Source organism: Magnolia sinica, chromosome 1 (assembly GCF_029962835.1).
Source record: "Magnolia sinica isolate HGM2019 chromosome 1, MsV1, whole genome shotgun sequence".
In the NCBI taxonomy this organism is placed as follows: domain Eukaryota; kingdom Viridiplantae; phylum Streptophyta; class Magnoliopsida; order Magnoliales; family Magnoliaceae; genus Magnolia; species Magnolia sinica.
The window spans coordinates 81,745,243-82,033,600 of NC_080573.1; the positions used below are offsets into that span (position 1 = coordinate 81,745,243).

Sequence of the window (288,358 nt, forward strand, 5' to 3'; positions counted from 1 at the left end):
TTCGCTCACCGATTGTGGTGTGGTCCACTGGTAGGTGTTCAATCACCAACTGTGGTGTGGTCCACCTACGTTTTGGATTTACCCCATTTTTTGGCTCATGTCATGAAATTAGCTTGAAAAATAAATGATCTACGTGAATGAAATACATACATCATGGTGGGGACCATAGAGCATAGACGTTACTTGTATGTAATCCTTGTCCTTCCTCCACATTGTAAACGATAAAAGGTTTGTCAGATCAAGTGCGTGACCCAATATTAGATGGAGGTCTCATAAGTCAGCCTAATTTGTAGTTTAGGTGGGCCTCACAATTTGAAACAGTGTATAAGATGACATACACCCTTTAAACTATTTCCCTTAGCACGGCTCACTTGAATCACGGTTGTACCTTATTTTTGAGCCCCATCCTTAAATTTTAGTGTGACATGATAGTTTGAGTGAATTTCACATCATTATCACAGTGAGCCTTGTAAAATATCTACTGTGCAGGTCTCTCAATTGTTTTCTTTGGTGTGGCTCACCTGAATCATTAGTAAGCCTAATTTTTTAACTCTAGCCCTAACTTAGATGGCATATATAATGGCTAAAGTGAATTTCACCTGCACACCACGGCGAGCCTACACGTAGATTCCTTGTGTCATATATATATATATATATATATATATATATATAGAGAGAGAGAGAGAGAGAGAGAGAGAGTCATGCTCACCTACACACGTGCACACCTTTGCACACATGTCATGGGTGTCTAATCTGAACGGTCCATGTGATGCGGAATCCCATGAAACCCCAATGGATAAATTTTCACCCTGATCTAAAGTTCTAGTGGGCCATAGAAAGGAGAAATGAAAATCAAGGGCAGAAAGTGTTTTCATTTTTCATGGCCCACCAAAATTTTGGATCAAAGTAAAAATTGGGCTCAGGGGGTCTCACGAGGTTCTGTTTCATGTGGACCGTTCAGATTGTGGAGTCACATTACGTATGATGAGTTCTCGAAACATTCGCACCAGTTCCGTGAGAACTTGTGTGCAGCTGAGCATTCAGCTATAATGTTTACCCGTCATCCAATGAAGAAGTTTTTAATGATGGGAATTCAATCACCATTGTTGTATGTGGTGTGGACTTGAGGGGCGCCAAACGGGTCAGCGTCAATGTATAAAACACATACATGGGACATGGGATTCATCGATGTCAGTGGATCCCCCGTAGTAATGCATGTCTTATATCCATGCCATCCATCCATTCCACTATATTTTCATTAGACAAGCTCAAAAATGCAATAACCCAAAAATGCAACAAAACCAAATCTTAGGGGGACCACACTACAATAAACAGTGGTGATGAAATGCCTACCATTAAATATGGAGTTTTTTTCTTACTGTATGCCTCACTTTTAAGCCACCTACCATAGTGTGCCCGTCCAAACTTATCATACCAAACTATGAACCTTCTGTACAGGTGCCTTTTTACCGGACCAAAATGTCCCTGCTTTATCGAAAATGCAATTTGCTGTTGTTCCCTTCACACGGTGTAACCCTATCAGAAAAATCTTCATTTTCTGATTCCTTCTCTCCTCTTTATGATTGTCCACCCTAACAAAAAAAAAAATCCCATTTTTTAATTCCTTCTCTCCTCTTTGTGATTGTCCACCCTAGCAGTAAAATCCTCATTTTCTGATCTATTCTCTCCTCTTTTGATTGTCCATTCTAGCAGTAAAACCCTCATTTTCGGTATATTTTTCTTTTGATCGAGATTACACTTACCACATACATCATTTTCAAGTTTTGTCAACTCAAGACAGGTCAAAATTGGTGCCCCTATTGTTGGGGCACAAAAATTTATATATCTCTCTCTAGAAGTCTCAATGCACATCCATCGCCTTAATGTGAAAAATCCATTGTGATCCTTGTTAGAGTACAGAGGCCCTTGCTGAGAAGCCCCTGCCTGGACTCCTGTTGTGCGCCCCATGCCTGGACTCCTATTGTGCGCCCCCTACCTGGAAGCTGTTGTGTACAAGAAGCTGTTGCGCACTGAAAGCTGTTGTGCGCTGAAAGCTGTTACGCACTGGAAGCTGTTGCGTGCTGGAAGCTACTGTGCGCTAAAAGCTGTTGCGCGCTGGAAGCTGTTGTGCGCCAGAAGCTATTGTGCACTGGAAGCTGTTGCGTGCTGGAAGCTGTTGAGCGCTAGAAGGCATTGCGTGCTAGAAGATGTTGTACGCAGGAAGCTACTATACGCTGGAAGCTACTGTGTGCTGGAAGCTATTGTGCACTGGAAGTTGTTGCGCGCTGGAAGTTGTTGTGTGCTGGAAGGCATTACGCGCTGGAAGATGTTATGCGCTGGAAGGTGTTGCTTGCTGGAAGCTGTTGTGCGCCAGAAGGCATTGCGCGTTGGAAGTTATTACGCACTGGAAGTTGTTACACGCTGAAAGCTGTTGTGCGCACCCTATTGTGCGTAAATAGCCTTCACATGTGTGAAACGCCTATAAATACCCCTCTCCCATCTTCATTTGGACAGACAGAAGTTGGAGAGTCTCAAGGAACTCCCAGAGGAGAGAGAAAAGTGGAGCATTATGGAAGATCCGCACAACGAAATTATGGCACAACAGAAATATGACACGACCCAAGTTCATGAAGTTTTCATCTCTTCTTAAATTGTGTACTAGTCAGTATGCTTGCCCAAATGCCCTTTCCTTGATCAAGTGTGCCAGTTGCCGGATTCATAATGAGAAAGTAAAGGAAATGTGAAGCACAGAGAAAGAGCTCCAGGAGAAAGAAGAGTATGTCCGTACGACTGAAAGGATAAGTGAAAGAATGATCAATGCCTATCACACAACCAAATCAAGGGCTTTAAGTCTGCATGACTCATCTGCCTTTGCGATGAACAATAAAAACATCGACATGCTACCAAAATTGCCATCAGACTGCCTTCTATTTCATTCATTGTGTTGCATTGATTGTACTCTATTTTCAGAATCAAGGGAATCTGAGGATGTAAATGAACTCAGAATGAATAGATAACTTGTTGTTTCGAACAAGAAACAAAGGGGTTTTTATTTGGGAAATTTTACTCACTTTATAATTAACAGAATAAGACAAGAAAGATAATCACTTTATTCATTTATTTATTCCAAGTTCTTTTACATCCCATTATCCTTTGATTCCAAAATAGAACGTTTACAAGTTGTAATATGAAGCAAATATTTGATTATATCAAGTATTATGTGGAAGGCCATTGTAAACTAAAGGAGTCCATTATGCATTGAGCATGTTGTGCGCCAGAGCCTTTGTGTGCTGGAGGCCTTTGTGCGTTGGAGGCCTTTGTGCACTGGAGGCCTTTGTGCTCAACGAGCGTTGTGCGCCGCACAACAACTGTTCTGCACAACAAACAAGGGGTTCTACCTTCCTCTCTCCTTGGTCTACTCCTCTCCTATTGTTTGCTAGTGACCCCTTTAGAGGGGTCGAGGGGTATTTATAGCCCTCTCACATGTGTGAATGTGCCACGTAAGCACTGCGCGCTCCCCCTTTGTGCCAACTTTGCTGTGCGCTCCCCTTTGTGAGTTAATCCCTCTGTGCGGTGACTCCTTTGTGAGCACTGCTCTTGTGCGGATTCCTTCGCGCAGACTCCTTTGTGTGGTAATCTACTTCTTAATGCTGATTTTCGCACAACGGCTGATTTCCGCACAACGGCTCCTGCTTTCTTCTCTCTCACTCTTTTTCATGCCTCAACACTTGTGATCATTGTTCTCTCACTCTTTCTTTGTTATCTTTGAATAAATCCCCCAAATCAAATGCATTTATTTTCTTATCGAAACGCCTATCAAAGAAGCTACGAATGACAAGTATATTTCACTGTCTCGACTTCATTATGTGGACCCCACTGTATTTTATATGATATATCCCCACGGTCCACTGTCTAACTATTTTATTTATACATTTTATGGCATGAGCTGAAAAATGATGCAAATTCAATGCTCAAATGGCACACATTGATGCCTTTTTTTATCAAATATCAAACACCGAAGTGTAACTGTACGAAGACTGAGTGAAATAGACCAAGGACTGACTGAAATTCACCGTGAATTGAGTTCAATTGACCACGAACTGAGCTAGAATGACCGCAAACTGAGCTAAATTGGTTGAGGCGTAAGTGAAATTGACCGAGGACTACTTGAAATTGACATCTATATTGATAACTTTGTGAAATTGACCCAGAACTGAGTCAAATTGATCGATAACTGCTTGAAATTGGCATCATGTTGATCGAGAACTTGCAAAAATTGAGTGACAACTTCATGAGCGAGTTCTCGATCAATTTCATTCACTTATCATTCAATTTAACACAGTTCGCTATCAATTTCACCAACTTAAGCGAGTTCTTGGTTAATTTCACTCAGTTATCGGTCAGTTTCACGATATTTGCGGTCAATTTCACTAAGTTCTCAGTCGTTTTCATTTGAGGCTCGGTCAATTTAACCGAGTCCTTGGTTAATTTCACGATGTTCAAGATCAATTTCACTAAGTTATTGGTCATTTTCATTTGAGGCTCGGTCAATTTAACTGAGTCCTCGGTCAATTTCACGATGTTCACGGTCAATTTCACTCATGTTCGGCTCGGTCATTTTCATGCTAGGCTTCGTCAATTTCATGTGAGGCTCAGTGAATTTCATGTTAAGCACGGTCAATTTCATTTAAGGCTTAGTCAATGTCACTCATGTTTCACTCGATCATTTTCATGCTAGGCTTGGTTTATTTCATGTGAGTCTCGGTGCATTTCATGTTAATCGCAGTCAATTTCATTTGAGGCTCAGTCAATTTAAGTGAGTCCTCAGTTAATTTCACGATGTTCACAGTCAATTTAACTCAGTTGAAGATGTCAATTTGACTTATGTTCAGCTCGGTCATTTTCATGTTCAGCTCGGTCATTTTCATGTGAGGCTCGGTGAATTTCATATTAAGCGCGGTCAATTTCATTTGAGGCTCGGTTAATTTCTTTCATGAAATTAACCGAGCCGAACATGAAATTCACCAAGCCTCACTTGAAATTCACTGAGCTTTACATGAAATTGACTAAGGGTAACATGAAATTGACCGCGCGTAGCATGAAATTGATCGAGCCTCACATGAAATTCACCGAGACGAACATGAATTTCATTGGTGAAGATCCCCGACTAGCAATATTCTCATGAAGTGCTTGATCGACTTAAATTATTTTTTATTTTTTACATCATGCTTTACAAAACTAATTATTGAAATTTATTTTTATTATATTTTGCAATTCATTCTTGTAGGTGTTGATTCTTTTGCTAGAGTCCCAAACTTATCATGCAAGTGTTCACTTAGATGGTGGTTTGATATGGTTAAGTGTGGGTTGGAGAAGGACGATAGCCGGCTAAATCTTTTTAGGCAGTCCCCATTTTCTTTTTTGTTGCACACTTCACCCTTTAGATTCATAGGAGCTTTATATCACATTCTTTTTGTAAGATATAGAGACAACCTTGTATTTAAGATATGGGGGATGCCTTTGAAATTCATAGAGATGGAAATTACTTATCGATAAAGTCATTGTCTGTGCAATTGCAAGACAACGAGAAGATGTCAAGGCAATGTGGTGCTATGAACAAGTAATGTTTTTGTTATAAATCATCAATACTAACTGTATCTTTTTCTATTATATCTTTAATAATATATTATTCTGTCAAAAATGAACAGGTGTATTGTAACGTTTCAGAAAAATCCGTACAAGGACCCGAGTACCACCTCAGGCAGAAATCACCCAGGACCAAAACTTTAGAAATTAGGCTAATATTAGTAAGTGCTAAACTAGAGTACTTGTGAAATTAGCACTAATCACTTTAAATATGATCTGCAAGATCCAAACCGTGCAGTATCATTGATGCTACATTACCCTAAAATCTAGAATCCATCCCTAAACCCGGTTGCTCTCGGGAGCACACCGAAACTCCGTATCGGATCTGGACTGCACATCGAAAGTCTGATGACCGCAAAACTATACAGTTATGACCGCATTATTGGACTTGACAACACCCTCAGAAATCAAGTCTTAATTGTGTTTAGAAATGTACAACTTGAGCCCGGAGCAAAGTGTGTGAGAAACGTGAATATCTTTATAAATGAAATCCGAATTTAAGTAATCTGAGTCGTGTCGCTTGGGGGCCAAATATAAGGATTCAGACCATCAGAATCTGACCTAAATACACCCTCAGATTAGAAAAAATGTCCCATACATGGCCATGTACTTGTGGCCCTGATCGAGTGACCGTGACCGTTGAACTGAAACTGGTCCGCCACGGTCGATCTGCAAACCCGATCGGAGTGAAAACTCAGCCTGACCTAAATCCAATGTCAGGGAGCTTAAGTCCGACCGCATGTGGAAAAGGGGCCACCAGAAGTGCTCCGATGGGCTGAAACAGACACCCTTTGGATATAACCTAAGTATATTTTAGTCCCGGGGCCATTCCCATCAGTTCTTGGCCTATATAAGGGCCTTAAACTCTCTCTCTCATATTCCATATGAATTCTAAAACCCTAAAAAAGAGAGTAGAGGAAAAGGAAAGGAAAGAGAGAGAAAGTGAGAGAGTGAGTTGGAGATTCCTCCTGGGATTCGATCCCATTGCTCCTCGGGTTTAACTACCGCTTCTACATCGCTATTCCGGCGATTCCGACTCCGTACTTAGGTAAGAAAACCTAACCCTAACCTGTTATAGGGTTTCAAACATTGTAAGTAATGGAATAGCTAACCTATTTCATGCTGTAAGTTGCCAATCTGTCGTTGACAAAGTCTAAGTGTTTTAAACAAATTCGTTACGCGTTTACCGGCGTAAGGTGCAGACTATAAATGTTTAGGTTATGGTTTTCAAGGCTTTCAATGTCAGTTAATGATTTATGACTGACTTGAATTGCTATCACATGCTTAGACATGATGTTTCCCGCACTTTACACATATATATGAACTACGTTGAATATAGTACATTCTTATGTTTGTTGATATGATTGAGTATGGAATTTGGATTCGTGCTTGCCATGATTATTCGTCGTGGATATATGGTTGTTGTATATGTGACAACTCCGTGGTGAAAGGGTTTGCCCTAACACCTGTTATAACCAACATATGTCATGTATGTTGAAGTGTGTAGACTGAGTGTTTGTTGAAATGTCTGAATGAATATAGAATTATGATTAGTACTTGTTATGATGGATGTTTGGTAATACATGATCGTTGTATGTGTTGCAACTCTTATGTGAAAGGATTTGCTATAATATACGTTTTAAGTAAATTAATATATGTATGTGATATGTGTAGTGTAAGTGTTTGATAAAATGCCTGTATGAGGAAATGCTTGTTTAAATATTTGAAATGAGAGTATTGAGATAAGATTCTCAATCCCCTTCTCTATAACTATAGTTTCCTTTATGTAACCTATCTTCTTACTATGTGATTTGTGGAAGTAATGCCTAGGTAAGATAACATGTGTATTATGTCTTTCATGAAATGCTTAAATGCTTGAAATGGTTAAACTGTTGTGTAATGCTGCTATGCATATCATATGTGATATATAAACTGCAACTGAGTGTGATTAGGACTATGACTTAGTCTAGGCAATTGGTAACAGGCCCTGATTTGGTGGTTAAGGTTGTTTTCACCCCACAGGATGTGTTCGATGAGTCGGAGCCATACTTTGGTTGCTGACAGTAGTTAGGCCACATGGAGTGCTCATGCACTCCATGTCGATCAATTCGATGTGTGCTCGTACTAGCCAAGCTCGTCGAGTAACCCGATTGACCCGATGTATGTTCACCATGTATGGACACTACTGCTTGAATCTAAGGTACCAAACTCACCAGTGAAAACTCCTTTAACCTTGGTATCTCGATCCGCTAAGGCTCATGAGCCGGGCATGGTGGTATGGGACACCGTGGTCGAGCTGTTGGCCTATGCTGGGGTGACGAGCCTCCCTGTAGTGTCCAGTGAGCAACACAGCCTCGTGAGCCGAATACAGTGGTATGGGACATTGTATTCGAGCTGTCGACCTACACTGATAAGGTGACAAGCCCTTTGTAGTGACCTCGAGCGTATACTAAGACTGTGTAAAGGTGACGAGCCTTTCCATAGCAACAATAGTATAAACTAGGCCTACACTGATAAGGTAACGAGCCCTTTGTAGCGACCTAGAATCGTAACATCGTATGAGATTTACTAGGATTGATGACCCTAGAATGGATCATCGTTTGGGAATTGATATAAGAGAGGTACCTTAGCTTCCCAATCTTGCTGTATGAAAAGGACTAATAAGAACTTGGCAATCATGTTCATGCACCGCACTACATGTGCCGTTTGGCGTTGAGTAGAGAGCACGAGGAAGTAACTGACATGCGCGACCGTTAGATGAAGATCGCAGAGGGAGTGCAGGAGAGGGTATGCATCATTTATACATACCATTCTTGCATTAATCAGAGTACTTGGGGATGTTTGATTGTATTGTTTTATCATTACTGCTTGACTGAATTGATAACATGTTAACTGTTGCTTTATTGTTCCACTAAGTTGATCACTCACTCTCACGTTACGGGACTGTTTTAAACACCAACCAGACTCTGTCTTAGTTGCAGATGGAGACCCGACTGATGAGGCAGAGACGGACTTTGCAGACGACGAGGATGCTTTCTCATATATGCAGTATTCAGGCAGGTTTACATAGACCGTTCTGATCGGCGGGGCTTCAAGGTTATACTTGTAGTGGACTATTACATTTTTTACATTTTGTATTTCGAAACAATATATGTAATTATTGACTAGGCAATGCCTACATACTTTGGGGACCTATACTGATTTATAAAGTTATACATATTTGAGTCAGTCTTCCACTTGCGTATTACAACTGTCCCTGGATTATGTTTTGCTAATTTGGCTTAATCTTATTCATGTTTTATGCACTAATACAAACAACATTTAATCATCATTAAATATGTTGCATAAGTGATGCGTTGGAACTCGGGAGTTAGACTTCTACTCGACCCCCAATTTTCAAGGCGTTACATGTATGTACCCGTCAATCACGATAGTTCACATTGGTTTTTATGGTGATCTACCTAAGAAAATGAGAGATCATTCTGTACGATAGTTTGTATATGAATGCACTCACAAAGTACAGGGAAAAGATCAAGTCAATGACCGAGGTGCTCCCCATTATCTTCCATGCGATGGGTGACACGTCTGCGCTTGACAGGAAGAGCTGGACCACCATTCAAGATAGATCGGCACTGAAGGAGATGAATGGCTATGACTATATTGACATATTGTGCAGCGGTTACACTTTAGCGGGACACAAATATGTAAAAATTCACTCCAATTTGGAGGAATTCAATATCATATGATTGTTTGAGTGTTGTGCATAAATGATATTTGTCTTAGGCATGGGAGGAAGAGGAAAATTTTATAAAAAGATGAATTTTTTTTTGTAATAGATATTTCGTGTAAAATTTATAGTGAATCACAATTTGTTATGTATTAAATTTATAGTGTATAAAAATTCTATATATTTTGTTTAAATTATGAACTTCTAAATATTAAATGAGGATACTGACCCTGAAGCTCGGTCAATTTCATTTGAAACTCGGTCACTTTCATGTGAAGCTCGATCAATTTGAAGTTTGGCTCGGTCAAATTAAAGTTAGGCTCGGTGAATTTCATGTGAAGCTTGGTGAATTTCATGTTAAGCTCGGTGAATTTGATATTTGCCTTGGTCAATTTCAAGTTGGGCTTGGTGAATTTCATGTTAGGCTCGGTCAATTTCATGTTTGGTTTTGGTCAATTTCATGTTAAGCTCGGTCAATTTCATATAAAGCTCGGTGAATCAACATGAAGCTCGATGAATTTCATGTGAAGCTCGGTGAATTTCATGTTGGGCTCGGTGAATTTCATGTTGGGCTTAGTGAATTTCATGTTAGGCTCGATCATTTCAAGTTGGGCTCAGTCAATTTCATGTTAGGCTTGGTCAATTTCATGTTGGGTTTGGTCAATTTCATGTTAGGCTCAATCAATTTCAAGTTCGGCTTGGTGAAATTCATGTTAGGCTCGGTCAATTTCAAGTTGGGCTCAGTGAAATTCATGTTAGGCTCGGTCAATTTCAAGTTGGGCTCGATGAATTTCATGATAGGCTCGGTGAATTTCATGGGGGCTTTATCACGGCGAGCCCCATAGACAAGGTATTTCGTAACGGTATTCAGTCATGTAGATTCTCCTTTTCCTTTCTCTTCCTATAGATAATCCATCTCTTTCTCTCTCTCTCTCTCTCTCACATCAATGCCTTTCTTAAAAAACTGTACGTGTGGGACATTGGAGTTTAAAATTTTCAAATCAGGTGGAGCAGAAATGACCACACTTGTCGGGATGGAAAACGAGTGTATACAAAAAACCATATATATCTATAGTATGAGGCACTATGCAGTGCTCAACCTGCCTATACCTATGGTGCACCCAGGTTTTTAGTTTGTCCCATTCAAAGCCACGCTTTGGTGATCCAAATGGTTGATATATATGGGCCCCACTGATTGACAACCCCTGCACCAAAAATATCCAATATGAAAAACTTCCAACCCCATTAGGAGCAAATAGACTACTCGACTGAAAAAATGCCAAAGAGGTGATGTCTATGATGCTTGGAGATTTTCCAAGGCATTTCACTCACTTCTCGATCAATTTCACTCACTTCGTGATCAATCTCACTCACTTCGCGGTCAAGTTCACTCACTTCGCGGTCAAATTCAACGAGCCTAATGTGAAATTCAACGAGCCAACATAAAATTCAACGAGCCTAACGTGAAATTCAACAAGCCTAACATGAAATTCAACGAGCCTAACGTGAAATTGAGGGAGCTTAACGTGCAATTCAATGAGCCTAACATGAAATTCAATGAGCCGAACATGAAATTCAACGAGCCTAACATGAAATTCAACTAGCCTAACGTGAAATTCAATGAGCCTGAAAAAGGTGAGCTTAACAATCCTAGAGGGGGGGTGAATAGGACAATGCCAAGTAAAAAGAAATAATAAATAAATCAAAATAAATCGCAAATCTTAATAGCACTAGTATTGAAAAATTGATTCAAACTTAGTTCGTAGGACAACTTTACACCAAAAACAAAGTTTTAGGTAGGACAACTTGATTTCACGAACGTTTGTAAGGATCAAGACTTCAAACCAAGCAAGAGATAATAAACTTATCTATTACAATCATTCACCAATGCATAAATAAAATTACAATCATTCACCACAAATACAAAAATTAAATATTCACCATAACACCAGGAGTTATAGTGGTTCGGTGTATACACCAACTGTTCTCAAATAGCCACGCCTTCTCCACTCTTAACAATCACAACCCACGTGATATTGGCGTTCACTGAAAATAATGTTTTTATAGGTTCACCTTAAAACCTAATATAGTTGTGATTTTACAATGGCTATCACAATAAAAAAAAACCCACACTGAGATTTTCTGGTTATCTCAGTCAAAACCAATACATGAGATTTTCTGACTATCTTAAAGAAACCAAAATACAAATAATAGAATTGTACTTATCTTCTTTTTGAAGACATTTTTTATGTAGCCCTAGAACTGCTTTGCTTGAAGTAAAATGTTCAATGTCAAGTAATACAAACAAGGGTTCTAAGTTTTAGATTGATTTTAAATTAATTCAAACCAAAGGCTACTTGTTTGAATTCCTCAGATCTCAAAGAAGAGTGATTATTCTATTTTTAAAGAGTAAGATTCATGAAAAGAGATCAAGGAATAAAAAACAAAAAGCTATGTAAATAAAATATTAAAATACCAAAATACCATGCAATAGCAAGATAGTGGGGACTTTTATCTCTAGGCAAGGGCTTTTCTTAGCTTGAATGAATTAATTCATAATGAGAGAAGGCCTCCATTTATAGTTAGAAAAGCTATTGCTTCGACTCGTCTAAGGTCTCATTAGACTCGTCTAAGATCTAACAAAAATTTAAAATTTGGGCGCGATCGGATAAAACTGTTTTTTGATTGGTCAAAGGCCCTGCTTGACTGGTCGAGGGTGCCAATATTTAGTTGCTGGACTTCGAGTCGAGTACCCCTCGACTGGTTGAAGGTCCCTCTTCGACTGGTCGAGAAACCACCAGAAATATCCGTTTTTGGATTTCAAACTTGGACTGGCTGAAGATTAACTTAGACTGGTCGAGCCACGACTTAGACTAGTCGAACCAAGGCCAAGACTATCGAACTTAAACTTAACCAAAGTATAAAAACCCATATAAGTTTAGCTTTTGAAAGCACCTAAGTATAAGGTCTTTCTAGAGTCTATTGTTCCTGAGAAGACTGGACATTGAAGTATAAAGCATGAATCTTCTTTTTGAATCTTCATTAAAGTAAAGTTGATCTCATACTTGAAGTGTAAACACTTGATCTTCTACGATAAGTGTAGTAAAACTTGAACTCATTTCAACTTGAGCTTTCCAACTTCATGACTTGTACTTGAAGGTGCTTTCCATCTTGATTCACTTGAAGGTGAACTTTCCGTCTTATAAGTTCTTTTGTCTCACCGAAATTTGACAAACAATAGTGTGATTAGTACTTAGAAAGCCTAATATGAAATTCATCGATTCGAAGATGAAATTCACAATATTAACATCTTTTATAGTGATTAACTACATGGGTTTAAAGTTTTCAAGTTTGAGTTGAGAAGAATGTCGGGTAGCTTAATCGAACTAAAACTTAATATTTATAGTAAAAACGAAAATAAAATAGGCTTTTAGCCATCGATCTAATGGAATCTCGCAAATTCGCTAGGTTGGTTGGATAAATCAGCTTCTCCTACCCTAAAATCATATCGACCTCGACTTGCTGCCTGTCCGTCTAACCTTAAAATAGTCGTATGTTACAAACGGGAATGAGTTTTTTGACATATCATATATGATTTTGGGGTAAGAGAAGCTGATTGAACCAACCAACATAGCAGATTTGCGAGATTCCATTAGATCGATGGCCAAAAACCCATTTTATTTTCATTTTTACTATAAATATTAAGTTTTAGGTCGATTAGGCTACCCTGGCATTCTTTTCAACTCAAACTTGAAAACTTTAAACCCATGTAATTAATTACTATAAAAGATGTTAATATTGTGAATTTCATATTTGTCTTAGTGAATTTCATGTTAGGCTCGTTGAATTTCACGTTAGGCTAGTTGAATTTCATGTTAGGCTCGTTAAATTTCATGTTAGGCTCGTTTAATTTCATGTTAGGCTCGTAGAATTTCATATTAGGCTCATTAAATTTCACGTTAGGCTCGTTGAAATTGACCACAAAGTGATTGAAATTGACCCCGAAGTAAGTGAAATTGATCTCGACGTGAGTAAACTTAGCTGAGAAGTGAGTGAAGTTCATTGCGAAGTGAGTGAACTTGACTGAGGAGTGAAATTCACCGTGAAGTGAGTGAACTTAATCGTGAAGTAATTGAAATTCACCGCAAAGTGAGTGAACTTAACCACGAAGTGAGTGAAATTGACCGCGAAGTGAGTGAAATTGACCGAAAAGTGAGTGAAATTGATTGCAAAGTGAGTGAACTTGACTGAAAAGTGAGTGAAATTGACCGCGAAGTCAGTGAAATTGACCGTGAAGTGACTGGAATCCACCGCGAAGTGAGTGAAATTCACTGCAAAGTGAGTAAAATTGACCGCAAAGTGATTAAAATTCACCGCGAAGTGCGTGAAGTTCACCGCGAAGTGAGAGAACTTGACCACGAAGTGAGAGAATTTGACCGCGAAGTGAGCGAAATTCACTGTGAAGTGAGTAAACTTGACCGCGAAGTGAGTGAAATTGATCACGAAGTGAGTGAACTTGAATGCGAAGTGAGTAAAATTCACCACGAAGTGAGTGAACTTGACCGCGAAGTGAGTGAAATTCACTGCGAAGTGAGTGAAATTCACTGCGAAGTAAGTGAACTTGACCGCGAAGTAAGTAAAATTGACCGAGAAGTGGGTGAACTTGACTGAGAAGTGAGTGAAATTCATCGAGCTTCACATGAAATTCATCGAGCCTAACTTGAAATTCACCGAGCTTCAAATGAAATTCACCGAGCTTCATGAGAAATTGATGTTTACGCCATTGAATTTCATGTTAGGCTCACTCAATTTCATGGTCGGCTCGTTCAATTTAAGGTTAGGCTCGGTGAATTTCATGGTCGGCTCGGTGAATTTCAAGTTAGGCTCGGGGAATTTCAAGTTAGGCTCGATGAATTTCATTGTAGGCTCGTTCAATGTCACGTTAGGCTCGGTCAATTTCATATTTGGCTTGGTGAATTTCAAGTTAGGTCGGTCAATTTCAAGTTAGGCTCGGTGAATTTCACGTTAGGTTCGATGAATTTCATAGTAGGCTTGTTCAATTTCACGTTAGGCTTTGTCAATTTTATGTTCGGTTCGGTAAATTTCAAGTTAGGCTTAGTTAATTTCAAGTTAGGCTTGATGAATTTTAAGTTAGGCACGGTGAATTTCATGTTAGGCTCGCTGAATTGAAATTCATGTTTGTCTATAGCTATGGTTATAATTGGCAGCCATAGATTTCACCTGAGGCTTGCATCAACTTTCAAAAACTGCATTTCTAATAAAGCAAGGGTATTTTGGTATAGTAAAAATGCATCGTAGAAAAGTATAGAGTTTGGAGGGCAGAGAGAGGCCGGTAGCTATAAAGTATCATAATTTGGTAAAGTAAGTTTGGAGGATGGAGAGAGGACGGTAGCTTAAAAGTGAAGCATATAGTCGGAAAAAGCTCATTGAAGAGTTCTTGGGGGCACAAAAGTTCCGAATGAAGTAGATGTGTATGTTCGAAGGTCCCATTTTATCAACAGGTTCAAATAAACGTTCTCGTGGCCCCTCGGAAGTTTTTAATGGCGAGCATTCCATCACCACTTTTTACTGTAGTGTGGTCCACATAAGATTTGGATCTTACTATTTCCTTCTAGCATAACTTAAAATTAGATGTCAAAACGGATGAATGGCGTGGATGCAAGGTACATAACACTGGCCCTACAGTCAGGGATCCACTCAAGCCGCGTCCACGTACAGCACGTTGTGCCCCCACAGCCGCCAGGGGTGTTGGCAAACCGACCTGATCCTGTTCCGCGTTCCTACAAAATCCAATCGTCAGTCTTACACAAACACCTCAAAAAATTTAAGAGAGAGAAGATTCACCCGAACCTTTTCCTCCACCAAACCGCCAAAATCTATATAGAGAATGGGAGAAAATACAAAATCAGAAATCCTCACAACGTCCCCTAGGCTTGTCATCTGCATCGGTGACATCCATGGGTACATATCCAAGCTCCGAAACTTGTGGGCCCACCTCCAATCCACCATCCCCCCACCTTCTTTCCGGTCTGCCCTCATCATCTTCCTTGGCGACTACTGTGACCGCGGCCCCGACACCCGTGGTGTCCTCGACTTCCTCATCTCCCTCCCAGACCGATTCCCTGCTCAGTCCCACGTCTTCCTCTGCGGGAACCATGACCTCGCGTTTGCCGCCTTCGTCGGGGCACTTCCGACCCCGCCCGACGGGTCCCCGTTCTCCGCTACATGGCCGGAGTATGAAGTGAATGAGGAGAGGGAGGGGTGGTTTAAGGGGGACGGGTACGAGCGGATGCATGTGCAAGGGAGGAGATGGGGTGGGTCGATCAAGGCCAGTTTTAATGAGAAGAAGGGGATTGAGTATAAGGGCTCGATCTATGATGCAGGTCCTACCTTTGAGTCCTATGGCGTCCCGCATGGATCGGCAGGTGGTTTTTTCCCCCTATTTGACCTCTCTCTCTCTCTCTCTCTCTCTCTCTCTCTTTGTTGTTGTCAATTTGGGTTCTTCATTGATGATTTATCTGCTCTTTCTTCTTTAGTGTAATACTTACAAATTTTGGATTATGGGAAAATTTGGCAAGGCTATTATTTATGATTCCACAAAAAGAAAATATGGAAGAATCAAGAAAACTAAGGTGCAATTTGGTAAACTGAAAAATAAGGTCTGAAAATTAATTTAAATGCTGAAAACTTGAAGTACTAAATTTTAGTACTTATAAGCACTGAAAAATCTATTTGGTAAATTGTCTGAAAAAAGTCCTGATATCTGAAATTAAGCACTTAAAAAAAATAAAAATAAAAATCTGTTTGGCAAACACAAACCATAAATGTCTGAAAATTGGTAGTTTGTCATATTTGCCCTTATCGTATCAATTTCTATCTTTTTAGAGAATGGGACAAAATATGTTATTGTCATGCCACCAAATTTGGCACACCTATGCCCAATTCATATACATCTCTCAAACATGATCTTTCAATTGATAGACTATGTACTATATTCTTCTTAATAGAATAATCATAACCATTTGATTAGTGTCCTTGAATTGGACAATTAAGCATCTCATATTTAACTGATAAAGGCTGATTTAAAGGTTAGGATCATCTACTATTTATTTATTTATTATTGTTATTTTTCCATGATCCATCCATAGTGGCCCCCATGTTGACAGCATTGTTGATCATGAAACCAAGGGCCCACCAGTACAAAGAAAACCCGAGATATGAACCATACTTAGGTGGAGCATCAAATTTTTTTTTTAAAATTATTTTATTTTTAATTTTATTTTTAAAGATAACGAGAGAAATACATTAAAGAAGAAAGAAGGAAAAACAAAAGGCTGCTGAGATAACAGAACCACTAACAAGATAAAAATAAGAGGTCAAGACTAGAAAGACCGTCAACTAAAACAGACCACTCCACAACCAGACGAAACACCCTCTCCCAAACAGCATAGACCGAAGAACTGTTATCGTTGAAACACCTGTTATTCCTTTCTTCCCAAGTAGACCACCAAATAGCAAGAAGCATCATGCGCCACACCCGAGATTGGGTTTTACCGAACTTAAACCCATGCCAAAATGGCAAGAGCGCAGACGGAGATTGCAGAAGACAAGTAGAGACCTTGAATTTTCTGAATGCGATCGACCATAAATTGGAGATAAATTGGCAATGCATGAGGAGATGTTCGACCGTTTCTTCCGCCTTCATGCAACAAAGACAGACATTAACAATTTGCATGCCTCACTTCCTTAAATTATCAACAATAAGGATCCGTTTTCTCCCAACCAACCGGGCGAAGCAGATGAATTTTGGAGGGGCCGGGTACACTTCCAAATGAATTGAGCGGAGCACTCCGAAAGGGATGGAGGCGAGCAAAGAAGAGAGTGGAGAGATCTGACTGAGAAGGACCTGGACTTTTCCAAGAGCTAGATCGGCCTATCCTGATCCACAATATTCGGAATCATTTGATAAAGACGATCGAGGAGGTTCACATATTCGTCAACTTCCCAATCGTGAAGATTACGAGTACAATCAACGGACCATACAATACCAGAAGGATGGAATTCATAACAACGAGCAACAGGGATGGACATATCAGAACTAAGCCGATAGATATTCGGGAAAAGGGATTTAAGAGGAACGTTGCCCATCCACTTATCGTACCAGAAAATTTTGAGAGTGCCATCGCCAAGCCGAAAACCAGTGTTAGCAATGACTTCCTTTCTAGCTCTTAGGATCCCTTTCCAAACAGAGGAGGCTCTATAGGATGTAGATTCCTTTGTCCACCAGTTACCTAGAGATTTGCCGTATTTTCCTTTGATAATAGCGTTCCAGAGGGCATTGTTATCTAAGGCCAATCTCCAAGACCATTTACCAAGAAGCGCCCGATTCATGTATTTCAAATTTCTGATACTAGCGCCTCCCTCCCGAAAATGTTTGCAGACGTGATGCCAGTCCAGGAGATGGAATTTCTTTTGGGAATCTTTACCAGACCAGAGGAAATCGCGACGAAGTTTGTCGATCCGTTGGAGAACTGAGGAAGGGCATCGGAAAAGAGACATGAAATAAACTGGTAAATTGGATAGAGCTGATTTGATAAGCGTTAATCGACCCCCCATGGAGAGATAATGACATTTCCATCTGGCTAGGAGCTTCTGAAATCTGTTAACCACTTTGTCCCACATAGAATTGGGGGGGGGATGACCAATGCATAGAGGGAGGCCGACAAAAGTGGAAGGAAAATGGGCAGCCGCACAACCCATGCGGATAGCGAGATAGGATAGATCTTTGTCCGAGATGTTAACGCCATAGATTTTGGACTTCGACATGTTGATTTTCATACCAGAAATTGCCTCAAAACAGATAGGCGAATCATGAAGATTGTCGATATATGTGGGGGCCGCTTCCGAGAATATTAATGTGTCATCAGCGAACTGGATGTGAGAAATAGGGGTAGGGATTCCTGGCATAGAAATGCCTTTGAGGATACCGACTTGTTGCCCGCGAGCAAGCATCTGAGAGGGCTTCACCTACAAGAAGGAATAAAAGCGGAGAAAGAGGGTCGCCTTGCCTGATGCCTCTCGAACTTTTGAAAAAGCCATGTGGGGAACCATTGACTAAAACAGAGAAGTGAGCGGATCCAATGCATGCCTTGATCCATCGACGCCATGTAGTCCTGAAGCCCATGCGCCCCATGAGGTAATGGAGGAAGTCCCAGTCAACGTGGTCATATGCCTTCTCGATATCCAGCTTACAGAAAATGACTTTGGATCCGGATTTGTAACAGGAATGAAGACACTCGTTTGCGATCAGCGCGCAGTCAGTTATCTGTCTACCCCTGATGAATGCATGTTGAGAGTTGGAAATAATCTTTTCAATCACCGAAGATAGACGGAGAGACGGGACTTCTGCTAGGATTTTGTAGGGGCCCCCGATGAGGCTAATTGGCCGAAAATCAGCGAAAGAATTAGCACCAGCTATCTTAGGGATTAACGCAATGAAAAAGGCACCAAGACCTTTCGATAATCTGCCCTTGAGATAAAATTCGTGGAAAAAATCCATCATATCATGATGGAGAAGATCCCAAAAGGATTGAAAGAACGCCATGGGGAAGCCATCAGGACCTGGGGATTTATCACCACCCATGGAGCGCAAAGCCAATTTCACCTCTTCTTCAGAAAAAGGACCTTCAAGAATAGCAGCATCATGATCATCGAGAGATTTGAAGTCAAGGCCATCGAGATTAGGCCTGTTCTAGCAATCAGCAGATAGGTCCTTAAAATGTTTGACCGCGTGATCCAAGATTTCCTTTCTGTCTTCAGATTAGACACCATCGATAGAGATGGAGAGAATGGCGTTTGCACGGGATCGCATATTCGCAATGGTGTGAAAAAACTGTGTTTCTGTCGCCTTGAGAGATCCATCTAGCCCTGGATTTGATTTTCCAAGAAATTTCTTCTTCGAGAGCTTTATTAGAAATGGACTGAATGATTTGAATACGTCTATTTAAGATTTCAGCCGTTAAAGGGCCACCCTCTGCGTCAGAATCAATGCTCTGTAATTCCTAGAGAAGAACTTCCATTTCAGCCTCGTGATTGCGCATTTCTACCTCTCTCCACACTTTAATCTTGTCTTTCAACATCCTGAGTTTGCATAATAACTTATGCCCTGCAAATCCGTCTGAATGGCAGGAAGCCCACCACTGTTCGACCTTTTGGTGAAAACCCGAGATAAGTAACCACGACGAATTGAACTTAAATGGCTTCGGACCCCAATTGAGGTCTTCCAACAATAGCATGATGGGGCAATGATCAGAGGTGGTTCTTGGGAGGGCCCGTTGGAGCGCAGAGGGGAAGGCCTCTAGCCAGGCAGGGGAGACGAGGAACCTATCCAGCCTAGATTGGATCTGGTTTCTGCGTCCGTTAGTCCAGGTGAAAGAAGATCCCACGAGCGGTAGGTCGATCAGCTCTTGGGCTTGAATCCAGTCGGAAAAAGAGATCATCGCGGGGATGGGTCATCTTCTGCGAGAATGTTCCTCGGCGAAACGCACAACATTGAAATCACCTACAAAACAGCCAGGACCGGAGAAAGCCTGTCTAGCGGCAGACAATTCATCCCAAAAAGCAGGTCTGAGGGAGTCATTGTTAGGGCCATAAACCACCGAAATGAGACCGAAGAATTTAGAGGACTTATCTTGTACAACAATAGATGCCGAGAAGATTCCTTTGGCAACTAACAGGACTTCCCATCTGGAAGATTTCCAAGCTATAAGGATGCCACCCGAGGAACCCGAAGCATCCAAAGCTACCCACCGAGCATCCTTAGCGCGCCACAACGTGGCCAAGAGAGAATCGCTGAACGAAGGGATCTTCGTTTCCTGAAGGCAAATAACGTCCGGGTCATTCCTGCTAATGGACTCCTTAATGAGGCTCCGCTTTTGTCTGGAGCCCAACCCTCTCACATTCCAGGAGATGATTTTCATTGGAGCACAGAACTACCCCGACTACCCTTACGACTGTGCCTGGATGAAGGGGCAGCAAGCAGACCTGGACTGTCTAATAGACTTTGGAGTTCTCTGTTTCCTATGGATCTGTGTGTCTGTTTAGACGAAGAAGAAGGAGATGCCAAGGGTCTGCCTCTGCTTTGAATGCAGAGGAAGAGAGCAGTATAGTCTTCATCACGATCTTCGAAGCGTAACCCAAGGGACCTGCCCACACGGCCAACTGCGTCCCTGATCCATTTCTTGCTTTGCAGAGAGTCAAATAAATCGTCCCGCGAAGAGATGGTGTTGCCATCCCGAACATCACTAATCTGCTGCTGAATCGGATAGTCGGCACACATCTGAATAGGTTCTGCGATAATGATATCGATGGGGTCAGGGTCGTGAAACAGGGTGATGGGGCCCAGATTTGCCCAGTCACGAGACTGGGGGGAGGAAGTGGCAGGAGAATTTGGGAGGGAAGACAAAGCTTGAGAATCAGAGGGGTGACTGACAGAGATGTCATCCCTCGAGGGGTTGGCACTAGAATGAGGCAGGGAAGACTTCCCGGCCTTTCAACTCCCTCATATCTAGGTGGAGCATCATATACCTCCTATTGTCGAGATATGACTCACAACACATGATGACATGGCACACTAGCAAATATTGGGCCATTCATCTTTGTGGACCCACCTACAACATGCTTTTGGTATGATGACCTTGAAAAGAAATGCTTTGGTTCGAAAAGAATTATTCCTGTCTTGTTGAATAAATGAGCCACACGTATACAAAATTTTATTTGATAGGTGTGCCACGCGAACGTTGATTGTGTCCTACCCCGCTCCTCTCTACCACAAACGGGCAGGTCCCACCGTGATGTGTTTGTTTGTCCACGCCGTTCATCCCTTTTCTTAGATCATTTTAAGGTATGAGCCCAAAAATGAGGCTGATCCAATGCTCAAGTGGACCACACCACAAATGATTTTTACATTTAATGCTTTGTGCATTTAATGCAACCCAAGCTTTCTATTTGTTGTGGTCCACTTGAGCATTAAATTTGCCTCATTTTTTGGCTCATACCTTAAAATGACATGAGAAAAGGGATGGATGATGAGGATAAACAGATACATCATGGTGGCCCCCCTACAGATTTGCCCGTTTGTGGCTAAAGATAGGCGGGGGTAGGATGCAATCTGCGTCCATGCCATGGCACCAAATTTTTATCATCCATTATTCAACAATTGCCAGGTTAGGCAATCGCAACCATGCCATCGATGGCATTCAATCACCACTTTTCCTGTGTTTTGGTCCACCTAAGATTTGGATTGGGCTCTTTTTTTGGCCTCATGCCCTAAAATAAGTTGGAAAGACGGTGTGAATAAAACACATACATCGTGGTGGGGCTCATAGAACACTGTCATGTACAATCCATGTAACCTACGTGTGTATGCCATCCCCTTGGCCATAAAAAAATAGATGGCCCACCTTGATGTCTATGTGAAATCCGCACCATCCCACCATTTTGCCAACTTATATTTATAGCATGAGCCCAAAAATGAGGTAGATCCAAATCTCAAGTGGATTGCACCATTGGAAATAGTGGCATTTGAATGCCCACCATTAAAAGCTTCTTGGGGCCACAAAAGTTTTTGGATCAAGCTGATGTTTGCCTTTTCCCTTCATCCATGTCTGCGCGACATACTCAATAGGTTGGATGGGAAATAAACATCACATTGGGCCCTAAGAGGCAAATTGAAGGCTTAAGTGGACCACACCATAAGAAGTAGTGGGGACTGAAAGCTTACTATTGAAAACTTCTTGGGGGGCACATAAGTTATGGATCAAGCTGATATTTATGTTTTCCCTTCATACATGTGCCTTATGAACAGCTTGGATGACAATTAAACGTCATGGTGGGCCCTAGGAAGTTTTTAACAGTAGGAATTCAATCCCCACTGCTTCATGTGGTGTGATCCCCTTGAACCTTCAATCTGTCTCCTTTTTGGGCTCATGCCCAAAAATAATATGTCAAAATGGATGGACAACTTGGATAAACCATGTACATCATGGTGGGCCCCACAGATCGCCTGATAGGACGATCCGTCTCTAGCTAGGTCCTGGTGGAGGTAGTACTCAATCCGCGCCCAGCAAACCGCTTCCGCAAGGAAGTGGATTAGTTGAGGCCCCGACCTCACCCAAGATGGTGCAGCCTTACCTTGGGGCCCACCTTGATGTGTGTATTCTATATGCACATTGTTCATCTGTTTTTACAGACCATCTTAGTGCATTAACCCAAAAATGAAGAAGATCCAAATCTAAGGTGGACCATATTATAGGAAACAGTGGTGTGATTGAACGCCTCACCATTAGAAACTTCCTAGAGCCCACCGTAATGTTTAATTTTCAATCAAACCTGTTGATAAGCTTAAAAAAAACATCCATGAAGGGAAAAAGACAAATATCAGCTTGATCCAAAACTTTTGTGGCCTATTAATGGTCAATCACCATTGTTTGCTATGGCGTGGTCCACTTGAGAATTGGATCTGCTTCATTTTGGGCTCATGCCCCAAAATGATATGAAAACAATGGATAGACAGTGTGGATGTAGAATACAAACATTAAGGTGGGCCCCATGCTAAGGGCTGCACCTAATCCGTTCCTTGTCCGCAATACGCTTGCTACCATGTTGACGTGGCAAAGTTCTGTCCGCTCCGCCATGATTATGCATCAGATTCACATCGTCTATCCATTTTTTAAGATCATTTTATGTCATTAGCCAAATCCAAAGCTCAACGATAGGCAAAATGGTTCAACAGTAGGCATTTCTTTCCCCATTTTTCCCTCTCGTATGGCCCACTCAAGTTTTGGGTCTGCCTCATTTTTGGTCGTGTCCTAAAATGAGTTCATAGTATGGATGGATGGAGTGTACTTCCCACAAACATCACAGTGGGCCCCACCTAACTTTCCAATGGAAGAACTTCTTGCGAGAGCCTTTCGTAGGCAATTCGCATCTCTTCCAATGCACAATCGTGTCGTTACATGTTCACGTAGGAAAGTTCCATGGGCCGCGCCAACATGTATGTGTTATGTCCCACACTGTCCATCCATTTTTTTAGGATCATTTTAGGTCATCGGCCCAAAAATGAGGTAGATCCAGAGCTCAAGTGGACCACACCACAGAAGACTGTGGGGATTGAATGCCTAGCATTGAAAACTTCTTGGGGGCCACAAATTTTGGATCAAACTGATATTTTTGTTTTCCCTTCATCCATATTTGTGATGAACATATTTGATTGCAAATAAACATCATGGTGGGCTCTAGGAGGGTTTCAGCGTTGGCGTCATCATCCTCGCAACTTTCTATGCTGTGGTCCACTTGAGCTTTGGGTTTGCCTCATTTTTTGGTTGATGCCCTAAAATGATCTGACAAAATGGATGGACGGTGTGGATATAATGCACACATCATGATGGGGGCCAAAGAACTTTGCCATGTCAACATGTCAACATGGCTATTAGTTCTACGAAAGCTCGTTGCCGAGGGGCAAAGTTGCCATTTACGAAGAGATGTAACTCAAAATTACTTACCGCATTCTTTATTAACTGTTAAGTCAAATGAGGGAAGCTTAAAAAAATCCTATTTTTTCAATAGAAATCCGAATTAAGTGGTTAAATTTTTGGATTTGCCAAACGATTTGAAACAAGGAAAATCATTGAAAATAGCCCATTTCAGTGATAATTGTTGAAAATAAGTTTTACCAAATGGGCCCCAAGTCTTAAGAAAAAATAAGAGTACCTAATTAATATGGAGTTTACATTTTGGTACCTTTTCTAAAAAGGTTTTCAAAAAGCTACCTCATTAATGTATAAAATTATCATTCCACTACCTTCCATAACGAAGTTGTGAGAGCAGATGGGTGGGCGGCTCAAGTGGGCCCCTAGTGATGTTCATGTGAAATCCCCCAACCACCAGTGCATCACACCATGTTAGGCCAAGAGCCCAAAAAATCAGCTCCCATTTGTGATTCCGGTGGACCACATGATTGGAAACAATGTATAGGGCAACACCGGCCCTCTAAATTGTTTCCATTAGTTTGTCCCATGAGAATTATGGTTGGGTATGAATTTTTGGACATAGGCCTAAATGTTTTTGTGGAATCTATTGATTGGAGTGAATTTCATATAATTATTACGGTGAGCCCCGTTAAAATCAAGAGCGGACGTATGTCTTCCAACTGTTTCCTTTGGTGTGGCCCACCAAAATCACAAATCAGCCTGATCTTTTTGCCTCTGGGCCTCGTATGGTACTAAATATCTAATGGGCGGAGTGGATCTTACATAAACATCATTGTGGGCACCGTCAAAATTAAGATCGGAGTCTATGCAGGTCGTTTTTTTTTTTCCTTAATACTCTCTGTACGGTTACAAAAGGATGCACGAACCTTTGATTTTTGGGGCCCAAACTGATGTTTATGTAACATTTACTCCGACCACTAGATGCGTTATCCTAGTTTAGGTCCAGATCCAAAATATCATGATGACTTGTAATTTAGGTGGGCCACACCAAAGAAAGTAGTTGGGAGAGAGACAGACACACTTGACTTTTACACCACCCCATTGTGATGATTATATGAAATCCACTCCAACCATTAGATACCACACACATATTTACTCCTGGGGCTAAAAGTCAAGCCCATCCATGATTCAAGTGGGCCATACCAAGGAAAACAATTTGGAAGGTGATCTGCCATGTACACTATTTCCAATCATGTGGTCCAGCTGAATCACAGATGGGGGTGATGTTTGGGCCCTTGGCCTAAGATGAGGTGATGCACCTGGTGGCTAGGATGGATTTTACCTAAACATCACAATGGGGCCCACCCAAGCAGCTGACCCATTTGCTCACACAAACACACCCAACTGGCCATTAAAAAAATGTAACGAAGCTAGTGGGATGATAATAATATGGATTGATGAGGTAGCTGCTTGAAAACCTTTTTGAAAAAGGTATTGGAATGTAAATTTCATATTAATTACGTAGTTCTTTGTAATTAAAAAAAATAATTTGCAAATTATTCATGATGGTTTCGACTGAAACGACACATTGGGATGGTCCACTTTGTGGGCAACATGTATGAACTATGTTGGAAATATCTGAGTGATGTTTAATCATATATTGATGGTTTCCTTGCCATTTTGTGGAGCCAACTAATTGAGCATGGCTGTTCATGTGTGTTTGCCTGCTAGTCGCTACGTTAACCGCTAAACAAGGGGAACAAACACTAGCTCTGTGGAATGCAACATGATGTATGTGTGACAATCAATCCGTCATCAGCTTCACAAGCTCATGTTAGGACATGGGATGAAAAAATGAGGCAGATCCAAAACTGGAGTTTGCCACATCATAGAAAACAGTGGGGATGGAAACGTCCACCATTGAAATCTTCTAGGGCCTACCCTGGTGTTTATATGCCGTCTACCCATTCATAAGGACATTACCACTAGGATGAAGGGAAAACACATATCATCAGCGTTCAATCACACTGTTTCTTGTGGTGTGGTCCACTTGAGCTGTGAATCTGCCTGATTTTTAATCTTATGCCCTAACATAAGCTGGCAAAATGGATGGATGGAGTGGAAATAACACAGACATCTTGGTGGGCCCCATAGAGCTTTTGATTATGGGCTCTCTCCATCTATAGAGGTGACGTGGCCTGACTCGTCTGGGTCGACTTGACCCAGGGCCAAATGAGTGAGTCTCAACATTGCTGCATCTCTTTTCAGGAGATGATTGAGTTTCCCTGTCTTTTGTTCCACTCTCAAGTCCCTGAACTTACGGAGTCTCGTTTCTATAGTGGACGATTCTCAAATATTGCAGAACAGAACATGATACGACGAGATAGAATGCAATAGAAACAAAGACAGGTAAGTTAGTGAGTCTTTAAAAATGTGTCCAATCATTTAAAATCAGCCCCTAATTGCAGGGAGAAAGGCTAATGTCAATGACGATTTGTGATGATTTCGGGAATTAGAAATAGTTTGCAAATGAGGAAGTATCCAATGTATGGCATCCAAAGTGTTCATCTATGTATCATGTAAGGGATAGCCCTAGAAGTCCAAAATTACAACTACCTAGTCCTAGCCATTGACTGGAGGAATTCTTCTAATTGAAGATCAACCGGTTGTTCTTTTTCCTAACCACCCATTTACAATTGCTCAAGAGTCCTCCCACCGGCAGCTGGGGTACATCCTATCTTCGATGGAGCCGAATAAATGAATGGCCCGGAACTGATACACGTCTTTCATGTCGAATATTGAATGTTAACAATGTTGATGTCATTGGTTCCTCACTTTTTGCAAAATCAATAGTTGGAGAATTTAGAGCAGAAGTTCTTTCTTTTGAAAAAGAGTGTGCATAATATATGGTTCTTTAAAATAACATGAAAAAGATCTATCTATTTTTAAGAGCTGATTTTTTCCCCTAAAGAATTATGTTTGGATGATTGCAATTGAATACTGAGGAAGATTTATTTTTACAGGTTTCCTTTGAAATGGGAACTTTGAAAGGAAACCTCGTGTTCGCATGTTTGATATGGCTTGTCAAGGTGGGGTTTTGTATTTACTTTCGCTGCTTTTTTGCCAATTAGGTTTGAAATTCTGGTTTCTATGCAGTTGAATTGTTGCAGAATTGTGTCCATGTTCTTACAATGATTATTGACACTAAGCTAAGCATTGAAGAAAAACTAATTTGGTTGTTTTCTGAAATGTTGTCTACTTTGGAAGGAAAGCTGACTTTGGCATCATTTCATATGGTTCGCTGGTGTGGCTTCCTGTATTTATTATTTAGTGGTTTGGTTATCACCAGTTGGGTTCTTGATTATGTTATTATTGTGTTTAGTGACTGAATTATGTGCAATTTTATTTGGGTTTTTGTATGATAATTGATGTGGTATTAAAGAAGATTATTTTATGTTTATTTATTATATCTTTTCAGCATTGTAAATTCTGCATGATTTACAATGGAGAGAATGGAGAGTGGTTGGACAATGGTAAGAGGTAATGGTGCGTTGATGGAGGTCTCAAGTCCAACGGAGAGAGAGAATGGAGAGAATGGTGAGAATGGTTGGACAGTGGTAAGGGGTAATCACTTGTTGGAGACAACTAGAGGAGGGAAGAAGAAAGATTTCTCATCTTTCCCTACTCTGTACGTCGCTGGTTTCCCTGATGGGTGCTTTCCTATCAATTTTTCGAGAGTATTTGGCAGAGTAGGTGCGGTGATGGAGGTGGTGGTTCCTGGAGATTAGCTCATGTCGCAGATACGAGGATTCGCCGTTGTTAGGATGGGATATGAAGAGGAGCTAGCTTAAGCAGTCTCCTTGCTTCATGGCGAGAGCTTTGGTGGTAACAAACTTCTAGTCCAAAGCGCTAGGTTTGGATCAGAGTTGAAAATCTAGGAGAAAAGATTATTAGAGGAAGATACTGGGTTAGCAACTAGTTCTAGAGGGGTAGAGTGATGGGGACATCACGCGCACACGCGCACTCACACCGCCACCCCTACGCACGTACGTACGTAGATGGAGGACCCCACCATCGATCTGCCTCGATGACGACGTCCAGGGAGGGCCTCCTAGCTAGAAGTCAAGTTTTGGTTCAGAAAAGTGACCCGATAGTCAAGAAAAGCCCACCATGGGATCTCATGATCGTGGCCCACTCGTCAGATTGGTTTTATATTTTAGGTTTTGCTTATTGTTGTTATTTAGAACATCATGAACGCTTTAGATTTCCTCGTTTGGTTTTTATTTTAGTTACTTCATCGCCAAGTAATAGGTGTCGCACATGGTGCGAGTTTTTGGGTATAGGGTTCTCCCTATAAATAGGCACCCCTTGTAGTTCTTTTCATTCATTGAAGTTAATAAAAAAATTCCTGCTTTATTTTTTCTGCTCTCTTCGTGAGTTGTGGAAGAATTTAAAAGTGGGTGCGAAGCCCTCCCTTTTCGAAGGGCTAACTACCGTGGTGCGAAGCCACATCGATCCCAATTCACCCCCATCTTCCATCATCTTTTTTTTCCATCTTCCCCCACCATCCATACTTCGAATTTGTCCTTTTGTTGCATCAAATTTCTTCATTGAAGCAGGTTTCCAGATTTCGGCCCGCAGGCGAGCTGAAACTTCGGCGGAGCACCACGCACAAACCGTACATCGGATCGAGCTGAAATTTGGAGGTTTTGGAGTCCATCCCTGGCCGACCAGGGCCAAGGTGGCCTTTTTCTGAATAGTGGGCTCCACACACGTGCGGCCGGGATCACACACACGTCCATCTGGACCATTGTTGCTGTCCACACGCGGGATCATCTTTTGGTTCAGGTTTTTATCTTCTTTTATCCTCTCATAGCCGTTTTTTTCATGAATCCTAACCCTATATTACATGATCCCTAATTGATTTGCCCCTTTTTATCACCTTAGGGTTCCTTGAATTGAAATTAGGGAATCCCTTGGATTAGGGACTGATTTTTATGCATGAGTAGTTGATTTTATTTCCCTTTGACATTGTTTGGTTTATAATTTTATTGGTCCAGTCCTAGCCTGTGTCGGCTTGGACCCGCATAGATTCCCCTTTAATTGAATGTTTGGATTTTCATGTGGGATGTGGAAGTTGTGTGATTGTTTCTGAATTGGTGTGATCTAAGCCTGCAATCTTGCATATCATATTTAATTTTCCATGTCCTGCATCAAATTTGGTATCAGAGCCTAGGGTTCTTATAGGGGAATTCACCACATATTTAGGGTTTAGTTTGTTTGAGTCCTTCATGCATTCAGTCCATCATATATAGCTGAATTTTAGTAACAGTGTGTAGTCTCCTTCATATAGAGTCTCGTAGGGTCATTTAGTTTTTAGACGCATATAGTTGTCATAGAAGGTCTTTAAGTTGAGCAAGTCAGTGTATGCCCACACGTACGGGTCGCGGTTTCGGTTTGCACCCTACACTAAACATGGAACAATTGCAAGAGTCATTAAACAAGATATCTCAGACATTGGAGTCTATGATTAAGCGCTTGGAAATGGACCAATGCTGTGAACAGCTTGATGTACGCATTACCCGACTAAAGACCATCGCTAGGACAAACCCCACCATTGGGGTAGATGTCCAATCTCAAGCAGGTGGCCTGAAGGATACACCAATGAATGGAGTTGATCAAGGAATCAATTATGGGTGTGCACCCAGACACCCACCCCATGAGAGATATAAAGACCACTATTTTGAGGGGTACAACATGTGTGGCCTTGTGGCTGGAGAGAGTGTACCAGCGGCTAGTGTAGAGTTACCCACTGAGGCCATTCCGGTAATGGATGAGTTACGTGATATCTTTCCTGATGATCTACCGGATGAGTCCCCTAGGAAGGATATAGAGCACACCAGAATATGGGACATCGTAATACCTACAACCGAGTTCACGTTGAATAAGTTTGTCGATAGGTCCACAGGTCTAAGTCCTTGTGAAGTCGTTACTGATAATAAACCTAGGAAACTTATTGATCTTGTCCCTATGTCACTGTCCCATAGGCTGTCAGAGTCCGCAGAATCTTTTGCGCATCACATTCATTCATGGCATCAAGAAATCAGGCAGAAGATCATGACTAATAATGAACATTGCACATTTTATACAGACCGGTATAAATGTTTCAAAGGATTCAATATTGGGGACTCTGTGATGGTCTGCATCAGGCCCGAGCAGTATCCTTCGAGGGCCGTTCGTAAGTTACATGCGTGTAGCGCTGGACCCGTCAAAATTATAAAACGAAACGGTCTCAATGTGTATGAGATGGATCTTCCACCTTTCATGGGAATTAGTTTCACATCCGATGTGGAGGATTTAGTTACTTTTCAGAGGACCACTGATACTTTGTCCGGCCCTTCGCCTACCCATCCTGATTCCTCATATTTATCCCTTGAACCATGGCCCCTTCCCAACCCATTTTCTCAACCTCTACCTCCCATATCTACTTTTCCTAACCTTTCTTCCCAGCCTCTACCTCCCATACCTACCCTTCTCGACCCATTTTTCCAGCCTCTACCCGTCCCAACCCATTTTCCCAGCCTCTACCTCCCATATCTATCCTTCCCAACCCATTTTTTCAGCCTCTACGTCCCATACCTACCCGTCCCAACCCATGTTCCCAGCCTCTACCTCCCATACTTACCCATCCCGACCCATCTTCCCAGCCTCTACCTCCCATACCTATCATTCCCGACTCATTTTCCCAGCCTCTATCTCCCATACCTAACCTTCACACACCCAAAAAGGAAATAGAGGATATCCAGGACCATCAGATAGTTTCAACGTCGGACGGCGGGTTTCAGAAGTACGTGGTTAAATGGAAGTTACGCCCAGCTTCAGGCAGCACGTGGCTCACTGAGGAGGAGCTTCAGAGACTTGATCCTGACATCCTGAAGCGGTTCAGGAGTTTTATTTCTCCAGTGGCGAAATCTTTGCAGCCGGGGAGAATTGATGGGGACATCACGCGCACACGCGCACTCACGCCGCCACCCCTACGCACGTACGTACGTAGATGGAGGACCCCACCATCGATCTGCCTCGATGACGACGTCCAGGGAGGGCCTCCTAGCTAGAAGTCAAGTTTTGGTTCAGAAAAGTGGCCCGATAGTCAAGAAAAGCCCACCATGGGATCTCATGATCGTGGCCCACTCGTCAGATTGGTTTTATATTTTAGGTTTTGCTTATTGTTATTATTTAGAACATCATGAACGCTTTAGATTTCCTCGTTTGGTTTTTATTTTAGTTTACTTCATCGCCAAGTAATAGGTGTCGCACATGGTGCGAGTTTTTGGGTATAGGGTTCTCCCTATAAATAGGCACCCCTTGTAGTTCTTTTCATTCATTGAAGTTAATAAAAAAATTCCTGCTTTATTTTTTCTGCTCTCTTCGTGAGTTGTGGAAGAATTTAAAAGTGGGTGCGAAGCCCTCCCTTTTCGAAGGGCTAACTACCGTGGTGCGAAGCCACATCGATCCCCATTCACCCCCATCTTCCATCATCTTTTTTTTTTTTTTTTCCCATCTTCCCCACCATCCATACTTCGAATTTGTCCTTTTGTTGCATCAGATTTCTTCATTGAAGCAGGTTTCCAGATTTCGGCCCGCAGGCGAGCTGAAACTTCGGCGGAGCACCACGCACAAACCGTACATCGGATCGAGCTGAAATTTGGAGGTTTTGGAGTCCATCCCTGGCCGACCAGGGCCAAGGTGGCCTTTTTCTGAATAGTGGGCTCCACACACGTGCGGCCGGGATCACACACACGTCCATCTGGACCATTGTTGCTGTCCACACGCGGGATCATCTTTTGGTTCAGGTTTTTATCTTCTTTTATCCTCTCATAGCCGTTTTTTTCATGAATCCTAACCCTATATTACATGATCCCTAATTGATTTGCCCCTTTTTATCACCTTAGGGTTCCTTGAATTGAAATTAGGGAATCCCTTGGATTAGGGACTGATTTTTATGCATGAGTAGTTGATTTTATTTCCCTTTGACATTGTTTGGTTTATAATTTTATTGGTCCAGTCCTAGCCTGTGTCGGCTTGGACCAGCATAGATTCCCCTTTAATTGAATGTTTGGATTTTCATGTGGGATGTGGAAGTTGTGTGATTGTTTCTGAATTGGTGTGATCTAAGCCTGCAATCTTGCATATCATATTTAATTTTCCATGTCCTGCATCATAGAGGTTGTGAAGGAGAGGCAAGGAAAGGGAATGAACAGCCGACACGAGGGGTAAAACCTCTCAATCCTATTCCGATGTGGTGGTGGGTTTGGGAGCCGCTCCTTTAATGCAGGCTAAACCGTCTCCTACGGTAGCAAAATAGATTATTTCAGAGGAAGAGTGGATATCGATAGTCAACATAGGTGAAGGCAAATGAGTTAGGGTGAGCTTGAAAGTTCTGGAGAGGGCCTGGGAATCACTGCAGTGGTTGGCTGTTGCAGAAACAATATTCGGTGCGACTATCCCTCAGATTAAGACCTGGTTGGAAAAATGCTACGGTTGGTTTAGGGATGATTATTCATTGCGGCCCATTGCTTCGCAAGAGGTTTGGATTTGGGTTCGATCGGAGAGGAACCTTGATTTGTTGATGGTGGTGAGAGGAATGCACAGAGATGATCCGATTACGAAGATAAGAAAGTGGGAGAACTATTCCATCTTTGGAGTGAACATATTTGATATCTTATTTAGGGGGTCCCATTGGAGATATGGTCACGTGAATTCTTTGTAGCCACTGCTGGCTGCTTGGGAGAAGTGATGGTGATAGATCAAACTATGAAAGAAGGAGATGAGCTTGGGGTTGCAAGGGTCTGTGTGAGGTGTAAGAATTCTCTTGTAGATCCCTTAGAGATCACAATATTGATCGGGGAAGAGAGGTTGCAGTTGAGGGTGCAAAGGGAGGAGAAGTGGGGCTATCCACTTCGTTGGGGGAGATTTGGAAGAGCAGGGAAGATTTGACGAATGGGGATATCAATGGCGGTCCGACGGAGAGGGATGATGGAGTTTAGACAACAAACTCTAGCGGAGTACTAGTGTTTTTAAGAGACACGCGTGCCTTTGGGAGTAGAAGAGATGAGGTAGGTGAGCCAAAGTCCTCTACGCTAGGGACACCTATTGCTCGAAAGTCTACGGGAGCATTGGAGACGGGGTCTTCCCTCCCGATCCTTTTTTCAAAAGTAGGCTCGGTTTCCAAACCTACTCCAGTTGGCGTATATAGAGGTTTTGATGAGGATAGGAAATCTAAAACTCTAAAACTAGGAAAAATATTAAAAAATTCGGAATTACTAAAAATAGTATTTTTTTCTTTTAAAAATTCGTTTTTGAAAGAAAAAAAATACTATTTTTTGTAATTTCGAATTTTTTAATATTTTTCCTAGTTTTAGAGTTTTCTGACGAAACGGATAGATGCGACCCACTATGTGGGTCGGTTCACCTCAGATGGCCCGTTTCAATAAAGATTGATAGGTTGTGCGCCCTGTAATGATACTCGGATCAATAGTTACGATCAATTTACGATCTATATTCTTTTGGCCCAACCATGCTAGGAGCGTATTTGTGACACGTTCTACATCAGACACCTTCACTTGAAAAAAACTCGTCCTGGAGTTACTCAAGGGACTTGACTCATGATTCTAAGATAACTTCTGATGCTGATGTTTATTAGCCCTTTTCTTGTACTTGGCATTAGGCTCTTGAGCTGACACAATGCATTTACTCATGCTTTCCTTGACTTGACTAGTATCGATTAGTTCCTTCACTTTTGCTTTCAAGATCTCACATTCTTTCTAATAATGTTGGCAATTAGGCAGACTTATCCCTGTGACAAGATCAATGTGGTTTTGTATATCTCGTATGGGAGGCAATTTATAAAGGAGTTCATCGAGCACAATCGCCTTGAACTCCTGTAACACTGGCTTCAAATCCCCTGGTATGATTATCCATGGGATTTTAGTTCATACCTTCGTTGTTTGCCATCGGCCCGAGGGGAGTCCTTGCTTTGATACCAATTGACGCAGGGATGAACGTGATGAGGTCGATCACCGTCTTCCTCAAGGATAACTACTCCAAATCCACGGAGCTTCTCTGGACTCCTCACAGAGACCTCTGGATCCACGAGGAAAGAAAGCAAGAAAAATAGAAATAAATTCTATAAAATTCGTAATTTGATTGATTCATTGACTATTGTCTCTTTACACCATTAATAAAGAACAAATAAACCAAAATTTGTAATTACTAAAAATAGTAAAATTCTAACTCTCATAAAAATCCTAATTCTAATAAAACTCTTTTAAAGCCTAATTTCTAAAAATAAAAATTCCAAATAAACTTTTGAAAGAAGAGTCCTAGCATAATTAAAGTTATTTCTAAAAGGGAAGAAAATTTTAAACTCTAAAAATAGGAAAAATATTAAAAAATTCGGAATTACTAAAAATAGTAATTTTTTCTTCTAAAAATTCGTTTTTGAGCTAAAAGCGCATGTAGCTCAGATGGCCCGTTTCAGTAAAGATTAATAGGTTGTGCGCCCCATAACGTTACCCAGATCAAATGTTACAATCAATTTACAGTCAACCTTCTTTTGGCCCAACCATGCTAGGAGCGTATTTGTGACACATTCTGCATCACTTTTCGTGAAGACACGTGTCGAAATAAGTCGGGATTGGATTCAAGAGGACATACGTGTTCAAGTAGTGCCTTGTGCCAATTTTAAGTTAGTTCATGTGACCTGTGCATGAGACTCTTTGATCCCCTTCTCTCTCGACTCCGTCTCAAACACGCAACCCGACCTTCTTCAGTAGAAGCTGCAGAATCCTAGCACCCCGATCTTGCTTAGAAGGTCAAGCAACAATATTGATAAATGTTCTGAAAAGAATCAATTGAAAGGAACGAAGCACGATTTTTTGGGAGAATGTCAAGAAGGAAACTCATCGTTTGATTCCAAAGAAGACTGCCATAGGAGATTGCAATTCAGGTCGAAACCGGGAGAAAGGAACTTCAAAGACTGAGGACGATTTCCAGGGAGCTTGCGAAGATGGTGTAGCTACATCAGATCCAGAGGAAGGTGTAGAGCTTCTGGCGATTATAGTTCCAAATCAAAATCTTGAGGACGTGATGATTATTATGCCTTTATGCGCTGAGAAGATGATAAACACTACTTCCACAGAGGTTCCCGACTCAGATGAGCCGAAGTCGATCACGATAGAACAGTTCAAGTGGGCAAAAGATGTTTTGTTGCCGGTAGGAGGTATGGTGGGGATGTCTTATGGGGTTCGAGATGAAGACGTTTATCAGTTTTTTTCATTTTGCTCGCAATAGGTGAGCTCAGCTCCAGCATGATAACCAGATTATTGCTCAAAAGAAGTCGCCCAAGGGTTGGAGGGAAGTGCTCAGCCTTCAATGTTCCATCAACTACGACACAGTTGGGAAAACAAGTGGAGGTACGGGGGTCAGATAGGGGAAGACGTGTTCAATGATTTTATTTTTTATTTATAATATCTTGGAATGTTAGGGGATTGGGAAGTAAAGAAAAAAGGGCACAACTGAGGAGAAATTTAAAAAATTCAAAGGCTGATATCATTGCGTTTCAGGAGACCAAGCTCCAAAAGGTGGATAGGGGGGGTGATAGATTCCATATTGGGGGGGGGGGGGGGGCGGGGTTGTGGGGAGGTTAGAAACAAGGAATGTGTATATGTTGAGGAGGCATCATTATTGCGTGGAATACTGATCTTTGGAAGAAATTAGATGCAATTCTTGGTTCTTTTTCCATTTCAGTTCACTTCTATGAAATATCTTTTGGTTTCCAGTGGGTGTTCACAACAATGTATGGGTCTTGTATCCATTCTTTAAGGGACATTTTTTTGGGTTGAGTTGGATAGTGTCAGATGGAGATGGAGTGATCCTTGGTGCGTGGGGGGAGATTTCAATGTTATTAGATTCAATCATGAGAAGTCATCTGGCAGCAAGATCACTTGCAGCATGGTCAATTTTGTGGATTGGGTGAATCGAAATGATATGGTAGATCTTCCTTTGGAAGGGGCCAAATTTACGTGGTCCAACGGTCGTCAAGAACCTAAGTTATCAAGACTGGACAAATTTCTAGTTTCTGGGCCTTGGATAGAGAGGTTTTCGTTGTCTTCACACCGCGACCTTCCTAGAATAGCACCAGATCACTGCCCCATAACTCTTGATATGAGGGTTGACAAATGGGGGCCAAGACCTTTTAGGTTTGAGGTCTCGTGGCTGTAGATAGAAGGATTCCAACAGTTGGTGGCGGAATGGTGGAACTCGTTTGAGGTGGAAGGATATGCAGGCTTAAGGATCGCCAAGAAGCTCAAATTGTTGAAAGGAAAGACTAATGTTTGGAAGGAGGTGGTCCTGGTTGAATGGGAGGCAGTTTGATTCGATTTTGGACCAAGCTCATGAGCTTGATGTTTTAGAAGAGAGTGGGGATTTATCTCTTGAACACAGGAAAATGAGAGTAGATTTGTTTGCTAGATACGAACAAAGGGCTAGAGAAGAGGAGATCAGATGGCGACAAAGATCGAAGGCGATATGGCTCAAGGAAGGAGATAAGAACACAATTTTCACAATATGGCTAGCAAGCGGGCATGTGCAAATAAAATTTCCAATATCTTATTGGAGGGGAACCGGGTAACAGACAAGAACAAGGTCTCAGAGGCTATAGTCTAGTTCTATGAGAACCTCCTCTCTAGGGAGCATTGGGAAAGGCCAAGATTAGATAATCTTCAATTTTAGTCTCTATCTTCTGAAGATGCTCTCTTGCTTGAATAAAAAATTTCGGAAGATGAAGTGAAAGTGTTGTTGGATTCGTTGTCTGGGGAGAAAGCTCCAGGGCTGGATGGTTTTCTGATGTTCTTTAAGAAGTTTTGGTCATTACTCAGGAAGGATATTATGGATTTTATATTGGCGTTCTATGAGAGAGGTAGGCTTTCTGTTGAACTCGAAGCGATGTTTTTGGCTCTTATCCCTAAAATAGAGGGGGCAGAGGAACTTAAAGATTTTACACCTATTAGTTTAATAGGGGGGCCTTATAAGATCTTGGTGAAAATCTTCACTTTGAGATTTAGAAACGTGCTTGGGAAGGTTATTTCTCAGAACCAAGGAGCGTTTGTTGGAGGTAAACAAATTCTAGATAGTGCTCTCATCGCCCATGAGTACATTCATGCAAGGCATAATGAGGGAAAGTTTGGTATTGTTTGCAAATTGGACATCGAGAAGGCTTATGACCATGTTGACTGGAGATTTCTGGATTATATGTTAGATATGATAGGATGTTGATGGGGACATCTCGAGCACATGCACGCCCCCCTACGCATGTAAGCAAGGAGGAGGGCCCCACCATCGATCTGGATCGATGACGACATCCAGGGAGGGTCTCCTACTTAGAGGACTGTGTTTTGGTTCCTTGGAGTGGACCCGATCGTCATGTGGATTCCATTGGATCTCATGATCGTGGGCCACTACTCTGGATGATCTAATTCTTTGAGTTTTGCTTATTATTGTTATTTGGAATATCATGGACGATTTAGATTGCTTTGATTAGTTGTTATTTTTGTTACTTCATCTCTAAGTAATAGGGTGTGCGCATGGCGCGACTTTTGGGGCATAAGTTTTTCTTATAAATAGGCAACCCATTGTAGGTTTTTTTTCATTGAATATTATGAATAAAATTCTGCGTTTTCCTGCTTCTCTAATTCTCTGAGTTGTGGAAATCCAATTAGGTGCGAAACCCTCCCTTCTTCGAAGGGCTAATTACCGTGGTGCGAAGCCACACCCATCTCAAATCGCCCCCATCTCCTACCATCCATAATCATCATCCCTCACAGCCATCTACTCTTCAAATCCATTTTTATTTTGCAGCCAATCCTTCTTTACAGCAGGTTTCCAGAATCAGGCCCTGTAGGAGGGTCGAAACTTCGGCGGAGCACCGTGCTTAAACTAGTCATCCGTTTGATATGAAAATTGGTGTGTGGGTGGCCCATCCCTGGCCGACCAACCCCTTGCTGGCCCTTTTTGGGTTCGTGGGCTCCACACACGTGTGGGCCACAATTCACGCACGTGGGTCAGGCCCGCTTGTTGCCCACATGCGTGGACTGATCCCAGGTTCTCTCTTTCCTTTCTGTTACTCCTCTCTCACCATATTTACCTAGCCTTAACCCTAGATTATCCTAAATCCCAATTTCTATTCCCCCTTTTCAACCCTAGGGTTTCCCGAATTGAAACATGTGAATCCCTTTGATTGGAGAAATAATCCTTTGCATGTGTGGATGAATCTACTCTCCTTTGATCATTGTTTGATCTATGATTTTAATCGATCCAGCCCTAGCATGTGTAGGCTTGGACCCTTGTAGATTCCCCTTGATTGAAGGCTTGAATTTATATGAGATGTGGAAGTTTTGTGAATGTTTCTAAATTAGTATGATCTAAAGTTTGAAATCTTGCATATCATGTTTAATTTCTGTCCTGCATCATATGTGGTTAGAAATGGCGAGGATGGATGAGGGCATGTGTTCAATCCACTTATTTCTCAGCGCTTATTAATGGGTCCTCTAAAGGCTTCTTTAAATCTTTGAGAGGCCTTAGCCAGGGGGATTCGCTATGTCCGTATCTTTTTGTTGTTGTGGGAAAAGAGTTTAACAAAATGCTTTCAAAGGGTGAGGAGAACAGTTTGTTTAGTTGCTTTAGGGAGGCTACAAATTCGGTCTCTCTCTCATCTTCAGTATGCAGATGATACTCTCCTATTCTGCGATGCAGATATGATATCGGTGGATAATCTACATAAAGTTATGGTGTGTTTTGAGGCAGTTTCGGGACTGAAGATTAATGTTTCAAATTCTGAATTGTTGGGAATTCATGTGGATAGGGACGACCTTATCTCTTTGGCTAGGTGTTTTGGATGTAAAGTAGGAGATTTTCCGTCAACATACTGAGGCCTCCCGTTATGCATCGGTAAGCCGCCAACTCATTTGTGGAATAAGGTTATCGAAAGGATTGAGAGGAAGCTTGCTAGTTGGAGTGCTCGCCATCTCTCTTATGGCAGCCATCTGGCGTTCTTGAAGATGGCTTTTGCTAACATGCTGATTTACTCACCTATCTTTATTCAAATGTCCTAAATCGGTTCTCAATAGAATGGAAAATCTTAGAAGCTCCGCCTCCAAGCTAGGGAGAATGTGGACGGAGTTAATTGCTAGTAAATATGAAGTGCATCGAGGTGGATGGTTGGTTAGGCATACCTCTCTTTATAGAGCTTTGTCAATGTGGAAGGCAATTGTGGCGGCAAGTGAACATTTGGTACAAAAATGATCTTTTTCTCTCTCGGCAATGGTCAAAACATCAGGTTTTGGGTTGATACTTGGTGTGGAGATACAACTTTGCAAGATTTATATCCGAGATTGGTGAGGATTGCTCCCGATAGATTTATCAGTGTAGCTAATTGTTATTCCACTAGCGGCGCCTCCTTAGTTTGGAGTCCTCCCTGTTGCAGAAATCTGACGGATGTAGAAACTGAAGATTTTATGGGTTTGCTCGCCTTGCTTCAAAAGAGTATGCCTTCAAGTTAGAATCAAGACTCTATTGTTTGGTATGCTCATAGCTCAAAGATCTTTTCAGTGAAGTCTTTTTACGATATGATATCTAAATCTTCTATTTCTTGTGCCCTTCCCCATCCTTTTCATCATTGGTTTTACGGTGCCCCTCCTTATGTGGCGGTGTTTGTTTGGTTGGTGGGAAGGAGAAGGATTCTTAGTATTGATAATCTTCAAAGACGATCTCTCATCTTGCCGAATGTGTGTTTGATGTGTATGCGAGATGCAGAGTCTATTGATCACCTTTTAATCCATTGTCCGTTTGTGAGGAATATTTGGGATCATTTCTTGTTATCTTTAGGTCCTGTATGGGTGATGCTTAAGGCGGTTGAGGATCTCCTTTTTGCATGGTACGAGGGAGGTTCAGGAAAGACTGGAAGAGCCATTTGGAGAATGCATATTATGGTTATACTGTGGGCAGTTTGGGGAGCTAGTAATGCTTGCTGCTTTCATAACAGTCCAGCTTCAGTTGAAAATGTTATTTGTAGGATCAAAGACCTCACTTCCGAGTGGGCAGCCTATATAAAGCTTTCCTAGGACAGTTGTGGGCTTTTCTTTTTATTTTTCTTTATGGTGTTGTATTCTTTTGTGACTTTGGTGCGCTTTTCAATAAAATGTTGTCATCTCTCAAAAAATAAAATAAAATCTGCATGATTTGTTAAGGGCCATCTGCTTGCTAGGGTGGTTTTCTACTTCCTATTTTGTTTTTGCTTTTTGTCAACTTGGTTTTTTGAATTGTCCTTTTTTGTTTAATCATCGGAAGTCAAATTATTGTGAAATTTCATTTTGTATTATGATTGATATGAAACATCGAGGTTTGCTAATCCCATGTATAAGTATAGCCAGCTCCATACATGCATCCAATAGTGCCAAAAGTGTACATATGTGCTTTGTCCAAGCCTTCAATTAAGGGGATGTGGATTTGGTGGATCCAAGGAACCGTTGAGGTTGGCGGATCCAAGGAACCATCGAGGTCGTGGATCTGTGCCTATGGGGCCACGTGATGTGTGTTTTATATCCACGCCGTTCATTCGTTTTGCTAGCTCATTTTATGGCACGAGCCCAAAAATGAAGCAAATCCAAATCTCATGTGCACCACACTACAGAGAACAATAGTGATTGAATGCCCAATCGCCCACCATTAAAAACTTCTTGGGGCCACAAAAGGTTTGGATCAAGCTAATATTTGTGTTTTCTTTTCATCCAGGTTTGTGGGACCTTATCAACAGAATGAATGGCAAATAAACATTATGTTGGGCCCTACAAAGTTTTTAATGGTGGGCGTTCAATCACCACTGTCTCTTGTGGTGTGGTCCTTCTAAGACTTGGATCTGCTTCATTTTTGGCTTCATGCCCTAAAATGAGCTGGAAAAACGGATGGATGGTGTGGATATAAAACACATACATCATGGTAGGCTGCACATTCACAGATCCACGGACCTCGGTGGTTCCTTGCATCCACCGAGTCCGCGTCCCAATTAGGTGGACCTGGATGCACAGATTCCCTGGCCCAAGAGGGCTAAGACTCTGGTTAGTATGCTCATTAGGTGAGAAAGCATATACCAAATCAGCTGGACCTTGTTTGCCGGCATTTAAACTGTCTATTTTTTTGTTGTAAATTGTGGTCCACATGATGGGTGGACCTGCCTGATTCTTGATCTAGGCAACTAGATGTCCAGGCCCCCATAATGGATTTTGCATACATATTCCATTTTGGCATGTGTTGAGGTGTCCATGGGAATGAGCTATATCGGCACGTCAGATTAGCAGATTACTGAAAGATTAAAGAAGATTTTCTTAGTCTTTTCTGCTATGTTTAGAACGTTGGAAGGAAAGATCTTGGCATGGTTTTTTTTTCTTTCCCTGTTAGCTTGTTAGTACACAACACTGTCAGTTCACACTTCACTGTTAGCATCTATGGTTGATTCTATGGTCTAAAGTCCCCTTATAACAAGTCATTAAGGGCTAGGGGCTGAAACCGATATCATGGCTATTGTGGCCATTGTATTGCTTACTGTTATTTTTAATGTATACGGGTGTTATGTGAACTGAGACATCAGCTGATACAACAACCATTGTGTCTGTCTTAACTGAGACATCAGCTGATACAACAACCATTGTTATGTAATTTCTATCCTACTATACAAAAACAAATATAATTTAGTGTTTTAGAACTTTTGCATGACTAAAATAGCCCCTTGAATTTATAAAATACCTACAAGTATGACCCCATCTGAATGCGTACGAAGCTCTGCCTGTTACTCTACAAGTCCCTACAAGTGTCGCACGTGGGGTCCACCTGAGAGCAACATTCTTGATATCGGTGATATTGCCAGCTGGTCGATATTGAAACCTCCTTAAATTACAAATTTCCCCATATTACCGATATTTCGGCAATATATCGCCATTGTATCAATTCATGATATTATCGCCAAAATGTAGCCCACATGCTTTTATAAAACCTCCCTAGTATTGATTGTATTATCGCTGATATAGCTTAAGAGGGGGAGAAAGAGGGTAACCGTCCGTGCGTAAATGGTCAGAAAATCAGAAAAAATCTGAAAATAGAAAATTAGTTTTAAATATTTTGAGATTTTTTTAGGGATCTGGTTGGGGTGTGGATTTCGACCACTCTTCCAAGTTTCGTGAATCAAAACGCACATAAATATTGTTAAAATCAGACCAATTTAAAAATATGATTTTTTTTTTTTCCCTTAATTTTTGTAGAGATTTGTTGGAGAGTGGACTTCAACCACTCATATTCTATTTTTGTAAATCAAGCCCCCCATTTTGTGGGAAAAATTGGGAAGGGGGAAATTGTCGGTAAATACTGCAAAAACAAGAAAAATTTTAAAAATAGGATTTTTTATTATTATAGAGATTTGGTTGGGGAGTGGAGTTTGACCACTCTTCAATTTTCATGAATTGAATCCCTCATTTTGGGGGGAAAATCGGGAATGGGGAAAATGTGCATAAATACTCTGAAAATCAGAAAAATAAAAAATAGAAAATTTGTTTTTTTATGAAAGTTTTTTGGGGATCTAGTCGGGAGTGGATTTCGACTACTCTTTAATTTTTGGATTTTTTAAAATTGTTTAAAATTTATTTAAAATTTCAACATTTAAAATCCCTTATTATTCTTTGTCTATTTATGGATGGATGTTGATGAGTGATGTGTTGCGTTTTTACTAAAAAAATATATTTTTTGGAGTTTTAAGAATTTAAAAAATCTGTGTACTTTTAAAAAATAATTATGTCATTCATGTATGGATGGATGTATGAGATATGCATCTGTGGATGTGTGCGTTGATGGATGGATGGATGTGTAATTTATCTATGGAAGTATCATGCTTGAATGGATTGATAAGTGTATATGAGTTCATGAATGTATGTATGCATGTGTGCATGGATGGATGGATGACTACGTGTGTATGCATGGATAATATATATATATATATATATATATATATATATATATATGTTGTTGTTGTTGTTGTTGTTGTTGTTATTATTATTATTATTACAATTGCCCTAGTTTTTTTATTTTTTTATTTTTTATGATAGTATGTGGCTTAGGCCCCATTAAATGGAAACTTATTATATATCGTTCTTTTTTGCAATGTATTGATTCCTAAATATGTAAACATGTGTCTTTTAGCATATCCTAAAGTTTCACTAAAAAATTCTTTTTTTTTTTCCCTCCATGTTTCCTCGATGTTTCCCTTGGTCAGCGATACATTTCCTGGTATCGGTGATATTATCGCTGATATCGATACATGTTTCTGTATCCCCGACCAGCAATACATGTAAGGATACTGATACTATGAACACTACCTGAATCTATGAATGATATCCAACCTGTCCATCAGGCTGAACCTACCAAGAAAGAAAGATGCCCCAAAATAAAGCCAATCCAATCACATATGAGCATCATGTGAATTTGGAGGTTTTTGGATCCCTGTCCATTGTTTTCTTTGGTGGGTCCTACCATGTTGTGTATATGCCATACAAGCCCTTCATGATGTGAGCCCACTATCATGATAGGATTATTGAAACATCCAGCCTATAAAATCGTTAGGTGGGCCACACCACAAGGAATAATGGGTATGGAACTCCAACCATAGGTTTGACTGTTGGGCCACCATCGTATGTAACTTTCATCAAACTTGTCCAGCATGTGTGACTCACCAAAATGTGGGTAAAATGCAAAAAATCAGCCTGGTCCAAAACGTAGGTGGGCCACACCCTGTGAACTAAGAGGTTTTAGGAGTAGTTTTACATTGTTCCTATTGGTCTGGCCCATTTTTTTTTCCTTTTATTGGGATGATCAAAAGCATGTATGGTCACCATAAAGGATTCTCACCTGATGGACTGAGTGGATTTCACATTACAATATGGTGGGCCCCACGAGCTTCAGTGTTTTACCCAACGTGTTCATTGGTGGTCAGGGATTCTGGTTACAACCATACAACACAAACCACTTTGTGATGAAATTCATGATACTCTGGTAGAGTGTGGTGGATGATAGGGAGGCTCTTAGAAATTTCTTATAAATTGCATGCATAACTTACAAGTGTTCATAATAATCTGTTCAAATGATGGGACCCTGTTTAGATGTTTCATGACCCAAAAATTATATTTATTTGATCATTTAAATATTGGGTAGGTAGAATTTTATTGGATGTTTAAAAATGAAAAAAACGTTAAAGAGTCACATTTTAAGAACCGATCTAATTTTGGGACTATGAGGAACCTACCCTTTTCGGATGGGGAAAAATGAAGAAAAATGCAAAAAACTGCAGTACATATAGGCTCTGACATCCATGATCCACCCATCCATGATGTCGGTAACACATTAGGTCCTAGGGAAAAAAAAGCCTCTTCTACAACTCCTTGTGCTCAACACTAGGAACAGTGTGGAGGGGCACCAACTACAGGCTTGTGTGGCAGTCGCACCCACTTATATACCAAGTGTACCATCATGGATGTGTCAGATCCAATAATCCATTGGGTGAGCCACAAACATGCATATGCAACAGTACAAATAAACGGCCGGGTCCACTCATAAAATGACCTCAAGTTAATATCAGACAAAAAAAAATATTGGCCAATTTTCCACATTCAATGCTCACATGTAACCCACCTGATGAGTGAACAATCTTGGTTCTTAGGTCAATGCATCTTAGTGTTTGGGTCCAGGGAATGAATTGGTTGAATCTGGCAGATGTGTGCCGCATGGGTTCATGTCAAGGCATGTATGTGGTTGGGGTATACAAGCATGTCAGATTAGTGAACTCATCCTTTTCTATTGGAGTTTGTATAAGCTTAGGAATTCGACACTGTGCCAAGGCCATGAAACACAGATTTTGGCCAATGGTCTATATTCAATGGCTGCATGTACTCTGCCTGATGTGTGAACAATGTTGGCTCTTGGGCCAATCTTCATGTTTGGGTCCAGAGAATGGATTGATTGGATCTCGCATGTGTATTGCATGCGTTCATGTCAAGGCATGTATATGGTATGTGTATACACGCATGTTGGATTAGCAAACTCGATCTTTGTATTGGACTTTGTATATGCATAGGAATTTAACACTTGACTACGTGCCAAGGGTATGAAACATTTGGTTGGCGGGTAAAGTGGCCTCACTTTGAAGATGAATGCATGCTAGCATGATATACGCTTGGATTTGCAGTTTATATGACTGGGGCCCAAATTCACCCTATGCATGGATATATGTATGGCTATTCGGGCCACCCATTGCAAAAGCATCACACTTATCAAATAAGTTTAGCCATCTGTTAGGTGGATATCAAAAGGATGATTAAGAATAAAATGGTCAAAAGTTCAAAGTTCACCGGTTGAAATCATACCATTTAGATAATCTGATCAGAGTGAGTTTTGTTATATGGTCCACCGTTGACGGGGCTTAAAATTTGGAGAGTCCATATTGCAATGCACACATGCCATATTGCCATCCACGATGATAGTCTCCACATGCAACAGCATGTGCATCTTACTAGTACTAATAAGCATAATTATTATATTAATTAAGCATATTTAATTAAAGAATTTAATAATTAGAAAGACAACGGCCATAAAGGACCAAAATAATGGCCGTTAGTGTGTTATAGGACCCATTATCAACCATAGTGTTTTATTGCAGGCTTTAATTGCAAGTTTGCAACCCCTTAATGTGATGGAGGTGCGCCAACTACAAGGTATAACGCCGTTATAGAAACCATGCTTGATCCTGATCTTTTCAATGCTGAAATGTTATGGAATTGTGTTCAAATGCTGTTCAAGAAAGTGGTTACAATAAATAAAAGCATATTATTTGGATGGGTTTCTTTGAAAGGCTTTCAACTTTTAAGGAAACTCAGCATGATTTTGGTTGAGTGAGAATTATTTTTGCTAAAGAGCTTCTCTTAGCAGCTGAGCTTTGTTTATATATATATATATATATATATCATATTCATTTTTATCGCAATTTCTTGCCTATCGGCCTGTGATATTTGCATCGAATCATGGTATATACTGATATTTAAAATTATGAGATTATGTCATGCTATTGCTGATTTTTCATTCATGCTGCTTTCATATCAAATGATTGAATTATTGCAAAATTTCATTCAGAGGTTCTATAAGTAACCTTGTCTCCCGATATGACTCTTTGAATGCATTATTTCAATGTGGATCTTTTTTCATACTTCATAATGAAACCTAATTTCATCATAGCTGATATGCCAAGTTCTTCTATGGCATGCACATTTCTTAAGCCATTATCTATGAGTGGATTTACGTGGATCCTTTTTTGTTTCTGAAATATTTTGATTTTAATGATCTCTTGGAATTAGCAATTATTCAGTATTTTACTTATATTGCTTGAAATATTTTTATCAAAGAATCGTGCTGTACGATTCTAGACAAACATTCAAATATAATTTCCGCTTATGTTTGCCTATTGGCTACTAGGGAATATCATGAAGAGTGATATCGAATTGTAAATTGCAGTAGGGGCCCAATCAAATTGAATTGAAAGTCCAATATTAAACCTTAAGATTGTTTCTTCTTCAAACTCTCTCAGTTTAGATTGGAATGTTGCAATTCACAATGGTGAGAAAAGGTTGAAAGCTGAAGTTACGTGGAAATCACATCCGATTGGTACCTTATATGCATCCTTTATGTATTTCTGAAATCAGATCTTCATTTTGGAAATAGGAGGGTAGTACTACTGTCCATTGTCTTGAGGGAGACGAATGAGGCTGCCTGTTGTCATGCGAAAGAGAGAGTAACTAGAATGTGATTGGAATACACAACTAAAACAATTCTAGCTTCAATGAATCCAAGAATACCACAGGGGGCATACCTTTTGTAGTTTTTCCAGATTTTAATAGCATGGACAAATTGTTGATCCTCCCTTTTAGTTCTCTAGATCTCATCTAATCAAGACACAGTAAAAATATAGAAGGAACATAAGATAGAAAAGGGGATAGATCATGATGGGCCTCACCACAAGAAGCAAAAATGAAATAAAATAGAGGAACTTAGACTAGAAGTCCAAATCTCAATATATAACCAATGGGGATTGTTTTCAACCTGTATAAAACTATAAATAGGGGCTTACTGTGGACAATTTGCAGAGAAGACATGTGATCATGCCCGACGTATGCATTATGTTTTTCAATGCAGTGGAATCTAAGGACCATTTATTCTTGCGCTATGGCTATGCTAGAGTAGTGTGGGGCTGGATCTTCAATTTTTTTTCTAGTGCGACTGGGCAATGCTGGGGTCGTTGGAGAGTTTTCGTAGTGTGGCATGGAGTCATTATTTGTAAAAAAGGGAGGATCTCGTGGAGAATATCAATTCTTGCTGGTTATGCTCCATTTGGGATGAGTGGAATGAGAATGCTTCTGGAATCGGCATAGGCTTCTGGGTCAAGTGTGTGAAGTGTTTATGAGGGCAAGTTGAGAGAGAGAGTACATTGCTTCTAGGTTCTTGTTATCTTCTTTGGTTTCATTGTCATTGTCAATCTCCTTGGCGTAAGTACATTGCTTCTAGGTTCTTGTTTCTGTTCTCTTCATACTTGGTGGCCCATTTATCTCTTTAGTTTGGTTTGTGAATAACCCAACATCATTTGTATTAATGATATTGTTGCTATACTATTTTTAATTAGAGAAGGCTAGACTCTCTCATGCATTGACCACACCAAGTTAGATGATGATGACTCATCCAATGCTAGCATGATATACAATACATCTGTCCAAACATCTAATTTGTGGGCCCTATTGTTGATAGTGCATAAACTAGAAAACAGACTGATTGGGTGATCTTAAAACCACCTGATTTCACTAGTTAGATTCAGGTCCCCACTTATTTACTTTTTAACTGTCCATTTGATGGCCACTGATTGGATGGTTAGGATCTCCCAATCAGTGTAATTGTCGGGCTACACTCCATCCACAATGGAGCTCACAGTTTGGGTTGTCTAGATTGATTTACATGTATACTATGTGGGCAGTGACAGAGACTGGAGTCTAGACCTTGAAAAGTTTTTAATGACATTTCACAGTAAGTCTTCTGTTTGATAATTTCCTGCAGACTTGGCCAAAGCAGTCCCTGAGGAACACAAGAAGTTTCTCGCAGACTTGGTTTGGGTCCATGAAGAGGTATTTATCATAAAAATGCGACTGCTTCAATGCTAGTTATATGTGCTTTCTTGGAATGCAGATAGTTGAAGCCATGGGATGTTATCATGATTGTTATTACTGCAGGAAAATGTTTGGATAGAAAGTTCGGAAGGAATGCGTTGCTGTAAATTGATCGCTGTTCATGCAGGCTTGGAGAAAACAAAAGGAGTCGAGGAGCAGCTGAAACTTTTGAAAGCTCGGGACACGAGCTTGCCAAAGGTGGAAGCACTCAGCGGGAGGCAAAATGTTTGGGAAATCCCGAAAGTAATATGCTTTTCTTTTTGTTTAGTCCTTTCTTTTAATCCTTGGAATTTCAATGCATCTGCAGTCTCTCTCTCTCTCTCTCTCTCTCTCTCTCTAACCCCCCTTCAGCCTTTGTTTGCGATCAAGGAAATGATTATGTGAATTTGGTGAATCCATGAACTTGTCAAATTCACAGATTTGCATTGGATTTGGATTTGGCAAATTCTAAAGTCCACCGTTTGGAAATCAACTACAAATGCATGGATTTGGGGAGCATTTATTGCAAATGAATTACTTATTTTGCTTTTAGAAAGTCTCTCATTTGGAGATCGGCCAAATGTGGTTTTTTTTTTTTTTTGGGGGGGGGGGGGGGGGGGGATTGGGGTTTGCATTTGCCAAATCCATGAATCTATGGAGGTGTGGACTTGGGAAATCCCCAACAAAAAACAAACAGGGAGATTTGAAATCCGTGGATTTTACAAATTCTTGCCCTCCAAGTTGTGAAAAATTACCCTTCTACAACTGGACATTTGGTAAGTCCGTGTGCACCTCTCGTCACAACTGCATGTGCATGTAGAACATCCAATCCATGCATCAGGTGGGCCACCATGTAGATGACCTGGTTTAGATGTCAGGTCTCTTCACTCATTTCTGTATGTTGAAACTCTTTATAAAACTGTCCAATGCTTTTGCCCATGTGTGGCAGGCTTGATGAGTTAGTCTGCAAGGTGCGCTGTAATGGCGGTTATGTAATGGTAATGGTGGCGACTGTTATGCGTTATGGGATTGTAACAGCTGTTACAAACAAAAGAGACCTGTAACGGCCTGTTACAATTATTATTATAAATAATTTTTTAAAATTTTTTTATAACGTTGTAATGGCCTGTATTGTAACGGTAATGATGGTGGCTATTTTTTATTTTTTATTTTTAAATTTTTATTTTGAAAGATAAGAATTTTATTAGAAAGGGAGGCAAAAGGCAGCCTAAAGGACAGAGAACACTACAAACAGAGAAGAGAAAACAGCAAAAAGAAAAGGAAGAAGGAAAAGAAAGAGATGAGACAGGAGAACAAAAAAAGAAAGAGAAGAAAGAGGAGCTCAAATACAATGGCTACACCCCTAGCCACACCCTGAATCCAACCCAAAAAGATCACGGCATGGTGGTGGCCATTATGGGCACCGTTACCGTTACAGAAGTTTCACTGCCCCATACTCTCATTGACCATAGCCCTTTCCTGTAGGGCCCAATCTCCCCTCATGTCCTTGACCTACTCCTTTGGCATGGTGAGGGTATCCAACACCATAGCCTAGAAGGATTCCCTTGCTAATGTGTTTAGGGCACCCAACATCTCCCCCTTAAGTTCATCAAGCTCACTTTCGAAGCTGACTATATTGCCACCCTTTCGCTCAAACTGATCCGCCCATTATCCACGACAATATCTAACCATGGGTGCCACACCTCCATTGCTGCCACTATCTCAAGGGGGTTCTTCCTCAATTTGTTGGCACTAATTCCCTTGTTCCTAGGTGCTTGCTCCTTGTTGACCACAACCGATGTGGTTGTGTCTCTCTTAGCTGACAAGCATTATGACCCCTTTGTAACCTTGCTCTCACACCACTTTCATGGGCTTAAGTGCTTCCCCCAACCGTAGACTGTGTGACGCATGATTCACAACCACTTTGTGGACAAGTCGACCAACCACTCGAGTGTAGCCAAGCTACTTGGAAGAGAAAAGAGGTTACACAAAAGAGTTGAAGGGAAGTGAACTTGTCTTGCACCGAGATCTCAAGAGAGCTTACTACTTCTGTGGTGCCTCCCAAATGAGTAACCCTCCTTATGTAGGCACAAGAACATCTAGCTACTTTAGACGAATAGCTATGATGATGCCATGAGGTGATCATCCAGCAGCTAGGAATACTCTAGAAATCTTCTAGGAATATTCTAGAAATTATAGAGTATTCCAGAGAAATATTCCACATTACACTAGCTAAAAGAAGTCACTAGAGAACTCTAGAACATTCCAGAGATCTCGACATTACTTTATACCATTATACTATTCTCTTGAATCATCTAGACAACTCTATGTGCTATGTACATTGCCTCTAGTGTACAAGTAGTGCCAAAAATGAGAATCCCTTGAAATGCCTCTTGTGAATGACCGGTTGGTGACAATATAATGCAAATCAGCGAGGGTGGTGGTTGGCTTCTCAATGAAATGAACATCCACCTTGCAAGTCTTGAGTGCTACAAGGGTTGGAACATCATCAAGGAATGGATGGGTCCACCGAGTATGTCTTGAGCTTTGACCATTGAGGTGTGAAATTTAAAGTTGCCTGGGTTGGTCGTGATCAGTGACCGATGAACTGAGAACATTAGAGACCTGTTGGGTTGCATGAGCAACCATCTACTGGTATGTGAATGTCAAAAGATGTTTGTTGGGTTGGTCTTGAGTAGTCATGTGCTGGATGATGAATATTAGAGATCCATATGGTTGGTCTCAAGCTGTGTCTACAAGGCTGTGAACCTCAGAGGTCTGCTGGGTTGGTCTCAAGAAATCATTCATGTGGCTAAAGCACTTAAGGTTTTAAGTTAGTGGGACGATGGGATTCGGCGTATATGAAGAATAGTTGGATTCTTGACTTTCTGTGGATGAACTATGAACTGTTGGGATTTCTGTCTGGTGTTCTTTTGTGCAGGTAGGTGTCCTCCACTGGCAATGCTGGAGGACTATGGCTTGTCAGTTGGCACCATGAGGGCGGAAACGCCACTTCCACCTTCTCAAAAATCCCCATCACCTTTCTACATTTAAGATTCTAGCATTTGCAACCAACAAAACATAAAGAAATTTGGGTCTTCACTTGGGATTAACTATAAACTATGATAGGTGGGCCTTGCGGCAAGACAAATAATGATGCTATGAGGGAAGTGGCACTGCAGGGATGTTCAATGGGTTGAAAGAAGGGACAGTTTGGGAGTGGATTAATTGACTCCATCCTATCATCAAAGCGGAGCGGAGGGAGGTTTTCAACAAATTCATGAAGGAGATGAGGGGCATAGTGGGAAGCAGGGCCTACTTTCTTTTGGCTTGATATGTGGTGTGGTGAATATGGCTGATGGGTGTAGTTTCTCAATCTTTTACTAAAGGGAGAAAGGTAGGAAAGTGGATCATAGACTGATCTCCAACTGTAAAGTTAGCTACATACACAAACACCAAAATATGTGAAAATCTATCGGGCAAAAGCATTGAGTGAGCTTATATATGATTTTGGGGTTTGAGACAAAGTTATTTGGATTATGGAGCACTTCGCTTTGTGGTCTTTTATTTGGTTCCATATGGAGAAAGTGGGGATTTCCTCATTCGGAAACCTGTGGAAAGTTCAAGGATTGCTGACTAGATTGTTGGCATTCATTTGGACAGCATCAAGTAGGATTCCCATGTCAACACGGTGTGGATCTGTGGCGCACCCAGTCTGTTGTAGTTCCTTTTTGTTGGGTGGTGGTGGTACTGGGTTTTCATCTTGTTAATGAGCAACCCTTCTCCTAATGTGCTTGGAGGCTACCTTGCCAGTCCATTTGCAAGAGATGTTACTGTGTCCCTGACCATTCGCATTGTTGAATACTTGAATGGGACAGCTGGCAATTGTGAGTTCTACCTGATATCCTTTATGATTATGTGAGCCCCGTGAGAAGGATCTCAAGTGATTTTTTCTTCATGCAGTATGCTCTTACGCAGTCTTTATCACTGACCAGGCACTAAAGATCGGCTACCTTACAGTGGTTTAGCAGAGGCTTCTCTCTTGACATTGAGGGCGCAGGTCTTCGAGGCTTCCGCCTCAACACAATGCTGTTTATTATTATTATTATTGCCTCTTGTTATTTTGCAGTTTTCAAGCTGAATAGCAAAGGTTCCAGCAAAGACAATCTCTTGTTGGCTGGTTTTGGCAGGGTTTTCTCAGGGACTCTGGCATGCATGTTTTGGTGTCCTACAATGGCTCACTCAAAGAGACCAAACCCAATTGCTTGAGATCCAGGCACTTGATATGGGCCTACGACATACTCATAATACCACTGTGGGTCCAGCTGGTGGAGTATTGTGGGTTACTTTCACAATGCCATCACTTAGGCACTGTTTGGCAAGACACCTAAGAATGAGTTCAGCTCGTTTTAGTTAACAGCAATTTTGGAGAAGAGATCTTAATCTCTAATACATAATGAGTTCATTTTAACAGTAATTATGTATTAAAGATCAAGATCTCTAATACGTGAACTAAATTGAGATGAATTCATTGCTAGGCATCTACTTAACAGGCCCTATTTTGGGCCTCTTGTTCATAAACAAGCAGGGCTCGGAACCAGCCTAGGATTGGCATTATTTTCTTTTGAAGCAGCCTGGCTGGGTGTGAGAAAATCTGCACGATTATTGTATCTGATGAATTTTCAGTCTTTGGCAGAAAAAGGGTTCAGGCGTGCTAATTTGCATTTTGGTTACATTTGTTTGCAGTTTTCTGCGATGTTCCTCCTGCCCAAATCATCCAAACATAATAAAATGGGACATGTTCATTTTTCACACAACCACAATTTAGGGTGGGTGGGTCTTTTCATGCTTCACGAATGACTATTCAAATGGATGCTTATTCATTTATTTGAAATATTCATCCAATATCCATGTTTGGAATCCCATTCATGGCCTTTTCATTCCTGCTAATTTCAGAGAACGTTCTTGCTCAGGCTGCTTGTATTCATGTTTTATGCCCTGCTGCCACAGGAACTCTCAGAGAAGCCTACGATAGTGGTCAGTGGCCACCATGGGAAACTCCACATTGATGGTTTGAGGCTGATTATTGATGAAAGTGGCGGGTTAGCACAACTACCAGTGGCTGCTATCGTACTTCCTCAAAAGTGCATCGTCCGTGATACAGGTTCTATCACAGGTCGGAACTGATTCTTTAGTTGTCATAGTACATGGTAACCTATGTAAGAAGCACATTGCTCATTTGTTGATGAAGAGAATGTATTCTTGAAATGTGTTCATCAATGGAAGCTGGTGATTCCCTTGTAACAAGTTACTCAAGTATATTTGCTTTATTTAAAATAAAAAGGAAAAGGAAAAAAGTATATTTGCTATATTTAAATGCGAATCTACTCTGACATTGGTGCTTCACTTGGATGCAATTACCATTTAATCAGAGAGGAGATCACAAGAACTAATGATGTTTTCCTAATAATGTCTGTAATGATCAACTAGCCTTTACATTGCAGTTTCATTTCCTTCGAGATGAACTTGGAAATAACATAGTTGCAATTTTGGAGTCCATTCCCCCAACATGAATGCTAGGGAAGTTGTAATTTGGTTATTTCCATTTTATTGCACTATTTAACGCAATTCATCCAACCACACTCTTGGAATTGAAATTTGAGAAATGGTTTCTCAACGTATTCTGATGCTGTCTTGTTAATACCTAATCAATCAATGCATGTGTTGAATGCAATGATCCTGTTTTGACATGTCTTGTTAATACAAGTGCTAATCAGTCAAAAAGTTCCCAGGATCCTCAACAGTAAGCTGGGTCCCACTTCGGCCTGACCTGACACCTTCCCACAACCGGGAAGCTTTTCCTAAGATTTAACAGCTTCAAACTCTTCCTGATCAAGCTCTCAATTATCTTGACATCAGGCCCTTTCACAAACATTCCTGTGTCTTCTACCTCTTGAGAAGTAACCTTTGAAATCAGGTTGCTTTTACTTTCTCCAAACTCTCTCCTATCTGCAACACTCTTTACTCTTGACTCATCTCCTGCAAAGCTTGTGGCGACTCATCTCCAATATTATATGTTTCTTTCTCCTTTTTTTTTTTTTTTTTAGTATCCTACTTATATCTGTCTAATTCTCGGTTCCACCTATATCACTTTTGCCTTGCTATGTTTCCTGTGGCATCGGGAAACCTGCTTCTGGAGTGGGTTTGTGGATCACTGTAACAAATTGGAAACTCCGGAAATCAACATTCTCTCTGGAAGGATGAAAGTCGATCACTTGAACCTGCGCTCCCTCATCGGTGAGTTTGTTCGTAGTAAATCATAAAACCAAAATCCCCAGTGAAGCGAGACACAATCAGAATTGTCAAGGTCTCAAAAGCAATAAAATCCAAATTCCATGCATCCCCAATAGAAACGATCATAATCATAGCTGATTGCAAGGTAACTAACCAAATCCATGCATCCATCACGTAAATGAATGGTCCCGTAGACGGATCAATTCCCACATGTTTCCAATAAAAACTAGTTCGTTGAAACCCCATGGGCATCCCCAGTAGAGGTAACCATGGAAGCTGGACCATCTTTGCAAAATCACCTTGCAATAAAATCTCACCCATTGCCAAAAAATCTTTTTTTTTTTTTAATAGGCATTAGAGTAAGACTCTGTCAGCCCCTTTTCGGTAGTGCTCACTGTCGATCATGATGTAATTTGTGGCCGATCTACTCACATTCCTATAAACCTTAGTACGCGGGGTCCGAAGATAACCCATGAGAGGAGCCCTCCAATCTTCTTCCCCTAACTCTACTTGGCCTATTTCCATAGCACTTTCTCTTTTAAAAACAAATGGTAGGGATTTTTTCTGGATAGCAATCATCCTTTCGGCCGATCCTTCCAACACATTGAGCCCTGTGGCTAATTGCGCCATTTCGTTGGCGTCCATGTTGTGATCCCTAGTGATTTGCGTTAGCTCTACTTCAAAACTATCCGTCATCTAAGTTTTTAAGGCATAATATGACAACAAGGATGTACTAGTACACTTGAAGAGCCATGCCATCTGATTGATCACCAACTGTGAATCTCTTATCACCATCGTAGTTCTTGCATCTAACTCTATCAAATAATTCTAGGTTGATTATCATAGCTTCATACTCAGTCTGATTATTGGTTTAGTCAAATTCCAATTCGAACACAAACTCCTATCGTTTCTATTTGGTGCGATTAAAATTATGCTAGCTACTTACGCTTTGTGTCTTTGACCCATAGAAAAAATCAACTTCCATGGTGTCAATTGTACGCAATACAGATCCCTAATCTCTAGAGAAATTTGTTCCTCTAGATCAGATGGTTGATCGGCCAAGAAATTTGCTATGGCCTAACCTTTTACTGCCTTTTGTGGAGTATAACAAAGATTAAATTTAGATAAAACCAGTACCCATTTGTCAATTTGGCCGTTCAAAATCGGCCGATTCAACATATATTTCACTAGGTCGGTCATTGCTATTACATTTACTCTTTTGGCTAACAAATAATGTCTTAATTTAATGATCGCGAAGTACAATGATAGGCATAACTTCTCTATAACTGAGTAACTTTTCTCTGTGTCGAGTAATGTTCAGCTTAAATAATAAACCACATGCTCTTTCCGGGTCTCATTGTCCTGGGCTACGAGAGCTCTGACCGACTGTGCCGATGTTGTGACGTAAAGCCTGAGCGATCGACCTTTGATTAGTGGCATCAACATTGGAGGCTTCATAAGATATTTTTTGATTTAATTGAAAGCTAGCTGATGCTTTGCCTCCCATTTGAACTCGGACCCTTTGCTTTAGCTTTATCAATGGCGAAAATATGTTGGTTTTCCTTGCACAATTAGATATGATTCTCCGCATGAAATTCACTTGACTTAGGAATTGTTGTAGTTCGGCTTTATTCTTCGGTGGGTGAGCGTTAATGATTGCTCGAGCCTTATTTTGATCATCCTCTATTCCTTGTTGATACACAAGGAATCCCACTAAAATTTTGGCCGAACCCCAAAAGCACATTTTAGGGGTTCATTTTTGGCTTATGAAGCCTCATTCATTTAAACGATTTGCACAATTGAATGACATGGTCTTCTATATTGGATGACTTGACCATTACATTATCCACTTAGACCTCCATAAACTGGCCAATCATATTATGGAATATGGCATTCATTGCTCTCTGATATGTGGCTCCCGCTTTTTTAAGTCCGAAAGACATCACCACCCAACAGTAAGTTCTTAACGGATCTAGACATGTAAATTTCATCTTCGATACATCTTCCGTCGTGATATAAATCTGGTTATACCCAGAATGGCCATCCATGAAGGATACAATCCTATACTCGGCAGCCCTATTGATCAGCTGATCAGCCACCGTCATTGGGTATTCATCTCAAGGTGTGGCTATGTTCAAATTTTGAAAATCAATGAAACACGTGATTTACCATTCTTTTTTATAACTTAACAACATTTGAAATCCACTCGACATATTTGATAGGCCTAATGAAACTAGGATTTAGAAGCCATTTGATTTTTACTTTTATTTTGTTGGTTACTTCCACTGTCATTCACCTGGGGGGTTGCTTATGAGGTTGATACCCTTCTTTTATAAGTTACATGTGCTCAACTAAGCCTCAATTGAGTCTTGGCATCTCATGGTAATCCCATGTGAACCAATCGGCGAACTCTTCAAGTAAATTAATTAGTCGTGCTTTCTTTTGAGGTCTCGGCAAATCATTGACGAATGTGGGCTTGGTGTCTTGCTCAATCCCTAAATTAATATATACTAAAGGATCTTGAACTTACGGCCAAGAATCTTCTAACTTATCAGGGGCTTCCTTAAGCTCCATGTCCTCTTCTTCAGTTGAGACATCCATATCAGACAAGTTCACCTGACAACCATCATCTACATCTCTCAGGCTTTCTTCAAGTCTTGTTATCCTGGCCATGAAATCATCTTGATATTGCTCATCTCTTAATGTACCGATCATATGATTTGTTCGATGGTACAACGTAGGGCTGGCTGATAAGGAACAATGTCCCTCGGTAGGATATCGCTTGGTCAAATTACGTTTGTAATGGCTTGCACAACACTATTTGGATTATTTTTTATGGATATTTCAGTTAGTTAGCCGAACTTGTTCCTTTTAGTAAACCGAATTGGTCCTACTTCTTTCTTATAATAATAGGCTTCATTTGCATTTAAAGTGGCCAAGAAGAGTTTATTATCACAACGGCTAGTTCAACTTTATCCCAATTTCAGAAGATTATGAACTGATGTAGGGAAGACGAGATACACACGAATGAATGAATCCAGTCTTTACTCAATCAGGCATTGTAGTTGGACGAAGTATCGACCATAAAAAATGAAGCCAATACCATTTTGGTTCCAACAGTCAAGTCAACTGGCAAGACCCCGTGAGTGTTCGTAACATGATCAGTAAAATTATTGACCATAACCTCCAAAAGGATCAAAACAGCCACTGTCTTTCCTAGTTTTGACATCATTCTTAGTGGTAATAGGTTGATGGTGAACCCATATTGACCAGGATTCTGGTGATGGGGCATCCTTCGAAATTGATAGATATGTATAACAGCTTGAGATGTTGCATCATGCCATGAGTGGGTATTTACCACTCTTTTAGATGTAGCTCCTGACTCCACCGTGACTGTGTTTACATGTGAGGTTTCATCCATCTCACGCTTATTTCTGGTTGTCTCCTCAAATGGAAAGGAGGCATGTTATATCGCTACTGTAGGACTGGATTCTTCAACATCACTTGCCATTCTACTTGGCTAAGTTGGTCTAGCCTGTAAGTTGGAAGGCAGTGTGAACACCAGATTGCAATGAAACATGACCAGTGGCAATGTCCCGAACACAATTCCTTCCTTCAAACATTGCCCCCAATGTTCCCACATCCATTGGTCTACCAAGGTCTTTGCCATGCTTAACGCTTTCATTGGCCACAAGGACGACTGAGGCGCTCATTGGTGAGATGACTTGCAGTGCTTCGGTGCCCATTGCTAATTCATTTACTAACCATTCATCCCTTGGGAAGCATTTGTCGCTAAGATAATTCGATAGATTACCGCAAGTATCTTCTTCCTTTGGACTAGCCGATCGATTGGACCGGCCGACAATATTGGAGTCCTGGTCACATAAAATGGGAGATAGGACTGTCCCTACCATGTTTACAATCACTGGTTCTTTAGACACAGGTATTCTGAAGAATGGTCGTAGTTGGACTACATCCGACTGAGGCTGGTCCGTGACTTCTTCCGATTCTCTTCTCACAGCTGCTTGATGCCCCTACCATCGGCGTTTCTATGTTCGAGTCAATACCTCTAGTGCTACCAAAAATTTCGGATGCGTAACCCGCTTCCATACTCCTTCTCGAGTTGTTGGGGGCTTGACCATCCTCTGGCTAGGTTCCCTCACTTGTTGGTAGCCATTAATGGTCGTTCTTTGTGGCTGATATTGACTGTCACGCATAGGCCATGCAACCTTGATTTGGGAGGATCTTCACATCCTAGAATAGTCCTTCTGACACATCGGTCACACAGTTGTGAACCCCGCCTGTCTTGTCTAATGGTGTCCGTCCGGGTTGTGCTCAACTGAGGAGACCAACATCGCCCTTGCATTGGTCATTATGGCATGTCTTCTTGGTTGGTCGAATCAAGATCAACCTTTGGCCGTGGCCGACTAGGCTTCGTAGATTCATTGTGACCATTTTGACATTAAGATTGAGCAAAAATGGATCCATGTCGATCAACATAGCTCCTCGCCTTTTTTTGAGAACTTCACAACCCTCAGTCAATGTTATCTTGGACAACGTTCCTGAACATAATACATTTATTAGTTGAATGAGACCGAGTTCTGTGCCACTTGCAATATTCGATCTTTTGTAATTCATCCGCCAAAGGTACCTTATGATTCATGGGAACCTTGATAAACTTTCCAGCCAACAAAATTTCAAATATTTCATTGGCTCTTGTGATGTCAAAAGAGTAAACCTTTTGAGTTTTTTGTACAGTTGATGCGGTCGATTCTGCTTTGACCAATGATAAACATACGAGTGGTTTCTTATCTACCACTTCGACAATTGCGACCTCATAATTTGAATCATGATAATAAGTCCCTATTGACGAGTTTTTCTATCAGACATATTCTTATAATAGTTCCTCATACTTGGAGACCTTCCTAGTTAGATATACAGGTCAATGAACTCTGTCCCGATGAACTTCTTATGAAGTTTATATCAAAACCATCTTATGCTAGCTGCACAAATTCAGCTTTGGTCAAGACAATCTTACATCGTCTCTTTACCCTCTAAAATCGAGTGATGTAACTATCACAAGTCTCTCTCAATAATTGCCAAAAACAGGTGAAAATGGCCATAGTTATTTCTTTATTCTTAAAGATAAATTGAGCATGGAATTTTGCTTCCATTTCTTGCCAAGTGTGCACCGGCTCTGCCAATAGGCTTGAATACCACATAAAGGCTGTCGTTGTCAATGAACGATCGAATAATTGTAACTTATGATAGTCATTATTCTCTAACTCTATGCACTGCATGGTGAATCAACTGACGTGTTCAATAGTCGACTGACCAGGATTGCCTGAAAATAAGGTAAAATTTGGTTGATAGTTTCTTAGCAGTGAATGTTGCCAATCTATCCATTCGAGATATGGTTTGTGACATACTGGGATAGTATTACGGTTTAGTTCCTGGCCTGCAACTTTTTGGACAATATGTATGATTTGGTCAAGATCCACTTACTGAGGTTTAAGGATTGATGATGGTTCGAGACCGAATCGGTTCAGTCCCTCTTATAAGGATTCTTGGGGAATTATTGAGGATTATATCCTCCGGGTAATCCTTGATTCCGATTTTCAGGTAAAAAAATTTTAGCCTCTCGTTCTGGTGGTCTAAGTTCGATGGGAGGTGGAGTATTTCATATCTCCTGAATTAGGACTGATGGTGGATTCCTCTGTGAAGGTGGCATAGGTGACAGCTGAGCTACATTAACAATAGAAATTCCCTCAACATTATATTGTATTACCAACAACGTTCGTTCGGCCATCATAGCCATTAATCGATGCATAGCCTCAATCTGATTGGCCATGTATTTGTTAGCATTCTCAGTTTGAATACAGAATTGCTCAACTTGGGCTCTTTCATATTTTTGTACATGCTGAATACTCATTTTTACATCTCGAAGCACGATCGCTATCTTGTCTGCGGAGGCCGTTCGAGAGGTCCGATGCTCCTTCTTGCTCCCAAGTACCAAGCATTGGTTGTTGTTTAGATTCAACACTTCAGGAATTATTTGAACTGGCATGTCCTCAATTGAAGGTATTGATGTCAATGTAGATAGATCGACCCCATTGATTCGAGTACTTCTATTCATAATTAGCAATATTATGCCGGTAAATTAGAGACAAGGTCCCACCGGGTGTGTTAAAAATTATTTCTGCTCTGTTTTCGGTTGCAGGTATGTCGGCGTGCAAGAATTGGAATTGCGGCTCAATTCAAACCTAACAAATATTCAGAGGGTAGGGTTCGTCTTCTGATGATGGGTTGCACTTTTGCTTTCTATATGAAATGACTTTTCAGTACAGATAAAGAGAAATGAGAAAGAAATTCTTACAGTCAATTGTGAATAACAATTGCAAAACCCCTTTCAGAGTGAAGAACTAGATCCAGCGTGCAAGCGTATACTCAAATTACAACTATAATTACCAGCTACTTGATTAGCACTACGGATAACACTACGGAACGTAAGCAACAAGTTGAAAGTAAAGAATTACACTAAGAAATGTAATTTACTTGGTGGGAAAAGTAAAGGATTACACTACAAAATGTAATTGACTAGTACTTAAAAGGATAATTGAAAGATAGTGCTTGATTTGATTTGGTTGGTATGAGACGCGTCTTTATGTTGAATTCCCTTATTATTTATAACCTTAATTTGGCCATTTATATGCTTTCCAGAGCTTGATGGTTGCTATAACCATTCAACACCACTACCTTTTGCTCCTCCTGCCATCTGTCATGTAACTGCTCCTTCATGATTGGCCGTCTTCACAACAACGTGGCATTGCTCAATGTATTCCAACTAGGTTATTAAGAAATCTTTTATGTATATCTGTAGATCTTTAAAAACACCATGTGGATTTGTATAGATCACACGTAACCTACTCTGATTGGTTCTCATGAGAAGTGGCAACCACCAACCGAGGGATGAACACAAGTAAAGCCTCACAAGTGGCACATTTGTATGTAGTTAAAAGTCCAAACTTAAGCGTAATTCATATATACTGATGCCGTTCATGGTTAGGGTCCAAACTTAAACCTAAAAGCTGTAGAAATCTGGTACATTTATATGTCCAAGATTAGCTCCATTCGAACCGACATTTAGGTCCACTGCATCTAAATGCACCACACCGATGGACGATCAATCTCAACCATTGATCAAAGGTCAGATAGTCTAGATTGATGTCAATAATATGACCCCCTAACCTCAACAAATCTTAACCAATTCCGAGTACAATAAGTAGGCCAAAAGCTCCTACAACTATAGACTCCACAATGGGCATCTCTACTCTGGACAACATGTACGGTTCAGATTGCAGCAATGGGTTCGGGCATTTTTCCATGTCCGATTAACCTCATGTTTCGTTTATAGGTCTCTGAGGGTACTATCATGTATAGAATTTTGGGATCGATCCAACAACGTTAGACTTAGCAAAATCTAACCGTTGGGAAGGGTACCCGTGTTGTTTTCTGCGCTGGACACTGCAACTGATTCGAGTTGCGGTGATTTGTTGCAGGAGTTAGACAAATCATATTGGTCCCAAATTTAGTTTACATGTTCTTATCAAGTCTAGTTTCGATTTACAAAATTTGAAATCATTTTGAGAAATTTAGATCCATAAAATCTTAGCCGTTTATTAGGATAAAAAAATCTAATCCTGAAAGTGTGGATCTTCCTCGTCATGTCTGTAAGTGCTATAGTTTATATCCCTGTCTGTTGTCAAATTTGTGGTGCCAAAATCACTGTTATATATAACTTGCATAAGTGAAGCTCTCTCAAGGATCAACATTCATAAACAAGCAAAGCTCACAAGACAAGACTCAAGCTGCAAGACTTCAAGAAGAGTTCAAGGCAGTTTGTACACTTTCAAGATTGAGCTACATCAAGGTTTCAACTACATCAAGGCTTCAAGGCTCATACTTCAAGGTCACTTGTTCCTAATGTTTCAATGTCCATACTTCATGGTTGAGGTTTGACTGACCATAGGTTGACCTTAGAAGTAGGTCATTTTGGATACATAAACCGAATGTTTATTTTACTTGAGTTTGGTCTGTTCTTCGACTAGTCCTAGGCCTTCTTCGACTAGTCCTAGAGTTGCTTCGATCAGTCTAAGAAATTCCTCAATCAGTCGTGAGTTTGTTACAAATTCCGTATAAAATCTGTTAGGCTTCGACTAGTCTAGGAATCTGTTCGACCAGTCGTAGGAACAGTGTCGACTGCATCTACGACTAGTCGATAATCTTCGACTCGAAATCCAGCGAAGCTTTTCAGGACTTACGACCAGTCGAAGGAGACCTACGACCAGTCGTAGGAGACCTTCGACCAGTCGTAGGAGACCTTCGACCAGTCGTAGAACGGTCAAAGCATATCCCGCCGGATTTTTCAAATATCTGTTATTGCTTCGACTAGTCGAAGAGCTCTCTAGACCAGTCGAAAACCCGATCTGCTCACCTATAAATAGTGCACGAATCTCAGAAGAAATCATCGAATTAATTAATCCATTCAAGCCAATCTTCGTCGAACTTCTGAGAGATAATTCTGTGCTCCGTCTAAGCTAAGTGTGCTTATTTAATATTCTCTTTCCTTAGCTTTATTTAATTGATTTTGTTTTTGCTATTCCAATCTAATTTGATAAGAGGAATTGTTATTCCCTTTCTTTGGAATCAAAATCAATTAAGGCAAGCCCTATTTGATTTAATTTAAATCTATTAGAATTAGAACCATTGTAATTGAGTACTGGACATTGAACTTGGACATTCAATCATCTACTCTGATTTGGTTCTACTGGGCTGCTACATCGAAGGAGATAATCAGGTATTTTACATTAATTGTAAATTCCTTTTTGTTTTGGTTTCTTTCAAGATTTGCCAGAAAAATCTTGTTATATTGCTTATCTGAGGAGAGCCAGGAAAACTCAGAAGTGGATTTTTTTAATTGTGTAAGCCCACAGACAAAGACACAATTGTAAAGGTTTTGGGTGAACTTGGGAAAACCTATTTTGTTAGTGAACGCTAATATCCCCTGTGTGAGGATATTAGGAGTAGAGTAGCATTTTATGTGGCTGTTGTTTAACAGTTGGTGAACACACAGGCGAACCACTATAATCCCTTGTGTTGTGGTTGAATGATTTATTCTTCTGATCTTTAATTATTCTTTTGTGGGATGTATGTATGGTGGTGAATGTTGTAATCATTTAATTCAAGCATTGTGAGAATGTTGTAATAGTTTAGAATTTATTTTCTGCTATTCCATTATCAGCTTGATATTTAATTTCTTTTGAAAGTTGTTCCAGCAAGGTTGCCCTGCCATTTTTATGGTGTATGGCTGTCCCTAGAGCAATACATTTGTGATTTAATTTATTTTAATTCAGTTTGTATTTATTTCTGTATTCCTCTTCGATTTGAGATTTGATACAAAGATCTTTCTAGAAATAAGGTTGTCCTACCATAAACTCTGGTTTTTGGTGTAAGGTTGTCCTTAGAACAACGTTTGTATCAACCTCTCAAGATCTGAATTTTGAGGTTATTTTACTTTCCTGCATTGTGATTTACTTTGGCTATCATATTCTTTTTAATTCCGCTGTTATAAGTTTTATTTGGCATTGTCCTATTCACCCCCCCCTCTAGGACATATAGCTTGGCCTTTTCAATGTCCACCATTACAATGGTTTGGATTAACATAATTTTGATAAAAAGGACATAACAATTATACAATTCAATTAATAACACAAAAAGAAAAGATTGAATGGTGGAAAATTGGAATATGTTGGGATATATTGTTGTGCCCTATTTATGGCCATTATGGCAAAAAGCTAATATGAGGGCAACATATAGCATTGCACGAGAAATAGGACGCGGATAAAAAAAATCTTCAATATATTTGGGGTGCTTTTTGTGGAATCCTAATTGGCGTAAATCTAATTTTACACGTCATTGATGGCTGGCGAAGTAATGCAGCCGATTTATCCAAAAGCTTAACGAGCAAAGAGAAACACAATCGAGTAGTTCAAGATATGGAATTTGGCCGACAAAAGAGGAACAACTACAAAAGGGAAACGTAACAAAAAAAAAAGAATCTAGAGAAAGGTTTTTCAACTATCATAACCGTTGGAGTAATGAAAAAAGCATATGGAAGAATAAGCTACACGTTAGAATTTTATAAATAGCAAGAGGAAATCCACGAAGCAACAATGACCAATCATATACAACACCAATCAAATCAAACAAATCTATTAATTTACTTTATCTTAGCTTATTCTAAGAGTTGCAATAATTCTTCACTTCAATCTTTTAGTTGTAATCCAAATTTACGCTCATACATTGGATTTGTTCTCTATGTAATATCACATAATTCTTTCAAGAGACACATTCTTGCAGTCGCTCATAATGACCAATTGTAAGTTTTTCCTTTTGTTTGATTGCACTGGTATCTTGAAAAGTCATTTCTTGTGGAGGTCATAGAAGAATCCATATTTGGAGGAAAAACCCACCTTCCGATTATAAAAATTTTCAAGTAGCTGAGTGAGTGAGTAATCTTCTCGGAATTTGACCATACACGCATTTGTTTATTTCGACGCTTGGGGTCAAAGTTGATCGGTTTGTATTGGCACACTACACGTGAGTGGTGGGAGTGGCCATGCATGCCTGGGATGTCCACATGGCACGTACACATGGTGAGAGTTAAAAGAGTACACGTGCATGCTCATGTACACATTTGCAAGGGTGCCTGTGTGTGTGTGTGAGTGCACACGTGTAACGGTACATGCGTGATCATGAGTATGTTATGGTACATGCACAAGCACGTGTGCAGTGTGCACATGAAACTGTGGCTCAGCCACAGTGTCCTACACTTATAGCCAATTCAATGGGTGTTGACATTGGGCTGGCTTACAAATTTCCAAGTACCTGCATATCAAGCCTCAAATTAAGCAGATGTATCAAATAATTTCGCATACGATAATTTGCCTAAGTTGTATGATGCTAATTAAGAAAAGAACCATGCTTAGTTACTCATGAGGCAGGTGGGCGGATATTCTATAATTCGTGCTCATGAGGTCCACCTATGTATGTTTTGATGCCATCCAAACCATCCCCTTTAAGGATTTTCAGGTAGTGCCCCATAAATTTCTCTAATGCGATCCCCCAAGTTGTTTTTATGCGATCCAACTGCTCATCAAGCGATCTTCGGCATCGGGATGAGATTTCCCAAAAATCGTTTCTTTAAAATTATCCAGTGCGCCAGACCCAAAAAAATAAGAAGAAAAGATTACATGGCCGCAATAAAATTATCAAGATGGGACCGATCCACTTTAGATCATCCGAAAGATGTGATTTTTGGGGCATGATCCCATCTACAACTGGTACCAATCGATGAAAGGTCCAGATCTCTTACACGTGCTGGCTCTAAGAGGAGTGTAGGCATTTGCAAACGAACCAACCAAGATGGGTTACGGTTGATTAGATGATAAACCGCCTCAGGCTCGGAGAACTTGGGCTGGATCCTGGGTTGGCATAGGTCGAGGTTTGACCCAGTTAGAAATCAAGGTGGGGTTGTGCTGATCTATGCAGCGTGTATGGTTGGAGAGTCATCCCTATTTGAGGTCCATATCTTCGTGGTTTATTTATTTATTTTATCGATAGAAATATTGTATATTCATCATGGTTGATGGTTTATATAGGTGTAGACAGGTGCATGTTCATTATATTAGATCCATAAAGTCCCACGTGTTGACGTGTATAGTGGGGCCCATTTATCTTTGATTGGATTAATTAAGTTATAGTCCTTAATGTGATGTTTTAAACTGGCCAAGACAAGTACAGGTCGATTATTTTAAGTGGATCCAAACAAACGTCAATGTGCAAGGGGTACTTACTGGTTATGGATTTTGATTGCATGGATTATCTTATATTGATGAACGTGACATTTTAAGTAGGTAAAAAGACGGGTTGCTGATTCACCATGTAAAGCATTTTCATATGTAGATGTGTGTAGACGAATAAACCTATAAAATAGATAAAAATTGCCTAGAAAATAGTCCTTAGGATGTAATGTCTAAAACAGTATATAACTCTACCCTACATAGTAGGACGCACGCACATAATGAACGGATTAGATATCATATGTGTGACATGTTGTAGATGGGATTGCTTACATGTGTGGAATGAACAAAACATCTTTACATATACATTCACCTCCACGTTAACTTCCCCACCAAAAAGCTACTTGTGGAGGAAATTTCTAAATATGCAAATGGGAACCCATGATGAAAACCATATCAGTCTCAAGAACGGGGCTGATCCAATTATCAGGTGAGGTTCACCTGTATCTTAAAGTCATGTTGATTTCACCGTGGGGACTATACTTTTCATGGTACAGATGCGTTTGAATGCTTGGCATTTTGGCAGAAAAAAATGGCATTTTATGGAAAGCTAATATATAGCTGAGCGGGTGCTAAGTGATTTTTTTTTTTTTTTTTCACCCTAGAAATGACAGCCAAAACGTGTCACCTTCAGTGGGCGAATCACAAATCCCTGCACAAGGATCAAACTACATTAAAGGGGCCGCAGTTTGATCAGATGGGTCCATGACTATAGGTGAAATAACATGGATAAAAAACCTAGGGGCAAAAACGGTATAAAAAATGTACATGCAAAATGGGCAATAGGCGAAGTAGACAACATGAGGGTCAAAAACTAAAAAATTCATTAAACCACCCTCTAATGCAAGTTAATGTAAATCATGAATCAGAATAGTTCATGCTGCCCACCCTCAACAAATAGGAGGTGTGGGCCACAGGTCGCACGTAAGCATCTGGGTCGCACGACAGAACTCTTTACATGTGCATAAAGCGTCATTAAGTCATACAACCCTTTTAACCTGAGGATGTATGAATGCTCCCCGGCGACGGCCTGACACTTCTGAGCATATTTCTAGCCAACAAAAGGCTCCAAGAGTGACGGAAAGAGTAAAACATTGCATACATCAGGTAAGAAAATAGACAAATGAGGAGATCTAGGATAAGGAGAATGAAGAGGCAATTTGTGGTGCACATGGCTGCATGACATAATGTGCAGGATCTGGGTCGTTAATCTGGTCAGGGCATGGTGGGTCCAAAAATCAAGGCCCATGTCCAATGGGCCAAGTGTGTATGATGAATACAAGACCATTGGTCTTTTTTTTTTTTTTTTTTTTTTCTTTTCCCTTTTTCCTAGCAGAACATTAATCTCATGCCCAGAAGGTGGTATGTTCCAATCATCTGGCCATCCTTGCATGTGAACCCGTTACGGTGGGATGCATGCTGGTGAACCTGACTTGCAACTCCACAGCAAACCAGACTCCTTTAGCAAGGTGTTGGCAATCACATTTACCTCTCCACCAGACGAGGACAATGCGATTATTACATTTCATGGCTTAGCAAATCGAGCAATCTTTGAAAGCACTGCTCTTAGGCTATGTATACCGGCACCAGACTTGGAGCTTATCATCATCTAGAATCCCAAACAAATTCAGAAAAGAGTTTGTCAGGCACAATTAGAGAATCATTGATAGATGAACCAAAACATAAAATAAAGAAAAACAAAACATACCAAAGGGTTGACTACTGACTTATTCGTGCTGAGGCTCTGCACAATGAGAAAGGAATCTCCAAAGATTAGTTATTAATGGAATAGATGGAAAATGTTGCAAATTTTTAAGAAGGAAAAACTTCAAGAGGAACTATGGGTCTTGATGCTCCAGTTTGTACAAGTGAGAACCGTGATTTGGGATTCGGACTGTCTGATGAGCCACTGTGGATGGGGATGGTAAAGAAACCTCCTAGATTGAAGGATCCTAATCCTTCCATCACCAGCCTTCACTGGTTAGAAAAGAAGACCAAAAAATTGGATGGTTAGGATCTTCAAATCTGGAAGATTTGGGCATCACCATGCCAAGTGGGCGACTTAGTCTGGGTTGCTGAAAAATAGGACCCACTTGTATGTGCCGGGCTCATCAGAAGACTGCTTGTGTCCTGATGCATCAGGTTCTCAAAAGTTAAAAGAACTTGCACAATATCACCTCTTGAATCTGCATAGCACGGCGGGCCACGTCTATTGGAAAAACCACATCAGTCTTTGTTAATACAATTTGGTATTTTGTTTGAGATCTGAGAAAAAAATGCTACCATTAGAACAAATTGACCAGGTGGCTTCCACCAATGAGAAATGACATGCAACAATGGCATTTTTTTTGGAAAATCCAAAGTAAAGCCACGAAGAAGCTTCTAATTGTATAAAAAGAGCTTATTCCTGTTTCCTTCTAGAGAAAGATGCATAGTGCAATCAGAGAATCTACAAAGAGATATAAACAAGACCCATCTTCTGTTTCCTTCAAGACAAACGAGTACAGGTCACATGAACGTGTCAGATAGTCTTAACGTAAAATTCACATAAGCCCAGAGAGAGCATGAATGGCTATTAAACATAATTACAGCTCTTGCATCAAATTTCTAGATTAATGGCAATGGGAAAAAGAGGTATTAGACAATGCTCGTCGGAAAAGTTTGTAGAGAACCATTCAGATTTCAGTTTGTACAATACGAGGCATGGTTCATGATCCAAACCGTTGATATTATTAGTCCCATTGCTGGATGGCTGGTGGCATTTGAAAAATCACAAAATAAGTCCAGATCATGGGGCTCCCCCACAACAAGCCTTTTTGATGCGGACATCAGGCCATTCAAAGTATATCAACGCAGGAGGCGTGTGTTACCCGTGTCAATGTGGTTAGATGACGGATACGGGTCGGGTCTCTAGAGGTTAAAGACCTTACACATGTGTTCGTGACATGTGTAAGTTACTTAAAGGAGACATTTGGACCGTTGGATCTCGAGGATGGTGTGATCGGATCGTTGGATCGTCACGGCTCACCTTCATTACGCCACCTTCATGACACTATCATTGGGGCCCATCAGGTATCTTCAATTTGAATTTAGTTTATGAACATTTGGTTTATTTAAGTTTTGAGACAGTTTGAGACAATTTGCGTACAATTTTTGTGCGAATTTCTTTTTTTAAAAACTTTTTTTTAGTAGGGGTATTTTGGTAATTTCATGTAATTATGAATTTATAAGGGTTGCCCCTAAACCTATGGCATGTTATGTTATGTTTATGAAAGGAAAAGAGAGCTTTTTGCTTCTGACAATTTCATCTTCGACTTCCAGTGATTGGAAGAGGGCATGAGGCCTAGGGAAGTGATTTCTCATCCCCTACTTCTTCCTCCTTTCTTTTCTTAAGGTACTCTTTTCTTTAACCACATTCTCTTCCTTTTCTCCTAAAATCTTTAGATCTAGAAGCCGATCTTGTTCATTTTTCTTATCTAAATCATTAGATCTTAAAGATTTTCATCTTCACATAAAACCCATCACCCAAATCTAAATTTGAAGAACCACCAATTCTTTTCTGAATTTTTCAGATTTTCCAATCCAGAAAATTCCTATTTTCTGGATTAGAAAATCCACTTGGATCGTTAGATGGACCTATTGCAAGACAAAAGTTCTACCTTTCGCCGGATCCAACTAAATTCAAATTTTAAGATTCAATACTTCGTGTTTGTGATGGATGGCTATAATCAATGCTATATTAACCTTATTTCTTTCTTGTGTTGATGATGTATAAGGCTGATGTTTTATTTGTTTTTTTAATATTGCATAAATCTATCCCTTTCAAATATCATGCTCATTTAAGGTTGGATTAGGCCGTCCTACATCAATTTTTGGTATCAAAGCTTAGGCCCTTGCATTGGGTCGTCTTAGATCGAGTTATTAAGAATCTATATATTTATTTCTTTATTTATTTCTAGGGTTTCATGCATCGCATATAGTCTAGATTTGAAATTCTCAGATTTGCACACGAAAAAAAAAAAAAAAACACAATCTCTTAGAGTCGTGTTTTAGGAAACCTAAGTTGAGTCTCATTGTATATGCCCACTCAGACTGGTAGAGGATTTGGTCTACACCCGATTTTCAATATGGAACAGTTGACCAAGATGATGAACACGATCAACCAACATTTGGCCACCATTGAAGCGCAATCTAGGAACACGAATACCTATATGGATTAGATAGAAGCGTCCCTAAGAGAAATCTCCGACATTGGCGGGGATGAACAGTCTCACGTAGGGAGAGTAGTTGAGGAACGGGTAGGAAATCGTGGTAGAGGTCGTGGAGCACGTGGCTGAGGGGTAGGACGTGGAGGGGCGTGATATCCGCAGTCCGCTGTCGAATATCAAGATCGTTATGATGCCGATGAGAGGGTCTTAAAGAGTGTTAAAGTAGATGCTTTTAGTTTTGATGGGCGTCTTGACCCAAAAGCATTCCTTGATTGGTTAGCGAACATGGACCATTATTTCGAATGGTATGAGATGTCTGAGAACCGACAGGTGCGGTTTGCGAAAATGAAACTTGTGGGTTAAGCTAAATTATTTTGGACAAATACGGAGCGTAGGATCGAGAGATCAGGTGTCCCAGTCGCGCATTGGGTAGAGATGTAGTTATTAAAGGAAAAATATCTTCCTCTCTCTTACAGTCAAAAACTCCTACATCAGTGGCAAGCATTACGCCAAGGAACTATGTTGGTTGCAAATTACATCACAAAATTTGAGGAGTATATGATGCGGTGTGATATTCAAGAGGATCCCTTAGTGATGCTGGCGCGTTTCAAGGTGGGTCTTCGCATGGATCTGCAGCGTGAGCTTATGACCCATGCAGTGAGTGACTTGGATCAGGCTAACCAAGTTGTACAGGAGTTAGAGCTTTACCTAAAGTCTCCTGTCACAAGGCGCTTTGAGTCCCGAGACTTTACTGTTAGATTTGGTTTTCAGGGAACCAAACCTAACATTAGAAGTCAGCCTAGGGCGCCGCCTAAGCCTAAGGATGATAAGGGCAAAGGTGTCCTTAGTGCCAATCCTGGCAGTGGTTGTCACTTGAGATGTTATGAGTGTGGAGGTACAGGTCATTTCGCATACCAGTGCACGACAAAGACCTGCGGGAAAGCCTTAGTCATAGATGAGTCAAATGAAAATGTGGATGACATGGGTGATTATGAAGCTGAGGAATATCACCCAGAGATAGGTGCTAGTGATTATGAAGAAGAAGAACCAGAGACTGCACCACTAGCTGTAGTTAGATGTGCTTTAGCGCAGGCCAAAGAGAGTGATGATTGGCGCAGAAGCACAATTTTCTACACGTTTATCAAGAGCGGTGACAAAAATTGCAAAGTCATCGTGGATAGTAGTAGTTGCACTAACGTGGTCTCAGCTAGCACAGTCACGCGTTTGGGTTTGAAGCCCATCCCTCACCCTTCAACCCTACAAGGTTTCTTGGGTTGACACGTCTTCTATGCCTGTGTCCCAGCAGTGTTTAGTCCCCATCCAAATCGGTTCATATAAAGACATGTTGTGGTGTGATGTTTTACCTATGAATGTAGGTCATATCATTCTTAGGAGGCCGTGGTTATACGATAGACATGTCATGATTTTTGGTCGCTCGAATGTGTGTACATTCATGCATGAGGGCAAGAAATCAAGATTAATCCGTTGCCACCCAAGAGCCACATCGATAAGGCTAGGGATGTGAAAACGAGTAAGTCAATGAAGGATGTGAGGAAATCTTTTCCGAAGTCTCTACATATCATAAATGCAAAGGAGTTTGAAAAAGAGACGGAGGATGATTCGATGGTGTACGCTCTAAGGGCTACGGAAGTAACACCCGAGGCTCATGTAGAGTTACCCCCTGAGGTGACTACGGTTCTTGAGGAGTACAGTGATGTATTCCCTGAGGATTTACCGAATGAACTGCCACCTATGCAGGACATCCAGCATGCCATTGATCTCGTCCCGGGGTCTTCTTTACCGAACCTTCCTCATTACAGGATGAACCCTGCAGAGCATGCAGAGTTGCATAGACAGGTAAATGATCTCTTGCGAAAGGGTTTCATCCGTAACAACATGAGTCTATGTGCCGTACCAGCGTTGTTAACACCTAAGAAAGATGGTACGTGGCGGATGTGTGTGGATAGTAGGGCCATTAATAAGATCACGATCAAGTACCGGTTTCTGATACCGAGGCTTGGCCAGATCCACCATTTTTTTCAAGATAGACCTCAAGAGCGGGTATCATCAGATACGCATACGCCTAGGAGATGAGTGGAAGACAACCTTCAAGATGAAGGATGGGTTGTACGAGTGGTTGGTCATGCCCTTTGGCTTGACTAATGCACCCAGTGCTTTTATGCGTGTGATGACCCAGGTTTTGAGACCCTTTATGGGGAAGTTTTTAGTGGTTTATTTTAATGACATGCTCATGTATAGTACCACTAAAAAACTGCATCTCCACCACTTGAGGTAAGTTTGTAGTGTCCTGAGGGTGGAGAGGTTATATACGAACCTTAAGAAATGTTCATTCCTGTCTGATAGGGTTGTCTTCTTAGGGTTCATCGTGTTGTCTATAGGGATGTGAGCAGATCCAGAAAAAGTCAAGGCCATAGTTGACTGGCTTGAACCGTGGAACATACATGATGTGAGAAGCTTTCATGGCTTAGCTACATTTTATCGTCGGTTCATTCGAGGATTTAACACTATTATGGCTCCTGTAACTGATTGCATTAAAAAAGGGGAGTTCATATGGTTTAAGGCAGCAGCTAAGGCATTCAATGATATTAAGGGCAAGATGATAGAGGCTCCCGTCATGCGCCTTCTAGATTTTTCTAAAGTCTTTAAAGTAGCGTGTGATGCGTCAGGCATATGTATATGAGTACTAAGCCAAGAGGGTCATTAAGTTGCCTATTTCAGTGAGAAACTGAATGCGGCAAAACAAAAGTATTCCACCTATGACAAAGCATTTTATGTGGTAGTGCAGTCGCTGCGTCATTAGCGTCATTATCTTCTACCGCAAGAATTTGTCTTGTTTTCTGATCACGAGGCTTTGAGGTATTTGAATTCCCAAAAGAAGCATAACCCAAGGCATGCCAAGTGGGCAGTGTTTCTTCAGGAATATTCATTTGTCTTGAAACATAAAGCCAGGATCGAGAACAAACCAGCCGATGCCCTTGGTAAGAGAGTGACATTGCTCAACTCCTTGAGTGTAGAAGTTGTCAGGTTTGAGCAATTGAAAGACGCGTATCCCATGTGTCTAGATTTTGGGGGAACATACGTGTCACTCTTAGGTGCCCAACATAGTTTGGGTGAGTTTGTGCTAAAAGATGGTTTCCTTTTCAAAGGAGACCGACTGACTTTGTATTCTGTGCACTTCCCTCCGGGATTTCCTCGTTTACGAGCTTCATGTTGGAGGTATTGCTGGCCATTTTGGTCGAGATAAGACCATCGCCCTAGTGGAGGATCGATTTTATTGGCCAAGTCTCAAGTGAGACGTAGCCAAAATTTTAGGGTAATGTCAAATGTGTCAACTGGAAAAACAGAAGAAGCAGAATACTGGATTGTACATGCCATTGCCAGTGCCACACGCACCGTGGCAAGACATCAGTATGGATTTCGTGCTTGGACTTCTTAAGACAATTAAAAAGCACGATTCCATTTTTGTGGTCATGGACCGTTTCTAAAAAATGACCCACTTTCTCCCTTGTTCGAAAACCTCAGATGCGTCCAATATAGATAAGATTTTCTTTTAAGGGGTGATTCGATTACATGGTTTGCCTAAGACCATAGTGTCTGACAGGGATGTCCGGTTTACTAGTTAATTTTGGAAGACATTAAGACATATGATGGGTACGAGATTCCACTTCTCGTCTGCCTGCCATCTTCACACTGATAGCTAAATTGAGGTTGTGAATCGAAGTCTCGGAAATCTACTACGATGTTTGGTGGGTGAACACATTAAAACTTAGGACTTAGTCCTGCCAGTTGCCGAGTTTGCATATAACAGTTCAGTTAATAGGTCTACAGGTATGAGTCCATTCGAGATTGTTAGTAGTTATAAACCTAGACTACCCATAGATTTGTTACCTAAGTCAGTCACCCAGAGGACCTCAGAGTCAGCCGATGCATTTTCCCATCACATTCATGAGTTGCATACAGAGATTAGGAGGCGGATAAATGCTAGTAATGAACAAAATTTCACCTGACTTACATTGTAGAATTCAAGAATTTAATGAGGGTAATTATGTAATGGTTAGGATGAGGCTAGAACGGTTCCCACAAGGTACCGTTAAGAAGTTACAAGCACGCAGTGCTGGACCATTTAAGATTCTGAAAAAAGATTGGGTCCAATGCGTATGTGATAGATCTTCCACCTTGCATGGGGATTAGTTCAACATTCAATGTGAAGGATCTAATACCTTGTTCAAGCCATCCCATAGACCCTAATTTTGTTCCAAACTATTGTCCACTTTTTGAATTTTCTTCCCAACCCACACCACCTATGCCTACTATACCTGAGAAAAGAGAAGAAATTGAAGGAATTGTGGATGAGCAAATTGTTTCCACTCGAGACTGGATTTCAGAGGTACTTGGTGAAGTGGAAGAACAGACTATCATCCGACTGTACGTGGTTAATGGAAGCAGAGTTGCAGCGACTAGATCCAGATTTGTTAAAACAACACCAGAGTTTTATCTCACCGGAGTCGAGATCTTCTCATCCGAGGGGAGTTGATGCGGACATCAGGCCATTCAAAGTATATCAATGCAGGAGGCGTGCGTTACCCGTGTCAATGTGGTTAGATGACAGATACGGGTCGGGTCTCTAGAGGTTGAAGACCTTACACATGTGGTCGTGACATGTAAGTTGCTTAAATGAGACATTTGGACCGTTGGATCGTCACGACCCACCTTCTTTACACCACCTTCACGGCGCTATCATCGGGGTCCATCGGGCATCTTCAATTTGAATTTAGTTTATGAACATTTGGTTTATTTAAGTTTTGAGGCAGTTTGTGCACAATTTTTGTGTGAATTTCTTTTTTAAAAAACTTTTTTTAGTAGGGGTATTTTGGTAATTTCATGTAATTATAAATTTATAAGGGTTACCCTAAACCTATAGCATGTTATGTTATGTTTATGAAAGAAAAAGAGACCTTTTTTGCTTCTGACGATTTCGTCTTCGACTTCAGTGATTGGAAAAGGGCATGAGGCCCAGGGAAGTGATTTCTCATCCCCTACTTCTTTCTCCTTCTTTCCTTTCTCAAGGTACTCTTTTCTTTAATCCCATTCTCTTCCTTTTCTCCTAAAATCTTTAGATCTAGAAGCCAATCTTGTTTCTTTTTCTTATCTAAATCATTAGTTCTTAAAGATTTTCATCCCCACATTAAACCCATCACCCAAAGCTAAATTTAAAGAACCACCAATTCTTTTCTGAATTTTCCAAATTTCTCAATCCAGAAAATTCCTATTTTCTGGATTAGAAAATTTACCTGGATCGTTAGACGGACCTATTGCAAGACGAAAGTTCTATCTTTCGCCGGATCCAACTAAATTCAGATTTTAAGATTCAATACTTTGTGTTTGTGATGGATGACCATTATCAATGCTATATTAACCTTATTTCTTTCTTGTGTTGATGATGTACAAGGCTGATATTGTATTTGTTTTTTAATATTGCATAAATTTGTCCCTTTCAAATATCATGCTTATTTAAGGTTGGATTAGGCCGTCCTACATCACTTTTTCACTGATATCACATAGCAATTGCATATGGGGACAGCCAAGATCTCATGACCATTGATCAGAGCTGTACAATGAGTTTCCAACAATCTCAGATAATCCTTAGACAAGCTTGAAATCAAAGACAGCTCAGGGACCACTCGCAACTACTCTGAAATTTGTGTATCTCCAATGGACAATCCACTAGGGATGGATTTGGATGGCTCATAGTACACTAGGGACCACAACACGTAAAGATTTGGATGATGGATCTAGCTCACATTTAGTCAATCAAGGCTCCTCAAAGCAAACAAGTTTTGGGCAACCAATTCATCTCTATGGCCTTAAATCCATCAATGGAGGATCAAATTTGGCTTCTAGATACCATGCCTAGCTCCGGGAGCCAAACAGCCCCAATCCAAAGTCACAATATACCAAAAACGACCAAAAATCAAGTGTGATGAAAACCAGTGTCGGCAGCCAGACTTCGGCCACATAGCCAGGCTCAGGCAACCAACTTATCTCAAGGCATCAGGTCATCCTTTAAAAGGGTCAAAATTAAGTTTTAGATACCCTACATACCCTTCAGAAGCTAAAAGCTTCATCCAAAAGTCATCATGACTTAGAACAGATTGGTCGGGTGGCCAAGACTCCTAACCAGTCCCTATGCGGCTAGAATCTGGTTGCCCACCCAGGAACCTAAAAGCTTCATCCAAAAGTCATCATGACTTAGAACAGATTGGTTGGGTGGCCAAGACTCCTAACCAGTCCCTATGCGGCTAGAATCTGGTTGCCCAGCCAGTTCCTGGCTGGCCAAACTGTGATTGCCCAACCAGTCCTCAGGTGGCCAATCATTGCCACATTCTGGACACTGTTGTAACTGATCGAACATGGGGAATGTGACTCTCGGCTTCATGCATGGCTAATCCATATTTTTTGCTATAAATTGAACTCCACTTTTCATGTGAATAGGGATGGGAAAAGCTCCAAAAGGACTGATACTCAGCTGGATTGTGCACGTAACTTCAAGATTCTACAATAAGGAGATTTAATCGAGTTACAAAGGAATTTAGAGTCCTCTAGCAGAGTCCAGGGTATGAAATTGACCTTGATTCGTTTGGAAATCATGAACTGAATGGTGCTCAAAGCCCTTGGAAACCACTTTGTTTATGGAGTTATTAATGCAATCTTCTCTTTTGTTTTGTATGTAAGACCTCAAGAGAATCAAGAACCCACCATAAGTTCCAGGGCAAAATCTTCACCTCTCAGACCCCGAACAAAGATTGGTGCCTTCTATGGGAATATCTGAGGCTCCCTCCAACTGTCTCAAGCATCTACGAAATATCAATCATGCAAAAGACATGGTTCCTTGCAACTCCTCATCAAGTTCAACCAGAAGAATTTGAAGACATCCTCCACAAGAAAGCATAGAGCACTCTCAACAAAAAAAATTGACATCCAAATGGAGCAAAATTTCCCCAAAATCCTTACCATACTCACTTTGAATCGTGCGGTGACACGAGATGTGCGCCGTGGTGGAAAAATAAATCTTGGATCATATCTAAACAAATAGAAGCAGGGTGACGAGCAGTGACACGAGGTGCACACCTTGGTGGAAACTATGGGCATGCATATTTCCTGACAAACCTGTTACAGTAAGACCTACAGAAACATGTATGGGTTCGGGGAGGTTTGATATTCATTTCTAAGAAGCGCAAGGATGTTTCCCTCAAGGTACATCTCGCGGCCTCTCTAGGAGGTTTGACATTCATTTCTAAGAAGCGCAAGGATGTTTCCACCATCCAAAAAGCATCTGTGTGGGACTACGTTATCCCCCACTCCTAGAATGGTTCAGGAAATTAACATGTGTGAGATCAAGTGCAACCATGTTCTGGCCTCCAGACCAAGTGCAACCAAGTTAGGCCAACTAGCCATGTGCAACCAAGGTTGGCTGTCCGAAACCATGTCATGCGGCCGAATCTACTTTGTGAGATATGATCAACAGTTGGCTGCCTCTCTAGCAAGTTTGGCCAACCAAGTAAATCCTCCCACAATGCCATTAGTTCCAACGTTTGTTTTTAAGAAGTCCAAAGGTGTTACAGCTTTCCACATGACGCCAGTGTGGGACTTTATTGACCTCTCCAAAATAGATTCAAGCTGCTCAAAGACGCACCCGATCAAGTCCAAGTCGAAGCCGTGCACCATTGTGCACCAAGGTCCTGTGTGGCCGAATTTAAACTGGAAGCAAGCAAGCCTTCCAAGGAGTTCCCTCAAGCCCTACAACAGAGGAAGAAGACAGGGTGGATCCTAACCTTGAAATAGGTTGTGCTGGCTATTTGTACAGGTTGCTCTGCAACAGATTCCATTGTGTTAACCTCCAAAGACCAAGATCATTTTGCACGGCCATCTGCTGCATTGAGCCGAGATGGCTCATGGCTTGACAGTCTTGTTTATGTCTGCTCAGGAACAAACACGGCCCATTCAACCATCGCGATATGATGTTCCTCAACTGGGTTGAAAAAGATAGAGCTAGGAAAAACAGCACTCTATGCACCTTACACAAGCAAAGGGTTCTCCTGAAGGCACAAATACTAGCTCCGGTACTATGTGCATACCCATCACATGCCGGATATCAAGGTCATCCTACATGACCCCATGGAGCCTGCTTCAACCTGGCTGTTGTGCTCTGATTGCCAACACATCCCTCCCCTCAGAGCAAGCTTGGGAACCCTGAGGCAAGGAGCATACGAAGAAGGGAACACAAAAGAAAGTGAGCAGCCATGCATGCTGATCAAACCATGCCTTCTCAGCCTCCTAAATTGAGGATCAACCGAAGCGGGTTCCCAAAAAACCAAATGAGCCGACCATTACCATAAATATGCTCAACAAGTGTAGGAAGCTGAAACCATATGAAGTGGAATGGTGATAGGTTTGGAGTACGAAAGTTGCCGAAATTTACAATGAAGAAGAGCTACTAGGGAAAAATATCCCCAGTGAAACAGCTGAAGATCTCAGCCTACTTTTCCATCAAGAGAATGGTGCAGCCCCCTTTAAAGGTGCTTCGCCATCTCAAGCCAGAGGCAGGATTGATGCAGGAAGGGGATAGGAGGAATCCACGGTGCAGCCATCAACAACAAGGAATCTGAATCCAACAAGGAGCTCTAGCATGGAGTGTAAAATCTTAAGGCAAACCCTAAGCGTCTCAAGAATCAATCGGTCCCACTCTGTGCAATAACAAGAGAAGGGAATTTTCCTTCCTCTTTTCTCTCTACTTCAAGAGAATAAATCAAATTACAAAATGACAAGAAGTCTCTTACAATTTCTCAAACATGTCATTTATAAAACAACCCTAACCAACCTCTAATTAAACTTGGTGATTAGTGAGCTAATCATAACTAAGACTCAACTAATCAAAACTTCTCTAACAGCCAACAAACCAACCATACAATGAAAAGACTTTAACCCCCACAACTCATTCAAGGCGTAGCCTCAAACAACATGAGAACAGTCGGTGGAAACTGGTGTGGTGATTTGACTTTCATGGCCACACAGATTTTCTTGCATCAGACTTCCCTCATCATAACAATCATAAATCGAATCTCCCAAGATGCTTGGTGACTTGGTCAACTCCACATCAAAGATAGGTTCTCCCATGATGCTTTGAGGTGGCCAACTCCACGTCAAAGATTGGGTCTCCATGACGCTTTGGAACTGGACTGGTACTGCTGTTACCGAAAATTTAAACACAACTTCATTGTCCATATCCTTGTTATAACAATCATAAATCAGATCTCCTGGGATGCTGGGTGACTAAGTCAACTTTGCATTAAAGATCGGGGCTCCCATGATGCTTTGAGGTGGCCAACGCCGCATCAAAGATCGGGCCTCCCATGATGCTTTGGAACTCGATTGGTTCACCACCACAGCTACCGAAATTCTAAAATTTAGCCCCATCTTCTACCGCTTGTTGTTCATTGTCATGATGCTTCTTGCGACCTTCGGGCAATCTGCACCTTATCAGGTTGTTCTTTTTGTCGCTTTTGTCAACGTAAGAACCTGTGATCACCTTGGCCAATCTAGACTTTCCTTGAACTAGCCACAATTCCTTAGAGGTTTGGCGACACACTTTGGAGACCGACTGCAAGGGTCATGCATAGTCAAAACTTCCTGCACTCATTCTCATGATGTTGGGACCATTAACATCTCACCATCTCTTCGCTAGTCTTATGCTTTCCATGTTCCCAAGTTCTCCTCAAATTTGTTGCCTGTCAATCGTCTTACTCATTCTCGACTGTTAACTCTCTTTCCATCTTACTGTATCTTTTAGGGCCTGACAATTGGCCAAAGGATTAGGGTGATCATGAGTAGGATGGGCTCTCTTTCAATCTATGAACAATGTAGGATTGACCCTCCAAACTTCAAGTCAAGCTACATGTGCCGCATATCAAATGTTGTATTGCCATCATCGTCTTGGCCATATGCCGATCAATAGTCTTAAGATGTTACTTCTATTTTGCTTTAAGTCTGGTAGTATGCAAGAATTATTTGTGAAACACGTCAAAAGGCTAAAACATTGTCGATATTTCTACCCAACAGTCCAACCGAAAAAGATGTTGCTCCCTTTTCTCTTATACACTGATGCTCGGCATCCATCTCCAAGGACTTCTGTTTTCTGATGTAAATACTACATTTCTTTTGTGATGATTGCACTCTCAATATATAGGTCTATCGTATGAAATCCAAAGGTGATTAATCCAACAAGTCAATTCTCAATGCGATGTTGCTATCCATTCAACGATCTTACTTTTTGTTGCCACCCCCACCTCTCCCTCCCCCCTCTTGCAACTTGTTGATCATTGTGTTAAAAAGTGACACGAAGCTAGATATAAGTAGATGTTGGTTGAAAACGTCACTCGTTCACAATGGAATAGAATGGTCTCACTCAATGCATCATTTGATTTGGTGTATATTCGCCATTAGAGTTCTGGAAACTTCAAAACCCAAACACCAACCTAGAAAAGAATCCTATAATGTTCGAAATTCTCAACTTAACACACCTCCTCACTTCAGAGCCTCTCACTACTTCATCTACCGAGTCTTCTCCATTTTCTGGATATTTTTCATAGGATGTGGTGGCTAATCAGTTGGGCCAACATAAAAGTTGTGTTCTAATAATGGTGGTGGATACATTTCCTTAGCCTTCAGAGTTATTTGCTTGAACAAAGAATTGAATCTCAGACCACTTGTCCTTATACCCCCAAACAAACTAAAGTTGATGAAAGAAAGAATAGGCATCTTCTTGAAGTTGCTCCTGCCTTCTCCTTGAGAAGAATGTTCCCAAGAATCAGTGGGTTAATGTTGTCGTAAGTGCTGCATACCTAATTAATCAAATGCCCACTAGGATTCTTTTGGGGAAGGCACCCATCCAAGTTCCACAACTGGAAAAATCGTTCCTTCCTATCCCACCTTGTATGTTTGGATGTGTGCTTTGTTCATGTTCCCAACAATCATTATGATAAATTGGATGCCAAGGCCATCAAATGTATCTTCATCGGCACTCTTATACTAAGAAAGTTACAAGTGCTTCACCCCTTTTACTCACCTCACAAAAAGTCTGTCACATCCCCTTAGAGGGAGTTATCAACCACACTCTTTGTGCTTGCCTCTTCCTCTCACTGGCATCGATCCTTCTCTTTCCACTAACCAAGGTGTGTCATAACCAGTGTTTTAAATATCGACGATATACACAGATATATCCCACAATATATCTTGTATCTCACTTGTGCAATATGAAACGCACAAGTAGTGGGATATATCCCACATGTTCAATCTGGTGAGCATTTTTTTTTTTTAAAACTATATTTGATCCTTTTTTTTTTTTTTTTGGTAAATCATGTTAAATCAATATCAAATTGTTACAAATGCATGATTTTTCATTCATGGATTGGAAGCTTCAGTTTCGATATTTGGAGGAGGACTGACTTGCGGAAAATAAAAAAAAAGAAAATTTCCCAATTTCTCGCAAATTGGTTGCAATCTATGTCCAAACATAAAATCAAACATGCATGTAACCTGATCTAAGGATTCTTCTTTTGCTTTCGAATGTATTGCTTGTGTTTCCACGTGTCTTCTTACATTTATAAATTATACGAATACACTTTGAAATTACTTGCAACAATTCAATTAGACAATGCATATATTAGGACCTCGTACAAAGAAAACCTATTATGTGCACTTGTTTTTTGTAATGTTTTGATTTATAAGTGTGTATTGATGCCTTTTTTAACAATCGCTGAAGTTTCATTGAAAAATTCGATGAATTTCCAATGATTCCCCATGTTTCCAACAACAAAGATATATTATGCACAGTGTTCGAAGTATCAGTATCGCTACAAGTTTCGCTAGATAGGGATACCAATATCGATATCGCCGATACTATTGTTGAAAACCGGAAACGCGGGAAAACATGAGAAAAACGGTAGAATTTTCAGCAAAACTTCAGAAGAAGTTAAAATGTACATACTTGCATATTTGGAAATTAAAAAAAAATGCAAAAAGGATCTTAAAAGCATGTGTTGTTGTAAATTATCAACAACACGTGATATTTCACTAAGAAATCATCAACAATCAGAAAGGAAATGAAAGATTGGGGTCTCAATATCGCGCAAGTTCCAATATCGCTAATATCGAGACATTATTAATATTATCAATGACAAATTGAACACTACATACAACCATGTGCCCATGAAAAAAATTTGAAAATTTTTTTTTCTAATTAACAAAAATTTGATGATATCAATACATTGGTGATATTATGAAAATATCGTCGACATACTTATGATACAAGTATTGCCTAGAATTTATATAGTAAAAAATATTGAAGATACATTAGCGATATTGATGCATTGGCAATAAAGCGACACTTAAAATTTACATAGTTGAAAATATTTCTGATTACATTAGCGATATTGATACATTGGCGATACTTAGCGATACATTGCTAATACTTGGAATTTTGGATACTACAAGTGTTACTGGTAATGCTACCAGTGTTATCGGTATTGTTGAGCTGGAGATAAAGGTAATATCAGAGATAATTCGAACACTGATTACGCAATACAACCAATATATCCTATGTGATAACCATTGTTCGAAGTATCAGTATCGCTATAAGTTTCGCTGGCCAGGGATACAGAAACAATATTGATATTGCCGACAATATCGCTGATAACCGGAAATGCGGGAAAACATGGGAAAATCAGTGGAATTTTCAGCAAAACTTTAGGAGATGTTAAAATGTACATATTTAGAAATATCGGAGATAATTCGAACATTGGCGATAACCGATACGTATCCGTATCCCAAGGGTGCGATATGTAACGCGATACCGACATTTCGAACACTAGTCATAATGAGTATACAATGCCTGTTACACAATATGGGGTTGTAATGGGCACCACCAATTCTGAACCATAACGGGGTCGTGACCAAGGTGTTCCAAAATGGTAACGGTGGCCATAACGGCCACCTCTGTTACCATTATGATACGGGTTGTAATGGCCGTTACGGCCCCCGTATTGGCCGTTACGATCATTTTAATAAAAAACTGTTATGGGACCGTTACGGTTTGTTTTTTTCCGAAATGGCTATTACGGCCGTTTCGACCCCATAACGTGTAACGGTTATGACCATTATTGTTGCATAACGGCTGTTAACTAACCGATTTTGAATATCTTGGTCGTGACAGTCATATTCCATGTAACGGTTAGAAAAAGGTCATTTTTTAAATAAAAAAGGGGTTGTTTTCAATCAAAATTCACTTTTGTTTGAACATCCTAAATGGTTGGTAGTGCAATTTTGATAGTGGGTGAGGAATTCTTGGGCATTAACACTTCAAATTGGAGCAGTTTAGATGAATCAAAGCTCGAGTGGGCCCTTTCGGGAAAAATGGAAAAAAGAAGTAAATATGCTTCTTCTTCTTGTGTGATTTGTTGTAGAAAACAGTGAAATTGAAGACAAGAACACCAAATCGACCACTTCTTAAAAGATTTGCTGTCGATTCAGTATTTTGGATTTTCTTTCAAATTATTTTATGTAATTACGTTGTTTTTCATTAAAAAAGTTTTTTTTTTTTTTTTCCAATTTCAATTATTTATTATTCGAATACTTGTATAATGTTTATATATGCAATTACATGCATTGGATCAGTTGTTTGAATGCCCTTCTATATTTTTATTGATTTTTTTTTTCTTTTTAGATGAATATTGGAATGAATAGTTACAGTTATGGAAAATTAGGAAAAAATGGGCTTTTTTCGACTTAGGTGGTTTACGATTGGAATACATGTAGAATGTTTACACATGCAATCGCATAAATTAGATAAGTTGTTCGAATGCTTTTTCATTTTTGATTGATTTTTTAAATTTTGCATGCATATTGGAATGCATAGTGATGGTTATAGAAAAATAGGAAGAAATGGGGATTTTTTTTTTCTCGATTTAGGTGGTTATGATTGGAATACATGTAGAATGTTTACATATGCAATCACATGCATTAGATCATTTGTTTGAATGTCTTTTTATATTCTTTTATTGATTTTTAAAAAAAAAAATTTAGATGAATATTGGAATGAACAGTGACAATTATAGAAAATTAGGAAAAAATGGGGGGTTTTTTTTTTTCGACTTAGGTGGTTTGCGATTGGAATACACATAGAATGTTTACATATATAATCGCATGCATTAGATCAGTTGTTTGAATGCCTTTTTATATTTTTATTGATTTTTATATTTTTATTTTGCATGAATATTGTAATGAATAGTGACGGCTATAGAAAAATAGGAAAAAAATGGGCCTTTTTATTTATTTAGGTGGTTTATGATTGGAATACATTTGCAATGTTTAGTTTACATATGCAATCACACGCATTAAACCATTTGTTTGAATGCCTTTTTATATTTTTATCAAATTTTCTAATTTCCAATGAAAATTGGAATGAATAGTGATAGTAATAGAAAATTAGAAAAAAAAGGGTGTTTTTTTTTTCAATTTAGGTGGTTTATGATTGGAATACATGTAGAATATTTACAAATGCAATCACATGCATTAGATTAGTTGTCTAAATGCCTTAAAAAAAATTATTGATTTTTGTTTCAGATGAATATAGGAATGAATAGAGATAGTTTCAGAAAATTAGGAAAAAATGGGTTTTTTTTTTCCTGATTTGGTTGGTGTATGATTTGAATGTGTAGAATGTTCACGTATGCAATGACATGCATTAGATCTGAATTTTTAATGCCACTTTACATTTTATTTCGAAAATTTTAATTTTCCAGAACGTTACGGAATGAGTACTGATAAAAAATAAAAATTAGGAAAAAAAATGGATCTTTTTAATTTTGATTTGATTTGTTTATTTGTTTATAATTTAGCAGGTGATGACGGAGTACGTTGTAATATGTAACTTGTACTTTTATAGTGAGTTGTGCTTGTGTAGACTTGTGTAAGTTACACCCTTGTACTTTTCTAATGAGTTGTGTGTACTTCTATAGTTAGTTGCGTGGACTTGTTTAGTAACTTGTAGTCTTGTACTTTTGTAGTGAGTGTGGACATTGTAGTGACCAAGGTTTTCAGTATCATTATCAACAGATGCATCGCACCCTTCGGATACAGAGAAATATATCGGTTACCACATGGGAAATATCGGATGTATCATTGTTTTTGGGAAACATGAGGAAACATGGGGAAAATGGTCGAATGTTTCAATGAAACTTCAGGGATTGTTAAAAATGACTAGTGTATTCAAAAGATTACAAAAAATGAGCCCATACAATAGGTTTCTTTTGTATTGGATACTAATTTATGTGTTGTCTAACTGAAGTGATGCAAGTATATTCAAAGTAACGCCAGCTTCACCAAGACTTTCATGTGGCTAGTGAAATCTCATTCTAGTAACGTCTCATGCACGTTCATTATGCACTTGTTATTATTAGTTATTTAAATTATTGTAATGCAGGATACTATTTAAATCCAGGATACAAATATGCTCCATCTTTTGTCGAGGATTATGGGGTTCATATTGGGCTAAAGAACGTGATAAAAAGATTAGAGCCCGACTTAGATAAACAGAAAAGAGCGTAGAACGAAGTCCGTACACTGTGCATGTCTTTACTTATTGGTCTTTAATTTTGTTATTTTAGTACTTTAAACAATATAAATGTTGTATCAAATCATCCACAGTTGGAAATATATGCGACTAGGGCAACTTGTTCGACGCATTTGCAGACCGTGCAGTCTCTTAGACAACTCCAGGTAATAAACTGATGTCTTATTACTATTATTGAATAAAATTTGTTTTATAACTACTACTTGCATGACGTAAGTTTTTTTTTTTTTTCTATATTCTATAGCAGATTGGTGGATGCATTCTGGAGAACGTGCAAAGACTCTAAAGACAATTGTGATCAAAGTTTTAAGGTAGACAACTTCTTCCTCTAGCTGTGAAAGGAACAGGAGTTGTTTCGCACTCATTCATTACAAGAATAGAAATTGATTACAGGCCAAAATATTAGATTGACTCCTCTACATGCGCTACAACATGAAGCTGAGATTGTGGAATTCAAGCTGAATGGTGATACTGGTTGCTGATGGCAACTTCTGTCCAATAAACTTAGACCACATTTATGATGATGACGACCCACTTTTGCCTTGGTTGGAACATAGGAAGACACAAGTAGAAGAGGACAATGAAGATGTTGAGGTGAACGACGCAGAGTTACGCATGGGATTAAGAGAGTCGTACAACTGTCTTGGATCCAGAGAGGGCTCCGCCTACTAAAGATTTGACTAAGCAAAATAGTACTAGCAGCAACAACAGCAACAACAACAAAGAAACTGAGATATATGATGGTGGCAGTTATGATGGTGACGTAGTCGTTGGTCCTGCTTCTAGTGTTGTTTAGCACATTACATAGTCGTCTGCAGACCATGAGGCTAATAAGCATTAACAAAAAAGATGAGGCCATACTAAATGAGCATACTGAGTCACGATACGACCAGCTAGGGAAGAAGCATCATGGTTACATTGCCACCAATGGTACTGGAGGAGATAAGAGCATTAGGACATCAAACTGCTTGGATATGGATATGACTATGGACAGTATATGGAGCCTGTTGAGGCACTTTCATGTTGTACTGGTCTTGGTCCATATCAATATGATCGACATGAACCAAATCAATATGGGGGATACAAATATCTGAATCTGAGTTATTCATTGTCCCAAACTTACTCTCAACCTCAGTACAAGCAGTACCAAGAGCAAGGGTATCGGTATAGATATGGTAGCGGCTATGGGTCTACGTCTAGCACTAGTGATTATTCTTATTCTTACCTGAGCTCCACGCAGTAAATGCCCAGTGGTAGTGATTACTATAGATATGCATTAGTACCACCGCCACGGCCAGATGATGACAATGTGGAGGTCGATCAACCATAGGCAGCAAGATTTTTATTTTAGTGGTGATTGCTTGGACTTGTAAGGGGTGACACAACAAATGGCGTGCAAGTGTAACTATAAATTGAACTATTTTGGTGTTTATAACACATTGTCCCCTGTTATATAAATAATTAATTGTTTTGTTATTACATTTCTCATTCATTCTCATATCTTATTTATATTGAATCAATGATAGAAAAAAAAAAAAAGCAAATGAAATATAGGATTTTTCCAATCAATCTAAACCTATCAGGTACATAAAATTAGCAAATAGGCCAGGCCCTAGGCAGCATTCTTAGCAGACCGCTATGCCATCATAAGCATGTTTAAAACCACAAAAGAATATATATTTGAAATCCTCTAGATATTTCGATTTTTTTTCATGAGGAAAAAAATACCGTTGTGTGTGTGTGTGTGGGGGGGGGGGGGGGGGGGGGTTGTACTATCACGCTAATGTTTCCATTACAGAATGCCTTGCCACTAATCCCCCTCCTACTTATCCAACTAGTGGGCTAAAAACATCTGTTCGATGGAAAAGAAGCAATATTTCTCTTCCTCACGACTCCCCCCCCACCCCTACTCTAGACCCAGGTATAAATGCATAAGTTTATTCTTTAGACCTTCCTATTGCATACGTAAAGGATGACAATCATGTATTACTCATCCTATTGCCAACTTTATCTCCTATAATTCACTTTCACCTTCCTATTGTGCATTTCTTTCCAACATTTCCTCTATCACAATTCCATCTAGGGTTCTTTAGGCTCTCATTGTCCTCTAAGTGGAAGCAAGTTATGCTAGAGGAAATGTGTGCCCTCAAAAAAAATCAGACTAGGGATACTAATCCGCTCTCAACTAGAAAAAAAAGGCAATTGGGTGTACATAGGTGTTTACTATCAAGCACAAACCCAATGATGTTGCAGAACGTTACAAAGCACGTATGATGGCTGAAGACTCGAGGAGTTGTTTCATGAGACTTTTTCTCTTGTTGCCTAGTTGAATTTTGTACGTGTTATTCTCCCTAGCTGCCAGTTTCTCATTGCCTCTCCATCAACTTGATGTAAAAAATGCTTTCCTCAAAGCAGATCGACATGAAGAAGTGCATATCACTCATAGATTTCTCCCAGTTGTCAGGAAGGGGTCTGTGTATAAGCTCTGCAAAGCTATATATGATCTTAAACAATCCCCATGTTTATGGTTCTAGCACTTTCGTCAAGCACTAGTGAAGTTTGGCTATTCTCGAAGTTGTATTGATCATACCCTCTTATTCAAGAGAGCCCATGAGCTCCCAATTGTCCTTGTTTATGTGGATGATATTATTGTGACGGTAGATGATCAAAGTGACATTCAGTCCCTTAAGCCATTCCTTAGTACAGAATTTGATAATAAGGATCTTGGCTCTCTTCGCTAATTTTTGCTCGATCCCGGTGTGATATTGTCATCATTCAATGAAAGTACACACTTGACCCTCTCCGAGACAATGGGTTTCTTGGTATGCGGCCTATTGACACTCACATTGAACACAATCATCATCTTCAACTTGAATGTGGTGATGTTTTACCTGATGCTGACATGTATCAACGCTTAGTCGGCAAATTCATCTAATTAACCATTACCCGGCCAGATATTGCTTATGTAATGAGGGTCTTAAGTTAGTTGATGCAAACACTTAGCACCAATCACTTAGATGTCATTTATCATATCTTAAAGTTTCTTAAGGGATCCCCCAATTAAGGTATCGTCTATCCCAAGCATAATCTTCATGTTGAGGTCTATACAATTAGATGTATGTATGTGGGGCCCACTCGATGTATGTATTATATATCCATGTTGCCCATCCATTTTGCCAACTCATTTTAGGGGATGGTAAAATAATGTGGTAGATCGAAATCTTAGGTGGACCACTAGTGGTGAGGTGGGCCACATCGATTTATTTGTACATCCATCCCGTCAAATTTTTTTTTGCCAACTCATTTTAAAGCGTCCAAAAATTTAGGTAGATTTATATCTCAGGTGGCCCACTAGTGAGTGACGCCTTAAATGTGGGGCCCACCTCAATGCATTTGTTGTATGTCCGTGTGGTCCATCCTTCTTGCCAACTCATTTTAGGGCATGGTCCAAAAAAATGAGGTAGATCCAAATCTTAGGTAGACCACACGGTAGGGATTGAATTCCCACCATTAAAAAGCTCTTGGGACCAATTTCTTTTTTAGATCAAGTTGTTATTTGTGTTCTCCCTTCATCCATGTCCATGTAACCTTGTCAACAGGTTCAATGGCAAATGAACATTATAGTGGGATCTAATGTTTGGATCCCTTCGTTTTAGGGACCATGCCCTAAAATGAACTGGATCCCTTCGTTTTAGGGACCATGCCCTAAAATCAACAGGTTCAACCCTACTGTGTGGTCCACTTGATATTTGGATCCCTTCGTTTTAGGGACCATGCCCTAAAACGAATTGGAAACACTGATGGACGGCATGGATATACTACACATAAATCAAGGTGAGCCCCATGCAACGACATAATGCAAGTGCACTGAGCTGCAGAGTATCTTATAAAAAAAAAAAGAGTGCGTGGATGTAAAATAGCCACAGTCCATTCGTTTTTTTCTAAAGAGAGGGAACTAAAAAGAAAAACAGAAAGAGGGAAAAAGAGAAAAGAGGGAGAGAGGGAGAGAGAGGGAGAGAGAGAGAGAGGGCCGCACCACCAGGGGGAAGAAAGATAGAAGAGCAATAGTTGTTGCTGTCATTGTAGCCGCAGCAGCGCCACAGGCACAGCAGTCGCAGAAGAAGAAGAAGAAGAAGAAGAAGGTAATTTTATTTTATTTTAATTTTCTTTTTTCCCCCCTTTTTCTTTAGGGTTCTTGGGCGTAACAACGGTTACAAGACCGTAACGGCTGTTACAGTCCCATAACAGCCGTTACCATCTCAAAAATTGGGGGTCCCCAATTTGGACCCATATCGGCCGATACATAGCCTTTTTTTGCACACCTTGGCCCCCATCTAGTACCACGAGACACATCACCTCCTTTTAGGTCCCATCCGGCAACTGGAAAGAATTGAATAAAAAAGCCTCGCATGAGTTTTCACATGTTGGAGCTATAAATTTTGGATATCTCATCTGATTCTTCTAATTAGAAAGATGTCAGTGGCATGTCTTTGTCACCACTACACACTAGTGTAGAGATTAAACAAATTACTCCCTTCAGTTGGTAGATCATGAGTACTAGGAACCTATTTTGACAAGAATGGTTCCTCTACAACTTGAAACAGCTAGAGAACCCAACAACCACCCACCCCATCCTCACACCTCGACTCAAGATTCGACAACTTCTCACAACAAACCTTCCTAGCTATGCTAACAACATACAAAAGTCATCGATTTGGTTATCAATGGACGCCATCAAGGAATCATTTTCTTCTTCTTGACAAGCACCCAAGCATAGTTTATGCCTCCACTCACCAACTCAGGGTCAATGAGCAACACCTCATAAAGACACAAGCCGATAGTCTCTAGGACTTCGGGTGCCTTGTCAAGGTTCCTTTTTAAAAAGACCTCCAAGTGTCCAAATTTCTAGTGGGAGCCCACAAATCTTAATGCATGTCTCCTCCATTCCCAATCTAGACCATTGCACAATTGCTTTGATTGGTCCCCCTTGCAAGAATTGTCCAGTGTACAATAGGGTACGTCTAACTTTTTCTTCTTCTTTTTTTTTTTTTAACACACAACCTCACACCCACACACCACAATGGGTACTCGAACCCATGACCTTAGTGTTGAAACTCTTGTGAGTCTACCACTAAGCCATGAGTAAGGACACATACCTCAATAGGGTATACGGACCCATACCTCAATAGGGTATGTCTAACATGGGGTGAAACAAAATTCAAAATCTTTGAGTTGCTAATTTCTTTGATGGAGCTATTTTCTTCTAATAACCCATACCTCAATTCCACCCAATCTGCTGCCTTTGAGATAGAAGCCCCATCCATTATCATAGCCATCACACTCTAAGCCAATGCGTGATGATTGAAGGCCACAAACCTAAGGCGTAACACTAATGACGCAGCTCACGTCATTGCTTTCAGCCCACATAGTCAAACCCCTTGATTATTTGCCTTCGACCACCTTCCTAGATTCCTCCTGATCACCACCATTACTGCTTTCCAAATTGAAGGGCTTCATGGAAAAGTTTCCTTCTTGGAGGCGACAAAACACCATTCGAGCCCCCACCGACATCATAAATAAGTCAAGAATTTCAGGTCCCCTAGCGTTATTGCCCAACTATGACCGTGAAACCTTCAGGCCATATTTATCCATACAAATGAGTGTTTTAAATATCGACAATATCGGCTGATATATCCCATGAAATATCTTGTATCCCACCAGTGCGATACGAAACACACAAGTAGTGCGATATATCCCACATGTTAGATCTGATGAGCATTTTCGAATTTTGATTATTTTATTTTCTGTAAATCATGTTAAATTAGTGTCAAATTGTTACAAATCATGAAAAATCATGAATTGGGAGCTTCAATTTCGAGATTTGGAGGAGATGGGCCTAGTTGCGGAAAATTGGAAAAAAAAATCAAAATTTCCCAATTTCTCGCAAATCATTTTCAATCTTTGTGTCCAAACACCAAATCAAACATTATCTAACCTAATCTATTGATTCTTCTTTTGCTTTTGAATCTATTGCTTGTGTTTCCACATGCCTTCTTACATTTATAAATTATATGAATAGACATTGACTATACTTGCATCAATTCAGTTAGACAACAATATATAGATTAGGATCCCATACAAAGAACATCTATTGTGTGTACTTGTTTTTTGTAATGTTTTGATTTATAAGTGTGTATTAATGTCTTTTTTAACAGTCATCGAAGTTTCATTGAAAAATTCAAGCAATTTCCCAATGTTTCCAACAACAATGATAAATTACACGATACAACTGATATATCCCATGCGATAACCGATATGTATCCGTATATCAAGAATGTGATATGTAACGCGATACCGATATTTCAAACATTGATACAAACCACCAATCTTTTGCCAAAAATCGAACAATCATCTAAGCAATGGTTGCATAACAAACAAATGCAAAACCCCTAATCATTGTCGAGCCTTTCATCCTTGGTATAATGATCTCCGCCATTTGTCTAAATCTCCCAAAAACCCTGAAGAAATTCACTACATACCATTCTTCTAGGAACTCAATGAACAATGTTAATAAGGTCATCAATTAGGCCCTATCTTCTTGCTGAGGTCTTTGGTACATTTCATCTTCCTTTCTCCCCTATTGATTCACAACAGGAATCCACTAGCCTTGAATTATTATTATTTTTCCTCGCAACTAGTGCATTTCAAAGCAGAATCACCTAAATCACTTTACAAAACCAATATCTCATAATTATGGTTTATAGCCCAAACATATACAACACTAGTATAATTGCCCTGAAATCTTCACAAGTGAAATGGTGGATTGCAAATTTCCAATAAGAAATAGAATGTGAAGGGAACTTGCACAATACCAGCATGGAAAATCATGATCAACTGATCACTATGGTTGGAAAACTATTCTTATATTGCTACTCTCTTCGAAATCATTACATCGTATTCAATTTGACACTACTATCAAGATGTGTCCATATCATCATCAGCACCATCGTCATAGTCCTTTCACAACAATTTTGATGGAGACATCACATCACGCACACCTTTACGCACATATCGGGGGGGGGGGGGGGAGAGTGAGTCTCAGTCTCTCTGTGGCTAGGTGAGTACCCATACTGAAGACCCCACATAGCATGTACGAGAATCTGGAAGACCCCACACCGGGAAAATGCATGTGGGTTGCTAGAGGGAGATATTTGGACCATTAGATAAGATGGGCGCGATGATCGGATAGTCGGATCACATGGTGCACATGATGTGACTATTGATTGCGGGCCATCTTTATCAAAGGACATTATGTTATTTTAGGATTATTTTATTTTATGTTATTTAGTGGTTTAGATGTTTAGTTTCAAATTCCAAAGTTTTCCGTACATTTATTTTATGAGTAGGACATGGGAGCAAAATAGAACTGAGAGGGCGTTTTTGTAATTTGTAGCCCAAATAGGCTATAAAGCTTGGACGTCCCCCCTTATTGTGCATGATTTGAGGAATAAAAAAATTGAGTTTTCCCTTCTCTTTACTTGTGTGCTTGGAGGTCTTCAAGGTGTGAAGCCTTCTCTTGGTGTGATTCCAAGCTCTTTTCTTCTCTCTCTTCTCTTTACAAGGTATCTCTCTCTAACCATACTTCTCTTTACTTCGTTTTCTCTTTTCCCTTTTCTCATCTTTTCTGCATCCTAACTTCTCCTCAAACCCTCACATCCCAAAACCTACCCATCCCATAACCCAACCTGTGCGTGGGGGAACACGCCCATCTGTACGTCCGCACGGATGAGCCACATGTGCAAACCCCCCCCCCCCCCCCCCCCTCGCACACATGTTTTGTTTTCCCTCTTTTTCCCTATCATTCAACAAAAACCCTAACCCTAATTCATTACTTTTCCCCCTTTCTCAAAACCCTAACCCTAATTTTTAGGTTTTCCCCTTTTCTCTCAAAACCTTAACCCTAGATCATCTTAAACCCTAATTTTTGTTAATCTCTTTTAGATTCAAACAATTCCTTTTGATTGTTAGACTAACCCTATGTTAATTGTGGAATTCCTTAATTCCATTGGGACCTATGGTGATAGTATTTTAATAGTTCCTATTTCGAGCATATGGTAGCCTAAGGCTTTACATATAGTTATTTGATTATTGTTTGAATTGATATGAGCTTGCTGAATTTTACGTTTATTGCTGACAAAATCCGAATTTGTTGTCATCTTAAGTTAAAAAAACCTCATCAAGCATCAAATTTTGAGCCTAGGTTAACATAGGGTAGTTTCATCTTATATTTAGGTTATAGTTGTTCATCATCATACGTAGTGTCATTCATCATATTGTGGTGTTTTAGAGTTAGTTATTCCCATATGTACACCTCTGAATTTTTTTGATATTAGTTATTTAGCAATTTATATTGCTGAAAAGTCATTTCATTGGTTACATTGCTGGAAATTTAGGGAAAAGTTTTCCTTCGATAATATAAAGTCATCTAGGTTCATTTACAGTTGTCTAGGATCATATAGGTTGGTATAGAGTCCTCACATTAGGTTTTCCCTGTGCATGCCCATGCGATTTGGGCATGGATTTGGTCTTCACCTCATGATGAATCTAGAACTTACTGAGCTCATGCAAACTATGAACAATCATCTAGCAGTCATAGAGACGCAAGGTCGTACCAATAGTAATCAATTGGATCCCAAAACAACCGTTTAGAGTAGATAGAGGCCTTGCTACAAGCCAACCCCAATACCGGGGAAGATGGTCAATCCCAAGTGGGAGACCCTGTGCATGTTGAGGTATGAGGTCTTGTTAAAGGACGTGGACGTGGCCATGGCCAAGTTGGCGGTCATGGTGGTGCTCATTTTCAAGCACCCCCTAGAGAGTTCCACGAGCGCAAGCTCTATGACCGCTATGATCTAGATGAGCGGGTCATGAAGAGCGTAAGGTAGATGCACCAAGTTATGATGGTCACCTGGACCCTAAAGCATTCCTCGATTGGATGGCGGACATGGACCATTACTTTGAATGATATGATATGTTTGATGCCCGTCATGTGAGATTTGCCAAGATAAAATTGGTAGGCTAGTCTAAGTTATTTTGGAGAAGTGTTTGAAATATCGGTATTGCGTTACATATGGCATCCTTGGGACACAGATACGTATCGATTATCATACGGGATATATCGTTTATATCGGTAATTTATTGCCTTTTTTTGGGAAACATGGGCGAAACATTGGGAAAATGGTTGAATTTTTTAATGAAACTTCAGGGATTGTTAAAAAAGACCTCAATACACACTTTTAAATCATAACATCTCAAAAATGAAGTGCACATAATCGGTTTCATTTGTATAGGGTCCTAAGCTATGCGTTGTCTGATTGAACTAATGCAACTACATTCAAATTGAATGCATAACATTTAAAGTGCATGTGATGATCATTTCATCAAACACTCCTAAATACTTCGAAACTAGTATCAATTAACAACTGGTTGAAGGGAAATTTTGGAAAAAAAAATAATAATAAATTTTTAATAAATTTTAATTAAAAATGATTTTTATTTTTTGAAAATTGACAAGGACTTAACAAATCAGTAGATCAGCCCTCATACACTCAAATTTTGAAATTAAAATGTTTGTGATAATCATTTCATCAAATACTCCTAAATACTTCAAAATTAGTCTTAATTGACAGCTGGTTGAAGGAAATTTTTGAAAAAAAAAATGAAGAACATGAAGAACCAATAGATATCGAAATCAAAGCTCTCCAACTCCATGATTTTTCATGCAAAACATGAAGAACCAATGGATTTGTAACCATTTGACATTGATTTAACATAATTTCAACAAAAACAAGGTATTGGAAATTGAAAATGCTCACCGAATTGAACATGTAGGATATATCGGCACTACCTACGCATTTTGTATTTCATAGGTACAAGATATATCGGCAGACATCATCGATATTTAAAACATTGACAGAGCGCAAAATTGAGAGGTTTGGATATCGAAGGACATCGATTGCAGTCAATCGACCAAAGATATCAAATTGACGATGCGCGCGAAAGTGCGAAAGTGCGGGATTAGCTTAAGTCGGTAGAAAAAGCCTATTTAAGAAAGGCTTCTAAACGTGTTTAGGGCATTAAGCAAGGACGTGGAGAGGAAGAGAGAGAGAGAGCAAGGGGAGCTTCTTCTAGTTTTCCTCTTCTTTTTCTAGTTCTAGTTTAGTTTTTTTTTTTTTTCTTTGGAGATTAGTTTAATTAGCTATGGTTGGCTAATCTCTTAGCTAAGGCTAAGGGATGAACCTTTTGATGAATTCTTATTGTTAATTCAATATTTACGGTTTGATTGATGAACTATAATTGGTTTGATTGAATTCTTAGTATTGGTGAAAGTATGGTTCCGTAAAATCCATTGATCTATTGTTAACTCTGGGTACAATAGATGCTTGGAATTCTCTACGATCAATTACTTAGTTCGTCATGTGAAATCGATCAATTGGGATTCATATTGTTGTTTGAGAATTATAAATTAGTTTAACTATTTCATCTTCTGATGGGAAGGAATCCTTATTCGATTTCAATTGAGTTATCAAGTTGGATTGACGAATTAGCATTGAGGATTGATTAAAAGTGGACCCCTAGAACCTTAGTTGTTTCATTTATTATTGTTTCTTTGCAATTTCCAAATTCACCCTAATGGGAAACCCTGCATTTTATTTGCTTTCTAGCAGTGTTTTTACCTAGTCACTGTGGATCGACCTCGGTCTTACCGAGTACTTTACTACTTTGCTACCTGCACTTAGGTGTGCAATCTTAGGATTGTAGCAACCTATCTTCAGATGTGTTCGTATGCATCATGCATAATGTGGTCATTGTTAGGGACTGGGCATAGTGGGGCAGCCTGAGCTCTTAAGTCTTACATAGTAGGAATCAATTCTGTATGTGTTCATGTGTGTGTATTACATGCTCAATTGCATGTTTGTGCATGTACAAATGTGCCTGACTTCAGGTTCACGTGTGTGAGGAAAGGCCCTTAAACCAGTCATTATCATTCATCCATAATGAACTTCAGAAAAACACCACAATATTTTAGAAAATGATGCAAGTAAAACAAGTAATTCATTAAGGAAATTTAGAAATTGTTAACTGTGCTTTGGTACCCTAATATGTAACCACATAACAGGCATATGACAGTGGCCAACTACAAACTTACAATTGCAATATCAAGATGAAGATGTCCATTCAATGCTATTGTGTAGGACCAATGACTAGGCACAAATCCATATAACCAAGCACTCTATATCCGTGGGGGTGGCTAACAGTGAAGTGTGAACTAACAGTGGGGTGTACTAACAAGCTAACAAAAAAAAGAAGAAAAAAGAAGCACTATATATCTGTACATGAGGACTACATATCTGAGGCCCAGGTTGTTCAACCGATTGGCCTTTCACCAAAAATCAACACTGGTTGGATGTTAATAACAACTGTTGGGGGATTCTCGATAGTTGGTTAAATTTTTCTCTAACCATCCATTTGCAATCATTAGAATGCCTCCAATCAGTGACCATGATCACCCAACAAGTATGGTTTTGGAATACGCCCCACCTAAGGTTGGGCCGAAGAGGTGAATGGGTCAAATTTATACAAGTAGGGCACACCTCTACCAATATAGACTACCAAATAACTAACTTTTCAGTATAGCACCAGATAATTTATCTCAAATAATTATCAATAATCAGATTGTGAAAGGTAACATGAAAACATCACAAGGGAATTATTTTTTGGCACTGCAGAAAATCAACAATTTCCAAACCGCAAACCTATTAGCATGTCCTTTTCTAATAGGTTCTTGAACTAGCAAGTACCAGTTTGAATTCTTGAAAACCATTGACATGCTACAGTCAACCTCCATATACTCTACTAGCATGGACATACCTTTCCATCAAGTCAATGAGTTCTTGATCCCTTGGCTTCATACCCCACTTGGTATCAATAAGAAGGCATACTCTTTTCAGGCCAGATCGTGTGGACACATACTCCTTTACCTATGGCAAAAGTGAGAAGGATTTAGAATCTGACCAAAACTTGTAAGATGTATCATGTCTAATTTTCATATTGGTCCACATTAACATATGCAAGCCTGAATGTTCCCAGAAGATAAAATGCTTGGACTTGCCAAAGATGGCAACTGGATAAGTAAATAATGCTGGTTGATATTGGATTTGAAATCTGTTGCCCAGAGAAAAGGTGCAGATCAGGATATTGCAAGGAACTTTCAATTTATAACCAAAAGAGTTATTTATGAAAACCCGCACACCTTTTGGTCCATTTTCGAAAATACGCCTATTCAACATATTTAGAGGAGGCCGCCTACCTTTTGGTGGCTGTTATTGTATTACCGCCTACAGTCGTATGCTGTGAAGATTACATTTGATTTTACAACTGTATTTCTTAAAGGGAAAAAATGCCCCTCGTCAAATAGGGGCTTTTGCGTTGCGGTTTGAAGCTAGGTGGGGCCTACCATGGTGTTTGTGAGAAATCCATCCAGTCCATGCGTTTTGCCCGCTCATTTTATGGCATGACCTCAAAATGAGGCAGATCCAAACTCAAGTGGGCCACACAACAGGAAACAGTAGAGATTGTATGTCCACCATTGAAACATTTGTGGGGCCACAAAAGCTTTGGATCAGGCTAATATTTTTCTTCTTTCAGTTCATCCTAGTGGTAATGACCTTATAAGCAGTTGGGCCTCTTAATGAGCGGTTTGGATTGCATATAAACATCAGGTGGAGCCCAGAAAGGTTTGAATGATAGGCAACCCCTTTCTAGTAGTTCCAGTCGTGTGGCCCACTTGAGCTTCATATCCAACTGATTTTGTCTCATGTCTTAAAATGACCTGCCAAAACTGATGGACGAAGTGGATTTCTCACAAACATCACAGTGGGCCACATGGGCCATGGAGCAGTCACATCATTGAAAGCCACTCATGTCACCTCAACCAGCCTGTAATATAAGCTGGCAGCAGCAATCACGGCTTGGATGGATCCCATATCAATCGAAGTGGGTGGGATCCCTGATCGTGGGGCACACATTGATGTATTTTACTTATATCCACTCCATCCATCCATTTTGAAAACTCATTTTAGGGCAAGGTCCAAAAAATGAAGCAAATCCAAATCTCAGGTGGACCATAATACAGGAGGAAACAATAGTAATCGACCATTAAAAACTTTTCATGGGGATTCAATCATGACTGTGCCTTGTGGTATGGTCCACCTAAGATTCTGATATGCTTCATTTTTTGGATCACGCCCTAAAATGAGCTATCAAAATGGACGGATAGTGTGGATGTAAGGAACATACATCACAGTGGGCCCCATAGTTAGGGATCCACCAAACTTGGTGATCCTCGGATCCACCCAAACGACGTCCGACAGTAGTGCGAGAGAGTGAGCAGATTAGGTGAGAACCCGGACACACTCAAGATAGTGCGGCCCTTACCATGGGGCCCACCTTGATGTATGTATTTTGTATCCACATCTTCCACCCGTTTTTCCATATAATTTTATGGCATTATCCAAAAAATGAAGCATATCCAATTACCAGGTGACCATACCATAGGAAACAGTGGTTATTGACCATTAAAAACCATTTGTGGGCCACAAAAGTTTTGGATCAAGCTTCTATTTATTCTATCCTTTCATCTAGGTCTATATCACTTTATCAACACGTTGGATGGATGGTCATAAAAATTACGGTGGACCCTAGGAAGTTTTTAATGGTGGGCATTCAACAACCAGTGTTTCTTGTGGTATGGCCCATCTAAAATTTGTCTTTTTTTAAAAATAAAATAAAATTGGGACCACATAAAATAATCTGGCAAAGTAGATGGACGGCGTGGATATGCACTGCATATATTGGGGTGGGCCTTACCGGTCAGGGTTGCAACCAAGTCACACTCAAGAGAGCAGGAGTAGATTAAGTTAGACCCTGGTCTTACCGAACAAGGTGTTGCCCCGACGGTGGGGCCCATCTTGTATATCCACACCATCCATCCATTTTTCCAAATTAGTTCGGGGCATGGACCTAAACATTAAGTAAATCCAAATCTCAGATGGACCAAAACACAGGAAATAGTGGTGTTTGACCATTAAAAACTTCTTGAGAACCACAAAAATTTTGGATCAAGATGATATTTGTTTTTCCCTTCATCTAGATCTCCGTGAGCTTATCAAAAGCCTAGATGGCGTGCATATACAATAAGTGGATCAAGGTGGGCCCCACTATCAAGGTTGCACCGTATTTGGTGAGGCCAGGGTCGAACCTACTCCGCTACCTAGACTTGGGTCAAAAGATAAGGGTGGGGGCCACCATGGTATTTGTGAAAAAAGTACCTTGTCCATACGTTTTTTCAGATCATTTTAAGGCATGACCCAAAAAATGAGGCAGATCAATGCTTAAGTGGACCACATTAGACAGATCCATTTCACAGTCCAAAGATTGACCTAATTGAAACCTTCCTAGGTCCCACCTACTATTCAGATCTATGTCATTTTTTGAGCTCATGGCCTAAAGTGGGCTTTTGAAACAGAGGGACAATGTCGATCAATATCAATACATGTTTCCATATCCCCGGCCAGTGATACATATAACAATAACAATACTATGAACATTGGTTGTATGATATTGTACGACCCACACTGCCATCACTGAGGTGGGCATTACAATCATATAGACAACACCTCTCGTCAATAACAAATGCCACCATCCTCCAAGGGGAAGCTCAATGGTTGTACCATTTCATGTGGACACATTTTATTTCAAAACAACAAAGAGAGGCCAATAATCTTCTAGAAAAGGAATTCTCCATTGTAGATAATTTTTTTCTTCCAATCATTTGTTTGGACATACTTGTGACTATCAATAGTCATCATCCAAAGGATCCCATTCTCCAAGTTTATGAAAGGAGGAAATAGATGACTCAGTGTGTAATTACTAAGCTTCCTACCAATCAAAAACATTTCAGTTATTGTGTAATCCTATACCGGAATGTTTTTAATTTCCTCTAATCCCTTGAGCTCAGATCTATATCTTCCAACTGCTCTTCAAAATGGACAATGTTCTGTATTCATCACCCAATTAACCAGTTTGTCTCGTATGATTATTTGTCGCCATTCCACAATTCCTTGTCCTTGATTGTACACTTTTTCCCCCCCAAAAAAAAACCTGGAGGCATTATCTCATGCCAAGTGGCCACAATCAATGGAAGAAGAAACAACAGAACTTGAAAAAAAAATTGAACTCGAGTGATGACACAACTACCAGAAGAAAAAAAAAAAAAAAAAAGAAGAAAGAAAGAAAGAAAGAAAAAAGATTAAAAAAAAAAAACATAAGGCTGTAGATGGGCCAATATACCTGGAATACAAGCCAAATGGGACGCTACAATCAATTGGTGGTGAAGTTTCACTCAATATTACCTAATAGATTATTTAGAAGCCTCTGCACCTATTGCAGAGATGAGATCCATTTGCTTACTCATTATGATTGGTGCCAACAACAAGTTGCCGTTGAATCAACTAGATGTTAAAAATGCATCTCCATGGAGAACTGTATGAGGAAGTATTCATGAAGACATCAACTAATTTTCTACTGCAAGGGGAGAAGATCAAGTGTGCAAAGAAAGAAAAGGCTACCTATAACCCCAAGCAATCACTGAACACATAGTTTGAATGGTTTACTAGAGCACTTTTCAATCTAGGATGTAAATGGTGTCACTCTTGATCATTCAATATTTGTACAACAAAGGAAAGAGAGAAACCAATTGTTCTAGTACATATGTTGATAACAACATTGTAACAGGGGATGATCTCAAGAGTATTGAAACTCTCATTAAACACTCTTTGGAAGGAATTTGAAATTAAGGACTTGGGTCCCTTAAAATAATTCAAATAATTCTAGAACCGAACTCACTAGGATAAAAACGCACAATTATTTCCCAACAAAATACTCTTGACCTACTTAAACATACTGGGTCTAAGCCGACTCCACTAGCACCAAATCATCATCTAAACACAGAAGATGGTGAAAATCTAATTGATCAGGAGTTTATTGATGCCTTGTTGGGAAGACCATTTACTCTACTCTTCCAAGGATAGAGGTTGTGATATGTTGTTTGTGCAGTTAGTCAATTGATGCATGTCCCATATACAACTCATATTGATGTTGTTTGAAGAATCCTTTACTATCTTAATTGAGTATGCATTGGGAAAAGGGATCCTATAAAAGCAAACAGTCATCTATCAAGACCTCTCATATACTGATTAGGCTGAGTGTCCTTCTTATCATCATTCAACCTCTAGGTATTGTAAATTTTTGGGTGGAAATATTGTAACATGGAAAAAAAAAAGTGTTTTCGCCCATCAATTGTGGAAGCAAAATATCGTGCTATGGCTCATACTGCCTATGAAGCAAGGTATCCCGTATCGCTATCGGTTGGCGTAACGGTGCCCTCCTATACCGATACGGACAGGGGTGCACATCGAACTGGAAGAACCGTGGAACCGGACCTGAACCGACCAAACGGTCCGGTTTGGTCTGGTTTTAGAATGCACCGGTTCCGGTTCCAAAAATTAAAGAACCGTTTTGTTCGGTTCGGTTCCGGTTTGGGGGTATATAGAACCGAATCGTGATCCAAACCGTGAATCTGAACCGTGGAACTAAATCGTGGAACCGAACTTGGAAACGTGAGTTTACAATATATTTTAATTGTATATTTGACTCATGATTTATGGTTTACAATGTACCCTTTGATTGTTTTCATAAATGTATTTTTTCACACCATATACAATATCTAAACCATTCATCAAATGGATCACAACATGAATGGACATGGGCTAAATTATAAAATAGAACATGCAATTGGGCTGGATTATAAAAAGCCCAAAACCATGGAACCGATCCGGAATCGAACCGGTTTTCACGGTCCAGTTCCGGTTCGGTTCTAGGGTGCTAACGGTCCGGTTCCGAAAATCCTAGAACCGTAAGGAATGGTTCGGTTCTGATTTCACCCCAAAACCGGACCGAACCGAACCGTGTGCACCCCTAAATACAGATACAGGGGTGTAACGGCCCGTAACGGTGCAAAATTTTTTTTTTTTGCCAAAAAATTATGAAAAAATATGTATTAAATCCGGAATATTCTAAGCATTCCAAATATGCATTCATTTATAAATTAGAACATGTTTATGGTGGCGTAACGGTCCACTCTTTGGTGAGAAGTTGTATCGGACTGTCTGATGAATTTATGAACCAGACAACCTGGATTTGACTGCAAAACTCATATATTAATTTTCCAACTATCTACTATCAATGATAGATATATTAGAATGAATGTAATATGAAAATATCTTACATGTGTAGGTGTTTGCAATTATTTTTCATAAAACAACAAAACATTGAATAAAAAATGATTTTTCAATTTTTTTTAAAAAAAGAGTAGAAAATATTGCGTAAATAGAAAAAATTATAAAAAAATATAAAATGACAATGACAATCTGTAAAATGGATATTAACATGTTCTACTATGATTAACACATCATATTCTACCATTAAAACAACAAAACAATGAATACAAAATGATTTTTCGAATTAAAAAAAAAGGGGCCGAAAATAGTGCGTAAATAGAAAAAAATTATAAAAAATATAAAATGACAACAACAATCTGTAAAATGCACATTAATGTCTTCTACTATGATTAACACATTATATTCTACCGTTAAAACAACAAAACATTAAATAAAAAATGATTTTTCGAATTAAAAAAGGCCAAAAATAGTGCATAAATAGAAAAAAATTATAAAAAAATATAAAATGACAACAACAATCTGTAAAATGGACATTAATGTCTTCTATTATGATTAACATATCATATTCTACCATTCAAACAACAAAACATTGAATAAAAAATATAAACACCTATTTTTGAGGAATTTCTGGAAAATGACCCATGGAGCTTCGAATCAAGAAAATCCTTAATATCAGTTGTTTTTATCTGTAATATAAAGCTAAGAGTGGTTGAAAATAGCAATAAAATGATTTAAGAAGAGTTCGGAAGAAAGAAGTTTCAAAAAAAAGTGAAAAAACAGACCTTAAAAAGCAAATAATAATAATAATAATAAAATTGGCCCTTTTTTTACCGTTACGCCCTGACCGTTACGGGCAGTAACGGTTGTTACGGCTATAGAATCGGGGGGTGCCCCGTTACGGCCCCGTATCGCGTAACGGCCACTGCCGTTACCGTTACGTATCGGCCGATACGGCCGAAATGTAACGGACACGGGACACCTTGCTATGAAGTCACTTGGGTTCCATCTTTTCTAGCTAAACTTGGATTTCCCATGTCAAAACATTCTGCTACGTACCATGATGATCAAGATGCAATACATATCGTTGCAAACAGTGTTCGAATTATCTCCGATATTATCTTTTATCTCTAGCTTAGTGATATTGATAATGCTGGTAGTATCAGAAATTCCAGGTATCAGCAATGTATCACTAAATATCGCCAACATATCAATATCGCTAATGTAATCGTCAATATTTTCAACTATGTAAATTCTAGGTGTCGCTTGTATTGCCAATGCATCAATATCGCCAATGTATCACCAATATTTTCGACTATGTAAATTTGAGGTAATGCTTGTATCATAAGTGTATTGACCATATTTCAATAATATTGCCAATGTATTGATATCATCAAAATTTTGTTTACATGGTTGCATGTAGTGTTCAATTTGCCATTGATAATATTGATAATATCTTGATATTATCGATATCGCAACATGCGAGATATTGAGACTACAATCTTTCATTTCTTTTCCAATTGTTGATGATTTCTTAGTGAAATATCATGTGTTGTTGATAATATTTTGCAATATCAATGGATGTTTGGATGGAAGGTTGGATGGTTAAATAAACCAGAGGGGATGGTTGGACTGATTTCTTACACTAACACATGCTTTTAAGGCCCCATTAAATGGAAACTTGTTATGTATGCATTCTTTTTGCAATTCTGTTTTATTTCTAAATATGCAAATATGTACATTTTAACATCTCCTGAAGTTTCGCTGAAAATTCCATCATTTTTCCTATGTTTCCCCGCATTTCCAGTTATCAACAATATTATCGGCGATATCGATATTATTTCCATATCCCTGGCCAGCAAAACTTGTAGTGATACTGATACTTCGAACACTAGTTGCAAATACAATTCTCCATGAATAAAAAACAAATCATATTGAAGTAGATCCACTTTGTTTGAAATAAGGTGACTGCCAGAGAAATTTCTACACCATATGTTTACACTCACAATCAACTTTGAGGATATCTTCACCAAAGCATTAGATAGGACTTGTCTTCACCTCATTACATACAAGCTGCAAATGATTGACATTCATGCACCAACTTGAGGGGGAGTGTAGAGGGATAGGGATGCATTCGTGAACAACATGTGTTGACTAGCAATTAAGGTGCACATACGAATACACAGTTTCTAGAAAAGAATTGCACACATCATTATGAGTACAAATTGATTATAATTAGATCGTGACCAGATTATAATTAGCAATTTTTTAAAGAGGTGACAACAATTTTATTGAGAAGCCGCAAAAGCGGAGAGAATACAACCCCCCAAGAACAAAACTCAGAAAAGAGAACCACCCACGACCGCCTTGACATGAGCTGCCTAGCTAAATACAAAACTCTTAAATTTACAAATGACCTCCTTTATACCCACACCTCTAAAACATAGCCCATTTCGGGCTCCCCACAAAGCCCAAAAGACAGCAATTATAAGTAATCTCCAAATAGCCTTCTTGTATCTACCGACTCCTCCACGATGCCATGCCCAAATCAGCTCGCTTGCAAACTTTGGCATAGCCCAATCAATGTTCATGACACTAAAGAAGTGGTTCCAAAAACTACAGGCAAAGGAACAATGAATGAAAAGATGATTGATCGGCTCCACATTTGCCACATACATTAAGCAAATATTTAGGTGGACAAGGGATCTCCTCTGCAGATGATCTATCGTGAGAACTCTCCTCCTTCCAAGAAGCCAGACATAACAGCCACTTGAGGGGGGAGCTCCATAGAACCAAAAGTGGAATGGGTAGGGCAGATTAGATTGAGGAGAAGCCTCTGATATCAACTGAAAGAATGACTTCACTGAGAACTTCCCCAAGCAATGTCTCAACCAATACATCGAGTCCTCTTCTAGAACCATGGGCCGAACATTGTGTAGCAGGTTCAAAAGTTCAGCAACCTCATCGATCTCGCCTTCCAACAAGTTCCTTCGGCAAGGCGGAGACCAGACAACCGATCCCTCAATGATGGAAAAACGGTCCACCATAGTAACAGATCTATCAAGAGCAGCGAGCAATCCTCAAGAAGAGATGTTGAAGCGTGTGGCCACCACACCAAGGGTCAATCCTTAAGTGAATATGGTTTCCACTACCAACCCAAAGGAAATCCCACACCTAACCAAATGTTCGGTATTTGCTACCACTTTCCAAACTGTTGATGCTCTATAAAGTGAAGAATTCATCACAAACCATCCGCCCTCTTCTGTGCCATAATTGTTCGCTATCACATGTCTACAAAGCCTTCCTTTCTCCACCTCGAAATGCCAAACCCATTTCCCAAGAAGGGATATGTTCATATCACCCAAAAAAAAAGGTTTACAAACCTCGCCCCACCTAAGAAGCTGAAACTTCCTTTTATCACTAGCACCATCCCATAGGAAATTCCCTCTCAATTTATCCAACTTGTTCAACACCAACTTGGGGCATTTGAACAGGGATAAGAAGTAAATGGGCATATTAGAGAATGATGTCTTTGAAAGAGTCATCCGACCACCCATTGATAAATAGTGACACATCCACAAGGCCAACTTCCTCTCGATTCTTTCAATCACCTTGTCCCAAAGATGCTTAATTGGTTTCCCAATGCATAAAGGCAGCCCGACTTGCAACCGAAGATTCTAGCAAAGCAATCTAGCTTGTCCCCATCTACATGCAATCCAAGCATTTCATATTTGGCCGCATTAATCTTCAAAGCCTGAGACAGCTTCAAAGCAAACCAGAATTTTTCGAAGGTTATCCACCAAGTCCTCCTTAACTATACAAAAGAGAAGTGTGTCATCCAGGTACTGAAGGTGGGAAATCTAGCATCCAACCTCTGTTATATCAAATCCTCTGAACAACCCATTCGTGACACCTTTGGATAGCATGCCGCTATGAGCCTTCCACAAATAAGTACGGCGATAGCAGATCTCCCTGCCAAACCTCTAGAAGCTTTAAAGAAATCTTTCAATGAACTGTTGACCAAAACGGAGAATGATGCAAATTCGATACATGCACTAATCCACCCCCTCCACTTCTTAAAAAATCCCAACCAATCAAGCACGCAGTCTAAAAAGTTTCAATTTACATGGTCATATGCCTTTCGATATCCAATTTACAGACTAACCCTCTTTTTTTGTCCCTGTATCTTGAATCGATACATTCATGAGCCACTAAGTCGCTATCCAGGTACTGTCAAACTACAACAAAAGCCCCCTAATTCTCAAAAATAACATTAGAAATAGCTGCCCTAAACTTGGACGCAAGAGTCTTAGCCAAAATCTTGTAGGAACTCCCAATTAAATTGATCGGCCTGAAGTCCTTTAATTGTTTTGCTTCTTCTACCTTAGGGATAAGAGTGATAAAAGAGGCTCCTAACTCATAAGATAGACATCCCCTTTCCCGAAATTCCCCAACAAAGTCCATAACGTCTTTCTTAACAATATGCCAAATTTTCTGAAAGAAAAAAAAAAATGGGAATACGTCAAGCCTAGCGCCTTGTCCCCATACATCGAACCAATGACTGTCTTCACTTCCTCTTCCGTGAATGGCTTCTCTAGCTCGGACACATCCTTAGGAGGTATCATGTTGAAATCTAAGTTGCCCAACTTCGTCCATTCCCACTGCTCTTCGAACAATAAATGAATTATCTTTAAATGTGGTGGAGACCATAGTTCACAAACCCATACCTGAAAGGGACTCATCTCATATCATAATATCAAGCCACGCATGACAGACATCCATGCACCGATTTGAGGGGGAGTGTGGAGAGAGAAGGATGTGTGTGTGGAGTTTCGTACATGTGGACTAGTAATTAAGGTGCACTTGAGGAATACACAGTTTTTTTTTTTTTTTAATTATTATTATAAGGATTGCAAGTATAATTACGAGTTGTAATTAATTGTAATCAGATCGTGATTGGATTATAATTAGCTATTATCAATAAATGAATAATCTTCATATGTGGAGACCATAGTTCACAAACACGGACTCAAACTTGAATTCAGCCTATCACCTGGTGGGGTAAAAATAAACAACTGATATCTTTCTTCTGGGTAGCATAATGAACTCGAGGACCTACATGGCTTGATCACTAGGAATATCATAGATATATGAGGAAATGTTGCAGATGTTGCAGGAAATATCACAAATATTATTATGTATCATCGTGTACTGAAAATATATCGTAATAAATGAGATTTTTTTTTTATTTTTTATTTTTATTTTTTGTTATTCCTCCCATAATTCACATCCATACCATGCAATATGGATAATATCAACCAATACCTCCAGAAATAAAATATTCCCTGCAACATTGTCGCTTAACTTGATTGTGAAATTAACAAATAAAATTTGAGATGAATGAAAGAAAAAGTGCACAATAAGACTTTTGCCTTTCCATGAAAATTTGAGAGAGAGAGAGAGAGAGCTTGGACGTTCCCTTCCCCTTAGGCGTCCCACCCCTTTGAGAAGAGAAACGAGCGAGAAAAGGTGAGAGAATTATTTCCCCTTCCGTCATCTCTTTAGCCTACATATTCCCTTCTTTATATGATTTGCATGTGTGAACGGTTGGAGTTTCCTTGACCCCTACTAGAGGTTACACATTCTCCCTTGTTTAGAACCTCCTCTGCATTAGATCCTTGCATAGAGGGGTAGGGTTTCAGAAGCGCACTCACAATGGTGATCCGCCACCCCCATGGCCTTTGGTGTACCCTGCTATGAAGGAAGCTCGTCAATCTACCTCTCACATGCACATGCCTATAATCTAATCTGGGAGCCTGTTTGCACTCAAACTTGGTTTAAATTGATCCTTACACAGAGGGATATGATTTGGCCAGTTTGGACACCCAATAAACAACGATCACATCACTAGAAATTCCAGAAATCGATGGTTATTGCGATTCGAGACCGCTCTAATACCACATGTTGGTTCCTTTGGATCAAAACGCAACAAATACATGTATTATTGATGTTTTTCAATGAAACCAATCCTAGGAATAACCCGAACATAATAACATCATATTTCCAAATAATAAACAATGACATGAATGGTTTAGATTGTACTTGCATGTGATAAATCGCATAAATAAACTCTAAGATGCAGATTTGTCGATGCCGATCTCCTAACTAAAAGAATCTCTCCAATATATTACAGATGAAAGGATCAACCAAGAGAAAATGTGTAACCCCTGGTAGAGGCAGAAGAAACACTAATTGTTTGCACAAGCAGACCACACAGTGAAGGGAAGATGTACGCTAAGGAGAGATGGTTCTCTCACTTCTTATCTCTTCTCTTCTCAGTGGGGTGGAACATCCAAAGGGAAGGGGAACGTCCAAGCTCTCTCTCTCTCTCTCTCACACACACACACACACACACACACAAATTAGGATCCCTTCTGCAATAGGATCCTTAAATAGATGAGGGGGTAAGATTTCTAGGGTGCACTCAGAATGGTGCCCCACCACCCGACGAACTTCAGTGTACCCTACTATGAAGAAAGCTCGTTAATCAGCCTCTCACATGCACATGCCTATGATTTAATCCCTCCACTGTCAAGGTCATCCACCTATGTTCTAAATTTCATGCTGATAATGAAGTAAATAATTAGATCTGGGCGATCAAATCATCATCAAGTGCCGTAAAAACAATTTTAACTATTAAAACAATACTTTAACAGTTGAAAACCTTCTTAAAGTCAACTAAAACCTTTCGAGTACTAGGCCAAACAGAAAAACCACTCAATGAGTACTGATCTAACCAAATCTTTTACTAAACAAGTCTCATGATAAACCTAGTGGATTCCTTATTAGCCAGAGTAAAAATCAATGAACCCTAATGGGCGTAACCAGCATCACCCATTTTCAATAACCTCTACTGAACCTCATAAAGTGAGCCAAAGTCGCCTAATTAAGATCCACAACCCTCACATGTCCTCAAGTATAAGGATTGATCAACTAATGTGCACCATCAAGTCCCTGACCACGTGATCATAGTCTAGGCTAATGGGCCCCAAGACTATTGACTTGAACTTCAATCCACTAGTGTAAGTATCCAAAAAGTCCATACTAGGATCCCAAATCCATGACACACACTCTTATGTAGGGTAAGGGCTAAATTCACAATTGACCATTGTTCCGAGTATCCCTAATATTATCAAAATATCCTTGATATTATCCGTATCTCCAGCTCGGCGATACCGATAACACTAGTGGAATCAGAAATTCCAAGTATAGGCAATGTATCCTAAGTATCGCCAATGTTTTCAACTGTGTAAATTCCTGGTGTCACTTGTATAAGTTGTATTGCCGATATTTTTTACTGTGTAAATTCCAAGTGTCGCTTGTATCTTTAGTGTATCAGCGATATTTCAATATTATAGCCAATGTATCAATATCGCCACAAATTTGTTTATTATAAAAAATCCATTTCAAAATTTTTTATGGGCGCATGGTTCTATGCAGTGTTCAAATTGTCAACGATAATATCAATAATATCGTGATATTAACGTTATCGCAACATGGATATCTTGAGACCACAACCTTTCGTTTTCTTTCCAATTGTAGACAATTTCTCGGTGAAATATCGTGTTGTCGATATTTTGAAATATCAATGGATGTTTGGATGGAAGGTTGGATGCAGTGTTCGAAATATCGGTATCGCACAATGTATCGCACCCTTGGGATACAAATACGTATCGGTTATCGCATGGGATATATCGTTTGTATCGCATAATTTATCGCACTTTTGGGAAACATGGGGAAACATTAAGATAATTGTTGATTTTTTCAATGAAACTTCAGGGATTATTTAAAAAGACCCTAATACACACTTTTAAATCATAAAATCTCAACAAAGAAATGGACATAATAGGTTTCCTTTGTATATTGTACTAAGATATGCGCTGTGCGATTGAACTATGACAACTATATTCAGTATCCACCCCATCCATCCGTTTTTTCATATCATTTTAGGACATTATTCAAAAAAAAATGAAGCAGATCCAACAATCAAGTGGACCATACCATAGGAAACAATATTGATTGACCATTAGTGGGCCACAAAAGGTTAGATAAAGCTGATAATTGTTTTTTCTCTTCATTCAAACTTATGTGAAGTTATCAATAAATTAAGTGCCTAATAAAATATAGGGAAAATCAAGGTGCACCCTAAAAAGTTTTTAATGGTGCTGTGTTCAACTACCATTGTTTCCTTGAGTATAGTCCACTTGAGATGAAAAATAAGATAGATCTAATGATCAAGTGGACCGCATTGAAAAAAGTAATGGGGGGATTAAACGTCTGCCATTGAAACCCTTTAGGGGTTCACGGAAGTTTTGGATCAATATAAAATTTGTTTTTCCTCTTAATTCATGTCTTTGTGACTTTATGAACAGATTGGATGGAAAATAAACGTTATGGTGGGCCCTACAAAATGACTCTTGCATTTAATCCCACTGACATTTAATGCTTAGTGCATTTTAATGCAAGCTTATTATTTGGTGTGGTCCACTTGAGCATTGGATATGCCTCGTTTTCGTACTCATACCTTAAAATAATATGAGAAAAGTGATTGACGGTTTGGATGTACAGATACATCACGGTGGGCCCGACCACAGACCTGCCCGTTCGGAGCTAGGGACGGGCAGGGGTAGTACGCAATCCGCGTCCTCGTGTGGTACACCAGCCAATCCGCTTCCTTTTGGACCAGATTTAATGTTATATGGCCGCACAATAATATATTTATTATATCCACACCGTTCAACCATTTGGAGAGATTATTTTACATCATGAGCCAAAAAATAATTAATATCCAAAGCTCAAGTGGACCACACCACAAATAGCAGTGGGACAGTGATTCTCACTGTTAAAACATTCGTAGGGCCCACCATGACTTTTATTTTCCATCCAATCTGTTGACGAGGTCACACAGAGCTGGATGAAGAGGAAAAATAAATATCATATTTATCCAAAACTTCTCTGACCTCAAAAGGGTTTCAATGGTAGACGTTCAATCTCCCACTATTGTCTGTTGTTTGCAGTGTGGTCCACTTGTTCTCTGGATCTGTCTTATTTTTCGTCTCAAGCCATACAACGAGCTCGCCAAATGGTAGAATGGTTTGGATATAACGCATGCCTTATAATGGGACCCACAACACTTGATGACGTCAACACTCGGTGGTGTGCGGTACACTACCCAACCCAAAATCACTTAAAGAGGGCTCGGATGCTCTTGTTTTTCGACGCAGAGAGGGTTCCAGCCTTCCGGAACCCTAAAATCTCGCCTAAATCCAGGAAATTTCAGATCTCACGATGATTTCTTGACATTTCGGAGAGGATTTCTCCGGATTTCGCTTGGATTTCTTCGGACGTTGATAGATTTCTCTCCTGTGACCCGGAAATGTCGACCACGGCCTGATTCCTCGCCGGAATCTCCAAGAAAGGGGGAAGTTGAAGAAAATTTGCAGAAAATCCTACTTACCTGTCGAGTGGCCCACCTCCAGCCAGGTACGCTCCGATTTCTTCTTCTTTTTTTTTTCTAATTCAATTTTTTTTTTAAAATTTTCCACAAGCCGGATCCAATTTTCTGTCCGTGCATTTGTCTCCGACAATAATGGAGAGGAAATCTCGTCATATCGTCGATATATCGTGTGATATCGACTATATATCGGCCGATATTGAGATTTTGAATTTTTTGGTATCTTTCGGTGGTTATCGGGAGTGTATCGTCTCGCAGTGGTGCGATACCGATAATATCGGCCGATATATCGGCCGATAGTATCGATATTTCGAACACTGGTTGGATGTATAAATGGGATGGTTGGATTGATTTCTTATGACAACACATGCTTTTAGGCCCCCATTAAATAGAAACCTATTATGTATGTATTGTTTTTGCAATTTTTTTATTCCTAAATATGCAAATATGTGTATTTTAATATCTTATAAAGTTTCACTAAAAAAATTCCACCATTATCCCCATGTTTCCCCGCATTTCTAGTTATCGGCGATATCAATATTATTTCCATATTCCCGGCCAACAAAACTTGTAGCGATATCAATACTTCGAACACTGCAACCGACACCAAATTAGTTCTCGATGGTGGAGACCTTCCATCCTTAACTAAGTTAGTCCCCTCACACACGATGATTGTACATCTCAAAGATAGATGTCCACAAATGTGACATGTGCATCTGTGTTGGTCGTGGCTCATTAAGGTACTAAAACGCATGGAACACAACTCTCCCTAGCCAGTGACCAGATTGGACTGAAAATTGCTCCATGGCCCAATTGGCACATTGTAAAACCATTTGTTAGCTCAAATTGGTTAAAGGGATGCTTAGATTGACTAAAGGGATGCTAGATCATGGATGTGTATCAGTCCATGGACCTTGCTCAACGAGATTCAGACCATTGGATTAGTGATGTTTTGGTTTAGGCATTTTGTGGCCTTTGTAATCATTGATATTGTTTATAATTAGTTGACCACACATTGGGCATATGCAGGGCCCACCCATTTTTGGTGGGTGGTGGCGCCACATGTCTAGCCTATGATGGTCGTGTGGGTTCCTCATCACTATGAGCCAAATCATATGATAACATAAACCCACTTGATTTGTTAGATTTCTATTTGATCTTACGGTTATAGGCTTGGCCACACTAGGTGAATTAATGGATTGATAAACTAACCTTGAACACTACATAGTGTGGTCACTTAATTGTGTGTTTCGTGGAAAACCTTGCGCAATAGATGGTGATTGTGCAATCGTACTTAATCACACCATATTTCACCCATTGGTGGCATGTTTGGCCCTAAATTCCATGAGGAAGTATTATCCCTCATGACTCATGAGGAAGCTACTAAATGGTAAGTATCAGACCTTTTGTGATCGGGTTTGTCTAAGGTAGATTTTCGAAAATTGGATCAATTATGGATGGATATAACGTGTTTAAGATCAGATAAGGCTTAAACTTGACAAGTAGCCGAAGGTTGATGTGTTGATCACATCCAAAGGTCCAGATTAAGTAACGGGAGGCCCGATCATGTATTTCTTATAGATCAACCCCTTATTGTGCATGCTTCTTGGTTCGCAGATCTTGAAGACCCAGGCATGATAATCCCATGTATTGTGTATATTGATGTGAGTTGTGTCATGAGGCCTCACAAACGTTAAATGCACCCTAGTTGCACGCCTGGATGTACGATGCAATGCGCGAGGAAGGACAAAACAATCGAAACAGATACCTTGTAGTTCATGCATATGATTATGCTACATTTCAGTTTGTGCCATTAGAAGTATGTGAGTTGAGTTTCATGTAGAGTGTTGTACTGGCACTCACAGCCCCGATGCATGCTTACATGTAATGTCAACCTGTGGATGGATATTATGAGGCTTGGTTAGATTACCCTAAGTTGTTTCGTGTAGTAGTAGTTGTTGGTTGTGCCGAGGACACGACAGGACAAACTCCACGTCTATGTGCCTAAAGTATTATATCCCCTAGCACAAGAAGAAAGAATACTAAGTTTTAATCTAGGGTTTATGGTTATACGGTCATGTCGAACCTTAACGCGATTTCTGAGATCACCTCCTCTGAAAAACTCACTGGAAAGAACTTTATTAATTGATCCCAGAAGCTCGAACTAGTGCTCACTCTTGAACAAGTATTATATGTCATTCATGAACCTTCACCGCCTAAATCCAACCTTGACTTTGATGATGAGCTCCTAGCTTTCTCTTCCAAATATGCTAAGTGGGAAAGAGACAATGAGATGGCCAATGTACATCATCATACTTTTAGGGCTTATATTGGTTACCAAAAATGTTCCATTCGAATAGCCTTGCCCAAATAGTACACATGTTCATGGCTTTTCAACCACCATTGGCAACAATTCAAATCAAGGTGTTCCATAACGGTAACGGTGGCTGTAACGGCCACCACCGTTACCGTTATGATACGGGTCATAATGGTCATTATGGCCCCCTTATCAGTCGTTACAATCAGTGTTTTAAATATCGACGATATAAGCCGATATATCCCACAATATATCGTATATCCCACTTGTGCGATACGAAACATACAAGTAGTGAGATATATCCCATATGTTCGATCCGGTGAGCATTTTTTTCATTTTTCAATCTTTTTTTCTTTTTTTCTTTTTCTTTTTCTTTTTTTTTTCTTTTTTTTTTTTCTTTTTTCTTTTTTGTCCTGTAAATCATGTTAAATCAGTGTCAAATTATTATAAATTCATGATTTTTCATGTTTTGCATGGCGTGAAAAATCATGGATTGGGAACTTCGATTTCGAGATTTGGAGGAGAAGGACCGAGTTGCGGAAAAAAAAAACACAAAATCAAACATGTATGTAACCTAATCTAGTAATTCTTCTTTTGCTTTTGAATGTATTGCTTGTGTTTCCACTTGTCTTCTTACATTTATAAATTATATGAATAGACTTTGAATATACTTGCATCAATTCAGTTAGACAACGTATATATTAGGACCCCATACAAAGAAAACCTATTATATGCACTTGTTTTTTGTAATGTTTTGATTTGTAAGTGTGTATTGATGTCTTTTTTAACAATCACTGAAATTTGTCAAAAAATTCGACCAATTTACAATGTTTCCCCATGTTTCCAACAACAACGATACATTACGCGATACAACCGATATATTCCATGCGATAACCGATATGTATTTGTATCCCAAGGGTGAGATGTAACACCATACTGATATTTCGAACATTGGTTACAGTCCTTTTTTTTGGGGAAAAAAAACTGTTATAGGACCGGTACGAGTCGTTACAATCCGTTATGGGGCCATTACAAGGCCTTTATGGTTTGCCTTTTCTGTAACGGCCATTATGGCTTGTTTTTTCTGTAACGGCCGTTTCGGCCCCATAACGCGTAACGGTTATGACCATTACCATTACATAACCCATTTGGGACACCTTGATTCAAATAAAAACAAATACAAGGTTGTCCAAAAAGTAGTCATTGCCTAGTACAAGGTAATTTCAATAAAAAGTTGGTTTTAGCCTTTTGTTCCATAAGGTGTATGAATGAGTAGCTACTTTTGTACACATGCACATTGAATGTGCAGCACATGCCAATGTGCCATTAGTGAGACCCGCCATCTTCAAACATGCCACACATGCCACATTGCAACTTCAAGTGCCCCACATTTGTCAATGCTCCCATGTATGTACGCCACATGTGCCACCATAAATTTTCAATGACCCCATGTGCCATCGTGCACCATGAAGTGGCCCATATATGTCAGACATGCCAATATCAATCTACAAGCACATCACATGTCCACATGTGGCGATGTGCAAAATATTTACAAGAGCCACATGCTTCTCCATCCATCCTTATATAGGGTGTTTGACAAACAACAACCGATGCAAACATAATAATCTATCTATAAAAGCCTGATCCAAACCGGCCTTAGCTGGACAGATGTGTCTAGAATAGCCTATCCAAACAGAGCGTTGATTGTAACTAAATGGGTCCTCAAGAGTATGAAGATTTGTGTGAATATTAATAAGCTCAATTCAAACTAAGAAGTCATTGTATCTTACTAAAATTTAAAGTTTAGATACCAATTTCCTAATGCATACTTACAAGCTCCTCCCAAGCATCCTTGACCTCTTCCTTTGCATATGCAAAACCATATCCCGGTAAATCGACTAAGCAGAGCTTCGGCATAAGCTTGAAGAAATTAATGGTCTACAAAATAAATAGATATAATCACTATCTAGGTACTGTAGATACTATATCGAGACAATGTGTTAGAAGTTGAAACAGTGACTACCTGAGTAAGTCCAGGCTTATCTGATGTCCGTACCACACCCCACTGTCTTGTAAGCGCATTTAAAAGGGATGACTTTCCAACATTTGACCTTCCTAAAAGTGCCAATTAAGATAACTGCTATCATTCCATCATTTCTCAAAAAGTTACAATATAATAGCTAGACAAAAGTATCAAGCCCACAATATAGGGCTTAAACTCCCTGATATCCAACATAAGGAATAGATTTCATTGAGTTACCATCTCTTATCGTCTTATTTTTTCTTTCTTATTTTTTTTTTTTTAAATTTATGTATATAAGTTACCATCATATCATATAATCATTTCATGAAACTAATCATACCGGGATAACACATTAGTATGTGATCTCTGATGTGCCGAACCAAGACAGATCTTCAGTGCAAAGTAAAAAAAAAAAAAAAAACTCCAGCGCTATGCGCCGGGATTCAGAAGTGGCTATTGTAACAGTTGAAATTGGAGAATACTGCAGTCTAAGCTTTTAGGATGGAGTACTGCTTATTGTGAAATAAAAAAAATAAAGGCAAAAGAAAATTAAATAAAAAATAAAAATAAAAAGCATTATGTCTTGAGGATGCAAAGCATGCTGGTTATTGCAATTGTGGTAACCTGGGATGTGGTAAGGCTTCAACAGAAAGGCACACTTAGGATTAAGGCAAAACCAATGACCGTGGTTCAAATTTTCAGCAAAGAATTGTGAAATGTTGAGCCGAGTATCATGATAGACACCACTGTAACAAATACACTCCACCTGAAACTGTGACACGTCTACTTGTGTCAGTGTTTGCATGTGCTGTCCTTTGAGAAAGGGCACCCAAAAATATAATAAAATAAAATACTAATCCTTTATGTTTTCTTTCTTATTATCTTTTATTTTATTTTGGGATACTTCTAAAATACCTCATCTTCATCATTATAGCCTAATCTGAACTATTCCAGGGTCAACTTTATAAGTCCAGTTTCATGAATCATATTCGAAACAGAACTCTCTTGACTACTTGGCGGAAGTTACATGATCAGCTGCCCACCCAACATCAGCCCTCATGTAATATTACCCACGTCTTTCAACACAACCCTCGAGCTGGGGGGGGGGGGGAGATGCTTCTATACGCATTATTCATGTCCCACAGGGTAACAAGTTTGATTACCAACTGTGATTATGTTTGGACATGTAATGCCTAGACCTGCGACAGGGCTGCCAAAGTGTAAGTGAGTCAACAAAATTGAGTATAAATGATAGAGACACGAGAAGGGTACACTTTGATCACAAGTTTGCAAACACTCTGTCCGGAGGTAGGTTCCTTATACAGGAAGTGGAATCTGATTTCTGCTATCCAAGCTAAAGATCTCCAGCTGCAAGGAAAGAAGCTTAAACGGAGTCACAGGTGGGATAAGGACAACCAGTCGCTAATATACTGATTAAGATTCACTAGATGAATAGCTGCCAAGTACTCACACAAAGAAGCCTAAGAAACAACTGAGGATAGGCAAAGTCCCTTGGCCAATCATGCACAAAGGTGAACTGACCAAAGATAGTCCCCATTCGGCTCAAGCTTTCAGTAAATATACTTAAAGCAGCAGAAAGGGATCCAGCCAAAGAATGACTGTCCCTAAAAGAACTAAATCCATCCGGAATAGAGTTCATGAGTGTTAAAGGAAGCAAAAGCCTGAATATACAAAACTAATTATTTATCTATATATAGTGTATGCTGATGGATGAAGGATCGTATGGCCCACCTTATGGATGTGGATGTGGACCGTACAGTAGCTTTGGTTCTTAGTCATTCTCTTGTATTATTAGCTATTTATGATGATTTGCGACGTGTTGGATATTTTTTATTTTGTTATTAAGTGTAGTTTGTCATTTCTGTATTTATAATTAATATATAAGGGGAGGGTGAGGGGCATCAACCCTCTATCACTCGTCTATAAACCTAGATGGTATCAAAATATCCTTGTTTCTGATCTAATTTTTTGGTCTATAAACCTACATGGTATTAAAGTATCCTTGTTTCTGATCTATCCAATCTTTCTTTCTTCTATCCTAGAATTCTTTCTCCTCCTTTTATTTTGCTCTTTCTCATCCATCTTATGCTGAAAATCTTTATAAGAAAGAAAAAAAAAAAAAAAAAAAAAACTAGGATTTCTCTTTTTCGTGGTGTCGGACCTTTGTAATGCTCCTTACATGAGAAGGTGAATGAAATGTTTGTGATCATCACCTCCCATGTGGGTCCTCAAAACTTGTAGACGTGTGATCTGGTTGCCTTCGTCAAATGCCGAGTTCGTGATCATCAACCCTCATGTGGGTTGGTTGCCTTCGGCATGTGTGCGCTAGTTTATACCACATCTTGAGGATGTAGTTGACCAAGGGAGTAAGAGCAAAGGACCCATGCACACCACTTCGGAAAACCAATACAAGCAAAAAATATAGGAAAACCATGATTCAATATATCGCTAAATGGTTGTACCAAGCCGGTGTTGCTTTCAACATTGTTAAGTTGAAAAGCTTCAAGGTTATGTTGGAAGCAATAGGTCAATTTGGACCTGAGCTTAAGCCTCCTTCATATCATGAAGTGAGGGAAACATGCCTATAAAATGAGGTTGATTTTACAAGAAGCTTCATAGCCGAATATAAAAAATCGTGAAAAACCTATTGTTGTACTTTTATGACAACTTTCTAAGTGATGTGGATAGTAGGATTGGTACGAAGCCATTCCTCTTCGACGGAGATCTTTCATCTTCTCTTTTCCCTTTGCTCAAAAAAGGTATTCTTCTCAAACTTTCACCTCTTTCCTCTTCTCCTTTGATCTAAACCTATCCAAACCCCTCTTTCCTTCTTCCTTACATCACCTATATTAGCCCAACCAAACCATAACCTTGGAACCCCTCAACCCGCACCAAAATCTCCCACACGTGTGACCGTACGGCCACACGTGTGAGCCATCCTAGCTGGCCGTACGGTCAGCCATACACCCTCATTTGTTCCCCTTGTTTCCCGCATCAAAACCCCCTAGAATCCCCAATCCTAACCCTGCCTAAACCCTAAATCCCCAAATTTCCCAAATTCCCTAAACCCTAGATTCCCAAATTCCCAATACCTAACCCTCCAATCCTACAATTCCCTTGAATTAATACTTGAAAACCCCTAAATCCCTTAACTAATCAAACAAGTCCTAATTTCAATTTTCCCTAAATTCCATGAACCCTAGGTTAACCTAAGCCCTAATTGAGCGAACCCTAATTCATATTAGCTTCCCCTTTGGGTTTAGATTAGTTCCTATGCTAATTGGATGTTCCAACATCCATAAGATCCTATCAATTAGTATTTGAATGGTTATGCATTGCGTAGTTGTTACATATGTGGCTTGAACCTCTCGTACTCAAGTGCTTGATTCTTGATGTGTGATGAATTAGCGTAGCTTATGAATTTTAATTATTTAGGTTAAATCGCTGATTGATCTCACTTGATTATTTAGTCACATGCATGTGTCCTACAACATGATTGCTAGGGCTATAAGAATCACGGTCTTTATGTACAAGCATGCCCTTCCTCTCCATTAAATGAGAAAACACATTAGGTATAACTTGCTTCGTCCAGTTGTCACCCATTTCGCAGCAGCCTTCTTAACACTATAAAGATTGTATTCAAAGAAAGCCAAGCTTAGAAGCATTGTAGTGTCGGCCAATTGAAATAATGGGCCTTGGTCAAAAAAGGCTGAAGGGAAGCTAGTCCAATAAACCATTCTTTCACAATCATTTTGGACATAAGTACTAAAAGCATTAAAATCGTCAGAACCCGTAGTGATTATGTTGTGATTGATGGACGGAGATGAGAAGCCACCAATAGGTTACATTTATGATGTGATGGAGAGAGATTGAAACAAAATCATGGATCACTTCAATTATAAAGAATGTGATTATAGGCCAATTTTAGATATTATAAATAAGAGATGGAATAGCCAAATGCTATCTCTATTATATTCAGTTGCCTACATCTTTAATCCAACATTCTTCGCTTTCGCTGATCTAAGGGAGATAGAAGTGACGCATATGGTTGGCTTTCTTGATGTCATGAAAAAAATGGTTCCAGATAAAGATGAACAAGACAAGATTTTAGCTCTACCAAACTTCTACATGAAGAGTACATGTATTTTCTCAAAAGAAATAGTCATCAGCCATAGGACTATGAAATTGCCAAGTATGAACATCTCAATGAATTGGTCTAAGTAACTTATAAATAGTTTCTTACAATGTACAAAGTCAAACCTACTTAAAATTGTTATTTCAATTGACTGGTAGGGTGCCTATGGAGTGGACCCGAACAACAATGTTCAAAATATCGGTATCGCGTTACATATTACACCCTTGGGATACAGATACGTATTGGTTATCACATGGGTTATATCAGTTGTATCGCGTAATGTACCGCTGTTTTTGGACACATGGGGAAACATTGGGAAATTGGTCGAATTTTTCAATGAAACTTCAGTGATTGTTAAAAAAGACATTAATACACACTTATAAATCAAAACATTACAAAAAACAAGTGCATATAATAGGTTTTCTTTGTATAGGGTCCTAATCTATGCGTTGTCCAATTAAATTGACCCGAGTATATTTAAAGTCTATTCATATAATTTATAAATGTAAGAAGATGTGTGGAAACACAAGTAATACATTCAAAAGCAAAAGAAAAATCACAAGATTAAGTTACATACATGTTTGATTTTACGTTTGGACACAAAGATTGCAACCGATTTGTAAGAAATTGGAATTTTTATTTTATTTTTTTCAATTTTCCATAACTCAGCCAATCTCCTCCAAATCTCGAAAATGAAGGATTTGTAACAATTTGACATTGATTTAAATGATTTACAAAAAAAAAGAAAAAAAGAAAAAAAGATCGAAAATAAAAAATATTCACTGGATCAAACATGTGGGATATATCCCACTACTTGTGTGTTTCGTATCGCGCGGGTGGGATATAAGATATATTGTGGTATATATCGGCCAACATCGTCAATACTTAAAACACTGCCGAACAGGAAGGATCTAGCACTAAAGAAGTTGGCCATGAAGATTCTTAGACTCACAAGTTTTGTCAGCTATTGCAAATGCAATTGGAGTACGTTCAAGTTGGTAAGTTTGACAATTCACTTTTTAATGTTGAATTTAGTCTTAAATCTTAGGGAGTTAAAAGTAACAGCCATAGGCCATCGCTAATGCAAATTCACAAAAAAAAAAAAGTAATCGTCTTTAACAAAAGAAGCCCAATGACTTGGTTTGTCTAATATAACTAGAAGCTGCAAGAACGATTCCAAGCTAGGCAAGAAAAGCCCAGTTTCTATGATCGTATCTACCTGGATGATTTGGATGCGGATGGTGAATGGCTCGTAAACACATGAGTTGGTCTTTGCAGGAGAAAACCTTACATGGGCCCAAGTCAAAGATGTTGCATTTGGATCAACGCTTAGACAAAGTTCTTCCACTCAAAGGTGGAGAAGAGAGGGGAGCAGTAGCATTCAGGCAGTAGACAAGATTGAACAGAAAGAAGATTATGATGAAGATCAACTATTGGATATGGATGAAGTACTAGTGCAAACTGATGATGAAGAAACAGATGAAGATAAAGTTTACATCGAAGAAGGAGACAATGATGATAACGACTACGACGACAATGATGGTGGTGGTGGTGATTAGATGCCACAATGGCAACTGGATCAATATATATATATATATATATATATATATATATATATATAGTATTAGTGTATTATTATATTAATAGCCTATGTTATTATCTTTATTTTTTTATATTTTGTAAGTTGTGCTTCTTCTTCTTCTTTTTGTAAATTGTATTTGTATATTAAGTTGTAAGTTGTAACTTGAAAGTTGTTTCAAGTTGTCAAGTTATCCATTTATCAATAAAATTTCTATGTTTGAAGTTTTTTATAGTTAATTCTCTCTTAATGCAGTTTGTTGATTATTTTGTTAAAATTTATGTAAATATAATATAAGTATTAAGTAATTAGATATATAACATAATGAAACACTCAAACAATAATGAAATAAATAAAACAAAAGTTATCCAATCACTTAGGCAAGTTTTCCCTAATTTTTTAGAATTTTTTACATTTTTTCAAAATTTCCTTTTTTTTTTTCAAAAAAATAAAAATAAAAAGACAATATGTGATCACTGATGTGATTATGCGATCGCAAATGCTGAACACATGCAATCACATTCGCATATGCGATTTAACAACATTGGTAGTCATCTTTCTCGAAGTTTCATTCACTTCAAGTATCCCAATCCTATGAAAGTATCTATGGTCTTTGATGCGGACATTAGTGGTGCACCCTTTAGAGTGTACCAGGAGGAGGCGTCACTGACAGAGTACCGGAGCGGAGGAATTGATGTGGATGGACGTTAGGTCCATCGGACCCATTTTCTGACGCGTAGCAGCATGACCGTGCCCTGACCATAGATCCATGGGTCAGATTTCACACCTTACCACACGGGTGTTTTAGTTTAGGTGTTTTTGTTCTTTTTTCTTATTTTAGAGACTTTATTGCACTTTCTTTATTTTTCATCCTTTTTGTTATTTTTCTTGTTTTCAAGGGTTTTAGTGCACTTTTACTTTTTTCATAGCTTATATATATGTTGTGAGAAGCCCTATTTTTACTATTATTGAATAAATAGAAATTTGTCTTTTTTCTTCCTCTTTATTCATGAGATTAGGGTTTCAGGATTGGCCCTTGGGTGTTGAGGATTCCACCCCGATTTCAAGTTTCCTTCTTTTTAGATCTTCGAGGTGCAGGAAAAGGTAAGAATCATCCTCCTCCTTTCCTTTTGACAACAAAAGGACCTGTGCTTTCTTCATATAGAACCCTTCATTCTTCACCCCTTTTATTCCTCTCTGGATATCCCCTTTCTATTTTGAATGGAAAAGAGGGATGATTAGTCAGTAGAATCAGATCTAAACTTGACTGTGGACTGACTTATGCTAGATCTGGGATATCTTCATATTCCTAGGTCCTCCCCTTTTACTGTTTACGTGATCTTATGATAAGGAGGATGATCCTGACGGAATAACCTCATCTTTGTGTTGAGATTTACCTAATCCCTTTTACTGGAAAGGGTTAGTTAATTGGTGTATTTATTTGAACATTCATTAACATGATTATACATGCATCTAGGGTTAGGTCATCACATGTCCCTGCATCAGTCTCCAATGTCATTTGAGTTTATGGTTCCTTCTATTCCTATGCTCTTAGAGTGGTTGTCATTTAACAAGTTTTGAAAACTTCTCCGCCTTCTGCTGATCTATTGTCTTTACTAATACCCTATGGTTATCACACATAATGCATCCAACATGATCCAAGTGTCTACCATTCTTCTCTCATTTTGCAAGTTAGAAGACAGCTTTCTCACATTCTCTTGTCCCTAATCTAAAGATCCTCATAAGCCTTAAGTTTAGCCTCTCTTGCTACTTTCTTAGCAATCTTTTTGGCATTTTTATATTGTTCAAAATTTTCATCATGTTTAGTCCCTTCCTAGGTTTTGGAACATGAATGTTTCTCATGAATAGCTTTTTGTGCATTGTCATTCCATCACTAAGTTTTCTTATATGATTGGTTTTTCCCTCTAGATACTTCTAAAACACCTTTTGCCACTTCCCTAATGCACTCAATTGTCTCATTCCACATAACATTTACTTCCCCGACATTTCACCTCCTTTTCCATCAATTTATTAAATAATATTGTTCTCTCCTTTTAAGTTCCACCACTTTGTTTTTGGAAACGTATTATTTTCACCCCCTTTCTTCCATCTCTTAATGTAAACGTCCATAACCATTAACTTATGTTGCATAGTTAGACTCTCTCTGGGTATAACCTAGCAATCCTTACATGTTGATCATTTTGTTTTCCCAAGGAAAAATAAATCTATTTGGCTTGTATACGATCCACTTTCGAAAGTCATTAAATATTCATCTCTTTTTTTAATGTGTTTTGCTAGAGTTAGATTGTATGCCATAGTGAAATCAAGGTTAGTATCCCCCATCTCATTTCTTCTCCCAAAACCATATGCTCCATATGCGCTCTCATATCCTCTTCTTTATTTACCTACATGACCATTTAAGTCTCCTCCTACAAATATCTTCTCTTTGTTGGGTATACCTTGCATTAGGGCATCCATATCCTCTCTCATTTCTTCGTTCAGATATTGCAAATTTATTGGATGTAATTTGGTCACATAGATAAGCAAGAAGTAAAGTGTGGTTGCCCATCATCTACAAAGGCCAAATATCAGGACATCCCTAATACTGCCTGTGGGCTCTTCCTAGGTGAAATGGGGTTTTCCCCTCCTATGCCTATTGCTCTCCGTTGTGCTAACCGAGCTGCAAATCACATTGCCAACAATCTAGTGTTTCATGAACAGACAAAACATATAGAAGTGAAATGTCATTTTGTTCAAGAGAAGGTTGTTGCCAAAGAGTTCATAATGCCTTATGTTATGTCCAATGATCAACTAGTTGAAATTTTCACCAAGTCCTCAAGTTGGAATAGGCTCAGCAATCTTGAGCATGTCTAGCATTTATGCTTCCACTTGAGAGGGAATTAGAGAAATATTGGTGTGTGTGTGTGTGTGTGTGTGTGTGTGTGTGTGTGTGTGTGTGTGTGTGTGTGTGTGTGTGTGTGTGTGTTATATACTCTTGCTACATACCAGTTGTTTTAATAAATAAAAGAGAGGAGAGGGGAGCATCTAACCATAGCTCTCTCGGTATTGTCTCCACTTCTCTCTTTTCTCCTCTTTTACCATGTAAACATTGACAAGCTTAATTCATGAAATGTCGAACAAAAAACATACAGTGAATTACATACCTGCAAATGCTATCTCTGGAAGATCAGCAGGGGGGAATGATGATGAAACCTTTGCAGCAGCAAAAAATGTCAATTTGTTCCTAAATACCTGCAAGAAACGGTTAAAAGTTATCACTGAGCAAATAATAATAATAAAGGTTAGAACAGTGAGAAAAATTAGAATGCAGATGTTTACTTCTGGAGTAGAGCTGCACATATTGCAATTCATAGGTCTTTACTGTAAGTATTCATCAAGTGCAAATCATTAAGGACAAGAGCAGTGCTTCATTGTTCATAAATAAGTTACATCCATATGTAAAACGTGTGATACTAAAAGCAAGAATCCCCAAATATTAACAGATAATGGAAACAACTGCCCAACACAAACATAAGGAACATGATATACGCATGACATGTGGATGTTCATTAGTCACAACAAGACTATTATTTTGTGAATCTATTATTTGTACAGAAGAAGATTGCTTCTCTCTTCACATTCCATTAGTGATAGATCTGCAACTTGATGTGAGATGGGTATATGCAAGCGAAACTGTCACCTGTAATATTTTCTCATATGAATTGAAATTTTATTTTAGCACTTAAGTCTAGAACAGAAATTCGAGTTGACTGCTAAGCTTATGGCACTTTAATAACTGTAAACTGCTAAGCTTATAATACTTTTATGATTGTAAACAGACTTTGGATCTTTTCAAGATCAATAAAAATTAAGCTTCCTTTGGCAATAAATCTGCAACTTAATGTGAGATGAGAATATGGAGGTGAAACTTAACACCTGTAATATTATCTCTTGCCTTATTCGCCCTAGCCTTGAACAAGGAGGCCATGATCAGCAATTGTTATTAAGTTGCAGGGAGCGCTGTGTTGTAGAATGTGTGTTTGAGAAGCATCTTGATCGAAGCAGTGATAGGGGACTTTTCTGCCCTTTTGGAGACCCTTAATGCTATTAACCTGGATATCTGTAGTGAGAAGTCAGAAACACAAGTTTTGGAGGTGGTCTGCTGGTGGTGCCTTCTCCTCAAAGTCGTTGATGGAGAAGTTGCCTAAAAATGGAGTTCATCACCCCTGCACCTTTATATGGGAACGTGCCATCCCTCCCAGAATGCAGGCCTTTTTGAGGGTCACCACGGCAAACAAAATCCTCAAAGAGGATAATCTCTAGATAGCAATCCCAAATATGTGTCTCATGTGCAGGACCACTAAAGAAACAGGAGACCACCTCTTGAATTGCTTGGTGGCATGGGATGTTTGGAATCATTTCTGGCAGCTATTTGGAGTGCAGTGGGGGATTCATAGTTCTGTTTTTCAAGTCATCTCAAGATGGCCAGCTGGTCCGTTCTGTAAGTGCGGAAATTGTCTGAAGGCTGTTCCCTTTTGTGATCCTTTGGATGATTTGGAGATAGAAACCTGAGAATCTTCAAAAGTGAAGCGCTATCTGTGGAATCCATCTCACGATCCATTGCAGCCTTGACTTTTGAGTGGGCCTTAGTGCTGTCACAGTTTTATGGGGTCTCTCTTTCCATACTTTAAAGGGACTGGAGCTCTATTGTGTCCAGCATAATTGGGAGATACCCCATAATCTCAATTACACTATATATATATATATATATATATATATATATATATATATATATATATATATATATATATATATATATATATATATATATTTTGCAGGTTAGTACACACCACTGACAGTTGGGGTCATCGTTGTATTGGGCTAACCAGTGTTCAAAATGTCGGTGTCACATTATGCATCGCATCCTTGGGATATATATATATATATATATATATATATATATATATATATATATATATATATATATATATATATATATATCGGTTATCGCACAGGATATATCATTTGTATCAGGTAATTTATCGCACATTTTGGGAAACATAGGGAAACATTGGGTAAATTGTTGAATTTTTCAATGAAACTTCAAGGATTGTTAAAAAAAGACATTAATACACACTTTCAAATCATAACATATCAAAAAAGAAGTGCACATAATAGATTTCCTTTGTATAGGGTCTTAAGCTATGCGCTGTCTAAGTGAACTAATGCAACTATATTCAAATTGATTGCATAACATTTAGAGTGTATATGATGATCATTTCATCAAACACTTCCAAATACTTCGAAATTAGTCTCAATTGACAGCTGGTTGAAGGGAAATTTAAAAAACAAAATTAATATTTTAATAATTTTTAATTAAAAATGATTTTTATTTTCTAAAAATTGGCAAGGACTCAACAAGTCAGTAGACCTGCCCTCATCAGTGTTCGAAATATCGGTATCGCATTACGTATCGCACCCTTGGGATACGGATACGTATCAGTTATCGCATGGGATATATCAGTTGTATCGCGTAGGGCCTGTTTGTTTTTCAAAGCGATGGTAAATACACTGTAAATAGTAATTATTACAATTTCACCGTGTTTGAAAATTCATAGGAATTTGTGCCTTTGAAACTGGTTCAAAAGAGAGAATTTTAATTTTTGAACAGCAAGGTAATGCATATGATATATCCATTCCGTCCATCTGTTTTACTACAATATTTTGAAGCATGAGACAAAAAATGAAGCAGATCCAACACTCAAGTGGCCCACGCCAAAAGAAACAGTGGCCCCACAAAGTTTTTAACGGTAAGTATTCGATTCCCTTTTTCGTATTACATGGTCCACTTGAGTTTTGGATATGCCTCATTTTTTTACTCATGCTATAAATTCAACTGGAATAACGGTGTGGATAAGCAAAATGCATCATAGTGGGACCCACAGATATTTTGTAATATTCTTGGTTTTCGTGTCAAAAAGTAAGCAGTCAAATCAGGTATGTTGTAAATGTATGGGGAAATAATTATTACTTTTTTACACGGTATTTACCAGTTCACCGGAAAATCAAACAAGCCCGTAATGTATCGTTGTTGTTGGAAACATGGGAAAATTAGTGGAAATTTTCAATGGAACTTTAGTGATTGTTAAAAAAGACATCAACACACATTTACAAATCAAAATATTACAGAAAAAAAAAGTGCACATAATAGGTTTTCTTTGTATGAGGTCCTAATCTATGCGTTGTCTAACTGAATAAATGCAAGTATATTCAAAGTCAATTCATATAATTTATAAATGTAAGAAGACGTGGGGAAACACAAACAATTTATTTAAAAGCAAAAGAAGAATCACTAGATTAGGTTATATACATGTTTGATTTTATGTTTAGACACAAGGATTGCAACCGATTTGCAAGAAAGTGGGAAATTTTGATTTTTTTCAATTTTTCGCAACTCGGCCCATCTCCTCCTAATCTTGAAATTTAAGCTCCCAATCCATGATTTTTCATGCAAAACATGAAAAACCATGGATTCGTAGCAATTTGACACTGATTTAACATGATTTATAGGAAAAAAAAAAAGGATCAAAAATCGAAAATGCTCACCGGATCGAACATGTGAGATATATTGCATTACTTGTGAGTTTCGTATCGCACAGGTGGAATACAAGATATCGTGGGATATATCGCCGATATCATTGATATTTAAAACACTGGCCCTCATAAATGCTTGATTTCATGTTTGGAGTGCAACATTGCAAGCAATTTGGGAGAATTTGGGGAAATTTTGAATTTTCCCTAATTTTTCCCAAATCAGACCACCTACACTTAAAATTTGAAATTAGAGCGTATGTGATGATCATTTCATCAAATACTCCTAAATATTACAAAATTAGTCTCAATTAATAGTTGGTTTAAGGAAATTTTTGAAAAAAACATGGAGAACATGAAGAACCAATGGATATCAAAATCAAAGCTCCAACTCTATGATTTTTCATGCAAAACATGAAGAACCAATGGATTTATAACCATTTGATACTGATTTAACATAATTTCAACAAAAAAAAAATGGATCGGAAATTAAAAATGCTCACTGGATTGAACGTGTGGGATATATCAGCACTACCTATGCATTTTGTATCGCACAAGTAGGATACAAGATATATCGTGGGATGTATCGCCCGATATCATTGATATTTAAAACATTGGATGCAACTAGGGTCAAAGAAAACTAATTGCATAATTTTAGACAACACGTACTGCATCAAATCGACATGGAAATTCCTGCCGCACAATCACCCAATGCTTCTACTAGATTAGTTATAATACACCCATACGTAAAGTTGAGTACAAGGTTTTTCCTTATTAGATTCAAACTGTGACCTAAATCTAGAATTTCTGTTAAAGGAAACAAAGAAAGAAAAGCACTTTTTTTTATCAGTAAGAAAGAGAGACTTCTACCAATTCTAAGCTATTACAAGTACGAAACAGCTTTCTTAAAGAGACTTTCCCTTAATGTAACAATCAAAAGACCATGCGTATGGGAGTGGGATGTTGTAGACAAAACAGTATGGGTGTGAAAACAGATGTACGGGTGTGTGTGCAGTTATATACTTGTATAAACTCACAACAGCCTGCATTTTAGGCATTTTCTGTGCACATAGAGTTATTGTTGGCATGCAATCTGATTTTCTGAATAGATGGGTCACGTGTGGCCAGGTGGAACCCACTTTAGGCCATGCCACATTGTGGGCTGGGGATTTAATTACATCAATTTGCTCCACATTTGCACGCACCCCTGGCTTGAAAAACGCATCCACGACTTTCAGACCAACGTTGGTCTCCAAGTCTGGAGCATCAGTATAGGACATCTTCAATTTTCATTCACCGACCTGGATCATTCTTTCACCCGATTTTTAAGGGTCAAGGATAAAATGATGGGGTGCACATGATAGATTATTGTCTGTCGAACATCATGGTAAGCCGCATTGTAGGTCATGCCTAACACGCATACAAACTTTGTGGTAAGTCTGGCCTCAAGAATAAAATAAGGCGGATGTCAATTTCTAATGGAAAAAATAAATAATAATAAAAAAATCCACCAATGGTTGGGATTGTTGCCGAGTGTTGTTATGTAATCAACCTATATTATAAGAGGGATCTGATATCCACACCCACCTCAATTGGTAGATGAAGCCTTTTCCTTTCACTTTGATTGACACAACAGTACAAGTTTATACTCTTGTATTACCAAAAGTGAAATAAAAGGTGTTTCTATCGATAAGGATAGGTGAACCAGTTGTAGGACATCCAAGCCGTGCAAAAGGCAGGCCGTGCCATGATGGTAGCCGGGTCAGTAAACCAGGCTAGTCCATTCATCTGGTGGGCCACCCTCTATGAATACAATGGACAGTTTACTACTAGCATCTACTATCATTAAGCTATCTTTTACTGTTCTTTTTATTGGAATATGGTGAAATCTAGAGCTATTTTTGGTGTTCTGAAGAAAACCCAGTCCCCAGATACTAGATTTTAATTTTAGTTGATTAAAAAAAAATGGAAAGAAGAAAGAAGAAGAAGAAGATTTGTGGGTGTTTGGAGTTTGGGTTCCCTCATGAGGAATGGAATTACTTGGAATATGGTTAAATTTAGAGGTGTTTTTATGGGTTGCTATGAAGAAACCAAGAATCCAGGTTTCAATTTTATTGCTTTTTTTTTTTTTTTTTTTTACTTACATCTGGGTATCTTTGGAGAGTATTTATTTCCTTTTTCTTGGCAATTTGCATTCATTTGAAATGGATTTACTTCGTATGCTTGGAATTATGTTTTTCTTTGGGAATTAAATTCATTGGAAATGAAATTACTTCAAATCTGGGGTAATCCAGAGTTCTTTTGTGGGTCACACACACACACACCCCCAAAAAAAAAAAGAAAAGAGAGTATGCCTTGACTACCTGTTTTCTGTTGAGTTGAATTCATGAGAAATGTGTGGGCTGGGGATTTAACTGCATCAATTCCCTCCACATGCGCGCGCGCACACCTGGCTTGAAAAACTCATCCACGACTTTTAAACCAACATTGGTCTCTAAATCTGGAGCATCAGTATAGGAAGTGTTCAATTTCATTGACCGACTTGGATCATTCTTTCTCTACTCTAGCCTTTTCAGGTGCACATCAGCTCCTTGAACATCTTCATCTTTCTCAGCGATGACTGCTTAGCTTGTCTAGCTCGCTATATCACGTTTGGCACACCAACCTTTATCAGTGTCTTGATTGTCTTACCACAATTTGCTTCGCCCTCTATCATGGCAACAACTACCTCTATTCCTTCATCTTGTAGAGGACCATGGCTTGAGGACAGTCTCTTTCACCTTGTGTATTAACACATCTAAAAGGTTTTGCATACCCACAATATTGTACGTGATCGTCATAGAACCATGGCGACCAAGTAACACATGCCACACTCTTATTGGAACAATACCACACAATATTGATTCTGTATGATGTGGTTCCAGTGAACAAACCACCAAACAACTGCAGCTAACCCGCATGGATTCTTCTTTTACCAAGTGAATCCAATAGGGTAAGGCAGTCAACAGGTGTTTGAACCCAAAAATATCCAACAAACCCGGCCTGATTTTAATGGGTCCAAATCCAATTCTTCAGACCCGTTTAGAAACCAGGATGGATTTGGATCCACCATTTTGGACCTAATCAAAAATGGCGTCAAGTCGGGTTTAGATCAAGTCGTCCATGTTGGACCCGATTAAAATCGGGTCTTATCCAGTTAATTGTAAATGTAATATTGTGTGTGTGTGTGTGTGTGTGTGTATAATATACTAATTATTCTAGCAAAGGAATGAGATCAGCTAAACATATGCATGTAAAAGAGCCCATTTACTTATGACGCATGTGCCAAAACAGCACAAATGTGTGCCATATAGTCCATTCATCGGGTGGGCCCAACCATGTAAATGCCCTTATTTGACCAGACCATATCTAAACGCAACTCAAAACCAAGGTCTCAAGACCCAATGGGTTCCCGAAACAAACTAGATTTGGATCCAATTCCCCAAAAATGAGACCCAAACACGAACCCGACTCGTTAATGGCTGGTGAGGGTTATGAGTGCTTTTCTATTTGAAGCTACCGTTAACTGACTATCCTCCATGACACCATGTTACCGTTGCTACAATTATTGACGATAACCTTGATAATCTTTCCTCCATAAGACAATTGTGTATGGATGAAATCGGTGACACCATGGACGATAACCTTGTCTCCATCATCATGAACTAGTCCCATCACAGTAGGTAAGGATGGCCAGTGAGGATTGTGAATGCTTTTCTTTTTGAAGTTACCATTGACCAACTATCCATGATGACACCATGTTCCTGTTGCTACCATTATTGAAGATAACCTTAATGATCTTTCTTCTGCAAGACTGATGGTACAGTGTGTGGCCAATTTGTATTTTGCCTCCATAGGAGTTGTCACAATTTGCTCTAACCACAAGCATTATCAGTTGTCCATTCAATCCTACTTGCCCATTCTTGTCTCCATCATCACGAACTGCATCCTTAATCTCCAGCTCCTCTCCTCACTAGTACCATCACAGTAGTTAATGATGTGGCCTGAGAGGAAGAAGAGGAGAGGAGAGAGCATAGAAAGCTCCACACATCCCACCTCACTTTTACTATAAGATAGGGTAATCACTAATTACAAGGAAATTACACTTATAACCCTGTTTGCTAAAAGACAAATAAACTAACAACTTGCGAGCCTAAGGAGTCTAACCTAAACACATAACTAAGGCCCAACATAAACCAAACATATGTAGACCACATGAGAGACTAGAGGGACCACAAGTGTCGCTAGGATGGCCCACACGTGTAGCCATAACGCATCAACACTCCCCGTCAAGCTGGACCATATATATCATGAATGCCCAGCTTGACAAAGAGTTGGTCCAGATGAGCCTGACTTCAAGCCTTCGTGAACAAGTCTGCTACTTGATCTTGGGACTTGACAAATGGAGTGCATATTTCCTTATTGATAACCTTCTCCCTAACAAAGTGACAGTTGAATTCAATTTGTTTGGTTCTTTAGTTATAAACTAGATTGTTGGTGATGTGAAATGCTACTTGATTATCACAGTATTATCTCATAGGAGCATCTACCACAAACCCGAGCTCGCACATTAACGTGTTCAGCCAAACAAGTTTGCATGTTGCATGGGCCATAGCCTTGTACTCTGTTTCTGCATTGCATCGAGCAACATCCTATTGTTTCTTGCTTTCCCATTTAACCAGATTTCCTCCTACAAACATACAATAGTCCATGGTAGATTGCCAGTTAGAAGGAGAGCTAGCCCAATCTCCATCCATATATATATATATATATAAAGGTGTCCATTTTGCTTGTAGAGAATTCCACCGCTAGGAGCTCTCTTCAAATAATTGCATATTCAAAACACGGCCTCCATATGTGACATACAAGGAGCCTACATAAACTGGCTAACTACATTGACTGGATAAGTGACATCCGGTCATGTAATCATTAAATAGATCAATTTGCTCACTAGCCAGTGATATCTCCCTACATCATCAAATAATTCCCCTTCATCTATACTGAACTTTGAATTAGTGTCAATAGGAGTTTCAACTGGCTTAGACCCAAGCAGACCTGCCTCTTCTAATAAATCCATCACATACTTCCACTGCGACAGGTTAATTCCCGCTTTCGACCTTGCCACCTCAATATCTAGAAAGTATCAAAGGCAACCTAAATCCTTTGTACAAAAGTGTTGCTGCAAGAACTTCTTCAATTCAAATATACATGAGCAATCACTGTAAGTGACAATGATATCATCCACATATCCAACTAACACGATAGTACCAGTCTTCTCTTTGGGAACAAAAAACCAAATGGTCTATACCTAACTACGTTTCATCTTGAACTGAAGCACCGCATTACTAAATTTGTTGAACCATGCATGGGGAAAATGTTTTAATCCATAAATGGATTTTCCCCCTGAGTAACAAAGTCAGGTGGTTGCCCCATATACAACACTTCAAGAAGATCCCCGTGAAGAAAGGTGTTCTTCGCATCAAACTAGTACAGGGGTCAATCTAAATTTGCAACAACACATATTAGTACACGTACTGAACAAAGCTAGGCCACATGAGGGAAGGTCTCAGAGTATTCAATAGTAGAATCTGCGTGTATCCTATGGTTACTAACGAAGCCTTTGAACGATCCACCTAACCATCAGGATTGTACTTGACAGTATAAACCCATCCACACCCCACTGCTTGTTTTCCTGCAGGTAGCGCAACTAAACACCAAGTTTGATTTTGATACAGTGTTGTCATCTCTTCTTCCATAGGTCACCTCCACACCATTGTTAAGAGCCTCCTAAAAAGAGTGAGGAACAGACACAGAGGATAGACAAAACAAACTACCGAAAAGAAGGTAAGCCATCAAAGGAAACAAATTAGAGATGAGATGTTGAGTACAAGAACATGAATCCTTATGGAGAGCATTAGAAAGATCATCTTCCTCTGACGGTAATTGTGAAGACCCAAGAGAAGATCTTTAGATGGGGTGGTAGGATTGATAGAGAGCATGTTAGTATGCACTTAATCACCCCTCCCGGGACATCTAAAGTAGACCTAAAGTGGTGGCAAAGCCAACTGTTGCACAGGAGCTTGCTTTCTCAATTAAGTTGTGTTTGGCACAATAGGAAGTGTCATGAAATTGTCATCAACTTGCAATGGTCTTCCTAGTTCCTACCTCATAAAAATATGAAGTACTTTCAAAGAAAATGACATCAATTAACACATACCGTCTACGAGTGATTGGATTATAACACTAGTAACCAGATGAGTACATGACTATCCCAAAAAAACACATGTTACAGCTTTGGCTAAAAATTTATCAGAAACATAATCAAATTGATGTACGAAGCCTACACACCCAAAAACTCTAAGAGGAAGTGAAAACGGTTGACATAGGAGATCAGGACAGAAAAATGAGTTTTACCACCTAAGGCCACTAAAGGCATCCAATTGATGAGATAACATGCGGTCAAAACTACGTCACTCCAAAAACCCTTCGGAGCCTTCATATTTAACAATAATGCCCTAGCAACCTCAAGTAGGTGACGGTTTTTATTCTCTCCAACTCCATTTTATTGTGGTGAGTGTGCACATGATGTCTGATGAATAATGCCATAAGATAAAAGATATGAATGAAGATAGTTTGTTATTTATTCCTTAGCATTGTCATATCTTAGAATAGTTTGTTGTATATTCCTTAGCATTGTTATATCCAGTGTTCAAAATATCGGTATCGCGTTACGTATTGTATCCTTAGGATACAGATATATATCAGTTATCGCACAAGATATATCTTTTGGTAATTTATTGCACTTTTTGGGAAACATTGAGGAAATAGTTGAATTTTTCAATGAAATTTCAAGGATTGTTAAAAAAGACCTTAATACACAATTTTAAATCATAACATTTTGAAAAAGAAGTGTACGTAAAAGGTTTCCTTTGTATTGGGTCCTAAGCTATGTGTTGTTTGACTAAACTAATGCAACTATATTCAAATTGAATACATATATTTAGAGTGTATGTGATTATCATTTTGTCAAACACTCCTAAACACCTCAAAATTAGTCTCAATTGATAGTTGCTTGAAGGGAAATTTTGAAAAAAAAATTTAAAATTTTTTAATAAAAATTATTTTTATTTTTCAAAAATTGACAAGGATTTAACAAATCAGTAGATCAACCCTCATACATGCTTGATTTCATGTTTGGCGTGCAACATTGCAAGCAATTTGGGAGATATTGGGGAAATTTTGATTTTCCCCCAAATCGGACCACTTACACTCAAATTTCGAAATCAGAGTGTATGTGATGATCATTTCATCAAATACTCATGTCCTAAATACTTCGAAAATAGTCTCAATTGACATCTAGTTGAAGGCAAATTTTGAAATTTTTTTTTAAAAAAATGGAGAACATAAAGAACCAATGGGTATTGAAATCAAACCTCCAACTCCATGATTTTTCATACAAAACGTGAAGAACCAATAGATTTGTAACCATTTGACACTAATTGAACCTAATTGCAACAAAAAATGGATCGGAAATTGAAAATTCTCACCGGATCGAACATGTGGAATATATCGGCACTACTTGTGCGTTTCGTATCGCACGGGTGGGATACAAGATATATCGTGGGATATATCGGTTGATATCGTTGATATTTAAAACATTGGTCATATCTTAGAATGAATATTTTAGCATCAAATTGAGTTTGGATTTGCTTATGAAATTCTTTAAAGCATGTAAATACCTCATAATGGTATTTCATCAAACATAATCATGTCATTCTAGAGCAATCATCCACAAAGATAACAAAATATTTAAAATTAGATAACTTAAAACATGAACTGGCCCTTAAATAAATATCTGAATGTATCAAGTAAAACGGTTTATCACTTGCTTGCTTAACTCGCAAGCTTCACACTCTAACCTAGACACATACAACAAAAACGGAACAAGGCTCTTCAAACTATTTAAAAGATGGGCAACCAAGCCTAGAATGCCACTAATGAAAAGAAATGTCGATCTGCAATGTAGCTCCAATTCCCATTGTTCCATGATTAAGGTAATAGAGTATGTTTGATCCAATGTCCTCCACCAATCATCCTCCCTGTCTTTAAATCATGAAACTCACAATAGGAAGGATAGAATTTGACAGAATAATTTAAGGCTCTGGTTAGTTTACTAACAGACAGTAAGTTTGAAGGAAATTTAGGAATGCAGAAAACTGAATACAATAAGAGATATGGACTAGGACAGACAACGCCCTCCCTAGATACGTTAGCTGATGTACTGTCAGTTAGTGTGACAGAAGAGATGGATGGGGACTGGACTAACTAAGATAGCATACTACTTTGACTAGTCATGCGATCGGAAGCTCAAGAATCAATAATCCATGGGATATTCTCAAAAGAAGTAAAGCAAGTTATACCCGACAGGGCAAAAGTAATGGCAAAGGAGAAGGCATGGGTGAAGTGATCTCTCAGAAGCTGGACATATTCTTCCTTGGACAGTAATTTTGTCACCTAAAGAAATTGGCTCAACAGGAATGGTAGACTTGGACACATACCCTTCAGAACCATCATCCAATGAGTGGACTTGATTAGCCCAAGCTAGCTAGCCAACTAGATCCCAACATATATCAACTACGTGATTGTTGAGACCACAATGAGCGCAATATTGATTACCACACCTACGACCACTACCACCACCAGAATTAATTCCATAACCACCCCACATACTCCTGCCTCCAACGCGACCTCCCCCAGAGTCTCTAACACCAAATCGACCGCCGCCACCTTGGCTCCTCCATCACCTTTGCCAGATGTAGACATAAAACCAGACCAATCGGATAATGGGGAACCCTGTGCAGTCATACTAGTTGTATGCTGAACTCTGGCAAATGCCTTTGTGACTAATGGATTTCACTTCCTCTAAGAATCTGAGATCTCATAGGTTCGAACTTAGGTTGAGGCCAGAGAGGAATTTGACGACACGGAATTCCTCCCTCCACCTTCGCATACCCTCACTGTTTGTAGACATTGGCTGATACATATTTAATTCTTCCCACATGCCCCATGAGGCAGAATGGTACTCTCCCACACTCGTCTTCCTGCTGGAATGAAAATATATTTGTAGCTCATAAATACAAGTTTTTCTCACCCAAATACATCTCCTTCAAGTTATCCCAAACTTCGTTGGCAATCTTGAAGAAAATGACATTTGCACTGATATGTGGCTCTATATTAATCCACAACAATACCCTAATTTGGGCATCTTCTACTACCCAATCATCATAGTCTGTCATGGTTTGATCAGGTTTGGGTGATGTTAGATATTTCACTTTTCCTTTTCCTATCAGAAAAACTTCTACAAACGTGGCCCACGGTAGATAATTTGTTCCATTCAATTTAGTTGATGGGGACATAATATTTATTCTTTTATTCACCCACAGTATCCATCTTAACAAAGGGAAGAACTTTGAATACACACTAGGGAAAATTTTCAACAAAATTCACACACGTAGAAGGATGTATAAATCCACGAACATAATCAACTGGTCATTAACTACTTTCACCCATATATTGTTTCTTTGATCTATACCATCAATGACCTTCACACATAATTTTCATCTCCAAATCTGACCTTATCCTTCAAATTGGACCATAGATCCAACTGTAGATGAGAGATGGCCCATTTTGACCCATCACGCAGGTAGAATATAAAAGTGGGCCTTACACGCCTTTGTTGAACATGATTAAACCACCCACCAAGTGGTGGCACAACAAGGGAAATTAGGTTAGGTCAGCCCCAAGCACGTTAGTTTCCCTAGAAAAATTAAGAAGAAGAAAGATAAAAGAAAGAGGAAAAGATGATGAGGAGAGAGAAGCAAAAAAATCAGATCACCTATGTCTCTGATACCATGTGGTTTGAGATGGAAGAAGAGAAGGAGAGAGGAAGAAAGATGAGAAGAAGAAGAGGGGAGAGAGCATATAAAGCTCCTCACATCTCTTTTTTCTAAAACAGGGCAATCACTAATTACAAGGAAATAACACTTATACTCATCTTGCTAAAAGACAAATAAACTAATGATTTATGGGCCTATGGGCTCTAACCCAAAACACATAACTAAGGTCCAACATAGACCCCAAACATATGTGGACCACATGAGACATTGGGGGGGACCACACGTGTGGCTAGGATGGCCCACAGGTCAAGGTTACCAACATAGTCCTCAACTTCAACCTTCAAACACCTTGTGAGATCCTTTCTGCATGGAGGTTAGTTCGGTCTTAGGATGGTTTTGGTAAGCACGAAGAAGGGTTGTGGTTGTCCCAAGTCCTTGTGGAGAGTATCAGTTTCACTGTTCTGCACGGAGGTTTCGTGCTCATACACATTCTGCCGGAATTTAAAACCTAGGTTACCTAGGGGAGCAAATTCCGGGCTCCATAAAACCTTCTTGTCCTGGATTGTCCCATGGCTTAAAATTGGTTTTCTTCGTGTTCTCATCTATAGTATACACTCGCCCTTTATGGGCTTCCACTGTACCTTCTATAGATCCAACTTCAGCCATTAAGTGTTGCATCACTCTCACCAATTCACTATAATTGTCACCTACCATTTTAGGATTGTAAGAGGTCCCATTACCAACAGGCATAAACAATTGATATTGGTTGGGGCTAAAGGGCTGTCAAAAAGGACTAAGAAAAATTAAGAGGGCTGGTTTTAGCAGATAGGCCATGGGTTGTAAGAAAGTTGAATATGGCAGCTATCGGTGACCATGTTTATAGGAACTGTTTTATGTTTATAACAACCTGAAATTGGGCTGTAATTATGGCTGTTTTTAAGGGTCAGTTTGGGGTAGATTATTGGCTGAGGATGCACTTCGAAGTTTTAGAAAAGCTGTGATTGAGATAGGTTTTACTCAAGGGTTAGGGCTTGCATTTTTAGGGGAAAGTGTGTATATAATAGGTACATAAGGCTGCAATTGGAATTTAGAGTGTGTTATGGAATAGGAGTGATAAACACTTTTATTTAGTGCAATCTGAGATTTGGTTCCAACTCATCTTACTGGTGTAGCTGTTTTCCAATATTTTGTTATTTTTGTGGATGATTATTCTCATATGACATGGCTATATTTAACGAAAGATCTATCAGAAGTGTTTACTTGCTTTAAATAATTTCATATAGAAGCACAAACTCAAATCAATTCTAGACTGTGTTCAATGTTCAAATAATGCTGGTGAGTATTTATCTCGTGAATTTAATTTATATCTTTCATCCCATGGCATTACTCACCAAACTTCATATGCATACACACCACAATAAAATGAAGTAGCGGAACGTAAGAATCATCAGTTACTTGAGGTCGTTAGAGCATTATTGTTGAATATGAAAGTTTCAAAAATATTATGAAATGATGCAATCTTAACTACATGTTACTTAATAAATCAGATGCCTTCATCTATCTCAGATGAAAAGTCACCCCATTTTGTCTTGTGTCCTCATTCCCTCATGCTCTATTCCCCCCAAGGTGTTTGGTTATGTATGCATTGTGCATTAGCTTGATCATGTTTATGATAAGTTTGAACCAAGGGCTATCAAGTGTATCTTTCTTGAGTACTCACATACTCAAAGGAAATACAAATGTTATAACCCTATCTCCCAAAGACGTTATGTGTCAACCTATGTTACATTCTTTGAACAAACCCCATATTTCTCTAAGGAAGGAAAGTCTTTATAGTTTGAAGAGACCTCTATAACTACCCTTCCCATTGTAGAGATATTACTATTGGAGTTGGGGAAATGTCTATGCAACGTGCAGATTAGCCATTGCAGGTTTACTCCAAACGCTCCAAAGGTGGAGATGGAGTATATATAGTCATGATTTCCACCAATCCTCTTGATCTATTAGAAGATCATCATTCTTATGAGTCTTTACCTCCACCATCAGATGAAGGTAATCTACCCATTGCTCTTCGTAAGGGGGCTCATTTATGTTCGCAAGATCTTATTTCTAACATTATTTCGTTTAGTGGTTTATCTCCATCATTTCGACAAATTTCTGTCTCTGTCATCTATGTCCATTCATTGTTCTTTGCACGAGGCTCTAAATTGTGATGGGTGGAAGCGAAGCTACGAAAGAAGAAATCATTGCACTTTATCATAATCAAACTTGGGTGTTAGCTTAATTACATCTTGGAAGCATGCAGTTAGATGAGGACAGGTGTGTGCAGCAAAAAATACATTTGATGGCTCAGTAGATTGTTTAAAAGCTCGGTTAATTACCAACGGATACTTTGAGACCCTTGGAGTAGACTACTCAGAGACATTCTCACTAGTAGCAAAGCTTAACTCAATGCGAGTAGTTATTTCCATTACTTCAAATTTGGATTGGTTATTAGATAAGCTTGATGTGAAGAATGCTTTTCTTCATGAAGATCTAGTTAAAGAAGCGTACATGGAGGAACCACCTGGGTTTGTTGCTTAGGGGGAGTCAAATAAGGTACGTCATCTCAAGAAATCAATTTATGGGTTGAAATAGTCTTCAAGAGCTTGATTCAACAAATTTAGTAAAATGATGTTAGAGTTGGGGATGAAACGTAGCAAGCCAACTATTATGTTCATCAAAGTGAGACAGGAACTATTGTTTTGGTTGCATATATAGGTGACATCATTGTCACATGCAATGATAATACAGTGCATCGATATTTCTTGGGTCGCCTTTGATATTTCTTGGGCTTTGAGGTGACTAGGTTTAAGGTGGGAATCAACTTCTCACAATAAAAATATATGATGAATTTACTAGATGAGACAAGTCTTCTAGGAGCCAAGCTTGCCAAAACTCCCATGGATACAAATAAGAAACATAGTGTGGATCAAGGTGAACTAATTAATGATCAAGGGAGACATCGTCAATTTGTGGGAAAATAAATTTACCTAACCCGATATTACATATCCCGTTAGCATGGTTAGTCAGTTTATACAGGCTTTGCGGGTTCCTCATATTGAGGCTTGCTATATCTTCAGGTATTTAAGGGGAGCTCCTAGTCATGGTTCATCTACAAGCAGCATGGTCATGTTCAAGTGGATGGATATTCTAATGCAGATTGGATTGATTCTTCGTCTATTATGCGATCTAAATCTGGCTATGGTTCTTTTGTAGGTGGTAATCTTGTTACATGGAAGAGTAAAAAGCAAAGCGTTATGGCCCGTTCAAGTGCTAAAGCAGAATATAAAGCAATGGCCCACGCAAGATGTGAGCTTATTTCGCTAAAACCGTTAACGAGTGAACTTGGGTTTATAGTTGAGGTTCTTACGAGGTTGTACAATGATAATCAAGTAGCATCTCATATTACCAACAACCCCATCTATCATGAGAGGACCAAGCACATCGAAGTTAATTACCAATTCATTCGGGAGAAAGTTACAGACATTGTTCGAAATATCGGTGTCGTGTTACATATCAAAAAGAAAATACATATTGGTTATCGCATGGGATATATCAATTGTATTGGGTATTTTTTTATTTTTTTTTGAAAGATCAGTGGATTTCATTAAAAGAGGGGACAAAAACACAGCAGAAAGAAAAAAGAAAACTGAAAGACTGAAAAACAGTTCGCTGAGGGAGCAGACTTTACATAGCACCTAAGAAAAACAAATCTGACTCCTTAATCCGAATCTTGATAACTGCCCACTCTAACACCATACACTTGGCTTGAGAGATGGAAACTTCCACTGGATTTGATATGTTATCAAAGCATCTACGGTTCCTCTCTTTCCAAACGGCCCACCAAACTGCTAATATTGACATTCTCCAAAGGCGATTTTTAAGCTTGCTTGACCTGACACCGTGCCTCGCAAAAAGGAAGAGGTCTGCTGAAGCCGGGCTGCATTAACTGATACCAAAACACTGGAGAAACTCCGACCAGATTTTAGAGATGAATGAGCAATGAAGGAGCAGGTGGTCAATCGATTCTTCTTCTTTGAAACAGCAAAAATAAACGTTAACTATTGGCATTCCTCTTTTCTTCAAATTGTCCACCGTGAGAATCTTTTTTTACCCCACCAGCTAGCCGAATACCGCTACTTTTGAAGGAACCTTGTATCTCCAAATCAGAGAGAGAGGGTGGGTCTCAGAGACCGAAAATGAGGAAAGCGTCTGGTATAGAGACTTTACCAAAAAGGCGCGATTTTTGTCCGATCTCCACAAGAGCCTATCTTCTGAATGCAGATCGATTTTGAAGTGACGGAGACTATTAAGCAGATCAGCGAACTCCGATACCTCCCAGTCTTGAAGAAATCTTCTGCAATGCACATCCCAAACTATGTCTTTAGCTGAAGAGGAATGACATCTATCTATCGTGATATCTTTCGTAGGGGCGAGCTGAAAAATGTTTGGAAAAGTATCTTTGAGAGGAGAATCTCCCAACCAGATGTCTTCCCAGAAGTGAATTCTGTCACCCCTACCTGGAACAAACTGGACTCCCTTTAACACCTGATTCTTCATAGCTAGAATGCCCTTCCAAAGGGGGGAAGCCCTGTAAGTGGAGGTCTTAGTCCACCAGCCGCCCTCCGATGATCCGTATTTACTCTTGATTAGCTTATTCCAGAGATGCTCGTCTTCCGACCCCAGACGCCAAATCCATTTCCCGAGAAGAGCTGAGTTCATGTGCTTGAGATTTTTTATTCCTACACCGCCTTCTTGGAAGCTTCTACAAACCTGCTGCCATTGAATGAGGTGAAATTTTTTTTCTATCTGTCTTGCCATTCCAAAAGAACTCTCGTCTCAACTTGTCTAATGACTTTAAGACACGGCCCGGGCATCTATAAAGGGACATGAGGCGAACCGGCAGATTTGACAAGGCCGTGTTGATGAGAGTTAGGCGACCTCTCGATAGATATCGGCATTTCCACTTTGCGAAATAGTTTTCGAATATGTTTAACACCCTGTCCCACACAGAATTTGGGGCTTTCCGATGCATAAAGGAAGACCAACAAATGATGTCGGGAAGGATGTCGCAGAACAGCCAAAATAATTAGCGTATTCCGAAATCTCCTTATCCTCCATATTGATGCCGAATATCGTTGATTTGACCAGATTAACTTTCAAACCTGACACCGCTTCAAAACAACGAATGGATGTGTGAAGATTGTCCAGCTTATCTTGGCCCGCCTCGCTGAAAATTAGAGTGTCGTCCGCATATTGAATACGGGAGATATTGGAAGCCAATCCTGTAATTCTCACACCACTTAAAATGCCTTCATCTTGCCCTTTTTGCAACATTCTAGATAAGGCCTCCCCTACTACAAGAAACATAAACAGGGATAAAGGATCTCCTTGACGCAGTCATCTAGAGCTTTTGAAGAACCCTTTTGGGAAACCATTTATAAGGACTGAAAAATGGGCAGACCCGATACATTCTCCAATCCATTGTCTCCATTTGATGCCGAAACCCATTCTCCTTAACATGTACTGAAGGAACTCCCAATCAACATGATCGTAGGCCTTTTCTATGTCCAACTTACACATGATATTCTTCAATCCCGATTTATAACTGGAGTCCAAGCACTCATTTGCGATGAGGGCGCAATCTATTATCTGCCACCCCTAGATGAAAGCATTTTGATTGCCTGAAATGATTTTTCCCATAACCAGAGTCATACGAGACGCTAACACTTTGGCTAGAATTTTGTACGACCCTCCTAGCAGGCTGATCGGTCTGGAATCTTTAAGCGAGGCTGCACCTAAAGATTTAGGGATTAGCGCGATAAAGGAGGCCCCAATACCTTTAGATAATCTTCCCCTTTCGAAAAATTCCTTGAAGAACTCCATTATATCTGCCTTGATCACATCCTAGAAAATTTGATAAAAGCTAATGGGGAAGCCATCCAGGCCTGGAGCCTTATCCCCACTTGGCGCAACCACTACGTTCCTAACCTCTTCCAAGTTGAAAGGGGCTTCCAGATTGCTGGCCTCCTCCTCAGAAACTTTAAGCGTTTGCAGATGGTCCAGCCTCGGTCTGACCCATTGATCTTCTTGGAACAGGGATTTAAAATAACTGATCGCCTCATCTGCTATTCTGTCCTTGTCTTCAATCCGACTGCCATTAACCACTATACTGTTGATCCTGTTCTTCCTGGCATGCATACTTGCAATGGCATGAAAGTATTTTGTATTTTTATCTCCCTCCTTTATCCATCTGACCCGAGATCTTTGCTTCCAATCTAACTCTTTTTCTAGAGCTCTAGTTGAAATGGCTTGAATAAGCTGAATACGACTGGACAGATAATCAGAGGTACTATACCCTCTTTAGCACCTACGTCTAGAGCTTGCAGATCCGCTAAAAGCGATTCCATTTCTTGATCCCTGCAGTAGAGAAACTCTTGCTTCCACTGTCTTATTTTTCCTTTCAACAATCTGAGTTTGGAGCATAGCCTAAACCCTGCAAAGCCTTCAACTGTGAACTCCTCCCACCAGTTAGCTACCAGCTGAGGAAAACCTTTGATTTTTGTCCAAGAGATGTCGAACCTAAATGGTTTCAGGCCCTAGTTTTGTTCCTCAACTGAAAGCAATGCCAGGCAATGATCAGATGTTGTTCTTGGAAGAGCAGACTGGGACACCAATGGATGGAATTCCAACCATTCCGAGGATATGAGGAATCTGTCCAGTCTCGAGAAAATAGGATTGGCTCTCCCATTTGTCCAGGTGAATCTGGCACCGAGAAGAGGAATATCCAACAGCTCCTGATCGTTTATCCAGGAGGAAAAGTCGCGCATGGCTGGAGACACTTTCCTCTCGTGGGATTTTTCTTCCGCATATCTGACTACATTGAAATCTCCTGCAAAGCAAACCGGGCCTGCAAATCTCTGTTTAGGTTAGCTAAGTTCATACCAGAATTCTTGCCGACTAGAATCCTAAGTAGGGCCATACACAGAGGAGATGAGACATTTGAAGGGGGAAGATTTGTCTTGCAGGATTATCAACACCGAGAATTTGCCTGCCCAACTGTCTATCAGCGCCCATTGAGAGGACTTCCACGCCAACAAAATACCTCATGCTGCTCCAACCGCATCGAGGGCCACCCAATTTACGTCAACTGCCTTCCAGAGCAAACCCATTAACCGATCGGAAAAATGCTGAACTTTTGTTTCCTGAAGGCAGATGACGTCTGGCTGCCTGTTCCCGCACGTTTCCTTGATTAGTCTTCTCTTCTGTTTCGAGCCCACGCCCCTCACGTTCCACGAAACTATCTTCATGGGATAACTGTACTGCCCCGAGGATCCTGAATAAATGCACCCAGCTCTGCTTTGCTGACAAAACCTGGACTGTGGGAGATACGCTGCAATTTCCTGTTGCTACAGGATTTAGACAGGCGTTTTCTTGGAGGTCTGCGCTCTGCCATTGGTCTACCTCTAGTTTTGACGCACTGGAAGAGAGCTATGACGTCTTCCGGATGTTCCCCGAAAGAGAGGCCTAAAGCCCTTCCGACGTGACCGATGGCGTCACGAATCCATTTCTTCTGGTGGATTTTATCGATCAGCTTCACCCTAGCCCCTTCGTCTTCCATCTTCTTGAGAAAATTTCCTTCCAACACTGGTAAGTCTCCTGAGCGAATTTGGAGAGGCTCAGCTTCGAGAATGATGTCATCGATACCTTCTTGGAAGAGAGAAATCAGGGCTTGATCTGCCAGCGTATCCTCGACTGACGAAGGATCAGAGATCTGGGAGTCCTGGCCATCCGATTACCAGGAAAGATCGTCGAATTCGGTCTCTGCTGACTTTCGGGCTTCGACTCCGACCCTAATCTGCTTCAATCGCAGAGAGGAGGGATTCGCGTGAAGGGATAATCTTTCTACCGAAGCTGCTGGAACGGGGATTAGACTTCGCTCGGGCGTAGGGTTGAGAGGGGGGAAAGGTTTAGATTAAGGGAAAACCGCCCATAACCGAACCTTCTGCCGAGCCTGGGGTGGACCCGCAGGGCGCTTGACACCTGTCGAGATGGAGGTTGAGATTGCCTCTTGAAACGCCACTTGTCTTGAACGGGAGCAGGGACACCTTTATTGGGCTGGAATCGAGGCGCAGCTGACATGGCACAATATCGACGCTCTGAGTGGACGGCTCCGATGGCATATAGATAGACCTCGGGCCCTGCGCGTACATACATGTCAAGGGTCTAAGGTTGTCTCCAGCGCTGTCAGCGAGACAGCATAGAGGACGCGTGTTTGGCACTCCATCACGGCTAGAGCCACGCGTCTCACGGAAGGAAGAAGCACGCGCACTCGATGTCACGTGCATTGCGCCAGCTGTAGGGGAAAAAACCGATGCTCCTGAGGGATACGAAATAGTGTCGTGCATCGACTCTATTACAGGAGCCGCCTGAGAAGAGGAAGAAGGCCCCTTCGTCCTCCAGAAATCTCCCCACCTGGGGAGGAGCTCCTCCTTAAGCTCTCTTTGAACCAGCAAATCTACTATTTGCCCCTCCACGACAACCTGAATCTTTGAGGGTATCAACTCGCCCTTCTTCCTTCTGACTCTGGCGCGTATCACAGCCATTTCCTCGCTAAGCTTTGTCTTGGGATCTAGCTCAATAAGCACTCCAATCATGGACGCGACCTCGATAAAAAACTCGTCATACCAGAACTCTAGAGGGACCCCCCAAATGAGAATCCAAAACTCTTCCATACCAAAAAGAGAAAACTCGTTCCATAAAACCACTTTTGATATCAATCCATTCGGATGTAGAGCTCCAGCCATGATAATGAGCTCCGGATTAAGACCCGAGCATACCCTGATCCATAAGTTGTTATAACCGATGAGTTTGATGGAATAGTTCCCGAGTCGAAAACCACAGCAATCCGCAAGCCATATCCTTGAGGGATCGAAACGCCCTCTCTGGTAATCAGCACCACCGTGTCTTGTAAATCTTTTCTTGATCGTTCCAACCTATCTTTAGAAATCTGTATTATATGTGGAACGCTAGTAGTCTCCATGTCAAGATGCTTCTAATGCACAGTATTGCACAGTATCCTGATTGGCTTCGGGAGTAGGTTGATGCTGCATATTTGGGGATGGAAGACTCGGATGATTCAGAAGAGCCTCCTCGAACGAATGGTTGTGATTTCGAGTAGGATGCTCTCTCTGTGTATGCCCTTGCGGGAGGGTGGGTTGTACTGTCGCACTGTTCTTCTCTTTTGCAGCTGCGTAGGGTTTCTTCTTTCCCTTACGTTCAGGGCCGTATCTAGCCCTTTGAACCAGCATCGGCTTCCCGCCATAGCTTTGTCCATGGAGCATCTGCACCACTCTTCCCAGCTCTTCCTCGGATCCCATCCTTATGAGGGCGAAGCCTCGAAAAAGTCCTGATTTCCTATCTCTTGGCAGGACCACATCCATCACTGCTCTTGCACGACCAAATACTCTAGAAAAGTTAATCGAGAGCCACCCCTCCGAACAGCCCTTGACGAATAGTGGGGAAACTCGTGATTTTCTGGGAAGCTCCTACTGTTGCCTTGTCTTTCCTGTTACGTCGGGAGACTGCCTGCCATTGATTCTGAGAATCGACCCGCCTCACTTCTTCCGCCTCAATCGTTCTCTCATCTTCCATCTCCGTCGGTTCCTTTTTCGCCACATCTGCCTCCATCACTCAGCCTCGCTCAGTCTCTCGCTCCATCCAATTGCTTCTAATTTATCCCACTTTTTGGAAAACATGAGGAAACATTTGGAAAATGTTGAATTTTTCAATAAAACTTTAGGGATTGTTAGGAAAAAAAAAAAAACCTTAATGCACTCTTTTAAATAATACCATCTAAAAAAAGAAGTGCACATAATAGGTTTCTTTTGTATAGGGTCCTAAGTTATGCATTGTCTAACAGAATTAATCCAACTATATTCAAATTGAATGCATAACATTTAGAGTATATATGATAATCATTTCATCGAACAGTCCTAAATACTTCGAAATTGGTCTCAATTGATAGCTGGTTGAAGGAAAATTTTAAAAAATACATATTTTTTTAATAATTGTTAATTAAAAATGATTCATTTTCCAATAATTGACAAGGACTAAACAAATCAGTAAATCAACCCTCATTCATGATTGATTTCATGTTTGTAGTGCAACATTGCAGGCAATTTGGGAGAAATTGGGAATTTTTGAATTTTCTCCAATTTTCCCCAAATTGGACTGCCTACACTCAAATTTTGAAATTAGAGTGTATATGATGATCAATACTCCTAAACACTTCGAAATTATCAATTGATAGCTAGTTGAAGGAAAATTTCGAAGAAGAAAAAAACACAGAGAACATGAAGAACCAATGGATATCGAAATCAAACCTCCAACTCCATGATTTTTCATGCAAAACATGAAGTACCAATGGATTTATAACCATTTGACATTGATTTAACATAATCTCAATATAGTTATTAAAAAAAAGGATCGGAATTTGAAAATGCTCACCGGATCGAACATGTGGGATATTATGGCATTACCTTTGCGTTTCGAATCGCACAAGTGGGACACAAGATATATCGGGCGATATCGTCAATATTTAAAACATTGGTTGCAGCCAGTGTTCAAAATATCAATATTGGGTTACGTATGGCATTCTTGGGATACAGATACGTATCGGTTATCGCACAAGATATATCGTTTGTATCTGGTAATTTATCGCACTTTGGGGGAAACATTGGGAAAATGGTTGATTTTTCAATGAAACTTTAGGGATTGTTGAAAAAGAACTTAATACACATTTTTAAATCATAACATCTCAAAAAAAAAAGTGCACGTAATAGGTTTTCTTTGTATAGCGTCCTAAGTTATGCGTTGTCTGACTGAACTAATGCAATTTTATTCAAATTGAATGCATAACATTTAGAGTGTATGTGATGATCATTTCATCAAACACTCTTAAATACTTCGAAATTAGTCTCGATTGATAGCTAGTTGAAGGGAAATTTCAAAGAAAATAATAATATTAAATTTTTTTTTTTATTAATTTAATTAAAAATGATTTTTATTTTCCGAAAATTGACAAGGACTTGACAAATCAGTAGATCAGGTCTCATACATGCTTGATTTCATGTTTGAAGTGCAACATTGCAAGCAATTGGGAGAAATTGAGGAAATTTCGAACTTTCCTCAATTTTTCCCAAATTGGACCACCTACACTCAAATTTCCAAATTAGAGATATGTGATGATCATTTCATCAAATACTCCAAAATACTTCAAAATTAGTCTCAATTGACAGCTGGTTGAAGGAAAATTTCAAAAAAATAAAAATAAATAATGGAGAACATGAAGAATCAATGGATATCAAAATCAAAGCTCCAACCTATGATTTTTCAAGCAAAACATGAAGAACAAATGTATTTGTAACCATTTGACATTGATTTAACATAATTTCAACAAAAAAGGGGATAAAAAAAAAACGCTCACCAGATCAAACATGTGGGATATATCAACACTACTTGTGCGTTTCGTATCGCACAGGTGGGATACAAGATCATGGGATATATGTATCCCGGGATATATCGGCTGATATCTTCGAAATTTAAAACATTTGTTGCAAGCTTGCAGCTAAGAAAATTTTGTATGCCGTTCATCCCAAGATCAATAGGCAATTATATTTACGAAAGATTTGTGTCGTACTCAACAGGATCATCTCTTTATCGAGCTAAGCATTCATGATATATATGCTCCAGCTTGAGAGGGAGTATTATTGAATGTGAATGTGGGTTGTTATATGGCCCATTCTTAGGCACATCTATGTTTAGAATGTAATGGTTATTTTTGTTTTTGTTAATAATGGCATTCTTATAAATACTGAAAACCATGTTGATAAACTAAGAGAGGTGGGAACGTGTGAACCCTAATCCTTGTTCTCCCTCCTCTCTTCTCCTTTTCTCATTCTCTTTCCAACTTTCTCAATCCGCCACAGAGTCAATATGTAAAAGACTAGCATTACCATTTTTAGCCATTTTCCCACGAAGTACGGCTTTCTTTTGGTCGCTTTTTTGGCAGAAAGAAGTGGGCTCCATGTATCAATTTGAAAGGCTAAAAAAAAAAATGAACATATCCTAAGGAGAGATCATTTGCAAAGGAAATAAAACCTTTTTGTTAATGTATGCACAATGTATTAAAGGAAGTGAAAAGCATAAATCACTTGTTTGTCTAGTTTCAGTTCAAGCATGGGGAATGGATAAAGGCCTACAAGCAGCTTGTCCAAGGTAACTTAGGTGATGTCAACTACCTTGGGAACTTTCTTGAAACACGGAGAATCAGATTCCATTCTGCTATAGACCATATTCATTAAGATCTATGTGCAGTCACTCTATCTTTATGGAAGGAATGAAATAGACACTTGTTTAGAAATAAAGGAGCGAGCGAGCATGGAGTGATGGAGAAGATCCTAGCAATTGCAGCCTCTTGGGCCTTGCCATTAAAGGAATTTGGGTAATTGAGGAAGGCCTACCTTCTTAGAGGTTGGGAAGAATTACTGGAGGAAGCAAGACCCAATTCGATCGTTAGTCAACTAGAATCATTCTTCGGAGGGAGCATTGAATCTCAAGTTTGACACATGATCTAACGGGCTGGTGCAAATGGATCAAGTTGGGTCGATTCAACGGAATTTCAGACCTAACAAATTTAACAATCGGGTCAGTATTTAGGCCACAAACCCACCCATTAACATCCGTGTTGGTCCAGTCAAAAGAAGTTGACCAATTTACTTAATTAATCGGGTGACTCAGGTCTAATATAAGAGGATCAAAATAAAACCCATTTATCTGCTAGATCAGGTCTAGGTCAGGTTTAGAAGTATAGTGGGGTATCCACACAGATGATCAGGTCTACTATCTAAGGCTTAAATCAAATGAGCTCCAAAAGTACATGGTCTCATTCCACACAGATGATCAGATCTATAAGGGCATATTTGGATACGTGGACTCCGTGGATAACATAATGATTACCCATTGATAATTTCCATGGTCACTATAGAAAATAGGTTTTCAAAAATGGGGTGCCTGTATGGATAGCAAGCAGAATCCTCAAATTCATTAGACAGCTGCCACCTTGGGCTGGAGAATCTGATCATAGATAAGAGTAATGATTACTATGTGAAATCCACGTATTTAAACAATCCAACTGTCTTGTCAGTGGAAAACGATTTCTATATGTGTGGATTCCATGTATCCAAACATGCAATGTTGAGAAGAGCCTCATCATAAATCTGATTACAAACTGTCTTAGATAAACCAATATGACATTATGGATGAAAATATATAATCCATTAACAATATAGTGGTCAAGGTATAAAAACAGTGTAAATCAATATAGCAAATGCATGAACCTTCGATCTTTAAACATAAAGATACATAAAGTCTAAGTATATTTGGAATTTAAATGGTTCGCTCCAAACCAGGCCTGAATCGCAAAATTGGGTCCAGGACTAGTTGAGTTGGGTTGATTTTCAGAGGTCTTGATCATGTCCCGCTTAGTAATTATGGTGAGCTCGTGCACCCATACCTGCTCCTATGGGTCCAAATTCAGATCTAGAATCATTTTTTGACGGATCTGGTCAAATGGCCCGTCGGGTCAAGCTGACCTATTTGTAGCCCTAGGTCTAGCAAGAGCGGGAGGCATCATTCGGAATGATGAAGTATTGGTGAAGATGGTGTTCTCAGGGCCAGCAGGCACATATGACCCATCCAAAATGGAGAGTGGAGCCTTGGAATAGGCATGAAAGAATTGCTCAAGCTTCATCCAGGGCCGATTATAATGGAGGGAGATGTGACCAAAGTAACTAGATGGGCTAGTTCTCAGGTCCGTATCCATGGAGTTTAGTGCAATGGATAGAGGAGATCAAGAATTGTGCGGAAATGATCATTTTGTCACTGCTCACGTGGGGAGGGTTGGGAATTCCAAGACAGATTCACGGGGTCCTTACACCATCTCTTGTCATTGGGGCAGCCTTCCCCTTGTAAATTCGCTTTCTTTCTCTTATATGAAAAAAAAAAAGAAAAGCATCCTGAATTCCCAATAGTCAGACTTGATAATTGAACGAAGAAGAGACAAGATTCCACACAAACAAAACAAAACCTTACATTTTCTTCAATCCGCTCTCTTTCTGGACTAGTTGAGAAGGGAATATTATCTAGAGGAGCAGAGAGCTCAATGTTGTAGCCTGCCCTCCGCAATTCAATCAGACGTCTGCGACCCAATAACTGTCAGCAGCATCAACAATCTGATTACGTACAGGACATAAAAAACAAAAAGAAAGAAAAATAATAGCATTACAAGAATAAAGCAAGGTACATTATCTTCAACAAATGAAAGGATGGCGGGGCTTGGCTGTATTGCACGAAATTGTGCATTCTTTGAAAGCTCAACCTTTTCCTCTACGATTTTCTCTGCAAGAAGTATTGGCGAGAAAATGAGAAACATAAAAAAAAAATGGATAAAAAAAGAATTGAGATTAGAAAAAAGAAGAGAAGAAAAGCATGGAGTATGCAATAGCCAAACTTATGGAGTCATGCCTTCATCATGTGAGCAAACAACTAAATAAAGTTTACAAAATAAAATGCATTCCTCCTACCGTTTTTAAGGGTTAATATTGACATTATATTCTACTATTGTTCATAAGAGATTATGAAAATAAGCAAAGAGGAAGGATGATAGGTGGTGCTATGTCTTCAGTTGCCAATGGGAAGGATGGACAACAACCCCACCCTTCGACTCATTGTGCATGTTTTGGAAGGTTATTTTGGGAGCATGGTGTGTTGATGTGGTGCCTTGAAAAACCAATGAAGAACTTGTCCATGAATGACATGGATGTCATATTGATGATCTTGTCCATAGATCATGATGACCATGGGTCTTAGATACACATGTCATGATGCCATAGTTAATATGCGGGAGTACCATAATATAAGTAAACTTGTGTCAAAGGAGAGAGATTCCTCTAGTTGTCCTTGGAAACTTGAGAATGGACACAACAGGCACTGACCAAGGGAGAGTTGTGGTCCATGGATCTCAACACCCTATTGTTCCATGACCACCCAGTAGGTTGCAGGTCAAACCTATGGTCACTATAATTATTATGCGGCCATCCTGTTGAGGGGACTAATGACTAATTAGAATGGAAGGTCTCCACCATCGGGCTCTACAACAAGTGGGTGCCTTGCGCTATCCCACATAGGAGTGTGAGTCTGCCATGGGAATAGGCTCTTGGTGTTGGACTTGTTGGACACTTGCAATGCCAAATTGATTCAAGTCTCTAGACTGTGAGGCACATCATGCCTCGACTATGATTGACTTGAAAATGTATTGGATCTGATTAAATCATAGACTTGAGGACATGTGAGGAGTTCAAGGTCTTGATTACATGTGCTTTGGCTGACTTTATGAGGCCATCATATGGCTAACAAAAGTGGGTGAAACTATGCACATTCACTAAGGTCCGGTTGAGGCTCACATGTTCCAACAAAGGATCCACTAGTTTCCTGGGAACTAACTTATGGCTTAGATGTTGCAATCAAACATTCATCAAGTGGTTTTTTTCATTGGGCCCAGCATTCAAAGGTTTTACAAATATTTTTCAACCGTTAAATTTTTGTTTTAACCATTAAAAAAAGTTTTGATCACACTTGATGATACTTTAATGGTTTATATTTATAGGCCCACCACTTGATTTGCATGGGTATTGACCATAATAGTGGAGAAATTGAATCGGATATAAGATACATGGTTGAGGCACGATCACAGACTTCCAATGTAGTAGGGAATATGGAAGATTGTAGGGTGGTAGAGAACCATTAGTGTCTCCTTGAAACCCTATCTCTTATACACACACACACACACACACACACACACACACGGACAACAATGAGAGAACCTTGGATGTCCCACCCCCTTAGGCATCACTTGCAAAATGATGTGTGTGTGTGTGTGTGTGTGAGAGAGAGAGAGAGAGAGAGAGAGAGAGAGAGGACGAAAGAAACTTCTCTCCTTCTCTCCTTCTGCCTAGGAGTTGGCATGCGTAAGTGGGAGAGGGAGAGAAAATCTCTCATCTCTCCTTTTTCTCTACTTTCCTTCTTTCTCTCATGTCCTAAGGAGTCTCCCACCACAATCCAAATTTGCAAAGTCCCTACCATCATTTCCTTACTTAGTAAGTAATATGGAGAAGGATCATCGGAATGTCCAAATCTGGAAATTTGTGGAGCCCTAGCCCCATGTGTTTCTTAGATTGATCATGCTTGTTTCCTTCTATGCACATGATGATGATTGTGTCCATATTAGGAAAGTGTGCTTAGCCATGGGCATTTACATGTATGAAACATGTGGGGCCCACCCACATCCCACCATGGATTATGAAACCACATGATAAGTCACATCAGATGACGTGTGGGGCCCACAAGTGTACAGGGAATGTCTCACACTATCATGAAATCTAGACCATTCATGTGGTCGACCCACTTTTGGGTGATGAGGGGTCTATTGGACTGATCCATTCCAGCAGGAGGGTCTTAACATGTGCAAGATGACAAGACAATGTGGAAGTTCATGCTCAGATCATGAGAAAAATGGACGTTTCTAATTAGTTGTACGTTAATTGGGCCATATCTCCGTAACCATACATCATTTTGACCAAAAAATTGGGCAATTTGGACATCTCAGCGAGACGATGCATGTCCAGATCTGGATTGGATTTGATCGGAACAGTCAATCTTTCCTTCAACGGATCTTAATATGAGTTCATATTGGGCTGAAACTTGAACCCTAGCACAATGTAGGTATGCTAAAAACATCTAGTGGCTCAGATTGGCCAATGGAGGACCCAATGTAGGATATCTGATCAAAATATTTCATTGATATTGCATGGCGAGATACGAACCACAAGTTTCTTTATTGCCTTTGGACATGTTTTGTACGACTTGCATACCCTGATGTGTGGCATTATTTATCCTGTGGTGTGGATGTTTTCATGGTCATTCTTGATCATGATGGCGGATGCCACATGGCCTTTTGTGCATGATATGGGACATGTTAGCCATCATATGCCTTGCAACGAAAAACCATAACGATATTGTCGGTATCATGATCTAGTGCACATTGAGGGACATTACAAATCCCCTTACGCTTTTGATGGATGGTTGTATGACCCAGTAAATGATACGGGACACAGTAGCTTCTTCATAACCTAGAGCATACCACCACATAGAAAGGCTATGATGTTGAAGATGTCATGGCACCGTGAGGCATGCATGATAAGCATTGTATTGCTTGTGTGGAGTAATTGCCCTGGATGTTGCCAAGGATGAACAAATATAATATGGTCAGGTCCTTTGAGCATGTGGTTATAACCTAACCACACCACATGGATCCAAAGTAATGGTGAACTATGGGTATGATTGGTACATGGCACATCATAATAATTACCATGGTCATGATTATTAGATATGAAGCATGGATAATCCTATGTATGTGGCTTGATATGCATTCAATGGCTCACTAACCCAGAGGGTGCACTTGTCATGTAATAAGCTTGAATTGTATTATGCATGCATTACTTCACATGTTAAATCACCCACGCATGCCCACACACATGTGCATCTGCCCACACACCCACTCTCACCCATATGACGTCACACACCCATTACACAATACTACTCACACGCTAAACCTACACACACCTCCGTTGACCATTGACTTTGACCAAGGGAACCACATGCCACATATACCTCCACATCCCCCCCCACCCCCACCCCCACCCCCCTTACACCTCACCTCTTGACCTTGACCTTGACCAAGCAAGTGCTGATTAATAGAGGCTTTGGAGGTGACGAGCTTTAAGGAGCCTCCACAACCGTTACACTCAGCTTCCCTACTTCGAACACCTTACTCTCTCTCTCTCTCTCTCTCTCTCTCTCTCTCTCTCTCTCTCTCTCTCTCCATATAAGCAAAGGCCCACTCCCTCATTCCTAGCCCTTCACACACTCAAGCTTGGAAAAGAAAGAAATAGAAAGAGAGAGAGCGAGCGAGCGAGCGAGAGAGAGAGAGAGAGAGAGAGAGAGAGAGAGAGAGAGAGAGAGAGAGAGGAGCCACACTTCCTTTGTCTTGGCACATGTGCTTATTTTCTTGCATCTACATGATTCATGGTAATGATCTGATAATGATTAAATCTCTCTCTAGGATGAATCCCATTTAGCGCTTGAGCCTAACAATTCCTCCAATTACACTAGGATAAGTGCAATGCATCAATCACATAATTCCATCTCAAGATATCCAAAATAAAAAGTCTTAAGATAAGATTTGTGTTGGAGCCTCATGGGGATGTTTAAGATGATGGAATTAGAGTTTAAAGCTCATCTCATTAAGCAAGATTCAATCATCGTGCATGCAAAGGATCCTTGAGAAAGGATATTCACCAACCCATGTGCTACATGGTGGTGACATGGAGCTGAAATGTGACATGACAAGAGTTCTAGTTGCTTGTCTCATTAAGAAGGATTCAATCCCCGTGCATGTAAAGAATCCTTGAGAAAGGATGTTCACCCGCTCATGTGCTAGATGGTGGTGATGTGGAGCTTAAAAGTGACGTGACAGGAACTCTGGTTCTAACACACTGCGATACTCCATGAGTCACTAAAGAGACTCATTCCCACATGACATAGTGATCCTTGTAATTGTTTGGTAAGTGTATGGTATTGAATGCCATTTTGTCTAACCCTAACAATGAGAACGGGTCGAGATGTTATCACACTGGATGTGATGGTGGGTTGTTTTTGTGGAATATTCATCTTCTTCTCATGTCGTGGGTAAGTTTTGATGCGTTACTCAAATGATACTAGCCTGCACTTCACTATAGGGATGGATGCCTTTAGCCATGGTTAATCTGCGCATATTGGATCTCCGTGATAAAGCGAAGGTTCCTCGCTCTTAAGTTAAAGGGAACAATGATGCACGTCATGTATCAGATGAGACAGGACATGGGATGGGACATCTCAATCAGTGGAAGGAAACATATGGCATACCGCAGTCACCCTGTTTAAAGCTCATACTAGACTCCATCCATGTAAGATAAACCTCAGCATAAGTGTGACTTTGGATCCACTTGTGTGGATGTTTGACTTCTCACTCAAGGTTGTGTCTCATACCAATGTGGGAATTGTTGCCTGGAAAACCAATGTGGAACTTGTCCATGAGTTACATGGATGTGATATTGACAATCTTGTCCATAAATTCACCATGGGTCCTAGATGGACATGTCATGATGCCATAGTTAATATGTGAGAATATCTTAAACATAAGAAAACTTGGGTTAAAGGAGAGAGATCCCTCTTGGGAACTTAGAAAACGACACAACGATCACTAACCAAGGGAGAGTTGTGGGCCATGGATCTTAGCAACCTTTTGTTCCGTGACAACCTAGTAGAATGTAGATCAGACTTGTGGCTACTATTATTGTTACATGATCATCCTATGTGCGGGGACTAGTGACGAGTCAGGATGGAAGGTCTCCACCATCGGGCTCTGCAACGAGTAGGTGCCTTGCCCTACCCCACATAAGAGTGTGTGCCATGGGAATAGGCTCATATGGTATTGGACTTGTATTGGTGGATCGATTCAAGTCTTTAGACTAGGAGGCCCATCATGCCTCGACTATGATTGACTTGAGGATGTACTAGATCTTACTAAATCATAGACCTGAGAACATGTGAGGAGTTCAAGGTCTTGATTACATGTGCTTTGGCTCACTATACGAGGTCATTATGTGGCTAAAAAAATAGCGAGGGTAAATGGGTGTATCCATCAGGTCTAATTGAGGCTCACATGATCCAACAAAGGATCCATAGGTTTCCTAGGATTTCTCTTATGGCTTAGATCTTGGGATCAAACATTCATCAAGTGGTTTTTCCATTCTGCCTAGCACTCAAAAGGTCTTAAAAGGTTTTACAACTATTTTCAACCGTTAGATAGACTTTTGTTTTAATCGTTAAAAAAGTTTTGATCACATTTGATGATATTCTGATGGTTTGGATCTAAGGATCCACCACTTGATTTCCATGTGTATTCGATCAATGGTGGATGCCCATGATAGTGGAGGGATTAGATCAGATATAGGGTACATGATTGAGGCAGGATCATAAGGCTTCCAATGTAGTAGGAAATATGGAAGCCTTCGAGGAGGTAGTGTAGAATAACTGGGGTCCCCCTAAAACTTGAACTCCTTGCAGATAGATCCTATCGTAAAGATAGAGGGCAATAGTGAGAGAGCCTTGGACGTCCCGCCCCCTTGGGCATCACATGCAGAGAGAGAGAGAGAGAGACTTCACTCGGTCCCTCCTTCCATTACACATTCCCCACATGTGGAGTCCACCTGGAAGGCTTTGTGCATCTTCCCCGGCCCCGCTCCACGATTGGCACGTTGGATCTCACCTTCTCCATCTAGGATAGATAGTGGAGAGACGTTTTGGTTTTGAAGGATTGACATTCGCAAATCGATGGTTTTTTCGGCAGCATCAATCTGAGGCAATTTTGGTTCTTCAAATTATGTTTTTCCATTCTAAAAAGTTGGGAATATCAAATAGGGATCCTTGAGGATTAAAATAAATTAAAAAGAAAATCTTGTTTGTGAAAAGTTTTATATTCTACTGCATTTTGAAAAACCTAACATGGTGAACACCCCCACCTCATCGTCCATGAGCTCAAGAACCAAAAAAAAAAAAAACAATTCTTACCTTTAAACTTAAACTAAACAAAAAGATTATAATACTCTATTATAAGAAATGAGATAATACTTAAAGACAAACCGCATCCTTTAAGGTATAAAAAAATAATAAATAAATAAATAAATAATAATAATAATAATAAAGAAACTCTAGGATTTTACCGCCTTACAGAGATTACAATGATAACGTCAATTGGCCCTAACAGAGTTGTAAGATGACTTGAGGTTGGAACTACAAAGCCCATAATGAGATTTTAAGAAAGGGAGGCGAGAAACAAAAAAGAAGGGTGTTGGACCTAGTAAGAGTAGTTTATACCAATTGAAGTTTTCAGGAGTTAACCATCATTTGTAAGGTTCATCACAAATTAACCATTGTTGCAGAGCATTTGAAAGTCATTCCATGTTTGCTAACAATAAAACAAATGGATGAAGAGTTGTTTTTCTCATTACAGAATGGCTAAAAAACTAGACAAATCCTACATTAAGAATGCTCCACTTTTTTTGGAACATGACATGTCCGAGGATCGTCAACACAGTTATTAGGACAAACATTCACTTCTTGATTCTAGTATTATTTATATACTAATCAAGTAGCTCTAATGCATTTCAAAATGTCATGATATGTTTTCTTTGTTATATGAATGAGTTAAATTGCATTAGAAAATATGTAAGAGATAAAAATTGATCCCAATCCTTTATCACCATAAAATTGATGGATGATCAACCCAGGATCTCTTCCACAACTTAGGATACAACTTGAACACCCTTACGAGCATTCAAAACACAAATAGTTGTCAATACCTTATCCACCAAGTCGCCCTCCTAAAGCAAGACATTGACAACACCAACAAAGAAAACAATGAACATTTGAAGGGTGCATTTTGATGTTAATAAATTTGCATTAAATGGCTATAGGCTCAAATGGCCATTGTGCTAGGTTCTTCTAGTAGATAAAAGCTCGCCTTCCATTTGGAGCCAATTTGATGGACTTTCTTCACTCACTCAATGCGGAATTGGGTTTATGTATATTCCAAACAAAGCACTGATGTCAAATTAAATGTGTCATATTACTAATAATAAACCTCTTCTGAAAGGATATGGACAGAAACCTCTTCTGAAAGGCCAATGGTCCATGTGAGACGAGATCACTGACAAAGCTATGATGTTTTTGTAGTGGTCATTGATTGTTAAAACCTATCCAGAAGCATCCTTGTCTTGAGTTCGGGAATGGGTAGGGAATTTGTAGCATCTCGGAGCCGGATTTTTAGTTGTTAAACTAATCGAAGCTAATGAAGTATGGATTCAATTCAAATCGGGGGGGGGTGAGGGTACGAGGATTTTTTTTTTTTTTTTTGGTCTGTGTGATTGGATCCTGCCTAGGTGAGCTAGTGAAAGAAAAGAAGCTCAGCCGATCCTACCCACACTTCGATTGTTGTAGACAAGGAGGAGATGTCTTTGAAAGCTCAGTGGGGGGTCTGCTTGGGGTATCCTTGTCAATGGGGAGAAGTATGGCGTTGTCGAGAGACAAAGAGCTCAGTGCTATGGCGGCGAAGCTTCCTTGCGTCGAAGACGGAGTATCTCCAATGTGCTCCGCGAAGCGCCAACACATTTCCCCTGTAACGCATGCACCCCCGATTCGGTCGTCAAAGGCTAGTGAGGGGCAGGCAAATGAAATGTAGGCTTTGTCATTATAGTGTTTCGTGGGTGCAGATCTCACTCTTTCCTCCTAGTCAAAAAGGAAGGCTCAGATCCTAACCTTGTGGCTCGAAATCTTGTTGGTTGCTTTGAACAGGCTTGCGATGAGCCTCGGTTGACACGACGTAAGGAGAACAATTTGCAAGATTGGGATTAAGCTTGGGATGGCTCCGAACCTAGTTTTTAAGGCCCGCTTCAGATGATATTGCTTCAAGAACTAATCTTGGCCATTATAATGAGACGGACGATGATCCAGCAATGACACGTGATGAGGGGCCCAGTCTTATGCTCATACTAATGTCTTCTCCCGCACGAGTAGGAAACCTACCCCAAACGTCATACAAGTTACAAGTTCGCATGTGTGAGCTTCCCCCTTTGATTTTGAAACCTTCCGACCATGTGCTATCTGGAGAGGTGAGAGTCGCTCTCTAGGGTGATTCCTCTTCGGACTACATTGCTCCCTTTGAAAACTCCTTCCCTCTCATTCAAGTTTCTACTTCACAGCTCGTCGTCTCATAAATTGGGGTCAATCATAGGGATGATCGATCAGTTTCGGATGATGAATCAATCCTCGACAAGATGTTGGAAGAGCTCGATGACAACACTTCATATACGGAAGCTACAAATCTTGAGGATGATCCCTTCCAATGGAAGCTGCAAATCCAAATGACGACCTTCTTCAAGAGGCGTTGATCGTTACTAGGTTGTGTGCTTCAAAAGGGCCGACTAAGGCCAATTTGGTACCCACTCTAGAGAAATTATGGCTCAGGAGCGTGACTTGTCTGGTAACCTAAATCTCTATCAGGCCCAAATTCAATGGTCCTAGGACATTCTTGACAGGGTAGGTGGTATGGTCGGCATGTCTTCTAGGGCTAAGAGGAAGATGTTTACGACTTCATTCAATTTGTAAGAAGAAAAAGGGCCTAGAGGATCCATGAAGAACTGTTGTCAAAGGTCAGGAATTCTCCAAGGGGTTGGAGGGAACTATTGAGCCAAGAATGCTCGATTAATTACACAACTCTTCGAGTAAGGCTGGCGGCAACAAGCGGGTAAGAATGGGTAGAGTTGGTGATCAATGTTAGAGCTCTCTTGGAACATTAGGGTTGGGCTGCAAGCTGAAGAGGACCCAAGTGAGAAAGATTTGTAAGAAGCCAAATGCAAATATTGTTTCGCTACAAGAAATGAAGCTTTAGAACATTGGTAGAGGTATGCTAAATTCTATTTGGGGTAGGTCAAATTCTAATTGGGTTTCTCTAGACATTGTTAGTTCACAGTTCTAGTGTCTTCTCAATAAGATCGTTTAATAATTTGATCTCTAAGCTGACCTCCACGCCTTCCTTTCTGTTTCACCATTGGTCTCATAGTGCCCTTTTGAGGATTGTGGCCTTCGCTTGGCTTGTTGGGAGGAAGAGAGTCCAAACTATTGATAACCTTCAGAGGAGATCCCTTGTTCTCCTCAACATTTTTTTGATGTGCATAGAAGACACGGAGTCGGTCGATCACATCTTCATGCATTATTCCTTCACGTGCAAAGGGCAGGATTAGTTCTTGATTTTTCAAATATCTAGGGTGACGCCAAAATATGTTGATCATCTCTTATGGGCTTTGCACGGAGCTACCGTGGGGAAATCTCGAAAAGCTATATGGGGGTTTCTCATTTTGGAAATCTTCTAGTTTATCTAGAAGGCCACAACAGCCAATGCTTCCAAAACAAGAGCCCCTCTGTTGAAGAGATTGTTTTTTAGTGAAATATGTTTGTTTTGGAATGGGCCCCTTTTGTAAAAGCGGCGAAGTCTACTAATCTTGATTCTTGGTTTTTATCGTAGTTGCCGGGTTGTATTCTTTTCCACCTTTGGACAGTTTCTTAATAAATTTAAAGTTACCTCTCAAAAATAATACTAATGATGATGATGATGATAATAATGATAATAATAATAAAATAGCTAGATTTATCGAGGGGTGCTTCAGAATCTAAAGGATTTTAAATTAGTTGGACTAAAACCGAGTATATTGAGTGCAATTTTAGTAGGAATAGGAGTAGGAATGAGGAATTAATTAAAGATTGCTGACCAGGAAGTTTCCCAAAATGACCATTTTCAATATCTTGGGTCGATAGTTCATGAGTGGGAGATTGAGAAGGACGTTGCTCATAGAATTCAAGAGGGGTGGCAAAAATGGAGATGTGCCCCTGGAGTTTTACATGATCATCATGTATAACTCAAACTGAAAGGGAAATCTTATAGGATGGGTATAAGACCAGCCATGTTTTATGGGATAGAATGTTGGCCCGTTAAGGAACAACATGTTCATAGCATGAGTGCAGCTGAAATAAGGATGTTGAGACGGACGAGTAGCAAGACAACGAATGCATTCAAAGGAATTTAAGTGTAGCACCAATAGGCAATAAGATGAGGGAAAGTAGACTTAGATTGCTTGATCATGTGCAATGGAGACCAGGAACTGCAACTGTCACAGGAGTGAGTTGGTACAAGTTGAAGGCTCTAAAAGGGTAAGGGAAAGGCCCAAAAGGATGTGAGTGGAGGTAGTAAGAAAGGCTCGATGACCTATGGTCTAACTGAAGTTATAGCCTAGATAGAGTGGCATGGCAAAAAAGGATTTATGTAGATGACCCCAATTAGTTGGGATATGGCATAGGTGATGATGGTTCTATTATTAATACTACCGCAAAGAAGCTTAACATCAACTGACATCAATTTGCTTTCTTACCTCATTTTGGTGCCTCAAAAACAAGCAATCACAAGATGTTTAAATGATGACAAAAGAACAATCCATCATTGAGTGAATACTATAATCAAATTTCTAGTTTAATGTTTTCTAGGAATTCTTGAATAATGAGACAGATCTTAAAAGGAAACAAAATAATGAATCTGTAGTAAGGGCAACAGGTAACAAGTATCAAAAGAGAAAAACTGCTAACTAGAAGATGAAAAAACTAACCATTGGTAGAAATACTATCATCTATTCGCTTATTCGAGACGTCATGTGGATCAATGCGCATGACTCTTTTCATTTTTCTCGGTACATTCTCTGTTGAGACAGAGTCATTGTCTGAACCTTTCTTGCGATTTGTTTTTTTCTTGCTAGAGATATCAAGGGATCCAGTGTGATTCCTACTGTGCCTCTCTTCTGCATGTTTATTGGAATTCCTATCTTTAACAGAATCATCTTCATGCAACTTCCTTCCCTTGATAGAAAAGGGTTTTCTGTTGGATAGCTCTACCTCACTATCACGAATTGCATTCTTTCTACCATTACAAATGGTCCTACTTTTCTCTGTATCAGAGTAAGCTTCCTTGGACTTTCTTTCCTTTGTAGAATAGGGTTTTCTGCCAGATCTAGCTGCCTCACAAGGTTTGGCTTCCCTACTTCTTTTCTCTTTGATGGAATCACCTTTATATGAATATCTGCCCTCCATGGAAGAAGATCTTCTATTGGATACCTCAACATCATAATATTCTCTTTTCTCCCTAATATTTCGGTTAGCCAAAGACCTCTTTCTTTTCTCATAAGAATTTTCCAACTCAAACCGTCTCTTTCCACCAACATCCCTCTTGGACCCTTCCTGATCAAATTGAAAACCTTTATCTTTCACACTCCTCTTTTGACCATTCTCTCTCTTGTACATCTCCTGACCAGGACAAACACCATCCATCTTATACTTACCAATTTGCTCTTTCTCACTTCCTCTGCTCTCCCGCTTCCTTCTATCTACGGATTTAACATCATTCTTAGCACCTTTTGCCCCAGCAACTGCAAGTTTCAGCTTTTTCTTGAGCTTATACTTCAAACCTTCTACAGTGGACATTCTCTAGAATCCTTTTGGCAACAACCAACAACAAAAATCTGCACAACCTACGGACTCACACAGAATAAAAGCCAATGAAATCACGTTCCAACCTCAAGCCTGAAAAAGTCACAGGGAGAAAGCTTTATCTAACAGTGAACCTGTGAAATCCCCATCTGAAACAAATGAAACAGCAGCATTACACATCATCATTATCACTTGACAGAACTACAGACGAAAAAACAATTCACTATGAAGATTAGAGTTAGAGAAATGGATTGAGACACAAATGGTGTCTAACACCTCATAGACAAAGCAAAACACAGTATTCCATCTGAGCACCAAATTAATTGGTCCCTTGGATTTCCTCCAGTAAAAATGATGAGCACATACCCGCGTATTGCATAGGTCAATAACTAAGATCAGATCCATCATTACTGCCAATGGGAACCATAGAGACCAAATAATGAAATAATTTACCTATGCTCAGAAAAATGGTGTGAATAGTTGAAAAAGGAACACAGTGTCCAACAATGCAGGTGAGGCCTACCTTTCTGAGATCTGGATAGCTCACCTGGTAGGCCTCATCATAAATGGGTTGCGTTCAAAAATCTTATCCTCACCACCGGTGGATTTTTTCCCAATTGGATGTGGGTCATTGGCCAACCTGTACATTATTACAGGCCACCCAATCAGTGGTTAAGAAACTCAAGTTGATACCATGGCCCATCCATAATGCGATCCAGCATATGGATGGTACAGAACCAGAAGATCGAATCAACCTGTATGGTTTCTAGGCCGAGCAAAATACCATACTTTCTTCAGATGAGCATCAAATTCACCACCCTACTTAAAATTCAGCATTTAAAAACATGGGATTACAAACAAGATGGAACAGATTCTATGATTTCTTTCCCTTTTTGTTCTTTTTTCTTTTTGGTTTTTACTTTTTCTGAAAGGGAAAACTACAACCTTGATGCACATAAAACTGGAACCTTCATAAACATATGGATGTCAAATGCATTCACTATTTTTAGAAAATAAAGAAATTTTTTAATAAGCTAAAATTAGATCAAAGGAATCCAGTTCCCAATACAAATAGCCTAACAGCTAACACCCACTTTAGCCAACAGAGTGGCTATACAATTAGCTTCACAATCAACCAGGGTAAACGAAATGTTAGGCATGCCCATGATTCCAATTTTGACTTCACTAGAAAACTTCGAACTGAAAATGCTGAGGGCCTCTCTTAGAAAGAATGCCATGGCCATTTCCATGGGGATCAGTGCCCAAAATGCGAAGTGAAGCCATCCCTAAGATGCTAGAATTCCTATAAGAAACCCTAAGGGCCTGTTTGGACAGTGGTATTAAGTTGCATTAAATGGGATTGCATTACTAATCCCACTTTGAAATTGAGAATGATATGTTTGGAAGGAGTGCTAGATGAGATTAAAATTAACTTTGTAGGCTTTAGAAAATGAGCCTAGTGTTGGAAAGTGTGAGATGGGATTACTAATCCCATGGACGATGGATTTTTTCTTCATCCAGGTTCAATTCAAATGCAATTTGAAAGTAAATTCTGGAATTTATCTTTTAATGCATACATTCCAAATATAGTATTAGAAAATATAAGATACACCCAATCTAGGGACAATACCTTACATATACATTTATTGTAACTTTTACAATTCCATCCACCTTAATCCCGCCTAATGCAGCTGGCCAAACAGGCCCTAAGACAATTCAACTTCCAAACCCTGGACTGAGGAGGGAACCAAAGATCCTCCTGTCTAACCCAAGTCGGCATGCCCAAAGTACGAACACCCAATCCCAGCATAAGTTCGGATAAGAGAGACAACACAATAGCATGGTTTTGAGGGCCCACTTAGTGATCTGGCCTTTAAGTTTTTCAAACATTAATTTCAAAAGGTGTGAACTCGTTGAAAATACGGTCATTCCTTTCCTTCCAAAATCTCCCAAGTCCCAACACAATGGAAGAAGGCACCAAAGAGTCCTTCCTCTTTTCTTGAATGGTCCCTTTACCTAGCTATTAAAGACCTCACCAATATGTAATAACCAAGATTCTCCCCAAATGTCCACTCTAAAGGATGAAAGGAGTGCCAGAATACATTCACTTTATATTAGATTTGAATATCTCAAGCAACATAATTTGATGATACCTGCCTATACAGTTTTTAAATAGTGAATAGCGTGTAGCTTAGCACTCACCCCTCCAAAGCGTGACATGTAAGCTACATAGCGTGTAGCGTAAGCTACACGCTACTTCTAGATTTTTAATCAAGGTAGCGCTTCGTTGCACCAATTTCATGATATTTTACACCAAATTAGACTGATTAATAATGAAATTAACAAAATTTCATCATATTAGGTGCAACCAAATGCAACTTAAAGTGATAGGAAAAGGCAAATGATTAAGTATAAAAGTAAAAAAAAAGCGCCATGAAACTGATTTAATATTATTACTTATATTATTTTACTAAAAGCATTAAGATCAACTATTTTTATTGAAAATACAAAAAAATGCAACAAATCAATGAAAGCATTAATTGATTTTAATATTGCAGTGAAAAATAACTTGTAATGTGAGCTACGCAGTGTATAGCATACCCTATGTAGTGTGTAGCGTATGCAAATTATCATGTAGCACAGTCTACACGTGACTTGAGCTATTTTCATGAGCTATGTAGCCTTAAGGCTAAATTGTGCTACGTAGCTTAAGCCACACACTACATAGTGTGTAGCTATTTAAAACACTCCACCTATATGATAAAAAGGTACATTAGTCAAGCAGTTGGTCAGCCCAAATAAAACCGGGCCCAACTTTTGGCAATCCAAATCATTCAAACTGTAGTCCTTATGATCAATGTTTTTAAGTATCGACAATATCCCACGATATATCTTGTATCCCACCTATGCAATGCAAAACGCACAAGTAGTGGGATATATCCCACAGTTCGATTCAATGAGCATTTTCGATTTTCAATCCTTTTTTCTGTAAATCATGTTAAATCAGTGTCAATTTGTTACAAATCCATGATATTTTTTTTTTCATGTTTTGCATGAAAAAATCATGGATTGGGAGCTTTGATTTCAAGATTTGGAGGAAATGGGCTGAGTTGCGGAAAATTGAAAAAAAAAAAAACAAAAAACAAATTTTCCCAATATCTCGCAAGTCAATTGCAATCTTTATATCCAAACATAAAATCAAACATGTATATAACCTGATCTAGTGATTCTTCTTTTGCTTTTAAATGTATTGCTTATGTTTCCACATGTCTTCTTACATTTATAAATTATATGAATAAACTTTGAATATACTTGCATCAATTCAATTAGCGCATAGATTAGGACTCCATACAAAGAAAACGTACAATGTGCACTTGTTTTTTTGTAATGTTTTGATTTATAAGTGTGTATTGATGTCTTGTTTAACAATCACTGAAGTTTCATTGAAAAAATCAACCAATTTCTCAATGTTTCCCCATGTTTCCAACAACAGCGATACATTACGCGATACAACCAATATATCCTATGCGATAACCGATACATATCTGTATCCCAAGGGTGCGATACGTAACGCGATACCGATATTTCAAACACTGCTTATGATGGACAGGAGATGCCCCAAAAGCCCCCATTAAAACACAACCATCTGGTTGTTCCCCAATTAAATGTGCACCATTGGCTCTACTATCCGTCATCACTAGTTGGCTAGGATCATTTGATAGAGAAGATATTGGAACATTGCCCATCGAGGATGTGGCCCACTAGATGAACAACTTGTATTACTCAAAGGTGGGTTCCCCCATATCATAGCTAGGTTGGACAAAAGAAAACCATTTCCTTAGTTTAGATTGAGCACAACCTATACAATTATCAACCCAGGATACGCAGTGCCCTTGGATCTTCAATTTGCACAAAAGCAGCCCATGGTTCACTTATTCGAATTGTTAGACCCTAAACTAATAGACTATGCTAAAAAAATCTCCCAGATTGGAAGATCCTAACCCATTGAATCACATTTATCAGGTTGTTCCCAGTTAAATGTGGACCATTGACTCTACTATCCATCATCACGAGGTGGCTAGGAATTAGGATAATTTGATAGGGGAGACATTAGAGCACTGCCCATCAAACGATGGGAGCCCACCAGATGAAAGACTTTATTATTGGAAGGAGGGTTCCTCCGACACCGTAGCTGGGTTGGACAAAAGAAGGCCATCACTTTAGTTTAGATTGAGCATGCATATATGAATATCAGTGAGTGGATATCTAATGCCTTCTGATCTTTAGTTTGCACAAGTGAAGCCCATGGTTCAGTTATCCAACCGTTAGTCTAACTCAACCCGCCATTGATAGACCATGACACCAACTCCCCTAAATTGAAGATCCTAGATAGCAATTTCAAGTAGAATGTGAAACATTGCTCTACTTTTCTTAACCATTTAATTCCAAGTCACAAATTGAAAGGTCGGGATTCTCCTATTAAGGAAATGCTCGAATTTTTTCATATTTGAACTAAATCTCTAAAATTCAAGAAAAGAAGGAGAACAAAAGTATAAAAAACAATGTCGTTCGAACATCAAAACATTTGTGTTTTAAGGGAGATGATCGAATCAAACAAACTCTAGAAATTTCGATAGTGTGCTTAAACCCTACAATCAGTACAAAGAGAGGGGGATACGAATGAGAGAGAGAGAGACTACTATTGATTATGAACTCTTGACGGATTTGTTGCCACTTTGGTTAGCCATTTTATGTATGCCCTAGCTATTTTTTGCACGCATGACTGTTAGGGCACCTTCAGAAATGCATTGACAAACTACTTATTGGGCCGATAGCAACAAATTGGTAGTTTATGTGACAAAAGGGAAGAGAGGGAGAGGGATCAATCAAGATTTAGTTACAGGCATTTAGTTAGAAGTTGTACCCAAGGTAGCATTTATGTAAATCGATTTAAACTAATTGAAATTGTGCAACCCATATCCTGATTTTAACGAGTGTACATTATCAGTGGGTTGAACCTTATGGGAAAACCTGGATCTTGTATAAGCATGCCATGCTGGCACACATAGTCTGCAAACTCTTAATCCTACTTGTTTTGTCAAATTCATGCAGATAAGATAGATGGTTCCATGATTTTTTAAAGTATAGAAGAGCAATTGTCAAATCATTATCAGGTACCTAATTGGCCTCCATAGATTCAGTTGGCATATGAATACATCTTAAGATCATGCATGATCCTTTCATTGAGCCCTTGTCAATATGGACCTTCAACCTTCGATTATGATGTCGATGGTCGTTATTGAGCACTCACTACATGATTCTTTCTTAAGCCATGTTTCGATACATGTACTCCAAGGAAAAAAAGAAAAGAAAGGCAATAATTATTTCCATGAGCACTATTAAAAAATGGATTTCATTTTTAGAGGTCTTGTTTGGATAGCAAGTGAGAATCTCATATTCGTTAGACCACAGCCACTTAGTTTCTTGTCGCAGAGAATCTGAGCTATGGAAAACTGAGATGATTACTTGTGGAATCCTCCCTTTTCCATTATATTCAAACATCGCAAACTGTCACATCAATGAAAAAACCTTTTCCATTTCCATAGAATTGGTGATATCCAAATGTGCCCTAATAATTTCACTGAGGAAAGATACTCGTGTTTTCAAAAGCCATCATCTCTAATAAACATAAGGATCTAGAAGCACAAAACTAAATTTCCCTAAGTAATGTGAATTCAGTTGAATTAAGTTTTGCAGGATTTGGATGAGATCTCCAGTTTTGTGGATATATAATTTTATCGTTTGGATGACCCCTTCCTAGAACTAAAACAAGTGCTTAGAGAGTTGCTAGAGTGATCCCATGCAATGTCAACTCCGGGAATGTTACATCCCCCATTTTATTGGAAAGCTAAGGGCATGTTTGGATTGTAAATCATTTTGCTTTAGCTACTCATGCCTTAAGTAGCTTATCTTTGTTTCTACTTATTCAGAGCATACTTAATCCTACAAAAAAATCCATAAGTTACAATATAAATAAATTACTTTTGCAACATCACTTCTTATGTGAATCATCCATCATCCAAACCCACCTAGCCACCTCTGATGGGGGGTCATCCATTATATGGAGTATAGGTTGTGTTTTAAGTATCGACGATATCGGCCGATATATCTTGTATCCCACCTATGCGATACGAAACACGCTAGTGCGATATATCCCAAATGTTCGATCTAGTGAGCATTTTTTATTTTTGATCCTTTTTTTGTAAATCATATTAAATCAATGTCAAATTGTAACAAATTCTTAAATTTTCATGTTTTGCATGAAAAATCATTGATTGGGAGCTTCGACTTCGAGATATGGAGGAAATGGGTCGAGTTGCAGAAAATTGAAACAAATCAAAATTTTCCAATTTCTCACAAATTGGTTGCAATCTCTATCCGAACATCAAAATCAAACATGTATGTAACCCGATCTAGTGATTCTTCTTTTTCTTTTGAATGTATTACTTGTGTTTCTACATGTCTTCTTACATTCATAAATTATATGAATAGACTTTGAATACACTTGCATCAATTCAATTAGACAACGCATGGATTAGGACCCCATACAAAGAAAACATATTATCTGTACTTGTTTTTTTGTAATGTTTTGATTTATAAGTATGTATTGATGTCTTTTTCAACAATCACTACAGTTTCATTGAAAATTTTGACCAATTTCCCAATGCTTCCCCATGTTTCAAACAACAATGATACATTATGCAATAGAACCGATATATCCCATGCGATAACTGATATGTATCCATATCTCAAAGGTGTGATACGTAACATGATACTGATATTTCGAAAATTGGGTACAACTTTAATATCGACCACCATCATGGGGCTAACCTTTGATGGAGACCATTCATTATGATAGGCCCACTTTGGCCCTATCTTCAATGTGAATCATCCATAGTGTTGTGTCCATCTCCAAGTGGACCATCCACTTTGCGAGGACCACCTTCGACATAGGCTACCCATCATGTGGGGCCCACCTTGGATTTGGGTCGTATAGGAATTGCATTGTGTACTCAGTGTATTTATTTAGGTGTGTGAGTGCACAGTGTTGGGTGCTCTTTTGGAGCATGTATGTTTATTTCTAGTGATATAATAATGGTGTGTTAGGGCTTGTTGCCCTAACACACAAGACAAGCCTTTCACTCAAAACTTTCTCCTCTCTCCCAATACTTCCTTCTCTTTCCTTCATCTCTTCTCTTCCTCATCCTAAATCTCTCAAATCAACTTGGTATTTGGTATCAGAGTAGGTTCTTCACATTGACTAGTGATATAAGAATCTGCTGACGTGAGCAGTCCTAAGTCTTCTTTTTTATAGGGCAGAACATGGTTTGATGGATCTCGAATTTGGAAGATTTATGGAGCTCATCTAAGGTATGTTTGGACCATTGTTTTAAATAACGACAATATCGGCCGATATATCTTGTATCCCACATGTGCGATACAAAACTTACAAGTAGTGCAATATATCTCACATATTTGATCCGGTGAGCATTTTCAATTTTCGGTCCTTTTTTCCTTCTATAAATCATGTTAAATCAGTGTCAAATTGTTACAAATCTATAGTTTTTCATGTTTTGCATGAAAAATCATGGATTAGGAGCTTCAATTTTGAGATTTTGAGGAGATGGGCCGAGTTGTGGAAAATTGAAAAAATAAATCAAAATTTCCCTCTTTCTTGCAAATCGGTTGCAATCCTTGTGTCCCAACATAAAATCAAACATGTATATAACTTGATCTATTGATTCTTCTTTTGCTTTTGAATGTATTGCTTGTGTTTCCGCACGTCTTCTTACATTTATAAATTATATAAATAGACTTTGAATATGCTTGCATCTATTTAGTTAGACAACGCATAGATTAGGACCCCATACAAAGAAAACCTATTATGTGCACTTATTTTTTGTAATGTTTTGATCTATAAATATGCGTTGATGTCTTTTTTAACAATCACTAAAGTTTCATTGAAAAATTCGACCAATTTCCCCATGTTTCCAACAATAGCGATACATTACGCGATACAACCGATATATCCCATGCAACAACCGATATGTGTCCATATCCCAAGGGTGTGATACTTAACACAATACCGATATTTCAAACACTGATTTGGACCACCATTCTCTTCTGGCAGAAAAACCCCAAATTTCTACTTTTCGTCGATTCTTCCCAAATCAGTAGTTGTTTCTTGCGATTCTCCTCATATGTTGGATCGGATTCACTATATTTAACTCCTCATGGAGTTGTTTCTAGAAAGAAAACAAAACAAAAAAAAAAAAAAACAAAAAAAAAAGGATTTAGGGGTGGTATTGAGCCAAACAAAGGACCGATTATGACGTTTTTGGGTCCTAAATGGGTCTGACAGTATACCAAAGCCCATCGTGCATGTACCCGGGGCTCAATTTTCATATGTAAGGCATTGTTTATTCCTGGATCAAGCTTTCTATGATCCCTATTGTGTGTTCTCCTCTTCAACTGTTTCTGGACCCCCAAGCCATCATCTGGAACTTAGTTAACATAAATTTGTAGTTGTCTCTGCCCTATGGTCCTTCGTTGAGTTGTTTTCTCTTGGGTTTGGTGTGTAGACCCTTATGGAGGACAAAATTTCTTCTGAATCTAGTGTGGGATCTTCGAAAGCTCATCCCTTGTTAATCACAACTGTTAAGTTGAATGGCAACCACCATTTGCAGTGGGCCCAATCTGTGAAACTATTTCTAGGGGGAAGAGATAGACTTTCGTATATATTAGATGAAGCTCCAAATTCTACAGATGGAAATTTCAAGACTTGGACCAAGGAAAACTACCAAGTCATGGCTTGGCTACTTAACAGCATGGAACCAACTGTAACTCTGTCATGTTTCCAACCTCCACGAAAAAGATATGGGACACTCTTCATGATATGTATTTTGAAGCTCGGAATATATCTAGAGTGTTCACAATAATCTTAAACATTGGGAGATGTCGACAAGATTTGAAGTCCTTGAAGGAGTACGTTTCGAGTCTCTAGGGAATGGGGGATGAGTTGGACCTCTAACATCCTCTTCCTTCCAACTGTACAACGGACTATGAGCATGTCAGGAAGCAGCGTGAAGAAACCAAAATTATGCAATTCCTTTCTGGCTTCAACCCCGAGTATCATAGTGCTCAAAGACAAATTACTGTCGTGGATCCTCTTCCCTCTCATACCGCCATTTATGTCATGTGTCAAAGGGTCAACACATCATTTACCTCTCCCTTTGTTTTGCCGGATCAATCTGCATAAATTGTTGGCAACCAATCTTCATTTAGCCATAGCTTAGCTCTAGAGCCCTAGCATAGGGTACTCAAGGACGTGGATGATATTCTGAATCAGTTACTCGACGTAAGAGTCGTGATATCAATCGTGGAGGACATGGTAGTTGTAGCCGTGGTAGACAAGGACGTGGACATGATGGGCCTCGCATTTGTACTCATTGTAGAGGTTTCAACCACACTTGATCGTTGCTGGGAATGGGATCTCGTTGGTCGCCCATCTTGGGCGAGTGTGTTAGTGGCTGGCAGTGTTTCCACTGGTTCTAAGAAAACCCCAAAGCCAACTGAAGAAAAGTCTATTGCAGGTGATTCCGTTCTCTTGTCCTGTGAAGCATACGATGCCTTGATGCAAATGCATCTACGTGAGGTCCCTAAAACTTCTAGAGCATCTGCACTCCATGCATACTATCCCTCTACTTCTTGGGTAATTGCCTATGAAGTTACCTCACATATGACTAGTAAGCCTTATTTGTTTAGCTGTTATTCTCCTTATATCTAGTCACACTTTGTCACTATCGCTGATAGCAATCAAACTCCCATATTTGGAGCTGGTTCCATCAAGCTTTCTCCCACAATGCGCTTGTCCTCATTTCTACATGTACCCAATTTCCCATTCAATTTATTATATGCCAGCTCTCATACGAAATCCTTGAATTGTTCAGTAACTTTCTTCCCCTTTCACTGTGTTTTAGGACCTTCAGACGAAGCGGATGATTTGTGGGTGCCATGAACACGGAGGAATTTTTATTTTTATTTTTTAAATGATGCACAGGTGATAGCATCTAGTGATGTGTCCTTAATCCTTATATAGTGAAACAGTGTTCCAATAGCATTGCCGCTTAGGGCATCCATCCTTGTCTAGATTAAAACTTGTATTACCTTCCCTATTTGTATCTAAACCTTTAAGTTGTGATGCTTTTCTCTAAACGTTACCGGGTTGTGTTCCCTCAGCTTATCTGAGAGGCAACCCACACCATACGATTTAGTCCACTCCAATGTTTGGGGTCCTGCTCCTGTTACATCCATTTTTTTTATATAAATATTTTGTTACATTTATTGATGATTTCACACAAATGACTTGGGTCTATCTTCTAAAATCCAACCATTAAGTTTTTGATGTTTAAGCTTTTTTACAACGAAGTGGTTAACCAATTTCAATGCCCTATCAAACTTTTACATTCTGACAATGGGATCGAGTAAATGTCGAATGTTTGTTTACACTTTTTGCAGAAGCATGGTCTCTTAACCCATACATCGTGTCCATGGACCCCTGAACAAAATAGTGTGGTTGAGCAGAAGAACCGTCAGCTTCTTGAAGTTATTTGTGCCCTTTTACTTGGTATGAATCTTCCAAAATGATCTAGGATGATGCCTTACTGCCAATTTCCTGATAAATCACATTCCTTCTTGAATACTATCAAACAAGTCCTCATTTAAAATCATGAACCCACATGACAAACCATTTTTGTTAACCCCCTAAAGTTTTTGGGTGTGGATGCTTTATTCAAATTCTTGATGGGAGTAATGACAAGTCCACGAGCCATAAAGTGTGTTCTCTTAGGTTACTCTCGGTCTCAAAATGGGTGTAATTGTCATAATGCCCTAACTTGTAAGAGTCGTATCAACAAATATCACCTTTTTTTTAAAGAAGTTCCATATTTCTCCACTGAAGGGAAATCCCTGCGCCGTCGTCTTGCTAATTAGGGGGAACTTATACAGTCTAATTATCTAACTCCATACCTCTTCCAGTCTTATGTCTTGACAATGATAATGAGGTTCCTCCTCCTATTGCAAAGCCTATTATTGTGTATCATCAATGAACTAAATCCTCTTTTGATCACCCTCCTACCATCTCATCTGCCTCTGCTGAAGGGTCAGGTATATGCTCTCTCTCTCTCTCTCTCTCTCTCTCTCTCTCTCTCTCTCATGATGATCTTCGTATTGCCTTATACAAATCTTCCTACTCATGCACAAGGCATCCCATTAGCAATTTGTTTCATATCAGCATCTTTCACCTTCCCTCCAGTCTTTTGCAACCTCTATATCCTCCTCTCTACTACCCCACGTAATGTAACGGAAGCCATGAATAGCCATGACTGGACCAAGGCTAGGGAGGTGGTTTCCTTACCTGAGGTAAAAGAGACAATTGGATGTCAATGGGTCTATACTATCAATTATCGACCAGATGGTTTCGTTGACCGTTATAAGGTACGGTTGGTTGCAAAGGGTTTTACTCAAACATATGGCTTGGACTACTTCGATACATTCTCACCAGTGGCCAAACTCAACTTTGTCCAAGTGGTTCTCTTTGGCAGTCAATTTGCATTGGCATCTATTTCAACTAGATGTGAAAAATGTGTTCTTACATTGTGATCTTGTCGATGATGTCTATATGGATCAACCCCTCGGATTCTCTATGCCCCACGACTCTCATGACTCGCCCTTGGTGTGTCGTTTAAAGAAATCATTTTATGGTCTCAAGCAGACTCCACATGCCTGGTTCGATAAGTTCAATCGTGCTCTTTTAGACTTTGGATTGATTCATAGCCAGGCTTATCATTCTCATTTTTTTTTTTTTGTCAATGAACAAGGGTTATGGTTCTGATTCTTTGTGTCGATGATATTATGCTATCTGGAGATGATATTGAGGGAATCGTGGCAGTTAAATCTTTCCAAACTCGATTTGAGATCAAAGATCCTAGGACTCTTCGTTACTTTCGAGAAATTGAAGTTACTAGATCGAAATCGGGAGTAGTGCTCTCTTAGAGGAAATATACCCTCGATCTGCTCTCTAAGACAGGGATGCTAGGATGCAAACCTACCATTACGCCTATGGATACTATTGTCAAGGTATTCCGTAACGATAACGATGGTTGTAACAGCCACCACTATCACCTTTACGATACGGGTTGTAATGGCAATTATAGCCCCCGTAACAGCTGTTACAATCTCTCTTTTTTATTGAAGAACAAAACTCAAAAAACCTATATCAACCCTGTCATGGACCGTTATGGCTTTTATGGGTGGCGTAACAGGCCGTTATGAGGGTTGTAATGGCCTTTACGAGTCATTTTTTTCCATAATGGCTTTTATGGGTCATTTTTTCTATAATAGTCGTTACGACCTTTACGACCCTGTAACGTGTGACGGTCGCCACTGTTACTTTTACGTAACGGCCGTTATGGCACACCATAACTACTGTGAAACTCAATCCTAATGATGGAACTCTCCTCTCTAATCCAAGAATGTATCTTCGGTTGGTTGGCCGACTTATTTATCTAACTATTACCCGATCAAATCTCTTTTATGTTGTGGGTGTGGTTAGTCAATTCATGCATACCCCTCATACCACGCATTTAATAGCAGTGTATCGAATACTTCGATATCTCAAGTCCGCACCTGGTACAGGATTGCTTTTTTAGCAACACGATCATCTTCACCTTTCTAGCTACTACAATGTTGATTGTGCTTGAAGTTTACATAATCGACAATCTAGTTTACATAATCAACAATCTATCTCTAAGCATTGTACATTTGTAGGTGACAATCTTGTCACCTGAAAGAGTAATAAGCAGTCAATTGTTGTGTGATCTTCCGTTGAAGCTGAATATAGGGCGATGGCTCATGCGATATGTTAACTTGTGTGGCTTCGAACCCTCTTATAAGAACTTGGCTATAATCCTCTAAGTTTCATTCCTTTGTACTACAATAATCAAGTTGCCATTCACATTGCCAACAATCCGATGTTTCATGAATGCTCGACACACATTGAGATTGATTGTCACTTCATTCGGGAGAAGGTTACTAACAAGGAGATTGACACTCCATCACGCAGGGCCCACCTTCAATTCCTCTCTCAATCTCACTTTCTCCACTCTCTCTTCCCTCCTCTATCTCCCTTAGCACAAGTAAATGAGAAAATTTTTTTTTACTCAAGGCCATAAGTCATTTTAAGGTGTTTAGCAACTTTTAAATGACTTTTTACCAATGTATCTTTTGTCACATAAGCTAATAATTTGTTGTTGTTAGCCAAATAAATAACTTATCAACAAGTTCCCAAATACAACCTAACGGTCAAGCGTGTAAAAAATAGTTAGGGCACCCATAAAATGACTAACCAGAGTGGTAACAAATCTATCAAGAGTTCAAAATGCATAGCTCTCTCTCTCTCTCTCTCTCTCTCTCTGGTATGCCCCCTCTCTCTATACTGATTCTAGGGTTTTCAAGCACAACATTGAAATTTCTAGAGTTTGCATGAATCAATCCTCTTGAAATCCAAACATTTCAAGATACAAACGGCATTATTTTTTTATATTTTTGTTCTTCTACTTCTATTGAATTTTAGAGATTTCATTCAAAAATGAAGATATCTAAGGATTTCGTTGACAAGGGAATCCCGTCCTTTCAATTTGTGACCTGTAAATAGGCGGTGAAGAAGAGAAGTAGAGCGACCTAAGCATGTCGTGACAGTAATGGTGGGCATAACGGTCCCTACTGTTACCGATACACGTAACAACCATAACGGTCAATTTTTTTAAAAGAAAAAAAAAATCTGGAAAAAAAAAATGTAGGAAAAATCCGGAATATTAAGAAGACTCCAAATATGTATTCCTTTGTGATGGTGTAACGGTCCACTCTTTAATAAGATTGGCTTGTCTAATGATTTTATTAACCTAATAGGCCTAGATTGACCCCAAATTGGCCCAAAATTCATGCAAGTTGTGGCACTCATCCCACTAAAGCAAATCCCTACGCATTTGATATCGTTCCCCCAAATAATTTTAAGAAAAAATTAAATTAAATTCGAATGAATAGTGTTGCCGATTTGGGGGACCACTCGAATGCTCTGAAATTGACCACAAATTCACACAACCTGTGACACTCATCCAACTAATTCGTATCACTAAGCATTTAACATCATCCAGTCCCAGCAGGAGATACAATGGGATTTCCAGTGGATTTTGAAATCCACTACATCTATGGGGCTCATGTTGATGCATATGTTTTATCCACGTTGTACATCCATATGCGCCCTTTACACGTGACAATCGAGTTGCATATATATACAAGTGACCAGCATCAGTTGTGAAATCTGATTCATTGACTACAATTCCATGCTCTACCAAACGCAGGTTTTACTTAATACAGTGCTTTTCCCAAAGGAAGAATTTAATCCCAAATGTGGGATTGGACAGTCAAAATACTGTGGTATTTTCAGACATATAATCATTGCGTAATGATGTTGTTAATTCCACATAATGCAATTCAATACCATTTAATCCCGCATTCCAAATAGGCCCTAAAGAAAGACTCTGATCTCATTGAAATCAACCAGAGTGAAAATTTTCAACATTGAATTGGAAGAGAAGAAAGTTGAATGATTTCTCTAGAAATAGAAGCTGAAATTCATAATTTAACAGGGATCCTTAAAATAATGGATTTCAACAAACAAACAAACAAAAGAACATTTTTTTTTTCCCAAAGAACAATATTTCTCTAGAAACTGAGATTCTGCAATCATCATCACAGATAATAATTTTTATTTAAAAAAAAAAAAAAAAGAGTTTAAGTCCAAGAAACAGCAGAAATCCTTTAAAAAGTGCATTTAGATTTTAATGAACAAGACAAGATTTCTGTCCATAAATTTATTTATTTATTTTCCCTTTTTTGAATGTTTGGAGGAAAAAAGCAAGCTGCAATTCAAGCAATAAAATTCCTTAAAAGGCATTTCGCCACAAAATGCATAAACTTTGACGTAAAACAGATGAGAATTATTCTCTAGACTTGTGATTTTTGTTAAAGAATGGAACTCAACAGGATCATTTGGATGCCTGTAAGTTCTGTAAGTGGGAAGTAACTTACAGGTAAGTCACTTACAGGTGGTGTTTGGAGGAATAAATTCAACTGTAAGTCAGTTCCAATCTGTAATTCACTTACAGGCATAACTGCCAGGAAACTTCATGGGGCTGGGGTGAGAAGTCATTGCCCTGTAAATGACTCTTAGCTGAAAGTCACTTACAACTTAAAAACTTAGGGGCCGTTTGGATGCCTGTAAGTTCTGTAAGTGGGAAGTGACTTGCAGGTGAGTCACTAACAGGAAGTGTTTGGGGGAAGAAATTCACCTGTAAGTCACTTACAGGCATAACTGCCAGGGAACTTCATGGGGCTGGGAGTGAGAAGTCGCATCCCTGTAAGTGACTTACGGGGCAACGTTCTAATTTTTCGGAAAGAAGGTAAGTGCGGGAAACGCACCTTTGAGCTCTCTTGAACTGTGACCGATCGAGAGTACGGCCCACCAGATGGACGGTGCATTGGGTTCGGAAAATGAAAATCTAGCGATTTCAAGAGGAGGGTTTCTTGCAGGAATAAGCTAGGTTTCTGAAATAGGAAGCCCGCTTCTTTTCTGAATATGAATCCAGGATTTCAAGAGATTCCGGCGTAATAAGCTGGCTTTCTTTCCTTGAGAGGGTTCCGAAGAGGGAAACGGATGGGGCTACTCCCCCTTAACACCAGCCCCTTGGCTGGTGGTCTGTGCTCTGTGAGCCCCACCATGATATACTTCATTTTTTGTCTCATGCCGTAAAATGATCTTTAAAAATAAATGGACGGCATGGATGAAACACATACATCATGGTGGGGCCCACAGAGCACCGACCACCAGCCATTGGCTGGTGTCAGGGGGAGTAGCCAATCCGTTCCCTCCGAAGAGAGGGGGTTGCTGGCGAAAGGAAGCCAAGTGGGGCCACCGTGTTGTTTGTAAGAAATCCACCCCGTCCATCCGTTTTGTCAGGTCATGTTACATGGGGGAAGCGGATTGGCTGGTGTACCACACACAGCGACCAGCGATCTAGCTGATATATGTTGACGTCAGCAAGTTATGTGGGTCCCATCATGAGTTATGTGTTATATTCAAACCGTTCATCTATTTGAGGAGCTCGTCGTAGGGCTTGAACCGAAAGATAAGAAAGATCTAGTGGGCCACACTGTAAAAATCAGTGGGGAATTGAATGCCTAGCATTGAAACTTTTTGGGGGTCACCCAAGTTTTGAATAAATATGATATTTGTTTTTCATGGAAAATCCAGGTCTTTGTGACCTTATGAATAGATTGGATGGAAAATAAATGTTACGATGGGCCTACAAATGTTTGAACGGTAAAAGTCATTATCCCCACCTAATTTTGGTGTGGAATATGATTTAGTTTTTGGTTCATGCTCTAAAATTATCTCAACAAATGAATGAACGGTGTAGATATAATAAATACATCATTTTATAGCCCATGTGACTTTGATCTCCTTTGAACCGTTCGTTTAACTCAGCTTGAGAAGCGTCAGCGCTCGTACTAGCACGACACATACTCACACCAGCTATACCGTGTGGTACACCAGCCAATCTGCTTCCTGACATGGGACAGTCGTGAGGCCACACAAAACAAATGGACTAGTATTTCATTTATGCTGCAGTAATGACCTTGTGAATGGTTTGAATGGCATATAAACGTCACCATTAATCCTAAACATAAAGCTCACTTGAGTCATGGATTTGTCTCATTTTTTACCCATGTTGAAACAAGATTTGACAAAACAAATAGATAAGGTCGATTTATCACAAACATCACGGTGGGCCACATAACTTTCTATCACAAGAATGACAAGAAAGCTAGCAATGTCGGCACTGCAAGGTCATGTTATTATTGACATCTGCTCAGTTCATCTGCTGAGAAAATTACTTTCCATGACTTTTATTTAATAACCGGCTGATTGGAAACTAAAGTGAGCCATGAAACAATTTCATAACTAACATGATGAATATAAATCTATAAAATAATTCATATCCAAAACTTAGTTCAGATATAGTGTTTTGAATTTAGAGGTTCTAATCGTGATATAGCCTATTTGAGTTTTTCATGATGTTGTATTTTATTATTTACGGTTTAAATGGGATGTCTAAACTGATTGACAAATTGGCTTTTATATAAGTATCATGATTGGCCACGAAAAGCTCAGTATAACACGTGCTTTCAACAACCAACGTTGTTGATGCAGAAATTTGGTTGTCCTCCTTAGAACACTTGGGACCTGCAAGATAAGACAGATGGTGACCCTAACTATTGCAGGGGACCATCTGATACCATAGTCAGGCAGGTTTAGTAGAACATAAAGCTTTAGGACGTGAGATTGTGTGTACCTTTCACTATTAGGGATGCTCATATTTATAGGTAAGAGATGGCGATGGCATATGAGGCGATCTTCCTGTTTAGTAGGTGCATTTTGTAGGAGGATTCGAATCCAGAACATGCTATAAGGATCTTTCGAGATCTTCGATTGAGATCTCGGGCAGACTCGTGTTGCGGTCAACTTTCTAGATCCTCAGCTAGGATCTCGGGTAGACACCAACGGGACAGATCAGAGCTAGTAGAAGAGGGGTTATGCCAACCTAACTCATTTGGTGAGTAGTAGTCGAATTTTGCCTTGGCGTCGAGCAAATTATTTACTTGTTGACCTGCCTTTGAGACACGTAGTGGAGCATTGGGGCCGAGCTCTTTTCCTTATTAGGATGCAAATGAGATATCGAGGATGACCATCCTCTTCAACTTTGTCATACGGTGGAGATCGTACTCCGGGCCTCTTTCCGCATAGATGTTCCGAGCACCAGCTCGGAAATGTATGAGTCCATGAAAGGGTTCGATGTCTGGAAGGGCTCAATGTCAGTTGGAGACGAGAAGATTCTTTCTATCAGTGGCCGAGCTCGTCGTACTATGCATATATGTCTATTCTGGTTTTTCCTTAGTTTCTAGTCCATTTTTACCTATAAAAGTAAGCCCCCTTACTTTCGAGCTCGCGTAGTTAGGTCGGAAAGTAGGTAGGTTATCTTTAGTGAGGTTGGACATTTCTGCACTTGGGGCATCAGGCACAATTGTCATTATTGTAAAGTAAGGTGAAGTGCACAAGAATTGAGGTGTATATGCAATCATGATACGATATGCTCAAGGTGACATGTTGTGGCTCGAGGTCACGTGCGCTATCAAGGCACCTATTCGGTCCTCGGCGCATGGGGTGTTGACGCGTAGCGTGCTTTCAGGAGTCGAGCCGTGCGGCGAGTGGTAGCGTTCCATGTGTCCAAGCGCAGGCGTTGAGGGGTTGTTTTGGCTACACATTGAGTGTGGGCATTAAATGTTTGCACGAGTAGGTTTGCTATAAAAGGAGGGAAGCCCTAATCGTCCAAGAGTTATTTGCACTGTTGCTCTGCCCATTTCTCTGCTCACCCCATACTCAGACAATTTCGACGCGATTTCCTGCTATCTTCAGGGGGCATCTTCTCATATGAGCTTCAGTCTATGTCAGTATCGTCGGATTAGTGGGAGGGGGGGTGGGGACATCCCGGCGTGATGGCGGGGCAGATGATCTCTGCCTTATGTTGAACCCATCATCACCGCTATTGATGATCAGCGATCGAGACCTCCAAGCATCCCAAGAGTCGCAGATCGTTGCTCAGTCCTCGACCGAGCGACCAAAGGACGCAGAGGATGTTGTCTCGACTACGGAGGAGGCCAATGGATCCTTGTTGGAGGTAGAAGAAAGGGGGCCGATTGAGTCAACGCTGAAGGAAGCCAACCTGGTACGGATCAGATCAGGGTACCACATTCCAAACTCCATGGTACTCTAAGCTCCCGTGCTTGGTGAGCTTCCAAGCGAGTCCTGGGTTGGCGTAGTGGCCATTTTCTTGGTCGCCCTTCAATGCGGTTTGAGGCTTCCTCTACAACGTATAGTGAGGAATGTCTTCTCGCGTCTAGAGTTAACTCCTGGGCAAATAATCCCAAATGCTTGGAGGGTGCTAGTGGGGTAATTCATCCTCTGGTCTGAGTTTGACCAACTCGAGTTGACTATGGATGAGTTTCTCCACCTATACTGGGTGAAATCCAACCCCTTCCACGAGGGTTGGTATTATTTTTCCACTTGGTCAAGGACTAGAAAGGCCATAATCACAGACGCCCCCAACCTCAAATAAGAATTGGAAGAGTAAGTTGTTATGTGCGTCGGGGGATTGGGAGGCTCTAAGAGCTTTCGGGTTACATTCTCAGGTCTCAACTTACTTTGTTAAACCAGGTCGGTACGTCCAAACTACATTTTCTTGATCTTATTTTGCTCTCTCCATCTCTAATTGTGATCATCTCTGGCAGTTTTGCACAAGTATCCCGCTGGAGTGGGCGAGGAGGAGTGTTCTCGGATAGCCGAGGTGAGTCAGTAGACACCAGGTTGAGGTCTTTGGAGGGGGCGGATTACGCCCAAGCTGCTCCTCAAATCAGGTGTTGCTTTGTTCATATCGAGTATATCCTTAGAAGATAGTAAAAAATTATTTCGTTATCATCTGCTTGCTGACCATTCTTTTTTTACTGTGTAGAGATGCCTGAACAAAGTCGGTCTAAGCGCAAAGCTCCCTCTACAGTCGAGCTAGCTCAGAAGTAGGCCAGCTTCGAAGAAGAGGGTTGCTGCCCCCTCTACAGTTGGTCAGTCGGGTGTGGCTACTGACCCCGCCACCATTTCTGCTACTGCTCTTCAAATATAAGGCTCGTATCCTAGACCGTACTATTCCATAAGCTTCCAAGGTCCTCTCGACCGAATTCCGGCAACCCGCGACCTGTAATCGGCGTTTGTACGCGATCCTAAGTCGCATCTTATATTTATATGTCGGCTCGACCCGAGACTTATACTCTTGCGACCATGCCATCTCCGCGGTTCTGACGCCGCGTCTCACGCGCCAATACGGTACCCGAGCCAAGAGTTGTGGACCCACGTTTATTTCGCGGAAAACGCCGCGCGTTATAAATACCGAAGGAATCTCTACAACACATCATATCAAGCCATTAATTAATGTCAAGTACATCCCTCTCCCATTCCCCAAGTCAACTCTCTCTTACACAACCTATACCCATCTCATTCATTTCTTACCATAAGTCAACAAGCACCATGCCATCTCATCCCATCGCTCTATCTCACCACTCCTCTCTCTCTCATTTCTCACTTTATTCCATGCTACCAAAGAGGGGAATCGTCCAAGCTTCTCATGAGAGAGCTAAGAGTGTGGCCCACCTTCCTATCCCAAGATCTCTTATCCCCACCATCAAAACTTCATCATCCTCCATCAAGATCGAAGCCAAGGAGCCTAGGAGTCCAGGGAGCTAAAGAAGAAGGCCGATAGGTAGGTGATCCACCCTTGATTTCCATTTAAGGGCCCACTTTGGTGTATGTGTTGTGATCAATGAAGGGCCCATAGTGGCGGGGTCCCTCCACTTCACCGATCTCTCTCTCTCTCTCTCTCTCTCTCTCTCTCTCTTTGATGTGTGGCCCACCTTGATGAATTGAGTAGATCCACACCATCCATCAGTGGCAGCCACCTTGCTGTCCCCTGCTGGATGATTTTGGGCAGGCCTGAATGAAGGGAAAGACACAAATATCAGCTGATCCAAAATTGTGTGGGCCACCCACGTGGGCCCCACTATGATATACGGGTTTTATCTATACCATCCATATCGTCCAACCATTGGACGTCTAACAGCAAACACTACTGGACTGTATGAAGGTAAAACACATCTTTTAAAAAATATATATATATAGTAATAATAAATAAAAATATATATAATATTTTATTATATTATGTAAACGGATTGGTTCGAGTACCTACACCAGCTATTAGCTGATGTATTAATGTCACCATGTGGGACCCACTGATATGTATGGGTCCATCCACGTGTGGAATTCCACCATGAGGGATGTGTTATGGACAGTGGAACCATCGAGCAGCATCGCTGCTGTCCTACGTCAGTAGGTTCCGTGGGTCCCACCAGTTGTATGACATCAGCAAATTCTGTAGGGCCCACACATGATATATGTATTTTATCAACACCGTCCACTGCTGGACGGTGTCATGTAGGGCCACCGTGATGTATGGGTCTTATCCACACCGTCCAGATGGTTGGACGGTCGGACCCACCTCTAATGTATTTGTTACCCACGCCGTCCATCCATGTGGACCCCACCTCTGTAGCGGCTGCATCACGGCAACAAGTTTTGTGGGTCTGAGCATAAGGTTTGTGTTATATCCAAACCGTCTGTCCATGTCACCAGCAAGATGTGGGTCCCGTATGAGTATGTGTCTCATTCAACCGTCTATCAGGTGGACCACGCTGTAGAAATTAGTGGGGATTGAACGGCTACCATTGAAACCCGATTTTGGGGTCACAGAAGTTTTGGGATCAGTATGAAATTTGTTTCCCTCTTAATTCCGGTCTTTGTGACCTTATGATCAGATTGGATGGGAATAAACATTGTGGTGGGCCCCGGCCTTGTGAACTGTTTAACAGTGGAGATCATTATCACCACTGTTATTTGTGGTATGGTCCAGATGATCTTTCGATATAATTCATTTTTGGGTGATGCTCTAAAATGATCTTTAAATAGATGAATGATGTAGATGGCGCAGTCCGTTGATGCGGCTCACTTGATGAATATAAGGCCTGATGTGATGTATTTATGGCCCATGTGCCAAGGCCCATATGATGTATGTGCGGCCCATGAGTGAGGCCCATAAGTGATGTGTATTGGGCCATTGTGTGAGGCCATGGACCTGCTATATATTATATTTAGCTCTATGTGGGCCACTCCTTAGGAGCAATGTTGGTTGAATGTCCACATTGATGAGCAATGATGGTTAAATGTCCACATTGTGACCTTCCCTTAGGACGATTGTCGAGGCTGATTATCGAGGCCGGTTATCGATATCGATTACGAGTTTATGACAGCATAGTATCATGATACATGCCCATGCGCATCATCTGCATGTTTGTTTTGAGATGTGGTTGACCAGTGTATATGTCATTGGGCAGGTTGTTATGAGACTCCTTGATAGGCAGAGGTTATCTCACATGGGCGACAGTATGCGCATGATTGATGCATGACTGGATTATATGACTCATGCATCTTGCATTGTGTGTTGTGATTACTGTACGCCCTAGCGACATCAGGGTCGTAGCCTCTACAAGCATGTCGTGAATGGCTAGATGGGACACCGAAAATCTGTTACTAGCATTGGGCCGTCATAGATGGCCTTGGGTAAAAATTTCTAAACCCTCTTGGTACCAGAGGACACCTCAATGTCGAAACCGAGTGGATATATATAAGCGCATGAGGGCTGTATACCAGTAGGTAGTGTCTCCCACTGTGTCGTGGTTGATTGAGAGGGGGTGTGGCCTTACCCACCTGAGGGAGTAGGCATAGCTAGGCTGAGTCTGACCAGCTTGAGGAATGAGTCCACTATCAACGAGTCGGGCCTGATATTGACAAGCGGATAGTGAGGTCTCTTCCACTTACCCAGTTATGTGCTTGATGGGGTGGCAGTTGGCGTAGAGTGTACTAGACCCCGGTGATGATCCCAGAAATGTATAGTACTGATATGTGGACTTATTGAGTAGGAGTTGCATACTCATTCATTCATTTATTCACTATCCACTCAGGCTGATGGTGCGTAACTATTTGTTACGTGTGCCTTCGCAATGGTCAGAATTTCAGTTGGGGCGCGCGACTAACCTAAGATCAGGAGTTTACCACATTGAGTCTGACTATCCAAATTTATGTATGTGACTAATTTGGATAGAAGTCTCTTGTGGTGGACCTCGTAGCCTGCGATACTACGTACTATCATCCTGACTTCACACTCTAACTTAGTCATTTCATTCGCATCGCATATTGCATTGTATACTTGCCACCTGATATTTGGCTCTCTATGACTCCTTATTTACATATCTTCTGTATTGCGTACTCTAATATTGTACGATTTATAGACTTGCAGTATTTCCGCTTACTCTGATATTGTATGATTCATGATCTTGCTAGAAATTTCGATATTATATGATTATGGCATTGTATTGTATACTTAGTACTTACCTTGTGCACACACTTACACCACCCTCTAAGCTTTCTATAAGCTTATGCACGATAAATGCATGCAGGTGGCATTAGGTCACAACAATGTTGAGCTTGGAGCATGCAACGGACTTTTGGAGCTTTGATTTTAACATATGTATTTCCCTTTCAGCACTGTATTCAACTGTTTATATTAGTGGATATGTGATGATGATGTTGTTCTTGTGATCTGGGTATACTTGTGGTTATGCTTCTTATGAGACAAATTCATATTGAAAATCCTCCTTGTAGTATCCCAGGATCGGGATGTAGCGTATAAGCATTGGGAGCCAAGAATGGGGTACTACGGAGGCTGTCGGCACCGGATTCAACGATCGGGAATTTTGTGAACCCAGTTTTTGAGTTTGGGACGTGACATCAGACATGTCAACGGTCCCAGGGGGTGTTGGGGTCGTCGCAGGGGCAGCCTCCGCTATTGAGGCCCAACCTTCCTAGGTTCAGGTGACTTATGGTTGTGAGGCTCAGTCCTCCTCACCTCAGGCGAATAGTCCAGCTAGTGGCCGAGGTGGTGAGGCTTTGGGGTCCCTCAAATCGACCACTGCCACGATAGAGGGCCTCATGCATTAGATAGCTCGGCATGTTCCAAATGTTGAGTTTACTAGGGTGATGAACTTGCCTCTAGTAGCTGTCATGGGCCAGTTGGCAGCACTTTTCTACAGGGTAGGTCATTTCTTTCATAATGGTCATCCTTCATTACTTAGTCATTTTTATTGCCTCTTAATGTAGATCTATTTTTAGTTCACCCCCTCCCTTTTGAATGTTCATCGCGAAATATTGCACGGTGAGATGGAGTGCAAAGAGGAGGAGGCAGCTCTAATACAGAAGAGAGTCAAATCTGGTCAGCTCCTCTCGAAGGTCTTTATTCTGAAGGCCTATGTGAAGGGGGCGAGGACCGAGCTGGAAGTGTCAAGTCCTTTCTTAAGGATGCTCAGGAGAAGGGTGCCCGGTGGAAATCCAAGTTGGGCGAGTTGAGATACGACTTCGACGTGAAGATGAAGGAGGCCCAGGCAGATATTCTGGTGGCTCGGGCGATGGCCATGGAGGAGTTCAAGGCCTCCAAGGAGTGGGAGGAAGAGAGGGATGCACTTTATAGTGTCGGGTACGACAAGTGCCTCGAGGATGTTATGTGGGCATATCCCGAGCTCGACATATCCCATTTCGAGGATTGCTCTACCGAAGACCCGACTCCACCAGAGGTCGAGGGCTTGTCTTCCGAGCAGCCTAATCCAGTGGAGCCCTAAACTCCTTTTCTCTTTTTGTATTTTTGGCTTCTTTTTCATTTGCTTTTATTATGTACTCCTTTTATATTAATGAAAAAGAAGGTATTTTTTAAAAGCAACTGTGCGGGTTTTTCAGTAGATTTCTCAAATCGGCTTATCACTTTGCTAGTACATTAGTTGAATGAGATCTCAGGAGTTGTCTATTGAGTCATTTCCTTTACCAGGGGATTTTTGCTTTTGCTTGTTAGATGGTCGAGCTGCAATGATCCCTCTATAAAAGGCCTAGCAATTTTGTTGTCACGCCCCAAACCCGAAAAACCAAGCTCACAAAATTTTTAATCGCCGAATCCGGTGCCGAAAGCCTCCGTAGTACCCCATTCTCGACTCCCGGCACCCATTTGCCAGATTCCGATCCTGGGATCCTACAAGGAGGATTTTTAATATGGATTTTTTTTAGGGAGCATAACCACAAACACAACCAAGTCACGAAAACATCATCACCACATATCCACTAATAAAATCATTCGAGTACAATGCTAAAAGGGAAATACATATATGAAACAAAAACTCCAAAGCTCTAACACACGCTCCTTTCTCAATGCTGCTGTGACCTAACGTCACCTGAACGCAACGGTCATGCATAAGCTTACAAGAAGCTTAGAGGGTGGTGTATGTGTGTGAAATGCACGAGCTAAGCATATAAATATCAGAGTAAGCGAAAAATACTGGCAAGTCCATAATCATTCGACTATAAGGACATAATAAACCAAATGTCATATGTTGAGGATACAATGCAATATGCAAATCTTGTCGAGTCCACGAATATGTGGGACAAGGTTCTGCCTTCATTGTGTGCACAGTAGCTTGCCAACCACTAGTACCTCGCCCAAGCCCGCTAGGCTCCTCCCACATTAGCGTCCGCTCACGTGTGCCTGCCCACATGTGACCACAGTGACAAGGCATCACAATATGTCATATGTAGAGGATGTAATGCAGTATACAATGTAAAAGAAATGACAAAGTTAAAGTGTGTAGTTAGGATGATAGTACGTGGTATCGCAAGTTGTGGGGTTCACCACAAGAGACTTCTATCCAAACTAGTCTTATACTTAAATTTGGATAGGTAGACTCAATGTGGTAAACTCTTGATCTCAGGTTGGACGTGTGCCCAACCAAAATCCTGGCCATTGCGAAGGTACATATAATGATTTGGTTGCGCATCACTAGCCCAAGTGGATAGTGAATGAATGAATGAATGAGTTAAATGCTGAGTACACAACTCCTGCTTAGTAAGTTCACATATCAGTATCGTACATATTGGGCATAATCATCAGGGTCTAGTACACTCCGCACTGGCTGCCGCCTTCCCTTGCCGCACAGCCCAGCGAGTGGAAAAGACCTCACTACCCGTCTGGCCAGTAGTTTGCCAATATCTACTCGGCTCGTCGATAACGGACCCATTTTCGAGCTGGTCAAACTCAGCTTAGCTTTGCCCCTACCCTCGGGTGGATAAGGCCACATCCCCTTCCAACCGACCTTGACACAGTGGGAGACGGGGCTTACTGGTATTCGGTACTTGGTCGCTCATGTATTCACTCGATCTAGACGTTTGAGCATCCCCTGGCCACGGGGGTTTAAGTACTTTTACCCAAGGACATCCAACGTGCCTAAGTACTAGAACCAAACATTTCCGGTGTCCCTTCTGGCCATTCACTGTCATGCCCCAAATTCGAAAACCGGGCTTACAAAATTTCTGATCACCAAATCCGATGATGATAGCCTCCGTAGTGCCCCATTCTTAGCTCCTGGCACCATAGCCAGATTCCAATCCTGGGATCCTACAAGGAAGATTTTTCAACATACATTTATCTCGTAAGAAGCATAACCATAATTTTACCCAAATCACAAAGGCAACATCATCATCACATATCCACTAATATAAACAGTTGAATATAGTGCTGAAAGAAAAATACATATATCAAAAATCAAAGCTCTAGAAGACAACTGCATGTTCCAAGCCAACATTGTTGTGACCTAATACCACCTGCATGCATCTATCGTATATAAGCTTATAGAAAGCTTAGAGGGTGGTGTAAGTGTGTGCACAAGGTAAGCGTCAAGTATGCAATATCAGAGCAATGCAAGAACATGCTAGTAAGTCCAAAAACATAATAAACCAATATCATATACTGAGGAAGCAATGTAATATGTGGTGCGAATGAAATGACCAAGCTTGAGTGTGAAGTCGGGTTAATAGTACGTAGTATCGCAGGCTACGGGGTCCATCATAAGAGACTTCTATACAAACCAGTCTCATACCTAAATTTGGATAGATAGACTCAATGTGGTAAAATCCTGACCTTAGGTTGGTCTTGAGCCCTAACCGAAATCATGTCCATTACGAAGGTACACATAACAATTAGTTGCACACCACCAGCCCAAGTGGATAGTGAATGGATGAATGAATGAGTATGCAACTCCTACTTAATAAGTTCATATATTAGTACCATACATCTCTGGGATCATCACCAGGGTTAGTACATTCTACGCCAGCTTGCCACCCCTATCCGAGCACACAACTGGGTAAGTGGAAGAGACCTCACTATCCGCCCGCCAATATCAGGCCCGACTCATCGATAGCTGACCCATTCCTCAAGTTGGTCAAACTCAACCTAGATATTACCCCCTCACTCAGGTGGGTAAGGTCACACCCCCTCCCAACCGACTACGACACAGTGGGAGATGCGACCTACTGGTATATGGTCCTCTTGCGCTCATATATATCCACTCAGTTTAGACGTTAGGGCGTCTCTTGACTACAAATGTTTAGAAAATTTCACCCAGGGACATCTGTGATACCCGTATACTAGAACCAAACATTTCTGGTATCCCATCTGGCCATCCACGACATGCTTGTGAAGGCCACGACCCTGATATCGCTAGGGCGTACGGTGGTCATATCACAAAATGCGAGATGCATGAGTTATACCATCCAGTCATGCAGCAATCCTGCGAGTATCGTGCGCTCATGTGGACAACTCCTCCTATCAGGGAGTCCCATGAACAACCTGCCCTATAACATATGCAATGGTCAACCACATCTCATAACAAACATGCAGATGATACTTATAGGCATGTATCATGATGCTACGCTGTCACATACTCATAATCGGTATCTATGACCGGCACTAATAATCAGCATTGATAATCAGCCTCGATGATCAGCATCGGCCTCGATAATCAGCACCGATAATTAACATCGATAATCGGCACCGATAATCGGCATCGATGAGAATGGGCCTAACAAGGCATAATGGAAGGTCACAATGTGGACATTCAACCATCATTGCCCATCAATGTGGACATTTAACCAACGGTGCTCCCAATGAGTGGCCCACATATAGCCTAACATATAGTGGGGCCTATGGCCTCACACAAGGCCTCACATACAACATAATGGGCCTCACATAAGGACCTTTCATACATCATAATGGGCCTCATCGAATGGGCCACATATACATCACATTCGGCCTTAACATAAGGGCCTCATATACATTACAATGAGCCACATTCATGGGCCTCAAAGGCATCACAATGGGCCACCTCCATGGGCCTCAAATACGTCACAATGGGCCACACCACCTCGGCCACAAATACATCACAATGGGTTACATCCAAGGGCTTCAAATACGTCATGATGGGCCTCTCATACATCATAATAGGCCTCATCATAAGGGCCATATTGTAACGTCTCGAAAAAATCCGTACAAGGACCCGAGTACCACCTCAGGCAGAAATCACCCAGGACCAAATCCTTTAGAAATTAGGTTAATATTAGCAAGTGCTAAACTAGAGTGCTTATGAAATTAGCGCTAATCACTTTAAATACGATTTGCAAGACCCAAACTGCACAGTATCATTGACGCTACATTACCCTGAAATCTAGAATCCGTCCTTAAACCCAATTACTCTCGGAAGCATCTTGAAACTTCGTATCAGACCTGGACCGCATGTTGAAAGTCCGATAACCGTAAAACTATACAATTATGAACTCATGACTGGACTTGACAACCCTCTCGGAAATCAAGTCTTAATTGTGTCTAGAAATGCACAACTTGAGCCCGGAGTGAAGAGTGTTAAGTAATCTGAGTCACGTCACTTACGGGCCAAATATAAGGATTCAGACCATCAGAATCTGACCCAAATACACCCTCGGATCAGGAGAAATGTCCCACACATGTCGATGTACTTGTGACCCTGATCGAGTGACCGTGACCGTTGAACTGAAACTGGTCCGCCACGACTAATCTGTAAATCCGATCGGAACGAAAACTCTGCCTGACCTAGATCCATGGCCAGGGAGCTTAAGTCCAACCGCACGTGAAAAAGAGGCCACCAGAAGTGCTCTATTAGGCCGGAACAGTCCATATTTGGATATAACCTAAGTATACCTTGGCCCTAGGGCCATTTCCATCAAACCTGGGCCTATATAAAGACCTTAAACACTTTCTCCCATATTCCATACGAATTTGAGAAACCCTAGGAGAGAGAGAAGAGAAAAGAGAAGGGAAAAGAAAGAAAGTGAGAGTGAGAGTTGAAGATTCTTCCTGGGATTCAATCCCGCTACTCCAGGCAATCAATCGCCGGTCCTGTATTGCTATACGGGCGATACCAATCCCGTTCTTAGGTAAGAAAACCTAACCCTAACTTGTGTTAGAGTTTCTAACTATTGTGATAGATGAAATAGCTGACCTATTCCCTGATATAGGTTATTGTGGTGCCGTAGACAAGATTTAAATTTTAAAACTGAGTTCGCTACGAGTCTACCGGCGAAAGGTGCAGACTATAAACGTATAGGTTATGGTTTTCAAGGCTTTCAATGTCGGTTAATGGTTTATTACTGATGTGGGTGCTATTTCACATGGTAAATGCGATGTTTGTTTCGCGTTTTAGATATATATGAACTATATGGAGTCTAGTGAATTCCATGTATTTGTAGAACGGGTTGTATACGTATGGAATTCGAACGTGTGTTTACCATGATTAATCGTCGTGTGTTTATGCTAGTTGTATGTGTAACAACTCCTTGGCGAAAGGATTTGCCCTAAGACGTGCTATCACCAACATACGTCATGTATGTCGGAATATGTAGTCTAAGTGTTTGTAGAAATGTTTGAATGAACAAGTGTGTAATATATTGTACTTTATATGGGCGTTGAGAAGAGATTCTCAACTACCTTAACGATGTGTATGATTTCCTATATGCAACTTATATTCTTTGTCTATTTTACTTAGGCATTGCATATGTGTGAATTCATGTTTAAGTTGAAATCCATCAAATGCTCACATGCTTGTATGATTGGAATTGTTGATCCATTACTATTCTGATTAGCTTGCATGATTATCTGTTATAATTGAATATGTTTGGGACTACGGAATAGTCCAGGCAATCGGTAACGGGCATTGAATAGGTGGCTGAGGTTGATTTCGCCACATAGGACATGATCGATGAATCCGAGCCGTACTTAGGATGTCGGCAGTGGTTAGGCTACACGGAGTGCTTACGCACTTCATGTCGATCAACTCGACGTGTGCTCGTACTAGTCGAGCTCGTCAAGTAACCCGATTGACCCGATGTATATTCACCATGTATGGACGCTACTGCTTGAATCTAAGGTACCAAACTTACCAGTGAAAACCCTTTTAAACCTTGGTACCTCGATCCACTAAGACACCATGGTCTAGCTGTCGGCCTACGCTGGGGTGACGAGCCTCCCCGTAGTGTCTAGTGAGTAACACAGACTCGTGAGCCGAATACGGAGGTATGAGACACTGTATTCGAGTTGTCGGCCTACACTGATAAGGTGACGAGCCCTTTGTAGTGACCTCGAGCATACACTAAGACTACGTAGAGGTGACGAGCCCTTACGTAGCAACAGGAGTACACTAGGCCTACACTGATAAGGTGACGAGCCCTTTGCAGTGACCTAGAACTGTAACATCGTATGAGATTTACTAGGATTGACGACCCTAGAATGGATCATTGTTTGGGAATTGATATAAGGGAGGTACCTTAGCTTCCCAATCTTGCTGTATGAAAAGGACTAATAAGAACTTAGTAATCACATTCATGCACCGTACTGCATATGTCGTTTGGCGTTGGGCAGAGCACTGAAGAAGTGACTGACATGCGCGACCATTAGATGAAGATCGCAGAGGGAGTGCAGGTGAGGGCATGCATCATTTATACATACCATTCTTGCATTAACTAGAGTACTTAGGAATGTTTGATTGTATTGCCTTATCATTACTGCTTGACTGAATTGATAACATATTAACATTTACTTTATTGTTCCACTGAGTTGATCACTCACTGCCACGTTATAGAACGATGTTGTACACACCAACTAGACTCTGTATTAGATGCAGATGGAGACCTGACTGATGAGGCAGAGGCGGACTTCGCAGACGATGACAATACTTTCTCATATATACAATATTCAAGTGGATTCATATAGGCCGTTCTGATCGACGAGGCTTCAGGGTTACACTTGTAGAGGACTCTCACATTTTTGACATTTTGTAACTTAAAACAGTATTTGTAATATTTCACTTGAGAGGTGTTTATACTCTGGAGATGTACCACGACTTATATGCTTTATATCCATCTATTATAGTCTTCCACTTGCGTAATTTAATTGTCTCTGTAGTATGATACACTGTTTTGGTATGATCCCATTCATGTTTTAGGCACTAATACAAACAACATTTAATCATCCTCAAATATGTTGCATAAGTGATGCGTTGGAACTCGGGAGTTGGACTTTTACTCGACCCACGATTTTCAGGGCGTTGCACATATATATACATCACATTAGGCCTCTTCAAAGGTCACAAACATATCACAATGGGCCTCAACAAATGGGCCACAAGAACCTCACAATAGGCCTTACCAAACGGGCTGTAAATATATCACATTGGGCCTCATCAAAGGCCTCAATATGTCACGATGTGGGTATACATTAAGATAGGGTCCACATCCAACTGGACTGGACGACATAGATGAAATACGTACAGCATAGTGGGCCTATACAGTGTAGACGGGCCCAACACATGCAGTAAGTGGGCCCTGCACCATCAAAACAGGTGACAATGCAGATACGAAATACATACATCAGGGTGAGCCCCACCATCCAACGGACTGGATGGTGCAGATTTATAATACATTCATCATGGTGGGGCCATGTCAATCATGTGATGGATGGTGTGAATATACAACACATCCTCAAAGTGGGTCCCACCCCAACAAATGGACGATCAGCTTGGATGAAACAAATACATCATGGAGTCCCACGTGGGACCCATGATCTGGACGTACGGCTTAGATATAATACATACATCCAAGGTAAACTCCACAGAAAAACATCAAGGTGGGCCCCACCCATCTAGAAACAGATGGATGGTGCGGCTGTAACACAAACATTAAGGTGGTGTCCCACCATCCAGAGTGCTGGACGGTGTGGATCAGACCCATACCTCATGGAGGTGGGTCTCACGTCCATCTCACGGATGGACGACGTGTACAAAACACATACATGAAAGGTGTCCCACCGTCCAGACCACTAGACGGTGTAGATTTAAAACACATACATCATACATCATGTGGGCCACGTCCACAGAAATTGCTGACGTCACTGTAGTGGGCCCACCGTCCTGAAAACTAATGGATGGCTGGGATGAAATGCATATATCAAGGTGGGTCCCATCTCACATGTGCAGCATGTGTGGGGTGGGCCCCACACATCCAAAAATGGACAGACGGGTATAGATATAACATATACCTTATGATGGAGACACATAACTCGCTGACGTCCAAGCAATGGGATCCACCATCCCAACTTTGCTAGACGGACGACTTGAATATATAAATCATATATCTGGTGGGCCCCACCCTCACACGTGCCACACATGTGGGGTTAGTTCCCACGCCCTAAAAATGGATGGGCAACGAAGGTAAACCACATACATTGTGGTGCCATGTGGTGGGCCACAACGATTTGGATCAAGCTGCAAACCGTGATTTGGACAGTGTGGATCTAGCAATGCATCAAGGTGGGCCCACACGTGTGGGACCCACCAGTTACAATCAAACTGATATGTGAGTTTTTACCTCGTCCCGCCCTGCTGGACTTCCAGCGGACGGACAACCTGGATGAGGCACATGGGCCTGCTGGGCTAATGCCTCTAATGGGATGGACGGTGTGGACACCATTACACCTCAAGGTGGGTCCACGGAACTGTTGGATGGACGTATGGTGGGGGTAATGCATCCGTCAAGTGAGCCATCAATAGTGAAGGAGAGAGATAGAGAGAGAGAAGGAAAGAAATGAGAAGCGGGGAGGAGCTCCGCCACTATGAGCTCCCCCTTAATCATACAACACACACATCAATGGGCCCCACTTGTCCCATACATCAAAGATCAAGATCTACTCTATAACACCCACCTATCCTTCTTCTTCCTCCCTAGCCTTCCAATGCTTCAAGAGTGCTTCAATGGTGGAGATGACGATCCAAGGGTTGGATTGAGTGGGATCTTACAAGGAAGGGGGGTTGGCTTGATGGAGTTTTTGGTCTCCAAGCTTGGATGTCTAAAGGCTCTCTCTTGGGAGTTACTTGGAAAAAAATGGGTAGGGAAGAGAGAGAGAGAGAGAGAGAGAGAGAGAGAGAGAGAGAGACGTTGTAAGGGAGAGGGATGGGTGTGATGGGTGAGAGATGAGTGATGGGTGATGGGTGGAGTGATGGATGTGTACTTGACTTGAGAGTTGACTTTGGATAAGAGAGGGATGTGTGTTGGTACCTGATTGATTGATTGACGTGATGTTTGGTAGAGATTCTCTCGGAATCAGCAATGCATGACGTTTCTTCAAAAAATACGCAGGCCCACAACTCCTGGCTTGAGTATCGCATTGGTGCGTAAGACACGACATTGGAATCGCGGCGATGGTGCAGTCGTGATGGTACAAGTCTCAGGTCGAGCCGACTTAGAATTACATGATCTGACTTATAGTCGTGGGCAAATGCCGATTACATGTCAAGTGTTCCTGAAATTTGATAAGGAAGATCGTAAAAGTCTACGGAATGGTACGATCTAGGATATGAGTCTTACATTCACGATATACCTGTGGAGGCCACAGCCCTGATGTTGCTAGGGCACAAAATGATCATATCATACAAAACATGAGTCATACCATCCAGTCATGAATCAAACATGCGCGTATCGCGCGATCATGTGGGGTAACTCCATCTCACAAGGAGTCCCATAAACATATCAGCCCAATGGCATATGCTATAATCAATCATCCCTCATAACAGGCATACTAATGAGCATGTATCGTGATGTTATACTAAGCATGTTCTCGGTGTGTCGATCAAGTCACACAAAATGCGAGATGCATGAGTCAGACCATCCAGTCATGCATCAAACCTGTGTGTATTACGCGATCATGTGGGACAACTCTGTTTCACAAGGAGTCCCATAAATATCTCAGCTTAATGACATTTGCTATAATCAATCATCTCTCATAAAGGGCATACCAATGATGTGCATGAGCATGTATCATGATGTTATACTAAGCATGTTCTCAGTGTGTCAATCATGTCACATAAAATGCGAGATGCATGAGTCATACCATCTAGTCATGCATCAACCCTATGCATATCGCGCGATCATGTGGGGCAACTCCATTTCACAATGAGTCCCGTAAACAACTCAGTCCAATGGCATATGCTATAATCAATCATCCCTTATAACAGGCATACCATGATGCGTATGAGCATGTATCATGCAATCATGTGCATAGAGTACATAACATATAGATATTCACATGCATCATCAATATCATGGCCATTGTCTAATACTATCATTATACATGCCCTAAGTATTAGTTGTCTATCATAATAAGGTAATCCTTACGTCCACTAACATCATTTATTTATCATTATCCATGCATCAAGTAAATATATGGTTATCTTATCCACATTATCATCACGACAATCAATACATGTATTATTATCACTTAGATATCAAGCATGGTGGTCAACTAGCACGTTTTGTCATCATGCATATAAAATATCATCATCATTACCATGAGGATCATTTTCACTTCATAATTAACATAAACAATATCATAAGTACCATAAATAATTACTCATTCATCATTAATGCATATGCTATAATACACCATCCATTAAATCATATCTATCATTTCAACCAACAACTCACCATCATCATTATCATATTACCATATATGTATCATCGTCTTGCCCATCACTAAGAGTAGGGCTGTTCACGAGTCAAGCCAGCTCGAAAAACTTGCTTGACTCGGCTCGAGTTAGCTCGGATTGACTCAACTTGAATGGCTGATTCGGGCCGAGTCAAGCTAATTATTTAAAGCTCGAGTTGAGTTCGAGCCGAGTTCGACCATGGGGCATTTCAACTCGACTCGACTCGAAGCTCGAACTCGAGCTCGACTCAACTCGATTAATAGATATATTAAAGTTGTGGGGAATGCGGAGAAAGTTGAAGTGGGATCTCTTTGCTTTCACACCAACAACGAAGAGTTTGATGTTAGTGTTGACGATCTCTTGAATGCAAAATAGAATATTGTATGGAGCACTCACATGAATATACATATCCTTCCTGAATATGTTGTGAGCTACAAGTCCTCAAATCATCTGTAAGGTAACGGAAACTGTGCTTTTGTCTGAGCAGCAATAATACAAGTGGGTCCCACTTTTTTGTGGTCACAGGTTTGTTCAAAATCCTATCCATTGGAAAGTATGGCCTTGATGATGGGTAATTCAAAACATACAATTGAGGATACTTTTGGCCCATGGTTCTTCTATCATAGGGCTCACACATATGGATTTTCTAGACTGCTGAAAGATGGACTACACCCTATTTCGGCTGTCGGGCCAAACCAAAAATGAATTTCTCTTGGTGGAGCATCATGTAAAATGCATCTTTAAAATTTTTTTATTTAGCTTCTCTTCTGAATTAATGGAGGAGGATCAAGAATAGAATCCATTACTCTCTCACCCAACAAGCTCGAACTCGACTCGAGGTAAACTCGACTCGACAGCTTTGGCAAACAAGCCAAGCTTCAATGTTGAGCTCGAGGCCGAGCTCAAACTCGAGTACAACATGGACAAGCCAAGCTGAGCTTGGCCCACCTCGACTTGATGCCCACCCCTAACTAGGTGCATCCTACTAGACTAAGCACACTAGCATGATTATCAGATATAAACAATAATCGGCCTAAATACATGATGGGGTCCATAAAAGGATGGCGGATCTAGTCCAAAACATCGAGATTAGATCTAAACAGTGGATATACCAACCTGATACCATAGATTCTTCCATCTACGACAAGGGGTAATGGAGCACTCACTTATAAAGAGTGGGTGGTCTAGATGTCATACTACATCAAGGATGGACCTCATGGGGTGAGTTTAATGGGCATAAAATAAAGGAAAGAGGATGAGCCTAAGTACAGTAAGTGGGCTTCCTCACCCACTTTATCATTTAATAACTGGGCTTTCCTATAGGGGCCCGATATGAATACAAGGTAGGCTTTGGTGGGGTCCATACATCTAGGACTATGTGTCCTTGCAAACAGATCGGGTAGCCCGCTCATCATCTAAGTGGGCCTTAGGTTTGGTCACTGAGCTTGGTCAAACACATGTACTTAGGTGGACCACATTTCTTATAGAAGGCCCGGTATGACCACAAGATGGGTCCGAAGGTTTGAGTAGTCCTACAGGGTATGGTGGAAAGCATCATTATCAATGGGGGCCTAACGGTTTGGGTTAGCCCAACCGGGTAAGGTGGGAATCACTACATTAATGTGGGCCCAACGGTTTGGAATAGCCCAATAAGGAAGTTGGTTGACACTAACATCAATAGGGGCCCAATGGTTTGGGATAGCCCAATAAGGGAAAATAGGTATCACTGACATTAATGGGGGCCCAACAATTAGGGGTAGCCCAATAAGAGAATATGGAAATGGGCTTAATAATGGGCCCTAGGGAGGTTTACAATGTGGACATTTAACCGCCATTGCTCCTAAGGTGCGACCTACTTTGGGAATGGAATGTAACTTATAATGGGGGCCCATGGCCCTCATACTAACTAGAAAATGGATGGGTAGCATAAATATTACCATATACATCATGGTGGGCCTCTTGGGACAACCCATATGATCCAGCAAAATAGATGGGCAACATGTGCAACACATACATCATAATGGGCCTCATGGGGCAGCCCATGGCCCAGAAAAATAGATGGGCAAGGTACATACAATACATACATCATAGTGGGCCTTACAAGTCAGCCCATGATCCAATGAAACAGATGGGCAACGTGTACATAAAGCATGCATACAACAAGGTGGGCTTAATGGCTGGATGTCCAGCCCATCTGGGCCTATTGGACGTCCAGAAATCTGGACGGTCTGGTTGAAATGGCCTAGCTATACGTCCTAGAGGGGGGGGGGGATGAATAGGACGATGCCAAAATAAAACTTTAACAACGGAATAAAGAAAGATAGATAGCCAAATAAACTAAATCAAATCATAATGCTGAAATAAAAGCAACCTCACTAAACAAGTATTGAGAGGTTGATATGAATTTAGTTCTAAGGACAACCTTACACCATAAAAACCAAAGGTTTATGGCAGGACAACCTTATTTCTAGAACGTCTTTTGTATCAAAAACTCAAATCGAAGAGGAATAAATAAATAACAAGGAATTGAAATAAATTACAGGAATTTAAAACTAAATTATTACAACATTCCCACTGTGCTTGAAATGTAAATTTTACAATATTTACATCCACACATACATTCTACAAATCTGAATGAAAAGAGATATAAAACTTAAGCAAGCATTCAAACCACAAGACAAAGAGTTATAGTGGTTCTCCTGTGTGTACACCAATTGTTCAACAACAGCCACACAGCACTACTCCACTCCTAATATCCTCACACAGGGGCTATCAGCGTTCACTATCAAAGATAGGTTTTCCAAGTTCACCCAAAACCTTCACAATTGTGTTTTTCTCTGTGGGCTTCCACAATTAAAAAAACCCCTCTTTTGAGTTTTCCTGTCTCTCCTCAGATAACCAATACAATGAGATTTTTTTGGCAAATCCCAAAAGAAAACCAAATGAAAGTAAATTACATAAATGTAAAATATCCGACTTTCTCCTTCGTTGTAGCAGCCCAGAAGAACCAAGTCGGAGTAGAGATTTGAATGTCAAAGTTCAATGTCCAATACTCTTTTTATAATGGTTTTAAGTTCTAACAGATTTTAAATTAAACCAATTGGGCGTAGCGCTATTTGATTTTGATTCCAAGAAGACAGAATACAGCAATTCCTCTTTTCAAATAAGATTGGAATATAGAAACAAAATCAAATAAGAAAAGCTAAAGAAAGAGAATATTAAATATGCACACTTGGCTTAAAATGGAGCACAGACTTATCTCTCAGAAGGCCGAATTAAATTAGCTTGAAATTCATTGTTTAATTCTGAGATTCGTGCTCTATTTATAGGTGAACAAATCACGTCTTTGACTGGTCGTAAGTCCCCTTCGACTGGTTGTAGGTTTCACACGACTAGTCGAAGCTAGCTAATCTTTAATGCTGTACTTTGAGTCGTAGCTCTATGACAGGTCGAAGAAACAGTTGACACTATTCATATGACTAGTCGAACAAACCTTAAGACTAGTTGAAGCCAAACAGAAAATATTCAAATTTTGCAACAACCTTACGACTGATCTAGGAAATTCTTAGACAGGTCGAAGCAGTGCTAGGAATAGTCGAACAAAGTCCAGGACTAGTCTTAGAATAGCCTAGACTCACATATATAAAACATATGAATTATGTATTCAGAATGACCTACTCTAAAGGTCAACCTAAGGTCAGTCATACCTCAATAGTGAAGTAAGGACATTGAAACTTAGAGACAAGAGACCTTTGAAAGTAGCAAGGCTTAAAGTCTTGATGGAGCTCAAACTTGAAAGCTTCTTGAGATCTTGAGGTTGAACTTGAAAGCTTCTTTGAAAATCTTGACTTGTGAACGGTGCTTGACAAACAAAGCTGATCTTGAGTAGAGCATTGTTTTTCACAGATGCAAGCTGCATAACAGTGTCTTTGACACTACAAATTTGACAACAAAAAGAGCTATAAACTATAACACTTACATTGGTCCTCATTCATACAAATGGAAGGTGGGCCGTACAAGGTTCTGATGGGGTCCTTGGTCTTAAGAAAATGGAGGTATAGTGTGTATACATTACACTTTCAACATGGTGGACCTCACAACTTTACAAAGGGTAATATCATACAACAAGTTGGGCCCTTGCTGGATGTCCAGCCCTCCCAACTTTCTGGACTTGCTGAGCATCCAGCAGATGGACAATCTAGATGAAATACATACTTCCTGGTGGCCCATACACATCACAGTGGGCCTCACCAGATGAGCAACGTGGATACAACACATACATTAGGGTGGTCTTGCTGCTAGATGACCAGTCTAGCAGCGCCCCAGCACTGCTGGACGTCCAAAGGGGGCTGGATGGCTGGGTATACGCATACATAAGGTGAGCTCCACTTGTAGACGTCCCACCAGAGGGTGGGCCCCGACCAGGTGGGCCACAAAGATAGGGGAATGAAGGAGATATAAAATATACATCAAGGTGGCCCTGCAGCCTAAGGATGGCCAGCCCTACTGGACGCTGGCCCTGCGTGGGCGTTCAGCAGGTGGACGACCTAGATATCATGCAATATGGGGCCACACTTGAGCGTGGGTCACCCAGAAGGTGGGCCGGCCATTGGGCCAGAAATAGGTAGATGGAGAAGATAAAACACATACATCAAGGCCGGTCTAGCAGGTTGCTGGACGGTCAGGTTGCTGGCCCTATTGGGCGTTAGGTCTGCCCCCTGGTTAGGCCCAGGGCCTGTTAGATATGGGGGAATGGAAGGTTGGTGTGTATTTTTCACGTGCATAGTAAGGTAGGGTCTACGAGAGTGGCCCACCAATCCCAAATCAAGCTAATATTTATCTTTACCATATCGTCTAGGCATGGTGGACGATACTAGCAAATGGGACTGTCTAGGCTTGCTAGGCCCACTCCAGGGACAGCCTCCCAAGGCTGGACGGTGTGGGTTCAAATAAACATCAAGGTGGGGTCCACATGTCAGTGGGCCACCCCACTATAATAAAAGAATCAAGTTGATATTGTGCTTTCCATTCATTTATCCCTACATGACTGACCGGTCATGTAGGCTGAAAAAATGGACAGCTTACTGTCCAGATTACTGGACAACAAGGATTTAAAACACATGCATTAAGGTAGGGTCCACCCGGATGGGCCGCACACATCCAGATCAAGCAGATATGTATATTTCTTCCCTGGTATCTGAATCATGTAAAACAAGGTAGCAAGGTGGGGATGCCATCCCCACCACAAAATCAAGGGTCTAAATGACCCTTACATGCTGAGTAACAAGGAACCATCATGGTGGGGTCCATGGAGAATGGCCCCACCATGGATACATTCATATAATCATAGTGGCCATTGGCCACACCTAGGGACCAAGATGGGATCCCTACCTTTGATTGGTAGGTCCTACTTGCCCCATGAATAAAAATAAAGAAATCTAGCCTAAGGAGCACGCACCTCTTCTTCTTCAAGCTTCCTAACAATCCCAAGCTCCTAAGCTTCACTTTTAATGGAGGAAGATGAGGTTCTAATGGTTGGATTGGGAGATCAAGGGTGGAAGATGGGCTGGGATGTTGGGTTCTCTCCTTCCTTAGCTTGGACGTTCCACTCTCTCTATGGTTTACAATGGAGAAAAAAAATGGGAGAGAGAGGGAGTAAAGAGAGGTAATGATGGGTTATCATGATGGCTTGTAAGAAGGCATGGGGAGGGAGAGGCATGCTAGCCATTATTACTTGTAAGGCATGAGTGGGCTAGGGATGATGTCATCCTAGGGTAGGGTAGGCTAGGATAGGTAGGGTGATGTCATGCAATCATGGTTGTAGAGATCTTTTTCTACCTGGAATCCTATGGTCCCACAACGCGCAGTTTATGGCCGAGATTATACGCGGCCACAACTCCTAGCCTAGGCATCGCATTGGTGCGCAAAACGCGGCATTGGAACAACGACAATGGTGCAGTTGCAATAGGACAGGTTTCGAGTCGAGCCGACTCAGATCTTCGGCATGCGACTTAAGGTCGCGATCAAACACTATCTACAGGTCCCAGGTCGCCAGAATTCTACGGGGAGGATGGTGGGAGTCCAAGGAACGGTATGGTACTAGGATATGGGCCTTACAGCTCTCCCGTCCTAATAAAAATTTTATCCTAGAAATTTGCACTATCACGCAACTAGACATAACTCATAAGGGAAGATGAAGCATAGTATTGTATATATCAAAACACCATACAATGCACAATCAAACATCGAAAAGATGGGATAACGTTTGCGAATCTCAGCCTCTCGCTCCGAAGATACCTCATCTACACTATGATGACCCCTACTAAACCTCGGATCCCGGATCAGAAATGATGGAAATTGGGATTTAGTATAGCCTCACAATCTCATCAATGTCTAATCTAACAAGACGGTCCTAAGGCCTGGTCGTGCGAATCGTCGACTCCTCTTGACGACTGAGGGTCCTGCTGGGCTGCATAAAGTTTGCATTGGGCCTGCTGGGGAGGTGTATGTCCCCTCTGTGGTTGTTGCAACTGTGGCTGCTGTTGGGGGCTACCGGAGGGGGCCTTCCTCTTCTGCTCTCCTTTTATGGTCATGGACCCACTGGGAATCGGCCCATTTTGCCTCATATATCAGGGCCCGCTATATAACTTGCTCAAATGTCGGGAGCATGTGTCCAATGACACGACTTCGAAGGCCACGGCGCAAGTCGCACTCAAAACGGTGGGCCTTCCACTCCTTATCAGCTACTAGGTATGGTACGAATCTCGATAACGCAACGAATCGGGCCTCATACTAGGACATCGACATGTCCCCCTGCACAAGAGTTTCAAACTTAAGTGCATGCTGCTGACGGATGTGCTCCACCCTGGAGAAGAAATACTGCTAACAGAACCCGCTGCTGGGTGGTACAGCTCATGGTATCAAAGATCTTCTCTATCTCAGATCTCCATCTCTCCGCTACTGACGAGTCGGGCTCTCCCTGGAAACGCGGGGGATCAAACTGCCTGAAGTCGCGTAGAAGGGAGCTCGTGCGCTCTTGCTCAGTCTGGGCAGGTGCATTCGTAGGTTGCCTACTCTGCCCCTGAAGAACCGCTATCATCGCCTACAACATCTGCTAAAGCTGATCCGCGCTCACTGATATGGTCGGGGTTACACTGGTCTCGGACGCGGAAGCCGCTCAACTCGTTCTCTCAGGCATCATGTCCTATAAAAAGGGATAAGGGGTCTATTAGCCTTGAGCACTCTCGAATGCACACACGATAGAGAGCTATATCAGAAAGTTTCTAAGTTATTCGAACTCGGGGATCTAATCATTCGAAGTTCTCAACAATTATATAGTGAAGGGTAGTTATCAGTAGATATGTGATGTTATCCCTAGGGATTCCCAAGTTATGCTCTGAAACCAACTTCTGTCACGCCCTAAACTCAAAAACCGAGCTCACAAAATTCTCAATCGCCAAATCCAATGCCAACAGCTTCCGTAGTACCCCATTCTTGGCTCCTGACACCCATTTGCCAGATTCTGATCCTGGGTCCTACAAGGAGGATTTTAAGTATGGATTTTTTTAAAGGGAGCATAACCAAGTCACAAAAACATTATGACCACATATCTACTAATAAAATCATTCGAGTACAATGCTGAAAGGGAAATACATATATGAAACAAAAACTCTAAAGCTCTAGCACATGCTCCTTTCTTAATGATGCTGCGACCTAACGTCACCTGCATGCAACGGTCATGCATAAGCTTACAATAAGCTTAGAGGGTGGTGTATGTGTGTGAAATGCATGAGCCAAGCATATAAATATCAGAATAAGCAGAAAAAACTGGCAAGTCCATAATCATTTGATTACAAGGACTTATTAAACCAAATGTCATATGCTAAGGATGCAATGCAATATGTAAATCTTGACGAGTCCACGAATATGTGGGACAAGGTTCTACCTTCATTGTGTGCACAGTAGCCTTCCAACCACTAGTACCTTGCCCAGGCTCGGTAGGCCCTGCTCACATCAGCGTCCGCCCACTTGTGCCCGCCCACATGTAACTACAGTGACGGGGCATCACAATATGTCATATGAAGAGGATGTAATGCAGTATGAAATGCAAAAGAAATGACAAAGCTGAAGTGTGTAGTCGGGATGACAGTATATGGTATCGCAAGCTGTGGGGTTCATCACAAGGGACTTCTATCCAAACTAGTCCCATACCTAAATTTGGATAGCTAGTCTCATGTGGTAAACTTTTGATTCAGGTTGGTCGCGCGTCCAACCAAAATCTTGGCCATTACAAAGGTATACATAATGATTTGGTTGTGCACCACCAGCCCGAGTGGATAGTGAATGAATGAATGAATGAGTCAAAAGCTGAGTACACAACTCCTGCTCAGTAAGTCCACATATCAGTACTGTACATCTCTGGGATCATCACCAGGGCTAGTACACTCCACACTGGCTGCCGCCCTCCCTGGCCACGCATCCCAGCGAGTAGAAAAGACCTCACTACCTGCTTGACCAGTAGTCTGCTAATATCTACCCAGCTTATCGATAGCGGACCCATTTCTGAGTTGGTTAAACTCAGCCTAGCTTTGCCCCCTTACCTCTAGTGGATAAACATCCCCTTCCCATGACCCCAACACAGTGGGAGATGCGTCTTACTGGTATTCGGCACTCGGGCGCTCATGTATCCACTCGGTCTAGACGTTGGAGCATCCCCTGGCCACGAGGGTTTAGGTACTTTCATTCAAGGACATCCAACTTGCCCAAGTGCTAGAACTAAATATTTTCGGTGTCCCATCTGACCATTCACGATATACCTGTGGAGGCCACAACCTTGATGTCGCTAGGGCGCAAAGTGATCATGTCACACAAAACATGAGTCATACCATCCAGTCATGCATCAAACAAGCGTGTATCGCGCAATCATGTGGGGCAACTCTGTCTCACAAGGAGTCCCATAAACATCTCTGCCCAATGACATATGCTATAATCAATCATCCTTCATAATAGGCATACTAATGATGCATATGAGCATGTATCATGATGTTATATCAAGCATGTTCTCAGTGTGTCGATCAAGTCACACAAAATGTGAGATGCATGAGTCATACCATCTAGTTGTGCATGGGGGAGCTCCTTGTCCCAGGCTCCTTTAATTTTCTCGAACTTGGTTCAGAGGTGATTTTTGATGATCTTGTTGACTGCCTTGACCTGACCGTTAGCTTGAGGGTACCGAGGTGATAATTAAACATTTTGGATTCCAAGGTTCTCGCACATACCGCAAAATCGGCTGTTGTCAAACTGTTTCCTATTATCCGTGATGATTGTGTGAGGGATTCCATACTGAAATATGATGCTTTTCGAGACGAAGTTGGTTATTTTCTGCTTGGTAATCTTGGCTAGGGGCTCAGCCTCGACCCACTTGGTGAAGTAGTTGATCGCAATGACTACGAATTTTATCTTCCCTTTATCGGTCGATAGGGGGCCGATGATGTCTATTCCTCATTGGACAAATGGCCACGTCCTAATCGTAGGGGTCAACTGCTCAGGTGGCTGAGCTGACAGAGTGTAATTACGAACCTCTGACATTTATCGCACCTCTAGGTGTACCGCTTAGTGTTTTTCTGGATGGTAGGCTAGAAGTACCCTTACCGGATGACCTTGTGGGCAAGGGCAAATGTTTTAGGTCAAGCTTCGATGCTTTAAGGTTAGACGGTAGAGGCACTACATCAATTTAGGGCAATTTTTCAAATTGTGGCCTTCACCGGTTAACTTTAAGTACCGGCACAGTATCAAGCATGACAGCCGTCTCCCTAATCATATCATCATCTAAATCATGGGAGTGAGACAGGCACATCTCTAGAGATTCAAAGGATAAAGTCAAAAGTGTTCTATCTTCCATGAAAGAATCAATTAAATTAACATCGTGAGCATTGTCATAATCCTCTGCCTGTTTGCTCATGTTGAAAAAGATATTGAGCTCCAATGTCATATTCTCAAAAGACAAATTCATGACTCCATTTTGGATGTGGCAAGGAATGGGCGATGAGGAATGATAGGAATTTGAGTGTTCATGTCCACAATGGGTTGGGTATCTAGGACGATAAAATCTAATGGGTGGTAAAATTTATCAACCTGGACCAACACATCCTCAATTACCCCTCTCGGTACATGAACTAGTGATCAGCAGGTTGTAATGTGGTCCGAGTGAGTTTTAATTCACCTAGACCCAGTTGTTTGTAGACCGAGTATGGTATCAAATTTACGCTTGCTCCTAAGTCAAGAAGTGTGTGACCAATCCGGTAATTCCCAATTGCACAAGCGATGGTTAGGCTATTAGGATCTTTGTACTTTTGTGGCACATCTTGCTTTACGATAACACTAACTTTTTCTTTTAAAATGCTTTTCTTTTGAATATTTCACCATCTTTTGGTCGTACATAAGTCTTTCAGAAATTTGACATATAAAGGTATTTGTTTAACGGCATCTAGTAGAGGAATGTTGACCTTCACTTGTTTCAACATCTCTAGAATGTCCTGAGAGTTAGAAAGAGGTTTTAGTGCAATCAACCATTGGGAAAATGGAGTAATCAGCTTGTCTTAAGGTTCCAGTTCCAACTCATGTGGAGTGTTGCTAGGTCTATCATTTCATCTATTTCTGGATCTTTAGTCTTTTCAGCCCTTATAGGAAGATATTTGTCAATTGTTTTCCCACTTCTAAGAGTGGTGATAGACTTAGCTTGCTCCATTTGATTTGAAGAACTCAGGTTGCTAACTTTATATTGCAGTTTTAGATTGGGAAGAGGTTGCGCTGAAAGGCTTCCTTTCTCCCCAATCACATTTTTTGTCTCAAGCCCTTGTATGGCCTTCGTAAGGTCTTGAAAGGCTTGTAGCATACCTTGATTAAAACGCTCTTGATTTTGAGGATGCTTTAGAACTGGATCCTCTTGAGGTTTTCCTTGATTTAGAATTTGATTAGGGAATCTGTAATGACCCAGAAAATTTTATGCAAAGACTCGAGTACCACCTCGAATTCCTTAGAAGTTATGTGTGGGTTAATTAGCGTTAAACTCAATTGCTTGTGAAATTAGTATCAATCACTTTAAATTTGATCTGCAGGGCTCAAAACCTGTAGAGTCGTTAACGCTATGTTACCCTGCAAGCTAGGATTCAACGCTAAAGCCAGTTGCTCTCGGGAGTACTTGGAAACTTTGTATTGGACCTGGACCGCGCGTCGAAAGTCCGATAATGTCGATCTTAGACAGTTTTGGTCATCTTGTTGGGCTTGACCATCACCTAAAAAACCAAGTCCAGATGATGTCCTGGGTCGATTTGCTTGAGTCCGGAGTAAAGAGTGTGAGAAAGCTGAGAAATTAAATATAATTTATGAAATCCGAGTCGTGTCGCTTGTGCACCGATTCTAAGCTTTCTGACCGTTGGAGTCTAATCCAATTTCACCCACGGATCAGGAAGGTGCCCCAAGCATGTCTTAGTGCCGGTGGACCTGATCGAGTTTCGGTGACCGTTGAATTAAGAGTGGTCCACCATGGCTGATCTGTAAATCCAATCGGTACGAAAACTCAGCCTGACCTAGATCCATGGTCAGTGAGCTTAAGTCCGACCATACATGGAGAAAGGACTACCAGAAGTATTCCGTTGGATCGGAATAGGCCTGATTTGGTTATAACCTAAGTATACCTTGGCCCTGGGGCTATTTTCATCAATGTTAGGCCTATATAAAGACCTTAAATCCCTCACTCTCTATTCCATACGAATTTTCTAACCCTAACTACGAAAGAGAGGAAAAAGAGAGAGAGTGAGAGAGAAGCTGGTGAATCATCTTGAGATTTGTTCCTGCTATTCTGCATACTTAAACCGTCACTTTTGAATCGTTATTCAGGCGATTCTAAGTTCATTCTTGGGTAAGTTAATAAAACCCTAGTCTGTTTTAGAGCTTAGACTTGTCTAAGTGTTGATGTAGCTCATTTCTCTTCTTGCCTTAGGTTTTCTAGTCACCGTTGACGAAGACTTATCGTCTGAATCAGATCTATTGTGTTTTTCTGGTTTAAGGTGCGGACTATATTCGTATAGGTTATGGTTTTCAAGGCTTTCAATGTTGGGTAATGGTTTATTATTGTTGTGGATACAATTTCACATGCCAACTGTGATGTTTATTTTGTATTCCTGATATATATGAGTTATATTGAGATTTGTGTATTATATGTATATGTAGGAAGTATCGTATACGTATAAAATATAAACATGTGCTTACCATGATTAATTGTCATGTACTTGTACTAGTTGTATCTGTGTCAACTCCTTGGCGAAAGGAATTGTCCAAATGTGTGTTATCACCAACATATGTCATGTATGTTAGACTATGTAGTCCAAGTGTTTGTAGAAATGTCTGAATAGTTAAGTGTGTATTACATTAACCTATTTATGGACGTTGAGAAGAGATTCTCAACTACCCTATTGATGTGTATGATTTCCTACATGCTATGTACATTCGTTGTGGTTTAACTTCAAGTACTACTTATGTGTAAATCCATGTTAAGTTGATATTCATCACATGCTTCCATATTGTATGATTAGAATTATTGTTCCATTACTGTTCTAAATTGTTAGTATGAATATCTGTTATAATTGAAGATGTTTGGGACTATGGAATAGTCCAGGAAATCGGTAACAATCCTTGAGTTCGTGGCCGAGGTCATTTTCGCCACGCAAGACGTGTTTGACGAACCCGAGTCGTATTAGGGTTGTCGGCAGTGGTTTGGCCACACAGAGTGTTTACGCACTCTATGTCGTTCAACTCAACGTGCACTCATGCTAGTCGAGCTCTTCAAGTAACTCGATTGTCCCGATGTATGTTCACCATGTATGAACACTATTGCTTGAATCCAGGGTACCAAACTTACTAATGCAATTCTGTTAACCATTGTACCTTGATCTGCTAAGACTCATGAGCCGGACATGGTGGTATGGCACACCGTGGTCGAGCTGTCAGCCTACGCTGGGGTGACAAACCTCCCCATAGTGACCAGTGAGCACACCAGACTCGTGAGCCAATTATGGTGGTATGGGACACTATATTCATGCTGTCGGCCTACATTGATTGGTGACGAGCCCTTTGTAGTGACCTCGAGCATACCTTGCTACTGCATTGAGGCGACGAGCCTTAGGGTAGTAACTAAGGTATGATAGCATGCATTGATTGGTGATGAGCCCTTTGCAGTGACCTAAAACCATATAATCGTATGAGATTGTCTAGGACTGACGACCCTAGAATGGATCACTGTTTGGAAAGTGATATGAGGAAGGTACCTTAGCTTTCTAATCCTGCTATATGAAACGGACTAATAACAACTTGGTAATCATGTTCATGCACCGCATTGCATGTGCGTTGGAGTTGTTGGCACTGCGGAAGGTTGTCATGCGTACCATAAGATGAAGACACTGAGGGAGTGTAGGCGAAAGCATGCATCATTTCTACATACATCTTTGCATTAACAAGAGTAATTAGGACGTGTTTGATTGTATTGCCTTATCATTACTGCTTGATTGATTTGATAACATGTTAACTTTTACTGTATAGTTTCACTGAGTTGATCACTCACTCCCACATTCTGGGACGGTGTTTCAACACCAACCAGACTCTGTCTTAGATGTAAATGATGACGCGACCCCTAAGGCAGAGCAGGAGTATGAGATGATGAGGACGCGTTTTCTTTTATGCAGTTCTCAAGTGGGTTCATGTGAGCCATGTCCTGATATGCGGGGATTCTGGGTTCTCTTTGTAATTGTAATAGATGATGTCATTTTGATACTTATATTTGAAAACCACACTTGTAATTATGACCTGGCAGAGTATACGTATTTCAGGGATTTGCACATGTACACATATATTTCTTTAAGTCTTCCGCTTGCGTCTTTCACTTATCCCTGAATTATGTTTGCAGTTTGGCTTAATCTATTCCATGTTTTATGCACTCATACAGTCAACATACATCCATCATTCAATATGCTGCATAAGTGATGTTTTGAAACTCGGGAGCTGAGATATGCTCGACCCCCGAATTTCAGGGCGTTACAGAATCCTTGAGGAGTAGCAGTTTGTCCATTCCTCCAAATGAAATTTGGATGATTTCTGCAACTATGATTATATGTATTTGAAGTGGATCCACTGAAAGGTCTTTAGTAATATCGCGGCATTAAATTGCTTATTCAATACCTCTTGAAAAGTAGGTATTGTTGGACAATTTTCAGTTGTGTGAATATTGCAAGCACAAATACCACAAACAGTTTCCGTAACCTTATCCTTCTTTAGTTCCATGGCCTCTAGTTTTCTTATGAGATTAGCCACTTTAGCATTTATATCATCATCGTCTTTCAGAAGATAAATTCTACACCCCTCCTTTAATTGAGTAGGCCTAGAAGTGGTGCTTGATTTTGGGGTGATGTCCCATGATTATGTGTTTTCAGCAAGCTTGTCAAAATATTCCCACACATCATTGACCTCTTTGTTCATGAATTCCCCATTGCACATTGTCTCGACCATTTGGCGCATGAAAGAAGTCAACCCATCATAAAAAAACTTGTTACTCGCCAAGTTTTAAAACCATATTGTGGGCATGAATTGACAAGATCCTTAATGTTTCATCTTCCTTTTGGGTGAAGTTCATGATCGATTTTCTAAAGGTGTTCGTTTTATGATATGGGAAAATTTTATTTATGAACTCCCTTGTCATGTCGTTCCATCTGCCAATAGATCGTGGACGTAATGAATGCAACCATGTCTTAGCTTTCTCTTTTAAGGAGAAGGGAAAGAGTTTCAGCCTAACCATGTCCTCAGACACGTTCGGAAAATATAGAGTGGCTATGATCTCATCAAACTCTTTCATGTGTAAATATGGATTTTCATATTCAAGTCCATAGAATTTTGAAAGGAGTTGGATCACCCTTGGCTTGATATCCATATGTCTTGTATTTTCTAGAAAAACCATGCATGAAGGTGTGCTCACCTCCGCCGATTGCAAATAGTCTCGTAAAGTATGAGGCGGGGGTGCATGATGCACCTCATTCTCATGTTGGATTTTCTCATCCTTAGGCTGAGGTGGATTTGGAGGTTGATTGACCAGTTGATTGGCAGACATAACTTCAATTAACTCTGTGGATCTCGAGTGGTGTCTAATCCTGTGATGGATAGATAACCCCTTAACCAATCCTCCTTCACTCAAGAGATGTCGAGTGTTATCATGGACCCACTTGGGCATGAAACACTCTCAGCCCTCAATTTCAGAATCTAACCTAAATCTAAAAAGAAATAGGGAAATAAAAATCTAGAAATAGAAAGAGAGAGAATTAGAAAGAAGTTACCAAATTAGAAGTTTCTATATTGGGATCCTATAAAAGAAAAAGGAAAGTGAATTAGTTTTTTTTTAAAAAAAGAATTATGAAAGCAACTTAGTTTCTTAAAAAGAAAAAAAGGAAAGTTTCTACAAATAGAAAGTAAGTTAGTTTTTAAAAAAGAAAAAGGAAAGTAAACTAGTTTCTAAAAACAAATTAGGAAAGTTTTTTAAAAAATAAAAAGTTAGTTTCAAAAAATAGAAAAGAAAAGTTTCTAAACCTAAAAATAGAAAGCTAACTTTCTAAAATAATTCAAAAAAAACCTAACCTAAAAATAGAAAGTAGAAAAACCCTAATATTAAACTAATTCCAAAACTAGTTGATCTCAGAAAAGCACAACCGTTAGTCCCCGGCAACGACGCTAAAAACTTGTTCACAACCCCAAGTGTAGGGTCGCGATGTAGTAATAATCTCAGTGAGACCAAGGTCGAATCCACAGGGACTAATCTCGTGAGTATTCTGAAAGTAACTAGAAGTAGAACTAGAAGAAGATGTAAATCTAAATCTGAAAGTGTAGAGGGAGTAATTGTGAATTGTTTAACTAAAACTTGTAAATTTAAATGTGGGAACTAAGGTTTCCAAGGATCCACTTATAGCAATCAGGGAGATTTATTACTTGATTCAAGGACACAACTGGAATCGGAGTCCTATCCTATTCAGTTGGAAGATATCTCAATAAAACCAAATCTGAACTTCATTTGACCTAATTCTCAATGGATGAGAGTCGTGGGAGATTGTAAGTGATTCCGTCACCTAGCCATGCCTAGTAAACAATAGAAAACAACGGGATATACCAATTCCACAATCAATCATAAGAGAATTGTGAAGATTAGAAGGGATACCATCATCCAACTATTGAGGCGTAAAAATATTCCATCGTTCTCTCTCTGGAAATCTCATTCTGGGATAGAAGAATGGATAGATATCATTTAATGCAGAGGAATGGATGGACGTCATTTAATGCAGAGGAATGGATGGATATCATTTAATGTAGAAGAATGAATAGACGTCATCTGATGCAAAGGAGGGGAGGAAGTGAGGTTCTTGCCTTGGAAAGGGAGGTACACCATCATTTAAGGAAAAGTAGTTGAACACCACTATGTAAGGAAGGAAGGTGGAAGTTGTATGAGGAGAAAAGTGGTGGTGATCACCACTATGTAAGGAAGGGAGGAGCTTAGGAAGTCTATAAATGCCCCCTCCTTACTCCTCATTTGGGTAGGAGACAAGAGGGAGAGAAGTAGGAAGAAGGAAGTGAAGAGAGGGTTGTGCGCTGGAGGGGGTGTGCGGCGCACAACCCATTCACCACACAATGACATTCACCGCATAATGCCATTCACCGCACAATGGGGTTTGTGCACAACCCATGTCCAAAGGGACATCCGCACAACGCCACTTTAAGGCGAGCCTTATGTGCGCACAATGCCACTTCTCAAGGGACTTGTCCTAAAGCCAGGCTTCTAGCGCCACTTCCTATGGTGTCATGTCTTGATCCAAGGCATTGTGCACCACTTTGTAAGAGGCCTTGTCCTAAAACTTGGCATTGTACGCCACTTTGTAAGGGCTCCATGTCCTAATACATCTATTGTGCGCCACTTTGTAACGGCTCTTTGTCTTAATACATCCACTATGCACCACTTGTGGTGGAGATTTGTCCTGAAAGATGGCTTTTGCGCCACTTCCAATGGAGCTTTGTCCAGACACAAGCCCCATGTGCCATTTGTGGTGGAGTGTAACTGTAACACCCCATATTTTTTATACTCGGGTGTTGCTATAGAGATCTAAATAACTTTAGACATGTGTAATGACCCTCAATTTTTACCGTAAGCTTCAACTTGAAAACGGACCAACCACCCTACTTTACATCGGCATGCATGAAAAAACACAAAACCCGTAGAAAGACCATAACCATAAGAAAAACTCTACCTTGCGTTAGACGCCCCAGGATTTCTAACCAACACAACTAAATAAAAGAAACTGACAGGCTAACTAATGGAAATCTACACACATCAAGGGAAAAATCCTTGAGTACAACCCTTTTCAGGAACAGAAACGGACTGATCTTCAGTCCCGAACAATTTAGAAACCATGCAAGAGGATCAAACGGCTTAGATCTCATCCACAGACAGTTGGGACTTACCAAAACAGAAACCGTGGGCATGTTGTGACCTTCCAAGGCTAATGGACGGCACCGATCGGCTTAGATCAGATGGTGGGACCCACATCTGATTTGTGGGTGTACACAGATTGTGCACTCACGCTGTGCACAGAACTCACCATCGGGTCAAACCGTTGTTGACCCGATGAAATCCCAATATTTTCAAAAATTTCAAATGAAATCTACTCCCGCCGTCGCTGGCTCAAACTGACCGTCCGTATGACAGTGCAAATGACTACCATCCGCATACGAAGGAGAGATCCAGACCGTTCATCGAATTATATGGGTCCCACCGACCCTGATCATGTGGATTTTGACAATTGAAAACTACCGACGCCACCCTTGTCATCGTCCAATCGAGCAATGTATAAGGAAGATGCTGATAGGGAGTGAAAGATCCACGTCCGCCTCTCCTCCGACCAATCCAACCGTTGGGTGTCGTCAGACGGTGGCCACGTGAGCAGTGAAATCCCAGTCAGCCCTACCTGTTTCCAAAAAGGGACCCCTACACGCTGGAAGGCGGAAGGAATCTTCCCACTTATAGTAACAACCATCTCATCCGTCCATTTTCATCTACAAGCTCCCTCAGAGCTTATCTGGGACGTTGAGTGTAGGGATGCCTGATGTATCTCGTAAGAGAGCCCAGAAATCGGCGAGACCCAGCCTCATCTAGAAACCGACCTCAGCTTAACAAGTGTGTTAATTAACGGCCACCCTTCACCATGAAATGGACCCCACATGGTATGTAAACTGTATCAGGACCGGCCAAACGGCCCTGATCCATAGATAAGCAACCCATTACGGATTTACCATTTTCGGCACTTCATCTTCCCAAATCAACTGAGAAACCCACCATCTGCGTGTGTGGCCCATTCACCCATCCTAGACGTCTATCACGAGGCCCATCTCACTTAAAACCTATCAGAAGATGTTGTCTGGGCACGTGCATACGATCAGCGATTGTGTGGGACCCTGATAATACATTTCCCAACCGTTTGAGCTAATAACTCGCTAAACCCCGTGATTAGCAAGAGAAAGACCCAGAAGCGGAAACAATTATATATATCTGGGTTCTTAGGGCGAATCCCAAGACCTGAGAAGAGAGGAATAGAAGAAAAGAGGGAAGATGGTAAGGGAGAGTGGGTGTCGGCGCTGTTGAGGCGAGTTGCAGGCCCGGTAGCAACTCGACTCGGTTTGGGCCACTCTCAGCTGAGTGCTGATCGTAATAGGTGTGGGGGGTGAAGATCGAGGGAAATGGGGAAGGAGACTGGACCGGCTCTGGTTTTAGTTGCAGGCTTTGTAGCAACTCGACCCAGCCAGACCAGACAGTGGGCTGAACGAGTCGGAACCAAACATTTCTGAGTGCGTGCAGGCGTCGGTAGGAGAAACTCCGATCTACTGCCTGCCCGGTCTTAGAATCGAGTCAGTTCAGCTGCCATCAGATGAACCAGATCAGCCCTGTCTTCCCTACACTGGCCATGAGGACTATTCCCAAAAATAGGCAAGGCATTCGTCTATTCCCTGCAAAACCCCTCTCCAAACGGCCTGATATTGTGCTGACTCAGTGACCATCTTCAAAACCAGAGTTAGAACTCCAGGCGGTCGTCGTGGAGAGCTTATTTGGGCTGCAGTCTCTTCAACGATAGAAGAAAATCTCTGCTCAGGTATAACTATCAAACCCAGTCAGTAATCAGTTCTGCGTGCAATCGATGCATGAGTAAACTCAGTAGTTATACACTGAGTCAACTCTGTACTCAGTGGTGGACCGATCCGACCAGTTTTGTGACAGTGTCTTACTAACTTCAATCACCTGTTGGAGCTTAGAGAGGCCTGGGTTTCAGTGGTTTTCAATTTCGCCTAGTAGTTAGTGGAACTCTTGGGACTAATCAACCCATTGCTTATTGAAAATTCTAACTGAGTCAACCCAGTCTCGACTCACTAGAGTTAACAACAATCTGCTCAGGTACAAGTCTGCAACCATATTATCTTAGGAGACAACCCTACCCGCAATCTGTTCAAATCAAGATCCTTGCATCCACACCTCACGACAAGAGGGATTTCCAATCTAGGTGAGGGACATCCCCCATAGCTTTTACATTACATTGAATTATAAGATAGTATTAAAGCTTGAAATCTTAGAAATATTAATTGTGCATGTGATAGCCTTGCTCCCTTTGAAATAATTTCAATAATCATGTGGAAATATTCATATCTTATTGGTCTTATAGAATCTCATATCATACTTGGCCTTATATCTAGACTTGCTTAGTTATATGTACATTTCATTAACCATGTTAAGAAGTAATAAATCTTGTTCCTATAATTCACTCCATAATTCATTACATATGCTAGAATCATTTTTGATTTGAAGCTAACGTGCATGATCAAGTCTTGAACTAGTACGCTATTCCTTTCATTATTAATTGGTTATGTTGAGAATGAGTTATTATGCAATTGTCTAATTACTTGATTACAATGTGTGACAAACATGTGATCTGGACTTGGTATTGTATTCTCCAAGTCAGGTTAGTAGTAGTGGTCCAACTTGGAGTTATATTTTACCAAGTAACGACATATGGCATGATGTATCTATCTATTATCCATGTTGTATAATGGAATCTAAGTATGAAAGGCCACCTTTGGTGGAATATTATGAGAACTTGGCAAGATATACTCCATTTTTGGGCTTCAGCTTCAGATGAACCGTGATCATGTTTGTAAGAATAACCTTGTAAATTCTATTGAATGTATGTAAATATCATGATGCATGACATTCACGCATGACATGTGAGCTTTTCCGAGTGCTTAATGTAAGCCACATTCTGCTCGATTTACTATTAGATCAGTTGAATGACCAGAGTTGTGCATTTGAGTCACTTTGGGCGCTCTTATTTTACATGAGGCTTTTCCAGGATTTTTATACCTCCTCGGGCATACCCCGAGTATTTGCCAGGAGGTCGTCCTTGGGCGCACTCACCTTCATGGCCTTTTCCAGGTAGTTTATTTACCTCGGGTGGTCTTTTATTTTGACAGCTAGATGTGCATGCTCAGATCTGTGTCTTAAACATACATTCATACATTCATGCAAATGCATATGTAGTTGTATTGCCTTATAAATCATATACGAATTGTTAACCCATTTTGGAATGATGTGTTATGGTTGAATGTATGAGCAAAATTCTCACTGAGTTTTCACTCACCCAATTGTACGGTTGCACCAAATAGATATGGGTATGATGAACAGGTGGAAACCCTTATGACGGGATTCCAGGGACGGCTGAGGTGGAGTTTGGCGAGGAAGAACTCTATGTGAATGTCGTTGAGCCGTTGGAGCTCAACTGATACTTTAGGATTTACTTGCTTTCATATTTCAGACTATGCATTTTATTTGAGCTGTAAAAATCTTTCCCCTGTTACGGGATTTCATTTTGCTTCCATTTATATGTATTAAACTTCCTCGTTATTATTCTTGATATCCCTGGCTTATGTAGTGATTATTTTACTTCATGCTTTGAAATTACTATTAATTCGTAGTATGGTGGTCCATTTTATAACGTAATACTCGGGTTCTTAATGAGGAGTGACTATCCTCGGGTTATGAGAACCAGGGTGTTACAGTAACACCCTGAACTTTTCAATACCCGAGTATTGAAAGTTCTCGAGCGTTACCGTGAGATTTAACGTAACACATACATGGGTATGATACCAATCTTGCTATCCTCACCTTGTGTCTACTCTTGAACACGAATCTAACCACCGGGAATAATCTTCATCCATAAATCAAGTAATCTGATCGTTGATCATGTGATGGGATACATGTACCTTCCCTTGACTAAATCGGTGAATAACTCTTTAACTATAATGAATTAGAGGCAAGTTCTTTTGTAAGAATTGTTTAGAAATGTACATACAACCTAGTAGAACTATTAGATTTCACAAAACTCTTAGATCAACAATAATTATGAAAATGCCATTAACCTAGACCTCTGAATCCTATATCACATGGCTCCTATTATCCGTTTAATGTGGAAAGTTATACCATGCCTAATTATCATAAATTAACCGTACACATCGAATTTCAGTCATTAAATCATAGTAAACTAGCTACTTGATCTCTACATCGTCCGTATACTTATCAGATCAAGATTCTGATTCGTTCATCTTGTTCATCACCTATGAATATGCTTAACCCACCATCTGAACTACGATATGAGAAACTTACACATGTGACAAGATACTTTAATCTGACGATATACATGCATTACCCCTAATCACTCCAAAAATCCACATTATGTCCATCCATTTACTAAACTGACCATACAAATACCTACATACATGGATAAAGTTTTAACCATTAGGTTCTTTTATTTTTAGAAGGTCATCTGACCATCCATCATGTTTGGATCTGCCAATGGGCAACCTGAATATTAGGATGAATCGGTCATTTTGAAGATCTTAGAATACAGGTCCAAACTACCGGATAATACTACAACTAGACATATATAAACGTCACATTGAAACCACGGAGTAGTATAGTCTATTAAAGTAGTATCTTAGTCATCCGCAAGCAATCTAAGAGATATAGACTTCGGAAGTTGTAATAAGGGAGAAGGGCATAATTGTAATTGTAAGACTAAAATTTGGATATCAGCACTGTTGCAATCAGTTACGTGAGGTTTTCACGGTAAGCATTGCCTACACGTTGGCTAGTGGTGTGGCCCACTAAAGGATTAGATGTACTTCATATTTTGGCTCGTGTCCTAACAACTCCCCACAAAACAAATGAACGGAGTGGATCGCCGAAGAAACATCACGTTGGGCCCCACCTTCGCCCTAGTCATTCACAGAACCAAGAATCTCACGTGCAATCACGTAACTGAGTTTCCACAAAAGCCTCTTCAACGGTGAACGGTGGCTGCTGGTGTGGTCCATCCAAAACTCGGATCCACTCTATATTTTGAACCGTAATCTAACATCACCATATAAAACAGATGATCGGAGTTGACGTCCCGAAAGACCATCCATCTGGTCTGAATGAGGAAACCGACCAATCCTTTCGAAATTCTTCGGTCGAATAGACTCTGCTACAAAACCGACGCAACAACACCAGGAAAGACGGGCGTCGTCGAGTCCTTTCCGCCTAGGAAATTCACATCCGACCTTATGGGCCTGATCTGAACCATTCAACGAAAAGAGGAGAGGATTTCGGATCTCTCCACGTCGTCGGAAAACAGGGGAACAATCTAGAGAAAACAATCGGCATTCGCCGATCCCGCGAATGATAGAGCCATTACGTATAGAAGTAGGGTTCGCAATAACAAGATCGGACGGCCAGATCTTTGATCTGGTGGGCCAATCGACGACAGCAAACTGATCTAAGACGTTCAGGCCATTAACTGACCATGCTTACAATATAACAATGGAGAAAGATGGGAAAATCAGGAACTCTCGCACTTGTTTTTCTGGCACGTAAACAGGGAGATGCGTAAGGTAGTTTCCCGATTATCCCTTGCTACGTAAACAAGTCGGTGCAAGAGTTGTAGCCGACCTAGTGGCGTCCACGCCCTATAAAAACACCTACTCCATCGCCTTGGAAATACAACAAAGAGGAAAGAAAGAAAGAAAGAAATAAAAGAAGAAGAAAAGAAACAGAAGAAGGGGGAGGCCGGCAATTCTGGGTGCCTTTGGATCAACGACCCGCTGACTCACCGGGGCTACCCCAAAACACGAGTAGGTTCCATGACAAATTCTCCGCCTTCTCTTAGACTCTTTCATTTATCTTCATTCCAAACAGTCCTAGCCTGAACTGTGGCTTAGGAATGAATCCTGATCATATTAGCTTGTGAATTATCGTGGCCTAACTTGATGCATTGTATTAGATATGCCAGAATTTGATCACTACGACACAAAACTAGCGACATTAGAGAGAAATCGTGATTGAAAGGTGAGGGTTTTATCCTTTGAGCTTACATTAATTTAAGTTGTTAAATTTATCCTGTCTTTATATGTGCCTTCATGAATACAATTGTGCCTTTACATGTATTTTATTTGGCCTTTTATATATTACTTTGAATCTTTCATGCTATTATATGTTTCACCATTAATTATGGCCTCATTCGTGCCTTTTACAATGTGAATTATCTTGCCTTCTACCCGGATTCTTAATATTTCTCTGGCCTTTTTCGTGCCTTTGATGTTACAGATTATCTTGCCTACATGTTATACTTTCTGGGAGTTATCCTATCAATTGATTTAATAAATATCATTACAATTATTGGTCCTTTTTAGATTATGACATGATAATGGATTTCTCTAAATTTATGTGAGGCCATGGATGCAAGCCTTGCTCCTGCCTCATCTCTTTATTTGAGTTGGCTCTACCACTCTTCTTTTATTGAGTTGACCATTGTCACTCTTCTCTTTATTCTGTTGGCCTCGTGCCATCTATCTTTAAAAGGCATGGGCATGTGTCTTGTTATTCTAGAACCTCCATGATTCAACTTATATTCTCCAATATTCAGATTTTATTCTTGATGATTCAGTTTATGTTTTCTTGATGCAAGTACTATGTTGGGAATCCCTCCTCTAGTGATCGATTAAATACTGTGGACGTAATGCATTTTCGGTAGCAGCCCTTAGGCGCCACGTAATTCCGGGGTTCTCGGGTGATGTTGCACTGGTTAGTGTACGTGAGTCGTTCTGTATATGCAGTATATCAATTCCTATATTGGGGGGGTTGTTGTCGCAAATAGTTGCTCTAATCTCTGGGTGCGTATTCACTAGGATACGTGTTGTGGTTGTCTTAGGATAACCGTGTAAAACTATGTTAAACGTGGGACACGCCGACGAATATCCATAGTATGGGATGCGGGTTGAGTCGGATAACTATAACCATATTCGATATTGTGGCGATCGCTAAGTGTGATACACCGCATATACTTTGCTAGGCATGCAGCTCATATAGATTGCTTGTACATTGATACCTCTTGTAGTGTGGAATACTTGACATATCAGAACATTTATTTTGCTTTCATGAATCTCTTAAATTATTGTTAATCTTAAAGGATAACCTTCACTATGAGTAGGGCATTGACCCTCTCCAACCATACAGATTATGTAGGTGACGTACAGATTAAAGACTTAGAGGACTACTTTCCTATAGAATATTACACTGAAAGAATCCGAAGATATTTTACTATTTAGCTTTAACTTCCGCCGTGAACTCTGATGTTGTAATAAACCTCCTATTAAGAGGGCATTTGGTTATTCTTTTCACATTGATGTAATATAATTAATTACAGTTGATATCATTCTTGTGAATGTTACCTTCTTGAATGTATCTGGATGTATCCAAAAGAAAAAAAATATATGCTGCGATTTTCCAAAGCATCCCAGTTTATACATCATTAACACCCGATTTCCTCGGGCACGAGTACCAACTCTGGCTGTGAAAATTTGGGCTGTTACATGGAGATTTGTCCCAACAGATGGCTTTCGTGCCACTTCCAATGGAGCTTTGTCCAAAAACAAGCCCCATGTGCCACTTGTGGTGGAGATTTGTCCTGATAGATGGGTTTTGCGCCACTTCCAATGGAGTCTTGTCCTAACACAAAGTGTTGTACGCCACTTCTCATGCTCCCATATCCAAAGAGTTGGCATTGTGCTCCACTTATAAAGGAGCTTTGTGCGCTCCTTTGTGCTTTGTCCTGAAGACATTCTCCCCTGCTCCATATTTCAAGAGTTGTGCGCTCCACATTTTAAGGGTTGTACGCTCCACATTTCAAGGGTGTGCGCTCCACATTTCAAGGGTTGTGCGCTCCACTTTAAAAGGAATCCGTTGTGCGCTCCACCTTCAGAGGAAAATGACAAAAATGTGAAGTACAAAAAGAGAATTTTGAAAGAAAGAAGAGTCCTTCCATACGACTGAAAGGATAAATTGAAAGACGATCAACGCTTATCATACAACCAAATCAAGGACTTCAAGTTTGCACAAGCCATCTGTCTTTGCGATGAACGTCAAAAGTATTGAAATGCTGCTAAAATTACCACTGAACTGCCTTCTATTTTATTCATGAACTGTCTTCTATTTCATTCATTACGTTGCATTGATTGTACTCTGTTTTTAGAATCAAGGGAATGAGAGGATGTAAATGAACTCAGATTGAATAAAATTCTTTGTGATTATTGTTCTCTCATTCTTTCTTTGTTATCATTAAATGAAATCCCTCAAATCGAATGCTTTTGTTTCTTATCAAAACACCAACTATGCCCAAGGGATGATGGTGAACAACATGATTTCCTAATTTCACAATCTCAAAGCAAGAAAAGAAAATACTCAAAGCTATTGTAGATCTATTGTAATTTGAGTTACAACAAACCATTAAAAACTGAAAGTATTCCTTAAATATCAAACTATAATTAAAGATAGTTCAGCATAAACATGAATCAAAGTAATAGAATTATCCCATCACGCTACAAGCTTCACCTCTTAGCCCTAGCTAAGAGGTTTAGCCAACCATTGACACGATTGGATCAAAACCCTAGAAGAAAGCATGAAAAACTAAGGAAGAAAGAAGAAATTTTTTTAGTGACGGCTCTCCATCCTTGTGCTTTGCTCCTCCAAACCTTAGATAGATGCCAGGGATGCCTTGAGGACTCCTTTATAGATGTGCAACACCTCCTTTTGCACCTCCTTGGAAAAATCTGGAAATTGCCTCAAATTTACCTACTCTGCGTAATTCTGCGCAACACTGCATAAGAGGTTCGATGACATCGAACTGCCTTCAATGTTATCGAAGGTGCCTTGAACATGTGTTTTTTTTTTCGTGCTGCATAACTTCGTCCGGACTACGTAATCTTCTATATCATCAAACCTACCTTCGATGTCATCGAGCGTTGTTTGAGGAATCGATAATATGTCCAAAACAGTCCAGCGAGTTATTCCAATTTCTTCAATAAATTCGATGTCATCGAACAAGTCGTTGAGTCATCGAAAAATGTCTTCAATTTGTCCAGTGACCAACTTGATTTTCATTCATAAATTCGATGTCATTGACCCGTGTTCGATGTCCTCGAATGTGTCTTCGATGTCATCGAATGGTGATCGATGACATAGTCAATGTGAATTCCGTACTTGTTCTTTCGACTTCGTTCTTTCTCCACTTAGTTTTCTTGAATTTGGGACCTTGAAATCTTCAATCTTTGTCTCCTAAGATCCATCTTTGTCTTGGTGATCTTTGAGCATCAAATCCAGGCTTTTAGCACCTTTTCCAATCTAAGATCTTAAATTCACCTTGCAACACAAACATGAGTAAAATAGGACATTAAGCAGTATCATATTCATAAAACCAAGATATAAATGGCGGATAATATGTAATATTTGACCCTCAACAACTACCCTCCCTGTGAGGCACTAGATTTCTTTTGTTGTCCTCGACGAGCTCATTTCTAGTAAGCTCAGATCTTGTTGGGATTCGCCTCAATTCCCCTTTGGCTGGCGCCGCAGGCGCATTTGCTCAGATTTAGTTTCATTTGATATTTTCAGAATATTGTGAACATTTCCTTGAGGTCGGCAGTGTGATCTTTAGTTCTAATGCTCTTGACGAGCATGTCGTCGATGTAGACCTCCATGGAGCGTTCGATCTACTTAGCGAACATTCTGTTGACGAGTCGCTGGTATATGACTCAATCATTCTTCAGCCCAAAGGGCATAACCTTGTAACAATAAAGTCCTTTGTTTGTGAAAAAGGTTGTCTTCTGCTTATTGTATGAATGCATGGCGATTTGATTATATCCTGAGTAAGCATCCATGAAGCTTAGGAGCTCATGCTCGGTAGTGTTGTCAACCAGCTGGTCGATCTGTGGGAGGGGAAAATTGTCCTTGGGGCAGGCTTTGTTCAGTTGGTGTAATCAATACAGACCTGCCACTTCTCATTAGACTTTTTCACTAAAACGATGTTGACAATCCAGTTTGGATAGTAGATCTCTTCGATGAAGCCCGCTTCGAGGAGCTTGCTAACCTCTTCACTGATGATGGCGTACCGTTCTAGCTCGAATGCTTAACGTTTCTGCTTTACTGGTCGGTGGTCGGGGTCGACATTCAATTTGTGGACCATCACTTTTGGACTAATGCTTGGCATGTCCTGATGGGACTAAGTGAATACATCGGCATGTCATCGGAGGAGACCCAAGATCTCATCCCGTATAGCTGGATTCAGCGATGAGCCGACCTATACTGTTTGGGTCGGGTCGAATTCATTGAGAGGGATGGTTATAAGGTTCATCAGACACCTTCTTTCAATTGAGTCTTCCCATGGATCAAGGGAGGTGATGGCCATTATGTGGTGTTGTGTTCTTAGTGCCATGAAGTAGCACTGTCGGGCTTCTTGTTGGTCTCCCTTGACCTACCCAACTCCATGCTCGGTTGGGAACTTCATTGTGAGATGATAAGTCAACACTACTACTTATAAAGCATTGAGGGACAGTCATCCAAGGATAACGTTGTAGACAGATGGAAAGTCGACTACGAGAAAGTCGATCATAGTCATTGTTTGGTTCTCCCATTCTCTTTCCGTGATTAGGAGTTGTATGGATCCTTTGGAGGTGACTTTGTCCCTTACAAACTCGAGCAAAGGAGTTTTAATAGGTCAGAGTTAGGACCTCCCGCCTCCCATTTTGTCGAAGGCTTTGACGAAGAGTATGTCGGCCAAGCTGTTGGTGTCCACCAGTATTCGAAACACTTTGTGGTTGGCTATAGTCATTGTCACCACTAGTATGTCATCGGGGGGGGGGGGACACCTCGGGTGTCTTCTTCGATGAAGGTCAATTTGCAGGATGCTACTCTATGTTCCTTCGTAGGTCTACTGGTGATGTGGACTTGATGTTCTGAACTGTTGTGACTGATGCTTCAGGCATGGGCTCTTCGTGCTCAGTTCGAGTCTCCTCCTCCAGCAGGTTCGTTGAAGATGGTGCGAATTTCTCTGGTAGTTTCATTGTTGATGGGTTGTTCGTTCTTCCAATCTATTCGTTCTTCTCTCTTATTGAAGTATTCTCTCAAGTGCTCATTACGGACGAGGGCTTCGATCTCTTTTTTAAGGTCGAAGCAGTTGCTAGTAGAATGATCATGGTCACTGTGAAAGTGACAATATTTTCGTTTATCTCGCTTATCGGCAACGGTCTTCATTCTGTTCGGCCATTTGAGTAGTCGTTTATCTCGAACTTTCAAAAGGACCTACTCAAGCGCGGCGTTGAGGGGAGTATATGAGCTGAACCTGCTCTTTGATCGTTTGCTCGGTTGTTGCCCCCTGGTTGAGTCATCATCTCTCATTTGCTTGTTGCCATGATTGAATGTCCATTCTTGTAAAGCCCGTATCTTAGTTCGTACCGTCCCTTAGACTCTCACGATCCTCCCCATCGAATTCCGGTAACCCGTGACCTGTAATCGACATTTGTGCGTGACTCTAAGTTGCATCCTATAGATTTGAGTCGACTTGATCCAAGACTTGTACCAGTGCGACCACGTCGTCGCTGCGGTTCCAACATCACGTCTTGCGCACCAATGCGATGCCCAGGTTAGGAGTTGTGGGCCCACGTTTATTTCAAGAAAAACACAGCGCATTACGAATCTCGAGAGAATCTCTACCCACCTTTCAAATCAATTAATCAATCAGTCAAGTACACATCCCATCCCTAGCCCATGCTTTCTTTATCCCCAAGACAAGCAACCCCCTAAGTCAACTCTCATGTCACTCACACCCATCACTCACCCATCCCTTTTCATCCCATCAGACCCTCTCTCTCCTTCTCATTCTCTCTACCATTCCAAGCTACCAAGTGTGGACGTCCAAGCATCCCAAGAGAACCCCAAGTGTGGCCCACTTCCTACCCCCTCATCTCTCATCCTAACCCTTCAATCTTCATCATCCTTCATCAAAGTTCAAGCCAATGAGCTAGGATTCCAAGGAGCCTAAAAGATTAGCAATTGATGGGGGATTTGTAGGTTAGATTGTGTTTTTGATAATGGGCCAAGTGGGGCCTACCGATTGATGGTATGGATCTCACTTTAGACCCTAGGCATGGCCGATGGCCCACCATGATTCATATGATTATCCCATGATGGGGCCATTCTCCATGGACCCCACTATGATGTTTATTTTTCCATTGTGAAAAGGTCATCTAGACCTTGCATTTTGGTGGAAAGGAGTCTCCACCATTGATCTTTTTATGATTTAGGGCCCACATGATTTGGGACCCATTTTGATGTATGTATTGTATTTACATGGCCCACCTAGGGAGGGCTCATAGTGGCAGAGCCCCTCCCCTCCATCGCACATTCTACCTCTCTCTCTCTCTCTATCTCTCTCTTTCCCATCTTGTGGCCCACCATGATGCATCCGATCCATGTCGTCCACGTGTTGGGCTCCACCTTGTGCCTGCCCATTGGGACAGGCCCTAGATGAAGGAAAATACAAATATCAGCTTGATCCCGGGCATGTCGCCCACTGGACGTGGGACCACCATGATTTATGAGTTTTATTTGCACCGTCTAGCTTGCTGGACGGTGAGACCCACCTTATTGTATGTATTCTGTATCCACTTCGTCCGTGCATAGCTCATCGGGCCCACCTTGAATGCACGTGCGGTCCACACCCACGTGGGACCCACCTGATGTGGAAATGGATTGGCTGGAGTACCTCACACCAGCTATGCACTTGTTGTATTGACGTCAACAAGCTCTGTGGGTCCCACCAGCTATATACCTACTGTATTGACGTCAGTAAGTTCTGTGGGCCTGATCTTGAGGTATGTGTTATATCCCAACTGTCCATCTCTGATATGGACCCCACCTTGATATATGGGTTCTATCTGCATCGTCCATGCAGTGGACCCCACTATGATATATGTATTTTATCCCACCATCCATATGGACGGTGGGGACCACCATGATTGTAAGGCCCGTATCCTAGTCCATACTGTTCCGTCAACTCCCGCGATCCTTCCCGTCGAATTTTGATAATCCGTGACCTATAATCGACGTTTGCGCGTGACCCTAAGTCATATCCCATAGATTTGAGTCGGCTTAATTTAAGACTTGTACCATTGCGACCATACTGTCGCCGCAGTTCCAACGCTCCGTCTTGCACACCGATCCGATACACAGGTCAGAAGATGTGGGCTCGCATTTATTTCAAAGAAACACCGCGTGTTTGCAATCTCAAGAGAATCTCTACAACATGTCTCATCAATTAATCAATCACCTCATGTCAAGTACAAGAGCAACTCCAAAGTCAACTCTCTCTCACCCTCTCTCTTACACACCCATACATGTCAAGTACACCTATCAACTCACATCCATCACTCACACCCATCACCTCTCTCACAATCACCCCTCCGCTCTCTCTCTTTCTCTTAACATTTTCTAAGCAACCAAAAAAAGTGGAAGTCCAAGCATTTCCAAGGAGAGAAAGTGTTGTGTGTGGCCCACTTCCTATCTCAAAATCCATCATCCTAGCCCTTCATTTCTCATCATCTTTCATCAAAGAGGGACACAAGGAGCTCGACATTCCATTGGGCCAAGAAGATCAAATAGTGGGTGTTCTATAGGCCTAGATTTCATTCTTTTGATGATGGGCCAAGTGGGGCCTACCGATTGATGGTATGGATCTCACTTTGGACTGTAGATGTGGCCGATGGCCCACTATGATTCTCATGATCATTTCATGATGAGGCCATTCTCCATGGACCATATCATGATGTTTACTTTCTAGTTTGAAAGAGGTCATCTAGACCTTCCATTTTGGGTGGAGAAGGAATCTCCACCGTTGATCTTTGATTTGGTGGGCCCACATGTATTGGGACCCACTTGATGTATGATTGAATGCAAGGGAGGGCTCATACTGGCGGAGTCCTCCATCACATGTGTCCCTTTCTCTCTCTCTCCCTCCTTTTTTCATTTATTTTTGTGTATAATGATGTGGTTGTGTGGCCCACTCGGATGGACCCCACCTTGATGTGTGTCTTATCCACACCATCCAACCATTTGGTGGCCCACCTTGGCAATACGCCTGTAGGTGGGGCCCACTTTAAACAATGTGTTGTATTCAAACCATCCAGCATCTAGGGACGCTGGACGTGGTCTATGAAGTGTGAACAGACAGTGGGATGTGCTGACAAAAAAATATCATTTTGATTAAAAAATTGGGTGGACTGCTTATGCAGGCCCCACCTTGAAGTATGGGTCTAATCCAAGCCATCCATTCCATTCCCCAGCTCATTTTAGACGTTGAGCTGAAAAATGAACCCAATCCGATTTTCTGGCTGGCCATAGCATAGAAAATATTGATTTTTACCGTTAAAATTGACTAGGACCCACATTGACCTAAAACATACTGAATATTGGGCTTGTTTGGTTGGTCTTGAGCCATGAAATGCAATGGCTGGGTTGGATTCACCTGATGCGGGCCCCACCTAGGAAAAACTTCAAAAATACATCTTTTTCAAAAAAAAATAACATGCAGCAGGTGCTGCTGCTGACGTCCAGAGGACGTGCAACAACATCCTGCTGCGTTGTGGGCAGACGGATAGGGACCACAGGTCCCAGCCGTGGGTCCCATCGTGGTGTGTGTGGAACATCAAAACCATGCACTTGGTGGGCCCCCCCTAAAAATCAGCTGTATGTGAAACTCAGGTGGCCCACACAGCAGGAAGTAGTGGAAGATTGAACGTCTACCATTAAAACTCTTTTGTTGTCATAGAAGTTTTGGTTCAATATGAAATTTGTTTTTCCTTTTCATTCAAGTTTGTGTGACCTTAATAACAGATTGGATGTAAGAAAAATGTTATGGTGGGCCCCACATGGGACCCACTGATGTATGTATTGTAATCCACACCTTCCATCAGTGTGGGCCCCACCATGAGTTATGTACTTTATCTATGTTGTCCATCCCTATGGGACCCACCATGATGCATGTGTTGCATCCAAACCGTCCAATCATTTTGAAAGATAATTTTTAAGGCTTGAGACTGAAAATAAGACAGATCTAGGATAAGGTGGACCACATTTCAGAAAAACAATGGGTTTGAACGTCCACCATTAAAACCCTTAGACTACAGGGTTGGACCAATATGATATTTGTTTTTCCTCTAAATCCAGGACCTTGTGACCTTATGAATAGGCTGGATGGGAAATAAACCCTATGATGGGGCCCACTGGAATTTAATTGTGGAAATTATTATTAACACAGTTAAATAGGGTATGATCCAGTTGATCTTTTGATATGATTCATTTTTATACAATACTCTATAGTGATATCTAAAAATAGATGAGTTGGGTTCGACTTATTTGAATTGGCCCATTTGACTTGGCCCATTCAACTCAGCCCATTCGACTTGGCCCATTTGATTCAGCCCATTGATTCAACCCATTTAATTAGGCCCGATGTGATATATGAGGCTAGTTGTTGAGGCTCACCTTGATGTGATGTATGAGGGCCATTGTTGAGGCCTACCCTGATATATATGGGGCCCATATGATGCGACCCATTTGATGTATTTGAGGCCCATGGTCCAAGCCCAATGGGATGTACTTCAGGTCCATTGTAATGTGTGATTCCACCATGGTTTATGTGATGATGTTTATGGTGGGCCATACCTTGGGAGCAATGATGGTTTGACGTCCACATTGTAAGAATAATGTTGGTTAAATGTCCGCATTATAACTCTCTCTAGGGCCCATTGATAGCCCATAATTGTTGTGTGTAGGCCGTCTAGGCCCATCTTCTTTGCGAGGATAGTTCATCACCTTATAGTATGCTTAGTATAATTTCATGACTCATGCCCATACGCATCATATGTATGCTTGATATGAGTAGTGACTGATCATAGCATATGCCATTGGGTAGATTATTTATGGGACTCACTGATAGGAGTTACCCACATGAGCGCGCGGTATGCCTAGGATTACTGCATGATTTGACGGTGTGACTCATGCATCTCGCATATGCGTGACATGATCATTGTATGCCCTAGCGACATCAGGGTCATAGCCTCCACAGGCACATCGTGAATGACTGGATTGGATACTGGAAATATTGGCTCTAGCACTGTGGGCACATAGGATGTCCTTGGGTGAAAGTCCCAGAACCTTTTTGGTACCAGGAGATGCTTCAATGTCTAGACCAAGTGGATACATGAGCGCCTGAGTGCCGAATACTAGTAGGCTGTGTCTCCCACTGTGTCGTGGTCGGTTGGAAGGGGGTGTGGCCTTATCCGTCGAGTGAGGGGGTTGTAAGCTAGGCTGAGTTTGACCAGCTCGCAAATGAGTCCGCTATCAACGAGTTAGGTAGGTATTGGCAGACTACTAGTCAGGCGGATAGTATGGTTTATTTCGCTTGCTGGGCTGTACGGCTAAGGAGGCAGCAGTCAGTGTGGAGTGTACTAGACCCCGATGATATTTCAGAGAGGAACTATACTGATATATGTGCTTGATGAGGACTGTCATGCTTGTATTGCATCTTGCATATGACATTGGGCTACATAGGCCTCGCATCGTATGGCCTAGGTATGGCCAGTAGCATTCATGTCTCGTATTGCATGGCCTTGGTATGGCCGATAACATTCATGTCTTGCATCGCATAGCCTTGGTACGACTGATAGTATTCATAGACTTACTAGCATTCTTTCGCATTACTCTGATACTGCATACTTGTCACTTGTCTTGTGTGCACACTTACACCACCCTCTAAGATTTTATAAGCCTATGCACGACCATTAAGTGCAGGTGGTGTTAGATTGTAGCAGCGTTGAGGCAGGAGCGTGCATCAGATTATTTTGAGCCTTTTGATCACCTTTTATTTCCCTTTCCGCATTGTGCTTAAAGTTTTTGATATAGTGGATATGTGGTGATGTTGTTTTGTGACTTGGTTATGCTTATGGTTATGCTCCATTACAAAAAAAATTCATACTGAAAGTTCTCCTTGTAGGATCCCAGGATCGGAATCTTGCATAGATGCCGGGAGCTGAGAATGGGGCATTGCGGAGGCTGTCGGCGCCACATTCGGCGATCGGGAATTTTATGAGCCCGTTTTTTAAGTTTGGGGCGTGACAATGATATAGCTGCTGTATTGACGTCAGCAAGCTCTGATGGTCTAATCATGAGGTACGTGTTATATCCCAACCATCCATCTGTGTGGGATCCACCTATGATGTACGTGTTTCTTTCGTGCCATCATGTACAGGGATGTGGGTCCCACATGATATATGTGTTTTATCTATATCATCCATCCATGGGACGTGGACCCCACCTGACGCATGTGTTGCGTCCACCATCTAGCCCATGGATGGTGGGTCCCACAATGATGTAAGTGTTAGATGGACGGTGGGATCAACCATGATGTATGTGTTTCATATCCATGCCATCCGTCAGTTTTGCTGGACGCAGGGCTCACTTGCTGTACACATAGGGGCCCACCTACTATGTAAAAGCAGGGCCCACCTGTTGTATGAGCTGGGCCCACCTGATCTATCCAGGCCCACCTTGAGGTATGTGTTGTAAGCACATCGCCCATCCGATTTTCCAGGACTATAGGCTGGTTTGTGAGGCCTGCTTGATGTATATGCGGCTCGTGTTTGAGGCCCAATGTGATGTATATGCAACCCATGTAATGAGGCCCATTGTGATATATATGCGGCCCATGTAATGAGGCCCATTGTGATGTATATGCGGCCCGTGTATGAGTCCCAAGTAATGTATATGTGGCCCGTGTATAAGGCCCAAGTGATGTATATGTGGCCCTTGTGTGAGGCCCAATGTGATGTATACGAGGCCCATAATGAGGCCCAATTGTGATGAATGATTCCACCATGATGTATGTGCTATATTCACACCGTTCATTGATTTATCTAAGGCCGTGGGCCCCATTGCCTTAAGAGGCCCACCTTGATTTATGAGCTATATGCCCATCATGATGTATGTGTTACATACACGATGTCCATCCATTTCCCCAGTTTGTATAAGGGTCATGGGGCCCCATAGAGAGTTAGATTCAAATCCCAAGTGGACCACACACTAGGAGACAATAGTGGTTGAATGTCCAATGTTGAAATCCTGCATAGGGCTCGTTGTTAAGCCCATTACCTTGGGAGCAATGATGATTAAATGTCCACGTTGTAATCTCCCTAAGGCTCATTATTAGGCCCATTCTCATCTCCTCTTATTGGGCTTACCCCAAACCGTTGGGCCCCCATTGATGATTGTATTACCCACTTTCCCTCATTAGGCTACCCAAACCGTTGGGCCTCCATTGATGATACCCATCTCACCTTATCGGGCTAACCCAAACCATTGGGCCCCCATTGATGCTAGTAATACCCATCTTTCCCTTATTGGACTATCCCAAATCATTAGACCCCCATAAGTGTTACCCATCTTACCCTAGAGGGCTAACCCAAACCGTTTGGCCCCCATTCATGCTAGTGCTCTCCACCACCCTTGTAGGAATCACCATAACTTGTAGACTCACCTTGTTTGTATCAGGCCCCATAAGAAAGCCCAACTTACCATATGATAGATTGGGTGAGAAAGCCCACTTAATATACTTAGGGTCATCATCTCGACTCCCATTGTTGAATGATTCACCCTATGAGGTTCATCCTTAATGTACGACATTTAGGCCGCCACTATATATATATATATATATACCGTAGATCATGCTTAGTATAACCTCATGATTCTTGCCTGTGTGCATCATATGTATTGACGGGCTACCTCAAAACATTGGGCCCCATTAATAATAATGCTTTCCGCCATACCCTGTACGACTACCCTAAGCTTTGGAGCCCTCCTCGTGATCTATATCAGGCCTTCCATAGTAAACGTGATCCACATTGATGCATGGGTTTGCCCAAGCTTAGTGACCCAAACCGAGTCCTACTTAGATGATGGGTGAACTACCGACCCGTTTGTAAGGACACATAGTCCTAGATGTATGGACCCTACCGAGGCCCACCTTATATTCATATTGGGCCCCATGGGGAAAGAAAGCCCACTTGTTGTATACCCACTTGACTGCCCCCATGAGACATATCTTATCCTTGTATCCAGTGCCAGGACCTCGGTGTCATGTATATATCATCCACATCGTCCATTTAGTTCTTCGGGCCAAGTGTGAGGCCTATCCTTGATGCTAGTCACCATCACCTCTTACCGTAGATGGAAGAATACATGGTACCAGATTTAGTATATCCACTATGTAGAGCCTATCTCGATGTATGGGTTAGACCCGCCGTCCTTCCAGTGGACCCCATCTTGGGATATATAATATATTAGTGCTTTGGGAGGCTAATGTTAGTCTAACATAGGACATACCACATGGACTCCTATAGTTGTAGAAGGGGCATGCCGTTTAGCTCCTACTCTTTATATGTGATATGCCAGTGATGGTCGATTGTAGATTACTGTTATCTGCCCTATCAGATAATCATACCTATGTACTTTATTACATCATGATATATGCCCACACGCATCATATGTATGCTTGTTATGAGGAGTGATTGATCATAGCATATGCCATTGGGTTAGTTTATTATGGGACTCCTTGTGAAACAGAGTTGCCCCACATGAGCACGCGGTACACGCAGGTTTGATGCATGACTGGATGGTATGACTCATGCATCTCGCATTTTGTGATATGACCACCATACGCCCTAGTGACATAAGGGCCGTGGCCTCCACAGACATATTGTGGATGGCCAGATGAGACATCGAAAATCTTTTTTTTTACATGGGGCGTAATAGATGTCCTTGGGTGAAATTCCCTAAACCCTCATGGTACCTGAGGATGCTCCAACGTCTAGACCGAGTGGATATACATGAGTGCATGAGGGCCATATACTATTAGGCCATATCTCCCACTGTGTCGTGGTCGGTTGGAAGGGGGTGTGGCCTTATCCACCTAGGTGAGGGGGCTGTAAGCTAGGTTGAGTTTGACCAGCTCATGAGTGGGTCCGCTACCGACGAGCCGGGCCAATATTGGTAGGCGGGTAGTGAGGTCTCTTTCACTCACTTGGTTGCGTGGTTAGGGAGCCAGCGGCCAGTGTGGAGTGTACTAGACCCTGGTGATGATCCCAGAGATGTACGATATTGATATATGGACCTATTGAGTAGGAGTTACATACTCAGTATTTAATTAATTCATTCATTCACTACTCACTCGGGCTGGTGGTGCGCAATTAAATCATTGTGTGAACCTTCTCAGTGGCCATGATTTCGGTTGGGGCGTGTGACCAACCTGAGATTAGGAGTTTACCACATTGAGTCTGGCTATCTAAATTTAGGTATGAGACTGGTTTGGATAGAAGTCCCTTGTGATGGACCCCACAGCCTGCGATACTACGTACTATCATCCCAACTTCATGCCCTATCTTGGTCATTTCTTTTGCATCGCATATTATATTGCATCCCTAGCATATAGCGTTTGGTTTACCATGACCCCACATTGCATAGCTGATCTACATTGCATACTCTGATATTGTATGACTCATGGACTTGTCAGTATCTCTGCTTACTTGATATTTTATGACTCATGGACTTGTTCGTATTTCTGCTTACTCTGATATTGTATGACTCATGAACTTGACAGTATTTCCAATATTGTATGAATTATGGACTTGTATTGTATAATTGGCACCTGCGTTGCACACACACGTACACCACCCTCTAAGCTTTCTATAAGCTTATGCACGATAGATGTGTGCAGGTGGCGCCAGGACGCAGCAGCATTGAGGCAGGAGCGTGTGGCCGAGCTTTGTGGAGATTTTATTATATACATGTATTTCCTTTCAGCATTGTAATCAACAATTTATATTAGTGGATATGTGATGATGATGTTGCTCTTGTGATTGGGTACACTTGTGGTTATGCTCCTTTATAAAAATTTTACACTAAAAAATCCTCCTTGTAGGATCCTAGGATAAAAAAATTAGCGTATGGGTGCTGGGAGCAGAGAATGGGGTACTACAGAGGCTGTAAGTGCCGGATTCGGCGATCGGGAATTTCGTGAGCTCGGTTTCTGAGTTTAGGGCGTGATAGTTCTTCTTTGGGTTGTTTCTCCTTGGTCGAGCTTCCTCCATTCCTCATAGCCTTTCATGGCTCTTCAGCATTAGAGTACTTTTGGGCTCGGTTGAGGAGGTCAGCCAGAGTTGTGGGGGGATTTTTACCAAACGAAAAGAGGAACCTCCCTTCTCTCAGGTTGGTAATCATAGCGGCGAGGGCGATCTGATCTGAATAGCTCTCCACTTGCATCGCTTCTAGGTTGAAACGCTTTATGTAATCCTTCAGCGGCTCCTTATCCTTTGGGATAATGATGAGGAGGTGAGTCGTTGGCTTTAACCTTTCTTTCCCTCCGATGAAGTTAGTGATGAATGCTTTGCTGAGCTGGGTGAATGAGCTGATGAATCGTGATTTGAGTTGTCGAAACCACTTCCGAGTTGCTACGGTTAAGGTTAAAGAGAAGGCTTGACGCATTACCATTGTTGATGCACCATGAAGCTCCATCCATGCCCTTAAAGACTCTAGATTCTCGATTGGGTCAGTGGCTCTGGAGTAAGGGGCAATCTGTGGCATTCGAAATCTGGGAGGGAGTTGAGCGTGCATGATGTCAGCGGTGAATGGCGGCTCGGTCTCTTCTACCATAGTTTTTATTGAGGTTGGCACATACATGCGGTAGGCATGTCATATGTCGCCAATCTAACCTCATAGCTCATTGAGCTTGGCCTCCCAGGGATCTTCATTTTCGCTTACTATTCTGGCAGGGTTATCCTCGGCCATGGTTTTGGGAGCCTTGCAACACCTCTTCTCTAACTTGTGTCATAAGTCGAAGGGAGCTAGTGCGAAAGTGCCTGAAATGTGGGATGGTGCTAGTACTGATGCTTCTTTGACTTGTTGATTTTATTGGGATCATGCGGGTGCTCGAGTTCGTGTAGAAGTTCTATAGTTGCTCGGGTGACAATTTCCTTAGCCCTCTAACTGGGAGGTTGGATTTGTTACTCCAACAATCTTTTTATTAGATCAACGTTGTTCTTCAGTGCCTCTACTCATTGTTCCAGAGAGATGAGCCGACCTCTTTAGTTCCGAGACTGCTACATTGGACCGCTGGCGTAAAATTAGCCTGAAGTTGGGAAGATGAGTCCTGATGGTCTTCGGATTGTTCTAGCGGCACAAGGCTAGGCACAATGGAAGTGATCGGAGCTTTCTTTCTCCCCATTCGCTATTGTTGAAGCACTGTAGGTGAGATGAGCGGCTTTGATGTCGTTCCCACAGGTGGCGCCAACTGTTGATGTAGAAATCTGGTTGTCCTCCTTAGACCAGTTGGGACCTCAGTAAAATGGAGTTGCTGAAAGGAAAAATAGAGTTTTACAAGAAATGGTTAGTGTAATGCTAAATAACATGAATTTACCTAAATATTTATGGGTTGAAGCTGTGAGTACTGCATGTTATATAATTAATCAGGTTTACATTAGATCAGCTAAAAACAAAACAACTTATGAATTATGGTTTAACAAAAAGTCTACCATTAAATATTTCTGAACTTTTGGAAGTAAATGCTTTATTTTACGAGACCAAGAAAATTTGGGCAAATTTGAAGCTAAAACCGATGAAGGAATATTCCTAGATTATGCTTTGAACAATCGAGCATACCGGGTTCTAAATAAAAGAACTGGGGTTATACAATAATCAATAAATGTAGTAATTGATGATCAAACAATCATTCCCAATCTTGATCAAGATGATAACGACAATGATATCAGTTTGGTTAATCAACCAAAACCACAATCAAAATCAGCTAATACTGAGTTAAGATTAGTCAAATGTTCGCAACCCCAAGTATAGGGTCGCGATGTAGTAATAACTCGTGAGAACAAGGTCGAATCCACAGGGACTAAACTTGTATGTATTCTGAAAAGAACTAGAACTAGAACTAGAAGAAGATCTAAATTTGAATTCTGGAATGAAAGAGAGTAATAGTGAATAATGTTTAAACTATCACTTAAAGGTGGGAACTAGGATACCAAGGATCCACTTGTAGCTATTAAGATGCTACCTTGCCTGATTCAATAAACACAATTGGAATTGGAGTTCTATCCTATCCAATCGGAAGATAAAGTAATTTAAATCAAATTTGAACTTTTCATTGACCTAATTCTCAATGGAGGAGAATTGTGAAGATTAGAAGGGGTTCCATCACCCTACCAAGCCCAAGAGATAGTGGTGAACAATGAGATTTACCAATCTCACTATCTCAAAACAGGAAAAGAAGATATCCAAAGCTATCACAACATCTATTGTTATTTGAGTCACAATAAATCATAGAAAACCAAAAATATTCCTTTAATATCAAACTAGAAATCAATGAAGTTCAATAAGAACAAGAATCAAAGAAAAATAAATATCCTAACATGCTACAAGCTTTACCTCTTAGCCCTAACTGAGAGGTTTAGCCCACCATAAAAATGATTGAAACCAAATCTCTTAAAAAAAGCATGAAAAATAAACTAGGGAAGAAGAAAAACTCTTTAGCAGCTGCTCCACCCTTGCGCTATACTCCTTGAGACCTTTCTAAACTCTAGAAGATGCTTTGGAGCATCCTAGAGAGTCTTATTTATAGTTGTGAAACTCCAACTTTCACACTAAGTTGGAAAAATCTAGAAACCGCCGCAAATTTACGCACTCTGCGTAGTTTCCCAAAAATACTCGGAGTTTCAGAATATGCTTTTCAGGATAATTTCAGGAATATGTTTGTTTTCAGGACAATTTCAAAATTCTTTTTTTTCACTTCAAATTTTTGATTCTCTTCATTCCTCACTTGGTTTTCTTAGATCTTTGGTATGTGAATTCTTCATTAATGACTTTCAAATTTTTAAATATTCATTTAGTAATATTTTGAGCATAAATCTTCCTTTTGGCATCAATTTCACTTTAAACTCTCGAAATCACCTTGCATATGAAAACATGCATAATTAAATCAATTAAGCACCATCATGTTTATAAAACCAATGTATAAATAGGGAGAAATATGTAATATTTCACACTTAACACACCCCCAACCAACATTTTGCTAGTTTTGAGCAAAACATGTGTGAAGTAATTCTCAATTCTCAATGTTCAAATCCTTTTTTTAGAAATCAATCCTTTGTGTAATCAAGTATGGATGAGTAGAATTAAGACAAGAAAGTGAGATTTTGAAAACCTAGAGTCGAATCATATAAGCAATCCATCAAATAGGTTCTTTATCGATTAAATTAGAGTATAAGTTCATATATCAAGTTTTTCTAACGTGCTTAGTGAGTTCCAGCTTACTTTTCACAAAAATATACTATCATTACATAATATTAACCATGATTATCACCTCAAGATTAATTGAATAATCAAGTACTGATTCTGAACTTATCCCCTTTTTCTTCTTTTTCTAGTTTTTGATTTTATATCGATGGTCTCTTTTTATTTATTCATTCTTTTCAGACTTTCCATTCTTTTTCATTCTTTTACAGTCTTTTCATTCTTTTTCTGTCTTTTCATTATATATGACTTTTTTGTTGATCTCACTGTTTTTTTAACTGGTTCTTTTCATCTTTTAAGGTGGATAAAATTCTCCAGACTTAATTCATGTCATGCCCCAAATTCAAAAACTAGGCTCACAAAATTCTCAATCGCCGAATTCAACATCGACAGCCTCCATAGTGCCCCATTCTCGGCTCCTGGTATCTATACACCAGGTTCCGATCCTGGGATCCTACAAGGAGGATTTCAAACATGATTTTGATTTAGTATAAGCATAACCATAAGCATAACCCATGAACAATAACCACAAGAACACTATTATGAAATCCACTATGATAAAAAAACTTGAATACAGTGCGTATAAAAGGGAAATACAAGGTAATGAAAGTGACAGAAACTCCAAAAGCTCGGCTGCACACTCCAACTGCGGCAAGGCTATGTCTGCGTCCTAGCGTCACCTGCACGCATCAATTGTGCATAAGCTTATAGAAAGCTTAGAGGGTGGTGTAAGTGTATGCGCAATATGAGCGTATTCAGAATAAGGTCAGAGTAATGTGGAATCATGCTCCTGAGTACATGAATGCAAGCAGCCGTACCATAGCTATGCGGTGCAAGATATGAATGCTATCAGCCATAACAGGACCATGCAATGTGAGATGCAACTCAAGCATGCCAATCCTCATGCAAATCCACATGTCAATATAGTTCTCATTCTGGATAATCACCGGGGTTTAGTCACTCCAAATGGCACTGTCCCTCTCCCAGCCACATAGTCCAAGTGAGCGTAAGAAACCTCACTATCCGCCTAGCCAATAGTCTGCCAATACCTATCCGGCACGTCAATAGCAGACCCATTCATGAGCTGGTCAAACTTAGCCTAGTAATGCCCCCTACCCTTGGGCGAGTAAGGCCACACCCCTTTCCAACCGACCACAACACAGTGAGAGACGCGCCTCCTAGTATTTGGCCCTCATGCGCTCATATATGTACTCGGTCTCAACGTTGGAGTCATCCTCTGGTACCATCGGGTTTAGAAATTTTTACCCAGGAACATCTATGGCGCCCCAATGCTAGAGACAGTATTTTCGGTGTCCAATCTAGCCACCCACGATGTGTCTGTGGAGGTTATGGCCCTGATGTCGCTAGGGCATCCAATAATCACAATCACAAAAATGCAAGTGCATGAATCACCCTACCAGACATGCAACAATCCTGCGTGTACCGCACGCTCATGTGGGGCAACTCCGCCTATCAGGGAGCCTATAAACAATCTGCCCGAAAGCATATGCTATGATCAGTCACTCCTCATATTAGGCATACATATGATGCTTATGATCATGAATCATGGATCTATACTAAACAAGTTATGTGGTGATGAGCTCTATTTATAACAAAGATGGGCCTAAACGGTTTACACACTACAAGTATGGGCCTAACAATGGGCCCTAGGGAGAGTGACAATGCGGACATTTAACCAACATCATCCTTACAATGTGGACGTCAAACCATCATTGCTCCCAAGGCATAGTCCACTATAAAGGTCAACACATAAACCATGGTGGAACCATATTACAATGGGCCTTATGTACATCCCATTGGGCCTCGACCCATGGGCCTTCAATACATCAAATGGGCCTCATAACATGGGTCTTGCATATATATCAAGGTGGGCCTCAACAACGGGCCACAAATACATTAAGATGGGCTAATCACCTGGGCCTTATATATATTAAAGTGGGCCTCAACAACGGGTCACAAATACATTAAGATGGGCCAATCACATGGGCCTTTTATATATATATATATATATATATATATATGAATCATATCAAAAGATCAACTAGACCACACTCCAAATAACAGTGGTGACAATGATTTCCACCATTAAAATTCTTAAGGCCCACCATAATATTTATTTTCTATCCAATCTAGTCATGAGGTCACACAGACTTAGATTAAGAGGAGAAAAATTTCCTAATGATCCAAACTCTTATGACAACAAAGGAGTTTCAATGGCAGAAGCTCAATCCCCAATGCCTTTTTGCTGGGTGCTCCACTTGATCCTGGATCTGTCTTAGTTTTTAGCTCATGCCATAAAACAAGCTCTCAAAATGGTTGGACGGCTTGGATGCAACACATGCATCATGGTGGGTCCCATAGATGGACGGTGTGGATAACATAGGTGGGACCCACAGAACTTGGTAAAGCCACTCCAGTAGCTACTTAGCTGGAGTGAGGTACACCAGCTGTCCCACCCTAGTACAGTATGGGTTACAATACATACATCAATGGGTCCCACGTGGGGGCCACCATAATGTTTATTTTCCACCCAACTCGTGGATAAGGTCACACAGACATGGGCCAAGAGGAAAACAAATTTCATATGATCCAAAACTTCTGACCCAAAAAGAGTTTTAACGACAGACGTTCAATCCATCGTTTCCTGTCATGTGGGCCACCTGAGCTCCACATAAGGCTGATTTTGGGGGGGCCCACTACTTAAGAAGGGGCCCCATTAAATGCACGGTGTTGATGTTCAACCCACATCATGGTGGGGCCTGAGATGGGGCCCACTGGCCAGCTCGTGCCAAGGCAGTGGACGCTGCTTACTGCTGCGTCTAGAGACGCTGACAGCAACAATGTTTATTGCATATAAATTTTTTTTGAAATTCCATGGTTTTTCATATATAGGGCCCACATCTGAAAAATCCAACCTGGCCATTGGATTCTACGGCCCATGATTGGCCAAATGAGACCAATATGCGACGTGTTTTTGCTGAATAGAAGAATCAAGGTGGGTTTTAACGGTAATAGCACTATTTCCTATGGTATGGCCCGCCCGAGGATCGGATTGGTCTCAAATTTCTGCATAACGCCTAAAATGATCTGAGGAAAAGGATGGATGGCTTGGATTAAGTATATACATCAAGGTGGGGCCTGCTTGAGTGGCCAACCTAAAAACCATTTTTTTGTTGTTGCTGTTAGTACACCCGCATTTTGTTCATGCTTCAGTGGACACGTCTAGTGTCCAGGGACGCTGGACGGCCTATGCACATGAATTAAATCGAGGTCAGTCCCACGTGGACGTGACCCACCTGATTATGATCAATCTAATATTTTTGTTTTCCTTCCGTCTAGGCTCGGTAATGGTTAGACAATGTAGATCAAACACATCCATCAGGTGAGTCCCATGAAGGTGGATGGTGTGGATAGGTTACATACTTCATGGTGGGCATTACATACTTCATGGTGGGCCACTCACAAACACACCATCACACATACAAGAGAGATAGAGAGAGAAAGAAAGAGAGAGAAAGAGAGACGAGATGGAGGGGGCCCCTCCACTATGGGCCCCTCTAGATTACAACATATACATCAAAGTGAGTCCCACCAACAAGTAGGCCCAAAAATAAGAATTTAACGGTGGATCACCGACCTATTGCACTCTTCCTTGATCCCTTAGACTCCTATGCTCCTTGCCTTCACTTTTGATGGTGGGGATGAGAGATGAGAGGGTGGGCCACACTTGTTGTTTGGGAAAGCTAGGAGAGGCTTGGACGTATGAAGCTTGTAGCTTGGGAGTGAAGAGATGGAATGAGAGAGAGAGAGAGAGAATAATAAAAGGGATGGTTGGAGTGGTGGGTGTAAGGAAAGGTGACGGGAGGCATGACCTTAATTGAAAATGGTGTGAAAAAGGGATGGTTAGGGGAGGGAAGTGTTGACTTGTGGGAAAAGAGAGAGAGGTCATGTGTACTTGTTATTGGGTGAGGTGACATTGAGGTAAGGTGGTGTACTTGACTTGATTTGATGGGACATGTCAAAGAGATTCCCTTGACATTCGCAACGCACGGTGTTTCTTCGGATTGAATGTGGATCCACAACTTTTAGCCTGGGTATCGGATCGGTGTGCGAGTCATGGCATTAGAACCGTGGCGACAATGTGGTCACTAGGGTATAAGTTTCGGGTTGAGTTGACTTCGGTATATAGGACTCAGCTTATGTTCATGCCGAAATGTCAGACACAGGTAGAGGGTTGCCGAAATTCAGCCGGGAGGGCTGCGGAAGCATATAGAATGGTACGGTCTACGTTACGGGTCTTACAACTCTCCCCTCCAAATAAAAATTTCATCCTTGAAATTTACACAATCATTGCAAGTAAACATAACTCATAAGGATGAGAAAACATAGCATCATCATATAAATTCAGAGACAGCATACAAGATACAACGTACAATCAATCATCAAAGAGATGGAGATAACGCTCTCGAATCTCGGCCTCGTGCTCCCAAGATGCCTCATCAATAGAATGATGACCCCACTAAAATTTCACCAAGGGAATAACCTTAGTCTGAAGGACCTACTCCTTCCGATCACGGATACAAATTGGCTGCTCAATGTAAGAAGCATTCTTATGAACCTCCAATGGCTGCCAATCGATAACAGGAACTATGTCTGACCCACACATCATCAACATAGAGACGTGAAAAATGTCGTGGACGTCAGACAACTGAGATGGTAAGGCAAGTCGATAGGCCACGGAGCTAATGCATTCAGTGATCTTGCAAGATCCAATGAATCTCGAGGTAAGCTTGCCCTTTACCCCAAATCGAACTACACCCTTCATGGGTGAGACCTTGAGATACACATGGTCCCCTATAACAATCTCCAAGGGATGACGCCGGTGATCAGCAAAAATCTTCTGCCGGCTCTGAGCTATGCACATCCTCTGCCTGATGATATCGATAGTCTTTGATATCTGCTGCACAAGCTCGGGACCTAGGAGACGCTGCTCTCCAACCTCGGTCCAACAACTCAGAGATCTACACGGTCTTTCATATAATACCTCAAAAGGAGCCATGCCAATGGTCGCCTAATAACTATTGTTATATGCGAACTTAGCCAATTGCAGATGCTCATCCCAGCTACCCCTGAAATCAATCACGCAGGCCCGAAGCATGTCCTCAAGGATCTGATTGACCCTCTCGGTCTGGCCATCGGTCTATGGATGGTACGCGGTGCTGAGCTGCAAAACAGACCCCATCGCTCTCTAAAAGCTCCTAGAAAACTGAGATGTAAACCTCGGGTCTTGGTCAGAAACGATCGAGACTGGAACGCCGTGCAGTCTCACAATCTCCTCGATGAATAATCTCGCAAGCCAGTCCAAAAGCCAAGTTACACTAATCGCAAGAAAATGTGCCGACTTCATCAGACGATCAACGACAACTCAGATGATGTTATGACCACGCTGAGTCCTTGGCAAGCCCATGATAAAATCTGTTGACATATGCTCCCACTTCCACGTCGGGACGCTCAACGGCTGCAATGGACCAGGGGGTCTTTGATGATCGGCCTTGACACGCTAGCATGTGTCACACTCGGCCACAAAACTGGCGATCAGGTGCTTCATACCCGCCCAAAAATACTATCTCCTCATATCATGATACATCTTCATCGAGCCAAGGTGGATAGAAAATCACGATCGATGTGCCTTGGTCATAAGATCTCTGCGCAACTCAAAAATATCTGGGACACATAATCGGCCTCTAAAGCGAAGTCCACCATTAAAAATAATCTGCTAATCTGTCTGACTCTCAGATGTTGCCTCTACTCGGTAATCCTGTAACAACTCGTCTCCCTGCTGAGCCTCGATCACCCTTGCGACAAGAGAGGGTTGAATCGACAGGCTCGATAGCTGAACGATAGAAGACTGCATACCAAAATTGAAGTCGTACTCTGCGATATCCTCGAGCATCTTCCACTCTTAAATCATCATATGTGCCACCAGGCCTCGTGGTTGACGGCTGAGGGCATCTGCCACCACATTCGCCTTACCTGGGTGGTATTGGAGGTCAAAATCATAGTCCTTCAGAAGTTTCATCCAGCGTCTCTGCCTCATGTTCAGCTTAGACTGAGAGAATAGATACTTCAAGCTCTTGTGGTCAGAGAAGAGCTCGAACCTGACCCTATAGAGATAGTGTCTCCACACCTTTACTGCGAAGACGACTGCTGCCAGCTCCAAATCATGCGTGGGGTAGTTCAGCTCATGGACCTTGAGCTGACGAGACGTGAAGGCTACAGGCCTGCTGTGCTACATCAGGACAGCACCTAAACCAATACGTGAGGCATCGGTAAATACAACTAATCCATCACTCTCAGAGGGAAGAGTGAGAACAGGAGTGGACGTCAAACGGTCCTTCAGCTCCACGAATGCCTGCTCACATGCGTCAGTCCAAACAAAATCTGTGCCTTTCCAAGTCAACCTGGTCAACGGGGCTGCAATACGGGAGAAACCCTCAATGAAATGCTGATAGTATCTTGCTAAACCAAGGAAACTGCGGATCTTGGACGCAGTCATGAGCTGGCCCCACTGACGCACTGTCTCAACCTTCAAGGGGTCCAATGCGACACCCTCCCTCTTCACCACGTGACCAAGGAATCTCATCTCCTCCTGACAGAACTCGCACTTCTCCAGCTTCACATACAGCTGGTGGGCATGGAGGGTCTGTAATGCGATCTCCAGATACTGCATGTGGTCTTCATGGGTATTTGAATATATCAGAATGTCATCGATAAAGACCACAATAAACTGATCGAGATATGGATGGAAGACCTCATTCATCAACTGCATAAAGACTGCGGGTGCATTGGTCAGTCTAAAGGACATGACCTGAAACTCAAATTGACCATAACGCATCCTAAAAGCCATCTTCGGGATGTCCTCTAGGACTCAAATCTGATGATAACTGGAACGCAGGTCAATCTTCGAAAAGAACTATGCCCCCTGCATCTGATCACACAAATCATCTATCCTTGGGAGCGGGTACTTGTTCTTGATCGTGACTCGGTTGAGCTCGCGGTAATCCACACAGAGCCTCAACGAGCCATCCTTCTTCCTGACGAAGAGTGCCGACGCTCCCCATGGAGAACTGCTTAGACGAATGAATCCTAACTCACGCAACTCGTCCAACTGTCGCTGCAGCTCATGCAACTCTATCAGTGCCATATGGTACGGGGCCTTCGATATAGGCGCGGTACCGGGCACAAGATCGATCTAGAACTCAATATGCCAATGTGGCGGTAATCTCGAAATCTCTTGGAACACATCGAGAAAATCACAGACCATCGGCAACTGATTGATACATAAGGCAACGGGCTCCTCAACTGCGCAGGACATGAGGCAAGACAACGACTCTCCTCTGGGCTCGGCAATGAACTAAAATTATGGCAAGTCGGGTATAAAGAATGTGACGGTCCTCGCGGAACAGTCCAATACGGCATGATACTCAGTAAGCCAATCCATGCCTAGGATGATGTCGAAATCTGACATCGGCAGTATAAATAAATTGGCAGGTAAAAAGATATCACCGACCAGAACCGGGCAAGATAAACAGAAACGGCCCAACACTTTAGTTTTCCCCAAGGGTGTCGATACTATCAACCCATTGCGAGCAGACTCTGTTGACAATCCAGTCGAATGATAAAAATTCTCGGACATGAATGAATGTGATGCACCGGAATCAAATAGTACATGTGCGATACATGCGAAGATGGAAAGAATACCTTCAATGACTCCTCTAGATGACTGCGGATCCTGCTGAGCTGCATAGAACCTAGCATGAGCTCGTTGGGGAGGTGCCTGTCCCCTCTGAGGTCTCTGGTGCTGCTACTGCCTCTGCGGTGACCTGTACTGCTGTCTCTACTGCTGATGGGGCCTTAGTGGCTGAGGTGGCTGTGGTCACTACTGATGGGGTCGCTGCTGCGCTGGAGGCTATTGTGACCCTCTCTACTATTGCAGATGAGGGTGAGGGCACTCATACACGCGGTGCCCTATCCCTCCGCATCTATAACAAGTCCCTATAAACGGTTGCTGGGGTGGCACTAGAGGTGTTGCTGGGGCTGTTGGTGCTCTAGCAGGTGGGTGGCTCCTGTACCTCTGTGGGCGTCGATGCTGCAAGGAGCTACTGGAGGGGGCCTGCCTCTTCCGGCCTCTCCTCTGATCTTGATCGCCCTGTGAGCCAGCCCACTAAGTCTCATAAATCTGGGCCCTTTGTTTACCGCTTGAAAGTTCGGGAGCTCATGCCCAATAACACGGCTTTGAAGACCGTAATGGAAGCCGTTCTCGAAATGGTGGGCCTTCCGCCCCTCGTCATCAACCAGATATGGCACAAACCTCGATAGCGCCACAAAACAGGCTGCGTACTGCGCCATGGACATGTCCCCTTACACCAGAGTCTTGAACTCTAATGCTCTCTGACGATGAATGTGGTCAGGGAAGTACTGTTGCTCGAATCGATCAATAAAATCCTCCTATATCCAGACATAATCAGGTCCTGCAACGTAGGTAACGGAGGTCCACCAGTTCTCAACCTCACCCTGAAGAAGAAATAGTGCCACCTGGACTTGTTGCTCGGTCGTACATGCCATAATATCAAAAATCTTCTCCACATCGGAGCGCCACCTCTCAGATGCTGTCAGATTTGACTCACCTCGAAAATGTGGAGGATCGAGTTGTCTGAACTTACGAAGAAGGGCGCTTGTGCGCTCCTGCTCTGCCTGGATTAGTGAAATAAAAGGGTGCCTGCCCTTCCCTGAAGTGCTGCCATTACAGCCTGCAACATCTGCTGTAGTTAGGAGGCACTCATGGGTACGGTCGGATCCGCACTGGTCTCAGGTGGAGGAACGACATCCATAGGCTGGGGAGCAGGGATCTCTGGGGGTGGAGTGAGAGCCGTAGGTGGCAAAGCGGGAGACTCAGGTGGTGGAGTGGGAGTCGATCGAGTCACTCTCCTGCGCGGCATGTCCTATAAAAACAATAAGGATGCCAATCAACCTTGACAATCGTACATTAGGGAACTCAATAGGAAGGTTAGACACTTGGGACCTAATCATCCTAAACTCATAGCAAACATGTGATGTTGTTCTCAGTTATTCCCAAGTTACGCTCTGATACCAACTTCTACCACGCCCCAAACTCAGAAACTGGGCTCACAAAATTCCCGATCACCGAATCCTACGTCGACAGCCTCCGTAGTACGCCATTCTCGGCTCCCGGCATTTATACAGCAGGTTCTGATCTTGGGATCCTACTAGGAGGATTTTAAACATGATTTTGATTCAGTATAAGCATAACTAAAAGCATAACCCACATATAATAACCACAAGAACACCATCACAAAATTCACTATGATAAAAAACTTGAGTACAGTGCATATAAAAGGGAAATACAAGGTAATGAAAGTGATGAAAACTCCAAAAGCTCAGCTACACACTCCAACTGCGGCGAGGCTATGGCTGCGTCCTGGCGTCACCTGCACGCATCAATCGTGCAAAAGTTATAGAAAGCTTAGAGGGTGGTGTAAGTGTGTGTGCAATATGAGTGTGCTCAGAATGCAAGGTCAGAGTAATGCGAAATCATGCTGCTAAGTACATGAATGCAAGCAGCTGTACTAAGGCTATGCGATGCAAGATATGAATGCTATCGGCCATAACAGGACCATGTAATACGAGATGCAACTTAAGCATGCCAATCCTCATCCAAATCCACATGTCAAAATAGTTCTTATTTTGGATAATCACCGGAGTTTAGTACACTCCAAATGGCACTGCTCCTCTCCCAGCCGCATAGTCCAAGTGAGCATAAGAAACCTCATTATCCGCCTGGCCAATAGTCTACCAATACCTATCCGGCATGTCGATAATGGACCCATTCACGAGCTGGTCAAACTCAGCCTAATAATGCCCCCTACACTCAGGCGAGTAAGGCCACACCCCTTTCCAACCGACCATGACACAGTGAGAGACGCGCCTCATAGTATTCGGCCCTCATGCACTCATATATCCACTCGGTCTCGACGTTGGAGTCATCCTCTGGTACCATCGGGTTTAAGAATTTTCACCCAGGGACATCTATGTCGTTCCAATGCTAGAAATAATATTTTCAGTATCCAATCCAACCACCCACGATGTGTCTGTGGAGGTTATGGCCTTGATGTCGCTAGGGCATCCAATAATCACAATCACACAAATGTAAGTGCATGAATCACTCAACCAGACAAGCAACAATCCTGTGTGTACCATGCGCTCATGTGGGGCAACTTCGCCTATCAGGGAGCCTATAAACAATCTGCTCGAAGGCATATGCTATGATTAGTCACTCCTCATATCAGGCATACATATGATGCGTATGATCATGAATCATGGATCTATGCTAAACAAGTTATGTGGTGATGGGCTCTGTTTATAATAAAAATGGGCCTAAACGGCCTACACACTATAAGTATGGGCCTAACAATGGGCCTTAGGGAGGGTGACATTGTGGACATTTAACCAACATCATCCTTACAATGTGGACGTCAAACCATCATTGTTCCCAAGGCATAATCCACTATAAAGGTCAACACATAAACCATGGTGGAATCACATTACAATGGGCCTTATGTACATCCCATTGGGCCTCGACCCATGGGCCTTCAATACATCAAATGGGCCTCATAACATGGGTCTTGCATATATATTAAGGTGGGCCTCAACAACGGGCCACAAATACATCAAGATGGGCCAATCACATGGGCCTTATATATATATCAAAGTGGGCCTCAACAATGGGCCACAAAATACATCAAGATGGGCCAATCACATGGGCCTTATATATGTATATATATATATATATATATATATATATATATGAATCATATCAAAAGATCAACTGGACCACACTCCAAATAACAGTGGTGACAATGATTTCCACCATTAAAATTCTTAAGGCCCACCATAATATTTATTTTCTATCTAACCTGGTCATGAGGTCACACAGACTTGGATTAAGAGGAAAAAAATTTCCTAATGATCCAAACTCTTGTGACAACAAAGGAGTTTCAATGGCAGAAGCTCATTCCCTAATGCCTTTTTGCTGGGTGGTCCACTTGATCCTAGATCTGTCTTAGTTTTTAGCTCATGCCATAAAATGAGCTCTCAAAATGGTTGGACGGCTTGGATGCAACACATACATCATGGTGGGTCCCATAGATGGATGGTGTGGATGACACAGGTGGGACCCACAGAACTTGGTAACGCCACTCTAGTAGCTACTTAGCTGGAATGAGGTACACTAGCCATCCCACCCTGGGATGGTATGGGTTACAATACATTAGTGAGTCCCACGTGGGGCCCACCATAATATTTATTTTTCACCCAACTCGTGGATAAGGTCACACAGACATGGTCCAAGTGGAAAACAAATTTCATATGATCCAAAACTTCTGACCCAAAAAGGGTTTTAACGGTAGACGTTCAATCCCCCATTTCCTGCCGTGTGGGCCACCCGAGCTCCACATAAGGCTGATTTTGGGGGGGCCCACTGCTTAAGAAGGAGCCCTATTAAATGCACGGTGTTGATGTTCGACCCACATCATGGTGGGGCCTGAGATGGGGCCCACTGGCCAACTCAAGCCAAGGCAGCGGACGCTCCTTGCTGCAGCGTCTAGAGACGCTGACAGCAACAGCATCTGTTGCATATAATTTTTTTTTTTAAATTCCATGGTTTTTCATATATAGGGCCCACATCTGAAAAATCCAACCTGGCCATTGGATTCTACGGCCCATGATCGACCAAATGAGACTAATATGTGACGTGTTTTTGGCGAATAGAAGAATCAAGGTGGGTTTTAGCGGTAATAGCACTATTTCCTATGGTATAGCCCACTCGAGGATTGGATTGGTCTCAAATTTCTGCTCAACGCCTAAAATGATCTGAGGAAAAGGATGGATGGCTTGGATTAAGTACATACATCAAGGTGGGGCCTACTTAAGTGGCCAACCCAAAAACTATTGTTTTTGTTGCTGCCATTAGTACACTCGCTGCCTGTTCATGCTTCAGTGGACATGTCCAGTGTCCAGGGACGCTTGACGGCCTATGCACATGAATTAAATCGAGGTGGGTCCCACGTGGACGTGGCCCACCTGATTCTGATCAATCTAATATTTGTGTTTTCCTTCCATCTAGGCTCGGTAACGGTTGGACAGTGTAGATGAAACACATCCATCAGGTGAGTCCCATGAAGGTGGACGGCGTGGATAAGTTACATACTTCATGGTGGGCTAAACACACAAACACACCATCACACATACAAGAGAGATAGAGAGAGAAAGAGAGATGAGATGGAGGGGGCCCCACCACTATGGGCCCCTCTAGATTACAACACATACATCAAAGTGGGTCCCACCAATAAGTAGGCCCAAAAATAAGAATTTAACGGTGGATCACCAACCTATTGCACTCTTCCTTGATCCCTTGGACTCCTATGCTCCTTGCCTTCACTTTTGATGGTGGGTGATAGAGTTTTGATGGTGGGGATGAGAGATGAGAGGGTAGGCTACACTTATTGTTTGAGAAAGCTAGGAGAGGCTTGGACGTATGAAGCTTGTTGCTTGGGAGTGAAGAGATGGAATGAGAGAGAGAGAGAATAATAAAAGGGATGGTTGGAGTGGTGTGTGTAAGGAAAGGTGATGGGTGGTATGGCCTTAGTTGAAAATGGGGTGAAAGAGGGATGGTTAGGGGAGGGAAGTGTTGACTTATGGGAAAAGAGAGAGAGGTCATGTGTACTTGTTGTTGGGTGAGGTAGCATTGAGGTAAGGTGGTGTACTTAACTTGATTTGATGGGACATGTCGTAGAGATTCCTCCAAAATTCGTAACTCGCGGTGTTTCTTTCGAATGAACGCAAACCCACAACTTCTAGCCTGGGTATCGGATCGGTGCGTGAGTCGCGGCGACGGCACGGTCACTAGGGTACAAGTTTTTGGTCGAGCCAACTTCGGTATGTAGGACTTGGCCTAGGTTCGCGCACAAACATCGGACACGGGTCGAGGGTTGTCGGAATTCGACCGGGAGGATCGTAGAAGCATATGGAACTGTATGGTCTACGTTACGGGTCTTACAATTCACAATCATCTATCAATGCTTCTCATACTAACAATCAGAAATTTTAGCATAATTCATAGAAAGCAACTTGAATGTGTCTTGTGACTTAAATTAACATGATATTTAAACTTCCTCTCAATCAATTGAGTGCAAGAACTGTAGGTGATAGACTACTTAATTGATCAAACTCCAATAATTCAAAATTCAATCTCAATCTTATCATCATACCCAAAACATTCTTTACATACACAATTTATCATTTTCCAAACAGATTTCAACTTAAAACATTGAAAATTTCAAAATAATTTTGCTCAGAACTAAGAAAACTCTAATTAGTTACCTAATCCACACCCCATCCTAAAATCCACATTTTCCTCAATGTAAAAAAATAAATATAAGCATGCATTGCATATGAGATAATGAAAAGAAATGAGAAGTGATGGAAAGGTAGTACCTGAATAAAGGGGATTGAAGCTTTTCCAAGGTTCTCAATGTGAAGATGGATTAACACAAAGACTTAAACAAACTAAAAGAAAACTATCCTAATCCTAAATCCTATGATAGCAATAAAAGCTAATTACAACTCCATCAGACTAGGAGATCATTCTTGGTACACAAGATTAGTCAGAGGATTGACATGTGCTCTGAGTCAAATTTCTCAACAAATGGCTTTAACGATGTCCATTCACTTTAAAAACATGGCCATTCGTTGGATTCTTTATCTCAACAACCCCATGTGGATAAACATTAGTAACAATGAAAGGGCCGGTCCATCAAGATCGGAGTTTATTCAGAAAAAAGTGTAACCGAGAATTGTACAAAAGGACTTTTTGACCAGTTATGAATGATTTCCAAAGGATATTTTGAAAAGGCCGAGCTAAGAGTTCTAGAGGGGGGGGGGGGGGTGAATAAGACTATGCCAAATTAAAAATTTAACAGTGGAATTTAAACAAATATAAATAAAGATAGCAATTAAACATTCCATAACGTAGAAAAGTAAAACAACCTCAAGTGTACAAGTATTGAGAGGTTGATACAGATGTTATTTTAAGGACAACCTTACACCAAAGATCAATGGCTTATTGTAGGACAACCTGATTCCTAGAATGGTTTGTGTATCAAAATCTCAAACTGGTACAGAGGAATAAAGAAATAAATAGTAAAGGAAATAACTAAGCAATTACAACATTCCCACACTTGCATTAAAGAAATTACAACATTCTCTACAAATGTATAAAGGGAAATTACAACATCCACAAAATGAAATATTCAATCAATCACCACAAGACCAGAAATTATAGTGGGTCACTTGTGTGGACACCAACTGTTTAGAAAAATAGCCACACAATTACTCCACTCATAATATCCTCACACAGTGAATATTAGTGTTCACTATGAAAATAGGTTTTTCAAGGTTCACCTAAAACCCTCCCAATTTTATCTTTCAAGTGGGCTTACACAATTCAAAAACCCCACACTTTGAGTTTTCTGGATCACCTCATATAAACCAAAACAGAGATTTTCCTGGCACAATCTCAAAAATAAAAACAGAAATTTATGGAAAAGTAAATAGACTTATCTGGATATTCTCCTTTGATGCAACCAGATAGAACTAAATCGGAGTAGAAGTTCAATATCCACACTCAATCATGAAATGGTTCTAGGTTCTAAATTGATTTTAGATTAAATCACCTTGGCCTAGCTTGATTTGATTTTGATTCTAAGAAATGGAAATACTTCAATCCCTCTTTCAAATAAAATTGGAATGCAGAATACAAAATTAAATAAAAAAAGCTAATTAAAGAGAATATGAAATAAGAACTAAATAGCTTAAGAATATCACTAACTTGTCTCTCAGAGTGGTGTATTGATTTTTCTTGAATTGGATATCAAACTCTGAAATTCGTGCTCTATTTATAAATGCAGAAATCTCACTTCGACTAGTCCTGAGGTCGGCACGACTGGTTGAAGGACTAACAAACTTTTGAAAATTTCGACGCGATAAGATAAGACTGTTCCATGACTGGTTGAAGGACCTGCTCGACCGGTCAATTGGCCTCCACGACCGGTCGAGTCCTGTCCACGACTAGTCATGTGGAACTCAAATTAGTTGTTGGACTTTGAGTCGAGCCTGTAGGACTGGTCGAGCACTGTTCACACGACCGGTCGAGTAGTCTCTAGGACTGGTCGAGACAATAACAAAAAATCTCGAAAATAAGTAAAAACCTTATGACTGGTCGAGGATTTCTTGGACTGGTCGAGCCAGTGCTAGGACTAGTCGAACATAATCTAAGACTAGTCGACAAATAGACTATGTACTTATAAAATGACTCAATTAAATTATGTATTCAAAATAACCTATCCTATGGTCAATCTAGGGTCATTCATACCTTATACATAATATATGAACATTGAAACTTCTTTTGCTAGTTGATAGTTAATCTTTGAAGTTCACGACGCTTGAAATGATGAAGCTTGAACTTGAGACTTTTGAAGCTTGAATGTCATGCCCCAAACCCGAAAATCGGATTCACAGGAATCCCGATTGCCGAATCCGATGCTGACAGCCTCCGTAGTACCCCATTCTCCGCTCCTAGCGTCCATACGCCAGGTTCCGATCCTGCGGTCCTACAAGGAGGTTTTTTTTGTACATTTAACTCTTAATAAGCATAACCACAAGATTACCCAATTCACAAAGGCAACATCATCATCACATATCCACTAATATAATCTTTTGAGTACAATACTGAAAGGAAAATACATAAATCGAAAATCAAGCACCAGAAGACCATTGCACGCTCTAAGCTCAATACTGTTGTAACCTAACATCACCTGCACGCATCTATCATGCATAAGCTTATAGAAAGCTTAGAGGGTGGTGTAAGTGTGTATACAAGGTAAGTGCCAAGTATTCCATATCAGAGTAATCAGATTAAGCGGAAGTACTGACAAGTCCACGGATCATACAATATCAGGGTACACAATACAAGTCCATGGAGTCAAAGCGAGTCAAATATTAGATGCCAATGATACAATGCCATAAATCACACAATATCGAAAGTACTGGTAATCCATAAATTGTATAATGTCGAAATAAGCAGAAATACTGACAAGAGCATGAGTTTTCATTGTAAACAGAATATTGACAAGATCATAAATCATACAATGACAGAGTAAACGAAAGTATGAACAAGTCCATGAGTCAATCAATGTCAGAATATGAAATGTAGAACAACTATGCAAATGAGGAATCATAGATAGCCAAATATCAGATGCAATACAATATACATTCCTGATGAGTAACACAAATAGCATCAGCCGTACCATATGCCGCGGATGTAATGCAACATGCAGTGCAAATGGAATGATCATGCTGGAGTGTGAAGTCGGGATGATAGTACGTAGTATCGTAGGCTATGGGGTCCATCACAAGGGACTTCTATCCAAACCAGTCCCATACCTAAATTTGGATAGTCAGACTCAATGTGGCAAACTCCTGATCTTAGGTTAGTCACGCGCCCCAATCGAAATCCTGGCCATTGCGAAGGCACACGTAACAAATAGTTGCGCACCACCAACTCGAGTGGATAGTGAATGAATGAATGAGTATGCAACTCCTGCTCACTAAATCCACATATCAGTATAGTTCATCTCTGGAATCATCACTGGGGTTTAGTACACTCAAAATGACAGTCTCTCTCCTAGCAGCACAGTCCAAGTGAGCGTAAGAAACCTCACTATCTTCCTGGCCAATAGTCTGCCAATACCTATCCGGCACGTCGATAGTGGACCCATTCACGAGCTGGTCAAACTCAGCCTAGTAATGCCCCCTACCCTCGGGCGGGTAAGGCCACACCCCCTCCCAACCGACCACGACACAGTGGGAGACGCGGCCTCTTGGTATTCGGCACTCGGGCGCTCATATATTCACTCGGTCTCGACGTTGGGGCGTCTCTTGGCCTCGGAGGTTTAGGGATTTTCACCCAGGGACATCAATGACGCCCGTATGCTAGAACCAAATATTTTCGGTGTCCCATCTGACCATCCACAATATGTCTGTGGAGGCTACGGCCCTGATGTCGCTAGGGCACACAATGCAAGATGCATGAGTTAGACAATTCAGTCATGCATCAATCGTGCATATGCCGTGTACTCATGTGAGATAACCTCCGCCTATCAGGGAGTCTCATAACAACCTGCTCAATGACATATGCAATGATCAACCACATCTCATAACAAACATGCAGATGATGCGTATGGGCATGTATCATGATCCTAAGATGTCACATACTCATAATCAGTATCAACAACTAGCATCGACAATCGACCTCGATAATGTGGATATTTAACCAACATTGCCCCCAAGGAATGGCCCATATAGAGCCAAACACATAATGGGCCCTGCTCATGGGCCTCAAATACATGACATGTGGGCCCTACACATGGGTCTCGAATACATTAAATGGGCCATGCATCATGGGCCATGAATACAACACAATGGGCCTTTCTCATGGGCCTAACATACATCGTAATGGGCCTTTCTCATGGGCCTAACATTCATCATAATGGGCTCCATAGCCTGGTCCTCAAATGCATCCCAATGGGCCTCATCGCATAGGCCTCATGTACATCATATTAGGCCTTAAACACGGCCTGCATGCCCATCACAACGGTCCTCCAATACGGGCCGCATATAAATCACATTAGGCCTCAACAATCGGTCTCGATAGTCGGCTTCAATAATCGGTACTGATAATCAATATCTATAATCAGTATTGACAATCAGCATCGATAATCGGCACCGACAACCAGCATATATAAACAAGGTGGGGTCCATAGATAGATAACCAATCAACAATAATGTAAAGATCGGCTCTCGGCTGTGGTTATATCAATCCGATAGCATGAAGCCATTTGTCTATGGTGAATGGGGCCCACTTATTTAGGTTAACCCATGAAGAGAATGGGCCTAACAAGGCCTAAGGGAAGGTTACAATGAGGACATCTAACCGTCATTGCCCATCAATGTGGATATTCAACAACATTGCTCCCAAGTAGTGGCCCATGTAGAGTCAAACATAAGGTGGGTCCAAATATCTAACAGGTGGCCTCAAATAATCATCACAGGTGGCCTTACACATGCAGCACGTGGGCCTACACATCACGGTGGGTCGATACATTAGGCCGCACCATTAACCTAATATGCACATCATGGTGGGTCGCATTATTGGGCCGCATCAATGGGCGTCAATCAAACAAGTGGGCCACATTAATGAGCCGCACTAATGGGCCTTATACACATCAAGTCGGGCCTTAATAACTGGGCTGGAAACATGTCATAATGGGACACGACATACGGGTCAGAAATATGACGTAATGGGCCTCGACCCAAGGGCCAAAAATACATCTCTATGGGCCTTACCAAATGGGCCATAAACACATCCTAATGTGCCTCAACCATGGGCCTCTAACATATCATAACGGGCCCTGCATCAGTGGGCCGCACTAATGGGGTTCATGCACATCAAGTGGGTTGCGTCAATGGGCCACACAAATGGGCCTTATATACATCAAATGGTCCGTAATACATGGATCGAAAATATATCTCAATGGGCCTCACTATATGGGCCATAAACTCATCACGTTGGGCCTTGCCCATGGGTCTCGAATACATCACAATGGGCCACAACCCAGGGCTTCGAATACACAATAGGTGGGTCCTACACATGGGCCTATATACCTCATAGGTAGGCCCTGTACATGGTCCTCAAATATACATCATGATGGGGCTCATGGATGGACCGCACCAATGGGCCTCAAGTGGGCTTGGACCATACCACCAATCATTTAAATGGTTATAGGTGTAACATGTGTATTACTGTACACTGTTATTCCATGGGGCACATGGCCCACTAATGATGATCAACACTGTTTAAACATTGACCAGGTAAATCAGCACCATCCAAACGTTTACCATGTAAATCAGCACCATCCAGCCATTGTCCCTGAAAATCAACATCATCTAAATATTGTCCAGTACCATCCAGCACCATCTGGATGGTATGGATGGAATAAATACATCATGGTGGGGTCCCACAGAACCTGGTGACGTCAAAATAGGTGGGACCCACAGAACTTGCAAACCTCATGTACAATAGCTATATTGCTGGGTGTGAGGTACCCCAGCCATCTAGCACCCCACCGTCTATGGATTGGACGGTGCGGATGTAACACGTCATGGTGGCCCCCTACACCACACTGTTCAAATGGATGGTGCAGCATACAGATGCATTACAATGGCCCTACCTATCTTAATGACGTCAATGGTAGCAGCTAGGCTGCTAGGACTCACCGACCATATGAATGGATGGTGCAGATTTAATATAAGGTGGGTCCCACCAGTAAAATCGATGGACAGGAGTGGATATACAATACATCAAGCTAAGGTAGCCCCACACACTGCCATGGTGTGAGGGATACCAGTCAGTCTACACACGTGTAAGACATCCCAGCCAATCTTCACACGTGTGAGGTACATGAAACATATGCATGCTGGTGGTGTCCCACGTGCATAGAACACATACATATGAGGTGGGTCCACACGTGTGGACCCACAGCTCTGGAGGAAGCTGATATTTGTGGTTTTAAATGTCCAGCAGTGACTGCCGCTGGACGGTGTGTATACAGCACCAGAAAATGGTGGGGCCCACTTCAATGGATGGCTTGGGTATACATACACATCACATGGGACCCACAGGACCTGCTACGTCAGTTGGCAGGTGGGTCCCACCATCAAAACAGATGGTCAGCACGGTGAAACACGTACGCCGGTGGGGACCTACAGAACTTGCTGATGTCTTTTACAGCGGCAGCATAGCTGGTGTGTTCGTACACTAGCCACTCCTCTTGCAGGTGGGTCCCACGTGGGGCCCACCATAATGTTTATCTTCCATCCCAACCGTTGGTAGGGTCACACCGACCTAGATAAAGAGGAAAAACAAATTTCATATTCATCAGAAACTTCTGGGACCCAAAAAGGGATTTCAATGGTAGATGTTCAATCCCTGTTGTTTGGTGGTGTGGACCACCTGAGTGCCGTAAATGGCTGATTTTTAAGATGTCCCTATGCTTAAAGGGGACCCATCAATTGTACAGTGTGGATGCCCCAAATGCATCACGGTGGGGCCTGAGGTGGGGTCCACTCTCCCTGCCTGTTTTGTCCGCGCCAGGACGCTGCTCGCTGCTAGCATCCGCAGTAGTAGCAGCAACAGTAGCGTCCACCTTTTTTTTTTAAATATTACTTTTTTTAAAGAATTTCATAGATGGGGCCCACATTAGGAGGATCTACTCCACTGGTTGGGTCTCTAAGCTCGTGAAGGGTCTAACAAGCCTAATATTGGGTGTGTTTTGATACACAGATTACCACAGCAGGCCCTAACAATTGAAATCACCCAAAACTATTATTTTCTACAATATGGCCCACTAGGGATTCGGATTGACTTATTTTTCCGGTTCAACGCCTAAAATGATATAGGAATTAGTATGGACGGTGTGGATTAGATACATACATCAAGGTGGGGCCTATATGAGTGGCCCACCCAAAAAATTTAAAATCAAAACTACGTTTTAGCGGTGAGTACACCTCACTGTCTGATCACTTTTCACAATGTCCAGTGTCCAGGGATGCTGGACGTGTACATATTTATCAAGGGGGGTCCTATGTGTGGGGACCACAGTTGGTGGGTCCCATGTGAACGTGGCCCACTTGATTTATATCAATATAATATTTATGTTTTCCCAATCATCCAGAGGGTAGAACTCACATGGCTTTGACGGCCATGGGGTCCATTTGATGGATGGTTTGGACATCACGTACACTCATTAAGTGGGCCACAAAATAAAGGAAGGAGAGAGAGAGAGAGAGAGAGAGAGAGAGAGAGAGAGAGAGAGAGAGAGAGAGAGAGAGAGACCCACCTTACTCTTCTTCTTCCCATATACTCCAATGCCTCTAAGAAGCTCTATCAATGGTGAAGATGACGATCTAGAGGTTAGATTGGTGGGGTTATAAAGTGGGAGATGGTTGGACGTCCATGGTTTTTGCCAAGGAGAAGGAGGAAGAAAGAGGGAGGGAGAGAGATAGGAGAGAGAGAGCTGTGAAGGTTTCTAGGCAATTAATGAGTTTGACTTTTGGGGAAAAAGGGAAGGGGTGGTTGCTTGTAAGGAGTTATGGCTAGGGTAGAGTAGGGTAGGGTGATGTCACCCCTAAGGTGACATCATAGTATTTATGTTTTTAGGGAAGTACAACAATAGGGATAGGTGGGTCCTGCGATCAAGCGATCAACGGCCGAGATAATACATGGGCCGGATCTCATAATCGAAGCATCGCATTGATGCACGAGACGCGTCGTTGGAATAGCGACGACGGCACGGTCGGAATGACATAGGTCTCGGCTTGAGTCAGCTCGGGTTTACAAGATGTGACTCAAGAGCATGCGCAAATGCTATCTATGTGTCACGAGTTGTCAGAATTCGATTGGGAGGACCGCGAAAATTTACGGAACGGTATGGGCTAGGATACAGGTCTTACATTGAATATGACTAACATTAAAGCTTGAGCTTGAGGTTCAAAGTAAAGAACTTTGTCTTGACTTGGATGAAGCTTTGAAAACTTGAACTTTTGAAGCTTGAAAGAATGAATTCACACTTGGTGTTGTACTTGAACATGAACATGTTATCTTACATTTGAAGTTTTTGAAGTAAAGACCTTTGATCTTATACTTGAGATGCAAAGTCTTGAATTTGTAGAAGCACTATACAAGACACAGATTCTAAGAGGTTTTGACACTGCAAAATTTGATAATAATAGGAGCTAGAAAACATAGCCCTTACAATCTCCCCGTTTGTCAAATTTGTGACAAAACACACTTCATTCAAAATAAGCATAATATGCACAGTAAAGAATCATGCATCAATTATCAAAATAAACCAGTTACAACCTGGTTAAAGAATCATGCACCAGTTATAAACAGGTCAAAACAATTTGCATCTACTCCCCCAACAATACTCCCCCCTACTTACTCCCCCTTACAAAATAATGGATGCCTACCTTTCCACAATCCATCCACAATCTACATGCCACATATCATAAGCATGATAAAATTATCCCCCTTGTTGTCACAATATGATAAAGGAAGGAACCAATAAATAATAGTGGAAGTAGAAAAATAAGGAAGAAAAAGAAGAGTAATGAGGAATAAATGAATAAGATAGTCAAGATAGTAAATCCATAAAGCATGATCAACCATGTTCAACCACATAAAACAGAAGAAGTCCAAGTATCATAAACGTTATTACAAACTAGATAAGCAAATACTAATCAGAACCCGATGAAGGAGCAGGTATGATAGGATCAAGTTTATGAAGTCCCTTGTTAAGGCACCTAAGATACTTGCGCATATATTTGAATTGCAAATCATGGGTTACATTCAAGTTTTCTACCTTCTCCTCAAGCGAGCGCAACCGCACATCAAAGTCAAATGGCTGATAATCAGGATCATCTGTTGAATCGGATTCGATCTCATAAAAAATATCATCCATATTGATGTCATCTGGAGGCAAATCACTTTCTTCTTCATTTGCGGCATCAGCTCTACCAACACCCACATTGACTTGGCTAGAGGCCAACTTCAAATTCATTTTGTTAATATTAGAGTTGTTGAATGGTAGGTGATGAATGGGAGCTTCTCCTATAGGCATAGCCACTAAACTATGTGTGGCCAATATAGTCATAAGATACGTAAAGGGAATGTCACTGTCTCCTGGATTGACACAAAACTGAATGATGCAATAACAAATCAAAGAAGGAAGACATATAGATTGACCAGAGATGATGGAACGAAGAATACGGACCATGAACCTAGTGAGTTCGGTTTTGTTACTAGAATGAGGATAGACATTTGAAATGAATATCCTGTGAAAGACTCTGTATCTGGGTAACAAATACTTTGAGGCAAGCGCATTTCCATTAGTATTCCATTCCGCATCTATATTGCATAATTCTCTAGTAAGCATTTGCTTCTCAGTTTCAGATGGTTTTGCCACTAGAGTGCTAATGGGATTACCGTCATCGTTGACAGGTAAATCCATTAAGCCAGAGATAAGATGTCGATCCACATCAACTGGACCTTCTCTGGTTGAGATAGTGAATGTCAGATTTTCAGTAGAAAAATCAGTAATACAAGCATACATAGCTTGCGCAATGGAGCAGTATGTCGGCTCACCCCAATGCAATATGTTATCCCATCTTATAGACTGAAGGAGAGGAAGGATATCAAACGGAGACAGATGAACAATACTAATAGGTCATTCAACTATAACATTGTGCAACCTAATATCCTGTACATAAGAGGGATCATCTTCGGGTGACTGAAGGTGGCGCACTGTTATAGGAGTCGACTGAGAAGTAGGACTACGATATCCTTTCTTCTTGCCTCTACCATCCATTTGTATCAAAGATAACAAAGAACAAAGAGATTACAAAAGAGGTAGCGACGGTTTCCAATAGATCAAATTTTGGAGTAGAAAACCTTAAAAATAATTATGAATCAAGAAATAAATCACACTAAAAATGAAAAGGGAGTGCAAGGAACTTGATTCTACAATGAAAATGAAAACAAAGCACTAACCTTGAAGGAATAGGAGATGGGTTCGACCGGTCGACCTAGGAGCTGTTGAAGAAATCCAAAATGAGGAAAAAGTGATTTTTTCTCCAAATAAAGCATCAAACCCGCGCTACACGGCTGGTCGAGTACATAGGTTAAGCCACGACTGGTCGAGTATGTACTCGACTGGTCGTGCACAGCCCAAAATATATAATTTTCATAAAATTTAAAATTTTAAACTTTTAAAATAACAAAAATATACATTATGATACAGAAATGCATGAATAATCAATTCAAATTACAGATACCAATATCAAATTCTAATTTAGCAAACCTGCTTTTGTCAAGTAATTTTGTGAATATGTCAGCAAGTTGAGTCTCGATCGGAATATATTCCAAGGAAATTGTCTTTTCTTCCACTAATTCACAGATGTAGTGATATCTAATGTTAATGTGCTTGGTTCATGAATGCTGGATTAAATTTTTGGATATATTAATTGCATTGGAATTATCACAATATAAAACCATAAAATCTTGTACAATTCTATAATCCTTTAACATTCTTTTCATCCATACAAGCTGAGTACATGCATTATCTACTGCAATGTATTCAGCCTCAGCAGTTGAGAGCGATACAGAACTTTGTTTCTTACTTTGCCAAGAAACTAAACAGTTCCCTACATAGAAACAACCACCATTGGTTGATTTTCGGTCATCAGTGTTACTAGCCTAATCAGCATCCTGTAACCAGCTAATTGCACACTAGTATCATGTGGATACCAAAGACCAAGATTAGCTGAACTAGCGACATATCGCAAAATGCGCTTAACAATAATTAAATATGACTCTTTAGGGTCAGATTGATATTTAACACAAATTCCTACGTTAAATGCAATATCAGGTCGGCTCACAGTTAAATAAAGCAAACTTCTTATCATAGTGCAATATAGCTTAGGATCCACACTTTTACCTATAGAGTCTTTTGAGAGTTTTAAGGTAGTACTCAAAGGAGTATCAAAATTTTTTCCATTCTCAAATATGATCTTTTTAACTAAGTTCAGAGCATACTTGGTTTGAGAGATAAAGAAACTATCAAGTTGCTGTTTAACTTGCAACCCTAAAAAATAATTTAATTCTCCAACCATGCTCATTTCGAACTTAGATTTCATAAGATCTGCAAACTTAACAGTCATGTTAGTACAGGTAGATCCATAGATAATATCATCAACATAAATTTATACTATTAAAATGTGATCATTATGTTTTTCTTTACAAATAATGTCTTATCAACACTTCCCATTATAAAGTTATGACTTAGTAGAAACGTAATCATATTTTTGTACCATGCCTTGGGAGTTGTTTTAAACCGTAAAGGGCCTTTTTTAGGCGGTATACATGATCAGCATTCTTAGGGTCTTCAAAACCCGTTGGTTGTTCAACATACACTTCTTCATGCAAATCGCCATTTAAAAAAGTACTCTTTACATCCATTTGATATATTTTGAGCTTTCTGAAGCATGCAATGAATATAAATAGTCTGATTGATTCAACAAAAGCTACTGGGGCAAAGGTTTCATCATAATCGATGTCTTCAATTTGAGTGTATCCTTGTACAACCAGCCTAGCCTTGTTTCTAATAATATTACCAAGTTCATCAGACTTATTTTTAAAAATCCATTTAGTTCCAATAATGTGTTTATCTTTCGGTTTAGGAACTAAGTACCAAACATCATTTCTAACAAACTGATTGGGCTCTTCTTGCATCGCAACTATCTAGTTTTCATCAGCAAGAGCTTTTACGTTAGCCGGTTCTATCTGAGATGTAAAGCACACATAATTACACATATTTTCTAGTTGTTTATGAGTGTGCACACTAGTGAGAGGGTTTCCAAGAATCTGATTATTGGATGATCTTTAATAGTCCTTAGTTCAGAGTTATTTTGATTTGATGAAGTATCTGGTTTATCAATTAGAAGGAGTTCATCATTTTCTGAACTTGAGACAGGTGTATTCAAGTGATCGTCAATAACCACATTAATGGACTCTTGAATTACACTAGTCTTCTTGTTAAGCACTCGATACGCTCGACTATTTAGAGCATACCTTAAAAATATCCCTTCATTACTTTTGGTGTCAAACTTAACTAGATTTTCTCGGTCATATAAAATGTAGCACTTGCTACCAAAAACATGAAAATATTTGACAGTAGGCTTCTTATAAAACTACATTTCATAAACCATTTTTCTATTTGATTTTCTAGTATAAACGCAGTTAATTATATAACAAGCAGTGTTTATGGCTTCGCCCCAAAGATTTTTAAGGAGCTTCATACTATTTAATATTACATTTGCCATTTCTTGAAGCACTCTATTTTTTCTTTCTACTATACTAATTTGTTGTGGAGTTTTAGGCGTAGAGAATTCATGTGATATTCCCTGATCATTGCAAAACTTCTCAAAACTGCTATTCTCAAATTCTGATCCATGATCACTACGGATCTTACAGACTTGAGATCCTTTTTCTTTTTGGATACGTTTAAGTACCCTTTTTACTTTATCGATAGTTTCTAATTTGTCCCTTAAGAATACTACCCTTGTATATCTGATAAAGTCATCAACAATTACTAGCATGTACTTCTTGCCACCTCGACTCTCCATTTTGTTGGTCCAATAAGATCCATGTGAAAAAGTTCGAGTGGTTTAGATGTGGCATTTGAGTTTACCTTTTTGTAAGTACTGGTTTGTTTGCCAATCTGGCATTCACCACATATTTTATCTATTTTCTGTATTTTGGGTAAGCCTCTTACCAACTCTTTTTTGCTTAATCTATATAAGTTACGGTAGTGAACATGTCCAAGGCGTTTATGTCATAATTCGATTTCATCGGTATGGACAATGTAGCATGATAGATTAGATGAGCTTGAATCACTCACAATGTAGTAGTTTTCAGAGGTTTTACGACCAGTTAATATTACAGAACCATTTTTATTTAGAATTTTACACTATGATTATTATCGCATATTTAAGAGATGCTTAATAAGTTATGTTTTAACCCTTCTACGTATAAAACATTCTCAAATAAAGGGAGGTTAAAGAGTTGAACCGTACCTTGGCTAACAATTCTGCAGTTGCTACCATCACCGAATATGACTAAACCATCAGTCATATCTTTAAGATTGGTGAATAGACCTTTGTCACCAATCATGTGTCTGGAGCATCCACTATCTAGGTACCACTTTGAATGGCTTATAGCTTTGAAAGCAGTGTGAGCAACCAAGCAAGTAACCTTAAGAACCTATTTCATTACAGTCTTAGGTTTAGGAGTATAGTTGGTCTTCTTATGTTTGTAGTTGTTATAAGACTGACCTACTGAGTTAGATTTTAAGAGCTCCTTAAATAAATCAACATTTTTCTCAGCTAAAGGATTAGGATTCTGATTTTTATAGTTGATATGGTTGCTTTTAGGTTTTAAGGTTTGAAAAGTTTTAGCATTTTTAGAATAGTTTTGATTCAGACTATTCCCTTTTGAGTTTGAAGACTCCCATTTCACAAATTTAGGTGGAGTATTCTTATGTTTGGGAAGAATACTTTTATCGTAGCCCAATCCAGATCGATCGCCACATTTTTTGGATCCAGATAAAAGTTTTTCTAACTTAGGATCACCTTGGGCATACCTCTAAGTGTCTTTTAAACTCAAAAGTGAAGAGACTTCAAGTTTTAGTTTTTCATTTTCAAAATTTAAGCTTTCAACTTGGGAGGTTTTGAAATCTAAGTTGCACTTAGTTTTTTCAAAACTATCTGAAATGTGAGTTTTTTTTAAAACAAGATTATCAAAATTTTCTTTAAGTTTTGAAAACTTTTCTTTCTGAAGTTTTAGTTTTACAGCAATTTTATAACTTTTCTTGTATAGGGCATTATAAGCATCTTGAAGATCTTCTTCATTTTCATGATCACTATTCAGATTTTCTTCACTAGTTGAATCATCATGATCTGAAAAAGTGAACTTGGCTAGTGTCACGCCCTAGACTTGGAAATCGGGCTCACAAAATTTTCGATCGCTGAATCCGGCGCCGACAGCCTCCGTACTACCCCGTTCTCGGCTCCCAGCGTCCATACGCTAGATTTCGATCCTAGGATCCTACAAGGAAATTTTCCATCGTACTTTTATCTCGTAATAAGCATAACCATAAGTTTATCTAAATCACAAAGGCAACATCATCATCACATATCCACTAATATAAACATTTGAATACAATGCTGAAAGAGAAATACATATGTATCAAAATCAAAGCTTTAGAAGTCCGTTGCATGCTCCAAGTTCAATGCTACTGTGACCTAATGCCACCTGCACACATCTATTATGTATACGCTTATAAAAAGCTTAGAGGGTGGTGAAAGTGTGTGCACAAGATAAGTGCCAAGTATACAATAAAGCCCATAAATCATACATCATCGGAATAAGTGAAAATACTGACAATTCCATAAGTTGAACAATATCAGAGTAAGCGGAAACATATTGGTAAGTCCATGAGTTATATAATATCAGAGTAAGCAGAAACATATTGGTAAGTCCATGAGTCATATAATATCAGAGTACCCAATGCAGATCATAATGAGCCAAATATCATATACTATGGATGCGATGCAATATGCAGATCCTTCCAAGTCTGTCTAGGCCATATAAGTACAGAAAACATAACAACCTAAAATGCCATATGTCGGTGGATGCAACATGCGATGCGAATGAAATGACCAAGCTAGAGTGTGAGGTTGGGATGATAGTACGTAGTATCATAGGCTATGAGGTCCATCATAAGGGAATTCTATCTAAACCAGTCTCATACCTAAATTTGGATAGTCAAACATAATGTGGTAAACTCCTGATTTCAAGTTATAGCGTGCCCAAACCGAAATCTTGGCCATTGCGAAGGTACACGTAACTAATAGTTGCGCACTACCAGCCTGAGTGGATAGTGAATGGATGAATGAATGAGTATGCAACTCTTGCTTAGTAACCTACCAACACAGTAGCCTACCAACCACTGGTAGCTCGCCCAATGTGGCAGCTCACCCAGGCCTCAGCCCCACCCACATCACACCCGCCCACATCAGCGTCCGCCCACATGCGCCCGCCCACATGTGCAATAGTGATGGGGTGTCATATCATGTTAGTCCTCATGTCAAGTCCACATATCAGTACTGTTCCTCTCTGGGGAATCACTGGGGTCTATTACACTCCACACTGATTGCCGCCTCCCTAGTCGTACAGCCTAGTGAGTGGAAGAGACCACACTATCGGCCTGACTAGTAGTCTGCCAATACCTACCTGGCTCATCAATAGCGGACTCATTTGTGAGCCAGTCAAACTCAGCCTAGCTTACAGCCCCTTACTCGGGTGCATAAAGCCACACCCCCTCCCAACCGACCACGACATAGTGGGAGACGTGGCCTACTAGTATTCGGCACTCGGGTGCTCATGTTCCACTCGATCTAGGTGTTGGGGCGTCTCCTAGCCTCGGAGGTTTAAGGACTTTCACCCACGAACATCCAAAGTGCTCAGATGCTCGAACCAAACATTTTTGGTGTCCCATCTGGCCATCTATGACATGCCTGTGGAGGCCACGACCCTGATGTCGTTAGGGCGTACAATGATCATGTCATATATATGCGAGATACATGAGTCACACCAACCAGTTATGCAACAATCCTGCGCGTACCGCGTGATCATGTGGGGCACTCAGTCTCATAAGGAGTCCCGTAAATGTCTCAGCCCAACGGCTTAAGCTATGATCAAACATTCCTCATATCAAGCATACATATGATGCGTATGGACATGAATCATGGAGTTATACTAAGCATATTATATGGTGATGAACTATCCTTACAACGAGGATGGACCTAGATGGCCTACACACAACAAGTATGGGCCTATCAATGGGCCCTAAGGAGAGTTACAATACGGACATTTAACCAACATTGTATTTATAATGTGTGTGTCAAACCATCATTGCTCCCAAGGCATAGCTCGCCATAAAGGTCATCACATAAATCATGGTAGAATCACACATTGCAATGGACTTGTGTACATCCCATTGGGCCTCGACCCATGGGCCTCCAATACATCAAATGGGCCGCATAACGTGGGCCTTATATATATATCAAGGTGGGCCTCAATGGATGGGCCACAAATACATTAAGATGGGCCTCAATAATGGGCCTTATACACATCAGGGTGGGCCTCAACAACAGGCCTTATAAATTCCCAAATATGAGTCATATTGAAGGATTATTTGGACCTATCCCAAGTGACAGTGGAGATAATAATTTTCACTGTTTAAACAATTCACAGGGCCCAGTATAAAGTTTATTTTCCAACCAATCTAATCATAAGGTCATAAAGACCTGGATTAAGAGGGAAAACAAATATCATATTGGTCCAAACCCTGCAGCCCAGGGTTTTTTAATGGTGGACATTCAAACTCACTGTTTTTTGTAATGTGGTCCACCTGATCCTAGATCTGTCTTATTTTTAGTCTTAAGCCTTAAAATGAGCTTTCAAAATGGTTGGACGGCTTGGATGCAACGCATGCATCATGGTGGGTCCTATCGATGGATGGCGTGGATGAAACAGGTGAGACCTATGGAACTTGGTGACGCCACTACAACAGCTATGTAGCTGGAGTGAGGTACGCCAGCTGTCCCACTCCTAAATGTGGGGATTGTGTGGGTAAAACACTTACATCAGTGGGTCCCACCATAATGTTTATCTGTCATACAATTGGTTGATAAGGTCAAGCAGACCCGGGTGAAGAGGAAAAATAAATTTCATAACGATCCAAAACTTCTGTGACAACCCAAAAGGGTTTCAATGGTAGAAGCTCCATCATCACTGTTTCCTGCCATGTGAGCCACTTGAGTTATGTATACGGCTGATATTTAGGGGTAACCCATATATAAAGGGGACCCATTAAATGCACGATGTTGATGTGCAACACACATCATAGTGGGGCCCACGGCTGGGACCCAATGGTCCCTGCCTCTTCACGGTAGTGCAGGACGCTATTGCGTCCTCTAACGGTCAGCAGCAGCAGTGCCTGCTGCTACCTTATTATTATTATTATTATTTTCAAGGATTTTCCTAGGTGGGGCCTGCATCAGGGGAATCTGACCTAGCCATTAGTTTTTATGGCCCAAGATAGACCTATCAAGCCCAATATTCGACATATTTTGGGGTACAGAAACATCAGGATGGATTTCACATGTAAAGCCATTGTTTTCTATGCTATGCCCTGCTAGATAGTCGGATTTGCTTCATTTTTCAGCTCAATGCCTAAAATAAAATGGGGAATGGAATGGACGGTGTGGATAAGGTTCATACATCAGGGTGTGGACTGTATGAGTGGCTCACTTAAAGGGCTTAGAATCAAACTGATATTTATATTTTGCTTTTCACGTGAGTACACCCACTCACTGTTCACGCTCCAACAACCACGTCCAGCATCCCTGAACGCTGGACAGACGGTGTGGATATGTCATCAAGGTGGGTCCCACGTGGACGTGGTCCACTTGATTGGATCAATTTGATATGTGTGTTTTCCCATCATCTAGAGGGTAGGGCCCACATGGCTTGGATGGTTTGGATAAGACATACATCAAGGTGGGGTACATTCGGGTGGGCCACATAGCCACATCATCACCCAAAAAATGGAAAAGAGAGGAAGAGAGAGAGAGAAAGAGACACGTGATGATGGAGGGACCCCGGCACTATGGGCCCTCCCTTCCATTCATTACAACATACATCAAGTGGGTCCCATTACATATGGGCCCACCGATCAAAACCAACCATGGAGATCCTTTTTCCACCAAAATACGAGGTTTAGATGACCATATCCATGCATGAAAAATAAACATCATGATGGGGTCTATGGAGAATGGCCCCATCATGGAATGATCATGAGAATCAAGATGGGCCATCTGCCACATCTAGCCAAAGTGAGATCCATACCATCAATCCGTAGGCCTCACTTGACCCATCATCAAAAATGAAATCTAGGCCTATAGAAACACCCACCATTCGATCTTCTTGTTCCAATGGAACACCGATCTCCTTGTGCTTCACTTTAATGGAAGATGATGAGAAAGGAAGGGCTAAGATAATGGATCTTGGGATGGGAAGTGGGCCACACAACTCACTTTTCTCTCTTGGAATTGCTTAGACGTCCATCACTTTAGTTGCTTGGAAAATGAGAAGAGAAAGAGAGAGAGAAGGGGCGGTTGTAAGAGAGGTGATGGATGTGAGGTGATAGTTGTACTTGACATGTATGGGTGTGTAAGAGAGAGGGTGAGAGAGAGTTGACTTTCGGGGTTGCTCTTGTACTTGACATGAGGTGATTAATTAATGGGACATGTTGTAGAGATTCTCTTGGGATTGCAAACGCACGGTGTTTTTCTCGAACTGAACGGGGCCCGCATCTCCTGGCCTGGGTATTGGATCGGTGTGCAAGATGCGGCATCGGAACCACGCTGATGGTGCGGTTACAATGGTATAAGTCTCAGATTGAGCTGACTCAGATCTAGGGATACAACTTAGGATCGCATGCAACTATTGTTTACGCGTTGCAGGTCACCTGAATTTGACCGGGAGGACCGTGAAAGCATACGGAACAGTAAGGGCTAGGATATGGGCCTCACAGCTAGAGTTATAAGGGCTTTGACTTCATTAGCCTATTCAGTTTCAGAATCTTCTGATTCAGAGAGGCTTCAGAGCTGGAAGATTCATCCAAGTAGCCAACATACCTTTCTTTTTAGGTTTGTCCTTTTTAGGACACTTGTTCATTAAATGCCCATATTCATGACAGTTATAACACTGACTATCTTTTAAAGATTTTCAGGTTTTAGATTTAGATCTTTTCTTTTCATTAGGTTTTTAAAAATCAACCTTCTTTTTTCTTTTGAAAATCTTATAAAACGTTTTAGCTAAAAGGGCCATATCATCTTTAGAATTTTCTAAATAAGAATTACCACTATTTTCTTGAGAAATACATTTAGAAGATTTAAGAGTGATGGATTTACCTTTAGGAGCTTTAAAGTTTAACTCATAGGTCTGTAATGAGCCAACTAATTCTTTTACCCTCATATTATCCGTATCATGAAGTTCGTAGATCGCAGTCACCTTTGAATTGAACCATTCAGGTAGTGAACGTAGTATCTTTGCACAGACTTTACTTTCTGGGATTGTATGACCAAGACCCCACATAGAGTTGACAATGCCATTCAATCTTGTATAGAAGTCCATGAAAGTTTCACTTTCTTCCATAAATATTATCTCAAATTTGGTTGTGAGGATTTGAACTTTGGATTTTTTGACAATTGTTGTTCCCTTGTGTGTCATTTCTAAAATATCCTAGGCTTGCTTTGCAGTATCACAGGATATAATTTTCTTGAATTCATCCGGTGATAGTGCACAAGTGATTGCATTTAGAGCCTTTGCATTGGCACTACTCTCACTTTTCTGAAGAGTGGTCCAAGAGAAATAAAGTTTGACTTTCATAGTTTTGGATTCGTCAGTACCAGTTACTTCAATGGTAGGAGGGGTCCAATTAGTCACTGTGGCTTGCCACACACTCTCATCCATCGATTTTAAGAAAATTCTCATCCTGGCTTTCCAATGGGCATAATTGGAGCCATCAAATGGTGGAGGCTTAGTGACTATAAGGCTATCAAAATTTGATATCTTAAAAAGCTCAGATCGATTAGCTCAGGAAATTAATTCAAAAGAAATAATAATTAAAACGAGTTATTAGGCTCTAATACCACTTGAAAAGGCCGAGCTAAGAGTCCTAGAGTGGGGGGGGGGGGGGGGGGGGGGGTTAATAGGATTATGCCAAATTAAAAATTTAACAGTGGAATTTAAACAAATATAAATAAAAGATAGCAATTAAACAATCCACAATGCAGAAAAGTAAAACAACCTCAAGTGTACAAGTATTGAGAGGTTGATACAGATGTTGTTCTAAGGACAACTTCACACAAAAAACCAATGGCTTATGGTAGGATAACCTGATTCCTAGAACGGTTTGTGTATTAAAATCTCAAATTGATATAGAGGAATAAAGAAATAAATAGCAAAGGAAATAACTAAGAAATTACAACATTCCCACACTTGCATAAAAGAAATTACAACATTCTCTAAAAATGTATAAAGGGAAATTACAATATCCACAAAATGAAATATTCAATTAATCACCACAAGACCAGAAATTATAGTGGTTCGCTTGTGTGTACACCAACTATTTAGAAAAACAGCCACACAACTACTCCACTCCTAATATCCTCACACAGTGAATATTAGCGTTCACTATGAAAATAGGTTTTTCAAGGTTCACTTAAAACCCTCACAATTGTGTCTTTCAAGTGGGCTTACACAATTCAAAAACCTCACACTCGGAGTTTTCTGGATCACCTCAGATAAACCAAAACTGAGATTTTCCTGGCGCAATCTCAAAAACCAAAATAGAAATTTACAGAAAAATAAATAGACTTATCTGGATATTCTCTTTTGATGGAGCCTGGTAAAACCAAATCGGAGTAGAAGTTCAATGTCCACACTCAATCATGAAATGGTTCTAGGTTCTAAATTGATTTTAGATTAAATCACCTTGGGCTAGCTTGATTTGATTTTAATTCCAAGAAATGAGAATACTTCAATCCCTCTTTCAAATAAAATTGGAATGCAGAATACAAAATTAAATACAAAAAAGCTAATTAAAGAGAATATGAATATCACTAACTTATCTCTTAAAGTGGTGTATTGATTTTGCTTGAATTGGATATCAAACTCTGAAATTCGTACTCTATTTATAAGTGCAAAAATTGCACTCTTGATTGGTCCTGAGGTCGACACAACTGGTCGAAGGACCAACCAACTTTTGAAAATTTGGGTGCAATAAGATAAGACCGTTCCACGACTAGTTGAAGGACCTGCTCGACCGGTCGAGTGGCCTCCACGACCGGTCGAGTCCTGTCCACGACTGGTCGTGTGAAACTCAAATTAGTTGCTGGACTTTGAGTCGAGCCTACAGGACTGGTCGAGCACTGTTCACATGACCGGTCGAGGCAACAATAAAAAATTTTGAAAATAAGTAACAACCTTAGGACTGGTCGAGCCAATACTAGGACTAGTCAAACATAGTCTATGACTAGTTAAAAAATAGACTATGTACTTATAAAATGATCCAATTAAATTATATATTCAAAATGAGCTATCCTATGGTCAATCTAGGGTCATTCATACCTTATACATGATGTATGAACATTGAAACTTCTTTTGCTAGTTGATAGTCAATCTTTGAAGTTCACGAAGCTTGAAATGATGAAACTTGAACTTGAGACTTTTGAAGCTTGAATATGACTAACATTGAAGCTTGAGCTTGAGGTTCAAAGTAAAGAACTTTGTCTTGACTTGGACGAATCTTTGAAAACTTGAACTTTTGAAGCTTGAAAGACTGAATTCACACTTGGTGTTTTACTTGAACATGAACATGTAATCTTGCATTTGAAGTTCTTGAAGTAAAGACCTTTGATCTTGTACATGAGCTGCAATGTCTTGAATTTGTAGAAGCGCTACACAAGACACAGATTCCAAGAGGTTTTGGCACTATAAAATTTGACGATAATAGGAGCTAGAAAATATAGTACTTACATGTTCCTGTCGTGGAACACCTTCGCCTGTCCTTGTAAATTCTTGAGTTCTCGTATGTGTTGTTTCGGATTTCCTCAAGTTCATTCAACTGTAGTTTGCGTAGTGAACCAACGTTGTCCAAATTGAAGTTCAAATTTTTAATAGACCAGTAGGCTCTATGTTCCAACTCTATAGGCAAGTGGCAAGCTTTTCCATAGACGAGTCTAAAGGGAGACATTCCAATTGGGGTCTTAAAAGCTGTACGGTATGCTCATAAAGCATCGGTCAAACAGATTGGCCAATCCTTATGGTTAGGGTTAACCATTTTCTCTAGAATGTGTTTAATTTTCCTATTGAAAATCTCAGCTTGCCCACTTGTTTGTAGGTGGTATGGAGTGCTCACCTTATGGGAGATGTCATATTTCTTCGTTAAGTTTTCAAATGGCCTATTATAGAAGTGTAAACCTCCATCACCAATAATGGCCCGAGGTGTTCTGAACTGGGAAAGATATTTTCTTTTAAAAATCGAATGACCGTACGATGGTCATTGTTTTGGCACGGGATCACTTCGACCTACTTAGTGACATAGTCTACTGCTAGCAAAATGTACAAATTCCCAAAGGAATGGGGGAATGGCCCCCTGAAATCGATGCCCCATCAATTAAATGCTTCAATGATAAGAATGGGTTTCAGAGGCATCATATTTTGATGGGACAATGCAACCAATTTCTAACAACGCTCACAAGCTTTGCAAAACTCATGAGTGTCCTTGAACATAGTGGGCCAGTAAAAGCCGCATTATAGAATTTTGGCCATGGTATTTTTAAAAGAAAAGTGACCACCACAGGCCTGTGAATGACAAAAGGAGATGACACTTCAGTGTTCATTGTCTGGCACACATCTCCTTAGAATTTGGTCTGGGTAATTTTTGAATAAATACGGGTTATCCCATAAGAGCTTACGAATCTCGGTGAAGAATTTTTTCTTATCTTGCGCATTGCAATGAGTCGGTGTGAAACCTGTGGCAAGATAATTAGTAATGTCAGCAAACCAAGGTAATTGGGAGAGTTTAAACAATTATTCGTCAGGGAACATATCGTTTATAGGTAGCGTTTCAAGGGAATCAGGGAGATTAAGTCTTGAAAGATGGCCAGCCACTATGTTCTCTACTCCCTTTTTGTCCCGTATTTCCAAATAAATTCTTGAAGTAAGAGGATCCATCTTATCAAGTGGGGCTTAACATCATTCTTAGAGAGAAGGTACTTTAGCACTGTATGATCAGTGTAGATGATGATCTTGGATCCAATCAAGTAGGACCTAAATTTGTCCAAAGCGAACACTATAGCTAAGAGTTCCTTCTCCGTAGTAGAGTAGTTCACTTGTGTAAGAATTAGAGTTTTACTTGCATAGTGAATAATGTAGGGCTTCTTTTATTTTCTTTGGCCTAACACCGCTCCAATAGCATAGTCAGACGTGTCACACATAATCTTAAAAGGAATGATCCAATCGGGTGGTTGCATGATAGGTGTAGTAGTCAACATGCCCTTAAGCTTAGTGAAAGCTTCTAGACATTACTCAGTTCATTCGTATGGTACTTCCTTTTGAAGTAGATTGCATAAAGGATGAGAGAGGTGACTAAATTCCTTTATGAATCGTCTATAAAATCTGGCATGTCCTAAGAAGGATCGCACGTCTCATATGCTCTTAAGTGGAGGTAGGTTAGAGATAAGATCAATTTTAGTTTTATCTACCTCAATTCCCTTGGATGAGATGATATGTCCAAAAATAATTCTCTTACGAACCATGAAATGACACTTCTTCCAATTTAGTACCAAATTCTTTTCCTCACATTGCTTCAACACATTTTTCAGATCCAAACACTCAATGAAGGATGGACCAAAGATAGAGAACTTGTCCATGAAGACATCTAAATATTGCCCTACCATGTCAGTAAATATACTCAACATGCATCACTAAAAAGTGGCGGGGGCATTACACAGTCTGAATGGCATCCTTCGATAAGCAAAGGTGCCAAAGGGGCATATGAATGTGGTCTTTTCTTGATCTTCAAGGGCTATCTCTATCTGATTGTAGCCCGAATATCCGTCAAGGAAGTAATGGTAAGAGTGACTAGCTAGCCTTTTTAAGATTTGATCAATGAAAGGTAAAGGAAAGTGGTCCTTCCTCGTGACGATATTCAACTTTCTGTGGTCAATGCACATTCTTCAACCAGTAGTAACTCTAATTGGCATGAGTTCATTGTCAGCATTATCTACAATGGTGATTTCGGACTTAGGAACCACCTGAATTGGACTCACCCATTGGCTATCGGATATGGGGTATATGATACCCACATCCAACAACTTAAGTACCTTGGCCTTAACCACTTCCTTCATGTGTAGAATTAATCGGCGTTGTGGTTGTTGGGAGGTCTTCGCATTATTCTAAAGATGAATGCGGTGAGTACAAATCAAAGGGTCAATTCCCTTGAGGTCTGTAATTGACCATCTAATGGATCCTTTATACTCAATGAGAGTAGAGATAAGTATACTCTCTTGTTCTTGCTCAGGGTGGGAAGAAACCACCATCGGGTATGTCTCATCTTGACCTAAATACACATATTTGAGATTAGAGGGCAAATCTTTTAGGTCAAACTTTAGTGCTTTGAGGCTAGACGGTAGAGGCACTACATTAGTTTGGGGTAATTCTTCAAATTGTAGCCTCTACCGGTTAACTTCAAGTACTAGCATAGCATCAAGCATGACATCCATCTCCCTAATTGTGTCATCATTCAAATCGGGGGAGTGGGCCAAGCATGTCTTTAGAGTGTTAGAGTATAGAGTCAAGATTGCTTTATGTTCCATGAAAGAATCTATCAAGTTAATGTTGTGGATATCATTAACCTCCTCTGACTGTTTGCTCATGTTGAAAAAGATATTGAGCTTTAATGTCATATTTCTGAAAGATAAATTTATAATTGCATTCCTGCAATTAATTATTGCATTTGATGTAGCAGGGAATGGGCGACCAAGAATGATGAGAATTTGAGTACTCACGTCTATGATGGGTTGAGTATCCAGGACAATAAAATCTACTTGATAGTAGAATTTATCAACTTGGACCAACACTTCTTCAATCATCCCTCTCGGTACACGAACTAAGCAATCAGCAAGTTGTAATGTGGTTTAGGTGGGTTTTAATTCACCTAGACTCAATTGTTCATAAACCAAGTAAGGGATCAAGTTCACACTTGCCCCCAAGTTAAGAAGTGCATGCTTAATCCAATAGTTCCCAATTACACAAGTGATGGTCGGGCTACCAGGATCTTTGTATTTTTGTGGTACATCTTGCTTGAGGATGACACTCATTTTTTGTAATGACCAGGAAAATTTTGTGCAAAGACCCGAGTACTACCTCAAATTCCTTAGAAGTAAAATGTGGGTTAATTAGTGCTAAACTCAATTGCTTGTGAAATTAGCATCAATCACTTTAAATTTGATCTGCAGGACTCAAAACCTGTAGAATCGTTAGCGCTATGTTACCCTGAAATCTAGGATTTAACGCTAAATCCAGTTGCTCTCGGGAGTACTTGGAAACTTTGTATCGGACCTGGACCGCGCGTCGAAAGTCCGATAGCGATGATCTTAGACAATTATAATCACCTTATTGGGCTTGACCATCACCTCAAAAATCAAGTCCAGATGATGTCCTGAGACGATTTGCTTAAGTCCGGAGTAAATAGTGTGAGAAAGTAAATATGTATTTATGACATCTGAGTCGTGTCGCTTGCGCGCCGATTCTAAGATTTCTGACTGTTGGATTCTGACCCAAATTTACCCTTGGATCAGGGAAGATGGCCCAGGCATGTCATAGTGCTTGTGGCCCTAATCGAGTTTCGGTGACCGTTGAATTGAGATTGGTCCACCACGGCTGATCTGTAAATCCGATCGGTACAAAAACTCAGCCTGACCTAGATCCATGGTCAGTGAACTTAAGTCTGATCACACGTGGAGAAAGGACCACTAGAAGTGCTCCGTTGGATCAGAATAGACCCGATTTGGTTATAACCTAAGTATACCTTGGCCCTGGGGCTATTTTCATCGATATTAGGCCTATATAAAGACCTTAAAACCCTTACTCTCAATTTCATACGAATTTTCTAACCCTAGCTAAGAGAGAGAGAGAGGAAAAGAGAGAGAAAGTGAGAGAAAAGTTGGTGAATCATCTCGAGATTCTTCCCTGTTATTCTGCGTCCTTAAACCATCACTTCTGAATCGTTATTCCGGCGATTCTAAGTTCATTCTTGGGTAACTCAATCAAACCCTAGCCTATTTTAGAGCTTAGAATAGTCTAAGTGTTGATGTAGTTCATTTTATTCATGTCTTAGGTTTTCTAGTCGCCGTTGACGAAGACTTATCATCTGAATCAGATCTGTTGCACTTTTTCTGGTTTAAGGTGCGGACTATATTAGTATAGGTTATGGTTTTCAAAGCTTTCAATGTCAGTTAATGGTTTATTATTGTTGTGGGTGTAATTTCACATGCTAAATGCGATGTTTATATTGCGTTCCTGATATATATGAGATATATTGAGATTTGTGTATTCCTTGTATATGTAGAAAGTATCGTGTATGTATGAAATACAAACATGTGTTTACCATGATTAATTGTCGTGTATTTGTGCTAGTTGTATGTGTGTCAACTCCTTGGCAAAAGGAATTGTCCAAATGTGTGTTATCACTAACATACGTCATGTATGTTGGAATATGTAGTCTAAGTGTTTGTAGAAATGTCTAAATGATCAAGTGTGTAATATATTATCCCATTTACGGGCGTTGAGAAGAGATTCTCAACTATTCTATTGGTGTGTATGATTTCCTACATGCAATTTACATTCTTTGTTGTTTAAATTCAAGCACTACTTATGTATAAATTCATGTTAAGTTGATATTCATCAAATGCTCACATACTGTATGATTAGAATTGTTGATCCATTACTATTCTAAATTGTTAGTATGAATATCTGTTATGATTGAAGATGTTTGGGACTATGAGATAGTCCAGGGAATCGGTAACAAACCTTGAGTTCATGGCCGAGGTAGTTTTCGCCATGTAGGATGTGTTTGACGAACCCGAGTCGTATTAGGGTTGTCGGCAGTGGTTTGGCTACACGGAATGTTTGCGCACTCTATGTCGTTCAACTCAACGTGTGCTCATGCTAGTCGAGCTCGTCAAGTAACCCGATTGTCCCGGTGGATGTAGACCATGTATAGACACTATTGTTTGAATCTAGGGTACCAAACTTACCAATGCAATCCCGTTAATCATTGTACCTGGATCCACTAAGACTCATGAGCCAGGCATGGTGGTATGGGACATTGTGGTCGAGCTGTCGGCCTACGCTGGGGTGACGAGCCTCCCCGTAGTGACCAATGAGCACACCAGACTTGTGAGCCGATTATGGTGGTATGGGACACTATATTCGTGCCGTCGGCCTACATTGATTGGTGATGAGCCCTTTGTAGTGACCTCGAGCATACCTTGATACTGTATTGAGGCGACGAGCCTTAGGGTAGTAACTAAGGTATGATAGGCATGCATTGATTGGTGACGAGCCTTTTGCAGTGACCTAGAACCATATGATCGTATGAGATTGTCTAGGACTGATGACCCTAGAATGGATCACCACTTGGGAATTGATATGAGGAAGGTACCTTAGCTTCCTAATCCTGCTGTATGAAAAGGACTAATAACAACTTGGTAGTCATGTTCATGCACCGCATTGCATGTGCTTTGGCGTCGTTGGCACTACGGGAGGTTGTCATATGTACCGTAAGATGAAGACGCTGAGGGAGTGCAGGCGAGAGCATGCATCATTTCTACATACATCCTTGCATTAACAAGAGTAATTAGGATGTGATTGATTGTATTGCCTTATCATTACTGCTTAATTGATTTGATAACATGTTAACTTTTACTGTATAATTCCACTGAGTTGATCACTCACTCTCACATTCTGGGATGGTGTTTCAACACCAACCAGACTCTGTCTTAGATGTAGATGATGATGCGACCCTTGAGGCAGAGCAGGAGTATGAGGATGATGATGACGCGTTTTCTTTTATGCAGTTCTCAGGCGGGTTCATGTGAGCCGTGTCCTGATCTACGGTGATTTTGAGTTTTCTTTATAATAGATGATTTCATTTTGATACTTATATTTTGAAAACAAACACTTGTAATTATGACCTGGCAGAGCATACATATCACAGGAACTTGTACATGTTCACATATATTTCTTTAAGTCTTCCACTTGTGACTTTCACTTATCCCTGAATTATGTTTGTAGTTTGGCTTAATCTATTCCATGTTTTATGCACTCATACAGACAACATACATCCATCATTACATATGTTGCATAAGTGATGTTTTGAAACTCGGGAGCTGAGTTATGCTCGACCCCCGAATTTCAGGGTGTTACACTTTTTCTGTCAAAAATATTTTCTTTTGTATGTTTTGCCGTCTTTTGGTAGTGCATAGATCTTTCAGAAATTTGGCATATGAAGGAATTTGTTTAACGGCATCTAGTAGAGGGATGTTGACCTTCACTTGTTTAAGTACCTCTAGAATATCCTGAGAATTAGATAGAGGTTTTGGTTCAATCAACTGTTGAGGGAATGATGTAATCGGCTTACTTTGAGGTTCCGGTTCTAACCCATGTGGAGTAATGCTAGGTCTATCATTCTTATTTTCTTCGGGGTCCTTAGGCTTTTCAGCCCTTACCGGAATAGATTTGTCAATTGTCTTTCTACTCTTAAGAGTGGTGATAGACTTGACTTACTCCATTTGATTTGAAGAGCTTGGGTCACTAATTTCACATTGTAGCTTTGATTGGGGAGAGGTTGGGTTGGAAGCATCCCTTTCTCCCCACTCGCTAAGTATGACTCACTCCTTTGAATGGACGATATAAACATTCCCACTATTATTTGATATCTTAGAATGCTTATATCGTATTCTGGTTGAATAGCTCTTGGTTTTGCATGAATTTTTGAACCGTATCCTCTTGAGGTCTCTTCTGATTTAAAAATTGAGTACGGGCCTCTTGTGGGTTAGCCGTTTGTCCATTCCACCAACTAAAATTTGGATGGTTTCTCCAACTGGAATTGTATGTATTTGAAGTGGGTCCTTTGAAAAGTCTTTGGTAGTTGTTCACGACATTCGATTGCTAATTCAATATCTCTTAAAAAGCAGGAATTGTTGGACAATTCTTAGTTGTATGTATGTTACAAGCACAAATACCACAAACAACTTCCGCAGCCTTATCGGATTTGATAGGTTCTGCCTTCTTAAGTTCCATGGCCTCGACTTTTCTTATGAGATTGACTACTCTTGCACTCATATCATATTCCTCTTTTAGAACATAAATTCCTCCCCTTTCCTTTGATTGAGTAGGCTTCGAGTGGTGAGTCTTGGAGAAGTGTCCCATGATTGCGCGTTTTCTGCCAATTGATTAAGGTAATCTCGCGCATCATCGGCCTCTTTGTTTATGATTCACCATTACATATCATCTCTATGAACTGGCGCATTGGTGAAGTTAATCCATTATAGAAAAAGCTTATTATTCGCTATACTTCGTAGCCATGATGTGGACAGGAATTCGTGACATCTTTGAAACTTTCCCAGTATTGGAAGAAGGTCTCTTCCTCTTTTTGGGCAAAGTTCATGATTGCCTTCATTAAAGTGTTAGTTTTATGAAATGGGAAATTTTTTTTGAGAAATTCCCGAGTCATCTCGGTCCATGTGCCAATGGATCTTGGCTTTAGGGAGTGCATCCACATCTTAGCCTTCTCTTTCAATGAAAAATGAAAAAATTTAAGTCGCACCATGTCCTCAGACAGGTTTGGAAAGTGTAATGTAGCAATTATCTCATCAAACTCCTTAATGTGCAAATATGGACTTTCAAAATCTAGTCCATAAAACTTAAGGAGTTGTATCACTCCAGGTTTGATATCCACATTTCTTTATTAAGTGGAAAGACCATACAGGAAGGTGTACTCACTCGGGTCGGTTGTAAATAATCTCTTAGAGTATGAGATGGGGGTACATTATACACCTCGCTTTCATCTTGAACTTTCTCAACTGGTGGTTGAGGTTGAGGTTGATTTGCAGCCATCACTTCAATTAACTGAGAGGATCTCAAGTGGTGTCTAATGATGGATAGGCAACCCTTCGACTAATCCTCCTTCATTCGAGAGACGTTGAGTGTTCTCACGAACCCACTTGGGCATGAAACACGCACAACCCTTAAGTAACTAAACAATTAAACCTAAAAAGAAAACTAGAAAAACTGAAACAAATAAGAGATCTAAAAAAAATAAGAGAGAGGGTTGGAACAAAATTACCGAATAAGAGTCGCTATGCAAGGAATCCTACAAAATAGAAAACAATGTTAGTTTCTAAAAATAATTTCAGAAAAAATCTTAACCTAAAAACATAGCAGAAAATAAATCTTAATTAACCTAATTCTTATACCAATTAATTCTAGAAAAACGTAGCCGTAGTCCCCGACAATGGTGCCAAAAACTTGTTCACAACCCTAAGTGTAGGGTCGCGATGTAGTAATAACTCGTGAGAACGAGGTCGAATCCACATGTACTAAACTTGTATGTATTCTTAAAAGAACTAGAACCAGAACTAAAAGAATATTTAAATCTGAATTCTGAAATAAAAGAGAGTAATTGTGAATAATGTTTAAACTATCAATTAAAGGTGGGAACTAGGATACTAAGGATCCACTTGTAGCTATTAAGATGCTACCTTGCCTGATTCAATAAACACAACTGGAATTGGAGTCCTATCCTATCCAATTGGAAGATAAAACAATTTAAATCAAATCTGAATTTTTTATTGACCTATTTCTCAATGGAGGAGAATTGTGAAGATTGGAAGTGATTCCATCACCCTACCATGCCCAGGTGAAAATGGTGAACAATGAGATTTACCAATCTCACTATCTCAAAACAGGAAAAGAAGATATTCAGAGCTATCACAACATCTATTGTAATTAGAGTCACAATAAATCATAGAAAACCGAAAATACTCTTTTAATATCAAACTAGAAATCAATAAAGTTCAATAAGAATAAAAATGAAAGCAAAATAACCATCCCAACATGCTACAAGCTTCACCTCTTAGCCCTAGGTAAGAGGTTTAGCCAACCATAAACATGATTGAAACCAAATCTCTTAAATAAAGCATGAAAAATAAATTAGGGAAGAAGAAAAACTTTTTGGCGACTGCTCTACCTTTGTGTTATGCTCCTTGAGACCTTTCCAAACCCTAGAAGATTCTTTGGAGCATCCTAGAGAGTCTTATTTATAGTTGTGGAACTCCAACTTTCACAGCGAGTTGAAAAAATCTAGAAACCGCCTCAAATTTATGCACTCTGCATAGTTTCCCAAAATTACTCGGAGTTTCAGAGTATGCTTTTCAGGACAATTTCAAGAATATGTTTGTTTTTAGAACAATTTCAGGATTCATTTTCTTCACTTCAAATCTTTGATTCTTTTCATTCTTCACTTAGTTTTCTTGGATCTTTGGCATGTGAATTTTTCATTAATGACTTTCAAATCTCTAAATCTTCATTTTGTATTCTTTTAAGCATAAATCTTCCTTTTGGCATCAATTTCATCTTAAGCTCTTGAAATCACCTCGCACATGAAAACATGCATAATTAAATCGATTAAGCACCATCATGTTTATAAAACCAAGGTATAAATAGGGAGAAATATGTAATATTTCACACTCAACATCAAAGATCATTCGACTGATTAAATACTTGGTGACCCTCACACTGGTGTTTAGACCAGAATCTAGCTTGAAAATATATGCAATCATGTCTACTTCACTTCCCAGATTGAACCAACTAATGTAAATGAGGCACTAGCAAATGAAAGTTGGATCTTGGCTATGCAAGATGAATTGAACCAATTTGT

General features: G+C 40.6%; 2 protein-coding genes across 7 annotated transcripts; one reads left to right on the forward strand and one right to left on the reverse strand.

The window, feature by feature from the left end:
* Nucleotides 1–15,123: 15,123 nt before the first annotated feature.
* LOC131251254 (tyrosine-protein phosphatase RLPH2-like) lies at nt 15,124–53,586 on the forward strand. 3 transcript variants are annotated; one of them, XR_009173705.1, is made up of 5 exons: nt 15,126–15,819; nt 48,127–48,194; nt 48,300–48,479; nt 52,179–53,044; nt 53,226–53,363. XR_009173705.1 is itself a non-coding variant. In XM_058251872.1 (4 exons), the coding sequence occupies exons 1-4, from the start codon at nt 15,282–15,284 to the stop codon at nt 53,400–53,402; spliced, it is 963 nt and encodes a 320-aa protein (XP_058107855.1). In that variant the 5' UTR covers nt 15,131–15,281; the 3' UTR covers nt 53,403–53,586. The 3 variants fall into 3 exon arrangements, 2 of the variants coding, with proteins under 2 accessions (XP_058107864.1, XP_058107855.1); XM_058251872.1 differs by lacking the exon at nt 52,179–53,044 and having other exon boundaries at nt 15,131–15,819; nt 53,226–53,586; XM_058251881.1 differs by lacking the exons at nt 48,127–48,194; nt 52,179–53,044 and having other exon boundaries at nt 15,124–15,819; nt 48,364–48,479; nt 53,226–53,586.
* A 12,952-nt stretch (nt 53,587–66,538) lies between these two features.
* LOC131251265 (uncharacterized) lies at nt 66,539–181,999 on the reverse strand. 4 transcript variants are annotated; one of them, XM_058251895.1, is made up of 12 exons: nt 181,766–181,999; nt 166,713–166,805; nt 165,292–166,314; nt 154,224–154,318; nt 154,013–154,132; nt 126,455–126,542; nt 117,556–117,647; nt 117,366–117,470; nt 98,276–98,385; nt 68,608–68,695; nt 68,139–68,174; nt 67,234–68,039 (listed from the first exon to the last, which is right to left on the reverse strand). In XM_058251895.1, the coding sequence occupies exons 3-12, from the start codon at nt 166,157–166,159 to the stop codon at nt 67,956–67,958; spliced, it is 1,686 nt and encodes a 561-aa protein (XP_058107878.1). In that variant the 5' UTR covers nt 166,160–166,314; nt 166,713–166,805; nt 181,766–181,999; the 3' UTR covers nt 67,234–67,955. The 4 variants fall into 4 exon arrangements, with proteins under 4 accessions (XP_058107885.1, XP_058107878.1, XP_058107871.1 ...); XM_058251902.1 differs by lacking the exons at nt 67,234–68,039; nt 166,713–166,805 and adding an exon at nt 66,539–67,082; XM_058251888.1 differs by lacking the exon at nt 166,713–166,805.
* Between the last annotated feature and the right edge of the window lie 106,359 nt (nt 182,000–288,358).

Excerpts from the sequence above, each read along its gene's own strand:
- LOC131251254 (XM_058251872.1), top strand. The coding sequence starts at position 15,282 with ATGGGAGAAAATACAAAATCAGAAATCCTCACAACGTCCCCTAGGCTT. Across the intron at positions 15,820-48,126 it reads CGTCCCGCATGGATCGGCAG|ACTTGGCCAAAGCAGTCCCT; the intron begins GTGGTTTTTTCC and ends AATTTCCTGCAG. Across the intron at positions 48,480-53,225 it reads ATGTTTGGGAAATCCCGAAA|GAACTCTCAGAGAAGCCTAC; the intron begins GTAATATGCTTT and ends CTGCTGCCACAG.
- LOC131251265 (XM_058251888.1), bottom strand. The coding sequence starts at position 166,159 with ATGTCCACTGTAGAAGGTTTGAAGTATAAGCTCAAGAAAAAGCTGAAA. Across the intron at positions 154,133-154,223 it reads TTTCATTTGTTGAAGATAAT|TTATTGGGTCGCAGACGTCT; the intron begins GTACCTTGCTTT and ends TGCTGCTGACAG. Across the intron at positions 68,175-68,607 it reads GTGCTATGCAGATTCAAGAG|AGCCTCAGCACGAATAAGTC; the intron begins GTGATATTGTGC and ends CTCATTGTGCAG.